Raw genomic sequence first — 288,358 nt, 5'->3', positions numbered from 1 at the left:
GATTTGATCATGGGATTAAGTACCAAGGATATTTCCAAGTTTGAGCAAGAACATGTATAGAGATGAATTTCCCTTTCTTCCTTCAGCTAACACTTTTTGTCACAGAAATTACTTTCTGTATATCTGACTTTGCAAAGGAACTAGAGCTGTTCCACAATTATTTTAACGAATTACCTAAACTATGTAAGAAGCTTTTAATCAGAGTTTACTGAAATAAACCAAAAGATTGCAAGGTTATTGTGTTTGTACATATTCTTGGCTTAACATATGTAGCTTTGAGACGTTTCTTCATAATTTGCCAATTTGTATTAAAACTGCCTCTTCAATTATTTTTAAATCTAAAAAAAGTGCAAGCGCTAGAAAAAAATAATGAAAACTTCAATGAGTGTGTTTTCTTACTGGATAAAAACCAAGCGTATGTTTTTAACTTCCGGGAAATAATTAGAAACAACCAACCCCCTGCCAAAACACCCAAAACCAAACCAAACAAAAGTAAACCCATAAACCACCCTGAAAACAAAACAAAACAAACCCCAAACCAACCAACCAAAAAAAAAACCAAAACCCTTTGCAATTCACTTTTTACCTTTAAAATACTAAGTTGCTGAGGTTCTTACTGGGACGAATATTTCTGAGGCAGCAGAACAGGGACACTAGCTTACGGGAATATTTGACATCAGAGCCCATCTAAGGAGAGTACTTCACAATGTGAAATTTACCCTTCCTTCACAAGTGAAGACATTAAATTTTTTTTCCTATTTTCTTCATGAAACATAAGCATTAGGTTTTAGTTGTTTCATGGGGTTTGTTTGGTTTGGTTCGGGTTTTTTAGAAACTGTTGGCTTGAACAAATTCAAATTAACTATTTTCATTAAAAAAAAAAAATCTTTAGCATTTGCCAGCCTCAGACTTCAGGGAATTGTTATCTGTTGCTTTAAAACTGGGCTGTGGACATTATCTGTGATTGATCTCAGAACTTTCTCCTTGGTTCCTGGCTGACCAGAACATGCCATTTGGTTTCTGTTGCCAACTGCAGGAGCACTAATTCCTGCAATCAAGGTGAGGGCAATGCTGTTTGGTTTCTGCTAGAGAGAGAAATAACGGATTCTTGAAAACTTGAAAATCCCTTTCTTTGAACTCCCCAGGTCTGGTTACTGTGCAGGTTAGGCTGCTTTAAGACTTTTTGGTTTGGATGCAAGTTTAAAATGTAACATTTCTGTGTGCATGTGTGCATGGGTGCCTGGACAAATTCCTGGCTGTTTCATGGATCTACTGTGAGGTTTGTCAGAAGACCTGTGCTGGGTGGTCCCCTACAGTCCTCCCCTGCTGAGAAACTCCTGCTGCTCCAGTCTGGCTTTGAATCTCCCCCTGCCCCAAGCATATTAGGCAATTTATTCCCAGCAAAACTGACACCTTAGCACTCTTAAGAAGTGGTAAATCAGGGGATAGAAATGGCAAAAAGTCACCTATATGCAGATTCTCAGACTTAGCTAATTTCTCAGGAGTTCCAGACCACCAAGAAATCCTGACAAACTTTTTCTCATATATCTGAATAAAAATACTCTTGAGCAGAGGGAAGTCCCCATCATCTATTTAATCATCTATTCTTACGTGACTCAGTGAGTGGCAGACAAGCACAGGGATTTACTCTCACAATATGGTCATGGGTCTGTAACTCCACAAATGCTAGAGGGGAATACGATCTTTCGTCTCAGGAACAGAGGATACTAAAGACTGAAGTCACAACAGCCTAACAAGGACTATGAAAGCGCAACTCTCAATGCCAGGTTTGTCCTCTGAAACTTATTGTTTCTGTCTTCCAAAACAACTGTTGTCCATCTAGAACTTTGGTTTAAGTGGTGGAAAATCAACACTATGCTCTTCTAATGGGGTGAAACATGCTGTATCTGTCAGCAAGCTTTGAATATTTCTGTTCTGTCACAGCAAACAGTTATATTGACTTCAGCTGGTCTTGGTAATTTGTGCTAGTATTTCTTCAAGTTTATATGTTTGGTAAACCATTTACGTAAGGCATGATATATCTTAAAACTACCAAGATTTTCTGCAAGGAGATTTCATATTGATGTATGGTTTAAGCCTTTGTTACAAAGTTGTTACAGGTTTACTGTTGTGGGCTGCTTTGATAGCCCCGTGTTCCTTCAGAGTATCCACTCAGTAGAACTGAAAAACAAATAAAAATAAGAATCACACATCAGGTGTTCTCATAAACCATCCCAAACTTGTTCTGCATGCTAACCAAAGAAGTGTTTTGCTTCTTTGTAATGCACTAGATTTTCTTCATAGGGCTTTGCTCTCTTATTTTACCCTCATATATACACAGATCAGCAAGGTTTATTGGTCTACAAAGCAGAGCAGCAGCCCATCCACAGCTGAACCTCTTGAAAAATTGCTGCATGTGATAGAATGGTGTCAGTGTCATGCAGTGCTGAGGAATTAAAGAGAAAGGAAACAGCAGTGGGAACAGAGCCTTACAAGATTGTTGTATGTAGCCACAGCTTCTGGTTCATTAATGTTGTTAGACATTGCTGACCTTCTCTGTATTCCCCAGCTGAGGAAGCAGAGTGTGCACAACAGCACAGCTGAAATCAGTTGTAGACTTACATTGCTGGAGCCTCTTAACTTAAGTAGCCATGACTGAGAGCAGCATGTGGCCAAGTACATAACTCAAGACATGGACTGGGCCCACAATTTCAATGTGTAAGTGTAGACTTCTCCCTCCAGAAGCTGCCTATGGGTTGTAAACAGAAAAGAGAGAGAAACCTCTCTGCCATTACAGCTGAGTGATCTGAAATCCAGATGGAACAGAATGCAGGCACATGAAAGCTTTCTAATTTTTAGACCACCTTTGAAGGCTCTGAGTTGCAAACAGGCAACTTCCTGGGTTAGCAGATGCTGCATCTAGCTTCACTTCATGGAGGCTGTGCAGGACTAAAGCAGTCTCTGTGAAGGTTTTGTCTGAACATGTGGGGTTGCCACGTGCAGTAGAGAAAGCTCAGTGGCTTCATGAGCCACTTGTCCTACACTGTAGGAAGAAAAAGTGGAAGCCTTTGAGAGAAGGGTGCTGTGGGAAGAGCGAGATACCTATGTCACCCACCATTTCAACATGAAATAGTCCCTATTTGCAAGTCAGGGCTGCCTTCTACTGTTGGTAGATTTGGAACTTAGCTCTGGATGGTAAGCTCCTAAAATCTCTGAGTGTGAACATAGGTGGCAGGTTAATCAATGACAGGTGATCAAAAAACAGAAACTGTAGTTTGCTAGAGATTTCTGATCCTATAACTGAGATAGGGGAGTGGTTTGTGAAATGATTGAGTTATGACCTTATATTACAGTGCAGTGAAATTAATGTTGGGTTAGAGTAAAAACCAAAGAATGTTGAAAACATATGTTTTTATTTGGAAATGAACAGGTATGGAAGGGAATGTATACAAAGGTTGCATGTGAAAATTTGCAGCACTCTGTTGTTCATACACCTGCTTGGGTTGTCGGCTTAAGCTTTCCAAGTTAAGGATGCCACAGTGACTGTAAAAGACATGCTGTGTTTTGTATTATCATTTATGGTTGTGGATTTCATTACATCTTTAAACTGCAATTAAATGTTCCTATCATCCTGTAAATTAGAGCTTCTTTTAAACATCACATTTGTAACTCTGTGTTCATATAATTCTGTAATTATGTAACTATTTTCATTCCAGCACTGATTCAGCAGCGTACTTAAGCGTATGAATAATCTCTTTGAACCTAACAGGACTCCCCACAGGCTTAAAACTAGGCATGGTTTAATTACTTCACTCTATCAGCAACTATACTGGTGTATAGAAACAGAAGTAAAAGAGTTGTCTTGCATTTACTGTAAACACTGTTGTTATACTGGACATTTCTAAACTCCAATTTTACTTCCTAATTTTAATGTTCTCAGCTGAATCATACTGTTGGAGATACCATATGTGAAGTATTAAGATTGAATGACAGCTCTTAAAACTGTTTTCTCTAGAGGTAAAGCAGTTTTGGGAGGTTTGAGCCCTCCCTTGCCCTATGTTCTCTGGAAGTTGGCTGCCCTTTCAGGCATGCCACAGCAAGAGAGATCAGCACAAGAGAGGCCCTTCTTTTTTTTTCCATTAAAAGAGGCATGCTGTGCTTACAGGGGTTCCAACATGATCTTATATTCCATAGTTATATTCTGAGATGGTGATAAACCATGATACATGATCAGGAATTGATAGTGGAGATGGGAAGGTCTCGGGCTGTGGAATCCTCCCATTTCGAAGTAGCTGAAATCTGATCTTACTCTCCTTAACTCCTCCCTTGACCCAAACCCTACACTCCTCCCCTGGAAAACCTGATAAAACTCTACCACCTTGCTCCTTTGGGCTCTCGCCTTCTCTCTCTTCACCTTCTCCTCTTTCCCCAGCTCAGAGTTGGGGGGGGGGGGGGGGGGGAATAAAATAGACTCTCGTGCTTAACAAAACAGAGACTTGTTTCCTCTGTTTCCCTGCCGGCGCCTGTACCTCCCTGGACTCAATGAGCTCTGTTACCACTCGGTGCAACATGGGGCCACTTCAGAGCACAATGTTGAAGAAAATATGTATGTATCTACACTGAGAAATCTCTACTTTGCTTTTTAATCCAAAAATTGCATATTATCTACGATCTATAATGTTAACATTTTTAACCAAAGCATATCCATGACAACTCTTTTACCTTATACTATATAAAACAGGAAACTTGAAGCATAGTCACTGATTTGGAATTACAGCTCTTCTATGTTCAGATGGAATGGAATATCAAGAAGTACCCCTGAAGAAAGTGGGAACATAAAAGAATGAAATGAAACTTGGTACGATGGTCCAGGGAATGCAATTAAACAGCTTCTGTGTAAGAAAAATATAGAAATGTTTAGCATTCCAGAACATAATTTAGTTCACTAAAACTTATTTTATGCAACCTAAAATTTGGTTTGTAAACTTCCTGCTCCTATTTACCTATTCAGACTAAACAAATGGCGTTTTAAAATAACATTAAAAAATGAGGCCTGCCAGTGAGTAGAAAGACCATGCCTTTTTATTTTATTTATTTGGTATTTGTTTTGATGTCAAGCACTGGGACAAAGTGTTCTTACAACTGGGATGATGCCCCAGTGAATATTTAGGCTCTTGGCCTCAGTGGAGCAGTGGCATGTGCTGGCTCCTCATGTACTGCAATTGAAAGAGCTGGGTACCATGGAAGGGATATCTGAAAATTATACAGCTCCTCAAACTGTATTCTGTCTGAATGAAATCTTAAATAAAATGAAGATAAAGCCATGACAAAAGTACTGCCTCTTTACAGCTCAGGAATTTACTTCCTGACATGGCACCATGTCTTCCTCCTGTTAGGATTCTAAGTCCCATACCAGTGTTTAATAGTTGTTTTCTTTATTTCCTTGCAAGAATAGATCAAGGATAGTTTTTCTCTTAAAAAATCACTCAAGAAAAAAAATTATGTATTCTGTTGCTACTTTTGACTGCCAAGTATGAGAAGTCCTTGGTAAGGTACTCGGGAATGTGTCTTCCTCATATTCTGTGAGATTAGTATACTGGACATATAGGTACTCATATGCCATCTCATCTTTTTCACAGTTACAAGAAAAGGGTTTATGGCTCCTTGTTCCTGTGCTTCCTTTCTAATGAAGTACTTTGGGTGGGAAGGGTATCTGATCCAACCCTGTGCCCAAAGCAGGACCAGCTCTGGGATCAGGCCAGGCTGCCTCAGGGCTTTCTGCAGGCAGGTCTTGAAAAATCTCTATGGGTGGAAATTTCTTTTTCGTTCTTCTCCCCTGGATGACAGCCATTACCCTGGTGATCAGTCCATTCTCTTGAAGTAAACAGGTTGAATGGGAACTCTGATATTTCACAAATAACAAAGGGTAATAGGAGCAGCCACCTGCGTCCACCAAGCCTGCAACCACCACTACAGTCTCCTAACACATGGAGATCTGCCAGTGGTTGTCTAGTGCCTTCTGTGAGTGTCTACCTGGAGTATGGGTTTCAGAAAGTGTATGGAAGGATTTACTTTATGGTTGATTTAATATCAGTGCGCAAAATAACTTCTATTTGTATTTAACTGCCTGTTTTTATTTACAAACACAGGGCATGTTTTCTCTGTAATGTACTCTTCCCTTGTCAATGCCAATCCCCAGTTTTAGCTCCTTGATATTCTCAAAACCTCCTTCAAATATTGTATATAATTTATGTTGTGAGCAAAAATCTTTATCAAAATTAAATGACAAAAGGTTCATTAATATGGATGAATAATAAATTATAGGATGTTGCCCTTAAATAAACCAGCTATACACATTCATAGACGTAAATGTTTAATGTAAACACAAGTATGATGTTCTAATATATTTTCTGCTTCCTTCTGTTTGCTAATTCATTGATGCATTAAACTTCTTAGCTGGAAAAAATACTTTGCAAATAACAATTTCATTTGTAACATGCTTACAAATGCTTAATATTAATAACTTAGAAATTAAAGAAGGGAGATCTGGAATGATGCTATCACCTGTGCAACATGATTTTCCCAGCTTGTCCATTGCTCAAGAATTAGATCACAGGGTTCATAATAATTTGACTTTTGTGTACCCTGTCTGTGCAGGACAGGGATGAAAGAGCTGAGAACAGCCTTCTACCTGCCATGTGTCCTACCATGTATGTCAGTAGCCAATGTGTTGAAGGAAGAAGAAAAATTTCTTTGACCTCCATGTATATGAGCAGATGGATCGACACATAACAGTTTTAAGGGCTGTATACATCAGAATCTTTGTTCTGCTGAATTGCATGCCATGCAGAGTACAGAAATTTTATGCTTGGTGCAGCTGTCAGTTTGTTATTAGTGCTTTGATTTCTCACTGCTTAGAAATCATTCACATTTTTGATGAGCATCACACAATGATGAATCATAAAATACCTTCTTTATGGTCCATCTTTCCAACATCCAGAAAGCTGCTTGGCTTTGATTTAGGAGGGGGAAGTGAGTCCAAATAGTTACTCAGCTCCTGTCTCTTCCACTTTTTTACTTAATTTTCTCAAACTTATATTTTCAGATGTTGAGCATGGATTAATATGATGTAACTCATTCTCAGTTCATGATCACATTACTGAAATGATTCATTACCTTTTGCAATGTTTACAAGGAGGATCGTTTCTAGTGGAGTAGCTCTAGAGCAGTTAGACTCCAAGCAAGCACCTCTGTTTCACTTTGCTCGTGGAGTACCCTGCTGCCTAATTAGGAGAAGCTGCCTAATGAAAGCTTATCAAGGATCCTGTGGATGTGGGGTTTGTATAGCGTAAGCAAACAGGTTGTCTCATGACCAGCTCAGAATGAATCTCTTTTCCTATTCATTCAATGGAAAAGAAGCTTTTCACATTCTTAAACTCTGTTCAGTTCATTTCTTCCTTAGGACAGACTGCTTTTTCCTTTTGTTGAAAAAGAGACCTAATTCCCCCTCATAATTCCTGTTTGATTAACCACTCCATTCATGATATATGGCAGGTAATGCATTTGCTCCGGTGAGTTTTAAAGCAATGGACTTTTTACTTACTTTCTCCTACATGTACTTGTTTCTTTAATCTTTTTCTTACAAGTGATCAGATGGAAACATTCCTATTTTGTAATATAAATACATGGCACTTGTGTTTGTGGGTTTTAGGATGGTTTGTTTACCACATTTTAATAAACACTGTGATTATCACAAGGCTCAGATCATAGGCAGTACATTATTTCCAGTCTTCTAAATAATGATTTCCTTTTTTTTCACAGTAATATTCAGGGGGGGAAAAAGTAAACGTGTTTTGTCTTGTTAGCAGTCATTGTCCCTGCTCAGTGGCCAGTGTAATTGGTCTCAAAGGATTTATATTGTGGTTATTAAAGATTTAGAATAAATAGAACTTTTAGGAAGAAAAATGCTATCCTGTGAGAGTGGTGAGGCCCTGGCACAGGTTGCCCAGAGAAGCTGTGGCTACCTCACCACTGGAAGTGTTCAAGGCCAGGTTCGATGGGGCTTGGAGCAACCAAGGTCTAGTGGGAGGTGTCCCTGTCCATGGCATGGGGTTGGAACTCGATGGTCTGTAAAGTCCCTTCCAACCCAAACCATTCTATGATTCTGTGATAAATATGCGTTAGTCATTAGAGCCCAAAACTGCCTTGACATCTTTAGTGGAAACACACACAGTTCCCATGTTGAGATTCTCTGTGAAAGCTGACCGGTGCTTGTAGCAACACATTGTGTGCTGACATGCAGCAAGTATTTGTCATGACTGTTATAAAAATAATATTTTTATTTTTCTAGAGGTAATTGGTAAAGACTTAATAACAAAATTTTTGTTTTTATACAGCTTAGAAATCTGCTTTAAGAGACAATGGAGGTTTCTGGGAGAAGCTTGCAAACAAAAGAAAAGCAGCCCTGAAACTTCTCTTGTTCCAATTTTGCTGTGGACACTTTTTCAGTGTCATGTAAGATGATAAAGGGAGAAATGTGGTCTTGGGCTGTTGTCACTTAATAAGCAGGAACTGAAAAAAGTTGCATAAAGCACCATGACCAGTAGATGGAGAGATGTGATTCTCCCCCTCTACTATGCCCCATGAACCTCAATTTACAGTAATGGAACTCTGAAGTCCCAAACACAAGAAAGACATGGATCTGTTTGGAGCAAGTCCAGAGGAGGGCCCATGGAGATGATGGGATGGCTCAAGCATCTCTCCTAGTAAGAAAAGCTGACAGAGCTGGGGTTGTTCAGCCTGGAAAAGAAATGGCACTGGGGAGACTGTGGAGAGGGCTCTTCCAGTGCCTAATGGGAGTTTATAAAATATAAAGATGAAGAGAGAGACTTTTTACCAGATTCTGTAGTGACAGGGTAATGATTTTACTCTGAATGACAGTTGCTTCAAATCGGATAGAAGGAATGGATTTTTTACAATGAGGATATTAAGAAACTGGAACAGATTGCCCAGAGATGGTGTGGATACCCCATAATTGGAAATGTTCAAAGACAGGTTGGATGGGGCTTTGAGAAACCTGATCCAATGGAAGGTGTACCTGTCCACAACAGGGGCTTGGAACTAGATGGTCTTTAAGGTCTCTTCCAACCAAAACCATTTTATGATTCTATGAAGAGTGTAAAATAATGGATTTCATACTGCCTAGGAAAGAAAGGAAACAGTCAGTCATTTACATAGTGCACTGGTGTATGAAATTAAGAAAAATGTGGTTATGACTTTTCTTCTTACGTACTTTTTAATTCTCAGCTTAGAAAAACCTTTGAAAAACTCCAGGCTGGTTAGCACCTGCAAAACTTACTTTTCAGCTCAAAATTATAGTGACTTGAAGCCTGCCTTTGCAGTTTTATTGCTGCTATTTGGGCTTTGTATGTAACTTTCTATTTACTGTCAACTCCATGGAAGTTCATAGCTGCTACCTTGTAGCATAGGCACAGCGGGTTGGGTTTTCAGACTCAGTATGCTATACATTTTCCATGAAAAATAATGGAAAAATATCTTGTCTAGAAATCTTAGGACAATTATTTCATAGACTTACTTGATAAAGCATTCTAGACATGTAAGAATTTGAGATGTCTCATAGACAAGAGACAAGTGCTGTTACACAGGACTGTTGCTAATATTGATGGGCAGGTGCTAATAGCTTTGTGATTCCTCCTAGAATGATGTATCCTTAGAGATGAACCCAGAGTGCAGGAAGCAGGGGATTTGGAAATATACTTTTGATAATGTCTTTTCTGTTTTAGTGAATTATTAAGGGCTATCTTGGCTTGAGTGCTCTGGGTGTGTATTACACAGCTACCAGCAAACACCAGCTGCACCCCAGTAAAACACCCCCAGGTCACAACCCCTGTCCCAAAGCACCCCGCCCCCCTTCCCCCCAAGTTACCTCCAGAAAGCTGCTCTTAGGTTTGTGCCCAGGTTCTGACTGGCCATTTAAAGCCTTGTATCTCACCTGGATAGCTGTCAGAAAGGACACCAGCATGACCAGGAAACCCTCTCTGAAACTACTCCTGTGGTGAACATCGCACAGTGTCTCATAGCTCTGGGGTTCTTGCAACTGAGGGTCTGTCCTGTCCCACTGTAAAAGCAAAGTTGGGGAAGATTCTTTTTGACAGATTTCTCAGAAGAAAATGAAGTCCAAACACAGCCATATTAGATCTGAGAACTGTTTATTGGTAAAGAAAGATATATGTTCCTACTGGAGGGGGATATAAAAGGGAGCAATGAGGGGGAAAGAGAGACGGAGAGAGAAACAGAAAACCAGGACAAATCGTTACCGTTGTACCGCGGGTGCCCTGTTAGCGCCAGCTCGGCAGATGGAGAGCGTGTGCTGCAAGCTGCAATGAGTCTGCATGGCTCCCATGGCGGGTTGGGCGCAATTTCCAAACAGCAGCAGGTTGCATGTCTCTCCCAGTCCCAAAGAACAGGTTGCTGTGGCTACAGGTGCACTCATGGAGCAGTTGCAGGTTGTCAGGGTCACAGCACAGCAGCTCCGGCTGCTCCATCGGGGAAACAGTGGTTTGCTGTTTGCCATGGTGTCAGGCTGCCCCGGGGAAGCGGTGAAGCAGGGCAGACAGCCAGGGAAGAAGCAGGACTGCAGGGAGGAAAAGAAAGGAGCAGGGGGAGAGGGGGGCAAAGCTAATCCTCTGAGCGAGCACCCAAACCCTCCAAGAAACCTAAAGAAAAAAGGCTGGGGTTGTGGCCCAGTTAGTTGCTTTTGTCTGCCAAGGCTCCTCCCATAGCCCAATTTCCCGGGAAATTTTTCTTGGGCAGCTGAGAGATCTGCCCCACCAGCAGCGGGGAGGGGGTCGCTTGCAGCCTAATCGTGGAAGCTTTCTCTCCTCTGATCGGCTGCTAGACAACGTCTCCCCGGGTACATGGCTCCCAGCACGTGAACTGCCCTGGTAGTAGTTTTTCACTTCCTGTGTGTAGTGGTTTGAAAGCAAAACAAATGAGAGGCTCCAAGTCAGAAATACAATTTAATAGGAAGAAAGGGAAGAAAGGAAAGAAAGTAGAATAAAATAGATGCAATAATACAAAAGACCACTGACAGAGTCAGAATACTACCTGAGCAGAGTAATGGAAGCAGTCCAGATGAGGTGGTCTTCCTGAAGCAGTGATCCTGTAGAAAGGTCTGGTAGCTCTGTTCCTCTGGGAATCCAGTGGGTAAGGACCCCCTGTGATGAACCAAACCCCAGATTATATCCAGGTGAGAATGCTTGGTTCCTCCCCCTGGGCAGAGCATCTCACAATGGGATGATGGGTCATGCAGGGGGTCCTTGATGGCCCATTAAACAGAGATAGCTCCTGGAGGGAATTATCTATGAGTCATGGGCAAGGCGTCTGATGGGCCATTAACAGAAGATAATGGCCCAGAGGGACAGGGTCTGGGAAAAACACTGCCCCACCTGGATTCAACAGTTCATGAAGATGGTGATAGAATACTTTGTGCACATCCTATACTACAACCCAGGACAGTGTATAACACATGTTGTGGCACAAATAAAAATCTAATCAGTCCCTCTTCAAGTCCCATGTCCCATCCAAGCACCTCTGCCAGTGCCACAATGGTTAGGAGTACCCTGGAAAGGGCTGTTCATAAATGGTGACAGCCCAACAGCCAAAAATCCTGTCTGAATCAGAGTCCCGCAGTGAAAATGGTGAGAGCCCCCTTAGAATTGTTCAGTTCATGTAAGAGGATGACTTGTGCTATAGAAGTCCTTTTACCCACCCTGGACAGGAGATCACTATTTCCCCCAGCAAGTCTCAGCCTGGATAAATCTGCCCATTTGCACTGGCTGCCACAGACCCACCATACCTGATTTTGGGTTTGGTTTTTTATTTTAGCCAATTCTAGGGACACAAGCCAAGGCATATGCTGGATTTGTCATCTCCTGATCCTTGAGCTGCACTGTAGCCACAAAATATTTAGTATTGTGATAGCTATTGTAGGATTAATTTGTGTTTTCTTTTTATAATACTTTATAAACCTATATAGAGTTAGTTTGTGTGTTACTGTATAATGTTTTAAGCCTAAGGAATGCAGGGTTCTGGGAAGACATTCCTCAGCTGAAAAGCAGAGAATCACCCATCACCGAAAGAAAGGAAGGCACCACCCATGGGTAATGGAGTTGAGCACTGCCATCATCGGCCATCGACCAAGTGCTCAGAACCCCATATCCATCACTTCAATCTCATTGAGTACATACATCTCAATACCTGGTTCCAGTAAACCCAGATATAAGCTGATGTCTCCCTGAAAAAACTATTCCCCAAACTCTCATGCAAAAAGGAAACCATACGAATATGAATCAAGGACCATATTACACGAAGAACCAATGAAGTAATTGGTTGCACAAGCCCAAAAACTGTATAAAAATGGGGGCCTGCACACTCCGAATTTGTGAACCAGAGGGGGATTCTGTGCCATAGGGGCAGGATCTTCAGTTCACCCAGCACCGATTCCCGGGATCAGAACTGAGCTTTGATTATGGTTTTATCAGGGTTTTTCTATTCTCAAATTCTTGATTTTTTTTTGTTTTTATTAATAAATTTTTTATTAATATTTTTAATTCATGGATTCGGCTTATCATTTAGAACAGTATTTTTGGAGGCCCTCTTGGGCACTCTCCTCAGGAGATGCTGAATATTTTCCAGAGAAGAATACATTTGGTGAAATCCCAGTCTTTTGTTACCTCAAATGAACTTTGTATTATGGTTAAATCAAAATACTTTGCTCAGGGTGGGTAGGAGGAGGGAAGGGTAGAAATGGAAAAAGGGTCTAAATCCACAGACCTAAGGGGAATAGTGGTGTTGTCTTTCCCTCCAGTGCCATTTCTCACTGAATGATCTAACCCTGTGCTTCTGGGTAATACAAGGTCACTGGTAACAAGCCTGGATGTCTAGGGATTCTGACAGAGTCAAGCGGCATATTTTGAATGAAATTAAATGTACCGTGGAAGACTTTAACTCCCATAAAGAAAATAAAGTTCTTTAAAGTTCTTAAATTTTATCTTCTTTATATGTGCATACAACTTTTTGCTGCCCCCATTTTCCAACTGAAAATAAAACCAGCTTTTTCCACAGCCAAACAGAAAAGAGAGATGTTGCTAGAAAAGTTTTAGATTCTCGGACATTTTTAGTATAAGTTTTAAAATACCTTGCTCATGACCTGTCTGTTCATGCTATGAAATGCCTAATATGTATCTAAAAGGGACAGCAGAGAGAGGTAAGGTTCTTTGAATATAACCTTGTTAGGGCTCCTATAAATGCCAGATTTCTGGGAAATCTTGATGAAAATGGTTGCCTTCAAGCAGCATCCTAGTTGCTCTTCTATGTATAAGGGAATGGAGGAAGATGAAAATAGGCAAAAGCGAAAACAATTCTATGGCAAATACAGAGCTGTTGAGATCAGAATAATTTTTTATGCAGTACTTGGTGAATTTTATGCTATAGCTTTCAGAAAATACAGTCCCTCTCTTGCAGATTCAGTTCCATCCAGAAAGAAATAGGATTTAGTCTGTTCTTAGCAAAACAAACTAAAAATGCCAGGCAGGTGTTGCATAAATAAGCACTGTGAAAAATGAGGTTTGCTTTTCTGGTAAAACTTTTAGAAGTTTAATAAAAAGACAATAAGAGACAGAAGCAAAGAGTTATGGCAGGGTGCTTGGCATTCAGCCAAAAAGCACACCTATCAAGAAACACTCCTTAAATGCACCAGCCTGATGCATATTCATAGCCCTCCATGCATTATTCAAACATTCCTTCGAGTTTAGATATTCTTTTGCTTGGTTTCAAACTTTAACCATCCCCCATTCCATCCTGCAGATCAATTCAACATTTTATTTCTCCTTGTGGCTCCATTGTGCTGTCCCCACATGCCCTGATAGCAAAAGGTCAATAAATTCCTCCGAAGGGGCTCTGGTGTCTGTCACTTCCATCTTCATCCAGATAGGATAATCCAAGAATGTGAGGAATTTCCTGATTATCTTTACCATTCTCTGAGTTAGCTACATGAACAAAAGCATCCTACATCACATAGTCTCCATTTTAATACCGTGCTATAGCCCAAGAAACATGTATTTATCGCACTACTATTTCTAAGTTTTGTTAATAGCAAAAAATTAAAAAAAATCTATATTCATACAGCAAAGTTTTCCAACATTATACATATAGCATTCATTTTAATATTTGCAAAAAGCCAGTAATATAATATGTACTTATAACACAGGCCATGTACACCAGGCACCCAAAACAAGTTTGGCCCTATTCTAGAAGCAATAACACTTCAGTGTTAGTCCTTCTCTACACGTGTTTTTCATTTTCAAACTGCAGTTATAAGAACCTAAACTGCTAAATTGTGCTAAATCTGAATAACTTTAGAATATTATTGATATTCAAACAAAAGCCTAAGCCAAATTGAGGAGCAAAAATTCTTCCAGCCCATTTAAACACAGTGAAAACATTTGTTTTCATTAAAGTTATGATCATTGCAAGTTCTACCTGTCCGTACATATTGTGTCTTACTACCTCTCAAACATAAAACTGAAGCTCTTGAGTCTAGGTGAGCTCTATGAACTGAGTTTTTTTTCTAAATATAAACTTACTAGGAGTGAACTGGATGAAAATGTTGTTTCTCCATGTGAAACTGAGGGAGAAGAAATTGCATCTCATATGGATTTCTTTTCTTCTTTGGGATCATTCTAACAATTTGTTTGCTGTTTGGGTGGAAAAATCTGTATCTGCCCTTCATCCCAGCCAGTTTTAATTCCCACATCACCTAGGAAAGTGGCAGATCAGTAGGGCCTGGTGGGAACTGGCAGCAGAAGGCAAGAAAAGCACTGATTTTATCCAGTACTATGATTGTGTAACTGTGCATGGATGTGGATGATTGATTTGTAAGGCACACCAGAAAGAAAGTAAATCAATAAAAACTGTTTTCACAAGTTTGAAATTGAACACTAACAAAGTACTAAAAGAAATCCGGTTTTGTCTTAGAATTTTTTCACTAACCAAAATTCAGTGGAAATGTTTTTGGTTTTGTTCTTGTTTTTGTTTTGCTTGTAACAAAAATTTTGGGTTTAATTTCTTTTTATTTTTCTGGACATGACTTTTAAAATTGGCCACTTATTTTGATTGGGAAAAAAATTTTGATATGCCTTCAAGGTAATTGTTGAGAAATGATGAATTCCTGTGTTTAAAACATAGAGATTTTTATTGCTATCATATTAATGTCTGTCACAGCCTGTCTTTTAGCTAGGCAAGATAAATCTGGTCATAACAAATCCAATTCGACTAACCTGGCTCATTCTAGAAACAAGTCCCCTAAGTGAACAATGGAACTCATGTAGAGACTTCAGCCAATCATGGTCAGTCCAGAGAGCAGACATATCACTGGTCAAGGAGCTGGGCAGGACTAAGACTCAGACCAATCAGTTGTCTAAACCTGGGAGTTTTAGCCTACTATATAAGAAGGATATGAACAATAAATGCTGATGAGCCTTGGTGTGCTCTCTTCAACCCATGACTGTCACATAATAGATGTCAGACAATTTGATGACTGGTCCTTCTACAGGATAGAAAAACAGCCTTGAAATGAGTTTCCTTTAATATCTGTCAAATGCCAATTAAAATGTTTTCATTAATGCAGTAATCTCTCTCATCATGTTAACTGTTATGTCTGATTCTGAGAAACTTAATTAAACATCTTCATTAACTGGAAGTCTAAAACTGCTGATGAGAAAAATATTCGATGGCCTGTCCTTTGAGTCAATCAGCATTATTCCACTGGCAAAAAAGCCATTAACCAGTAATTTGGGCTAACTCGTTTACTTGAAACCTGCCCCTCCCCTCCCTGCCCCCCCATCCCCCCCACCCCCACCCCCAAATCCAATATTTTTTATTGTAGTTTAAATATTGGGTTTTTGAAGAGAAAAAGCTAAAGAATGAGGATCTGGAAAGAGGATAGTCTAAGACTGCCTTATCCAAGAAAAGCAATGTCTTGGAAAAAGGAAGTCTATGCTTCTTGTTTTCAGGAAAAGTACTTTTAATGTATTGGTAAATGAGTAATAGTACAGGTACTCGGAATAATATCTTGGACAGGTCACTTTATTAATTTAATTTGAAACAACTGTAGCATTTAAATTTTCTTCTTTTTTATCCCAGGTGAAGATCAAGCCTCTTGACCTTGTTAAATGCTCATTGGCCATTTAAATGACCTTGTTGATAAGTCATATCAGCATCAGGATGAAAAGCACCTGTCTTGGTTTAGGAAGACAGGTATTTGCTAGGTAAAATTACAATCAGAGGCTTTTTGGCAAAGATTTGGGAAATAGGAATAGCAGTTCTTTATTAGTATGTAATACAAAGCAAACAAATACAAAAAAAAAAAACTCTCCCCTTACCAAACAACTACAGCATTAATGACAAACGACAACAGTACCAAGAACCTTGAGGGCTTTGTTTCACAAAACCCAGAGCAGTTTGGTTTCGGTGTCTCTGCAGGATCTTTAGAGCACCAAGCTGGAACAGTGGAAAAGTCCCGGGCTGGTAGCTGGGATGGCAGGGTGTCCCGGCAGGCAGGGGCAGGATGTCCCGGCAGCGCAGGGAGTGCAGGGTCACGCTGCAGCAAGAGGAGCAGCGCCGAAGAAGTTCGAAGGCGAGGCAGAAAAAAAAGCGACTTAGCTTCTGCTCGGCGGGCTTTGCGGCGGCTGAGATCTTCGAGGAGCGGCCGACACGCGTCTCTCGAACGCCGGAAGCAGAAAAGCACGCAGCTGCCTCAAGCTGTGTCTTTTATTTGCGTTATTTCTTCTTTCCACTTTTTGTCCATCTCTTTGTTTCAGTCAAGCACTCTCAAGTATCTAACACCCGGTCTCTTTGGCAACCCGTGGGGAAAAAATTCCCCAGAGAAAGAAGGAACAAACCCAACTCCCAACATTATCCACCTCGAATTTTTTTCCCATATAAACATATTACATTGAGTTTTAACTATTAAAAATACATATATATATATATGCAAATATGGATGCAGCCACATTGTCATGGATAGTTTACCTTAAAACAAGGTCTCCTTGAGGTATGTATCGGGTCTCTCCATTCTTTTGCATCACCCACCAGGTGCAACCTGGTCCCTGAGCGAAGACAACCCCACGGATGGGATTGTCTTTGCTGGAGGCAGGATTAATTCAAACAGTTTTTCCCAGCATACTTCTCATGTGTACCACTGGAACTTTATCTCCATCTGTCTTTTGCAAGGGCTCAGATTGGGCAGGACCTGCTCGGTTGGTGGAACCTCGAGTGTTCACCAACCAGGTGGCTTTTGCTAAATTAGTATCCTAATTCTTAAAAGTTCTCCTACCCAGTGCTTTCAAGGTAGTTTTAAGCAGGCCATTGCACTGTTCAACTTTCCCGGCCGCTGGTGCATGATAAGGAATATGGTACACTTACTCAATGCTATGTTCTCTAGCCCAGGTGCTTATAAGACTATTTTTGAAATGAGTTCCATTGTTCGACTCGATTTTCTCAGGGGTGCTATGTCTCCACAGGACTTGTTTTTTTAGGCCCAGGATGGTGTTCTGGGCAGTAGCATGAGGCACAGGGTAGGTCTCCAACTATCCAGTGGTGGCTTTTACTATGGTTAGCACATAACGCTTGCCCTGGCGGGTTTGGGGAAGGGTGATGTAGTCAATTTGCCAGGCTTCTCCATATTTATATTTGGACTACTGCCCACCATACCATAAGGGCTTCACCCGCTTGGCTTGCTTGATTGCAGCACATGTTTCACAGTCATGGATAACTTGAGAAATACTGTCCATGGTTAAATCCACTCTTCGGTCTTGGGCCTACTTATAGGTGGCATCTTTGCCCTGATGACCCGAGGCATCATGGGCCTATCGAGCTAGGAACAACTTTCTTTTGTGTTGCCAATCTAAATCTATCTTTGACACTTCTATCTTGGCAGCCTGATCTATCTGCTTGTTTTGGTGTTCCTCATTAGCCCGACTCTTGGGAACATGGGCATCTACATGGCGGACTTTCACAGGCAGTTTCTCTACACGAGTGGAAACGTCCTTCCATTAATCACCAGCCCAGATTGGTTTTCCTCTACACTGCCAGTTGGCTTTTTTCTGCTTTTCCAGCCAGCCCCACAGAGCATTGGCTAGCATCCACGAATCAGCGTAGAGGTAGAGCTTTGGCCACTTCTCTCTTTCAGCAATGTCAAGGGCTAATTGAACAGCTTTGAGTTCAGCAAGCTGACTTGATCCCCCGTCTCTTTCAGTGGCTTCTGCAACCTGTCGTGTGGGGCTCTATACGGCTGCTTTCTACTTACGGTTCATTCTTACGATGCGACAGGAACCATCAGTGAAGAGAGCGTAGTGTGTTTCTTCTGCTGGCAGTTGGTTGTATGGAGGAGCTTCTTCAGCTCGTATCACTTGTACCTGCTCCTCTTTGTTCGTGAGACCGAAGTTTTTTCCTTTTGGCTAGTTTGTAATTATCTCCAAAATCCCAGGGCGATTTGGGTTTCCAATACGGGCACGCTGTGTGATGAGGGCAGTCTATTTGCTCCATGTGGCATCGGTGGCATGGTGCGTGGAGGGAGCTTTTCTTTTAAACATCCACCCCAGCACTGGTAGTTGGGGTGCCAAGAGGAGTTGTGCTTCTGTGCTAATCACTTCTGAGGTGGCTTGAACTCTTTCATAGGCGGCTAAGATTTCTTTTTCTGTGGGAGTGTAGTTGGCTTCAGATCTTTTGTAACTTCGACTCTAGAATCTTAGTGGTCGGCCTCGGGTTTTCCTTGGCACTTTCTGCCAAAGGCTCCAGGACAAACTGTTGTTCTCGGTTGCAGAATAAAGCACATTCTTCACATCTGGTCTCGTTCTGACTGGGCCAAGGGCTACTGCATGAGCAATCTCTTGCTTGATCTGGGCAAAGGCTTGTTGCTGTTCAGGGCCCTAGTGGAAATTGTTTTTTTTGCGGGTAACTAGGTAGAGAGGGCTCACGATCTGACTGTACTCAGGAATGTGCATCTTCCAAAAACCTATGGCTCCTAGGAAAGCTTGTGTTTCTTTTTTGTTGGTCGGTGGAGACATTGCTGTGATCTTATCAATGACCTCAGTGGGGATCTGCCGCCGTCCATCTTGCCACTTTACTCCCAGGAACTGGATCTCTCTGGCAGGTTCCTTGACTTTGCTCTTCTTGATGGCAAACCCGGCTTTCAGCAGAAGCTGGATGATCTTCTCTTTTTTCTCGAACACTTCAGCTGCAGTTTTTCCCCACACAATGATGTCATCAATGTACTGTAGATGTTCCGGAGCCTCACTTTTCTCCAGTGCAGCCTGGATTAGCCTATGGCAGATGGTGGGGCTGTGTTTTCACCTCTGGGGCAGCCGGTTCCAGGTGTACTGCACGCCCTTCCAGGTGAAAGCAAACTGAGGCCTGCATTCTGCAGCCAGAGGAATGGAGAAAAATGCATTGGCAATGTCAATAGTGGCATACCACTTCGCTGCCTTGGACTCTAGCTCGTACTGAAGTTCTAGCATGTCCGGCACAGCAGCGCTCAGCGGTGGAGTCACTTCATTCAATGCACGATAGTCCACAGTTAGTCTTTATTCTCCATCAGACTTGCGCACAGGCCAGATGGGGCTGTTGAAGGGTGAGTGGGTTTTGCTGATTACCTTTTGGCTCTCCAGCTCACGGATCATCTTGTGGATGGGGATTACGGCGTCCCGCTTTGTCCGATACTGCCGACGGTGCACTGTTGAGGTGGCAACAGGTACTTGTTGTTCTTCTACCTTCAGGAGTCCCACTGCAGATGGGTTCTCTGATAGTCCCGGCAAGGTGTTCAACTGCTTAATGTTTTTTGTCTCCACAGCAGCTATTCTAAAAGCTCATCTGAGTCTTTTAGGGTCTTTATAATATCCATTCCTGAGGAAGTCTATGCCCAGAATACATGGAGCCTCTGGGCCGGTCACAATTGGAAGTTTTTGCTACTCCTTCCCGGTCAGGCTCACCTCGGCTTCAACTAGAGTCAGTTCTTGTGATCCCCCCGTCACCCCGGCAATGGAAATCGGTTCTGCCCCCATATGTCTTGATGGCATTAGAGTACACTGCGACTCAGTATCTACTAAAGCTTCATATTTTTGTGGCTCTGATGTGCCAGGCCATCGAATCTACACAGTCCAAAAAACTCGATTTTCTCGTGCCTCTTCCTGGCTAGAGGCAGGGCCCCTCTAGCACTGGTTATTATTCCTTTCTTGGACGTACATGGTAGAGGTTCCTTCGAGGGAATTTGACACAGCATTCTCACTTCCGTAATACTTGGCAGCTTGCTCATGGGAGGCTGAGGCTACCTTCATTCTAGTGGAACTCTTTCTGTTAGCGTTTCTCTCCTTGAGCTCACGTACCCGTGCTGCCAGGACAGAAGTAGGTTTCTCATGCCACGCTCCCATGTCTTCCCCATGGTCCCGCAGATAAAACCACAGGTCAGCTCGAGGGGTGTACTTTCTTTCTCTCGCTGGGGGATGTTGGGCTCTGATTCTGGGGCCTGTGACTTGCACCGGTGCTACATGGGAACTGTTCTTTCTCATCTCCTCTCTCATTTCCCTCATCTCTTCTTTGAGTTCTTTCACCACCGCAGAGACATGAGCTTGCATTGGACCACTGATCATACTTTCATAATTTCTGAGCTTGTTGGCAACAGAACTTACTGTCTCTCGGTTATCTTCGGCATTAATTGTTGCGATGAATGTGGCGTATTGGGATGGTCCATGAGTTGCCAGATTCCACAACATGTGCCCTGTGCATTTAACCTTGTCGGGGTCATTATCATGCTGTCTGGTCCTCCCAAAAAGTACTTCCAATACTGCCACTTCTCTCAACTGTTGGATTCCTTCCTCAAGGGTCTTTCATCGCATTCTATTGTTGTGCTCTTGCATTCTGTCTCTGTGGACAAATCTCTCTCTCACACTCATTAGAAGTCGTTCTCAAAGGGGAAGGGGCCTTTGCTCTCTTACAAATACTTGATTTATACTTGAGTCCTGGGTCAAGGGTCTCAAATTCTTTGCTTCAGCACTATCCAGTTGCACACCTGTACCCATAAGGTCTCAGACTCGAAGTAGCCAGGCTGTATAAGCCTCACGTCTTCGTCGTGCAATATCTTTTTGCAGATTACGTAGACTTTCATATGTCAGGGACTTAGTGATGATCTTAACCTGTGGCTCTTCTGTGGGCTGTGAGGACCTTCTTTTCTTACCTTTAGTATCAGGATCTGACGATTTCACTTTACACTTCCTTGTTTCCACAGGGGCGACTGCTGCTGGCTGTGGCTGCCCTTGTGGTTCAGCTGGAACCTGGACAGTTGTAACATCTGTGGGTTCCACTGCTGCACCATCAGTCTCTGCCTTCTCGGGGCAGGGGGAGGGTTTTTCATGAGCTGGAGAAATGTACTCCCTCAGCATCTGGCCCATCTCATGTATCTCTTTTACCAGAGCCTCAACTCAATCCGGGTGGGTCTTTTCTGAGGCAGGCTGTGGGGCAGAGTCAGGCTCTGGGGTATCATCTTTATTCTGTGGGGTAGGTATCAGGGTGGTTATCCAGGTCAATCTTCCCTTATCTCTGAATGCTAAACAGAATACGCATATTAGCAGCACCAGCCATTGTATGATATCATTAGCATTCAGAGAGGATTTAAACCCTTCAAAAACTGGTGGGGCAGACCCAAAGGGATGGGTAAAGGGTTGGGAAAAAGAAACTTCCTCCGGTGTCATTTTCTTACAGTAGGTACCATTGTTAAAGTAACTCTAAAAACACACAGTTAGTGTACGATAGCTCTGAATCTATGTGCTTGCCTTCCAGAGGAAATTAAAAATCCATGAGTTTTTCACTTTATTAAGCCATAAAATAAACTGGATGACAGTCACAGTAGCCTTAGTTATAGGGCCTATGTTTAGATAAGGGCCTGCAAATGGAAGGAATACAGCTACAACCACATGCTACCCAAACTAGGCTAAGTTAGACCACATGATGCAGCCTAATGAGGTTTTTATATCCAACGCACACAAAAGAAAGTACTAGGTTAGTTAAGAACTGCTATTTTTCTTCCCTCTTCTTTTCTCAGTGCCCTCAAGCCCCACGTTGGGCGCCAAAATCTGTCTTGGTTTAGGAAGACAGGTATTTGCTAGGTAAAATTACAATCAGAGGCTTTTTGGCAAAGATTTGGGAAATAGGAATAGCAGTTCTTTATTAGTATGTAATACAAAGCAAACAAACACAAAAAAAAAAACTCTCCCCTTACCAAACAACTACAGCATTAATGACAAACGACAACAGTACCAAGAACCTTGAGGGCTTTGTTTCACAAAACCCAGAGCAGTTTGGTTTCGGTGTCCCTGCAGGATCTTCAGAGCACCAAGCTGGAACAGTGGAAAAGTCCCGGGCTGGTAGCTGGGATGGCAGGGTGTCCCGGCAGGCAGGGGCAGGATGTCCCGGCAGCGCAGGGAGTGCAGGGTCACGCTGCAGCAAGAGGAGCAGCGCCGAAGAAGTTCGAAGGCGAGGCAGAAAAAAAAGCGACTCAGCTTCTGCTCGGCGGGCTTTGCGGCGGCTGAGATCTTCGAGGAGCGGCCGACACGCGTCTCTCGAACGCCGGAAGCAGAAAAGCACGCAGCTGCCTCAAGCTGTGTCTTTTACTTGCGTTATCTCCCCCTTCCACCTTTTGTCCATCTCTTTGTTTCAGCCAAGCACTCTCAAGTATCCAACATCCGGTCCCTTTGGCAACCCGTGGGGAAAAAATTCCCCAGAGAAAGAAGGAACAAACCCAACCCCCAACAGCACCCTACTCCAACTTTGTTGATTACAAAAAAAAAATCACTAGGTTCAAAGGTAAAAGATGAATCCTTGAAGCATCTAGTTACACATAGCAAAATAACGTCCTGTGGCTCCATTCCTTAGATTTTTAAATATATACTTGTGTAAAAAACAGACCAAAATTTACTTTCATTGGTTTCATTGCTCTTGATGTTCTGATTGTAACATTTTGCGTTCTTTTAAATATTGTATCTCCCCTATTTAAAATCCAGCCTTGAGTTTGGAGGCATACAGGTTGAATTTCACTTCCATTTATTATACAGAAAACATCTCTGTTAATGGATCTTTTAGAGAGTTTAAACATAAACTGTATAGACAAGTGAGGAAGAGTGTAGAACATGAAGGGTTAAGTGATGATGTGAGCAGAAACTAAGCTCAAAATTGGAGCTGTTATAATTTGATAAAACTACGTAACTCCAAGGTGGTTTAAGACTTGAAAGCTATTACTTCTTTACACAATTTTACAATAGTTACATGAGTAGGTTGTATTAAAGTAAAGCTTAGAGTTAACTGAAGCTTACATTTTATAGATGCATGTTTAATTAAATTGCATGTTTTATCTGTAGTAATGAAATATAAGACTTGTCTGAGTTAACACAATTTTACAGTTTGAAGGTCTGAACCATCCCCAGCATCTCTGTGCAGGGCTGTTTGGTTTATGAGCCATAGCAGCCATTCAGGAGAAGTGCTGTTCTCTGAACCTTTCCACTTGCAGCTAGAAAGCTGTCCTGCTCATCATGTTGGTGTTGTATTAAAGAAGTAAATAGAACAGCTTCCTGTTCTGGAATGAAATGAACCTATGAACTCAAAAGAAAATTCTCCTGGTCATCAGAGACCACTCAGCTGTGAGAGTTCAACTGGTTGGGATAGATCGTGAACTAGATAGTGAATGATCACTTCATTGTTAACAAAGGCATCAACTTAAGGCCTTGGGAAGCAGGATGCTAAGAAACGAAACTAGTTGGCTTATGGCAAGGCGAACAGGACTATGGGTATAGATATGCTAACAAAGCATTTCCTTATAAGGCAATGTTCTGAACTCTGGGTTATGCTTGGTTGGTAGCATACTCCATATTTGGTAATGTTTCTAGTTCTCATTGCTCATTGGTTTCCTATCCACAGATAAATCGTATGTAGTGTCATGTTTTCCTCACTTCCAGGTCTTCAGAGGAGCTCTATATGTACGACTTATTTCTTTGCCTTGCTATTAAAGTCTTCGCCTATCGGGCTTTCTTCATCATTCCCACTTCTTGGTTGTTGATGTTAGTGACTCCCGCTGGTGGGAACATCCTAGCCCTTGTCTCCCTGCTGACAAGGATCTATTGCCACTCCCCACAGATAGACATGGACATTGACACTCAGCTTTGCATGTGATTTAAATTTAAAAGCAGCAGCACAGGATTGTACTACAAAACTAGTCCTTCAAGCCATGCAGAAGGACATACCACAGTTTCCTGTTGATGTTGGAGGACAGAGGAGGACATTTATACATAAGGCAGCATTACCTGATTGTGCTGCGTTGTAGTGTAGGATGTGCACAAAGTATTCTATCACCATCTTCATGAACTGTTGAATCCAGGTGGGGCAGTGCTCTTCCCAGGCCCCCTCCCTCTGGGCTATCTTTTGCTAATGGCCCATCAAATGCCTTGCCCATGACTCATAGATAACCCTCTTCAGGAGCTATCTCTGTTTAATGGGCCATCAAGGACCCCCTGTATGACTCATTATCCCATTGTGAGATGCTCCACCCAGAGGGAGGAACCAAGCATTCTCACCTGGATATAATCTGGGATTTGGGATGGTACAAGCAGCCCTTACCCACTGGATTCCCAGAGGACGAGAGCTACCAGACTTTTCTACGGGATTGCGGCTTCAGGAAGACCACCTCATCTGGACTGCTTCCATCACCCTGCTCAGGTTGTATTCTGACTCTGTCAGTGGTCTTTTGTATTATTGCATTTGTTTTATTTCACTTTTTTTTTTTCCTTTCTTCCTATTAAATTGTATTTCTGAGTTGGAGCCTCCCACTTGTTTTGCTTTCAAACCACTACATTGATAAACCCTTATAAACCACCTGTGCTGTTCTCACAGTGGTTGCTTCTAGTCTTTGTTGGTAGTGAATAATCTTTCATATTTCTCCCTACTACAACAGACTACCAAGTGCTTGATTTCAGGTATAACCCCAGAAAAGTATGTCCTGTATGTCCTACTGCTTCAGTTATGTCTACAGAGGTACTGAACTTATTGACGTGTACTTTTAGACTATGATTTCACATACTGAATGACCAGAACTTTGTAAGGAAAACGGATGAACCTATTGGTCACTTTTCCCTTATCACGTCATAGCACTTGAACCTTATTCTTTTTGAATACTAGGTACTAGTACTAGGTACTAATACACAGGTACAAGGTACTAGGGCTTCAACCTAGTACCTACTCAAACCAGTGCAGAAACCCCTCCAGCAGGTTGGCTAATGAGATTGTCTACATTTGGCAAACGTATTTTGCCAAAATGTCTGGATTCAGCTCTGCAAGAGTTCCAGTGGCATTGCTGTCACTGGAATGAGGAGACTGGGAAGTTGTGTGCAGTATCACTGTTGCACTTGTCCTCTACACTGGAGGAGCCTGAGCTGGCAGACATCTGCCAGACTATGTCTACCAGTCCTTGCTGAAGCTCAGGCAGAGAGGAAGATTTAAAATTCCCAAGAAAGGTTTAAAACCACAGTGTCCTCTCGCTGGTGGTTACATTATGTACATGCCAGTGCTGTGCCTGTCCAGGCTGCATGGCAGAGAGCTGGGATGCACCAAGACATCTCAATGTTTAGAAGAGGATGGAGTTTGGCCTTGTTTTGCTTGTGGATAGGCGAGTCAGCACTTCTGAGCAGATTCAGTTCATTGTCCATCTAACCTGGCAGATGACTGTGGTGTGTCTTCCAGGCTCTGGCGACAGGAACTCTATGAAACTTCTAAGATAGAATCACACATGATGACTTAGCCAAACTAGTGTGTACAGGGAATGATCTCGACAAAACTGAAACTTATCTGCTGAGATTTGGCACAAAATTTCTTTGCAGTACTTTATTGTCCATGAAAATTCAGAAAGATTTTCATGTCCACAGCTGTTGAGATCCGACATGATTTATAGAGAAAAGTTATCTGAAACTATATAATTTAATTTTTTCAAAAGTGTTTGGTGTATTTTGGCAGTTCTTTGATTGAGATGGGAGAGAAGAAGGAAATAACTGTTTTTATTGTTATCTTATAATGAATTTTCCAACTAAATGGATTTGCAGTACTCATGTAGCTGCTCTGTTCCCTTGAAGCTGAGGGAGCCAAAAAACAAAAATCTCAGCAGAAAGAAATCAGTACATGTACCCTGGATTAGCAATGGTATTGATTTGTGCTCACCAGAGGGCAGAACACATCTATCATACAAATAAACAATCTGTTCTTTAAAATACTGCTTGTTGGTGTGAAAGATTGCTGAGGATTGTTTTGGAAAGCTTGGACAAGCATCTCTAGCTGAAACATAAGCCTGAAATCTCTAAAATACAAGTTTCTATTGCCTAACAATCAATGTTTACTGCATAGGTATGCAAAAATATGTAACACTTTACCTTGGATTATAATATTGAGTGTAAATGTAGCTTTTTCTTCTAAGGCTATTAGCCTCAGCTAAATAAAATCAAAAAGTGACTTTTAAACAACTACCTTTTATTAGCAAGCAATACCTTGCACAATCATTTCCAAGAGAAATAGCATCACACTGGTGAAAGGAAATCATGAGTCATTCAAGGCTTGGTCCTTGACTGGAAATTCTCTTCGAACAATGATAGTATTCCTTCTTCTCTCTATAATAGCACCCTGGGTTTGAATTTGAGACTGTAATACATACCTGTAATAATGCATTGCATGCACATTTATTGGGCAGATTCACGTCTGGGATTTTTTTTCTCTGTTTAGTTTGCACCCTCAAAGAAGAGAGGAAGAAAAGATTATTTAAAGAAGTATTTTGCCTGTTTCCTCTGGCTGTGTGATGAAAGGGAGAGCAAAAGGTGTTGTATATACCTTGACTTAATCAAGTTCTTTGACATCATTTCCTGCAGTATTCTGATTGCCAAATTGGTGAGATCTGGATTAAGTGCACAATAAGGTAGGTGGAAATTGGGCTGGACGGCTGGGCTCAAAGGGTGGTGATCAGCAGTACAAGGTCCAGCTGGCAGTGGATTACTAGTGGTGTTCCTCAGGGATGGACACCATGGCCAAGACTGTTAATGGCTTTATTTACAATGTGGACAATTCCACTGGCTGCGTAGGGTTATTTTCATCCAGGGAGTCACAAAATAGGTATGGTTGAACACAAGCACATGTGTGACACTGTGAATATGCTCATTCTCCTTGCTTGTAAGGAGCACTCACAGTGCTTGACAGACCATGTGGATTCAACACGATGCCAAAATTATTTTTGCTTTTATGAAGAATACTTCATACATATTTGTAGCTCTGTAAACTATATAGTTCATAGATAACTCCAGTCTTTTTACTATTAGACAAAACACATTCCTAGGCCCCAGCCCTAATCTTGCTTCTTCTGGGAACCAATGATGAGCATCTCTTCCAAGACACTTTTTCATAAACAAATTATATCTAGTAGCAAGAAAGGGGGGCTCCAGAAGAGGTGGAACCAAGGTGGGGGGAATGATCTCTTTACCTGTGTTTCTACATGGGGATGCTTGTCAATTAGTCTAACTTGCTAAACCTATGAAAGTGTCAAAGTCCTATATCACTATATCACAGAAGGTGGGCATTCTTCCATACTTCCCCCTTGAAGCCTCCAATTAAAGATCAGTTTTATATTACTTCCTATATTATCTCTAAAGTGTGTTGTTTTATTTCTAGATTTTTAAGGCATCAAAACCACACTGACTTCATCTGTTCCATAGCAGGAAGGAAGTGGTGTTGGACTGGGCTGGAAAATTGTGACCTAAGTTGGTAATATTCATGTTAGCTGATCTACTACTCCTGAGACTGCCTCTTATGTGTAAAATTAATCAGTAAACAATGGTACTTTCTCTTTATGCTGAACAGGTAAGAGCAGAGAGAATGAATAGCCGTTGTGTCACTAGGACTCTGCCGACTCTTTACCTGTCCAATGCATGTTTCTCTAGGAACTGTCCCAATTGCAGATCTGCGAAGTTTTCCTTGCAGACAAAAGTGGGACAAAAGTGGTATAAATTCTGCTGTGGTGGGCATTTATATGAAAAAAAAAAAAAAAAAAAAAAAAAAAAAAAAAACAACAACAACAACAACAAAAAATTGCCCTATGGTAGGCAAACAGTTTAGTATTTGACTGGAGAACTGTTAAAGCAGAACGACGCAGAGTCCCTGGGCAGGTGCAAAGGAGAGCTGCTTTATTGCAGAAACCAAGCCTTTTTAAGCAGACCTTTATCAGTTACATAGTTTTAAAACATAACCAACATAATCCAAGCAACCACCACACACCACAATGTGAACCCGTTAATGGTTATATAACTTGTTTTTCTATCTCTAATTCAGCTGAGTCACTTTCCCATAGTCCTTTTCGACTTAGCTGAAGTAGCAGGCCTGAGCCATGCTTTTACAAGGGTAACAAGGCCCATATTTTGTAAGGTTTTACCTATATGCAACAGAGAACAAAAACTTTCAGTGTCCAGGAGAGAGGTGGCAGCCAGCTTGTTTTTAATGGTTTGAGGTTTGGAACTTTTTCTTGGTAGCTTGGGGTGTTTTTTGTTGTGTTTGTTTGTTTGTTTGTTTTTCTATGGACTTCATTCTACCCTTGAAGCAATATATGATTTTGAGAAAATAATATAAAAGATCCTTTGGCATTTTACCCATTGACTAGTTGTTTCTAGACACCTACTCCCACCTGGTGTTTTTTAAACTACAGATTTAAAGCACTTGAAGTAGTCCACAAGACACTCATCCTCTTATCTTCTGTCTTCAATGTGCCTGACAAGTCATTCCTCTCACTTCTACACTTCCTGACTATGAAGAGTTTGGGGTGAGACAAGATAGGTTTGTTTCCTCTCAGCTGGTATTTTCTTTGGTAGTAAAGGGGAGGGAGAATGTTTTGAAGCAAATTTAGTGTTTGAAAAGGTTTCCAGAATAAAGCAGGAGCTTCTTTTTTCAATGAAATGTGAGAAGGCACAAATTTTATTCATTTCCTGCTAAGATTTTTCTACCATGACCTGAAATGAAAGCCTTAAGAGGGCATTTTTTCTAATATATCATCCAGGTTTCTCCACCCCACCTTCTCCTTGTCTCTTTCCTTCACATTTTTATTCCTGCTGCTATTTTTTATTTATTTCTGACTCATTTCCTTCTCCTGGCTCCCTCACATACCTTTCATACAGCTGCATTTCAGGATTCATCTCAATTTCTCAACTTCCTTCTGATTTCAACCCACTTCTAATTATTTCCTCTTACTTGTGTACGAAGGATTTAAATTATATGCAAAAAGAAAGTAAACATCTCATCACATTGATCTTGATGGCTACCGCGAAAGAAACCACGAATATTTCTCATCATAGATCATAGAATCATAGAATGATTTGGGTTGGAAGGGACCTTAAAGACCATTAAGTTCCAACTCCGCTGCAATGGGCAGGGACACCTTCCACTATACCCCATTACTCCAAGATCCATCCAATCTGACCTTGAACACTACCAGAGACAGGACATCCACAACTTAGCATCCATCTAAAGGAAATTAAGTATGCCATACCTGAGAACATCTAAGTCCTCTACAAGCCAGTAAAATAATGCATAGTGCCATTTCAGAGCAACCATTCTTCCAGTAAACACTACTTACATGGCTGTTTCTTTCTCATTTCCTATTTTAGCATCTATACAATTTTTAAAGAAGCACAACTAGGGGGGGAGAGGGATGTTCTTCTTTTCCTTAAGACATGATTTATATGCTCAGGTTGGTTCTTATAATTTGAGTAATTTTTTGTGGAAGCAGAAAATTAATAATCACCTTCAAAAAGAATGCATATCAGAACCTGACAGAGTAAAATACACTCGTACCATTCATAAGCCTCCAACAGATTCCATAGCTCTACTGCTGTCCCTTGTAACCTTAAACATCCCCCTCCCCAACACAACAACAACAAAACCCAACAAAACCAAACAAAACAAATAAGCTAACAAACAAACAAAAAACAACGGAGAGAAAAAGAAGAGAAAGACTGAAATCCAGAAATTCTCATTCTGGATACTGGACTTCTGATGTTCTTTGAAGTCAGCAATTCATTGAGTGTGCTATTCTGGTCCTGGAACACAATCATTATAGAACATTAACATCCTCTAGAAATATTTATCATTCACTGACAGGAACAATGCAATATATCCATTTCTAGAATATCCTAAAAGATAATTTTCCACTTCAACCCTCAACCACAGCAGAGTTTATAGTACAGGTGGTGCTGCCTGAAGTAATATTTCCCAAACAGACAAAGATCTATGACCAGACTGGATAAAGGAACTTCCATCCCCAATTTCCACATGTCAGGACAGTAACTTACAAGTTTTCAGCTGGATTTTGAATTGATGCTGAATGCTCTGCAAGATCGTTCCACCATGCTGCTGATCTGAATGAATCCAATAACTTGATAAGCTATGCCACTTAAAACATTCTAACCAGGAGAGAGTTCCTTATAAATTTTTTTTAAATGTTACATTTGTTTTATTAGCTGTAGGATCTTGGGGGACATTTATTAAAACAGTTGTATTTTTACAAGCTTGGGGAGGAGAAAGGGGATTTTACTGCTTCTCCTCCTGCACTCGGTCTTACTAAGCCCAGCAAAGCTCCCTGTTTCATTGCTCAGAGATAGTGTCATGTTCTGCTATTGGGCACTGTGAGGGATCCTTTTAAACATATGCCTGGGGCGAAATTAGATGCAATATTATTATCTGTGAACCGTTTATTGATGAAGAAAAATAAGTGACCCTACCGGAGGAGGATAGAAAAAGAAGAAGCGAAAGAAGGAAAAAGAGAAAGCAGAGGAAGAGAGACACAGGGGGACAGGGCATTACCACCAGGGATTCGAGGTGTGCCATCGGTGTTCGGTCAGCAGGTGTGCACTGCTAGCAGGGGGAATCTGCGCAGCTCTCGAGAAGAGAGGTGCGAATTCAACAGTCAGCCGGTAGCGTGTCTCCTGCATCGACAGCGGCGGGATGCTAGACGAGTCAGAGCTCTGGCAGGAGATGTGGCAGAAGAGGTGGCAGAGCAGCGGGCAGAATCACGGCAGGATCCTGGCAGGCTGCTGTGGGATCGCGGGACAGCGGAGGTGGCTGGAACAGGGGGATAGGCGAGCAGGACCACGGACAGGGACGGTGCAGCAGGAGCGAAGGCTGGGCGAGAAGGATTGCCAGAAGCAGGCGGGGCAGAACAGGCACTCAGGTTATGCGGCACCAGGGGTCTCAGGGAGGCAGGGGAGCAGGGGCTAGCAGAGACATCAAGCAGGCAGACAGAGAAACCCAAGAACTAGCAGCACCCTTCTGACGTAGTTCATAATTGCTTTTTCTATCCCATCGGTCTGCACGTGGTTTGCTTGCCCCAGAAAGATTACTGGATAGTCTGGAGAGTCTTCTCTCAGCAGCAAGAATTACCACGCCTCTAGGAGAAGTAGCTTAGAGTCTATTGGTGGAGGAAATTTTCCCACTGATAGGCTGCCAGTAAAAACACCCCAGAGACAGAGCCCTTCTCTAGTTCCTAAAGGGGTTGCCTAGCAACAGAGCCTTTCTCTGTGCATGTGCTGCCATGTGCTGCTACTGCCAAGGCATGTGCAGCCCGTCTGGTGCTTTTCCATTCAAAAATCAAATACCAGATTCATAACCGACAGTCCAAGAAATAAAACTAAACAATGTTGAGCATTATTAGTTCAAAATTAAATTGGTTCCTCAAAGACAGTAAGCAGATGCTGTTGTTTTCAGTGGGTTTATTCAAGTGCATGGAGTTGTGCACTTTCTTATATACTTTCCTGGATCAAAACCCTGAGATAACATTCTTTTTATTGTCTTGGTGATCTCCTATTTGTCTTCAGTCTTCCACACCAAAATTATTGGTGATGATTTGTTCCGTGGTTTCTCAACAACCAGAAACATTGCAACATATCTTTGGATGCTGCTACAAAAAGTGGCAAAACAAAGGTATTCCATAGTGCTTTATGTTGACATTTTCACTTGTATTAACAAAAAACCTCATTCTTTTTGTGAACTGTGTTCATTTTGATTTATTTTTATATGCCCAGCTTTTATCATCACAGAAAAACATTGTTTCCAAAGTTAGATCCAACTGACTGAAGGTCAGTTGTTCAAAGCACTGATTTCAAAAGATTCATTAGTAGTGAAATATATTCACTCTTCTTGGCTTGTTTCTATGTTCACTTTTGCCATTTAGCTCAGCACGGCACTTGCTTTACTGTGAACTCAGTCTTTCCTAAAGAAAAAAAAAACAGAATCATGCTAAATCATGATACCTCATTAACAGTGAGGGATAATATCTTCAGTTTGTCATGGCTGTGAAAATGTCTGGGTCAACAGGACTACCAGAGCCCATAAAATTCATGTGTCACTACCAATTTATTGGCATGAATCTATCATATCACTTTCTGTGATGTTTACTGGCTCATGCCAACATTAGCTTCCTTTGATTTTAAGTCTCTGTATGTGCTTGGGCATCTTTTGGTAGTGGATATTTCATTTGTTGTGTTTATGTCTTTTATTATTATTAAATTTTTTAAGGAAATTTAGGTACAAGATGGTTTTCAAATAGGGTATTCTGGAAAAGGAAAGGTCTGATCAGGTTGATAAACTCCTTTTCTTTTTGAATATTGAGATTCATGTGGACTTGAGCCAAAAAAGATACACACCAATATATTCTGACTTGAAAAACTACATTTAGATGTCAATACTTCAGACAGGGTTGGGTTTTTTTTATTTTAAATAAGATCTTGAATCTCCTGCTATGATGACACACAGCTCTTTATAGTACAAAACACAATAAGCCACTTTGGATTATTATATTGTATGACAGTATGACTTCATTCCTAACACAAATTACTTAAATTGTACATTTTGGCAAGAGATTGAAAGAGCAGAGATTCTATTAAATTTCATCCTGAAATAATAACAGACTGTATTGTAGATCTAGCTATGCAGTAGTTCCCATCTCTGCCCATAACTCATTGCACATTATAGGAGGCATTAGAAAAGAATGCCCAGAAAAAGACTGAAAAGCCCTCTATGATATGGCCAGAAATGACAGGCATCAATGAACTATTTGATTTGTGATGGAGAGGTTTACATAGCACTACTTCCTAGTCATCAGAGGTCAGCAAACACATCCACTTCTTATTCCAGTGACACTTCTGAGAGGAAACAAACAATCTTTAGTGAAAGATGCCTTTTTCTTCTCGTCTGCTGTGCTTTTATGTGGGGATTTTAGGAATGATTTGTGTGTGAATGAGCTGCTGATTGCTATACAGTAACAAAGTCAGGTAAAAGAAATTCTCCTTGCACTTGGAATAAAATCTTATCATTCTCTGAAAAATCCACATTAACCAATACAAAGCGGCCCCTGAGATCTGTGTCTCCTGCCTAAAAACAGGGGTACTCACACAGAAGAATGCTCTGAGAATGAAGTAGGACTTCAGACTTCTACTCCAACCTTAGGGAGCACTGAGGTAACTTTTAAGATATATTGGATTCAAGTTCTTTGTAGGTACACAGTTTGCGATGATTGGGAATGGGGCTGAGCCTCATCCCTAATGGGCTACAACCATGTAGGACATATGAACAGTACTGAAGGCAAAGCAACAAGGAGTGCTGAGGTGTACTGACCAATCACAAAAGAATAGAGAGGGGACACAGCTGTAATGCATGTAAGATGAAGGGTATAAAAAGTTGTACTGAAAAACAACAAAGTACTGATGCTTGGAACCTTCTTCAGTGTCAGTTGTACCTCCACCGTCATCTGGTGACTCAGATCAACATGATGAGGGATATCATTTTAAAAATAAGAAAACTGCAGAGAGAGCAGTAAGATGGTGGAGCCCAGCCAAACTGAGCCAGGTGAACAAAGAGCCTGAATGTCTGGACGACTTTCAAACAAATGCACCACCCCCATGTGAGGGGCTGGGAACTTAGGAATGAAGGCTCAGATATTGGCAGAGGAAGAGTGCGTATTGGACATCCTGCTGCGAATATTACAAAGGAAAGGTATTAATTGTGAAGAGCAGGTGCTACATGCCTTGCTCATTTAGTGTATAAGAAATGGCATCAAGATGGATGCACAGACTGCCTTTTTTGTTGAACCATAGGAGGAAGCAGGGCATGCCCTGTGGGAAGCGGCTATGAAGGGAGATGAGATAGCCACAAGGTCACTTACAACAGGGCACTTGGTTTGGGACACATTGTTGCAAGTGCACACTGATACAGAAATGGCAACCTGCTGCTGCTCCCTCAGTCCCAGTTGCAGCCACTGCTCCAGCAACTGACTCCTGCTGCAGTCATGTCCCCCTTGCCTCCTCCTTCTGCTCTGAATGCTCCTTCTGAGAAGGGTCCTGTTCTGCTGATAGCACCCGAGAATTGCACTCTTCCTCTGGACACTGAAGACGACATCCCAATATCTGGGGGGGAAACGCTGGCCAGGTCCAGCTATGGCGGAACCCCCACAGCTCTTTCTTCTGTGGGGGTGGCTGAGAAAGGGCTACTGGCTGTTGCGGTTTCCCTTGGCAGACAGTTGCCTCTACCACTGTGTGGGTGGTGGGGAGCTAGCCGAGAACTGCTTCCTTGCGCTACTGCTGCAGATGGAGCAGGGATTGCTGAGCCCCAAGGGGAGTTAGCAGGGCTTTAACAGCAACATCGAATGGATCCTGCACTGCCACTGTGCTCTACAACTAGTTAACCACTGTGATGATGGCTGCGTGGAGGCTGCAGATGGGTGAGTACACTCCCCACGGGCAAAAGCTGATGGCACACTCCATTTACAACCAGAGCAGGTTTTGATAAATTTAGTGGAGCAGGCAGAGATACAGGAAGCATGATGCCTGCCAACTGCTGCCCCCCCCCCCCCCCCCCCCACTGGAGGATATATTTACAACAGAGCCCATGACTGTCACAGTAAGAGGGGCAGATCCAAAAAGATTCTGGGAGAAATTGTATGAGCAAGCTTGGGACAAGGGGGAGTTAGACTTGGTGAATCAGATTCTAGTATGTGCTGTGATACAAAATAATGGCAATAGCTTGGATGAATGGGACCCCTTCCATTGGAGTGTGATCAAGGACTTGAGAAACAGTGATGCAGCACATACTTGCTTCTCATTTTGCTCAGTCTAGGCTGTGAGATATCTTTACTAATGAGTTAACCCCCTTCAATTGTTGGCAAATAGCACAGATTTGCTTCTCCCCGACTCAGATGTTGATTTTTGAGTTGCTGTGGAGACAGTTAGTGAATGAGGTCGCCTTAAGTAATTTAGAACATTCTCAGGATGACCCTTGTTTTGGAGCCAGTGTGCCCCAGCTCATAGGGGACCCTCCAAATAATACCCTGCAGCTCCAAGCCAAACTGCATCCTTTAGTGCTACGGCAAGGAAAAGAGCTTGCATTTCTTGCAATGCAGCATGTACTGGATATAGGCGCTCATTGTCAGTCATGGATGACGATTAAACAGAAGCCTAATGAGCTGTATATCATATTTATAGATCACCTTAAAGAGGCTATTGAGAAACAAATTGACCATATAGCAGCCCAAGAAACTTTGCTTTTGCAGTTGGCTAAAGATAACGCAAATGCAGAGTGTAAAAAGGCCTTATTGCTGCTGCAGAATCCTGTGCTAGTAGATATGATTGAGGTTTGCAGTAAGGTTGGGACAACACAAGTGGAGGAGCTTGCAACACAAGTTGTTGCAGCTGTGCAGACCTCCAAAAGCTCTTTTTGATGCTGGCAAAAGGGGCATTTCAAGAGAGCTTGCCCTAACCAGCCTAGTGGCTTTTCAGTGCCAGGGAATGGCAGATTCCCTGTCAGACTGTGTGCCTGCTGCAGCAGACCAGGACATTATACCAGACAGTGCCATTTTAAGTTTAACAGCAGAGGATAAGCACTACTGCCCAGAGGGCCACCAGAAAATGGAAAGCAGAGCGTGGCAGGGATGCAAGTTCAGATAAAAATGCATCCAGGCAACCTCTTCCAGGCTTATGTGTCAAACTCAGCTCCAGAACCAAAGGGAGTGCAGGAATGGATGTCGTCACAACTGTCTCAGTCACATAAATGACAACAAGGTACACAAGATACCATTAGATGCTTTTGGGCCTTTGGGGCATGGATTGAGTGCATTACTGGTGGGACATTCATGTGCTACCTTGCAAGGGCTGTTTGTGTTGACTTGGAGCTATTGATGCAGACTATCTTGGGCAGATTTGTGCTACGGCGTGGACACCATCACCCCCCATCACTATACCAAAGCAAAGTTGTGTTGCTCGATTGATACCTTTTGTGGCACAAGTACCTAGTGCAGAATCTTTTGAGAGAGGGACTGGAGGGTTCAGGTCCACAGGTTCATCAGGTCCACAGGCACCCCCGAGGTTTTTTGGACCCAAATAATTACTGACTCTAGACTTAATATCATGTGTTCTTTAGCATTCACACAAGGTTCACCCCCGCAGATGACTATTACTGGCATGATTGACACAGGAGCTGATGTCACTCTTGTTTCAAAGAAACAGTAGCCTTCTACTTGGCCCACAGTACTTTCTGCAGCAGTGTCAGGAGTTGGGGGTACAACTGCCAGTTACCGAAGTTACCACCAGCTGTGAGTATTATTAATCCTGATTACTATTAATCCTGATTATTATTAATCCTGATGGGCAGGTAGCTACCAACCTCCCTTATGTAATTTTGGTGCCTGTAAATTTGAGGAGACATGATTGTCTGACTCAATGCGGAGTCACCATGACAACAGAAAAGCAGGATTTTTCCTAGGGGCCGCTGTGGAGAGCAGTCAGCACAGACCTACCATACCACTACAGTGGCTGACTACACAGCCTATATGGATTGACCAGTGGCCCCTGACTCATGAAAAATGGACGACTCTCAAAGATTTAGTTAATGAGCAGCTGGCACAAAATCATATTGAACCATCACGGAGTTCTTGGAACACTCCAGTATTTGTGGTCAAAAAGAGATCATGTAAGAATCTCCACCGGGTTAATGAGGTGATGGAAAGTATGGAAGGATTGCAGCAAGGTATGCCTTCTCCCACCATGATTCCAACTACTTGGGATATTTGTATTGTTGATCTGTGTTACATGTGGCTGTGGGCAGGAGACAGACACAAGACAGAGTACACCGAGGGTCATCAGCAAACAGCCTGTTTTATTGTTCATAACCTTCTTATATAGTGGGTTCAAAACTTCTGGGTCCAGACAACTGATTGGTCTGGATTTTAACAGTGCCCAGCTCCCTGGCCAAGGATACATCTGCATTTTAGAGTTGGAAGGGATTGGTTGAGGTCTCTGCCTGGGTTTAAATCCGTCCTATCATTGTACAACTTGGGACTTGTTTATCGAACTAGGAGAACCATATTGGGTTTCTTAGTATAACCAGATTTATTTGTCCAGCTACAGACTATGTGTACTGTGACAGACCTGAAGAAGTGGGTTTTTACTATACTCTTGCATCCGTATAATGCTCCCAAGTTTGCTTTTACTGTCCCCTCTAAAGAATAATGAGCCAGGAAAAAGAGATCATTGGATTGTATTACCTCAAAGGAAGAAGAACAGCCCTACCATTTGTCAGTTGTATGCGGCACAAGCATTATCACAGGTTAGGAAACAATTTCCACAGGTGTATTGTTATCACTACATGGACGATATCTTAGTGGCTGCACCAAGTGTAGAACAGCTCAACGTGGTAATGCCTGTAATGCAAGAGGCTTTAATAAGTTATGGTTTGTGTGTTGCTCCTGAGAAAGTACAGCGACAAGCTCCCTGGAAGTATTTGGGAATGAAAATCTTGGATCAAACTGTTGAACCACAGAAGGTGACCATTCAGCATTTTGTACAAACATTGAATGACTTGCAAAAATTGCTAGGCACAATTAATTGTATCAGACCATTGTTGGGATTCCCGAATGTGCTGTTGGCACCACATTTTGATTTATTTAAAGGTGATCCCTCCTTGTTATCTTCCAGGAGCTTGTCACCAGAAGCACTTGCTGCATTGAAGCAAGTAGAATTAGCAATACAAGGGGAAAAAGCTTGGAGAGTGGTTACCACCATACCTCTCAGTGTATATATTTTACTGTCTCAGGACCATCCTGTGGGCCTCATAGTCCAAAGGCATGCCAGTTGGCGAGATCCTTTGCATTTCTTTGAATGGGTATTTCTATCATATTGGCACAGGAAGACAGTTACCACTCACTTAGAATTGGTTGCTCACGTAATTTGTAAAGTCAGACAACAGTGTGTCCAGTTGTCAGGGCAAGACCCAGCCATTATGACTGTGCCTTTGACCTCTGACTATTGGGACTAGTGACTGGCAAATAGCTCTGTTTTACAAATGGCCATGGTATTCTTTCCAGGGAAAGTACTGTTCCACCACCTTGCACATAAATTTTTGCAGCTACATCTCAAATGGCAAATTGTGGAATCATCACTGTATTCCTTGACCTCTTTACAGGGGTACACAGTTTTTACTGATGGATCAGGGTGGATGGGAAAAGCAATTGTCATCTGGAAGGAGGGAGATCAGTCGCGTGATCTTATAGGCCACCAAGGCAGATCCCCTCAGTTAGCATAATTGAGAGCAGTCATAATGGCTTTCAAAGCCTGACCTTATGAGAATTTAAATCTTGTATCTGATTCTTAATTTGTATGCAATATAGTTTGTCGATTGGATCATGCTGTTCTGAAAGAGGCAAATAGTAAGAAATTGTTTCATTTATTAAAAACATTATGGCACACTTTAGGTCAACGAATGGCACCATTTTATATTCTTCATGTTTGTAGTCACACTAGCTTGCCTGGGTTCATAATGGAAGGAAATGCCCATGCAGATAAGCTGACAGCCCCAGCGTGAGCTGCCCTGGTAACAGACAATTTACAACAAGCGATTCAGTCATATCAATTTTTCCATCAGGGGCTCATGCTCTATGACACCAAATCCATCTTACATCTGCAGCAGCACATGATATTGTTGCCTCATGCTCTGATTGTCAGCAACATGTCACTATGACTCAGGATGGAACGAACTCTAGAGACTCTTCAGCTATGGCAGTCTGATGTTACTCATGTTTCAGTTTGGTTGCCTTAAATATGTACATATTTCTGTGGACACTTATTCTAAGGCCTTTTGGGCTTCTGTGTATGCAAGAGAGAAGGCAAGGGATGCAATCTCATATTTACATGATGCTTTTGCAGCCTTAGGTGTACCATGTGTTGTCAGGACTGATAATGGACCTGGTTATGTCGCTCATCATACCCAATAATTCTTGCAATTGTGGGGTGTTCAGCATGTCACTGGTATTTCACATTCTTTGACTGGTCAAGCTATTGTAGAACATTTTCATTCTACACTTAAAGCCTTTCTTCAAGAATAAAAAGGGGGAATGATAAGTGAAACCCCACAGGCAAGAGTTTGAAAAGCTGTGTTTACGTTGAATCATGTAACTATTCCTCCCTTGTGTACAATACTTGTTATTTTAATGCACTTTTTGTCATTACAGTCACCAAGTGGCAGGATCCGTGGCCCAGTTCCAGTCTGGGTTCATAATTTGCAGACGCAAGCCTGGGAGGTCCCATGGGATCTTGTTACCTGGGGACATGGATATGACTGTACCTCGACAGATACTGAATTTCGGTGGGTGCCCGCATGTTGCATTTGACCAGTGTTGGATAATGCCCCTAGAAGCAATGAACCTGGCAGTGCTTCCCCTAACTCCTCAGAATAAGCAAAAACATGTGGGTGATGGGAACATATAGACTCTATCTTATTGTATGTTACTTTATGAAGTTGTATAGTTATTGATGTTACAGTTCTATAGCTATTGCTAGAATTATACAGCTGTTGATTTTGTAGCCTAATATATAGCCTTTAGTGTATTCCTGTATGTTGCTTTATAAAGCTGTACAGCTATTGATGTTGTCAATATTCTATAAGTGTAGGTATAAGGATTTTGATGGTGATGTAGGCTTGGGGAATGAATCAAGATCAGTACACGGATGCATTCCAGAGCTAGTGGAACCTACACAAAAAGGTACTTGTACCATGTTTACTATTTCTTCTGCATGGGCCCTGTAGATAAAAAGCCACACAACATATAAAAAACAAAGCAAAAAATCCCCACCTATGACAAAACTAGCTTCATTCTGATGACCTTGATTTTTTTAATAAGCTTTACTCTTTTCTGAGACCGTAAGTACAGCCCAAGATGCACAGAAGGTGGTAGCATCAAGTTCTCGGTGCCATGGGAAGATAAGCTTATCATGTTGTTAGTACTACTTCCTCTCTTCTTGACTTCCTGATTTTTAAAAAGACCTATCTAAAGAAAAGAAGAAAAATCAAGTAATACTGGAAGTGCCACTTGGGTTGGCAAATCAGTAAAGGATATAATTAAATCTGAATTGGATAATATAGCAAAGTACATCAAAGATTTCAAACCTCTTATCAAAAAAAAATCTCTTAAAACCTACAAGACTTTAATGACTTTGAATAAACTTCTTCTACCTACTTACCAAGAGCAGTGTCACATAGGTCCTCCTTCCCACACTGCATTGCTGCTCAGAACAGTCTTCAAGATTTCAAGAGCTAAATTTGCCGCTGATAAGGCTCCTGGCCTTTTATATCAGCTTGTTTTCTAGCCCACTAGATCTCTTGTCCATAGAGGTCCACAATGGAGCAAAAATGCAAGATGACCCTATAGTCAGTAAAGCCGTCTGAAAGTGCAGTGAGGTCAGAAAGACCTAAAGGAACCAAAACTGAGCAGGCCTAAAACACCAAAAGCAGTATTCCCAGATCTTGCCATGAAATTTGCTAACTTCTGTAGTAGTCAGGCTGTGAGCGTACAAAGTACTAAAATAAGGCTCTTTGAGGCACACCAGCAGCCTCCCTGTAGTCAGTAGGATTATTCATGTGTTAAATATTGATTACTGTAAATGCTGGTTCCAAGTCAACAGATGTTTGCTTGTCACAAAGGGTGTTCCTTCAAAGAAAGGACTACCTTTAATGGGAGAAGAAATGGTCTGCTTAGGGGAAATGGGAAGTAGGTTTCTACTTCTACTAAATTAGGAAATGATGTTTTTGATGGTATTGGCTGACACATCTATTTCTTTTAGGAGTTGTTGACTGCCTGGGACTAACTCAGAGATGGCTCGGTCCTCATCTGTCCACTAGAAGCATGAAGCGCCATTACTAAGGAGTTCATGGTTTCTAATGACCTTAGAAAGCCTGAGGCAATGGAGCTGTTTTCCATCCATTCCTGCCATAAATGAAAGCAAAAAGTATTAAAGTTTGTCTTAGATTTTCTTGTGTTTTTGTTTTCTAGTGTAGTGACTATATTTAACTTCAATTTTTAAAATTAAAAACCTGATCTTTTCTGTTCCTATTTTTACTAACAGTCCCTATTCATTTACATAGATATACAGATGGAAAGCTATTTTCAGAAGTGTTCAGCATTGGCTTATATTCTGTAGAAGTCAGCAGTAAAACTCCTACTGATTTTTACTTGTGAGTTGAACTATGTCAACCCTGAACAGTTTTGAAAAGCACAATTTAAGCATCATTTTAACTAAATGCTGCCCAGATAATCCTGAAGAAATTAACTCAAAACATTTATTTAAAAATATCACCATATTTTCAGTCCATGTTTCCTGCTTAACATTTGCACAAAGACAGAGAATAAGTCAAATGCTTCCTATCAACACCACTGCTTAATTCAAGCTGCTGCTGTGACATATTTACCTGATATGCATTTGAAACATACCAGCTTTTCACACCCTTGCTGCTTGTGCTGGTTTTGCTCACCACACTGCTATACATAACTCCTTTCTTTTTTTATTTTCCTTCTCTTTTTTTTCTTTTTTTGAGAGCAGGATTCTGAAAGAATTTAGATAATTTCTGTTTGAGCTTGTGCAGGGTACTATTAACATATGACTAAAACAGTGTATGATGCAGTTCTGCAAGAACTGAAAAATCATCCTTATGATGATGGTAATTTTCATTTATATCTATGTATCCATGTTCCATATCTATATTCTATGTCTATATCTATATGTACATAGACGTTTATTTTGATAATTCAAGCACACTGGTTTTTAACACCTCTTTCCTACCATATGCCGGTGTGAAGAGTGAGTTCCATGATAATTTAAGCCTAGGCTGAGCCTACAATGAGCAATTTAAGCATAATTTGAGATGGCTGCACAAACAAAGTTCACCAAAGCAGATGTTGGGTGGTTTAAATGGCTGTGGAATTCCACCAGAATATCTTCAATATTTCTTCATGTGAGGTGGAGATTGTAGGATTGTTGCCTTCAAATCCTGTGTGGTATCCACTTTTGCTGATCACGAGACATGGACCAGCATGTGTGCATGTAAAAAGAGCAATAAATGACATGCTTTCTTAAATGTTTTTTATAAAGTCGATGATGGTTCAGTCAGTTTTGAACCTCACTCAAAGGCTGCTGCAATGCTAGTGGTTTGCTTCCAGCATCTCACATGATTAATGGGAGTCCAGGCTGTTTTTCTCATCTAGACATATAGTGACATCAATAACTATCTTAACAGAGCTATATAGCTATAAAATACACCACAGTGAGTGTATCATGTTATATATATTTATATGTGTATATGATAGATAGATAGATAGATAGATAGATAGATAGATAGATAGATAGAATATTTTTTTTTGGATATTGTTAGGTATAGAAATAATTTCTGGGTATAGATACAATATTTAAGTGCCAGGAGGAGGGGGAAGGAATAGTTACTTTAACAGTATGACAGTAACAGCTGTACTACATTTGGTGTAAAAAGCATAAGAAGTCAAATAGAACAACTTTGATATTGCACCTACTAACGCTGGATTTATCTGCTTAATTTCCTTCTTTTTTCTTTCTTTTTTTTTTTTTTTTATTTGAGCCTTTAGAGGCTGAACACCAGTATTTATATCTGTTTATTGTTTTTAATATATTTAGGTTTATAGACATAGTTTAGTAGGCATTATGTACAGCTATTGTTGTAGAAATATTTGTACATTATACTTAGAGATGCTGCTAATTTTTCATTAATTTTCTCAGCCATAAGATTTTCTCTGTTTCATTTTTTTCTCCAAAAACTGAATTTCTATGAGTTTTCTTGAATGTGCTGTGTTCCAAACTCTGAGAAAATGACAGATATATTTGCCACCTCAACTGTGCTATATAGCCTTCTGACAATTTTCAAAAATGTGGTGGTTTGGTTTTTTTCTTAATTTGAAAAAAAAATTAGAGACTCAATTTAGGGCAATGAATGCATATGCAAAATATATCAGGTGATGTATTTGAAATAATCTTGGTGATTTCAGAGGCTGTTGGCTTTAAATGAAATTAAGTCCACTTCAAACAAATTGCTTTTCAAAATAGAACTTAGTGAGATTTAACTGGATGTTGGCTTTTACAGCTTGATCCAGCTTGCTCTATGATTCTGTAGTGCAGTAGCTCACAATAAACTGCACCTAGAACTAGTTGCCAGGGAAGTCTATCTGTTCTGTACAGAATAGGCTTTCATAATAGGCTTTCAGGTATAAGAATATGTTCCCTCTACAGCACCATGTTGATATTTTGAAAAAAGTGGATGATTCTTTGATGCCTGACATGACACTGATCCTCACTAACTCCACATAATTCCATGCTAATATAAAAGCAGCTGCATCACTTACAATACTTCACTAGTAGCTTGTTAAAAATGCAAAGAATAATGTCAGCATCTCTGTTACAATGAATATCTTGACAGTCACACTGCTGGGTGCCTGAAGGAACACACCTCGAGCTGCACAGGTGCTGGCATCCCAGTTGCAGCCCTCCTGCCCTTTTAGCCAATGAGGCTGAATGTGTGTACAAGTGTGTAAAAGCCCTCTGCACTCTGTAAGAGCAGGTTATGACATGGGATCTGATGACAGGAGCCTGACCTTAGCTTACCAGTATGCAGAGTCTAGTTTTAGAGCCCTTTTTGATGGAACCAGCCTTGTGTCCACCATTTGTCTCACAAATCCTACCAAGCGAGAAGGAAATTTCACCTATTCTTCTACTTTCAATATGTTTTTATGTCTCTGCTGTAAGTCAGAGAGCAGTATGTCCAATTATTTTGTGTGTAAAGGAATGAAGCAGATGTATGCCAAATCAGCTTGAACAAATATTTCAAAACCCTTGTGCTGAGACAAATTGCAAGGTGATTACAAAACACAGAGGTTCTAAGGATGCCACTGGTTTTGTATACAGAACAGTGTGGTTCTTCATTGCAACTTTGCTTCCCCCTTTTTCCACCCAAAACCATCTATTACAAAGCTCCTGCAGTCACTTATTTATGTGCTTGTGATCAAACTTTCCTGCTTCTAATACTGTGAGTGTTTTATAAAAGATGATTGTGATTTCTAGATGTCTGTTCCTGTGCCATTGTTCAGCTTCTTTGTTATGCTCCTGGCCTTATCAATGATTCCAGTTTTACTATGAGACTCTACAGAAATTATTCTCTTAGAGGAGTTCGTTTACATTTTGATGATCGCCTATTCTGCATTGCTGCACTATGCACTATTCTTTGTGGTAACAGTCTGTGATACCAAAATCCCGATAAGTACCTTACAGCAAATTTATGAGGCCCCCATGAAATTATATGAGTCCTTGTCCAAGAACAATATCAACTGTCTCACCAAGAGGTTTGATCTTTCTAATGTGTGCATATTAGGTCAGGCACATTATTTTGAGCACCAGCTAATAGATGAGAAAATGCCTCATGTTCCATATTTGCATTCAAATTTCTGAGTACACTGAATCAGCTTGCCTGGCAAATATTAATGATGGCTGTGGGGAGAGTCCACAGAAGGACTCAGCAAATGATGTAATACTCTGAGGCTTCCTTCTCCTCCTCTTCTTTCTCTCTTCTTACATTTTATATTGCAAAATAAATTTTCTTCTGGTTGATAATGATGGGAGGCATTTGCAATCTCTATAACATGTCGAAATATAGAAAACCAACAAGCAGCAGTACTTTTAATTTAAAACAAGTATGTTTCCTTTATTTTCAGGTCTACCACTTGGCTTGAACTATAGATCTTCAGGAAAAAAACCTACCAGAATTTTGTAATACAAATTAAAGGAGAATTATTTTTCTTTCCACTTTGTTTCACCTTTAGTAAGAACCTCACACATACAAACACTGCACAGGCTACCCCACGACACTCTTTCACAGTCTCCTAATGTGACTTTACAAACAGCGTGCTAAGAGAGTTACAGATGGACACTTTGGCCTCTGCCTCCAGTTTATCCCACCTCAAATGCTGCTGCAGCCCAGTGCTGGGAATGCAAACATACCATTGCTGTGGAGGATGATGGCAATTGTCAGAGTGAAAGCCTCAGTCATGCACAGAGTGAGCATAAGGGGCTACAGCAGCATCACCATTTATAGCTGCCATCATACTCCACTGGAACCAGAGACTTTCAGGCAATGCCTGTAGTCTTTCAAATGGCTGTACAGGGAGTGAAGAGACAGAATTGTGGCACCTATGTGCCTTACTGCTGCTGAAATAATTGAACCTATTTCTTGGGTTGGGTGTTTTTTGTCCACATTTGAAGTGCAGGCTTATGGCTCAAGAGACCTTCTTGTCACCTGCTGAATTTTGGTGGAGTTGTATTTCAGATGAATTTGTCATTTCACAATGTTAAGATCTCAGGCTTCACTTCCTCTGAAGAGCCTCTGTTGACCACTTCAGATTTTCACAACCTTCAGAAAAGACTATGTTTTTTTCTTCACAGACACTTGAGGAAAGGCTAAATCATGTAAGTCTGCTGTAGAGAGGTTAACTAATGGGAATGCTTTTCTTAACAGACAACAGATTCTCTGTATCCAGTAGGGTCTGCTACTGTTCTAGAATTTATTTGATTTAATGTCACTATTGCAGTCTGACTGGGTCTTTCAAAACTGAGTCAAGCATTGTATTTCTAGCAACAGGTGGGAAGAGAGGTCTGAGCATCTAACCTGCTGTGTTAGCAATTAAGCAGGTGTTTTATGGTCTGAGATGATGCTGAAAGAATCAAGATGGCAGTGTATTCTCTCCTTCTGTACAAATGTCTTCAGTTAACTGAACTCAGAATCCAAGAAATATTTTCTACATATTTTATATATGTATACATACATAATCATCTGAAAAATTTCATTATTTTTACTTCTGTTCCAAGATAGTGTGGAAACAAAGCACGTCTGACTTTGTATAGACAGCTTCCTTTGGCCAGACAGAGACCTCTTTTTTATCTTGAGGTCCATGCAGGCATCCATGGAAGGCTTGTGTGGCCTGGAAAAGGTGGAAGCTGATTCAAAAATAACAAGATTTTTCTTTAATAACTTCACAACTTCCAAGTAGAGTTGGTTAATTTATTGGCCGCACGCTTCTTTTGTACAAAATCTATGAGGGTAATCAGGTGTGTATTAACAGGTTCTATCTCAGACTATGAAAGTGTCTAAAGATAACAGTCTAAAAGCTGAGAGGAATGTGTGTGGATTCCTGGTTTGGGGGGCTGGGCAGGACAGATGACAAGCAGCAGGACAGCTCTGAGCAAAGTTACATAAGAGCTAAATCTCCTGGATGGAACCTGGACAAACCTTAAGAGCTGTGTCTGTGGAGAGTTGGGTAAAATATTGTGGAAGCACAGGAGGGGATAAAATAATGAAGTAAATCTTTGACATTAAAAACCTCCATTTACTTAATGACTTTTAAATAGCATTTAAAAAGCTTACAAGTGCACTCAGAATTTGAGAGAAAGCAAAGACATCCTGTTGGTTGCATCTATCTTTGTTAAGTTACTGATTTGGGATATTCACACCACAAACTGCAATATTATTTTATCTGGGAAGACATATCACAGTAGAACAGGCTGCTGAAAAGATGCTGAGAGGACCATAACTATGTCCTCTGGGGGCTTTCATAACTGCAAATGCAAAAAAGCATATCATAACTTGCAGTTAGATGGGAGCAAATGGCCAAGTGTCATTTACTCTGGGGTTCCTGTGGAGTCAGATGCTCTCAAGGATTTGCTTTAATCATTCAGAAATGCTAACTGTTCTGTAAGCAATGCCAAACATGACTTGCTTGAAAAGAAATTTTGGCTTGATTTACTGTAGGGTGGCTTTTTTATTTTTTGGGAGAAGCAAGTTAGTATTGAGTGGCTTGCATATAGGATGGTGAGTTAAAACAGCTGCAGAAAGCCTGCAACTGCAGTACTTTACTAGTAAATAAACCTCACAAGCATGAGGCCAAAAATATCTAGGAAAATTCAGTGCATGCAGTGTGAAAAAAAAAAAAAAAGTAATAGATATTAAACTCTGATTCTGCTAAGAATATTTGCATTATGTAGTAATTAGGTGAACAAAATGAGGAGTACAGAATAAATTTAAGAAGCAGATATCCTAAAGATTTCCCCTTTATTGACAGTAGCTTATGTCAACAAAGGGAGAAGCCAGAATAGCACCATATTTATTTGATACGGAGTGATGTCCATGTATATTCACATCCTAATCACTAGAGCAAATATTGTTGTTCACATCTCCATTTCATTTCTTTGGCTGAACATGCCTGTGATTTCATTAGTCACTTTGCTCTGCCATTTGTATTATGGACCTGCTCCAGCAGATATCATGAATGCCTAATACTGCTACTGTGCTATGGAGAACAAATCATTTGCATTTGAGGTCTCTGTGGCTACTGGCTACTTAACTGTGTACTGCATCTGTAAAAGCCAAAGTTCAAAGTTAAAGACGCTTGCAGAATTCAAACAATGACCTGTTCACTATTTTAAATCATATCTGCATCCATTGCTGTGGCTATCAGCACATACTTGTGTTGGGTTGATTAGGTGCAATCTCTCTTTTCCTAGTTTGGATTAATATTTAGACAGCCTTTTTCTCAGGTCTGCAGGCTGACTCCAAAGGAAAAAAGTGTTTCTAGAGGACACTTGCATGATAGTGAACAGATTAGTTATACTTGCATATAAGTTGTCGCATAAACCCAAAAGGGTTTCCATTAAAATTCATGTTGTGCATTTGAAAATACAAATTTCTCCTGGAGCTGTCTGAAATAAATCTGGTCTTTGTCCTGCATTACAGAAGGAGAGTGTCAGTGTGGGGTGTAACCAAACTGTGTACTACTCTGTAATTTCTGACAAACTGTTAATGATGGGTGGTTTGCAGTAGCAGCTCAGTGCATATTTGATCCCTCAGGCTACAAGCTGGGTGTCAAATAAGAGGCAGACCCTTTGAGGCAGGGAAGTGTTTCTTTGTCTTCACAAATGACTCAGCCATGATAACATCCATACTGAGGGGATCACCTCTGCCAATGAGCCATAATGGTTCAACACTAAATAATGGCAGCACTAAAGACTAGGACCATCAAGAAGTCACAAAAATATCCTATGACTCACAGGATCACATCATTCCATTGTAAAGTTCCCCACTCTGGGGGAGGTACTGAACATTCCCACCTGAGCCTGATCATATATAATTAGGGACTTGGGACACCATCAGCACCACCACCGGAGGGAGAGAAAGACCAGGATGTCCACAGGACTGCTGCTTTCAACTGCAGCCATTGCTTTCAATAGGACTGTATTCACCACTTGATAGGACTGCGACCACCACTGTGACCAACAGGGTGCCAGGTTTACTCTGACTTTGTGGGTTTAAGCCAGTTTCTGTGTATCATTGCATTTATTGTAATCTCTCTATTAAATTGGAACTCCAACCTGAAATGTCTCTCAACATAGTTATGTGGGGTTAGTTTTTCCCTCTGGTTTACTTTCAAACCAGCACAGTAATTTATGCTGTACTAGTTTTCAGAGTACAGAGAAACTCCTTAACTGGGACTAATACAGAAGGTGTCAGCTCAGTAGGATCTGAGTCTTTAGCTTCCATAGGTTCATTCAGAAATACTAACCCTAATGCTTTGATCTGTTCCATACGTTATCAAAAAAGCAGGCACACAGTATTATCTCCTGTGAAGAAAATGGAGAGGACTGAAGTGAAGCAACTTCAGAAGGAGACTGAAGCATTGAAGTCTGGACCAAAAATCAAGTTTGCCAACTAGGAGCCCTCTTCTCAGAGATGAGAACAAATGGAGAAATTGTCTCCATGAAAGCACTAGCTGCAGCATTGTTCTGAAAGAACCTGAGGAAGTATTTCTCATACAAATAAAATATAGCTGACAAATGCAGTAATAACTTCTATTTTGTTGGTGTGAATGAGACAAGCCTCTGGCATCAGAAATTTAGTGAACATGGGTAAGTGGCAGGAATTATGTAGAACCACTTGTACATATTCACAGATATCTGGCAACGTTGTAATTGTGTCCCTGCCACAATTAGTTATACTTGCAGTCGTTCAAGTTGTAGCATAAACCCAAAAGGTTTATGAGACAGACAGAGACTGCCTGTCTCTCTTCAGAAATCACAGACAAGATCTGTTCTCTAATTCATTAGGTTATGAAGCAGGCTGAGATGGTTTATTACCAATTGTAGAGTGGTATCAGAATTTGTGGTTAAGGTCCACTTGCTTCATTAGTATTCAATGACAAACAGAATGGCTTAACAATGTTTGCATATACAACATATTAAAATGACATGGTTGTAAAACAATATAAGACATGACTTGTGAAAAAAAATAGGCGGAGCACAGAAGTGACCAAAAAATGAAACATGACATGCTTATTTGCTCATCACTGGAAAGTTACCACATTAAGACTGAATAAAAAAGTTAAAGGCAAAGTCACATCCGGGTGTAGTTTGGAATTGTTTGCATTGTATTAAATTTAAATGTAAGCCCTATAATTTTGTGATCCAACCGGTGCTGCCTTCTTCAGGAAGGTGATTTCCATTGTTGGCCCTGCTTTGAGGGGGTAGTGGGCTTTGTTGCATTCCAGTTGTGACAGTTTCTGAGGTCTGGTAAGAATATATATCTATACTAAGATGACAAGCAAAGAAAGAAAGGAAAAAGTGTATTGGACCTTCTGTACAGATCCTGAAAGATGATAAAGGGTGGAAAATAGGACACAATCTGTTATTTTCTCTATCAGCAGGTCATCTCCAATTTTTGTAGACCTTATAAACAGCTTTCAAAAAGTGTCTTTAGCTATGACCTTTCAGGGGGTACATTCATGAAATATTAAGCAAAAATCATCTCTGTATTTTGGATATTGCCACTGGTGTTTAGCAGCTATAAATGGAAATACCTATTTCATAGAGGTCTCATACCTTTGACTTTTCCCCACCTTTTCACTCCTAGCCATAGGCAAAAGGAACCTCCAGCCTTCTTGCATTCCCACTGTGACAAAAATAGCAGGCTTGGCTGATCCAGAGAAGCAGCAGTTGAAATAGTCTTTGATTTCAGCACTCATAAGAAGGGATTGCAAAGAGGTACCAAGCCAACCCAAAATAAAAGGGCTACATGAATCTATTTTAGTTTTCCATCCACCCTTTTTTTTCCCCAGAAACTTGCAAAGAGCTTCCTTGTGATTGCCTCCAATGTTTCAGAGAAGAATTGTTTTTGAATGACCTCTATAAGCTTTAACAGGATGTTGCTTATTTGCAGCCATGAAGTTGCTTTTCCAATGTCCGAATTTAGAAGCCAACTGGTTAGAAAATCTGCACAGCAAATCATTTCTAACCCCTCAAAGCCATGTGATCATTAGCCTAAAAAGTAGAAAACTGTGTTAAATTATAACAGCTAAGCCTGCCATTGTTACTGTTTAATTTCAATGTATAGTTGTATCACTGGTGTGTTTCAGAAGCTCAGCACTTATCTGCCTGTCAGAGATCTGTTAAATTCATCAAGTGTGACTCAAGAAATTCCCCAGAAGCCTCCACACATTGCCAGTTCATAAGCTTGTACTAGAAGATTCATGTTTGTATGAGAATAGTCTTCTAAGGCCTGGCTGTAGGGGTGAAATGCTACAGCACTATGGTCTCTCACTGGATGTTGTGGCCCACCTGACAGGCAGCCTAGGTTCCTCTCATCTGCAAAGCATCCTTCCACATCTGGACATAACTTTGACCAAGAGTCTCAGTGGACTGCAGTTCTGACTTCAAGGGAAGATGAATGTGAGAGTGGCAGTGTGCACAACAGTGGGCTTCTGTAGTGAGCCATACACCACAGGCATGGCATAGAATCATATCACAGAATCAATTAGGTTGGAAAAGAACCCTGAGATCATCAAGTCCATCACTGAACCATGTCCATAAAATGCCACAAACTGCAATCCACCTTTTAAATACCTCCAGGGTTCATGAGTCAATCAGTTCCCTGGGCAGCTTGATCCAGCCTAGATCTCCCCTGTTGCAATTTGAGGCTATTTCCACTTATCCTATCACTTATGATGGGGGAAAGAGAGTGACCTCTACCTCTCTACAACCTCTAGTCAGGTAGTTACAGAAAGTGAGAAAGTCCCTTCTGAGACTCCCCCTTTCAGGCTGAACACCCCAGGTTCCTTCAGCTGCACCTCATCAGACCTGTACTCCTGATTTCCATCACCTGCCCCTCACACGGCCTGTCTGCATGTGCCTGTTTACAGGGCGGGTCTATCAGCTGCTGTTTTGGGAGCCTTGATGGGAGCAGAAATCCTGCCAGACTTTGCACATCAGTGGCAGAATGGGTCAGGCTCTGTCATACTGAATTTTGGCTACAATAGCAGCTGTTTCAACACAAAGCTCCAAATATTCACTTTCAAGTTCTTCTTACAGGTTTACTATACCAATTATAACAGTGCTGTTCAGAGGGTGAGACGGTGGGATTGTGTTTGCCTCCTGATTTCATGGTATTTGACAAAGTCCTGCATTTTCATTTGATTTCTTCCTTGTTTAAAAATCCCAGCTCTCCCGATATTCCTGCGTATCTTTGTTATCAATGGTGTGTATGGTGTGTTGTGTGAAACGGCTGTGCTGACTCATCACCTCCACCTCGACGGGAACAGGAGATCCCGGGTTGGTGTGCAACCTTGCCAGGAAAAGCAGAATGTGTTAAATAGCCTCTAAATCACACAACACGTTTAGATTTGGGTGTTTTCGTGAGCCCCTTGCAAAGATGGGGTTGCGTTTCTGGACGCAGTGCCTCAGCGAGGGGGAATCGCGCATGGAGGCGTCGCGGTCCCTGGAAACGCGGGTGACGCTCAGGCAGTACGGTGCCTTCGAGGAAGGTGATCGGTTGTACCCGAGCGGCCGAGGAGGGAACGGGAGCTGCTACTGAGAACCACCGAGGGCAGGGAAAGGTCCGTCCGCCTGCCCCGAGCCACGGCCGCACCGCCCGGGCGCCGCCGCCAGGGGTCCCCGCAGGCCGGGCGTCCGCACCGCCCGCTCGGGGGCGGGCCGGGCCATCAGCTGACCGGCCCCGCCGCGCCGCTCCCGGAGCCGCCGCAGATCAGTCGTTTTCCTCGGCAGCGGCGCGGCCTGGAGGATTTACAGTCGGCCTCCGCCGCGTCCCGCCTGACGGCATCCCTCCTTCCCCCCTCCCCGCTCCCGGCCGCTGCGATGCTGCCCCACTTAGCCGTCCTGCTGCTGGCCGCCGGCGCCGCCCGGGCTCTTGAGGTAAGAAGGGCAGGAAGCTGCAGGTGGGGGCTTCCCCGCTACCCTCTACCTCTTCTCCGAAGCTTTGTCCACAGCCGCCCCCGCGGCGTGGGCTTGGCCTCGGCGGGGCGGGCGAGGGCTGTTTTCCCAGGGGTGTTCCAGCCCTAGCTGCTGCCGCTCTCCCTTCGCCGAACAATAGGAGCGGCGAGCCGGGGGATGGCGGAGGCGTCGGGAAGGGAGCGGGCTGGGAACTCCCCGGGCTGGCTTCCCCGGCTCCGCTGTGCCTGTCCGGCTCCCTGCGCTGGTTCGGCTGCCGGGGCGCTGCCCGCCTGCTGCGGCAGCGGGTAGGGGTCTACGGGCAGTGCTGCGTAGGTACGGCAGGGGCATACCCCGATGGGGCGGGGTCTAGGGCCGAGCAGCCAGGCTGTGAGCGGGGAACGCGAGGACGGCCCCCGTGAGGGCTGCGAAGCCGGGCTGCGGAGCCTGTGTGGTATCCCACGATGGAAAGGGGGGGGGGGGCAGGGGTGGCGCATGTCTGCGGGGCGGTGGTTAGAGTTCCCCGCCGGCTGGTGCAGTGGCCCCGCGGGAAGGCGGTGCCCAGGGGGGCGGTGGTCGGAACTGGCCCGAGCCCCCCCGCGGGCCGGCGGCGCCGAGGCGCGGGAAGATGGCGCCTCTGCAGTGCAGCAGAGAGGAGGCGCCGGCAGCCCGCGCCCCTCTGCCGCCGCCCCTGCCCGCCCTCTTTTCTTCCTTCTCCGGGGCGGCACCTCCGCTGGATCCCTCCCTATGTATGGGGCGGGGGCTGAGGGTTCCCCATGCCCACCCGTCCAGGGGTGTGTGCGCACCGCAGTCCCTGCGGGGTGGGCTGGCGGCAAGCTTGGACCCCCAGAGGAGGAGTTCGCACGGTCCTCCCCGCCAGATCTCTAAGAAGAAGGTGTGGGTGGGGTGAGTCACCTTCTGGTCTCCCTCGCTCCCTGCTTGCCATACTTCGGCCTGAAGACTTCGGTTTCTGTCCTCCTTCCGTGTCAATTCCCCTTCTCCTGGGGAGGTCGAGGGCTGCGGTGCATGGCAGTATTTAGGCAGATAGTAGAGATGGATGCTCGCGGTCCCCCATCGCCTCCCCTACAGGGCATGGGGTTGCAGGTCTCAGGTGCCCTTCCCGGGATGGACCCCAGTATCCCATGAATAAAAGGAGACTGCTTCATACCAGCCCTCCATCTCTGCAGCTAAGGCTGCCAGTCACAGACTCGTGCTTTGAGGCATGATCGTTCCGACACTGAGCAGTATGTATCAGCTGACTATTTCTACACACGCTCAGACGTTTAAAGCTTCCAGTTATAGCACTTGTTGGGGTTTTAGTAGCTTCTTTCAACCATTTGTTGTGTGAATGTAATAGAAGGAAATGTTTTCCTTGGGTGTGTAAAAAAATTAGTTAAAAAGTTAGGTTTTATGATTGAGAACATGCTTCAAAATAGACCACAGAGGGATGGGCTTTTCTGTTGGGGGTCCTTGTAGCCCTGGCCTTGTGGTTGGGTGTGTACGGGTTGTCACTGCAAAGGTGCTGTAAGAGAAGAGGCTTGGATTTTGCACCAGAACTGTTCAGGAGGACTGAACGTCTATACTCAGAGACCTCTGTGATGATGTCTGCCTTAGTGATGGCCAGAATTTTGAGACATCCTCTGCCTGGACACATTTACCGAAATGGGCACTGATGTTTGTTTCTGCAGAAGCTTTCTGTCTTCTGTCATTCCATGTGAATGTTTGAGGCTTGGAATTTATCCCTTTTCTTTGTGTTTGATGGTGAAGTAGGTTTTAATATTTGGTGGTCTTGTGATAAGGTGTTTGTCAGTCTTGGTTCTGTGAGGCTGATGTTTTGAGCAAGCCACTTGTTTTTATAACACTAAAATATTTCATAATAGAAATTATGCATGTGCATGTTCTGCTCTCGGACTATCTTTTTATGCTAAAGGGTGAATTTTTTTGTGTTTGAATTAGATTTTCTGTAGATCTCTTTTCTGAAATGAAATATTTTTCCTGTCATTTAAACAAATGCTTTCTGGAAAGCAGTAAAGAATCTGTACTTCGCTTTGTAGTGTACTTTTGCTTTGAGAAATAGTGTAAGGAAGAGAAAAAGCAGGAACAAAACAAATTCTTTCTATTTTACACATGAAGAATTACTTTCTAAAATTACAGGTAGATCAATAATGATTTAGCATCTTAAAAGGAAATATTCCATAGTGATGTCCTGGTGATGCCATAGTTGCTTAGCATGTTACTTTCTGACCCTCATGTGAATCATACTCACTGTGGTTGGGAAATCCATTGGCTGAGAACTGTGATGGTTTGTGAAACTGCCACATTCTGCAGTAGCTATTTTTGCATTTAATCTTTTTCAGTAATTGTCTGGTGTTAGTAGATAAATGCAACAGACAGTAACTATCCTTGTGAATTTGTGTGAATGATCCCAGTTTATAAATAATTTCCTCTCATTAGCACACTGGGGTTTCTGCTATGCCTATTTTACTCCTTGCTCTAGCTGGCTGTTTCTAAGCAAGGCTCCTTTACCAGCTGACTGAAATGAAATTGTTAAGATATTGGTATCTCATAAGCTGGCCCTCAGAAAGAAGACAAAAAAGATGTTTCTTGACAGTGTTTTTCTTTAAACTAGATAATATAGTGCTTTATAGGTTATTTCTTTATTTTGGTGGGTTTTGTTTGTTTTTCAGTAGAAGGCCCCAAATATTTGTTTCTTAGTTGTCTAGTTTCCTAGTAGATCGTTCAAGAAATTACATTTAAATGTGGGAGGGGGGGCAAAGCCTTCACTTTGCTTCTATTACAGACTTTCAGTTCCTCTTTATGTTGATTCTGTTCCCAAATTTCTCTGGCAAAGGTTTGCATTTGTTGCCAGATTCCTTTTGGGGTTTCATTTAAGATGCTGACATGGGATGGGTGGCTGAGTGCGTACATAGGGCAGGCTCTCTGGGATCATCAGGATCCTTGGCAGTCAGGTGAACAAATGAGCCAGTAAAGAAAAGAAGCTTCTCCCTTGCTTTTTCATTTGTCTTTTGTTTGATTAATAATTAACAGACAATTTTGAGACTTGCATGATCTTCAGAAGCCTTTTCTGTGTAAGAAACATGATCAACTGTTGTGCTTCTTCACAAAACATGTATGAAAACCTGAAGAAGCTGACAAGATCTTCATGTTTTTAGTTTTTTTCCCCCCATGAGCTGTTTGTGTGATAGATGTAAACCATTTCCCTTACCCATTTTTAATTGATCAGTGCTGAATTATAGGGCAAACCTACAAGAAGCATAGATCTGCTTTGGCTGTTCATGACTTGCTCTTTGCATGTGTTTAATATACTGTGAGGAATAATAAACAGTTTGATTTATAAGTTTTGTGAAGAAAAGGTAGGACAATTTCTTTTAATTAGTAGTTCTTTTCTTAGCTTAGCAAAATAGCTGAAGAGCATAGTAACTTCATCTAATTGCTTGACAAAATGACAGCTGTTTTTCTGAGTAATTATTTTTAGTGACTCAGTAAAATAATTAACACAAGCTGTTGGGTGTGGAAGTTTGGTCAAGAAATTGGTAGACAGCATCACCTGAAGGTCGTTTCTGGTCTGACCCTGTGCCCAAAGCAGACCAGGCTGCATGGGGCTTTCTGCAGTCGAAAATGGAGCTCTGAGGACAGAGCCTGTGCCACCTCTCTGGGTAGCCTGCCCCATCCACTGTTTGGTTGGTTCACCTGTGTTGGAATTCTCTAGGCTTAATTGACATCCTTAGTCCTGAATCCTCCTAGTGATGTAATTTTTACACCTTCCGAAAAAGGTATGGAATAACCAGAAGTTGAAAAAATTGTGTTTCAGTTTAGTAAATAAAAATTATATTTGACAAATGTTCATGTATGTGTATATACATGTATGCATACACATAATGCATTAAAACACATTATGGATCAAGATAATGTAGGTACATATATTTTAACCCGTAAACATATTTGCATATATAATGTATTACATTTAACATTACTGTATGTATACATCTCTATCTTATTAGTGCACAGAGTGTATTAAACCAGCAGACATTTACATACCTCCTTACATCGACCCAGCGAAGAGATGAAGACTGCTGCTGATAAAAATGTAATTGGGTTTATGTATTGTAGTAGATTCATTTTAATTGTTAGGTGAGATGTCTGGTGTGGTTTTAAAAAGTAAGTCTAGAGTTGTGTTTTATTGGATGTAAATTCTGAGGATTTTGAAAAGATCCTGTGGCATAAGGAGATTAAAAATAAAGCAAATTGAAAAAATACTGAATAAGGATTTTATGTAAGCTTGGCTAGCTCTTAGAGTGTGCTCTTGTGATGAGAGTTTACAACAGTTGCTGCCAGGCTGAAGAATGCTGATAGCAAGCTCAAGCCTGGAATAATTTGGAGTCAAAGGACTCTTAAGAGAAGTTAAACTTTCACTCAGTCCTGTTTTTTGCTTAAGGCTGATTGCAGTCTGATTAGCCCTCATTCTCACAACCTGATCTGGAGTCTGCCTGCCTTCTCTTAACTCTCCTTCAACCTGTAGCTGAAGTTTCAAAACCACATTTTCTGTTCTCTTTGGTGATACCCTAAGTAAGTCACTCTTCTGTCCTTGATTGTAATGTGATATTGGTTCTGAAACGTAGCGTTTTTTCTTCATTTAGGCCGAAAAACCATTAGAGAGCTACCTGATTATTAAATCTTGATGTAGATTCCAAAGCTCTCCAGATGTGTCCAGTCACCAAAAATATTTATCTTTCCATGTGAGAATTTACTTGTAGAACCAAAGAGAAACAAAATAGGTGTGGATAATGGTCTCTCTTCAAGGAGATCAATATGAATTACAGCAAATTGTTATGTTTGTATATAAAAAGGTATGTGTGTGTGTGTGTGTATGAATGCCACATCTCAAGCTTCTTGCTGTATGGAGGATATAGGGTTCTTTTGATTCTGCCCTTTTGAGCAGAACAATGATTCAAGTAATTACAAACCAAAAATTTCATGTGATGGAAATTAGGGTAAGGGGCAGTACACTGTAAGGTTGTAATCAGCACAGTGGCTTGCAAAACATGCTTTCCAAGTGACAAGCACATCTTGGAGCGTGAAAGTAAAGATGTTCAAGTAAGTCATATTTTTTAGAAGGATGGAAAACCTTACAGCATCTACTGACCTTAAGGACACCACTGTTACATGATTGTGCAGCTTTCTTGCCCTGCACTGATTAACAGAAACAGGACTGAGCAGTAGGTGTGGATGTTGCTAGTTTCTTTACTGGAGCTCCCAGTGTAACAGCTTTGTGAGTGCTCTGACTTCTTCATCTGGGGAGTGGGACTTACGGCAGTTTTCTTGATAGTCCTCTCAGCAAGTTCAGGAGAACTTCATCCGGTCTTGGGGATTGAATATTAAAAGGTGAGTCAGTATAGATTGAGGCTTTCCAAAAGGCATAAAAAGCTTCTGGCCAAGTGATGTCATTCCACAGACCATGGGACAGCCAAGCTTTAGACAGAAGAGCACATGAGCCCAGGGTGCTTTGTGGTTTTGCAGTCTGGGTGCTCTTTCCAGACAGTAGTTAACTACTGGTTGGCAGCCAAACTCACTCAGGAGCTGGCTGCGAAGAGCTGCTTCTCCAGTGGCCACCAGTTGGTAAGTGCTCTGTGACCCCTCTTTAGGCTGGTTTAACAGTCTGTGCTGTGCTGAAAGGAACGAGCTGTATGTTTTTTGGTTGGTCATCTTCTGGCAAACATTTCAGAAGACCTGATTTGGAAACTGGCCACAAGCAGTTGGGCTGGCCCATCTAAAAGAACAGGCAGCTTTTTTGGGGAAGAGAGCAACCTCCAAAACCACATTTACTGCAGTTTGTGCAATAACATTTAATTAAGGTGTTGGCTTCTTTGCCTTGACTTGCTCCTTTGACTAGCAGCAGGGCATGAAAGTCTTTTCATATATCACCCCTCTTGAGTGTCTGGTTGTTAAAACTTAGTGTCAAGACACTGCAAAAAGGCAGAAATCTCCAAGGAGGTGCATTCAGGGATGGATGGCTCCACGCAATTCCCACTGACCCATTTGGAGCGAATCCAGATAGGAATTCTGTGTTCTTCATCTGGTCTCATATTTCCCCAGAGCAGAGCTTACCTATTCAAGCACAGCAAATAACATGACAAGTATGGGGCAAAACTAATTGTGCCTATTAGTAAAAACATTTAAAAGTGGTTTCTTTTCAGAACAGGCTACTGCCTTGATTTGGAAAGACAGGTGTCTGCTGGTGAAAGCTGGAGCTTCCCTTGGAATGGAGAAGGTAAACCCCTTCCCTCCAAATTATTATAATTTTGCAATTAAGGGGGCTTTCAGGCAAAGATATGGGAATGGGAATAACAGTTTTTTACTAGGAATATTAAAAATACGAATATAGTAGTACAAAAAACCAAGCAAACAAAAAAAATCCTAGAAACACTGGCAGAGTCAGAATATGACCTAACACCCTATTGGTCAGGGTGTTGGGAGCAGTCCAAATAAGTCCACATGGAGTGACAGGTCTGGTTCTGTTGGAGTAGAGATGATCCTGTAGAAGAGTCCAGTGGTGGCAGGATGGGTCTGGTCTTCCTCTGGGAAATCCAATGGAAAACAGGCTGCCTTGGTGCTCTGTTTCTCAGGTTTTATCCAGTAGAAATGCTTGGCTCCTCCCACTGGGCAGAGCATCTCACAATGGGATGATGTAATTTTTATGAGTCATGTAGTGAGCCATAATGGCCCATTAACAGGAGATATCCATCTGGAGGTAGAATGGGTTGTGGAAGAGATAAGAGCACTGCCCCACCTGGTTTTAACAGCCGGCGTATTAGCATCTCCCCACCTGGTTTCAGCAGATAATAAAATACACATCGCAGGTTACATCCTGCATTACAACCTAAGAAAGCTACCAAAGTGATCCAGTATGTCAGTTTGTGTGATTTACAAAATCTGTTTGGAATTACAATTAATCAAAGAAAACACATGTTTAATAGGTGTTTAAGATGGGGGGAGGTTGGGAAATTCCCTGTGTTTTTGTAGAACTGTATTAATACTGGACTTCAAGGTTTCTGACACTATGAAACAGAAGTTTACGCATATACAGCTTAAATTTAGGTAATAGAGTTAATTGATTCTAATAGAGTTGAAATATACTGTTGACTTGTGGTGAAAGTGAAAACTGCTACCTCATTCACCTCCAACAGTTAGAATTAGTGTCCAATGGAAACACATATTAAAAAACATAGAGATTGGGTAGGATTCTGGAGTTGTTTCCAGTCTCCTTGTCATACTATCACATTGTCTTTGTGCCTGCAGCAAACCTTCTCTTACCTTATCAGCACGAAGTAGAGACCGATGATTCTGAAGATTTAACCCTGTAAAATGGATTTTTCTCTAAATTATGGTCTCTGGAAAGGGGTGATTTTTTTTCCTCTGGTCAGATACCATAATACAGTTTTGTGACAAACGACTAATGGCTGACTTGTTCTCTTGTCTGTGCCTAGTTGTGTAGATTTATTTGTAGCTGCAGTTTTGGATCTGAAATAGAGTCCTGAACTGATAGAATTTTTGCATTCTGCTTTCTCATCATTCAGATGTAACTACAAGCTATTTGATGCCTATGCTCTACCTGCAAACAAGGGGAGGTAGATTTTTTTGAAGTATTGTTGTTAAAGGTTTGATTTCATAGTAGTTACTTTTTAAAGCTCCTCATGAACTAAGTAATGGCTTCTAGTTGGGTTTTGTTTTTTTTTTTTTTTTTTTCCCTTGGTAAAACCTCTCCTTACTATACATCCCATATGTTGTGTACATATTTGTTTATGTAAACAATAGAAATCACAACATTATTAAGAGAAGGTAAACTAATGAAGGACAGAAAATGCAGTGCAATAAAAAGGTTGTGGCTTTTTAAAAGCATTCATTATTTTTGATGTTTTGTTTTTCTTTAAAGGTGTTTTAAATTTAAATATACTAAATGTTGGTTGGTTGTAGTCTAATTGTTGAATGCTTCCAGTATGAAAATGTGAGGGGTTTGTGCGTGCACAGTATAAGTGAGCATCTAGACCTGTCACATGCATTAAGCTGTTGGGTTGTTTTGAAGTTTGTTTGGTACTCTTTTGCAGCTCTGCTATGTGTGCCTTGTCTGTCCTCTGCCCAGTTCTTTTAATTATGAAGTGGAATAAAATAGCTTTTAATGACTCATCTTGCACCATCATAATTTTATTGTTTTCTTTTGCCAATTCTGTCCTCAGTTCCATTATGTTTTAAAAGGATGATGATGCTGAAGTTTTTATAAACTGAGAATTTTGGAACTCCAAATTATATTTCTTTCAGTGTTGCTTTTCTTCTAGTGCTTGACTACCAGCAATTTGCAGATGGCAATTTCTCTGTAATTTCAACATCCAGACTTATCATGAGCATGTCAGCTTTCTTCATTTTAAAAAAGACAAAAAAAAATGAAACAAAAAACCCCCAAATTAAAATTTAATGTTTAAATTTTATGCAGAAGGCTAAGGAGGGGAATTAGCCTAAAAGACCAAATAAGAGGCCCAGAAACACAAACATGTGAGTGAGAGAATTATGAAGTCTTCTGTGGGGACCTAAACACTGGCAGTTTCTTTCACTTTTGTTTAGATTTGTTTCTACTTTGGCATAGTTTTCTTTTGTTCTCATAGTGGTAATATAAGTTGTCAGGATTTTTTTCCTTTTTCCAGTCAGCCATAGCATCTGTAAAGCCAGTTTCTCCTTTTCCATGTGCAGAATGTTCTTCCTAGTCATGGTCTCATCTCTTAGCTGACAGCCTCCTGTTGTGGAATCCAGGCTGAAGCAGTATTTCTGATTAAAGTCAGCACTTGCCTGCATGGGTTTTATTTGGTGAATGGACGAGATGGGTGGGTGGGAGAGGGGCAGATGCCATTCCTGTTGTGCCATGAGGGAAGGGGGATTGCTGGCTTGCCCTGACTGTCTTCATAACATTCCTGATCCAAGAGGTGTTCATTTGGTCAGAGGAATTGATGCTTTTCTGAAGTTGTTTGCAAGAAAATCCAGTGGACAGCTGAGCCTGGAGAGAAAAGTGTAATTGCTGATGAATAGCAGGATAAAATTAAATCAGAGCCTTTTACTTTGAAAGCAGTCTAAGCTATTTCTAAAAACATAGTCAAATGAGAGTTAGGTTTTGTCAAACACCTTTAATTAATCCGTAGCTGTCTTGGAGTGACTTTATGATGATATTTTATTTCCTATTATCTGCTTTATGCCCAGAAATGGCTGCGGTATCTTTAAGATGAACCAGGGAGTGGAACCGGAGCCTGAAAAGGCAGGGTGTGGGCTCTATTCAATTTCTCTCTCTCCAGTGTGCCCCAGCCAGCCTGGAGGCTGTACCGGGAAATCCTCTTGGCGGGGCTGTGTTTTGTAGTGGTTGTTTTGTTGGTTTTGTTTGTTTGTTTTTGTGGTCCCCCTGTCCTGAACTGTTTTCAGCTTGGTTTGTTTTTCTTTCTGGCCCCTCCGGGGAAGCTGGTGAGGGGACCACCCCAAACCCAAGACCTCTAAGGAGCTGAACCAAAACAATAAAGGACATTAAACTCTGCCAACTTCACCAACTTTGCCTCCTGCAAGGAGAAGACCCACGCCAGAAATCCGACAGGTTCCCAGCTGCTGTGTGAACTCTTTTTTTTTCTCCTCCCTTCCCAGAAATGAAGAAGGGCAGCTGCCATCTTTGCCTCCCGGCCACGCGGCGAGGTGAAGGTGAGGTGTAAGGTTCAAAAAAATTTTTTTTTACTGTGATTTGTAGGTATCTTGCTTTGATAAGAAACAGTTTTACTTTTTTTTTTCACTTTCATCTCCTCATATCCATTTCTCTTATTGTCAGAAGAAAAGGGAGTTACTGAAGCCCTTTCTCCTTAGAGGAAATGCTCATTTGTCTAGAGGAAACAAGGGCATTTTGTCCTGAAATTTATCTCCAAAACCGAGACAATAGCTATAATACAAATGCTAAACTGTTTAACATAGAAGCTGCTCTGGGCAGTGGCAAAAATGCTGCAGGTCAAGGCCTAGGCTAAAAAAATTGGGGTGGCGTAGACTGCTTGTCTCATCTGAAGCATTCATTTTGATTTGAGTGAAGCTGGACATGCTTGAATATCAGTGCATACATATGTTTTTAATGTGTTTTAAGGCAATTGTATCCCTTGAATGATAAGAGGAAGAAAGTTTTAATTAATCTGTCTGTCGTGGGTTAACACAGCTTGGTTTTTACTTAAAGAGAAAACAGTTCTCTGTAAGGAACTTGGAGTTTCCTTTGAAGAGGAGAGGGACCTATCAGGGGCCAATTTTTAGATATTGACACATGGTATAACCACTGAGGAAGCTGGATGTGCTTTTGTGGATACACATATAAAGTTGAGCTGAGCCTTGGAATTTCCCTTTTCCTCCCGGCCTGAGGAGCAGGTAACAACTGGCCTGGCCCGCTTCGTGCAGCAGGCTGGGACAGGCCCCACCACTCCGCTGTGCTAGCGGGGCTGGGCCTGGTCAGGCCCCCAGGCCTCAGCAGCTGTCGGCAGGGGAAGGGGAGGTCACATCTACTAACATCCGGCTGACCTTAAGGCCTGCCCTGCCACCAGCCTGGGCTGAGGGAGGTGTCTACTGGGCCCCCAGGAGCAGCGCTGGGCCAGGCCCACCCTGATGCCACTGATGGGTGGGAGAAGGCATCCATCATCCTACCTAGCTACTGAAATCCTGGCTGCGCAGCTTTGAAATCTAACACCATGAGCCTCAGCCCGGGAGGGAGAGACCCGGGCAAGATCTTAACTCTTTCACTGCACAAATGAGACCTGAGGACATTAACCCTCTCCCCAAGTGAGAGGAAAGGGGCAGGGTGAAACATGGAGAGACACAGCATGAGACTGAAGTCAGTGAAGAGAGAGTAAAAGTCATAAGTGAGAGGAAGATTGAGGAGTTGCCTAGTTTGGGCTGGACTTTTCTTGTGAGGCCATGGAGACTGGACTAAAATACCCCTTTAACTTATAGAATGCTTTTTGGGGCTATGTAAAGTTCTAGTCATAGCCATGAGCTGATGTAGCTGTGATCTAATGGAGAATTTTGAACAGAGGAAGGTAGAGAGAAAGAGATATGAAGCCATCTGCCCCCAGGGAAAAAGAAGACCTCTCTTTCTTGAGATGAAGATGATTTTAGACATATATGAAGAGGACCTTTGTTTTATACTAGAACAGTCTGGCATCTGATATACCCATGAGTGCAGGTGTGGGAAAAGATGCCAAATGGGATGGACTTCACAGTTAGCAGAGTTTCTGGGTGGCTGCAGGTTCGTGACATGGGAGCCACCAGAGAGCTGTTTCTTGTAGCGATGTCTCCATGGGATTTCTGAGAGAGGCTCCTCTCCCTAAGAACTGATAAAAGACTTTTAAAGTCGGGAATCTGACTGACAATCCTAGGTTTTGCCTCTCTATGTTTTTAGTAGAAAAGTGAACAGTTGTAAGGGGTAGGGGAAGTGCTTTGAAGGTTTCATACTGATTCTTAGTAAGTTTTTATCTCTTGTAGTTGTGTTAATAAACCTGTCTTTATACCCTTTTAAGTTTGAGCCTGCTTTGCTTCTCTCCTAATCCTATCTAACAGTAGAAAAGAGTAAATAATTCTAATAGACACTCAAACCACTACACTGATTTAGGAAACAGAAATTGACGAGTGTGAAACCACTACCCTGTCACTTGAAAGAAAACTTGGAAGTTACAAAAAGTTATGTACTTCTTTTATGAACAGAGAGAGAAAATGTGACTTATGAGGTGCTGTTGACTTGCGAGGCTCAAGAGTAGTGGACGGAAGCCTTGAGTTTTCTGTTGTTGCTATAAAACTGGTGTTTGACAGAGTCTGCGAATCAGTCAAGTGATACCTCCTGTTTAAGAGGGATGTTGGGGCCTGGAGCCTATGTTGAGAGTAGGCCATCCTCTCTGAGAAGGGCACAGGGAAGAGAGAGCTGGGGCAGTCAGCAATTGGTGTTTTTGATGGATAGAAGTAATTTAAAAACAAAAAAATTAATTCCAACTCTGGAGGTAAAACCAGGTGAGACAAACAATCTCATTTATCAAAATGAAGATTCTGAAAAGTGTCTTATTTGCCTCCTCAAAGAAGAAATACCAGGCAAGGAAAGGCATGCCAAGTATCCTGTCTGGAAGGCTTTGCAGATAGAAAACTGAAGACGTATTTTTGGCAGTAGAGGCTTGGAGCAACCTGAGAAGATAAATTGATTTTTTTGCTTTCCGATATGAAGACTGCAGAACTAATTTTGCAAGGAGGTAAATACAAGATGGCGTCATTGTTGTAAACCAGAGAAATGTAAAAATAACCTGTAATGTGGAAGAGGTTTGATCAAATTTCTCTGTTCTAATTACGGCATTTGAATTCTGTTTGCACCTGGTACTCCCAGTACTCCCAATGCCTTAACCACACACCCTAAGGGGAATGCACTGGTGTCTGGTCATGCCATATTTTGTAGACAATAAGACTGGTTGCAAATACAGTGTAAAATTATTTTGTTGTTTTCAGGATATGAGATGCGGTGCTATCAAAATATAATTAAGCCCTAAACTTGATGTTTTTATTATTTTAAGTCTGTTGTGAGCAAGTGTTTTCTTTGAAAAACTGGTTATTGTAGTTTGGGATTTCACAGATAAAAATGCAATAATATTTGCAGAACTAATAAAAGAGACAGTTGGAAAGTGTTTCTTCTTGGTGTTAAATTGTGATAAAGAATGAGTGATAATTTTTTGAACCTTTGAAAGATTTTATTTCAGCAGGACTGTTAAAAAACTAAAGATCCTGGATGTTTTGGGTAGTGCTGAGTAAGTTTGCATCTGCTTATGGTTGCCTTTGCTCCATGCATTCAGCCCCGCTCCTTGGCTCTTCAAAACGGAAATTTTCAAGAAGGAAAGAAACCGTTTTTAAGAAATTGGTTCATGTCGACAAATAAGGAGTACTTAATGCATTCTCATATCTTTTCATTTTTAGATGACTGAGTCTGCAGAGTAAAAAAACCTTTGTGAGGAAGATCACTAAATAATGTGGGTAGGTGTGATAGCTCCTGTGACAGCTGAGGCTGATGTACAAGGCCACAGGAGCCTTTGGGGAATACTGTGTTTCAGCTGGAGCACAGGCTTTGTTTATCCATTATTTACTGCTTTTTAATTCCAGAGAATAGTTCCAGAGAAATCTGCAAGTTAAATTTCGGTATGATACCGTGTCCTTGGCTGCCATCAGCTTTCCCTGGAATTAGGCTTCTGGCAAAGTGTGAGCTTGTCCAGAGGGCTGAAAGAAAACTGAAGTGATTGTGGGTGTCGGCGCCACTCCATTAGGGTATCATTTCTTTTGTTTGTATTGTGCTTGTCCAGAATCTTAAGATTTGCTTTGAATTCTTTCCCTTTATTTTGCCCTTTGCGGAAATGTGGGTGGGGAGACCTCCCAATGTAGGAGAAGGGTTTACAGGTGACCTTGCCCCTGATGAGTCTCAGCTATATCCAGTAAAGAGGAGTGTGATAAAAGGAGTGGGTTGGCTGGGGGGGTGGGGTGGGGCGGTGTGTGCAATCTTGAGGAAGAAGATACTGAAGGAATGATCCAGGAGGACTGGTGAAACAGGAGAGAGAATTGCTTGTGTGAGGTCAGTCTGGGTCTACAGTAAGAGCATGCTGTTGGAACCTGCAGTCAGAGTCTGCATGGGAAACCAGCAGTGAGAGTTTACTGCAGATGGAGTCAGGATGGATGAATTGTGAAGAGGAGTAAACCAGAGCCGCTTTCACACTGATGAACTAGAGTGTGTCTCAGTGCATTTCTACCCTTTAACAAGAGGGCTACTGCAACATCCCAGGATCTTTGTCCCCTTACCAAAGGTTCTGGTGCTGCTCAGCTGAGATTCTCCTACCTGTCTGGACTGATGAGTTGCCAGGATCCATCACACCAGGTCCAGAGGGGCTTTTGAGTGTCTTCTACACCAATGAAAAATCCTGGTCTCACTTACTGTGCAGTCATTAAACTCATAATTCTTGTGAGATTTGTTTTCATGTCAGTATTGTCTTTTTTGGTGTTCAGCTTCTTTTATCTTGCTCTAACAGTTTTAATCCTTACATCGTGAACAACAACGCAATATAAGGTTCATTTAGAAAAAAATCAACACCCATCAACACCCCAAAGAAGCAGCACTGCCACCCCCCTTTTCACTCTAGCCATCTTACTTTGAGAAACATTGTGTCATTGGTTTCCTAGCTCAAAGACTGCTTTTCGTCATGTCAGTGGCCAAGTTGCTGGTCTGTGTGAAGGTGATCTTCAAGGGTAGGAGAATGAAAGATTTTACTTGCTGCTCTGTGACAGGTGTTGTAAGAACCAGCTTTTAATATATTTCCAGAGTTGATGAGAAGAGGCAATAAACAACTTACTGAGTGTCTTTGGAAAGCTAGTGATTCTCTTGTAAGAATCAAAGGGAAGAATAGAGAGAAAGCCTTATAATTACAAATTAATCTTTATGTGGTTTAGCATTTCCTAATTAAAAACCCTATAGATTTTGGTAATGTGTTCCTTGCAGATTCATCCTTTGACTTAATTTTGATGAACAGTGTATGTCATAGGATACCAAGTTTTCTTCCTAAGCCAGGTGGTACAGAAATTTAGAATTGATGTGGGGTTTTTTGAGTCAAAGTATTCAGAAAATAAAGGGGGAGTGTGTTGAGTCAACTGTTCCCATTCCTTCAATTACATACCATAAAAACCATAAAAATTCCATTGGAAAGTGTCTCAACATTTTCAGACCTGTGCAGCCAAGTCACTTAATGGCATCTAATTTGGTATGGTGTTAAAAACATAGAAGGCTTTGACTTTAGTGTGCCATGTCCCCCTTGTTGTTCTGCTTGTGCTTTGAAAGGAAAAAGTGCACCTGGGGTAAGAGGGGCATGCAGGCAGCAGTGGCCTGCCACCTTCTGGAATATGGCACTTGAAGTCTATAGCAGATGTTGTGCTATGTATGAACTTTATCTTTTCCTTTTTCAAAGTGGGGAGGTCACAGCTTTCTGGAGATCTTCCTTTAAAATAATGTTTATTGTCTCTGTTTTACTTTGGAGACTTTATTTAAATTGTAGGTGGGGAGGAGGTGGGTATCACTGGCTGCATATGGGGAATTTTGACTACACAGGTATGTCTTTAAGAGAAAGTTTTGTTTTAGACAGTAAGTGAGTGTTAAGGCAAGAAGATTAAAAATGTAGAAGTGAAATGGGAGTTAAACTAAGGAGAGTTAAACTAAAATTGTGCATGTCTTTTTAAATATAATTGTACAATTTGTGCTGGTTTGTTTTAGTCTACTTAGAAACTCTCTCCCCTCTGTGTTTTATTGTCTGAGTTCAAATGATGCATAGTTTCTTAATTTAAAAAAAAAACAAAACACTAACTCTGAAATTTTGGTGGGCTTTTTTTCCCCTGGAGTGATTTTGTGTGTGTTTCTGGGTTGTTTTTTTTGTTTTGTTGGTGGGGTTTTTTTTGTGTGTGTGTTTGTTTGTTTGTTTTTTTGTTTTTTTTTTTTTTGTTTGGTTTGGTTTGGTTTGGTTTGGTTTTTTTTTTTTTACTTTTACAGAACCCTTGGTAGTTCCTTCTTCAATATACTTTAAAAGTATTCTTGCAACTTTCCATACTGAGTCTCCCATTTTTTGGTGCCTAGAAGAGTGAGTGTTGGTCTTTTTGCTTTTGATATTAGTGGGTTTAGGTACAGTATGGGGTGTTAGCTGTGTGCAGTGCCTAGATTTGGTTTAAGGATTAGAGTCTCTTATAAGATACAATAATGCAATAATAAAGCAACAGTTGACAAGTTAATGACAAGAGTTTCATAAAGCTTTAAAAAAAAACCCCTACAAGCAGCCAAGAAATGGAGAGGATATAATGGCTTTGTTTTCAAAAGCAGCTTACTGGTTATGAATTTGTGTTTGCAGAACAAAGTCAATAATGCAGTTCTACAGCTTGTGTTGTTTTGATTAGGTACTCTGAAATGCTTATGGTGATTGTAGGATCACTGGCACTCACAACACACTGCTGGGATCTTTTAGGAAAGTGCTCACTTAGAGCATACCAGAGGAGCGTTGGAAAAACCGAGTTTTGTTTTGACATAGCTAAAAATGCAGTGCCTAAGGAAAGAGAGATTGTCATTTAGAATAAGAGTACCTCATCTCAGTGTCCCCTCCATTTTCAGTAAACTTTAGTTTTCCAGTTGGTTTCCTTGCTAATGCAAGACATATTATGACTTGTGTGAAGAAACATTTGGTATGGGCACAGGTTAATTTCTTCTTTATAAAAACGTATGCTTTTATATGATGGTGGTAGTTACTGGGTTTTTTGGATTTGTTTGTTTTTCTGCAGGTACTACATAAATCCCTAACACCTTCCTGCCACTGACACATTTAGCAGCGGAAGTTATCTGCAGAACTAATTCTGAGTTAGGAAATGGGTTTAGTTGCCTGAAACTGTTTGGAATATGTAGCCCAATTGTACTTGAAGGTACACATACAGCAAATGTTTTATTAATGCTGTCTTAGCAGACACACCCACAACTCTGAGTGGATTTCTTTCTCTTCCCAGTTAATGATGGGAGTTGATGAGAATGGTGTATTAAAATCACACGCTTTGCTTGCAATGATTATCCCTTGATAAGGTGATGCTTCCTAAGTGCCCCCATTGGCTTTGATGGTGGAAAGTCTTACAGACTCATATTCGGTCTTGTGCTTAGTGTGTCCCCTACACCATCACTGCTGTGCCCCCCTCCTCTGCATGTTGGTCTCTGCCACCCTCCTTCAGTCCTCATCCTTGAAGCTGCAGTGCCAGACATGGGGTTCAGCTGCATGTGATGGTTCTCTTCCAGAAGCACCTCTTCTGAGTCCTCTACTTGGATGGTGTTTGCCATCCTACTTTAATTTTTGGTTTGCGATAGCATGTGGATGTTTTACACGGGTTGTTGTTTTCCCTTCTCTGTGTGCAAGCACATACAGTTCCTACGCAGTTGATTTTTCTGAGGTCTCAGAAGGAGACAATTTTCTCAGAATGAAACTTTACTCTTAAGATGATCTTTTGGAATGGGAGGGAGCAAGTGTGTGCAGGTGCCCTTGTCTCCTGGGGAAGTCACAGCACACTAAAGAATATAGGCTCTAGGAAGGCACTACAGTTCCCCTATTAGCTGTATCTTTTTGTCAGCTTTTCCCGTACCTTTATGAAGTGAGACACAAATTTTGAACAGTTATTATGGCTTTGAGAGATATACCCTGCTTGCCCCCCCACTCCCAGAACTCATGCCAGTTCTCTATGAGTTCATGCTTCAAGTCAGTGGTGGTCAGTCTACCAACAGGTTTGATAGGTTGGTAGACTGTTTCTAATAACTGCCAAAGTAAGTGAGGAAAAAAGACCAGCTTCTATAAGCCTAGCCTTTCTGGGCTAGGATATACATTTTGTACACCTATTTTTAGAACCTCTTCGACCGTGAACTGGAAGCAGTCATGCTGAGCCTTGTTTGACTGTGTGGCATGTGCTACTATCAGTTGATAAACCCCAGTGAAAGGCCTGTTAAGCCTTGAAGAGGAAAATATCACAGTGAAGCCTTGAAGGGGAAGATAGCACAGTGAGCATAGAGGATAGAATAGGTTGGTGTTGTGGTATGGGGAAGATTGGTACAGCACTTTTGTTTCTAGAAACCATTGCAGCCTTACCGCAACTCCTGTGTTCAGCTTTGGGCACCCCCATATAAGAAAGATCTAAAGCTGTTGGAGAGAGTCCAAAGGAGGGCTGTGAAGAAGATGAAGGGCCTGGAGAGGAAGCCATATGAGAAACAGCTGAGGGCATTTGGTCTGTTCAGCCTGAAGAAGAGACTGAGTAGAGGCCTCACTGCAGTCAACAGCTTCCTCAGGGAGGGGAAGATTGCTTCTCTGGGGACTGGTGACAGGACCCAAGGGAATGGCTGGAGTTTCAATGGAAGTTTAGGTTGGATATTAAGAAAAAGTTTTTTCACTCAGAGGTGGGTGGGCACTGGAACACACTTGCCAAGGAAGTGGTCATTATCCCAAGCCTGCCAGAGTTCAAGAATGGTTTGGACAACACTCTCAGGCACATGGTGGGCTTGTTGGGGCTGTTCTGTGCAGGGGCAGTAGTTGGACTCCAATGATTCTATGATTTGGTGTTTCCCTTTGATTAAAGTTGGTTGCTTTATGCTGTGCCTATACTGGCATATATATTGAAGTCATGTGAACAAGCATATGTGAGGAGAAGGTGCTGTTATGCTGGTGCACTGGGCTTGATGTTGTACTGCAGAGTGCTTGGAATGTCATCTTCCATAGCGGAACTCAACTATATAACGTTCTCTAGGAAGGCATCCAAAATGTGCTGGCCTTTCACAGGTGTCAATGGCACGTAACTGGACTAATTGTGATTGGAAATGAAGCTCACTGAGGACTGGAGGAAATAGTTCTGCTTTGCATGTCCTCTCCATTTCTAATTCAGTTGCAGCTGCAGAGATGGTAGGAGGGCCAATACCTTACAGCTGTGACAGCTTGTAGGGATACTGGTTGTCTAAGGTAGTGTACCTGCCATACTGTAATCAGAAATGTAACAGTGAGTGCTAAAAGAAAAATGTGAGTATCAAACTCCTTTGGAAATTTCCTTTTGATGGGTTGGTTATTGTAAGGAGGTGCTAGCTCTCCCGTTTCTCAGTGTTACCTGTTTAATAAAGGCACTGGGTACGCTGTCTCCATAGTCAGAACCTCACCACTTGTGCTGAGGCTCCACATAAAGGGGTGAGGATACAGTGTTTGCAAAGAGAGTTCACCTTGAAGAGAGTGTTGGTTTTGGGTTTGGTTTTTTTTTTTTTTTTTCATCACTCCTCTTTTTATAGGCAGGAAATAATTGGTATGCTGACATTTGGGGAAGACTAATTAAAGCAATCCATATCTCTTACAAAGCACTTAGTGACTCCTTTGTGTCGTTTGGCCATGGTCACATCCACTGTTGTGAATAAAATGTGCTGAGCTGAGCAGGGCATGTGTCTGGGACCCAGGCTCCCCAAACATCTCTTCTGAGCCTCAGGGCATTTGAGACTGTTGCTTAAAGGAGCAGTGCAAGAGCAAGGGACAGTTCCCTGCTTTGGGGAAGCTGTTGCATTCTCTTCTGGCTGTTGAAGCAGATGTTTTAAGGTTGTGGTTTGTGTGTAATGGTTGAATGTAGGCTATAGCTGGCAGAGCTTCATATCTACCTAACCTGCACCTGTGTGTGTGATTTTTGTTGAGTTTTTGTTTCTGGTTTGTTGTTGGTTTTTTGTTTGTTTGTTTTTGTTTGTTGTTGTTGTGTTTGTTTGGGTTTTGGTTTTGGTTTTTTGTTTGGTTTTTTTTGTCCCCCTAGGTGCTGACTCCTTAGAATCTAATGAAATTCAGAGAAATTATTACTCAAAACACAGAAAGTAGGTCAAATTTTCTTGTGTACTTTGTTTTTGGTGAAGATACTAAACAGCTTCATAGATGTCAAAATAAAATGACTCTTGCCAAAAGGGGTAATGATCATACAGTGTAGATATGAAGTAAGTGAAATACAAGTCTGAAATGGCACTGCAGGCTGTTGAGGTAGCAGACTGTGTGTGCTTGTGTGTTGTGTATGCATGTTAAAGATAACTAATGCTAATTATGATTAGCTGTATAGTGCCTGTCTGAGGAGAGAGTCAGATGGACAGGGCTCATTAGTACCTCTGAATTTGTATTGGCTTGAGTAGAAAATATAAGCTTGGGGTTGTCTTAGACTGCCTTCCCTTTTAATAAATAGTGTACTAAATTCATCCCACTAATATTATGCTAAAGTTTACCTCTGGAGTAAAGAATGAAAGATGGAGTGTAGCAGACTGGGCAATATTGAGATCTGACTTTATTTCCTTTGATTGTCTGCACAAGCAAATGTATTGTCAGCTGCCTGGCATCAGGCAAAATCACAATAGTGACAATGTGTGTGCAGAGTTGAACACTCCAGCTCCTGGTGATAAACCCAACAAACAAAACTATCTCTAGAAAATGACAATGTTACACAATTAGAAAAATAAATAGAACCCACTCTGACACTTCTATATAGGTCAGTAAAGATTTCAAATAATGTATCTATATTTTCATGCTCTTTTGCTGTAAGTTGTGATGCTGATAAATTATTATCCAATACTGTGTTGTTCTCTCTTCTTCACTGAGCACCTGAATTATTTTTCAGCTTTCATCTTTTACTTTTTCCTAAGAACAATACAATTAGGTTTAGCAGCAGAGTTCAGATGTTATGCTTGAATTGAGGTAGTTCTTAATTTTTTAATAAGAAACACCTATTTATAATTAATTTATGGTCAAATATTCGGGTGAGTTGCAGAAAGGCTAATGCTCTAACATCATGTATTTTTCAGAATTTTTACCAGACTAATTTAAATGCTGCTCATCTATTCTTATGTTTTTCTTAAACTAATGATCTGTTAAGAGCTTCCAGCTATTTTTTTTCTTAGTTTTGTTTCATTAAAATAAGAATTAAAAAGAAATACAACGATCATAGTTGCAGTGATTTCAAAAACTTCTAGTGAGCAGCTTACTTATGGCCCTGTATTAGAAGTGTTCTTTAGCATTACATAAAAAAATTTACAATCTTGGAAAGAGAGGTTTGGATCGAACTGCGATGTCTTCTTTCAGCTACTGCTGTAGGTATTTCCCAATGTGATTCTTGGAAGTGCAAAATAATCAAGGTTTGCAATGCAAGGAGGGAAAACCATGGTCAGTTATTGTCATATAGGTGATAGTCTCAGTTTGTCATTTCACTGGTATGCTCATTTTTTTTGGTTACCTGGAGAGCTTCACTTTTTATTCTGCTGGGAATGAGGAATAAATGTGCATTATGTGGGATACTGTTCTCTCAGTACAGAGTATTTCTCTGGAAATTATCTATTGAGTTAACCAATGGTGTATATTTTAAGACAGTGAAATTAAATGAATGCCAGTTACAAATCTGGTCCTGCAGATGAAATAAATGACAAAGTATAATTGAAGCAAATACTACATTGACTTTGCATTTTGCATATCTTGAAGCTGAATGTACTTAGAGAAGCAGTGACTGTGTACAGTACATGCACTTCTCTAGCCACTGCAATACTGGTTGCCAGCACATCTTCCTCAGTCATTGTTATTGCTGGAAGAGATACTTCCTCTTACCTGTAATTGCAAATAAATCAGGCTGACAGAGATGATGCTAGACAGGGTTCTGCTGCATGTCAGGGCCTTAGAAGCAACAAAAGGTTGGAGCAATATGGAGAGGAACAGCTGCATATGGCAACTCACGTAAACAGGCTTTACTTTTGCAGAGAGGAAGCAATGTTTTCAGCAGTCTGTAAATCTAAATGCATAGCACTAATATTCTCACCAAAGCATTATGTGTGGCTTTCACATGTTTGCTGAAATTGCTTTTCCAGTGTTAGGTTGGCAGCAGAGGAGAAATGTATGAAAGTGGCTGAAAAAACTCCAAATTTTGAGTTGCTGCTCTCAAATGAGGATGAGGATAAGTAAAATATTCTGCCTGTCTTGGAGGGAGATGGCTTAATTCTTTGACGCTGATAGCTAGACTGCTGGCCTTAGTCTGAAGTTGGTTCTCTAGAGGGTGATCTTTGGTCTGCACCAGCTCACAGAAGCAGAAGATGTGTAAACCCGAGTTAATGTAGTTGCTGTTGTATGAATAGTGTGAAGCTATTAAGATATTTTGGTATAGATAGGCAGTGATGCATTATTGTGGGATGAAGAGACTGAGGCATGGGCTTTAGGGCAGTAGTTGTAGTAGGTTTTAAATGTGCGTCCCTCTGCCATCTGCCACAACTAGGTTTGAATAACCTTGTGAAACCTAGGCTAAGGTTGCCTGTGATTCAGGATACAGAAAAAGCAGATACAAAATTTGGTATGAATTTTGAAGAATATGAAGATATAAAATTTGATGACAGAGGAAATGTTTGGCTGTGATAGCTGGACTCCTAAACCTACATATACTGGAATCTCAGCACTCTGACATGAAAACACTTCCTATTTGTATTACATTTTAAGCTTTACTGTGTCATTTGAGACTATGTGCTTGCAGCTTCAGCACTTTTGATTTATTGAGGATATCATTCCATATTTCAAAGTAATGTCAAATGAGGCAGCATCAATCATGTGCTCTGGTGGACACAGGCCTGGAGGCAGGGCAGGATGTGTGGGCCCAGGGTGGTCCCAGCATAGCCTGCAGCTTCAGAGCTCTGCTGCTCAAGGAATGAAGATGATCATATACAGGCCATCTGGGATCATAGAGACGACAGGTGGCTAGTTTTGGGGTGTGGGATAAATAAGCATGGCAGCTTTTCAGTCAAGGGAGAATCCTGCCAGCCTGGGAGTCATCCTTTTTTCCTGCACTTCTACTGTGCCAAGTTCATCCAGAAATGGAAGGAAACTGCCCTGAAAATAAATACAGCATTGTTATGTGTAAGATAATATGCAGTGCTTAAGCTTCGGAGTTTTAGGGTCCTGTGAGATGCAGTAATTGTGCAAGAAGAATTCAAGTTGGTTTAAGTTTTGAGGTTTTAACTAGCTACCACTTGTACAGTGGTCACTACTAATTTTATTCTTTGGCCCTAACCAAAGTTAAAATAAGTGTAAATGAGAAGTACTTGGAGTCATTTGAAATTTTTTGCCTAGCAGGCATGCAAAATAATTGTTTCACAGGTGGATGGTATTTTATATGACTACTTGGCCTTTATCAATTATCCTTCTCAGAAAGAACATCTATTATTGCCACTATATCCTTACAATTTCTGTTGAGTTAGGATAAAAATAAAGTGCTGGAGTAATGTTTATACTCAGAAGCAGTAATAAAAAGAGCAGTCAAAATCAGGCTTTTTTGTCATTGACTTCACTTTCAGTGCTGTAGCTATTAAAAACCCGCAATGTGCTCATTTTCAGTTTTTTTCAGTCAGCATTGCATCTGGACAAGAAGGGAAAGAGGTTTCTTGTTTAGTATACTGTGCATTTCCATGTGTGCTTGCTTACAGTTCCCACAGAAATGCCTCACTTCCAAGGTGCCCTTGCATGACAGGTATGAGGCTCTGTGAGGGCAACCAAATAACGAGGATGATAGTTCATGTAGCGTAGAGGTGTTGCCAGGATGCAGTCGGCCTATGCTCTGTGTCAAAATTGGTTCCATAAAGGAAAAGAGATGGGACAGTTCTCCTCAAAGTGGAGGAACAAGCTGTCCTAGTGTGCTGGTAGATGAGCAGGTGGGGAAGATCAGCTAGGTTGAACAGAAAAGCTGGAACTTGGGGAAAAGAAAAGAGTTCATGACCTTTGGAAGAAGGGGAAGGCAACTCAGGAGGACTGCAAGGATGTCATGATGTTCTGTAGGGAGAAAATTAGAGGGGACACAGCCCAACTAGAACTTAATCTGGTTATTGCCATAAAGACAACAAAAACTGTTTTTATAAATACAGTCGCAAGAAAAGGAGGGCTACAGAGAATCTCCATCCTTTAATGGATGCATAGAGAAACATGGTGTTAAAGGATGAGAAAAGGCTGAGGTACTTAATGCCTTCTTTACCTCAGTCTTTAATAGTAAGACTCATTGTTTCCCAAGTACTCAGCTCCTGGAGCTCTAAGACCAGGATGGACAGCAGAATGAAGCCCTTTAATCCTAGGGGAAATGGTCAGTGTTTTGCTACACCCTTTAGACATGCGCAGCTGTGGCACCAGATGGGATCAAGGGGAGGCTTAAGGGAGACCTTAACACTCTGCCTGACAGGAGGTTGTAGTCAGGTGGGGTCTGAGCTCATCTCCCAGGTAACAAGCATAGGAAAAGAGAAAATGGCCTCAAGTTGCACCAGGGAGGTGGATGTTTTAGATTGGATGTAGGAAAAAATTTTTCACTGAAAGGACTGTCAAGCACTGGAACAGACTGCCCAGGGCAGTGGTTGGAGGCACCATCCTTGGGGGGATTTACAAGATCTTTTGTTGTGCTTTAGGAAAGATATTCCCCAATTTAGTCCTCCCATCAAGACTCCCAAAAACAGACACAGCTCACTGGCTCCCCACCTCCATCTTATTCCCTCTTCCCCAGCCCCTCTTCCCCCCTCCACCTTCTTGTTCTGAGGGTGGAGTTGAGAATTGGAGGCACAAAAAAGTGAAAATCACTGATTGAGATAAGAACAGTGTACCAGAAAGAACAATAAGAAAAATTAATGTAACAGCAACAATATTAACAACAAAAGGTATAAGATAAAAAATTTGTACATACTGAACTATTGCCATGATCTGAGATGACATCAAATAACAGTAGTCTGGCCACCCCTCTTCCTGGCTACTGTAAAAAATAAATCCTGTCCTGACTGAAACTAGAACATGCATAGATAGATGTGGCACTTAGGGGCGTCATTCAGTGGTAGACTTGGCAGTGCTGGGAGAGTGGTTGGACTTCACACTTTTGAAGGACTTTTCCAACCTAAATGATTTTGAGATTCTATACACACTTCATCTTACGCCAGTGTGTTACGGGCTGATGCTGCAGCCACTTAGAACTATTACTGTCTGGAGGCCTGTCCTTAGATTAATTGGGTGGATTTAATTGATTTTCTACACATCCCCTCTTCCATAGCAAAATAAGCTTAGAGTGTGCATATTAATCAATGCATACTTTCTTCTTCTGTGTATTGACTTCATTGCCAGTTGGTGATAACTAGACCATGGCTGTATGTCTGTATGTCATTGTTGCTGACAAACAGGTTTTGCACAGACTTCTGCACAGTGTTGCTGGGGCTGTTTGAAGTCCTACTGTGGGCGTGGGTGCTTGTGGATTCCTTTTAATCCATTCTGCCTCAACGCGACCCAGATCAAATGTTGCACTCTGTGATCTTGTTACATTCACACCCTATAGCTTACACTGAGTGTTTTGATGCTTGCCTGACCACACACAAGTTTATTATTTGATTTTTGTAATTTGTTTGTGATAAACTGAATGAAGAATTATAAAAATGTTTAACATCTGTTAAAAAAGAAAACCCTATATTATCCATATGCATGTGCACTTCAGTTATGTTTGATTTAGTTCTGTGTGGTAGTTCAAAATTGGTTGTCTTGGCCCTTCACTGTGCTGGTGGAGGGAAGGCTGGGCTCTGAGCCTCTATTGGTGGTTCAGTTCATCACTGTATTGACTTTCAGAAACTGGCAGTCCCAGTGATTCCCTAGTAAGCTACATTGTTTTTCAAAACAAGAAATCAACATCTTCTTGGTGTTGGTCTGTCTTACTAGTACTTTGGTTTTATAAGTAGTATCTGTAGCTTCGGTGGTAATGGGTTTCGCAGGGAAGCATCATTCTGCTTGGGGATGAGGGATGTTCCTCACCATTGATCTGGTTAGGTGAGGAGCATTTCACATTTCACCTGTGGGTCTTTGTGAGGCACTGTCCTAAATTTACTGTTTGTTGTGTTTGTGAGAACACAAATCTCTAATTTACTCTTTAAATTGTGTCCTTGGCAAACTGGCTAGAGGTTTGTATTCCCCAGTGGATTTAACTGATGTATGAGATGGAGTCGTCATTGCTCTACCAGTGTATACACAATATACAGTATTGCAGTCTTTTTTGTGCAGGAAAAGTAAAGGGTTCCTTTTTGTTTTCTTTTCATTTGCTCAGAATTCAGAGAGAGATTTTGTAGACAGCCTTTGTACTGGTTTTTATAAGGAGTAGTACTGCTTTGCATTTTTTCATTTATTTTTGTGTTCCGTGAAACTTGGTAGGCATTTATATTGAAACTATATTTTCAAATGGTTTCCAAAACTGAATGCAGTATTTTGCATTGACAAGTAGCAAATGTCTTCTGTGATGCTTTAATCTTGTATTTCCACCTTTCACGTGTCAGCAGAGCTCTCCAGGTAAGGTTTGCCGGTGGTGTGTGCTAATGTAGGTGAAAAAAGTGAGAGTCCTTCCCCTCCTTTGGCATCCCCTTATTCTTGTCACCCGTCTTTACTGCATTTGTTCCCTGAGAAGAGCCAGAACTAGTTTCTTCTGAAGAGATCTATTGTTGTAAGGTGTATTTCAGTTACAGTTTGTCCCGTTTTACTGATGTCAGGGAAAGAGATATCATGTTGTTGGTAGAAGGCTCTGCTTTCCATCCCTTGTGAGCTGTCCTGGGCAAAGAAAGAGGAAGAATTTGTTACCTTACCTTTTCATGTGTGCATTTTTTAACATAATTGTGTAGTAAACAAATTGTCTGGGCAAGCTCAGAATGAAAACATCACACATGTAACACTGATCCCTTCCAAGAATAAATGCTTGAATGTTTTTGTATTGTGCTGGAGATCTGCAATTCATGAAGGACTGAACGGTAGCTGGAACAATGCAGGTTTTGTATGCATGTGCTGTTTTCAGTAGAATAAAGAATGAGAGGAGGAGTGCTCAAATGGTGGTCTGAAGAAGGTATTTGGTAAACAGAGCCTTTATGAAGTGTTTGCTTTTCTAATAATCTGCTGTTAACCCTCAAGTGAGTTTCTCACCAAATTTTAGCAATAGTAAATTTCATCATGACTTTGATTATTTTTTCTGACAGACTTTGTAAGCAATTTAATATACAGCTAGCACAATAATAATACCTCCATATCCCCAAATACATATTTATAGAATTTGGGTTCTTTTCAGATTTTTCAGTCTTTGAAGTTTCGGCCTTCCTCAGTGGTGTGTTTGGAGTGAAGTGAAGCCAGTGTTGAGTAAAAGCTCTGATTGTTTTTAACAAGCTTGCTACCTGACTGTAGAAAGCTGAGTAATGTACTTTCTCAGACGTTATTTCACTGTACAATGTTAATGCAGGGTGACTGCGCTGCTGCGTCTCCCAGGGATGCTCCTCCTGGGTGGGAAGGTGGAGAGAGCCCTGCATGGCAACGTTCCCAGCCTCTGCAGTGGCCCTGACACTTTGTGCTATTAGGACTTCTAAAAATGAGTATTTAATTTTTCTAGTAAAAGATAATATTTTTGGAAGGGAGCAGGAAAGACATCCCTGTGGGGAATCTCACTGTAGAAGCATTTTTAGGTCTGTCCACCTTACAACTCTGACTGAAATTTTCGCCATACTTTGGTAATCCTCAGACTCAAAAAGTATGATTTAAACTCTTGCATGTCTTTAATTCAGTCTCCTCTTCAGTAGGAGTGATGGCTTTTCAATGGTGTTATTTAGACATCTCTTAACAAAGTCTCTTATTTTTCCCTCAATGCAAAAGTACTTGGCCAGTGACCTGAATGGTCTTGAACCTAGAAAAGAAACTACATGGTGGTTTTGACCTTCCCCTGTAGCTGTGTGTGAAACCATCTTTGTGTTGCTGTCCTGTATCTTGTTATTTCATGCAAGCCCTAGTGCATGAGATAAATGAGTTTTTAGTGTTTCAGGTGTTGCTGGTTGTATAATCATTCATGTCTGTCGTGTGTCACTGCAATGGATTTATAGGATTTGTTTATTCAGAGTAATTGCATTTGATGGATTCTAATAAAAGTTTTGAATCACAAGTGAGTAGATAGCTAATATCTCAGAAAATTCCCTGAGCTAGAAATAGAATGTAGTATCTGTGTGCGGAAGAGAGTTTTGCCAGTCCTATGAGAACAGACTGCAATGTCTGATGATAGGTCTGATGACATGACCACCCTGAAACCTTTGGCAAGCACTGGAAAAAATACTTTCAATCCCTTACTTGTTTGAAAAGGCTACAAACTGATGGCTTAACATTTAAAACGAATCTGCTTTTAATATATTCTTCTCTATAATGTGGAGAGAGATCTTTGTTGTAGACTGTAAACTTGTCAGGCAAACAAATTCTGAAGATTTGTCAATATGGTGAAAAGCATGGGTATGGAATCTAATTCACTGTGAATGTGGAAGAAACACAGTAACTATGTTTTTCCTGGTAAAAGCTGAGGCATTGTTGCAGAAGTGCTAAAATTCTCTCAGTAGTTTGCATTTGTAGATCAGTAAGGTGAACAGATGTTTGCCAAAGTCAAGGATGGTTAGAGGAAGAAAAATGCCTTTGTGACATTTCCTCTTTGGGAGCCTGGCTTGAGTTCCTTGTTAGTATAGATTTGATACTTACTTTTTACCTCTGTGTAGTGAAAGAAATTATTGTATACCTCAACCTAAGTATGTGTGCTTCTGATTATACTCTTTGTTACCTTGAAACAAGTGCAGCTGTCCTAATGGCTCTACAATTCAAATAAAAACAGTGCTGGTATTAATGGATGATATTCCCAATTATGTTAACGGAAGGACGAATCACATAATGTACACTCGCTGACTGCAGAGGGTGAGGATGAAAGACCATGTGGCCCTGTCACCAAAAGGGAGACCTCTGTTGCCAGTTGGAATGAGTTGAGGGACTCTTCAAAATATTCAGTTTTCAAAATACTGTGGTTGTGGGTGATCTGCTGATAGGGAAGTATATCATTGGTAAAGTCCCCTTGATGTGTGTGTACATACTGTGAATGTAATACTAAGAATTGCTTTATTTTAAGTAAATCCTCAGTTTGGGGTCCTACATTTTGTGGAGTGCCTCAGTCTGCTGACTGAGTGCGATGAGGAACACTTGTCTTGGCTAAGCCTAGGCTGGGCACAAGTAAGGGAACTGCTGTGTCTTCTCTCGAGGGTTTTCAGAGCCTTTGGAGCTGAACACTGTGTTGCTGCTGCTGCTGCTGCTGCTGCTGTGCTGTTTTAAGCTGAACCCTCTTGACATCTTGGCAAATGCTGGGAACTGTGACCATGTTCCTGAACTTGTGGACAGGAGGAGCTGGGGGCGAGGCTGCTTGCATGTAACTCACTGGGAAGTCTGTCTCTTGCTGGACGGTGGTTGTTGCCAGCTGGAAGGAGATGGATTGTAAGTTCCAGTGCAGATCTCTGACCTTTTCACCTGTCTTGGTTTGAAAACACTAAGTAATTCTTGGTGTCTTTCTGTTTCGAAGGTAGTACTTGAGATGATCTCAAGGCTCATATGAAGATGGAGTCTTCCTTACTTGGCCTTTTCAGCTCTATGGTATATTTTCAGGTCATCTTTTTACTACTTTTTTTACCTTTGCTGTGCCATGCTCAAGGAATCCTGTCAAAGTTATTGTGGCTGCTGAACGTGAGTGCTGCTGCTTTCAGCAGCAAACAGGGTAGTCAATGGAAGGAGAACATGGAGGGAGTCTTCTGAAAGTGGGAATAGGAGGGCAGATGTTGCATTACCTTAGCTAGAACATGGAATAAGAGCAGGGTATTAAGGTAATTACTGATGTCAGCTGTATTTGGTACTGTTTTCAATCATACCATTTCTTTCAATCTCTCAGCACAACAAGTGAAGTGAAGCCTAGATGTGTATGACATCTTGGGTTTAAAGGTTTCTTGCCCTGAGTGTGAAAACAAATGTGTGCAACTTTCAGAGAGCATATTCTTTCAGAAGAGGAAGAAACCTCCATAGGAGATGCTTTGCTGCAACTTAGGGCAACTTTTGCCAATGTGGATTGTAAGTACTTAGTATCTGCAGATATATCTTTGTGGAGAATTGGAGGAGAATTAAACTGTTGTGTTGCTGCTCTGTGGTGTTTGGATTGCGGGCAGCTTGCGTAGAGTTTATGCTTTACATTTAGTTCTCTGGTCAAATACCCTGTCAGGGGTCAGCATCCCTGCTTATAGTCCTTGGATGTTGCATCAAGTGAACTAAAATACATGTTATTTCTACTTTCACTGCACACTGTGACCTAGCTAGTCTGAAATAAAAGTTGACAGCCACTTGTTGTGGTTGAACAAAAGTCTGGTTTTCAGGTTGAGGGGGGATGGTTCCCTGTGGAGACTTGCTGGAGCCAATCAACTAGCTAGTATTGAAGAGCTAATTAGCTAGCTAGGTTTGAAGATTGACATCCAGTTAAACCACTTAATAGAATTGAACACACCCCTGTAGGAAAGCGCATTTGAAAACAAAGCCCAGGAAGACTCTCTTGGCTTCTGACCTTTGAAGAGGTAAACTGGCTGAACTGACACCATGCGGCCAGGTCAGGCCAGGTTGCCGTGTGACCAGGGCAGCCCCCACATGGCCCGGCTGAGATTTTCTGCCCCTGGAGGGGTGGTAAGTGGGCTGCCAAGTCCCTCACTGGGAAGTCTGCTAGGCCCCTTCCCAGCAAGGCTGGGCTTGCTTTCCCGGCAAAGCCTGTTGGTCCCTTTTTTCAGTGATGCTGCTAGTCTATGCTGGCCAGAGGCTATATTGGCACCAGGAACAACCATGCAGCAGGGACCAGTGAGACAGTGCCACGCAGCTGCAGCTATTCTGTCATGACTCGCAATGGACTGTATTTGCTTAGCTGCTTTTAGCCAGCTACGCTGTGGACTGAAGGACAAAAGCAGCGGCAGCAGTTTTTTTCTTTTTTCCCAACACCTCACATGAAGGAAAAGTGTGGGGTAGTGCTGGCAGCCAGTGTGGCTTGCGCAGTGCCAGTGGAGACCATATGATTGGCAGCAAAGACACAGCAATTCCTCAACTGAGAAGCCTGGATGAAACCAACCTTTTAATGCTGCAGAACTCTATAAAAACTGTTTCAATTGATAAAGCTTGAGAACAAATGAACCTATGAACACCAGTTCTCTCCTGAATCAGAAAAAAGAAAGATGAAGGCATGTAGAAACAACGACATGAGACTCAGAAGTCAGTGAAGAAGGAGTCAAATTCTAGATGGGAGGGGATTAAGGAGGTGCCTTAGTCTTAGGCTGAAATTCTTTTTGTAAGGCTATGGTGAAGATACATTTGATATATCAGACTTTTTTCCCTGGAGCTCATGGAAGTGCATTTGGGAGATATAGTGTTCTAACACAACTGTGAGCCAAGGCACCAATATTGAAGCAAGTAAATGTTTCTATAATCCAATGATAAACTTGAACAAAAAGAAGTGAGAGAGATGAGAAACCTTACCCCAGGGATAGTAATAAAAAGCTTCTGTTCCCAGAGATAGTTGAAGAAGGCTTTTGTTTTATGCTAGAACAACTCATCCTTAAAATAGCACCCTAGTAAGTTGACATGGCCCATCAAAGCAGCTCTGGGAAAGCTGCAAAGTATAAGAGGGACTTTCACACTGCAAACAGATTTTTCCTTTCCCAGGCAGCTGATTCACTGTGGCATTAAAGCCACAAGAGAATGTTTTTTGTGGAAAAGCCTCTGTAGCATGGCAAGAGAGCCTCCTCTACCTAAGAGAACTGAAGAAAGACTATTCTAGAGGTGGTAAACTCACTAAAAGTCCTAGGTTTTGCCTTTTTATGTTGTCAGTATGGAAGTAAAGAAGGTGTGGGGGGAGGAAAATTGTTCTAAAGGTTTATTCTAATTTTTCTTTCAATTCTGTGAATAAAGTTTTCTTTATAACCTTTAAAGTTTGACCCTGCTTTGCCACCTCCTAACCCTTATCTCACAGCAGAAAATGAGTAAATAATTCTAGTAAGTGCCTAGTGGATTTAACTAGTGTTAGACCCACTACGTAATTAGTGCATTAGCCAAAAAACTGAAATGGGCAAACCCAAACTGCATTGTTTCTCTATTAGTGTATGGAAATAAGGCTTCCTTGTACTGAAATAAGGCTGCCTTGCACAAGGCATCATTAGTGTTCAGTGGTATTTTCTGTAGTAGAGCACCAGGCTCAGTAGCCAAATAAAAATTTTTCCCTTGCATTGTTGCAGCATGTGTGACATCTTGCATGGGCTAGCTCATTACATCTCAATAAAGAAACAAGCAGGAGGTGGGAAAGCATGGAATTATTTTATCTTTTGTGAAGATGGTTTATCAGGATGCTCTAGCTGATGACTGTCAAAAGCAAGATGATGTTTTAATCTTCAAAATTATTTATTTAAAAGACAAATGAAAAAATCACCAAAAGTAAGTCACTTTTTGAAGGATTTATGTGTTCTAAACAGCACAAGTACAGTGGCGCTATTTAAGACAAAAAAGCTCACTTTTCAAGTATGTGGTTCCAACATGATTAAAAATCCTGGAGGGTTTCTTACCTCCTAGCAGAAGGCTAATGCTTTGGAGTTTTTTAATGCTTAATGATCTGTGGTGATTTTAGTCTACTTATTGGTAAGAAAACAGCACTTCATCTTTATTATGTCATCTTATTTGGAGCATTTCTCTTGGATCTGGCTATAATAGTTAACAATGGATAATCTCATTTATCTTCGTCATTTGGGGATCTGAATGTTGCCTCCAAGTTCATCTTAGTCTCTTTCATGGAAATCTGTTAAATTCAATTAATATGAACTTGAAATACTGTCTTTGAGGATGCTGTGTTTGAATGCAGTACTTCTCATGAGAGTTCAAATCAAAGGTGTATGAGCATGTCTATTCTGCTGTCACTGTTGTCAAGACAGAGAGCAACTGCTGTTAGTAGGTGGACTTGGAAGAGGACACTGAGGCCTTAGTATAGTTGGAAAAACCGGAAACTCATACTCTGAATTTTTGGCTTCTGGTTCACCTCTTCAATCAGTTGCTTTCTTTATCCTTGTGTGAATGAGAGATGTTTTTGTAAGATTCTGGCAACCACAATAACAGCATGTCTTCCCATAGACGAGTAAGGGTTGTCAAGCACAGTTTTTCTTGTGTTTCAATGTTTTGCATAACTGAACTTGCACGTGATACCTATTTCTGTATTAGAAAATTACCGTAAGAATGCCACACTGGAAGAAAGTTCTTGGATTGACAGATTCTATTTTCCCTGGCTCCCAGACTTAACTAACAGTTGGAGTATTCCATAGCACTCAATAAGATCAGGAATCCAGAACTTATGGTGGGAGTATACCTTCTAAATAGGAAAGTGAGAACATGTACAGGGTACTGCTGTCTATTTGGTTAACATTCCAGATATGGAAATCAGTAAAGCTTTTGCTAAAGACCATCCGTGGAAGAATTCAGATAAAGGCTGTGTCCTTAAAGAGAGCAGTTGCTGTAAGATACCAGAGGTGGGGTTTGAAAATCTAAATATATATTGAAAAAAATAGTGTATTTCTGTAGGGTGGTCTTCATGTATTGGGAAGAGTGGTTTGAACATTTTTTTTTATCTTGTCCCATATTGCTTCCTGCATATTAGTTGCTTTTTTTCCTCTTGCTTTCTTGAATCTCTTGAATAATGGATTTTGGAAAATCTTAGGCTTAACATAACAATCTTTCTGACTGTTGTGTCCTTAGAGATGTATTTTATTTGAGGCTGACAATTTCTTCACGTCCAATTTTGGGTGGTTTTGCTAAGCTTTTTAAGCCGAAGGATTGCATTCTATAGAGTAACTGGTTTGTGTGGTCAAACCTGTAACTCCTTTGGTTTGTTATTTCCAGTGAAGTTGAGATTCCTGGCTTATATAATGTTTTTTGTTTGTCCATCATGATTGTGCAGAGGGCTATATGTATGTAATGTACCTGGTGTGTGATCCCTGCTGGAGAGAATTGGTGCTGGAGGCCATCCTGTGTTACTGTTGCCCAGGCTGCTGAATGAAGCTGCTGGGTTGTTTCTGAGGTCTTCACTGTGTCTTGGTTTGCTTTGTTTCTTTCCTTACTCTTGTTTCTTGTTCATAGGTCCTGAAAAGGAAAAGGTTCTTGGTTTTGAGCATTAGCACAACTGTATCAAGGTCATGTACAGTACATTTAATCAGTAAAAGGACATGCGGAATGCAAACTGTAGAGTTGAAACCTGAAATGTGCCCAATTGAGAAAATGAAAGAATCCTCTGCCTTTTTCTGCTAAGCACTTCTGAAGGTCTTTTTCTTTATTACTTAATTTTTTATAGTTAATATTTTATGTATGCAATAATGATGATCTTGTCTTTGTTCTGGTGGATGAAATAGATAAGGTGTGTCTATCTCCTAGAGCCAGAAAGCAGAGAGATGGAGAAATGGCTTCACCTTGGACACCATGGGAGTGGGGCATAGCATCAGATGTTGAAGGCCAGACTTTCTTTTGAATGTGCTACATGATTATTATGAAAAAACTCATGGACATGGAGTAGCTGCCCAAACACCAGCAACTGGGTGCACAATGATATGAAAATAGCTTGTATCTAGTGGGACAGTAAAGTTTGGGTGGGGTGTTTTGTGGTGGTGGTGGTGGGTGGTTTTTTTGTTTGTTTTTTTGTTTGTTTTTGTTGTTGGTTTTGTTTGGGTTTTTTGTTTTTGTTTTAGTAGCAGGTGATTCAAGTACCCTAAAAACAGATACAGGGCAGGATCTGTTTCAGCATGGGGTGTCTAGTAATGCTGTATTAATTCCCTCTTTACAGTTCTGTTGTGGAGAGATAAAATTCATAGATTTTTATAGAGGAAGGATTGAAGAACTGTACCTTCAATTCAAAATGAATAAGGTCTGTCAACATCTGTTTGAGTCTGTTCAGCTTTTATATATGCCTTGAAAGTAATCCAGGTAATGTGTTACATTGTTTAATCCTGCTGTTGACAGCTTAGTTTCTTCTGGCTTGCTTATGGCAGTGTTTTTGTGTGCCAAAAAAAGGATTGTCTAATTACAGATGTGTGCCAAAAAAAGGTTTGTCTAATTACAGATGTTTTAGCCTTTTGGGTAGCATAAATATTTCAAGAAGGATCTTCTGGGCATGTTCTTCCTTGTAGCAGTCAGCAAGTCCTCATCATGCCAAACACTTGGTGGTTAAAGTCAGCAAATGCCAGAAATACTTTGTTAATTCATATTCACATTGCTTGTGGGGTGAAATTGGGAAATTGTTATTTTTTAATATAATAATAATGATTCTAGTAATCCAACTAGTCAGACAGCTTGCAGAGCAGACTGAGTCACAGACTCGCCACTTGAGCAAAGAATAGTTCTACATCAAAAGAAGATGAGAGGGACCTCTGGCATATATGTGGGGTGCAATCATAGTGCAAAATAGGTGAAACATGTTAAAATTGGTGAATTACATCAGACTCCTCACATGACTTTGTTCAGATGTTTGTGGCTCAGACCAGTGGCAGCAGAGGATGATTCCATTCTGCATGATTTAGAGAATAAGTAATGCAGTCTGTGGAAGAGTTGCTTTGGCAGTGTAGACAGTGCCTTTGTATCAAGGGCAGATAAAGAACTGTATGCAAGTAATAATGAGAATAAAATAGGCATCTCAGAGCTTCCTTTGAAATCCAGTTGATGCACGGTGGAAGTCCTGTTTCACAAGGAAAATTACAGCTCTTCTGGCTGTGGTAAATTTTGCTCAGGTAGAGAAAGCTTTGTTCAGATTGAAACACAGGAAAAATCTTCTGAGCAGGTTGGTTTCAGCTTCCATTCTTTCTTGGAAAAGCTTAAAAATGCATTGTATAGTTGCTGCACTGCAGTAACAATTCTGTCGATTTAGAGTAATTAGTTCAGTCATCTGGTGTTGTCTTTCTACAGTAGGAAAATGATGTAAGTCCACAGGATTTTCCAAATCTGAAAAATCTGGTATCTCTTTTTCAAGGAAGTTTGTTTCAGGAAAACTCATGCGCCTTGTGTAATTTAACTCGCTCTTGTCTAATTACTCTCTTGTCAAAAATATAGGATGTTAGCACTGTGTAATAAATCAGTCACACAAGAGTCATGCTTAGAAGTGTAAAAACAGTGTGGTGATTTTTGTACTGTTTTTTTTTTTAAGTTGTTATAATTAGTACTTATTTATTTATTTAGAAATTTTCAAGTCCAGTTACTTAAACAGAGGCCTTTGAAATCATATTGTTATATGTACAGTAAGCAAATTTTGCTGAGTTGCCCACAGGGATCTAAAAAGATTAAGAGCGCCAATGAGGTAATTTAAATACTTTATTTACTATCTTCCTTTTTTCTTCCTTCACAATGCTTCTAAACATCCTTGTAGAACTTCTGCTAAAGCTCATGGAAGGCAGGGAGGTGATTCAAGACAGCAGCATGGCTTCACCAAGTGCCAGTCCTGCCTGACCTACCCAGTGGCCTTCTGTGATATAATGACTACATCAGTGGGCAAGGGAAAGGTTACCAATGTCATTTACCTAAACTTCCGTAAAGCCTTTGACTTGCTTCCTCACAACTTCCTTCTCTCTAAATAGGAGAGACCTATTCAATCAGTGGACTGGTAGATGGGTAAGAAAGAGATAGGATAGTCACATACAGAGGGTGGTGGTCAATGGCCGAGAGTCCGATGGACATTGGTGACCAGTGGTGTCCCTCAGGGGTCTGTATTGGGATGGGTGATATTTAATATCATCATTAATGACGTAGAGTGATTGAGTGCACCCTCAGCAAATTTGTTGATAGCACTAAGTTAAGTGGTGCTGTTGCCTAACCTGTAGGGTGGAATATCATCCATGGGGACCTGGATGAGCTTGAGAAGTGACCTTTGGGAATCTCATGAGGTTTAACCAAGTGGAAGGTGCTACATCTGAGTCAGGGAAACCCCTCATATCAATCCAGGCTGGGGGATGAGCAAATCCAGAGGAGCCCTACAAGAAGAATTTAGAGGTGCTGGTGGGTGAGAGGCTCTACATGCCCTGGCTGTGTGCTCTGGGAGCCCAGAAACCCCCTGTGTGCTGGGCTGCGTACAAAGCCCTGTGGGGCAGCAGGGGAGGAAAAGGATTCTGCCTCTTTGCCCCACTCTGCTGAGACCACAGCTGCAGTGCTGCATCCAGCTCTGAGGTCCCAGCACAGGAAGGACAGAGACCCGTTAGAGCCAGTCTAGAGGAGGGGCACAAAAGTGATCACAGGCATGGGACACCTCTCCTATGGAAACAGTCTGAGAGAATTGGGGTTGCTTAGCCTGGAGAAGGCTTCAGGCTGAATTTACTGTGCCCTTTCTATACCTGAAGGAAGCTAACAAAAAAGGTGGAGAGAGACCATTTACAAGGATCTGGAGTGTCCTGGGCAACGGGGAATGGCTTCACACTGGCAGAGGACAGGTGTAGATTAGATATTAGAAAGAAATCCTTCCCTATGCAGGTGGAGAGGCACTGGCACAGGCTGCCAAAGAAGCTGTGGGTGCCTCATCCCTAGAAGTGTTCAAGGCCAAGTTGGATGGAACTATAAGCAACCTGGTCTAATGGAAGGTGTCCCTGTTCATGGAAGGGGGTTGGAATGAGATGATCTTCAAGGTCCTTTTCAACACAAGCCTTTCTAAGATAAATTGGATATGACTCTGTGGAGAGGTTGAGTAACAACAATTTTTTGGGGATGGAGGCAAAATATAAGCATCCCTGAAATGGATTGCTGTCCTTTTACAAACTATCCTTTGGCAGCCCAGTTTTAGCAGGAAAACTTGGAAAACAAATACCATAAAAAAGGAATGACGATACTATGCAGAAGAATTCTTTTTCCATGGGGTGCTTAAGCATGGTAGTGGAAATGTGATGAATGAGATGTGAGGCTATCTCACAGTTATCAGCTACTTCAAATTAAAAACAAGTCAATAAATTACTGAACATTGACATATGAGGGATAAAGTTCTTTTGAGAAGCTGACTTTGCTCAAATGTTAAAGTCTTTATCAAGTTGATTGAATTAGGATTGTTCTTCAATTTTTGACTGAACAGATAGAATTTAAATTTGTTTCATATTATCGAGTTTGGTTCTGCATAGTGGGAGATAAGAAAAGGCTTGTGGAATAAGGGCCTTTTTCACCGTTGTTAAATCCTGTTCACTTCTGTTCACTCTTGCTCACCAGAAAGCACTCTGGGAAAGGTTCAACTAACAGCGTGGTAAAAAAAGTTTATATAACCAGAGAACAAATTGTATGACTAGTTTGTGGTCACCTTGTGCTTGGGGCAGTGATGGGTTGGGGAGACACATGGACACTGAGTGATCAGAAAGGTGGCTGAGTAAAAGGATTCATGGACAGCGACACCTGCAGTGGCAGGCAGCCAGTGCATTGTTTTGCTTAAGTTTAGAGCATGAAAAGGCCTGTTTTTTTGCAATAAACAATCTCTCTTTATGACTGCTAAAGGGGGGTCCAAATGTCTTTATTCCTCATTGCTACACTGCATATAGTAATTTTCCTTTTCATATCCTTCCCAGGTACACATGCAATGAAATAGGTTTGAAATATGATTTATACCACCAAAAAATGGTGCTTTAGTGTAAATGCAAACGAGAAGTTAGGGCTTTTTAAAATATTTGCTCTCAACTTACAGTTTTTCTTTTGCAGCAGTCAGTTTCATGGATATGATAGGACTCCAGAAGTTATTACTGAGCTTGGAGTAGTTCTGTGGTCTGTTGCATTGCTGTGAAATGCGCTCCTATTTTTCTCCTACTTAATGTATTTATTTAAGGTAAGTGATAGTGGCGCTGAGTGTTGGAATAGAAAATACAGTGCTGGAATTAGATGGTTTACAGTGGTTTATTTCACTGCAAAACCTCTATTTGCCCTGTAAAACAGAGTCTTATGTTTGTTTTGGGATAGTGACAGCCCTGCAGGTGATGAAATTTTAAATGGAGTGTCATTAGCGTTTCTGCATGTGTAGTCGTACCAAAAGAAGGCATAATAGTTGTCATATTTATTGGTATTGTTATACACTTACTTTGTAAAACTTGCACACTTGCTGAATTTCATCTTTTTTTCTCTCCTATTTTTCCAAATGAGTAAAGGATTATTAATTCTGACAGGAGTTGTCTTTTTCTTGTTTACCCTACCACTATTAGTCAATATAGCCATGTAAATGACCAAAGACTGTTTCAAAGTCTAAATTATTAGCTTGGGAGCAAGATTTTTTTTTTTAACTTTTATCTTCTTAATGCACTTTTTATTCAAAATGTCTATATTTTATTTGTAAAATCGTGATGTTATTCCACTCCCTCTACCTCCCTGTCTTCTATGTTTGGGTTTAGTTGGTGCTGCACTAGATTTAATGCTTCCTGGAAGGCATTCCAGTCTTGAGTAATTTTGGTCAATCTGCTTGTTGTAATTTTTCTTCCTGCCAAAATGGCAGTTTTTATAAAAAATTGTGACTAAACTGTGTGGAGATACTTTCAGGCTGGGGATACCTGTTTGCTGTGAGGTTTTCAGTTACTGTCACATCGATGGCTAACTTCAAGGTCTGTAAATTTTGGTATGGACTCTTAATGTAACTACAGAGAAGACTTGGTTGGGTGAAGGTTGTCCCTGATCCTCCCATTATCCTCCTGCCCTTAGTGGTGCATGTCATCACGCGTAGCAAACTGCTGGCGTTCCTGGTCTGGTTGTGACCATGGTGACATAGAGGCTAGAATGGAATACAGTATTTCAGTTGGAAGGGAGCTACAAAGGTCATCTAGTCCAGCTGCCTGACCAAGTTACAGTCTGTTACCAAGGGCATTGCTCAGTTGCTATTGACAGTCTTGGGGCGTTGCCAACCTCTCCAGGAAGCCTGTTCCAGTGTTTGACTATCTTCTTGGTTAAAAAATGCTTCCTAATATCCAGTCTGAGCCTGGCACAGAGTTGAACCATTCCCATGCATCCTATTACTGGATCCCATAGAGAAGAGCTCAGCACTTCCCTCTCCACTTCCCTCCTCAGGAAGCTGTAGGGAGCAAGGATGTTACTCCTCAGCCTCCTTCTGTCCAGTTAGATAAGCCCAGAGTCCTCAGGTTTTCCTTGCAGGATGTCATTCCTTTAATGCCCTTCCATCAGCTTTGTTGCTCTTCTCTGGATGCACTCAAGCATGTTCACATCTTCTGAAATTAAGGCATTCAAATTGAAGGTTGTGGGAGTGTGGCTTTTAGGTTTTTTTTTTTTTGGAAGCAGATGTGTTGCTGGCAGTATTGGTGGTAGGTGAGAAACTCCTGACACTGCACTTATTGAGGAATGCGTTTTTGTTATGCTCATGTAGCTGATGCAAAGGTCTGCCTTCTCTGACTCGATGGGTTACTCCCCTGTGATAATTCATCACATTTATGACTGCATTCAGAAATGTTGATTTTTGTAGCTAAATTTAAATCTTTAGTCACTCAGAGGAGCATGGAAATGTCTGCAGGATGGTGCTAGACGTGTTCAGCACAGGAGCTAGGCTTCTGCTGCTCTTGTGGTTCGCCACATTGCTTCCTAGTGATTCCCCAGGGAGGGAAATCCCTTTGCTCTTGTGTGTGTTCACATGTGCACATGCAGGTCAGCTATTTATACAGACACTTCTGCCAAGTCTTGTGAATATCTCTTGTATGAACTTGGTTGCTGGTTCACTCAGGTCTTTAGGGAGGGGAGCACTCACTTACCTGTTGCTCAACAAGATACCCCTGTGAACTCAGTGCTTAGTCCTGGCATATTTTTTGGTTTGGTTTTGATACTTGATTTCAGGGTAAAAAAATGCCTGGATCTGGGTTGGGGTATTTTTCTCCAAGTATTTGGAACGTGACCTGAGGGAAGCACTAAAACAAAGATGTATGGAATAAATACAGCCTATATCTCAGGACCTTGTAAAGGCTGTGGGTAAGGAGAATGGTTGGCCGCTGGAAGATAATTTGGAGAATATTATATTTTCCTCTGCAGGCTTGAAGGCAGATTTGCTTTTAATTTATTTGTGGAGCAGTTGATCCTTGAGCTGTTGTGGAGATGTGGGTATTGTGCTGTTGTGATGCATTTTGGCATTATTGTTTATGAAGCAGGCCAGGATGACAGCACGCAGATATTTGCACTTGCGTTAAATAGGTTATAGTCAGGCCAAATAAACTTCTCTAGTTTTCCAGCAGCTTTTTGATGGAGTCTGTTTCTCAACCAAATTTTGGATGATGTCTTTTTGTAAATTAGATACGGATGTGCTCTGGGGGTTTTGCAGGTTAGGAAGGTGTTTTTTTCTGTGACTGTTTGTGAGAAACGTTTGTCTTCCAGGAGGAGCAACTGTACTGAGCAATTTTACTGTGTAATCAGTTTTTCTGACCTATTTCTGTAGCCTGTTGACAACAGTAATTGCTGCTGCTGTTTCTATGTGAACGTTGTACAGTAAAACACTGCCTCTAAATTATTCATGTTGATTTTGACAACCTCTTACTCTTTTTCATCTCTAAGGAAAAGTGAGGAGATGGAAAAATTTCCTTGGTTTTGACAAACAGCCATCCTAAAGTTGTGAGGAGACAATAATTTGGTATTTCCTCCTTTTCTTTTTAGGTGGCATTGTTTGGTTTTGTGTGGGGGATTTTGTTTGTTTGTTTGTTTTTGGGTTTTTTGTTTCAGTTTTTGGGTTTTTTGTGTGTTTGTTGGGGGTTTTTTGTTTTGGTTTTTTTGTTTGTTTGGGGTTTTTTTGTGTCCTGATTTCGTTTTTAAGAAAGGGGATTTTTTCATTGTGAATCTACGTGTGCAGGTTTTTAAATACAAATAGCCTTTGAAGCATTTGTGTTCTGTGAAGATCCTAACAAAGCTAAGAGGAGAAATATTTTACGGCTTACATAAGATGTCTAGAGCAGAGATAGATTACAGTCTGCCAGAGTTGATGGCTAACTAATGGGCAAGAAGCACCAGATTTGTGTCTGGTGATGTAAGCCTGTATTTGCATGTCATTTGCCCGGTTTGAACTGTAGACTTCTAGAACTGAGCAACTATCTTCACTTGTAGGGTACAGCAGAGCAGACAGTCCAGTGGAAAAAACACCTGGTCTTTCCACTGGGAATAACAAGTCTCTGTATCATGTTTTGCTCACTGAATGTGTAAGGCAACATTTTTTTTACCTCTGTTCTTTATAGGAAAAACAATTATGAGTGGCCTCACTTTAAAGGTAAAATTTCTTTTATTTTGTTAATAGTTTTGTTAATAGAGGAGGTAAACTGCTGTGTATGCAAATTGGTGCTTCTTTAGTTAACGAGAAACCTCAGATTTCAACTTGAATATGCTATAAAAGTTTGGAGGAAGCACAGCCATGGATTGTAAGGGTCCTGTGTTATGATTGGATACGCATAATTGTTCACATTATTTAAACTCCTGTATAACCATCATTAAACCTTAAAACTGTAGTTGCTGACTTCTTGGTTGGAGGTTTGAAGTGGTGTTAGCATTATAAATGAAAATCCGGGAGAGATTATTTTTGTCATCTCCTAAAATAAGGAGGACAGTTGTTCTTGGGCAAGTTGTAGATATGGAGGTTGTTTTTGAAAGTCCTCTGCTTGAAAGTAGTTGCAAATGCAATAATTATTGCAAATTAAATAAACTTTGAGTGTTTATAGAAGTGGCTTCAGGTTAATATTTGCAGAATAAAGCAATATAAATCACAGAAGCTGTCTTAGGGACTTCTGGGGAATGGCTTTTGATGTTTCAATAGTTAATAACAGCACATAGAAGGTCTGATGCTTAGTTCCTTATTATGTTGTAGTTCTTAATTATAAGTTAATAGCAGAGCTATCTGAAGTGGTATTACTTTGGTTCCGTGATGGAAAACCTCTTGAGGGTAAAACCTTGCAGCCTGTGTTTTCTGAATATAACCTGCATTGTGAAAAAAGCTGACATTAGTTGGTTAAATAGGGATTATGAAGTGCTATTAGCAAATATACTAATTGTTTTTGTAACTGCAGAAAGCAGTGACAGAGAGAATGGAGGCGGGGAGAAGGCTATGCTTTCCGTCTTAAATAATGATAGTGTTTGACAGGAGAAGGCCTTTTGATATTATGATGGAATGGCAGTGAGCTAAAAAACTCCACACACTTTTGTTAATGTAAGTTATTCTTTCTTATAGTTTTGCAATTAGATAAACGTCTTTCAGTCCTCTGTACTCTGCTATCAAAATCTTTTTAGATTGCTCAGAAATAGTATAAATGGCATCCAGTATGCCATGTGGATGTGCATCTCTCCTCGAATAGATGTAGTAAATTGCCAGACCTGAAAGACAGGAAAACAGAGGCATCTCTACTACCTCCTAGCATGGAAAGGAAACAGATTCTCTACATCTTAGTCTCCTAATGCTTACATGATTTCTTTTTTTTTTTTTTTCTATATTGTATGTAATTCAGTATTTTGACATGAAAAAAATACTTGTAATGACTCTTTTCTCTAAAAAAACCCAGAAAACTACCATGAAATACCTACTTTTAAAGACAGGCTCCAGTAATTAAATAATGCCATTCAGGTGGCCTTGCTAAGACTGACCTTGTTCTGTCCGAAGTTGACCAATCTGAAGAGAAAACAGCTGAATTATGTCCTTCTTCTTTTCATATCCAAAGGAGTTAGATACCCAATGGGCTTCATCGCACAGAGTTGTCTTCTGATTTCAGTCTTTAGTGTTGGTTGGATTTTCTCTTCTTTAATATCCCCAGCTGTGAGAGTATGCAAAATATTGAAAGCCTATCCTTGGAAGGTATTTTGTTTTCTTTAAAACAGCGTTTTAAGCACTTCATCATTTATCTGCTTATAAGAAGGAGATGTATCAGAGGATCATGCAGGAAGGATGCACTCAGCTGGAGGTGAAATGAGTTTTGAAACTGGAAGACAGACCTCTGATATGCTGTAATTCTTTAAGGGAGACCCTGTTGTCAGCACTGAGCTTTACCACAGCCATGGAATCTTTGTTTCCATCTTTCCTGAACTTGTATCCTTACACTTCTAAAAATTAGTAATTTTGTTTTCTATATGAAAAAATGTCAGGCTGGTGCTTGAATGTCTTGTGACATAATAGACTAATGTAGATATCTAAATAGTGTACCATCAATTGAGATAATTTTTTCAGAGTCCTGTACATGCCATTTTTCAAATTTATGTAGTTCCCATTACAGAAATCCTATTACAGATGTCTTGTGGAAGTGATGAGTAGTGTTCATACTCATTCTTTGAAAACTGGATATACTAAGAAAACCTGAGCATAACATTTGAAGTTACCTTGAGATGCTGTACTAATTAGTCTGTTATTTAATGATTTGCCAAGAGGTAGGAAAAAAAGCCATGCTGCTACTTCAAGGTCATATGGAAAGGAGAAAAAATATGTAATTACAATTCCATTAATATGCTTAGAGTTTTTGCTTTTGCAGAATACTAATAAATAGTTGCTGTTAATGTAATTTGTGTCCCATGAGTTATTCTTTGGGAGACTAGTCTGCCTGAGAGCTTTAGGATTAGTCAAGGAGAGATTTGCCACTACAGGTGTTGTTGTAACAAAATGGACTGTAGCTTTATGTTATTCAGCATTCCTTTTATAGAAGCTGTTTATCAGTGTAGATTGGTGCTCTAGATTATTTAATTGCATTGTAATGCTGATTCTTTTTCTTGTGAGGGTATGAATGTGAATGAATGAAACCATTAGTTATGAAGAAAAATTTGAGTGGTGCATAAAATTCGTCACCAGCTCACATATTTTAGCTGGATATACCCTTGATGTGACCAGCAATGAATTCATTCACATGTTTAAAATGTTATGATAGTATGTGTGGGACAAATGACTTACCACTGTGTAAGTTTTACTAATGTTTTAGTCTCCTGCTTTTTTTTGAGTTTTTAATCTTCGTAAATATATGTGTTTTACAGAAACTGCTACATTTCCCCACCTTTCCCTAAAGATACTGCTGTTCAGTCCCCTTTGTGATCAAACTGCTGTTCAATGTTTCTTAAAATGAGTAATATTTAATGAGATTTTACATTATCAAGGATTTGGACCATATAGAAATCCCTTGAAATTAGTTATCTCAGCTAAATTTTATCTTTTATTTCTGGCTTTTATTTTGGTTAAACTTGGCAGTGTTAGGCTTACAGTTGGATTCAATCTTAAAGTCTCATTGCATCTAAATGAATCTTTGATTCTGTGATCTAAATACTTTAGTTTGGTTTTGATTTATGATTTTGAGTGAAAAAAAATCTAAAATCTGCCCTAATGTGACTAGTGTGTGCTTTATTAATTTACTAAAGATCTCAGTTGGAGGAGCGGACTGGGAATATAGAGTTCTCACCTACATATCACCTGTGGAATGACTCACTTCTACTTTTATTGAAATTTTGATAGGGTTATGTTGCATCTTTAAAGAAAAACAAAATAATTAGCTTGGAAGATATTTTGCAGATTGTAACAGATGTGCTACATTTGAGTTGCTCTCCAAAATTTCTGAAGGTATTAGAGGGAGTAAGCATGTGATGGTTTTCCTGATCAGGGCAATCCAAGACAAAGTGTCATCCCAGTTACTGGGAAATTCTATAATTACCCTGTGGAATGACAGTGATAGTTGACTGTTAAATTGTACACAATGTACTCATTGCACAGGAGAAAAGAAATTGAGATAGTAAAGGGAAATCTCGGCCAGCTGAGGTGTTCCTCTCTTTTAATTTTTTTTAATATATATTTTTTAATATTTTTTGAGCTGAATTGCAGTAACAAGTTAACATCTGAATGAAAACAGAAAGAGGAAAAGAAATGTTCTTGCTTTCCTCATTAAAAAAGAAACCCAAACAAAACCTTTGTTTAATTTTGAGATTTTCACTTTCAGTGCTAATCCAATGGGTAGTTAGATGTTCACTCCTGTTAGGTTTCTTAGTGTGGAGTTTGGGTTGGTTTTTTTTTTTTTAGTACTGTAGGCATATAAAATTCATTAAATCTTTTTTGTGTTTTTTTAAACAAACAGTCAAACTAATATGCCAGGTTTGCATATGTCTTCTGTCATATCTCCTATGCTACCATAATTCTGTTTCTTCAGTTTTTGGTGAATTTTTAAAATGCTTTTAATTCTCCTCTTGAGAAGCCTTCTAGCTAAGATTAAAAGTTAAAAATAGATATTTAAACCAAAATGAATACTCTGCTGCACTTTGAATATGATAAACTGGCCTTTGGAGCATGAGGGGCAGTGGTGAGCTGTAGACTTGTCTTTTGAGGTACCTAACCCAGAGAGGAGGTTTCTCTTTGTGTCATGTTCCTCAGATGTAAAACAAAAGGCGAATACTTTCACCTTATACCTTTACGGGTTGGCTCTTGGTCTGTCTTCAGTGCTGTGGTCCTGTGGGAGAGATTAAAGCCTGTGCTGAGGGTGCCTCTGATGCCTGGCTCTGTACCTCAGCAGTGCTTGGTTTGAGTGTCCTGGGCAGTGTCTGTGATTCAAGTGGAGGAGCACCTGTCTTGAGCCTGGTATTTTAATGCTTGGGAGATGCTATTCTGTAGTTCTTGGTGTGGGAAATCCACGGCAGGAGAAATGTGGCACTCAATATGAGTGATCGGCAAATTTCGTTTATTGTTAATTCACACAATGCTTTTATAATAACACTAATAAGCTCATGCATATTGCAAAAGTTAAGCTCAGGATTGGTGCTCAGACTAAAAGTAAGGTACGCCTCTTTCTACATTTCTTTGTGGTTACATAGTTTGAGTAAGTTTTAGTTTTACCGTGCTTCTCCCTCATATCTTTCAGCTACAAGGTCTTGTTATCGTTTAGCAGCTGTGCTCAAGGACATGTGAAGCTTACTGCCTTGCTGGTTCTCATGAGAGTGCCTGTGTGCTCAGCAAAGCTCTCTCATGTCTGCGTGACCTTTTGCAGCTAGCCAGTTATCAATCACACTCTCCACATCTTGGTTATAAGCAAAACCTTCAGCAGAGCCATTTTGATATCTCCCCAACCCCTTTGCGTTTTGAAGTTCAATCCAAGAAAAGCTTAGGTGGAAGCTGCTTTTAACCCACCATCTTCATAAGACATGATAGAGTATGTGTGCTCAACAAGGAGATGTACTACTGAGGGGCTTGAAAAAGGATACACTGTGAGGTTTTTTTGGAAACTCTTGCTAAAAACTTGTTACTGTTTCATTTAGTTGTTAGTAAACCCCTCCCCCACATTATAACAGCTATATTTGGAAAATTAAACTTCTGTGTCTGTGCTCCAACTGCTCTCATTGTTCTGTGTTTAGCCCAAGATGGTAAGAAGACAGTTTTGGGCCACAAAGCAGTTTTGTTACAGTTTTAAAATTATTCTATTGTAATCTGATTTCTATGAACACCCCATTTATATTTCTCACATCTCTCTGAATGAAAAATTTTGATCTTTGCTGCAATGGATGGATGAATCAGGAGTTTGTCTCAGACTTGCTTGACCTGTTGCTGCTTTGGCTGGGCTGAAATGTCAAATGTGAGATTAAAACTTTTCTTCTCCTTCCAGGTGCCTGGTGATGGAAATGCAGGGCTGCTGGCAGAGCCTCAGATTGCCATGTTCTGTGGCAAACTCAACATGCATATGAACGTGCAGAATGGAAAGTGGGAATCAGACCCCTCTGGCACCAAGACCTGCATTGGGACGAAAGAAGGGATTCTTCAGTACTGTCAGGAAGTAAGCACTGTCTCAGGAATAACTACAGTGGTTGATTTTTCAAAGCATAAGTGCAGGCATGTGCTGGAGAGCCCAGTCTGTAGGAATCTTCCCTTTCTTTTTTGACCTCTTTTGCCCCTTTGCCTTCTTGTCCTTTCTGAAGAGGTTCTCTCCAGTGCCTGTTAAAACAGCTTCAGGAATTGGTTGCTGAGGGAGTCACTGGGACCGCCGGAAAATTTTGTCTCTCTTCCACCCTTGGGGGATAATTTTTTTATAGTATGTGTGCAATGGACTTCTTTCTTTAAAGTGTTTTGAGTAAAACTGAGGTGGCAATTTATTATTTAAAATGCCGTTGGTCTTTTTTGGCTGATTTGAAAAGATCAGCTCTAACATGACTTCTGTTCTACCATGCCACTGAAATGCACTTACGCAGTTCAGAGTTATTGGCCTCTGCTGCACACTGAACCATTCAGAGTTTCTTAATAGAATAGCTTCCCCTACCAATGAAGTCACAATGACTGCTTTCATATTTGAGAGCAGAAATTTCTTACCCACTTGCTTATGTCCTAAGAACATGTGGATCTATTTTTTTTTTTGTCTCCGTGATGTGATAGTACAATAACCTTTTACCAGTCTGTGACAATTTGAAAAGAAAATGTATTAATTCATGCGGCGGAACAAAAGGGCATGGTTTGACTTGCCTTAGTCTTTTCATTTACTATGCCATCTTTTTTAAGTGAAGGCCATAGCAGTAGCTGCTTTATTTCCTAAATGTCAAGCCAGTTCCTGTGAAACTATTTCTTTAGAAAGCAAGAGAATTTTATTTTTCAGATCTTTGCTCTCTTGGCATCTTTATTCCTGTCCTTTCACCCACTGATTGTTCTTTCTAGGTTTTGCAGTGTTTTATTCAGTTTTTATTGCATTTGGGCAAAATATTCACTTTAAGGGTGATAGTGTAATGGCAGTTGAAATTGCTTCTTCATCAGTAGCTTTGACTCTTTACTAAGAAAATTGCTTTGTGAAACTCAAATTTTTGTTTATCACTAACAAAAATACCTAACCTTATCCTACTAGTACACTTTCAAGGACTTCTGGCTTTCTGTTGTCTTCTTTGTTGTATCTAAATAAAGTTGATTTATACATAAGGAAATTGTTGAGAGTTGAGGAAAGGAATAATAAAAGGAAAGAAGAACCTCAATGAATATTAAATAAATGAAATAAAATATTATTTAATATTTGCTGTTAAACCTTTCTATGACCCCGCAAGAGAAGTGGAATAGTTGGATAACACTTCTACCCGCTCCTACCAAATAAATTAATTTGTAGAGGATTGCTAGTAAATGCAACTCAAACTGGCTTCTTAGCTTTGGGGAACTCCTTGTTATTGTGGTTGGAATTCCAGATATGCCTAGGATTTCCCTTGCTTTCTGCTGTTTACCTTGTCTGCAAGACAATACTTGCTATCAGGGAATGGGAAAAATCTGTATTTTCCTATTAGCAGGAAGCAATGAGCAGCAAGGCTGAGATGCAGTATTTCTTGTGTTAGAATAGTATGCAGGTAAAAATCGTTTTGGTTGCTTTTGCCAAATACGATTTTTTCTTCCTTTCCTTTCTCTCCTTTAATGCCACTTTTTTTCCCCAAAAGGATTGCTTCTTCCTGTGTGCTTTATTTCTTGCTCTAGGCAGAGGCTGAGTGTAAATGCTCTGCTAATCCAGTGGACAGGTACTCTTCCTGTGTCTGTCTTCATGTTCCCAGGCACTGTGGCAGCTTTCTTGGCTCTTCACTCTTGCTGTAGCAGCAGCATTTTGTACTATCTGCTGAGGAAATGGGGTTTTTTACCCAGCTCCGAGCAGAACCTTGAAGTGACAACATGCAAGGGAAGGTTTGCCTTTTCCACCCTGTACTTCTATTGAGAAATATGTCCATCTGGATTTTGTTGCAGATCACTTTTGATTGCTGTTCCAGGCATTGTGATAATGACTGCATTGCAAGGGGAGATACACTCCTGTTGTAAGACCTGTAGAGTTAGCCCATGCACCCAGTTCTTCCTCCAGCTTGGGAAAGACCAGAAGGGACATACCAAAAGGAGCTGTTTGGGTGGAAACCCAATGCACTGGTGCAGTGATCTTGCTCTGTGGCTCCTTGGCTCTAAAATAATACAAAATTAATATGTCAGGAAACTCCACTCACTGTTAATAAAAAAATAATACTTCACATATTCTCTGGCTCTGATTTCTTCCTTGAAGGTGTTTTTCAAAAAATAAAAAATACCATCTCTCCTTTCGTCAAAACTTACAAGTAGATGTGTTCCTCTGCCTGCTTGTTAGCTCTTCTTTTAAAAGATTTTCTCTTGACAGTGCAAGGCTAGATGTCTGAGTGGTGGGCAGAGCACAGGGCTAGAAGTGCATTGACTGCAGAAGGACTTATATTTCTCCTGCAGAGATGTACTGAGAACCTTGAGATTCTTGTTGTTTCCTCTTGCAGTCCACTGCCAGCTTAGGTGGGTTTTGAAGTCTTGATGCAGGAAGTAGGAGTAGAGGAGCATTGCAGAGCAGAAAGCCAAGAACAGGGAACAAACAGAACCACCTACACGTTTTAAAGATTAATGTTGCTTTTTTTTTTGCTTTACATCTTTTGAGTGGGAGCTCAGTGCAGCACAGCAACTACCAGAGTTTGTATTTGGACAACACATCACGCAGGTTAAATATGGCAAAGCTGAGACAGTAGATTGCTTTTTTGAAAGGAAATGGGAATTACTTGAATGTTGCCTTCGAGCTTCCTTGACTTCAGTTTAACACTGAATTTATAGGAAATGGTCCTGGAAACATATCTGCACGTTTTCTTATGTTCAGTGTAAGCTGGTGGCTTCTCTTACTTGGTTGTTTTTTGTTTGGTTGGTTTTTTTTGTTGTTTTTTTTTTTTTTTAATATCACAAAACGAAGCTTTCTTGGGTGGAATGAAGTCCTTTGTAGAGAAGTACAATTTATTAGTGGTTTCTTTTAATGTCAAACTACCTAGCATGCTGCTGTATGGATTGTACCTGTTACTGGGAAGTCAATTTGCATGGTCCTGATCTGCAAACAGCTGTCAAGTGCACGGACTGCAGATGCTAGAACAATGGGACATTGATGTAAATTTGGATGGTTTACAGTTCTGTGTGCCAGAATCCTAAGATGTTGAGTGATCTAGATGGCACTTCAGATCAAGCCACTGGTCAGTGAGTCCTGCTGCTGGCACTGCAACACCAGCTGTTTCAGAGGAATTTTGGGAAAACTCTGCCGTACTACACAGTTACTCGATAACTACCCCTGGGGAAAGTTTCTCCTTAACAGCCCCTTATGGGTGGTTAGTTGGTGTCCCAAAGCAGGTGGGTACTGCTGCTCCTAGATATGCCTGTTGTTGTTTGATGACAGGAGTTGGGTTGTCCCACCTACACATTATTGTTGTAGGAAGGTGCTTTTGGAGGAGGTCAATCAGCTCCTGTCTTCCTAAAAGAATTCATAAAACCCATCTGGAGCCTGCCCTTTGTCAAAATGTGCTTTCCGAGTTACATGATTATGAAGAGTAGGAAGTTAATTTAGGTGTGCTTCATTCCCTGTTTAAATGCAAGAGTGTTCAGATGGAAGATATGGGTGTATGTTTATTATATTAGCAATTTCGAGCAGATACTATGTGCAGAATTTTATGTCTAGTAGTTAGGATACGTTATATGAGTTCCTTGAAGGGTTGAAATTATTTTGCCATTTGTGTTGAACTCACTGTCCAAAATGAATTGTAAAAAAGTCACAGCTGGCAAAAAATTATTTTGTCTAAGGCATGGGTTTTTTCCCCCCCCACTTAGTTTTGTTTGGAGATGCCTATTTCCATTTTAAGTGTGCATGTAACTGTTTGTTGGCTTTTTTTCTTTTCCCCTAAGACCAAACCACAACTTTAATAAAATAAGTCTGGGTCTGGATATTGTGAGGATGAATTAAACCTGAGAGTTTTGAGATCCAGTGCACTTTATAATCAGCAGCTGGCTCGCTTTGCAGTCTTTAGCTAGATGCCTAGGGTAGTTTTCAGATGTTAAGTGAGTGTTGGCTTTGGGAGGTGTTACATTTGGCATCTCACAACTCTTTGGTTTCTTTTGTAAAGTCAATACATGTGTCGACTTCTTTTTAAACATCACTGGGATGAATGACCATCTTGTGGTCAGTGTGTATTTCTTAGAAAAATCCTCCCCAGAAATAACAAAATTATAAATACTTGTTACTACATTCTTAACTGTTATCTTTGTGTTACATGGGGCGGAAAATATTAGGGTAAATTCCTGTAATAGGTAATTCATTATAACTGTTGACAGAACACTGTTGACATTTCTGATCTCTAACCATAATGCTTGCGGAAATTGTCTTGTCATTTTCTCAAATCCCCTAGTTTTGTGCCATGTATTTAGATATGTTGCTTGTGAAACCCAAAAGCCACTTTTAGCCAGGCCCAGTAAAAGCTGGGGTATGACCATACTAAAGCTTTGACATTAATTCACCCCACAATCCCCAAATGTGACAGCTATAGCTGTTCTATAGCTGCACAGATAATTTGGCTTAACAGATAACATCTTGACCAGCCTAGTTCTTTAGAAGTTAGAGCTAAACAAATCCCCGTGTATGAAAGTGATTGGCTGAATTCAAGCTAAAACAAGGGGACCCTAGCCAATCCCTATGAATCATGGATGCACACTTATCATTGGTCAAGTGAGCTGGGCAGTACTAAGATCACAACTAGTCACGTTTGTAAGTGTGAGAAACTTGAAGTCCCTATGTAAGGAGCTGCCCTTCAATAAAAGTTGGCTGTTGCTGCATGATCTGTGTGTTTATGTCATATTCCTGTGTCTGTCAAGAGCGGCACCCATATGTCCCCTGTTTTGTAAATGGCCCAGAAGGGCCACTCTAGCCATCTCTTTTTATTTACTTGCTTGGCTTCCTCTTGTCACCTTGTCTGGTGGTCCTACTGTGCTTGTTGTCCTGGGGCCTACTTCAGGCACCACTGATGGCAGCAGTTCCTTCCTATGAGTCTTTGCCTTCCTCCTGAAGAGTTTGTTAAACTGCCAGGGATGACAAGGTTTTTGAAAAGAGAAAAATTGTTTGACCTGTTTTTTCTGAGAATTTGAGACACGATGACAATGGTCTTACTGTTTTGATAATGGTTTCTCTCCACCATGCCATTTTCATTGTAATAGAACTTGTTGTTTTTATCTATACTGCATATAATGTGCCCTTTCTAGTTTCTCAACGTGAAGAGCCACAGTACTGAAGGTGAAAATGAACTTTAAACCTGCATTATGTGAAATTCAGCAGTCTAGAAAGCCATAAATTTTGGTCTGAGGAAAATGATCCCTTTAATGAAAAAGGAAACATACAGATTTTTGGCAGCACAGAATGTCCTTAAAAATAAATGACATTTTCAACAGAAATGGATGTTGGTGTATTCTGAGGTATGTCCAGTCATGCTTAAAAATTTGACTGAATGGTATCTTAGCACTCTTTGCATTGTTATTGAGGTCTTAGGTTTTATTTAGCTTTTTGTCCACACCAAAGGTTGAACCAGTTTACTTTTTCTGCCAGTGCTTAAGTTTGATTTGCTTGGAAATAGAGGATTACTACTGATGGTATATTTATCCAGCCATTGAACCTTAGTATTCTCACCTTCTTGAGAAAGAAGGCTGGGATCTTTAGTCCAGACTGTTGTCTACCATTGAAATATATTTCAAATCAAGTGACTAATAAAACTTGGAGCATATGTAGGAAGATGATTCTTGTCTTTCTTTTGTTGATAATAAAAAATCTCCCCTCTTGTTTTTCCCTACACTGATTTGTTTTTCCATGTCTCAAAAAGAAATGAAAGGAAAAAATAAGGACTTTTTCAAAGAGTGCTTCTGCTTTTGGAGGGTGAGGAAAAAAGATGAAAAGGAATGAGAATTGTCTGCATAAATAAATATTTCGGTAAACATGTACTGCAGCATTTAATGAAACTGCAATGCTGCATTTTCCTGAAGAATAATTTTCAATTTCACGGATATGACGGACAAGATTTAATCATTGGGTTCTAGCAGCATAATGTTTGTGCCAAGAGTACAGTAGTTTATTCTGTCTTCTAAAAGACACGAATGCAATGACTGTATGCAGGGCAGCTTCTTGACTTGTTTGGTTCATAGCTGAGCTAGCAGATGACCATTTGGCACACAATTGAGAAAAAGTTTTTCATTATCATCAGCAATCTGTGTTCAGTGCTTGTGGTTTGCTCCTTCAGGTTACAAAAAGAGCAGCCACACTTGCACTAGATGCTCAGCATGCCCAGCCAAGGGAGTGAAGCTCAACTGATCCAACTCCTAGCCCAAGATACTTCTGAGAGGGCTGTGTAGTGTTGGATGTGGTCTGTAGAGACATTGCCTTTTCCACATTGGTGGTATCCTGGTGGGGACAACACAGTTGACATTTACTGCTGCATTTCACATTTTCTTTTCTGTCTTACATACAGGATTCTCATCAAATGTGGCCTGAAATCTTCCTTATGGGGACATCTGCCAGTTTTTCACTATGTAACTCTGAGATGGACCGGTAGCAGCTGTTCCTTTAATAAATAATAAGCCTAAGATGTGATAAGCATAAAGTGTGATGGCTACCTTAAGTAAAGAAAAATCTATTATAAATATACAGCTGCTATGTTTCAGTCATTTTGGGGAGGATAGAGAAACTATTTGCAAGAGCATATAGTAACAGGATAAGAGGGAATGGCTCCAAACTGGCAGAGTAAGTTTATATTAGACATTAGGAAGAAATTCTTCCCTGTGAGCATGGTGAGGCACTGGTACAGGTAGCCCAGAGAAGCTGTGGCTGTCCCATCCTTGGATGTGTCCAAGGCCAGTGAGATTGGATCAAGAATGTCTTTAAGGTCCCTTCCAACCAGGCAATTCTATGATTTTTTCAGCCACCTTTTGAGACCATAGTTACATGGACACTTCAGTCTGGCACAGATCTATGCCACTTTTATTCAAGATTGGTCTGGGTCCTCTTGAACTCCTGGCACTTTCCACTGTGATCCAGTTTTTATTCTTAGGGGAATGTTCTCAGAGATAGGTCAGTTCCTTGATCCAGCATCTCTGCTAGCAGTGGCTCTTGGAGAGATTTTAGCAGTAGATGGAATAATGCAGGAATTGTGCCCTGGCAATGTCAGACTTGTGTCCAATTCAAGGCACTTGCATCTGCAAGTGTACCTTTGCAGATGGATGAGTGATGCCTCCTGGGTAAGTGGTGCTCCTGAGACCTGGAAGGCTGCCCACAGGGTTTGAGTGCTTGAGTGGTTTTGAGTCTCTAGGGGCTTCATCTCCTTCTGGTCTTCCTCAAGTCTCTGTGCATGATTATATGTGTATGAATAGGTAGCAAGCTTTGTGTCATGTTCCATACTTTTTTGTTTGTCCCCATCACTTTTGGATGGCTCTGTAGCTTTCCTGTGCTATAGCTTGTTATTGTCTTAATCTTATCTTGTTATTGCACTTGGCCTAGGAAGACATCTCTGCCAGAGTTGTGGTCAATAAATGGCTTCCTTGTAAATTCAGGTTCTGAGGAACTTTCATTTTTTAAGGCACTATAAAGATCCTTCAGTATTTTTTTGCTTTCCTTCTTTGACCCAATTACAGACTTAAAAAAAAAATAGATTTTGATAAGTGTTTCCTCAAACATCTGTGAAATTTTGCAGGTAATGTTGCTTTTCCAAGTTCCCACACAGTCTGTACACTCCATCTGACAGAAAAAAAAAAAAAAAAAAAAAAAAAAAAAAAAAGGATTTATCTAAGAAGCAGGAATTGCATTTATGATTCTAAATAAGTAATCTAAGAGGATGTGATTAGACTAGTCTTATTAAAGCTAAACTTGTAATACCATGTAAGTTAGTACGTGTATATTTTTTTAGAGGAGATTGTCATAGAAACTAATTTTAAGCTATTACTGAGAGCACATCTGTGGATATGCTAACACACTTGCTTAAGTCTGGAAGATGACTTCTAATATTTTATAACCAGTATGGGTTGGAGCCACTCTTGAGTAGTGGTATGATGTGTTCCTATCAATTTTGTTCCTTTAACCAAGACTTTGCTCTGGGCTGGAGTTTGGAGCAACACAGAGAACTAGGAGTCTCCCATATTCAGCCAGGCTTGAAGTTCCTGAATGATCCTGCTTTTGCAGACTCTCAGCTTACATGTCTTGAGCTGTTATAGCTTAGGATCTGTTGCCAGATCTGAAATGGTCAGATCTTGCAAGCTGATTTTTTAAGAGTTTCTTACCAGGAGAGCTGCTGCACAGTCGTTTGGCACAAGTATTGAGCTTAAGCAGTACATGCTGTTGCAGAAACAGTCAGTTTTCTTATCTCCTTTCTCCTCATTCTCCTGATAAATTTTAGCACATGTCTGATCTTGCAGCAGCAAGGAAGTTTAGGGAACTGAAATGGCACAAAGCAAACCCCAGCAGACAGAAAAAGGGCGAGTTTCCTCTTTGACCCTGTCCTCAGATGAGCTGGATTGGTAATGTTGGAGGAGGTGTGAGGGCAGGATTTCTCAGGACAGATGACCAGAAGGTGGCTTTGCTATGGTCTTTGAACAGCCTGTGAAGAGAAGCTCTCTAGATGTTTCTGAAGGCACTACATCTTTCTGCCACTTGGTTCTGTGCATTTTCAGAAGACATGCTCTTAATCCCTGAATTTTGCCAGCAAGCTTTCTCTGGCAATAAAAAAAAGACAATTTGAAAGGGAAAAAAGTCCCAGTATTGTTAGGTCAAGAAGACAGATGTCAAATCGAGTGTGTAATGAAGAGTAGGCCACATGTTAATCAGAGATGAAAATGTGGATCCACAGTTTCATTTTAGCAGCAGTAGAAACATAAGTGGAGAACAAATATATTTTAAAATATCAGAATATGTACAGAAAATGACAGAAAAGGCAGGTGAAAATAAAGAAATATGGAAAAGGTGGTAGTTTTAGGCAGAGTAATGACAGCAGGAAGGACAGAGGGGAATTGACAGGTAAACGAAGACTGAGAAATTTGATGTAGTTCACTATCTTTGTTGTGGTTATCTGATCTGAAATTTAGGGTGTTTTGGGTCAGTTGCTGAACAGTTCCACAGATTCTACAGACCTGCCATAAAGATTTGGAGAAAAAAGCATATGGACCCTCTATCTTAAATACAGAATCCTAATTGCTGCTGATTTTGCTGTAACTTTGGTTTCTGCCAGAGTTTTGCAGCTGGAGGTACAGGAGGAGCATCAGTATGGCAGGCTGGTTTCTAAGTTAAGAATTCTTTATTGCTCTTTGGCAAACTAAAATACTGGCTTTTTCATAATGCAAGTGAATTTGATATTTGCAAATTAATTTATCATGTGTAGCTGTATCATAGAATTTCTGGTTTATGGGTGTCAGACTGTCAGAGGGTCAGCCTGGTGTTTTTCACCAGGTTTCAGCAACAGTGGTGCCAAAGTGCTGAAAATTAAATACAGAAATCCGTGCAAATCCTTACATTGACTTTGCTGCTTAGATTAATCTTCGAAGAAGGAACTTCATTCTAGTTTAATGTTTAACTTTCATGAGCGTTAAAGTAAAGCTTATCTCAGTTACCCCAGTAAACAACAGGAACTTTTAAGCCACAGAGCACAGTAATAGATTGCATCAAACTATAATACTGAAGACATGAGCATTTAAAACTTCGATCTGCTTTTTTGTTTGTTTGTTTGTTTCTGAAAGTTTCAAAAGAAGCATAGGTTCAGTTCTGAGAGGCAAGAAGTAATTTCTCTCCCAGGATAAGCCAAAGCAGTATGGAGTGTTCAGGATTTCTTCTTTTTTTTTTTTTTTTTTCAGCAATTTGAAAATCCTTTCAGTCCAGAAGTCCTTGATTGGAATGCTTCATATTTGATTTATTTATGTTTATTTCAATCCAGTTCAGTGAACTTAATTCTTGTTGGAGAAAGGGTGCTAAGGATCATTTTAATTTAAAAGTATTGTTTGCCAGCCTTGCTGTGAAACAAAAGTAAAAAAAGACACATATAATAACTTATCATAATTACTTTTAATATTAAAGTTCTCTCTAGATTTTTAAGAACTGACAACCTTGATGGTTCTATGAATAGGTTGGGATAGCTGCTGGCAAGATGCAGGGTGCAGAGGGACATGTACACAGGCATGTTCTAGCTTTGCAGTGGTTTTTATTGGAAAGCAGATGCAGAGTTACAGTTCTTACTCTGTCCTTTGAAATTCAGGATCAACATATCTCAGAAGATTCATAATTTTCTTGGATTTCACCTTATTCTGATGTTGCCTTTGCTCAGTATACTCTGTGTGAGTGGTGGGAAATGAATATCCCATTTCTGAGAAAAAGATCTTAAATATTGTAGTGGTTTGAAAGCAAAACAATTGAGAGGCTCCAAGTCAGAGATACAATTTAATAGAAAAAAAAGGAAAGAAAGTAAAATAAAATAGATGCAATAATACAAAAGACCACTGACAGAGTCAGAATACAACCTGAGCAGAGTGATGGAAGCAGTCCAGATGCGGTGGTCTTCCCGAAGCAGTGATCCTGTAGAAAGGTCTGGTAGCTCAGGTCTTCTGGGAATCCAGTGGGTAAGCGCCCCTCTGGTGTTCAGAGTCTCAGCTTATATCCAGGCTGGAATGCTTGGTTCCTCCCTCTGGGCAGAGCATCTCACAGTGGGATGGTGAGTCATGTGATAAGGCCTGATGGGCCCATTAACAGGAGATAGTCCAGGAGGGGGTTATCTGTGAGTCATGTGGCAAAGGTGCTGATGGGCCCATTAACAGAAGATAATCCAGAGTGGAGGAGGTCTGGGAAAACACTACCCCGCCTGGATTCAACAGTTCATGAAGATGGTGATAGAATATACTTCAACCCAGGACAAATATATTGGTGTTGAAGTTTTGTGGGATATGATTGGACTTCATTGCACCCCAACAGTGTTGTTCTCTAGGGATTGACATCACTGTGGTCAGTTGAGTCATTGGGAGCAATTTGAAGTGATTTCTCCATTTGGCAGCTGTCCTAATCTTTTGGGACTGGTCTTTTGTAGAAGAAGGAAACAAATTAAGTTTTTCATATTTCAGGTTTTCTTGGAATTGGATTGAACCTTTCTGTTAGAGAAATTTGTGTCAGGTGATGCCTTAGAGTGGCTGCCTAGAACAGAGGCTGGACAAGATAAAGAGGATAAAAGTGTGCATTTATTAAAGGCCTTCAATAGGTACACATTGAGCAGTCAGAAACCTCTAAGAGGCTACACCCAAGATGTACAATAGTCACGAGCCTTTCATACAGATAAAAGTTCAGTCCATTTACATATCAGGACTTAATCCTCTAATTAAAGCTTCAGGTAATGAAGTAATTTACTCCAAGTTTGCCCCCTCAAATTCAATGTTGTTTACATTTTTTTCAGGACCTAAGACAGTAAGGTGTCCTTGAGTTTCAGGCCTAGAGAGAAATTGTTTTGTCTGAATAAAATGAGAGAACACTAGCTGACAGGCTGTGGAGTTTTAAGAGTTATACACTAAAGCAGTACTGGATCTGAAAAATAGGAAAGTTTAATCCTAAGGCATAACAGGATTCCTACTGACTTCAGTGGAGCATGCAGTACCAAGCCTCAAAAAATGTTTTGCCATCTGTGTGGGAACATACTGTTGGAGGAAGAAAGCTGGCAACAAAATGTTCAGCTTCTTTTTTGGTGGGGAATGGAGCACTAAGACGGTACGTTCGTTGCTTCGCAGGCTTCTGAGCTCCTTCTGGTAAGTGTAAAGGTGCCTATACGCAGCCCAGTGACTGGCAACTTCATGCACATGGAGACTTGGTGCTTATGTGAGTTTGTTGTTGAGAGCTTCTGTCAGAACGCTGCTTCTTCCTTATGCGTACAAAGTAGCCAGCTCTGCAGCAGTGTTTCTTACCTGTAAGTGGAAAAACTCACCCAAAAACTTTGGCTCCTAACTTCTCCTGTGCTATGTGCACAGCTTGGAGCCTGTGAGTAGTGGGGCTTCCTGAAAAAGTGCAAAAGTGAACTGTGGGCCTGTTCTCACTGCTGGAAAATAAACCAAGGTGTGTGGGTCTGATGTGATAGTGCAGCAACAAAGAGGGACGTTTTGCTGCATGTTTTTCATTCTGAAAAAACCATATGTGTATTTTACAAAAAAAGAGTGCATACGGAGTGTTAAACAGCTGAACTGCCCTGAGAGATGCTTCATGTGTACTTCTCTTTCAGCCCCAGGGCTGACTCAGTCTGCCATTACAGATCTTGTTCTTGTGTGTGTGTCTGGAGTCCGTCAGTCATGGAAGTCTGGTGTAGGAAAAGGATGGTAGGACTTTGCTGCATAATGCACATTTGATGATGCCCACTTTATTCCTTGCTTTGCTTTCAGACTAGTGTTTTCTGGTGGACTCCAGGGTATAGCTTCACTGGAAGGATCATAGCAAGAAGCCCTTGTTTTCAGAAGTGAGGAATGACTGGGAAGTCATCCTGATAAATACCCATGTGAACATCAAGGGACTCAGGATGACGGCCTGAGTCATCATCCTGATGAGAGGCTGAAGAGCTTCATCAGAGGCTTCTTTAGAAGCCACTGTGTTTAGCAGAAAATTTGGATTAGTTGAGTTTTCAGTCCAATTTAATAACTGGAAATGAAGACACCGATCAGTTTAATAAAATGAAACAGAAGTTTTACATCTTTCTTGGACAAATTTCCAAACTTGGTTGCAAAGATTTTTGCAGGTGGCAGTCTTGATTATCTCTCTGTATCTTCCTTCTCTTCTTCTACAATGAAACAAAATTGCAGAAACAGTAAGTGCAATTTATGAGTAAAAGTGAATGGTAAGTGATCTGCAGAACTTCAATGCTTTTATAGGTTAATGAAGATTTCTTAATATTGTGTTGGAACATTAACTATCAGTAAAGTTTGTGAATGTTATTAAAGACATAAGCAGTAGATACTGCTCCTTGTAAAGCAGAATTTGCACCACATATGTGCAAACTGCTCCTTTGATGATTTTCTTCTTTGTGTGATTTGCTGAGGCCTCCATTGCCTTGATGCTGAGTTCTCCCCTTTTTTTCCCACAATGCAGAAATGTGAAACAAATTGCTGTGAAAGTCTGTCCTGGTTTAAAAGACAGGTGTCTGCCAGGGAAGGCAGGAACCTTCCTGGTATAGAAATGATGACCCCCCTCCCTCTAGATAATTATAACTTTGAAATTATGGGGCATTGAGGCAAAGATATGGGAAAAGAAATAAGTTTTTTACTAGAGTATATATGTAGATATATATAAAAGAAGACAGAAAAACAACAACAGTAACAACACAAACAAAAAGGAAAAACCCACTAACAGCCTTTTTACCACCTGTCCAGCACTTTTCCCTTTGGCATAGCTATGATAACAACCGGCAGGGGTGCTGATGGCTCCTGTTGAGGCAGAGAGGCTACAGTGACTCCCCCACGGCTGCAGGGGGCACTGTTGGCTCAGTGTGAGGCAGAGGGCAACTGAAACAAGCACTGAGCCTCCCCAGGGGGTAATGGTGGCCCCAGGAGGAGAGAGAAGGTGGAGGGTGATGGGTTTCTGTTTTCTTCTTGTGAAAACCAAGGTTCACTTACTTGGAAATTTTAGGAAATAGGTTTAATAATAAAAAAAAGACAATTAGGTCACAGAAATCAAGTGAAGGATTGATGGCCAGGTGACTTGGCATTCAGCCAAGAACATGCCTGCTATTTCAGAGATATTCTTTAAATACCTTTTCTATTACATCAGTCTGTTGCATATTCATAAATGATCATGCATATTCAAACTTTCCCACAAACTAGTTTCCATATTCCAGGAACTGTTTAGCATGGCCCCTCCTTGGGTCCGCCTTTTTGGAGCGTGCATGTTTCTTAGTTGTTGTCTTCACTATCACCTCGAGCTTGGCTGTTGGTCCATACTTTCTACAGACAGTTGGTGTTGATAGTTGGCATGTCAGCAGCAGGGTCCTCATCATATGTTCACTGAATGTTATCCCAGCCAAACAGGTTGTTCAATTACAAGCATAACTATATATATCAGGTATCCCACTACCATGTCTAAGTTTTGCTAATAGCACAAATAAAAACTGTATCCTTACAGCAAAGTTATTATACATATAACGTTCACCTTAATATTTGCAAAAAGCCAACTTTATAGTGTACATTTATAACATTCTGGCTCTCATGTGCCTTTGTAGACGGCAGCAGCAGCCACCAAGGCTCCAGTAAGCAGCTGCGGTGCTTCCTCTGGAGAGAGAGAAGGTGGGGGCCTGGTTTTCCCCTGAGGCACACAGGCAGATGGTGAGGAGCTTTCTCGTAGCAATGGCGGGTACCGAAAAGTCCCAGTCCAGTGGCCTCTTCTGCAAGCAGTGGTCTCTGATGGCAAGGAGAAATGGCAAGGAAGGCTCTGCTGCAGCAGCGAGTCCCCCGGGCAGGAAAAGTCCAGCACCAAAACCCACAACTGTCCACCCTCCAAGCCGGGCAAAGACTGACCCACCCCCAGGCAAGAAACTGCCAACCACCACACTCCTTCTCCCCCTTCCCCACAACAATTCCAGTGATGTGCCAAGGCTCTGGCTACATCTTTTGTTTTTTAAGTCGAGGTCTATTCACCGTCTCTATGACAACAAATGGGAGGAAAGTTCTCTAAAGAAAAAGAGAAAACTTTACCCCCAGCAAAATCTCAGCAATATTTATGATTCATCATATTCTTCTTCTTTTATTAAGTTCTCATTTCTATGGAAAATAATTATGAAAACTCATTAAAAAAAAACAACCCTGATAAACAATGTGTTATAAATGATCAGCGAATTTCATAAAAGAAAAGAATTTATTAAAAATAGATCGAAAAAAATCCCGATAAACAAGCAAAATACAGTTCTGCTCCCAGGATTGGAGCTGGGTGAACCACACATCCAGCCCCTATGGCAGCAAATCCTTCCTGGCGCATGGTTTCGGTCTGTGCAGAGTCTACTTTTATACAGTTTTTCTGGTTTGCGGAATTGATTACTTCATCTGTCTTTGTTCCTCTGGTTCTTGATGCATATTCATTCGGTTCCTTTTCTGGTCGCTGGTCTGGTGAATAGTTTTTTCTGGGGAGGAACAGGCCTTTGTCTGGCTTAGGGAATCTGGTATTCAGATGTACATCCTTGATGAGGTAGATGAGATTGGTATTAGGTGGTGATCACTGAGTCAACAATCACTGATGGCTATGCTTATCTCAGGCAGCCCTATCTCCTATGGATGCTGTTATAAATGATCAGAGCCAATTTCCAAAATCAAAGATTTATTTAACAAATTTGAAAAGCAATTTCAGGAAATGCCACGATAAACTCGGACAACATCGATCGAATGCTGGGTGGAGAGTCTGGGAGCAGCAAAGGGTGAGTCTCCGGAGAACTGCCCACAAATTCGGAGTCTCAGGGTAGGTGTTTTATACCATTTTTCTACCCTGAGGCGTAAACAAGACGGTAACAAAGAACCCGAAGAACATGACATCATGTACATAATACAATCATTGAAATGTCCAGTATCCCGCAAGGGATATCTGAAAGAGTTTCCTGAGAAATTGAAAAGATGTCTTAATGAAAAAGTCTCCGAATCTTCTGTCGGAATGTTTCTGCTGCCCTCTGCCCAGATTGGTATCGGATCTCCTGACGAACTGTGAAGATGTGGTCAGCCCGTGATTAATGGGCCGTTTCCCAGTTATCTCTCTGGCAGATGTCGAGGTAACACCTTTGGACTAACAAAAGACTGTGGTATGCAAAGAGATGCCCTGGAACTGTTTCCAGGAATTCAGGGTTTTTTTACATTCCACTGCAAAGTTTATTACACAAAATTTTAATCCACAAATTTAATACTGTGTATCTATTACAGGTGCCACCCTCTTTTCTCTCGAGAATGGGCCACTCCCGGATTCCTGGCAAAGGCAGTCCCCTTCCAGGAATGCTTTATTCCTTAAACTTAAAAATACGGTTTTATACAGCATATCATGATAAACACAAATTAATTCCAGGATATTTATCACTCAATGTTTCTTTGAAAATATTACTACTTTGAAGCAAATTAAAGTGTAGAAGTTTCTTTGTCTCCTAAAGTGTAGTATCAAAATTTCTGAAATGTTTCCAATTTTTTTTCAGGGAGTTCTTTTAAAGATAGAAGGCAGCATATCTTCAAACATGTTTGTATCACAAGGGGTTTTCTGCATTTGAAAGTTATGTTATAAATTATCAATAGCCAATCCAATATCAAAGAATTTATTTAGCAATTTCCAAAATCAAACAGCCACAATAAAATTGGACAACATCAATCAAATGCTGGGTGGACAGAGGAGCAGCAGGAACGGTGCTGTCCAACCTTGTCTACAGATGCTGGTTTTTGGTGCATGGATTTTATACAGTTTTTCTGCTCAGAGGCAATGTCTATTGAGAGTCCGCATATTCATGTATTTCTTTATTTCAGTGTTGGGTTTTGAAAAAATTTCCTGACAGTATGAAAGGCATTCCAAGAACCTTGCATTGGGGTGCTGATCTGTTCGATCTCTGGATGCCCTCCATCTAGATTGATACCAGATGTTGATCAACCGTGAAGCGGAGGTCCACCCTTGATGAATGGGCCATCTCCCGTTCAGCCTTGCCATTTGTGTTGCAAATTCTGCCATTTCACAGTTGTACAATCGGCCTTGGAATTTTGGAGATGCCTTGAGCAGCTTTTGGGCATCAAAACTCACAGTGACAATTTGAGATTTATCACGTACAATATTTTACATGCGAATTTATACACTACATCTACTACAGTTACTTCAGGCTTGCAAGTTTAAAATGGAATCCTGAGTAAGTTCATGTGGGTCTGATCAAAAAAAAAGTATATTTTTTAAGCTTATTCAGCTTTTGGACTGGAATTTATTGTCTTTGTTTTGGAGCATTGTCATTTTGTAGAGTCTCCAGTTTGAAACACTGCCACATATGAAGCAAGAAAGACTAATGAACTTCTGTCTTCTGGTAGTGGCTCCAAAGTGCACTTAAGTAGATAGGACTTCAGAAAATGCTTAGTGACAGTTTTTATTGATAAGCTTTCATGGTGAACTTCTTTTAATGTGAGATATAGTTAATATTGGTAATAAACATAAGAAGTGCCTGATTTATTTTCAGTCAGATATTCTGCAAGTTGCTGTGCTAAGAGGGCAGTATTCAGGCTGAATTGTTATCTCTGTGCAAGGCAATGGTGAGGCAATTCTGATTATTCTGAATAAAACAAATTATGAGAAGGAATAGGAAAAAAACATGCTTATAAATATTTGTCAAGGAAGGACTGATTTTATTTCTTTAGAAAGGAAATTTTTATCCTTTCCTGTTTCCTGACACTAAATATTCTCAGTATGTATTTAAAACCTACAGTCTGTGTAATTGTTGGGGATTAAGTTTGTTCCTTCTTTCTCTAAAGAATTTTTTCCCAACAAGTTACCAAGGAGACCAAGTGTTGGATACTTGAGAGTACTTAACCGAAACAAAGAGGTGGACAAAGGTGGAAGGGGGAGATAATGCAGGTAAAAGACAAAGCTTGAGGCAGCTGCGCTGAGGGCTCTTCTTTTTCCGGCGTTCGGGGAGAGAGGGAACGGCTGTTGCTGGCTGGAAGAGTTTCACCGTGGCCAAAGGGATCCAGTCCTGGGAAATCTACTATCACCGGTTCAGCCTGAATCCTGAGTTTTCCCTGCCACCCGCGGGAGCTTGTCCAGGCTCTGCCTCGCCTTCGGCTTCTTCGGCGCTGCTCCTCTTGCTACAGTGTGACCCTGCACCCCCTGCGCTGCCGGGACATCCTGCCCCTGCCTTCCGGGACACCCTGCCATCCCAGCTACCAGCCCGGGACTTTTCCACTGTTTCAGCTTGGTGCTCTGAGAATCCTGCAGGGACGCCGAAACCAAACTGCCCTGAGTTTTGTGAAACAAAGCCCTCAAGGTTCTTGGTACTGTTGTCGTTTGTTATTAATGCTGTAGTTGTTTGAGGTGGGGGGGGGTTGTGTTTGTTTGCTTTGTATTACATACTAGTAAAGAACTGCTATTCCTATTTCCCAAATCTTTGCCAAAGAGCCTCTGATTGTAATTTTACCTGGCAGATACCTGTCTTCCCAAATCAAGACAGATTTTGGCGCCCAAGTGTGGGGCTTGAGGGCACTGAGAAAAGAAAAGGGAAGAGAAATAGCGGTTCTTAACTAACCTAGTACTTTCTTTTGTGTGTGTTGGATATAAAAACCTCATTAGGCTGCATCATGTGGTCTAACTTAGCCTGGTTTGGATGGCATGTGGTTGTGGCTGTATTCCTTCCATTTGCAGGCCCTTATGTAAACATGGGCCCTATAACTAAAGCTACTGTGACTGTCATCCAGTTTATTTTATGGCTTAATAAGGTGAAGAACTCATGGATTTTTAATTTCCTCTGGAAGGCAGGCACATGGATTCAGGGCTATCGTACACTAACTGTGTGTTTTTGGAGTTACTTTAACAATGGTACCTACTGTGAGGAAATGACAGCGGGGGAGGTTTTGTTTTCCCAACCCTTTACCCATCTCTTTGGGTCTGCCTCACCAGTTTTTGAAGGGTTTAAATCCTCTCTGAATGCTAATGATATCATACAATGGCTGGTGCTGCTAATAGGTGTATTCTATTTAGCATTCAGAGATAAGGGAAGATTGACCTGGATAACCACCCTGATGCCTACCCCACAGAATAGGGATGATACCCCAGAGCCTGACTCTGCCCCACAGCCTGCCTCAGAAAAGACCCACCCGGATTGAGTTGAGGCTCTGGTAAAAGAGATACATGAGATGGGCCAGATGCTGAGGGAGTACATTTCTCCAGCTCATGAAAAACCCTCCCCCTGCCCCGAGAAGGCAGAGACTGATGGTGCAGCAGTGGAACCCACAGATGTTACAACTGTCCAGGTTCCAGCTGAACCACAAGGGCAGCCACAGCCAGCAGCAGTCGCCCCTGTGGAAACAAGGAAGTGTAAAGTGAAATCGTCAGATCCTGGTATTAAGGATAAGAAAGGAGGGTCCTCACAATCCACAGAAGAGCCACAGGTTGAGATCATCACTGAGTCCCTGACGTATGAAAGTCTACGTAATCTGCAAAAAGATATTGCATGACGAGGACATGAGGCTTATACAGCCTGGCTACTTCGAGTCTGGGACCTTATGGGTACAGGCGTACAACTGGATAGTGCTGAAGCAAGGAATTTGGGACCCTTGACCCAGGACTCAGGTATAAATCAGGTATTTGTAAGAGAGCAAAGGCCCCTTCCCCTTTGGGAACGACTTCTAATGAGTGTGAGAGAGAGATTTGTCTACAGAGAGAGAATGCAAGAGCACAACAATAGAATGCGATGGAAGACCCTTGAGGAAGGAATCCAACAGTTGAGAGAAGTGGCAGTATTGGAAGTACTTTTTGGGAGGACCGGGCAGCATGATAATGACCCCGACAAGGTTAAATGCACAGGGCACATGTTGTGGAATCTGGCAACTCATGGACCATCTCAATATGCCACATTCTTCGCAACAATTAATGCCGAGGATAACCGAGAGACAGTGGGTTCTGTTACCAACAAGCTCAGAAATTATGAAAGTATGATTAGTGGCCCAATGCATGCTCATGTCTCTGCAGTGGTGAAGGAACTCAAAGAGGAGATGAGGGAAATGAGAGAGGAGATGAGAAGGAACAGTTCCCATGTAGCACCGGTGCGAGTCACAGGCCCCAGAATCAGAGCCCAACATTCCCCAGCGAGAGAGAGAGGGTACACCCCTCGAGCTGACCTGTGGTTTTATCTGCGGGACCATGGGGAGGACATGGGAGCGTGGCATGGGAAACCTACTTCTGTCCTGGCAGCACGGGTACGTGAGCTCCAGGAGAGAAACACTAACAGAGGGAGTTCCACTAGAATGAAGGTAGCCTCAGCCTCCCATGAGCAAGCTGCCAGGTATTACGGAGGTGGGAATGCTGTGTCAGATTCCCTCGAAAGAACCTCTACCATGTATGTCCAAGAAGGGAATAATAACCAGTGCTAGAGGGGCCCTGCCTCTAGCCAGGAAGAGGCACAGGAGAATTGGGTTTTTTGGACTGTGTGGATTCGATGGCCTGGCACATCAGAGCCACAAAAATATGAAGCTTTGGTAGATACTGGTTCGCAGTGTATTCTAATGCCATCGGGACATATGGGGGCAGAACCGATTTCCATTGCCGGGGTGACGGGGGGATCACAGGAATTGATTCTGGTTGAAGCCGAGGCGAGCCTGACCGGGAAGGAGTGGCAGAAACTTCCGATTGTGACCGGCCCAGAGGCTCCATGTATTCTGGGCATAGACTTCCTCAGGAATGGATATTATAAAGACCCTAAAGGACTCAGATGGGCTTTTGGAATAGCTGCTGTGGAGACAGAGAACATTAAGCAGTTGAACACCTTGCCGGGACTATCGGAGAACCTGTCTGCAGTGGGACTCCTGAAGGTAGAAGAACAACAAGTACCTGTTGCCACCTCGACAGTGCACCGTCGGCAGTATCGGACAAATCAGGACGCCGTGATCCCCATCCACAAGATGATCCGTGAGCTGGAGAGCCAAGGGGTGGTCAGCAAAACCCACTCACCCTTTAACAGCCCCATCTGGCCTGTGCGCAAGTCTGATGGAGAATGGAGACTGACTGTGGACTATTGTGCATTGAATAAAGTGACTCCACCGCTGAGCGCTGCTGTGCTGGACATGCTAGAACTTCAGTACGAGCTGGAGTCCAAGGCAGCGAAGTGGTATGCCACTATTGACATTGCCAATGCATTTTTCTCCATTCATCTGGCTGCAGAATGCCGGCCTCAGTTTGCTTTCACCTAGAGGGGCGTGCAGTACACCTGGAACCGGCTGCCCCAGGGGTGGAAACACAGCCCCACCATCTGCCATGGGCTGATCCAGGCTGCACTGGAGAAGGGTGAGCCTCCGGAACATCTACAGTACATCGATGACATCATTGTGTAGGGGAAAGACTGCAGCTGAAGTGTTCAAGAAAGGAGAGGATCATCCAGCTTCTGCTGAAAGCCGGGTTTGCCATCAAGAAGAGCAAAGTCAAGGGACCTGCCAGAGAGATCCAGTTCCTGGGAGTAAAGTGGCAAGATGGACAGCGGCAGATCCCCACTGAGGTCATTGATAAGATCACAGCAATGTCTCCACCGACCAGCAAAAAGGAAAGACAAGCTTTCCTAGGAGCCATAAGTTTTTGGAGGATGCACATTCCTAAGTACAGTCAGATCGTGAGCCCTCTCTACCTGGTTACCCGCAAGAAGAACAATTTCCACTGGGGCCCTGAACAGCAACACGCCTTTGCCCAGATCAAGCAGGAGACTGCTCATGCAGTAGTCCTTGGCCCAGTCAGGACGCGACCAGATGTGAAGAATGTGCTTTATTCTGCAGCCGGGAACAACGGTTTGTCCTGGAGCCTTTGGCAGAAGGCGCCAGGGGAGACCCGAGGCCGACCACTGGGATTCTGGAGTTGAAGTTACAGAGGATCTGAAGCCAACTACACTCCCACAGAGGAGATCTTGGCCACCTATGAAGGAGTTCAAGCCGCCTCAGAAGTGATTGGCACAGAAGCACAACTCCTCTTGGCACCCCGACCACCAGTGCTGGGGTGGATGTTTAAAGGAAAGGCTCCCTCCACGCACCATGCCACTGATGCCACATGGAGCAAATGGACTGCCGTCATCACACAGTGTGCCCGTATTGGAAACCCAAATCGCCCTGGGATTTTGGAGATAATTACAAACTGGCCGGAAGGAGAAAACTTCCGTCTCACGGATGAAGAGGAGCAGGAACAAGTGACACGGGCTGAAGAAGCTCCTCCGTACAACCAACTGCCAGCAGAAGAAACACACTACGCTCTTTTCACTGACGGTTCCTGTCGCATCGTGGGAACGAACCGTAAGTGGAAAGCAGCCGTATGGAGCCCCACACGACAGGTTGCAGAAGCCACTGAAGGAGAAGGGGGATCAAGTCAGCTTGCTGAACTCAAAGCTGTTCAATTAGCCCTTGACATTGCTGAAAGAGAGAAGTGGCCAAAGCTCTACCTCTACACTGATTCGTGGATGCTAGCCAATGCTCTGTGGGGCTGGCTGGAAAAGTAGAAAAAAGCCAACTGGCAGTGTAGAGGAAAACCAATCTGGGCTGGTGATTAATGGAAGGACGTTTCCACTCGTGTAGAGAAACTGCCGGTGAAAGTCCGCCATGTAGATACCCATGTTCCCAAGAGTCGGGCTAATGAGGAACACCGAAACAACAAGCAGGTAGATCAGGCTGCCAAGATAGAAGTGTCAAAGATAGATTTAGATTGGCAACACGAGGGAGAGTTGTTCCTAGCTCGATGGGCCCATGATGCCTCGGGTCATCAGGGCAGAGATGCCACCTATAAGTGGGCCCAAGACCGAGGGGTGGATTTAACCATGGACAGTATCTCTCAGGTTATCCATGACTGTGAGACATGTGCTGCAATCAAGCAAGCCAAGCGGGTGAAGCCCGTACGGTATGGTGGGCAGTGGTCCAAATATAAATATGGGGAAGCCTGGCAGATTGACTACATCACCCTTCCCCAAACCCGCCAGGGCAAGCACTATGTGCTAACCATAGTGGAAGCCACCACTGGATGGTTGGAGACCTACCCTGTGCCTCATGCTACTGCCCGGAACACCATCCTGGGCCTGGAAAAACAAGTCCTGTGAAGACATGGTACCCCTGAGGGAATTGAGTCGGACAATGAGACCCATTTCAAGAATAGTCTTATAAGCACCTGGGCTAGAGAACATGGCATTGAGTGGGTGTACCATATTCCTTATCATGCACCAGCAGCCGGGAAAGTTGAACGGTGCAATGGCCTGCTTAAAACTACCTTGAAGGCACTGGGTGGGGGAACCTTCAAGAATTGAAATATTAATTTAAGCAAAGGCCACCTGGTTGGTGAACAGTCGAGGTTCCACCAACCGAGCAAGTCCTGCCCAATCTGAGCCCTTGCAAACGACAGACGGAGATAAGGTTCCAGTGGTACACATGAGAGGTATGCTGGAAAAAACTGTTTGGATTAATCCTGCCTCCAGCAAAGACAATCCCATCCGTGAGGTTGTCTTCGCTCAGGGACCAGATTGCACCTGGTGGGTGATGCAAAAGGATGGAGAGACCCGATGGATACCTCAAGGGGACCTTGTTTTAGGGTGAACTACCCATGACAATGTGGCTGTACCCATATTTTCATATATATATATATATTTAACAGTTAAAACTCAATGTAATATGTTCGTATGGGAAAAAAATTCGGGGTCGATAATGTTGGGGGTTAAGTTTCTTCCTTCTTTCTCTAAAGAATTTTTTCCCCACAAGTTACCAAAGAGACCAAGTGTTAGATATTTAAGAGTACTTAACCGAAACAAAGAGGTGGACAAAGGTGGAAGGGAGAAATAATGCAGGTAAAAGACAAAGCTTGAGGCAGCTGCGCTGCGGGCTCTTCTTTTTCCGGCGTTTGGGGAGAGAGACAATGGCTGTTGCTGGCTGGAAGAGTTTCACCGTGGCCAAAGAGATCCAGTCCTGGGAAATCTACTATCACCGGTTCAGCCTGAATCCTGAGTTTTCCCTGCCACCCGCGGGAGCTTGTCCAGGCACTGCCTCGCCTTCGGCTTCTTCGGCGCTGCTCCTCTTGCTACAGTGTGACCCTGCACCCCCTGCGCTGCCGGGACATCCTGCCCCTGCCTTCCGGGACACCCTGCCATCCCAGCTACCAGCCCGGGACTTTTCCACTGTTTCAGCTTGGTGCTCTGAGAATCCTGCAGGGACGCCGAAACCAAACTGCCCTGAGTTTTGTGAAACAAAGCCCTCAAGGTTCTTGGTACTGTTGTCGTTTGTTATTAATGCTGTAGTTGTTTGAGGTGGGGGGGGGGGGGGGTTGTGTTTGTTTGCTTTGTATTACATACTAGTAAAGAACTGCTATTCCTGTTTCCCAAATCTTTGCCAAAGAACCTCTGATTGTAATTTTACCTGTCTTCCCAAACCAAGACAGGAATGTATGTCTTATTCACAAAACAATAATGATGAAAAAAACATTGCTATTTGATTTATAAAGAAAGAAAAATGCAGTGTCATCTTACAGCAGCTCAGGTAATTACTTGAAGGTATATTGTTTAAAGGACCAAGACATGGAGATATAGGACACTGAATGCATGTAGTTCACAAGCAAGAGATGTTACTGCTCTGACTGTTTTCTGCAGGTGCCTTCCTAATTTCTTCATTCTTCATACTTTCATTCCATTTCTAGTTTTCTTCTTCCTTTTTTTTTTTCCCTTTTGAAGTCAACTTTTTTTTTAGAATGTCAGGTAGTTAATTTTAACTTGCAGACTTCTCCAACTTCTTCTGTATAGCTTTCACCACTGGACTACACTACATGTGGTTTTCTTGTGTCTTGGATGATGGGACAGAACCACTGTTTCAGAATATGACTTTGTAATACCACTTCACAGTCTTGGTACTAGACCCTAAACTTGATTTCATGAAGAAGGAAATCAGAGCCTTGTTTGTCTCTCGGGGCATGCATACAAATGAATCCAGGCTCTTAAATTAATAAATTACCCTTCGGCTATATCTGCAGTAAACTCAAGAATGCATAAATAATTAGATTAGGAAAAATCATAATGGGCCTGTTACTTTGTGACAGTTTTTGCATGGCCTCAAAGCAACTTTGACATAAAGTAGGTAATTTTGTAAGCAGCAGAACTTGGAAATACTTCGATAGAGAGCAATTAGGTTTTTCCTGGCATGTTTTCACAGATTTTCTGCTATAGCTTAGATTTATTTTGTACTGTGATTTCCTCAACAAACATAACCAACAACTCAGCCACATATGTTCCCTTTTAATAGAGAGGTGAGAAGTTTCTTTCAGTAAGGCTTGTGAAAGTAATTCAGTATGTAATTTGATGATTTAAAAGATGCATATTGCAGCTCAGTTTTATTAATGATTTCTTTGAAATTCTGGGGAGAAGGAAATAGTAATTTTGTGCGTATAGTGATTTTCACAAAGCAGTTAGATTCTTTTTTTCATGCTTTCAGAATGGTATGCCATCCTTGGGCAGAAACTGCTGGCACAAGATCTGCCTCTTTTCCTGCTAGCCCTTTTTGAAACATATGCTTAAGGTGAAATGCAGAGTTTCACCTCATTATGATAATATTCCAAGAAGAAAGCTCAGACATTGTTTGGCTCTTTGGGAGTTTGTTGTGGGTCTTTTTAGTTTTTTCCCCCCCTTTTTTAATTTTTTTTTTCTCATATTTGCTTTTTTAAAAGAATAGTAAGGATTGCTCCTGAGGATCTGCATCAGGTAGTTGAACCTTTATTGCAGTCCCTAGGGTGCTGGTGCTGTAGCCAACACAGTTTTGTTTAAGCACCTTTTTTTGTGCATTAGTTGTCTTATGTGGATCACTGGCATTTCATATATTGATTCGATTGAGGAGCTCCTGCCGGGAGAACACTGTGCCTCACCTTCTTACATGGACTTTGCTGTTGGAGGGATGGCAGCCTGCAGGAGAGTCTGGAAAACCAGACTCAGGCTCTCTTGCTGCTTAAGCTGTCCCACCTTCCTTGATCTAGTGCTGCAGTGCAATGACGCAACCCTTTGTCATGGGTTTTATGCTGGCCAAATGCCAGTGCACCCATAAAAAATTCACTCTCCTCTGCTATAGTTGAGCGGAGGAGGGCGAAAGAAAAGACCAAAGGGACTCATGAATTGAGGTAAGGATTGGGAAGAAACACTTTAAGGGCAAAACAGCCTTAAAACTTTAAAAGGTGTAAAGGACAAAAAAAATTAATGGAATTAAAAGAGAATAATGGGAACTAAAGTAAACCTTTAGAACACCTTTTCCCAACCCTTCTTTCCTTCTCACTTATAGCACAGAGAGACAAAACATGGGGGTTTTAGTCAGTTTATCGCTTCCAGATTTTTTTAAAAAAAATCTTTCTTCAGTTCACTTAGGGAGAGGAGTCTCTTTTGCTATGCCATGGGGTCCTTCCCACAGGAGACAGATCTCTGTGAACTTTTCCAACATGGTTCTAATTTTCATGAGTAGCAGGACCACCAGAACCTGCTGCAATGTGAGTCACTCCCATGGGCTAAGTAGTCTTCCCACTGCTGTCTTCTCATGGACCATTTTGTTCATGGTGTAGAGGCTTGTAAGAATGAACTGTTGTAGTATAAAAGCAAGGGTTCTCTTCCTCCATTTCTGGAAGCAAGAGTTCTCTCTCTCTCTGTTCAAGCCTCTCACCAGATCACAGCTTCTCAACATCCACCTTCTCCAGTGTCAGTGCCTTCCTCTCATGGTGACTTCTGCAGGTGAATTCTGCATCTCCCCATGGACTTTGTGAATTACAGGGAAACAGTTTGTTGTATTATAGTTCTCACCATGGCTTGCAGAAGAATTTCAGCTCCAACGCTCAGAGCACCTCCTCCTCCCCCTCCCTCCTTTTCACTGCCCTTAGTGTCGCCATGTTGTTCTCTTCACGTGTCTTCATTTTTTCCTTTTCTCTGATTCAGAAGAGAATTGGTGTCTTTAGGTTCGTTTGTTCTGAAGTTCCATCAATTGAAAAGTTTTTCTAGAGTTCTGCAGCACTGAAAAGTTGATCCTGTCCAGTCTCTGCACTGGGGAATTGTTTGCCATGCCTCTCGCTGCTGGTCACATGGTCTCTGTTGGCACTGTGCGAGCTGTACTGGCTGCTGACTTTACTCAGTGCCTCTCTTCATGCGGGGTGCCAAAAAGGAGAAAAGCTGTGCCAGTGCTTTTGCCCTTCTGTCCACAGCATGGCTGGTTAAAAGTGGCAAAGCAAATAAAATTCCTTGCGAGCCATGCCAAGATAGCAGCAGCTGCTTGGCACTGCCCTGGCTGTGTGGCCCCAGCTGCACTGATCTCAGCCACACGGCCACTTCCAGCTGTGTGGTCTCAGCCATCTGGTTGCTCCTACCAATGGGATGGTCCCCCCTGGTGGCATGATCCTGGCAGCCACAGTGGGAAGGGTCGCGGTTGCCCTTCTGGGAAGGAGCCTGACAGCCCCCTCTCTGCCTGGCAGAGGGCAAGAAGAAAGAGCAATTGCACACCTTTTTTTCCCAATTAAATATGTCATTGTGGAGGCGTTGCTAACTTCTCTAATTGGGCCAGCCGATATGTCAGTCATCAGTGCCTTTAGGGATTGGCTCTGCTGGACAGACTAGAAGTTTCGAGGAGCTTCTCTCCCAGAAGCATCCTCTGTGGCTTTTTCTCTGCCCCCACTGAAAGCCAGATTAACCTATCACATCCCTAAACAGGGAAGTGGGTGGATAAAATATTGTATCCTGCGTAAACGAGGAGATTTTTATTATTTTTTAAAATTACTTCTGGCTGCTTTTTCCTCTTCCCTTTTCCCCTCCACCCCCTTTCTGGGAGGGCAGTAGTCCTTGTCTTTTGCACACGATATGTTATTTTGAGATAAAAATACCCTGTTAGCTTGATTATGTATTATTCTGTCTCAGTGCTCCAGTACTTGACCTTATTAATGCAGAAATTTAATTAGAAAGAATTAGCACAGAAGTGAAAAAAAGCTAAAAACCACCAACACCCCAAACCCCAAACTGTTAATTGCTTCTGGTGAGTAGAGTAACAGGCAGATGAGGTTTCAACTCCAGGTGAGTGAACGTGTGAACAGGCTTGTGGTGACATGACAAAGTGGACTTTACTGACTGGGAATAAAATACTCTGCCTGTGGAGAAGTAGAACTGCTTGTTGTGCTTAAAATGGACAGGGAGGCAGCTTAGAAGAGACTGTAAGTTCAGCCCTGTTTACTCTGAGGTTTTACAGTATGAAAAGCTGGATATCCTCTGCAGTTACACAAGAGAGGCTTTAGAGAACCTGATGTGGTAAACAGAATATTGTTGGCAGGGCTCAAGTTTTGGTTTGGTTTTCTTACTGCATACAGACATTTGTGCTATAAAACCAAGAACTTGAAAGGCAGTGAGTAGGATGTGTTTGACCATGCAGCCTTATTTGTGCTTTCATAGGCTTCTGCCTTCCCCGTGTGCAGAGAAAAGTGTTAAGAGAAAGCCAGTACAAGTATTCAGTTTAGATCTGTGTAAAATATGGAGCCTAGTGCATGGATTAGGGTTGAGCAGGCTGCCTCATGGTTCCTGGCAAGGCAGCCTTTCTGAACACTTTCATTACAAGGGAAGTGGCAATCTTGTATGAAATTCCAGAGAAAAGTACATTAAGGAATTTTAAGAGAAGAGATCATGTATGTATGAAGCTTCATATGGGTGAATCAACCCCACTGGTCAATGCACTAAAACCAGCTCATGTTTCTACCACTCTCAATACCCAAGGAAACTGGAATGAAATATGAAGATGTTGTAGGTATCCTGCTCACAGAGAAAAAGCACTAAATGTGCGTTGCCATGGCCAGGAGTAAAATTGCAGCAATATTTTGATCTCTGACCCCATCGTCCCCTGAGCTGTGGTTAATGCCTAGGAGGTTCATCATCTCCCATCTTGCTTGGACACACACTCGCACCGTTTTGTTTTGTTTTGTTTTGTTTTGTTTTGTTTTGTTTTGTTTTGTTTTGTTTTGTTTTGTTTTGTTTTGTTTTGTTTTGTTTTGTCCTTCCCTTCCCTTCCCTTCCCTTCCCTTCCCTTCCCTTCCCTTCCCTTCCCTTCCCTTCCCTTCCCTTCCCTTCCCTTCCCTTCCCTTCCCTTCCCTTCCCTTCCCTTCCCTTCCCTTCCCTTCCCTTCCCTTCCCTTCCCTTCCCTTCCCTTCCCTTCCCTTCCCTTCCCTTCCCTTCCCTTCCCTTCCCTTCCCTTCCCTTCCCTTCCCTTCCCTTCCCTTCCCTTCCCTTCCCTTCCCTTCCCTTCCCTTCCCTTCCCTTCCCTTCCCTTCCCTTCCCTTCCCTTCCCTTCCCTTCCCTTGATCAGCAAAGAAGGAAACTAGTTGGAGTGTTGAAGTATTTGCTGACTTTGCATGCCTAGAGAAAAAAAGGAAGAGGACTAAAGAAAAGAGGACAGCATTTGGGTCTTAGCATGGAACTTAAGAGTCACTGAGTGGGCAGAGAGATTGGAAATGAGCACTAACAGAATGCCAGGATGAGTGGATTGGAGAGGCAAGAGTTGGGGTGAAAGGAGTTGAAATAGTGGGTGAGTTTTGTGGCAGGAAACTCTTGAAGAGCAACTGGGTGTGTAACAGTGAAGCAGCTAAGATGTTGTGATTTATTAGATGGGCCTAAAGAAATAGTTATGAGAGCAGTATGTGAAATTTCTAGGTGAGGCTGAGGGTTGACTCTGATAGCTAGTGAGGCTGGAGCTATTAAACATGAAAGGATGTTATGGATGGATGCAAGAGGATGTGGCTGAAGATAGGAAATAGTGTGTCTCTGGAAATTTGTCCTCAGGATTTAATTAATAGAAAAAATTCCCTGGCTGGTTCAGAAGACATTCAGTCTGAAATGATTTATTTATGCTAAGTAATTGGGTGTGGGTTTTAGTTTAAGAATTGATTACTGTTAAACTTTTTATTTTAAACTGTTGGGTTAAAAGAGTATATGCATACACTCTTCCAAGTCGCTGCTGGAAATTAGTGCAAATACTGTTATACTGATTAACTTACGGCCTGGAACTTGTGGGACAAGGGCAGAGCTGTTCCTTCTTGGTTGCCTTGCTATTTCTCATGTTGGCTCATGACAGAGAATTTCAAAACTGCTCCAGTGTTGCTAATGCTGGGTTTGACTGTCATAATTCACTTTAAGCAAGTGAAGGCTTTGCTTGGGTTACAGATAGTGACAGGAAAAGTTTGGATGCCAGCTTCAGCTAGCCCTGTAGCCTTGCTTTTGTGTGTAGAATGGCCTGATGGCTGAGAAAGCCAGGAGCAAGTGGCTGAGTGTGGTCAGACATGACAGGACACAGCTGAAGCCACAGAGACGTGGCAGAGAAGGAAAGCTGTTCTGCTGGTCATGGGAGTCCTCTGGATCGGAGGGGTGATGGTTCTCCGGGGCAGAGGGCTGCCACAGGGAAAGCCATGGAGTTACTGTAAAGTAAGGTAGAATAGTTGTTCTAAAAAACAGTAATAAACTAGGATATTTTACATGAGACATTTAGTAATTTTTATTCTGCATATAGCTGTCTATTTTTTAAACACAGCCTGCGAGACTGAGAACAGGACATTTCTTTTAGGGTTGATGGTGCTTGTGTCATGGCTACTCATGTGACACCACTCCTGCTGCAGCTAATTTGTGACTGTGCATTTTTGCTAATTCCTAAGTTGTGGGTTGGAAAGCTTGCAGAGACACTGTGCATGGACGTACAGAAATAATTATCCTATCCTTCCTCTTCATGGATATGCCAAACAGTTGGAAATTAATGTAGCATGTCTGCTTGTTGCTACTCTTCAACACATCAGTGCAAAATTCTGGGAAGCAGAAAGTGTATAGATTCTATATATGCTTTAGAAAGGAATAGAAATAGTTTTTGATCCAACCATAATTTGGTCATCTAGAATTGAAAGCTTGTTCTTATACTCTGAAGCATTGTTTAGTTATCCTTCAGATACCATTGCTGTCAAATGATCTTTTCCACAAGCAATTTTAAGACCCTAGTCTTCCTAAATGCTGGTTATTAAATGTGTGTATTCTTTTGTGCTTGTAGTAACTGTTGGCAGAATACTTCACTGAAGTGATAAAACCTTTCTTTGTCCATTCAAAGCACAGAGTTAAAGTTACCTGTGTCATCTGTGGTTTTTGTTTACAATTTTAAAAAGCAGATTGTATGATAATTTCTGTGAATGGTTCTTTTTATTAAAGTAACACTGATATTGTAAATATAGAATATTCAACACATGAAGTTGCAGTGTTCAGGTAAGAGTAAACTTGTCCACACATCAATTTGTTTGGTTGGTTTTTCTTTTAGGGGAAAGCTGTGGGAGGATAGGAGGCAAGGGAAGTCTGGATGTATTCAATGTTTATCCTACTCTGAGTTATCTTCCCTATAAGTAAATCAAAGTGTTCAGATTATTCAATTTGCTAAAGATGCAACTGCTGTAAACACCCTTATTTTTGTTCTATTTATAGCTATAATTTCTTCTTCTTTTATCTGTATGAATATTCCTTTCTTCTAAAGTAAGCATTTCTCTAGTCACTCTTGGATTTAGTTTTTAATGTAGATAATCATTGACCACCTGAGATGGACTTCAAGCAGAATTCCAGCTCATAAATATGTCAGATACAGAGTTTGTCAGCACGAGTTGTTTGGTGGTATGCTGCAGAGTCTGGACACTGTGCTTTTTGAGGGACTGAGTAGCATTTTCTCCTTGTGCCAGTAGAGAATTGAATATTACATTTGAATTCAGTCTGACTTAAAAGTCTTGCTGTGTCCGATGCTGAAGCTTAGGGTAAATGGAAGATTTAAAATCCACGAATGTACAGTTTCATTTAAGCCAGGATATCATGAGTTGGTACAGCAAACAACTGAAGGATGTAGGAGACAACAGAAGAAAGCAATAAGAAAAATATATATCCACATCAGACTGGCAGTTAAATGAATACATATCTCTGATTTAGAGCAGTCAGAATTCATACTGATGTGGGATGCAATTTGGAGAAAAATACTAAGGTGTTTAAATTTAAAAATGGCAATTAATTGCATGTTAATTTTGCACCTTTATTTTAAAGATTTTTTTCTTGCCTCTTGCCAGGTTGTATAGCATTTCAAACTGTTGTTGAAGATGTACACCTATTCCTGATTATGTTTTACTTTCTCTTAAAATACTGTTTTTCTTTTTTTTTCCCCCATTAAATTCATGTTAAGGTGTAACACCACCTGTATTTAACAAGGGGTGCACATACATGCATTTATGTGCATGTCTGTTCATGTGTGTTCCATTTACAGTTTCCATGGATGGAGCATACTCAATTAGGAATTCATGCCATTTGTTACTCTGAATCTTGTTCTCTTCTCTATGGTGATTCTGCTTTTGGAATATACAGGAAAAGATCCTTATGTTCAAGGAGAAGTAAGAATAAATCCGTACTACTAGTTCCAGTCATATACACTTGTAGTACTTCAAGATTTACATATAGTTATTTCTGTTGCTATTGTTTCGATTGTCTAATAAAAACTGAAGATATAAATTTAGATAGCTTCACTAATCTGCTAATCATCAGCTAACTTGAAAACCTTTTAACATTTTATTTGAAAATATGATAAAAGGAATATTCTGAATAGTCCAAGTTACTCTAGAAGATGAGGGACATAATGAATAATATCAATAGATAAAATACTAAGCTTTTGAATTTAAATGTCTTTTGGTATAAGAGATGACTGCCTCATGATTACACTCAAGTGCTATTTCAAGATTGAACCAAAATGTGCTGAGCATGTGTGACTGAGAAACTTATTTATATAATCATGTATCAGAGATTGATTTAAAAAACTAAAAAGTATCTCTCATAAAGATTTCAGTTGCATATAATGCTTGTATTTGAGTGCTGTCAGGGTTGTCCAGAAAGGCTCTGGAGTCTCCACCCCTGGAGGTACTCAAAAGCCATCTGGATATAGTCCTGGGCAGTCAGGTCTGGGTGGCCCTCCTTGAGCAGGGAGGTTGGACCTGGTGACCCCTAGAGCTCCCTTCCAATCTTTACAGGTCTGCGATTTTATAGGGATCAAGGCAATCCTCAAAGATGGCTAGAGGAGGCATTTGGGGATGCACCCGCCTGCACCAACCATGCTGAGAGGCCTCTTCGCTGCTCTTCCTTACACCAGCAGGAGAGGCAACTATGGTGGAGGTGGCGAGGCCGCTGCTTTGCTTTAGTGTCGTCCTCTGCCATAGCATGTTTGGTTTTCTCAGATCTGTTTCAAAATAGTTTCTGATCTCCTCTTGGGTAACGCATATCCAGCTAGTGGTATCATCAACACCTTCTTATGCAGACAAATGCCATTGCACAGAATCATAGATTATCATGAGTTGGAAGGAACCCACAGGGATCAGCAAAGTCCAACTCTTGGCCCTGCACAAAACAGCCCCAACAATGCCACTGCATGCCTGAGAGCATTGTCCAAACACTTCTTGAACTCTTGTGAGGTCTGGTGCTGTCACCACTCCCTGGGGGAGCCTATTTCAGTGCCCAACTACTATCTGAGTGAAGAATGTTTTCCCAATACCTAACCTAAATCTTCCTTGACTCACTTTCATGCTGTTCCTACTGGTCAGAGAAAAGAGATCAGTGCTTGTCCCACTACATCCCCTTTTTAATTCCTTTAATTGGGAATGAAAAATACTTTCCCCAAGCTGAGTCTCTCTTGCCTATGACAGGCATCTCAACCCAGAAGCTTTCTTATCCCATTTTCTCCCCTTCACTTATCAAGCATGTCTACATTTTAGTCCTAAATCTATGTGGCATCAAAGCTGGTAGTGCTAAACACGAGTTTTAGCAAGATTATATTAAATTCTGAATAGTGTGACTGGCTTTTAAGATTTTTATTTCTGCAGTCAGTATATAAGGAGACATGGTAATGAAAATGGAAGTAAATGAAGATGTAGCTGTAACTTGGTTACCAGTTAAATTTTCTAGATTGCATTGATCTCTGTTTTCTCCACTGTTTCTTTTAAGATGAATTAAAGGAATGTCTCTACAGCAACTTACAATAATGTTGAAAGGTTGGTTTTCTTGCAGCTTTCTAGAGCTGCTTGCACTGACACTGTAGAAAGAGTGGTAGTTCATTAGGGACACTAAAAATAAATATGAGGCTCATTTTTCTGTGCCGCTAAGTTGGTCCCACTTAAACTCCGAGCAAACACATAATATAAGTCTAGTGGGGGGAACTCTCCTTGGCACATACACTGGCATTAACCTATTGATAATGAAATTCAAAGCCTGTTTTCTTTACAAAAAGGTGGCCTGAGCTTTGTGTGAGCTGTCAGTGGAAATTAGGAGTTTAGTAAGAGATGTAGTGATGGAAGAAGACGTTTCTTTGTATTTCTTTGTCCTTGTGTGCTTTTGACAAATACTGCTAACTACTTAGCATTTGGTCCACTTTACTAACCAGCAGTTAAAATGGTGGGTTTGGGTAATAGTAAAAACAAAAATAATATATGAACTTATTTTTCCCATTAGTGTTATTTTTTCAGTGAGGCCCTAGAGTAATAGTGCGCTCTTACTCTTTAGAAATTCATCTCAGGAAAGCAATTAAGTGTATCTTCATTCTTGTGGATCAGAATCCTATTTTCTGCCACTTTAAATCTATGTACATTCATGTGGGTAAATAAATGGTTTTGAGTTTTTTTGGTCTTAATTTCATTTTTTAAACATTCCAGTCTATCCTCTTTGAAATTTCCTTAGTTGTCTTCATTTAAGGCATTTATTTCCTCTGCCAATGACAAATGACAGTTAATCCTGGGCAATGGTAAATGTCCCTGATGAGAACATGTCATTTGACACTGATATATGAAGCACATGGCTTGTATTATTTAACCACGGGTTGTAATTGCATGAGTGTGACATTTCTGGAGGTATGAACTGGAAGAGTTCAGCATTACAATGCTAAAGGAAGTACCCAAAGAAAATTAAATCTTCCTCTCGCATCACGCATGTTAGCTCTTGAGGAAGCTATAGAGTCTTGCAGGGTAATACACAGCAGTTAAAGTGTGAAGTTTCCTGCTAATCCATATTGGCAGTGCTGTTACAGGGATCATGAGCATGTGCAAGAGCTTTCCTTGAAAGTGCTGTTTCAGAGCAGAGTTCAGTATTTGAAGCACTGATGGAGCAGGGGGAGCAGCAAGTTCCTCTGGAGTCACTTCCTGCAAGCAGTGTGAAAATGGGCATCTGTATTGTAATGTGGACGCTGACCATCGGCCTTGGCCACCTGCTGACAAAAGAAAGAAAGTAAAGCTTCAGTCTTCTGAGTGTAGGAAACTTTCACACTTTTCAGTTCTGCCTGTGGCTTTTTTGAGGTCACTGTATCTTGTATGCTGGGTTAACATTGCATGTTGCACCTTCAGCCTCTATACTTCTTCAGTCATCAGTTGTACTGAGCTGAGGGTGCTGTTGCAACTGGCAAAGATCTGACAGATGGATTCTAAGAAGTATTTACACAAGGAGAGAAGTATCTGATTATTAAATTATATTTTGGAATAGAAGGCAGGGTTGATATTTAAACTCTTTAGCATAAAGTGCATTGTTTAGGCAGTGTTTCTTTCTATAGTCATTTCCGTGGCATTGTTTTCTATGTGCCCTTGTGTTGTGCATTAAGGTGTTAATACAGTTCAGTTTTAAAATTGTAATAGCCCCTTCATGTCTCTTAATTAAAGAAAGAAATTATTTCAAATTACTTCCAGTTATGCTTTGATTGCTTTCTGGTTGTTCCCATGTATATGGACCAGGCCACATTCATTTAAAGACTACTGATCTCAAATCTGAAAAGGCTGTACTGTCGTTTGTTAGTGTCTTTTAAAATTTAGGACTTTAGCTCAAGCTGCTTGCTTCATTGTTGCCATGGTTATATTTGAAATCTTCAACCAGGGGAGTGCCAGGAGACACTGCCTCTCAGATGCCATGACCTCAGTGGAGATCTATAATTGACAAAAATCTTTTTTGCTTGAGGCAGGACTGTCAGGATTCTTAGATTACTTTTCCAAGCACCAGTTTTGGACTCTCAGAATTCACTCCATCTTAATCCAGTTTTCTTTTTTTGAGATTATGTTACTTCTCTGAAGGATGTTTTTGACCATCTTCAGTTACTTCAGACTTGCTCCTATTTCTGTTTTACTTTTCCATTGATAGATATAAGTAGACAGTACTTTTCAGGGCACTTAAGTCCTCATATCTCACACAGCTGGAAATTGGTAAGGATTGCTTGAGGAAAGACAAAGGAAAATTAGTACTTTCTGAGTATCATGATAGGGCTGGTAGATTGCCAGTTGGAAAAATGTAAAGCGAGAGCTATAGGCCATGTTAGCGTAGAAAAGGGGGGTGGGATAAAGGTACCGAGGGGGATAAAAAGCCAGAGTTGGGGTTTGCCAATAAATTAATCAGCAAATATGCTGGTGTGATGGTTGTGGATGTAGAAGTGTATTGCGGTATTAAAGGAGATAGAATTTTGATCTCAGCAATTTAGAAATTGGTAATGTAAATGTAAATATGAATAATTGTTTCAACAGACTTTTAGTACTAGGCAAACTGCAGCAGACAAGAATTATGATGTTTGTTAAAATCGTTGAGATGAAAAAAAAGATGTGCTATTAAGTTTAGTTGTATGGAGAATAGGCCCTGGGGATGGAGTTTTGCAGTAGCTTAGACATGGAGGAGAAGGTATTTAACCATGATTAGCTGATTTTTACTTTAGTCAAATATAACTGGGCAAATTATAATTTTGACAGTCAGCTGTTACCACCATAATTTTTCTGAATTGGCAGCCACATGTTTTTACTGATGAACAAGACACACCAGCTTTCCAGATATGCGTATAGTCATACCATGACATAAATATTTTACTCAGCAGAAGAGAGAGAAGAGAGGGAAGATGAATATTGTGTAGTTTCAAATGTGTTTCAGTGACCCAGAGTGCATACTTGTGATAACATTTGTCTTTTTCTATACTTTTAATGCTAGGTGTACCCTGAATTGCAAATCACCAATGTTGTTGAAGCCAACCAGCCAGTTACAATACAGAACTGGTGCAAAAGGGGATGGAAGCAGTGTAATGGTCACCCGCATATTGTGGTTCCCTACAGATGTCTGGGTGAGTGACTCAGTTTTAGTCTGTTTATTCCTGCTTTATTTTTTTCAGTCTCTGAATGAAAAAGAGAATCTACATAAATGTCTTCTATACCTCAGTATTATTGTCTTTTCTGAAGAGAGTTTTGTCCAGTTGTTCAGTTCTTTGAAACTGCATTATCTAGAAAGAAAGTACTCCTGCTCTTCCCTAATTAAACCCTTCTTTCTTCACATTAATTTTTGAATATCTAGTACTTGGACTCGTAGCATGAAATGCTATGGAAATCTGTATTTGTTGAAACAAAGCAAAAGATACTGTATAAATTCTCCCATTTCATCCTGCAACTTTATTTTTGTAGCAGTTGCTTGCTGTTCTGTCCTGTGTCCTTGATGCTTTGAATCAATTAAAAGGGAGATTTGGGCCCTCATTTTTTTCTTAACCTTTACTTTAGTCTGCATTAGAAAATGGAATTGTTAATTTGCCATTTTCATTAACATTCTAGGCAAGACATTTTCTTGGTAGTATTCTATATTTAAATATGTTGCTTTACTACTGCCATTTGAATTGTGATAAATGCTGGAGTTGGAACTTGCTTTTCTAGTAAACCAGGACAGCTAAAAGGCATGGAAACCAACTCAGACCAGTTATTCCATGAAACAAAAAATGAAAGAATTTTTTTTAAAATATGCAATGTTTCTAGTATTTTTGTTCATTTGTGTAGAGTAAGTAAAACACGGGGCACAATCTACTCTTAGCAAAGTTGGGACTGAAAAGCAACTAACAGAAATGCCACCAGTGTGGTCAAAAGTGCTAAAACAGCAGGTATATAAAATCTGTGCTAAGTATCAGGGAATTTTTTTTTTGTTTGGTAAAGTTTCTAGATCAGATGCTTGTTTGTATAGATATAAAACAAGTGTTTCTAAACCTGCAGTATATCATTGTTGATGCTACTGAGGCTCTGCAGGACTAGTTTATTCTGGGCAAAAATCCTCAAGGAGAGCCCAAATTCAAGACTTTTGGTGAGCACAAAAACCTGCCTCTAGGAATCACAGATTCTGACTGTGGGAAGGAACCTGCTGGTTTTTGTGTTTTTCCAGACTTTTGCATGAGTTGAGTTGGTCGGTTCCAGGACAGGCTTTAATGCTAAAAGGGGTATGCTCTTTTAGCCATTTGTTGCTGTGCTTTCTTTAGTTTTTCATAGTCAGGATGGAAACATCAGCCTGTAGTGTTAATATATTTGTAAAGGCAAATAAGCAACTTGTTAGAGATGAGGCAGAGCTGCAGTCTCACCTGGAACTAGTGGAACTATAAAAACTAATTTTTATTATTTATTGTATTGTCACCACAAGCAAAGCTCTCAATTAAGAAAAGGGAACTTGTAGGCTCAGGACTCTCTATCCTTAAGTAGATTTGGTCAGTGCCCTGGAGGTCTTACAACCTAATTTAAGCTAAAAGACAATTTCATCACAAGAACAAATGAATATACATTGGATATGAATAAATTTATTCTGCAAATTATAAGGAAGTATCTGTAAGCATAAGGAGCTCCAACAGTCTTCTGGTAAAGGAGTAAAAAATCTAATCATGTGGAAGGAAGTTCATAAATTTATGGACAGGACTGTATGCAGTTCCCTGAAGGAGTGAGGAACTGGACTTGGACTTCTAAGGTGCCTTCTCTGAATTGCAGTTTTGAAAGAAAAATCATTGCAAGTTGAATGGTTGCTATCTAAGTAGCAAGGTTTGGACACAAAAATATTAAAAATGTTTAAGCACTTCATTCCCATTAGCCCTTAGCCCTTAATTTTTATTTGAAAATCCCCACATATGCAATTTTTTTTCCTGATTTTGTTGTAATTGAGGCTTATGTAGTTGTATATGACACACTGTGTTTGTTATCCTTTTTGTATGCTGATACTCATCTTTTGACCCTGACTAGAATAAACCTTAGATACTGTTATCCCCAAGGGTCTACTGGGGGTAGGTGGCCACATGATTACTTCCTCTGGAGGAAAAATGGTGACAGTCGCCATAATCTGTAATTTCTGCATCAACCAGCCCTCTGCTTGTGGTGTACTATATCTGTTTGGAATACTTTTTTTTTAAATCATGTTTTGTATAGAACTAAGGAGTCCAGAGGGCTTTTAATTTTATTTTTTTTTCTCTTCTCATAGTACTTCTTCAGTATTTAAAGATAATTTTTTAAAACGTTGCATCTTGCCTGTCAGCTCTGTGTGTGCCTCAGCTGTTCTTAGTGTGGTGGCTGTTAGGGGACATTGTCAGAAGTTGGACATTGCCAGTGCCTATTCCTCTGTAATTTTAGCGCAAATAGACCCTTGCCCTAGACCACTGTTTAATCCATCTGGTAAGAATTAAGATACAAACAGAAAGTTTGTCATTGGGCAGCTGATTGCAAAGTTGGAGTCCTAATTTTCCATTGCTCTGAGGATCACTTCAAGTATCTTGAGTCAGCTCAGTTATTTCTTCCATCTTGACATTATTTTTCACAGTTGAGAAACAGTGAGTGACAGAAATCTGGTTGCTTTCAGGCCAGAGCATCTTTACAGAATCTGTATCATAATCTTCAGCCAAGGCTTTCAAGCGTGTAGAGCCCATTTCACTACAGCCCTTGCCTGCTCCAGGAGTTTTTTCTCTTTGAGACTTGTGGAGGGGAGTAGTTACAGCTGTTATTTGTAGCAGTGTACCTCAGTAATACCCATCAGATTTACTAGATTATAGAGACTCATATTTTCTTAAGAGAATACAACTAAAGCATAAAAACAGTAATTCAAGCAAGGCAAAATGAAAGCCCCTTATTTCACTCAGTCATGTGTCTTTGCATTGATCACAGAAACGTTTCCTAAAAGTTATCTAATTGGATCTAAATCTTAAAGAGTTAAATTACATTGTTTGAGTGAGGACTGTGGTGCTTGACATAGAGCCACGAATGTGTTTGGGTACACAGCAAAGATGAGGAGCTGTGAGATGTGCTGGTGGAAGTGTGAAGATCTGGAGAACCCCCTTCTCCTGATCTCAGGTGTATGTGCCACCCTCACGCCTGCACCACTTGCTGTGTGGCACAGCTTGCAGGGTTACAGCAGACAGTGCCAAGAAACCAATGATTTCTTCTTTGCTTTACAGAAATTGGTTTTGGGAATATACCATGGCCACCAATCTGGCTGTGTAAGTGTTGGTGGGAGCTCTGCCAGTGGCCACAGCAGGAGGGTGAGATTTCTGCCAGTGTTGGGGTAGTGTGGGCAGTAAGCATTTCTAGTTTGCACTTTCTCCTCTCTTCACTGCTTGCCTGAGGAAAAGCAAGCATTTTTGTGAATTTGTGCAGTGTGGCCAGTGAAATGAAGTAATTCACTCCATGTTCCTTGCTGATTGTGGGAGAAAGCATCCTTGTCCTAGAGATGTGATTCTTTGAATACCTTGGATAAATGTGTGGCTATGTGTTTCTGAATAGCTGACATTTCATCTTCTGTTGGTGAAATACATCCTGAACCCTGGATAGAGAGGAGAAGTTCAGTTATGTGGATGTTTGTGGATCATTATATGGGCATGGCAGAGAGGATATGGCAAGGTGTGGCAAAGGGAGAATTACAGGAGATAAACTATGCTGTGTGAAGTGCATGTTTAGGAGTGGCTCTGCCTCATTATCCTATGAATTTGTGCTGCTAAGCACTGCATTCACAGTGTTGGAAAGATCCATATGTGTTGGAATCTCATTGTGTATATAACCTTTGTCAATCAGAATGTGATTACTTGCAGTCATTTGTTCATAAACAAGTAGATTAGGTTATATGAAAAGTATATTTTGCTGTTTGGTTATGTAGTGAAAAACTGGTTTCTGTTTCTGGTTTTAACAAAAACACCTTTGAAAATATTTATTAACTTGTCATGTTTTATTACTCTGGCAGTTTGTGAAGTTATCCACTCGTTAATGTATCTTGATTTGAAAGACAGGTGTCTGCCAAGGAAGACAGGAACCTCCCTTGGAATATGAACCCCTTCCCTCTAAATTATTATAACTTTGAAATTACAGGGCATTCAGGCAAAGGCACTGGAAAAGGAATAGCAGTTCTTTACTAATATATATATATATATATATGAATAAATAAAACAAGGCAAACAGCAGCAACAGCAAAGTACAGAAAATCAGTAACAGCCTTCTCTCGGCTGTTGAGCCCTTTCCCCTTTGGTGTAGTTATGGTCACAGCCAACAGGGGCGCTGTTGGCTCCTGGCCAGGCAGGGCAGATACGATGATTCCCCTGCATCTGCAGAGGGCGCTGTGGCGTGAGCTCAGCCATCCCTCCATGTGGTAATGGCGAATGGGCTGGCAGGAGAGATAGAGAAGGGCCTTCCTTTACAAACTCAGGTCAGGAAGCCAGTCCCAGTGCCCTTCCAGATGGTGAAATGGGCTGTAGCAGGAACCTTGGAGCAGTTGCTGGAATGGCAGAAGTGGGCACATGCAGATGACAACCAAAATGTAGCAGAAACTCCACAGCCCTGGCAAGAGCCCTGGGGTGTCCCCTTGGGCACCTGATGTTGAGGTAAAGTGTTGCAACGAAGTTTAAGGCAGCAGGAGAAGACAGTGAGGCTGGACAGCAGCAGTTGGGTTTCTGCAGGCAGTGCCACAAGCAGCCAGGGGAGGAGCCCTCTGGGAAGATGTGAAAAATGCAGTTGACTTTTCATTAAAAATTTAAAAGTTTAATAATAAAAAAATAAGACAATAAGAGACATAAAAAGCAAAAGGTTACAGATGTCTGGATGCCTGGCATTCTGCCAAAAGGCACCCCTTGCTATCAAAGCCTCTTCCCTTAAACGCAATATCCTATTGCATATTCAAAAATCCCATTCATGATTCAAACATTCTTTTCTCCTTTGGGTGTTTCTGCTCAATTTCATCTTCTCTCCCCACCATTCCATCCTGTAAATCAATTTTCCTATGGCTTCATGGAGTCTCAAACTCCCCGATAACAGGCAATAAATTTTCCTTTGGGGTTTTGGTGTCTGTTGCTGTTTTTTCTATCTAGATAAGATAATATGAAGAATTTCTTGATTGTCTTTCCCATTCCTTGAGCTAGTTACTAAAAGCATCTTACATCACATCGTTTCTATTTTAATATTATGCTATAGCCTAAAAACTGTATTTATCACAGTACTAAAAGAGACTATATTAATATAGCATAACTTTCCAACATAACATGTGTAGTATTCATTTTAATATTTGTGAAAAGCCAATCATATAATTTGTATTTATGCAAAGGGAAGGGGGTTCAGGCTCCCAGTTTTTTCCCCTGAGGCACCTGAGTAGATAGTCTGATAAAACAATGCTCACTTTTAAAATTTAAAAGTTTTTTTAAACCTTAACAAAATACAACAAAAGACTGAATAAGGAGAAAGAGCAGCAGTAGAAGTCTCAGTGACCAGCAGCCACATGCTTGTCTGCAAAATGGCTGCACCACCTTTTATACTCCTGGTGTAACATCAGCCAATCTTGGCCCCTCCCAAAGCCTGTCAGTCAACTTTTCTTTGCCGTCCATTGGTGGCAATCACTTTCTTGCAATTTGATTGGAGGTCAGGTGTTGCCATGCTGCACCTCCTAGTAACAAGCTAGCCCTCCCCCCAAATGCTACCAAGGCTATCCCGTGACAACAATATGAGGGGGAGGGGAAAGAGAACTATGGGGGGACATATCACAATAACATAACTACACATCTACAAAACTTCTTCTAACATACACATAATATTTTTTCCTTAATTGTGAGAGCAAACCAGCTCATTACTCATCTATAACAATGGTGAGAGTCCTTTCCAGTGAGATTGGGTGTTATTAAGGTCCCAGGCTCAATGGTCACTCTTACAAGCACCCACGGTAAGGAAGAAGCAGTAAAGGGCTAGACTTGTCGGTGGCAGTTAATTCTCTCTATGGTAGCAGCAACTCGACTGTTCCCTTCTGATTTCGAGAGCAAGAGAGAATGAGGAGCTTGAGTCCAGTACCTGACACCCCAGCCAAAATCTTGTGGTATCTCTACCCTTGCAAAGATAAAACCCCTGCCAGGGAAGAGAGTGGCTAGCTGCACCCTTCCCCCCTCCTTCCCAGCCACATCTTTTGTCTCTTAAGTACCGGTCTTTATAGTCTCTCAGGCAATAACAAAAATTCCCTGAGAGAAAGAAAAAAAAGAAAGAAAACTTCAAATCTCCAACCTGATGTCAGAAGAAAAGGCACACTCAAGTCTTGATATGCATGCCTAGCCAATTATATCAAAGAAAACACCAAGGTTATGCCTGGAATGAATCATTTAAATAGAGAAATAAGTAATTGAGAGTTCTTCTAGTAGTAGTTCTAAAATTCTTTGCCATTTTAATGGTGGAATTTTTTCACACAGGAATGTGAAGTGCCTGTATATTTGTATACATGGCAAAAGTTGCTGGTTTTACCTCCTCTAAACTCACATTGCACCTATTTCTATTGCAGTGGCAGAGCTTCTCTTCTGGGTAATTGGAAACGCTTTCCACTGGCTTTTCCATGCAGTGCCTAATTAACAGAATTACATTAAATAACTGTCACGGAATTTTCCTGTCCCTGTTAGTTTAGCTATTTGCCTCCAGCTTGCCTCAGTCTTCAGTCAGCCATGTGAGTGATGTAAACAAGCCTCACACCACTCTGTTCCTAAATTTAAAAAAATTCTCTTATTTTCAGCCTACACAACTACATGTCTAGTTTTTCTGACACTAGCTGACAGGAAGCAGGGGAGTTAGTGATCATTCATATTAAACAATAACGAATTAGTAAGTTTATTATAATTCTAAGAAGGTTTATTGCCTCATGGTTTACAACTGTGTCTTTTCAAGTATTTTCTTCTCAAAGCAGGACTGTGTAAACCATTTGAAGTGGCCTTTGTCATCTTTCAGGGGACAAAATCCCATCAGCTGGACAAAGAGGTAGGGAGTGGGCAGAGAAATCCTGAATGAGATCACCCACCAGCAGCACAAAAACTTCCTCAGGCAGTCACAACTCTGTTTCTAGAGGCTTCCACCTCTTCACTCGAGCCAAACATCAGTTCTGCTGTTGGCTTAGCCAACACTTCAGAAACACTGAAGTGCAGAGATAAAACAAAATTAACATTCTACTGATGACCAGAATGTACTTTTATATATGACTAATGTAAAACACCAAATTTTTGTATAGTAAGACCAGAAGAAGAAAGAATTCTGAACTTGTATATTCCTATGAATTCTTGGGATGTACATATGTTTTACTTGTTTGATGGTTGCAGTAAGATTTTAGTAAGAACAGGTCACAACATAAAAACTTTCTGAAATCTTGAACATCGCAGCTCTGCAGATCTACTCCTAAAGCAGAAAAATAATTTCTTATAGGTAAGGATTGAAAAGGATATGCTTATTTATCTACAATGGACTAAGGAAATCAAAACAAGTAGTGTAGAGAGTTCAGCAACAGCTCACAGGAAGTGGTCACCAGTATGAATCTTCTATATAGCTATCTCTAAAGACAGCATTACACATTGTAGTAAACTTTTCTATGTTTAGGAGCTTAAGAAGGAAAATCAGTTTTCCTGCTTGAATGACTAAAGCTAGTTGGAGTAAGTTTTCTGTCACTTGTAACTCTACCCAGGCTGAGGCATCAGGGATTAAAAGCAGGTGCTCTTGCTTTTTCTGCAATGCTTTACATAAAAAGAGTTAACCTCAAAAAGTAGTGCTAAAATACTATTAGTAAAGTTAAAAAGAGCTTAAAAATTGGATAAAAGGGAAGCTAAGGTGCCTCTCTGATCATAGTTTGACTCTTCTGTGCAGAGGGTTCCAGGGAGGCTATGATTGTGGGCCTGCTCTGTCTGCCTGCTCTGCTCTACTGTGGATGTTTGAATGAGCTATTCTGTGTTTCTTTCCGGGTCCAGCTTCTCCCATGCCCAAGTTACTGTTCACCACTCAGATCCTGCCTGAAAACAAAACTAATGTTCCCCTCAGAAGTCTCTCTAATCTTACCCAAACACCTCAAATATCATAAGTTTCATTTCAAAAACGTCATAAGGGAGAGAGGGGTGTTATCCTTAATTTGTAGTTGGAATCTGGAGAAAGCTGGAAAGAAGCTTCAAAGCCTTTTGTTGATAGTTGAGCTCCAAACTGGAAAATGCTTGAAACAGTCTCAATGTGTACGTGAGTGTATGTACCCAAGGAGTCTTTATGAAGCATGCAGCTTTGGTTTTGATAGATGGGTACATTCACACACACAGAACCTGTGAGTGATGCATGAACCTGCTGCATAAGTTTCATGTCTTGTTCATTGTCTACATCTAGTTTTTGGAACAGACAGACTAGGATTTTTTAATCGGAATATCTTTGTAGTGCCACAGAGTTGGCTGATCTTTTTCTTCGGTGCTTTCCTTCAGCCTAAAGAACTTAATTTTGCAGTGGGAGAATTCTACTAATTAGTGTGTTGTTTGTTTTAGCATCTTAGGAAGGAAGGATGGGGAGAGGAACAGAAAGGAAGCATCCATCTTACCATGTGGTTATGAAATTGATCTGCATATGTAGCATCTTTCAAAAAATTTCTCACCTAACTGAAAGTAGCTGTAAATTCTCATGGTAAATACATTCTGGTCTTGGAGTAGAACTGAATGCTGCCAGCGGATTTGATGCAGTTAACTGCAGAGGGAGAGTCAGTGATGGTACTCACTGGGTATTTCTAAAAGGTACTCAGGAATATTCTGGAAATACAGTTCAGTAAGCCTGTGTGGGAGAGGGGATACTTTTTTGAAGTGCTGAACATCCAGAAATATTGGACTTGTCCGTGAATATGATGCTGAGCAAGAGGTTGAATTTTTTTTAAGAGTAGCTAGGCAAATGGATAGTGCACCTCCTTTTATTTTTCAGAAGATACTTAACAACGTCCATTACCAGAAGTTATTAAAGTATTTTATCTACCATGGAATAGAAGAGAAAACTCTTATGTGGCTAAAATAAGAAATGGCAGGAATTAAAGGTCCACCCTTAAACTAGAGAAAGATCACCAACAGAATCTCAAGGGATCAGTTCCTGTGCCAGTGATGTTCAAAACATGTATGATTTGTAAAAAAGGATAAATTGTGAGGTGACCCATTTGATGAAGACATTAAGTTATTCAGGTAGAGTTAATAAAAGCAAATTATGAGGAATTTCAGAAGAGTCTTTGATACTGAGTGCCTGGATGTAAAATGGAAGCAAAAATTAATATAGTAAAGGCAGTGTTCATTGGAGAACCCCAAAATGCAGTAATCTTATCATAGTGTATATGGTGAGACTGTGAGGAGCTTCAAACTTCTCAGGATTGGGATCTTGGAGATTGATGTTAACAAACACTGTGAAAATGTATGTTCATTAGTGCCAAAATGCAATAGTCTTTGGGATTATTAGGAAAGGGATGGGGAACAAGGCATAGAACGTAACTGCACCACTGTGCCAGCTATGGATTTGTATTTGTGAAAATTGTGTGCATTTCTGGTTTTCCTCAGAAGTGCAGAGTGGAAACTGAAGAGTTAAGATGAAGGGGAGTGCTCAAAGTATGACATGGCTTCCCATAAAAGAAATGACACAGTAGATTAGATCTTTCCAGTATAGAAAGGAAAATGACTGGAACATCAGACAGTACTTTGCAAAGTCATGAGTAACTTGGAGGGGATGGATGAGGAATGGTCATTCACCCTGTATTTCATGAGAAGACCTCAGATTATTAAATAAAACTCACAGACTTTAGGTTTCAGGCAAACAGAAGTAATTGAATAGTTATAAATGTGTATGTGAGCTCCTCATCCATCTGCCACAGTATCTTTGGGATACTGAGAACCTACAAAATTTCAAAACTCGACATCTCTACAAGGTAACTCATAAGCTGTTAGGGACCTTAGTCTTATGTCTGTAGAACTGGTGAAACACAATCTTGGGGAAGTACTGCTGCATGCTCTTCTGCATACACCTTATGCCCTTTTGTGATGCAGTGTTGACCTACTTTTGACCATTTGAACTAAAATGTTTTGTGGACTGAGATAGACATTGTCATGCTTATGTGGCTTCCTCTGCCATGTCAACGAGTGCTTGCCATCAGACTAGTTACCCCTTTCCCTTCTAATCTGTTTCTCTCATGCCTTTCTGTATCTCTGACGGTGCTGCCGCTGTCTGGCTCTTCTTACAGAGCCACTTGCTCCAGATTTTCCAGCCTTGCTCTGTTATTTGGCTCACCAGATGCTACTGTCTTGGCCATCACCATTCCACTCAAGTCTCCCAAGCAATGATGTTTCTTTCACCTGTCCTTTCTTTCTGAGAAATCCTCTTCTTGCCTTGACATCTGCCTTTTCTTAGCACGTTCTCTTGTTCCTGTCAGCATCTGCTATCCAAGCCAGTTTTGTTTGTGTCCACTTCCCAGCTCTTCCTCAGCTCTGCCATGCATCTAATGTCATCTTATTTCCCACCTCACTTGGTGCTACCTGAGCAAGCAGATAAGGACTCTGTGATCCTTCCTGGAAGTGATGAGATCAGTCTGTTCCAGCATGATGACAAAGGAGCCCTGTTCTAGTTTCAGCAGGGACAGAATTAGCTAGCAAAGCAATGTGTTTAGGATTTAGGGTGAGAATAATGTTAACACTCTGATGGTTTAGTTGAGCAGTATTTGCAATCAGTCAAGGAGTTTCCTGCTTCTCACCCCACCAGTGAGGAGCTGGGCAGAAACAGCAAAGACAGCTGATCCCAGTGACCAAAGGGATATTCCATGCCATATCATGGCATACTCAACGTGTAAACCAGGGGAAAAGCTGGCCATGGACTCTGATCAGGAGCTGTCTGGGCACTGGTCAGTGGGTGGTCAGTACAAGCTTCTTTTGTAGTACAATACACTACTATTATACTACAATAATACTACTAGTATTTTTTTATTCGTAGTAGTAATAGTAATAGTAGTAGTATTTCTCCTCACTTCCATCTCTATCCTGTTAGTGTCTTTATCTCTTACTTCCCCCCCTCCCCCAGTTCTCTCTCGTTCCATGGGGAGGGGAACGGTGTTAGGAATGAGTGAGCAAGCAGCCATGTTGGAGTTTAGCTGCCTGCCAACAACAAGAATTTAGGATGAAGGAAAAATATCCTTCTGTCACAGCAAAAAAATGCTCTGGGTTCTGAGTGTAAAGGTGTTTGTGTGCTTGTCAGCACTTCATCAAATGTCAAGAAAGCTATAATGACCTCAAATTAGTTTCTATTTTATTTTTCAACAAACTACAGTAAAATTTATCTTATCAAAGTGTTCAAAGTAGACTGTTATAGACAGAGTGTTGTTTGTGATGTTGCTTTATTTGTGTTTGAGGAAGATTCTGATGCTGTTTGTCAGATGACCTGACTGCTGAGAGATACTCTACTTAAAGCTTAGCTAAGATGATGTTGTGTTGTATAACAAACATGATTATTCATTTCCCCTTGGTGGCTTCTGATGAATGTCTTAAATGGTCTTTAATTTTCCCTTTCCAGTGAAAAAAGTGATTCCATGTTTCCTTATATTTGCATTTAATTATTTTTTAAAACAAACCCCTAACAAAAACTTCAACTTAAGATATTTTTTCTTCTCCATGATTTATATCCCATTTGTGGCTTATAACGTTGGTTGAAGATTTCCGTAGTCTTTATTTCAAGTCCATTATCTTGTAGGCAGGATGAAAGAGCACTATTGGTCTCTTTTATAAGTGCTGGCATTGTGATTCTTCTTGAACATTAAGTCCAACTTTAAAACGGAACAAATCAGGGAAACTGGGAATAATAATTCTTTGAGCTCTGAAATCCAAAGGAGAAAAAAACCCCAAAAACAAAACAGTGATGGGGACTGTGGAAAGGAGGATCTTGGTTAAGAGTCATGGTGTTGAAACTGCATTTCCAGGACTTTGGAAATACAGTGGAACAGTGGATTGGGCCTGTGATATGTCATTCCTTGTCTGAGCCTGCCACTGTCCTCTGTCCCACATACACATCGGAGCAAGGCAGTGTTCTCACTGAACTTTTGGTTTGTGTCGGAGCAAATGGGTAAATTCCTTGGGAACATTGGTCACAGTTCATTGTTTTTATCATTGTGTATGTCTGTTAGTGCTTCTAGAGTCCCCTTGGGTCTGAGAATAGCCAAGTCACTCCTCACTTCGTGAAACAGAATTTCACAACACTTCCAGGGCATCCGCAGCTGCTGGACAAACAGTTATTGTGAACTTGAGTTGTGTATGTCTGTGTTGCGTTTTTTATGGTTTTCAACAGTATTTGATATTAATATTGCCTATTTAATTTAGAGGTGACATTAAGCTCAGTCACTTTGAATTTCTTAAGTGGTTTCTAGATCTTGTATTTTTTAATAACACAATACTTCCACCAAAACATCAGAATTACTTTTCAGGAAATATGTGCTTTTAAGGAATACAGTAAAAGAGTTAATAATTTGTTAACCGTAGGAAAGACATTTGAAAATACATATGTAATTTCAAAATATAAATATAATAATATATAAAAATAATATTTTTTAAATTCACTATGTGCAATACAACCAGCAGTATATATAGCATATACATAGTAGTTTTTTTGTTGTCAGAGTGCTGGTATATGTTGGGGTTTAGGATTCTTTATTTTGTTTCTTTCTCTCAGGGAATTTCCTCCCATATGTGTTGCTAGGAGACAATAACGACCCGGTCCTTAAGAGAGACGTAAGAATTGTTGCTACTCAGCGGAAGGGTGCAGTTAGCTACTCTCTCTTTTAACCTGTGGGTTTCTCTGGGAAGGGCAGAGAGACCACGAGATTGGGGTTGGGCGCAGGTCGAACTCTCGTGTGTTCTCGGCATTCGGAGGGTAGAGAGGCTGTGGTTGCTGTGGGGAGAATTCGTCACCACTGCACTGCAGGGTTCCATATGTGGCTGCCTTTCTTCTGTCGTGAGTGGACCTCTGCTGGTTAGAGCAGCTCTTGTACTGGGACCTTATTAACACCTTACCTCACCAAACAAGGGACCCTTCACCGTCTGCTCGGACGCCTCAGGGGAAACCCCGGGATCCCCAAGCCCCTTCTCCACTCTCCCCGCCCGCCGCGCTCCACCCCCCCCCCCCCCCCCCCCCCCGCTTCCTTCCCCCCCGTTCCTCGAGCCTCCATCTGCTGTATTTGGGAGCCAGGGTGCCACTGCCCAGGCTCCCGCAGTTTCTTCAGCACTGCTCGGGTTTTTCTAATACACCAGAGCCCCCGCAGCCCCTGCCTGCCAGGACACCCCCGCGGTTCAGCTACATCTCATCTACCACCCTGTGATTTTGCTCATTCCTGCCGTTCCAGCTTGCTTGCATCTGAGGGTACTGCTGGGGCACCGAGACCGGCTGCCCCTGGGGGTTTGTAGAGCAAGCCATTTCCCTATCCCTTCCCGTCTCGGCTAAACCGCGTGATCTCCAATCGTACAACTGCGTGATCTCCAAGCATGCACTGCAGTGCCCCCTGCAGCCGCGGGGGAATCATCACACCTGCCCTGCCCACCAGCAGTTTGCCACCGCCCCTTCCGGCTGTGACTGTAACTACACCAAAGCGGAAATTGCTTAAAGAGCGGGACGAGAGTGTTCATTGTTTAGAAATATTCTGTTACATTCTCATCTTTAGTGGATAGCCTGGTTTTTGGGGAAGGTTTGTGTCAGAGAGCTCATCTGTAACCTTGACTTTCAGTAAACGTAGGAAAGAGTTTGGTTAATTTTCAGTCAAGGATTTCTCATTTAGGGCACCTTGCCCTTCAGGCAAAGATAAAGCTGGTACTTGGCATGTAACAGTTCAGTGCCTCAATGTTTACCTGCTCTCAAAGGATGAATTGTTCTTGCTGGCAGCGGGAGGCATGGCAGCATTACAGGGCTGTGTTCCAAGTACTGGAAGTCACTTAATTCTAGCACATTCATTCATCAGACCTCATCACTGACAACATCAGGATGAAAAAGAGGAATGGCCTCACATTGGCCAGATCTGGATTCAGCAGTGTACCCATGAAATGACAAGCTGGGATTCAAGGGCTTCAGGGCTGTGATGGGATGACACCAGCCACCCTCCCACTAGATGGATTATGGTGCTCAGTTTGTGCCTGGGAAAAGAATTCATGCTTGTGTAAACATCCAAAATCTTTGCAAGTTGAACTGGCATTTGAAGGTTAAACATTCTTCAACACTTCCAGTCTCCCTTACTCACAAGCACAGGCATCTTTGTCATGCAATCAGAAATTCCTTTTAGGTTCCCCTCTCTTTTACATGAAAGCTTACACTTGTAGTTAATGCTAAGAATGGCTTTGTGGCAGGAGGCATTTTATACTGAAATGTTGGGACTTAGTTTCTTGCAAAAAACTTCTAAAATGGAAAATATAAGTTGAGAAAGGTCACGCACAATCTGTATTTTTAATATTCTTGTCATGGGGTGAGTAAGAACTAAGAACTGCAGGTGTATTTGGTGTTTTGGTTTTTTTTAACAAGATTCCGTCCATTCCAAATTCCATCAGTTCATACACTCAATAACGTTTTTTGGCTGTGACCTTCAGGGTTGTTTTTGTTTGGGGTTTTTTTTTTTTTTTATTGATTAAGTTTTTGAAGTTTATTTCACTTGAAGCTCTTTTAAAGTTGACCATGTGGTTTGTCAACAACACTGAAAACTAAGAACTGAGCAGACTACAGCTATCATCCCTCTATCCAAGTCTTCTGCCAAAACAAGTGGAACAGTAGTGTGTGTTTTTTAAGGAATCATTTTGACCGTGTGTGAGGTTTTTGTGCTTGGAAACTTGTGTGAAGGTCAGTCAGGGGATAAGTGGTTGGGATGGGAGTGGATGTCCTGAGGAGCCACCTGTTTGGCCCCAGGAAGCTGGTGTACTGCTGATGGGTAGATTTTCTGTCCCCTTCAAAGCAAGCTCTTATTTCCTTCCTACCACTATCATCTGCCTGCCAGTTAGCCTGTTAGCACAGGCGGTGTCACAGGTTTGTGTAAGTTACTCATCCCTATTGTTACAGGAAGCTAAAGAAAGAACAGTGGTGGTACCCAGGGGTGGGAATGCATTCACTTACCAAAGCAAGCATTTGATGGGAGGGTGTTTTTGTTTAATACTATGCTTGCATTTATTTATTTATTTTTCGTGAGAAGACTTGCATTGATTTATTTGAAAGGAACTGTACTTTGCCCTTCTCACAAAATGATGGAAAGGAAAAATCTGGTTCTGCAGAGCAGTTATCCATAGCCAGTTTGGCTTTAAACTTCCTAGATTATATCTGTTAATACACAGATCATGCCAGCCCTGGAATCCCAGCTTGTCATTTCATGGGAATACTGCTGTGTCTGGGACTGGACAATGTGATGTCATACCTCAATGATACTCATAGCCTCCTTGTTAATAAAAAAACTCTTAATAGCTTTAAAACTCTGTTAGCTTGAAGGATTGCTGCTTTACTGATTGCAGTATAGTCTTTCCTGATGAGTGATTGCATCTATATTAATGCATGTATAAGCAGTTCTGGATTTTTTTGATTTAAACTTTATTCTGACGTTTTGAAGTTTCTTACCTTCAAGCTGAAAAGTAATATTAGAGTGTTTAAGTATGTTCAGAGTCACATGGAAACTTTCTTAATGATCACTGAGGAAACTTAAAGGGGAATTTGTTCCAGTTAAATATGTGAAACTGAAGCTAATACAAAGTCCTTCTGTTTTAGTACAACGTGAGTGTGCTTCAGGAAAGAAAAACAAGTTTAGTAGTAATCTTTTTTCTTAACCTTCTGACTTTCTGTTGTTGTTTTCTAGTGAGTTTGCATGTACCTGAAAAACACAGAATTGATAGGTAAGAATTGTATTTTAAGAGTTGTTAGTTCTGTAGCCAAGCTGATGTACTTAACCCAGCCATTAAAAATGCTTCCTAAGTGTTCAGTTTAAAATACTGAAAGACAGCAAAAAACTGTATTGGGATAATGAATGAGGATCATGATTATTGGAAGTTATTTACTTCATGCATTATGGTATTTCATCTTTAACTCCCGGTGGCTTTGTTAGTGAGTTCTTGATATATAAAATACTTAAATTACCCTGGTTTTTTATTAAGTCATTGCAACTGGGTCAAGAGAAAATTGAATCTTAACACTTGATATCAAGGTTAATTTTGGTAACATAAAATAATGTTGGCTATGTAGTAATATTGGCTTTTACATCTTTTTCTAGAAGGTACTCAGGTGAATACATAAGCAGTGTCTTTTTTCTTAGGAAGTCTGAGCCTCCATGCTTCAGATCCACCCAACAGAGATTTTATGTGTTGCTTAACACAGGAGCACCCTGCCTGATAATCATAGAATATCCTGAGTTGGAAGGGGCCCATCAGGATCACTGAGTCCAGTTCCTGGCCCTGCACAAAACAGCCTCAACAATCCGACCATATGCCCAAGAGTGACTAAACACTTGAGCCCTGTCAGCCTTGCTGCTGTGACAACTACCCTGGGGAGCCTATTCTAGTGCCCAACCCTTCTCTAGGTGAAAAACCTTTTCCCAATATCTAACCTAAACCTCCCCTGAAACAGATTTATTTCATAGTTTATTGAAAATGCAAGCTCCCAGGCTCATCAATGATTCATGAAATATTTGGCTACTCAGTGTGGGGTTTTTTTTCTGTTTCTCTGGGGTTTTATACTCTGAAATACTGTGTTGATTTTGAATATAGAAAACATAGCATGTGTAAAATCACAGTGGATGTTGTACTGTTAGTGTAGAAAATTGAAGTAATAAACCTTTCATGTTTCTTTTCCTTCTAAATCTTCATGTTTCAGATTTTGGCAAAAAAAAAAAAAAAAAAAAGTCTAACTGCATTCTCATTATAGTGTGAACTTCCCCTCCACATGACCTTGTGCTCCATTCTGTAAATAAGAAACACTTGTATGTTACTTCGTTCTCAGTTAGTCTGGGAAACAAGGATTTTAGAATGAATGTCTAATTGAATCTTAATCTAACATTTTTCTGTAGCCTATCAAGAAGCTTTTTATTACTTCATTTGTTCTCTTTTATTAAATAACAATGATACCCCACGTTCATTTGACATGCTATAAAGGAGTAATACTGAATTCTCATGCACCTTTCTTTTTTGCAAAATTCTCTGAACTAGTAAGCAGGTGTAGTATTTTATGTCCATTTTTCAGAAATTTAACTCTCCTCTAAAGGTCTCTTATGTCAAGTTGTTTCAAGATTAACTTTTGTATTCTAATAAGAATGGAAGGTGTAATTTCAAGTTAGACTTATGCCATTTTATTATATATGAGCAATTGTTTGTATACAGTTATTGTTATCTGGTCTGTTAAACCAGGACTAGTTTACAGCAGGTTTTTGCATGTTTATCAGAGCTACAGCTCTGAAGTGAAATGTTCTCTAACATAGTCTGCACTGTGTTGTGGCCAGCTACTTTAGTTAAGGATGCTGGAGAACTGGGAGGATGCCTTTCAGATCCTCCCAAGTGCTTTGAGGTGCCACCTCTTCCTGTTTGTCCCTCTCCCTTCTTCCAGCAATATGGCTTGGAAGGAAGGTGTCTATGATACTGCTCATTGGCCAAAATCCTTTTGTCGTCAACTGCATGTCACAAGAGAAAATCTGAACAGTGTCTTCATTGTGTTTTGGCCTGTGTGTCACAGTAGGAGATGTGGAATGCCCAAGAATTCCTCTAGAGATTGGGTCTCGGTAGATGATACTTATTGTGGTACTGATGCCTAGAACTACCCTTTTTTTCCATCTGTCTCTCTGCCATAGAATTTCATTATTCCCTCAAGATTTCTGTTTATCACATGACTGTCAACTGTAGCTGAGGATGAAATGGGATAAAGTAGCACCTTTAGCGAAAACTTGATGTACTCATTGATATGGCCTTTCATTTGCCAAAGCAGGGTTTTTTTAAAGTACTGCTAGAAGGAAAGCGTTTGTTTTGCAGAACTAGAACATCAGCTTGTTTGACTCTCTTGTCTGATGTGGCAGGTTCAGATTTCTTTCTGAGCAAGAAGGGCTATGCTGCCATAAAGTACCTGAATACCTGTTTAGGCAGCTGTGGTCTGAAGCTTTGGTTAGGCAGTATATTTTAAAAAGACTTTTAAACCATGACAATCCAAACAAATTTCTTATTTGAATAATTAAATCCTATGTACACAATCACAGACTGGTAGAGGTAAAAGGGTCTATAGTGGATCCTCCCTGCTCAGGCATGATTATGCCAGAGCACGTTGTATGGGGTCGTATCCAGATGGTTCTGGAAAATCTCCGGTGAGGAACATTCCACACCCTCTCTGGTGTTCTAGTGCCCAGTCACTGCACAGGAAAGAAGCTCTTCCTTATGTTCCTGTATATCCGTTTCTTCCTGTTGCCTTTTGTCCAGTGCTGGGCACCACTGAGCAGAGCCTGGTCCATGCTCTGACCACTCCCTGCAGGTACTGGCAGACGTTATTGTGTGACAGCTACAGCTGGTCTGTAAGCTGCACAGATAAATTTGCCGTAACAGACACCAACTTGACCAGCCTTGTTCATTAGAGAATAGAAGTAAACAAATCCTCGGGTACGATAATGATAGGTTGGATTCAAACTCAAACAGGGGACCCCAACCAATCCCATTCAATCATGAATGCAGACATCTAATTGGCCAGTGAGTTTGGTGGTGTTAAAACCCCAACCAATCAGGTGTGTAAGTGTGGGGAAATTTGAACCCCCTATAAAAGGGGGCTCCCATCAATAAACATTGGCTTTTATCACATGAACCTCTGTGTGTTCTGTTGTGTGCCTGTCTCCAAAAACTGCAGCCTTGATAAAGTCCCTTCTCAGTCATCTCCTCACAAGGCTGAACAGTCCCAGATCCCTCAGTCTTTCCTCCTAAGGAAGATGCTCCAGTCCCTTTCTCATTTCTATTGCCTTTAATAGGTGAAGTTTTTCATGGTAGCAATTTGACTTCAAAAACAATCAAGGCTTCCTGCTGTCCTGTTGGATCAGTCTTGGCCTGAGTATGAGTTTGTTGTCAAGGTGTCTCCTCTGTGTGACTTCTAAGAGGAGCATCGAGAGGGAAGTTCAGCTTCCTGGGCAGTTAGGGCCGAGACACCTGGGGAAAGAGGCAGCACCACCAATAGATGTTGCAGTGGCACATATTTTGTATCTGTTCTCCACTTTCAGTTATTGACACTGCTAGAGGCTTATCTGTAATGCTGTCTTGCTGCTGATGTCAGATGAACTGTGTGGCATAATGCCAATTTTCGTCTGCTCTTTTAAAAGTTTTTGCTCCTGATTTGCTAACCTGTTATTAAAAGCTTTCTGCCTCCCTGTCCAAATGGAATTGGGGTTCTCCTGAGCAGTGCCCACTTCAGCGAACTTAATGTTTTCTCTGAGTGGGAACTCATAAGATACATTTCAGCTCATATACGTTGTCAAATATGTATATAGAAATATATAATGCACTGACTTTCTTTAGTGTCATTCTCATGTTGTCTTACAGATTTGGGATAGATGCTTCGCCATTACCTTTTTTTCAGTGATGGTTCAACTAGACACTTTTCATTAGGGACCAAAATCTGCAAAAGGTTTCATTATAAAAGTCAACTTTTATGGACGTTTTAGATGTATTACAAAATGTTCCACTCCAGTGGTTAATCTTCATTTATTCCATCTTATTTGCTTATATTTGCTGTAGGCCTACAATATGACACATTTAGTGTTCTTGTAGGGTTTAATGTATTCCTTACTGTTGCTCACCTTACTCTAAAGTACATTTACTCTATCAATTATTTTTTTATCTGTTGATGTGATACAAGATACTTGAATTGAAAAAAAAATCTTCATTCTGATACTGAGGATTAAAGTAAGACACTCTGCAGTGTTTCTGAGCAAACAGTCCATGCAAATAGCAAATACTAATATATGTCACTCAATATTTGCATGGAACATATTGTTTATATTTTTTCTCAAGGGCAGAATTCAGTTCTCAACAGATCATGATCTTACATGTTAATTCTGACTTGGCATCTCCCCATAATGACTCATTTACAACGAAGAGAAAAAAATGAAACAGGTTGGAATTAATCACTTGATAAAATATGAACATCTTCTACCACCTCTCAGTAAGTACTGTTGCGTCCACTGAGTTAATTCTTACAATGTGAACTGGAGAAAAGCAGTTCTGTTACAAAGAGGGTGAGAGTTTTTTTGTAGGTAGTATTTATATAAAATATTTATGTGACATTGCATGTTCACAGAAATTGTTGACTTCCACTGAATGCAGACTTCTGTATTATTGGGTGTGCTCATGAGAGCACAATACAGTTAGTGACAATAGAGAGTTTTTGTTTCGTGGTTATTCGGAGCAATTCAGCTCGATCATTAGTAACAGTTACAACTTTCACATCCTACCCTTGAAGATAGGAGAGTCGGAGTCCTGGTGAACAGAATCCTATCCCTTTTCCTCTCTTGGTGTGTTTAGTGATAGAAGCCAGAAATTGTATTTGTATTCTAGAAACTTTTCTTTTAGATACTATTTTTTAATATCTGGAGTGGGTCCAAAAATTTGCATAGCTAGTGAGGCAGGTAATTTCTCTAATCTAATATACTGTCTTCCTCATTAGGCAGCCTGTCTTCTCCTCATAGAATACACTAAACAAAAACAATGTCAAAAAGAAGCCCTGAGGTGTGGTATTTTTACTTCCTTCCAGGCAGAGTATGGCCATGAGTATACTACAGCCAGGAGCCATTACCCATAGAGCTCCACAGCACAGTTTTTCACTGAACTAGGACTGCATCCAAAACCCATAACATTCCAACTTGGATACAAAGGCGTTGCAAGAGGGAGGTAGTGTTGCATACCTTGCTAAGGTTAAGGTGGATGGTATCTCCTGCTCTGTTCTTAACTCACCGATTTTGCTGTTTCATCCTAGAGGATAGGTTAGGTTGATCAAGCACAATTTACTGTTGTTAGATCTGTTTTGGTTATTGCTAATTATCATCATCTCCTAGTGCCCAGAAATGCCTTTCACTAGGAATGAGTAGATGTGGAGAACAAAAGGCATTTGGTAGATTTATACACTGGGTGATGGAGAATTGCTCTGTTTTAAAGCTTTGTCACAAAAGAAGGATAAGAGTAGAAAAATCTTTCCTTGCTAAAAGGAGCATTCCCAAGTATCTGGAGTCTTCTGCACCATTCTGGATATAGAAAGTCCTCAACATATGACATGTGGCGCAAAAATCTTTTGGTTCTTTTCCCTTTTGTTTCCTATTTCTTGCAGTCTTGCACCCTACATGTCACCCTAAGTAGTTGACAGGGATGTGTGCACCTCATTGTGGAACAAAAAGAATTCTACCTGTTTTGGAGGAGGAGGAGAAATATTTATGAACATTTCAGGTTTTGTTTTTCATGGCAATTTTCAGGGACATGGAGGTCAAGATAATCTTACCTCTTGTCCCTTGTACTTCCTTTCCAGGCTGAGGTGGTCAGTGCTTTAAGGAGCATTTCTGCGTTTCTTTTGTTGCACCTTGCTGTACGCAGCTGTACATATACAGAATGTTTTGCAAACAGAATGGCAGTGGCATGTAATGGCAGGGCTATAACTACATCTCTTAGGCAGTACTGTGTAAGCAGCCTCTAAAGCCACATGGTTTGTGTTGAGTAGAAGTGCTGTTATCTTTGAAGGTACCACTGTCCAATATTCCTCATGGATTCTTTTTTTTTTTTTTTCCTACTGTGATGTAGCCAGAATTCTGCCTAAGGTTCTTGACAGAATCTTAGTAAATCTTTACAAAATGATATCATTAAGCCTTTCATATTTCAGATCTGTTCCTTAGAGTTTTCTGGTACTGTTCTTTTTTCAGACTTATTCCTTTATGTGAATTTTACTGATTTTTCTGTAGATCAAATAATTTCCAGTAGTTTTTCTGTTATTCTGTCCTCCCATTTGAGGAGCCCAGTAATTCCCTCTGTTATTCTGTAGGCAGGATCAAGCAGTCTTTTCTAACTTACTTTGGCTTTCAGCACCTTCCAACTTATGGCTGGCTCTTTTTAAAGCACTGCTGTAGACCTCTTTTAGCCAGACATGCTGCTGTCAATTTAGGGTGGGTCCTGGATTCTCAAAAAACCAATGTCCTTACTTGAAAAAACACCAAAGCTTCCCACCAATTACTCTGCAACAAGCACCCACTCACGGCATCCTTCGCTTTATAATCTTTTTTACCACTGTAAGTACCTGTGCTTCAGTCACCAATGTGTTCAGCAGCCCTCCAGAGCAGCTGAGCATGTTTTCTTACAGATTTGTCAGACAGAATTACTGCCATGATGGAGTGGAAAGGAAAAAGTGGATAATTAAGCAATTAAGTACAGTATGGGAGGAGAAGAAAAGGGTTTTACTTGAGCAGAATCACGTAAGAGCTCTGTGACTGAGACAGGATGGAGTCAGGCTATCCAGACTTCATTTTTCCTGCTGTTTTCTAACTCAAGAATTCCAATAAATTAGGCTGGATTACGTAGTTGTGAGGGAAGGGGTTGTGTCTGAAACAAATACTCTCTCATTTGTGGGAGAAACATTGCAGATATAATCTGTGGGCCAAGGAATTGGAAGGGAGAGCTGCTCAGTCCATAAATTTGTCATCTTCCCAAGGTGAATTTCACAGCCTGCTTTTGGGCCTGTTTATTGGTAAATCATGTTTGAGAGGTAAACTCTTAATTTGTGGTGCAGGGCAAGCAACTTTGCTAGTGTGAGTGGTGGGTACCTAGGGGAGGAAAATTGAAGAAAAAATCCCTCAGGGAGCCTTTTTTGATGTGACTTTTGCTGCTGGTCACACTGAAAACTTCTGGGATGGTGTTTTTTGACTTTGTAGGCCTTTTAAGTAGGTGGAAAAGGAACAGCAATCCATGTAGCATGGCGCTAGGGTAAAATGGGCTTTAGAACCGCTCTTACATGTAAAAATACCCCCTGCTCGCCTCCAGGGGCTTGAGATTACTCAGTTATTTGGAGGCTTTGGAGGGAATTTTTACCAAGGACGAGATAAAGATATCAGAAGAGGCCCATTCCCCAGGACCTTTGTCCCAGGCGTTTATTCTTTGAAATTCTCGGGGGGAAAGAGGACGAACAAGGAAAGGCGAGGCATTATATAGCCCCCCTGCTCAGGGAAAAGATAGTTGGACCATAGCCAATGGGATCAGAGAAGGAAGGAAGGGTCATTCTATGTGGTAAGGAAGCTCCAGGGGGTCAGAAGGGAGAAACCATTCCCCTAGAGAATTACAGCAATTCCCCCTTTTTTGTTTAACAAAGTTACAAGAAAACCTGAATGCAATTGTTACAAGGAAAAGAATAACAAGAAATAACAAAATTGTTTAACTATAGAAATCCACCACCCTGTGAATCCCCAGGCCTTAAACAGTTCAGCACTAACAAGATGACAACTTGGATGGGGTTCATCACAGGGTTGAGTGTGAGGTAGGTTTCCTCTGAAAGGGAAAAACAAACTTTTTTAAAACAAGTTAAAGTTTCTGTTTCTGCTGGAAGGAATCCACACTTAGGAAGGTTCTTCTTCCTTCATCCAGCAGCGTCTTCTCTTTGCAGCAGTGGCTACTTGCCTCTCATCCCCTTCTGCTGGAGCTGGATTTTTGGGGTCAAAAGGTTTCACCCACTTCTGTGGAATCCTCCGAGGGCCTGAGGGAGTAGCCACACACGCATAGCCATGACCCCAGGTCACGAGCTCATAGGGACCTTTGGTTTCCCAAGTTTCGGGGTCCCTAATCAAGACCAGTGGACACTGATACAATTTGAACTGATTGCCACTGTTAAAATGACATACCACAGGTGGACTCATGTTTTCAAATGAACAGTTCAGAAAATGGATGGTAAACAAGGCTTTGCAGAGCTTCTACTGCGGAGACATCCATGCAGTTGCACCGCTCTGTCTAGCCAAGACCTGCTTGAGCGTCTGGTGTGCATACTCAACCACAGCTTGACCTGTGGGGGAGTAAGGGATGCCAGTTTTACATTCCACTCCCCACTGCTGGATGAACTCCAGGAACTCCTTGGACACATACGCTGGGCCGTTATCAGTTTTGATCTCTTTTGGAATCCACAACACTGAAAAAGCCTGCACTAGGTGCTGCTTGGCATGCACAGACTTTTCACCTGCGTGGGGAGAGGCATAGACTGTGCCTGAGTATGTGTCAATGCTTACATGAACATATTTGAGGTGACCAAAACTAGGAATGTGTGTGATGTCTGTCTGCCACACTTCACAACTGCCAAGGCCCTGAGGGTTAACCCCCATGCCCACTGATGGTATGGCCTGGAGCTGGCAGTTGGGACAGGTGGCCACAATGGCTCAAGCCTGACTCTGTGTTAGCTGAAACTGACGGATCAGACCTGGCACATTTTGATGGTATTGTTGGTGACTCAGCTTTGCCTGTTGGAAGATGTCAGGGAGACGTGCCTTTTCAGCTGAGGCAGCAAGGGTGTCTGCGTGACGATTCCCTTCTGCAATTTCACCTGGCAAATCAGTGTGTGATCTTACATGCATAACATAGAACGGATGTTCTTGATGAGAGACTAAATAAATTAGCCTTGAAAGCAACCTGAAGAGATACTCATTCTCTATTTCTTTGAGCATGGCATGCTCTGCTCTGGACACTACCCCCTCCACGTAAGCAGAGTCGGTCACCGAGTTAATTGGCTCCGAGCACTTCTCAAAAGCTCTTACCACGGTGGCCAGTTCAGCCACTTGGGGTGATCCCTCCACAAACTCAACATCAGCTTCCCAAAGCTGCGTTTGTGGATTTCTCCAAGTCATCACTGACTTGTAAGAAGCCCCGGATGCATCCGTGTACACTGTGTGGGCCTTGAGTGGTCTCCGATTCTTCTTCTCATGAGGAATGAGGTGGAATTCCTCATTGAACAACTTGTGGGATGGGGCATGGACTGATATCTGTTCGCTGTATCTGTCCAGAGATAATTGGAGACTGGCATTGCCCTGGAGCAAATGCTCAAACATCTCTTTGGTCATTCTCTCAGGAGAGTTCTTTCCCTCCTCAGAAAGTTTGACCGGGAGGTGTATACATGTAAATTCACAACCCGCCACTTCACACAGTCTCACCCTGGCCTTCCGAATCAGCTGAGCTATCAATTCTTGTGGCTCTGTGATTCACTCTATGTTCAAGAGTGAATCTCTCTCCTCTTCGATCCATTGGAAAATCAAACCATGCAAATGTGGCAGCTTTCCTGGAACAATGAAATGGAAAGGCATGTTTGGCTCACACCGATGAGCCTGTCTCTCTGACAAGGCCTTCTGTACCTTTTCGATTGCAGTCTTTGCCTCTGGGGTAAGTTCCCTGGGAGAAACCAGCTCCCCTCCCCCTTCAGTAATTTGAAGAGGGGGTTAGAGCCTCATTTGTGAGTCCTATCCAGGGTCTTACCCAATTCAAAGACCCACACAAGGAGTGTGCAATCCCAAAACCCAACTGCTTGGGTTTTGGGATTGCAGTCAATTTCCAATTTCTGCCGAACAACGGTCCTCGCAGTGATTTCCAAACCCAGGTATTTCCAAGGTGGCATCCTTTGAACTTTGTCTTCCTGCAATTGAAATCCAGCAGAGGTTAAAACCTTAACCACTAGGTCAAGCATGTGTTGGAGTATTGAGTCATTGGGGGCACTCACGAGCAGATCATCTACATAATGCAGTATGATAGTGTCATTTCTCTCAGCACGCACAGGAAACAGCAATGAGGCTACAAATTGTTGGCATATAAAAGGACTCACTTTAAGACCTTGTGTTAAAACTTTCCATTGATAGCGTTTCATTGGTGCTTCTCTGTTAATAGAAGGAACTGAGAATGCTAACCTTGGGGCATCTTCTGGGTGTAAGGGAATTTGGAAAAACCAATATTTGATATCTAGGACAGCCAATTTCCAATCTCGAGGAAGCATTGTTGGTGTAGGCATCCCTGGCTGGAGTGATCCCATGTCCTCTATAGCTTTGTTTATTTCTCTGAGATCATGGAGAAGTCTCCACCTATCCTTCTCTGGTTTATTACAAAGACTGGGGAATTCCATGGACTTGTTTTCTCTTCTATGTGTCCTTGAGCCAATTGCTCCTCCATCAGCTCCTCAAGCGCCTTGAGCTTCTTTTTGCTTAGCAGCCACTGTGCTACTCATTTTGGGGTATCATCCAACCACGTTAACTTTTGGGTAGGGCGCTCCACAGTGGCTGTTTTCAGAAATCCTGGGGTGTCTTAGGAATGACCAATTGGACTCCCCATTGGGACATGGTGTCTCTCCCCCACAGGGGGGCCTAGTATTCGGGAACTAACAGATGGATGCTATCCAATTTTCTGTCAGGTCCCTCAATTTGCACTATGTTTTTTGAAATTTTTGCCAATGTGATTCCTCCCATGCCCTGAAGTTTGCCCACTACAGGTTGCAGTTTCCAATGTGAGGGCCACATGGTCTTAGGTATAACTGTGATGTCTGCAGCCGTGTCTAACACACCGTCCACATGGAGGCACTCTGAGCCACAGGCTATGTTGCACGCCATAGAGGGTCTATCTTCTCCCACCACTTCTGCCCAGTAGACTTCTGGTGATTTTCCATCTGCTGTGATCTCTGCTGGAACGGGAATGGCCTGGGCAAGAATTTGCCCCTCTGCCAGGTAAAATGGTGGGTGCATGCAATGTGCCAACAGCACTAGGCCTGTTATCTTTCCCTTAATGGTCATAGGAGCTATCTCAATCTGTAAGGGTGTGTGTGCTGTGTCCCCAATAACAAAATACTCACTGTCCAGTTCCATGTCATGAACCATCAGGTCCTGTGAGGTATTTGACAGGTCCAGTGTCAAGTCACAGTCCAATCAGTAGACCTGAAATGAAAGCCTTTGGTAGTCACGAGCCGTATTCGGCCTCGTGGCTGCCATACCTTGTTAGTTGAGCATTTGGCATTTTTATTTTTTTGCACCCCCACACCGTGAGTCCCTTCCTCCTCCTTTTTTTTCAAGAGAGAGGCTTTAGTCGGTGCAGGTCCCACTATATTTGTATCTTTGCGCGCAAGGATATTAACTGCGGGTGCGCGCTGTGAAATCAGCTTTTTTGTTTGTTGGACTTCTGTTTCTGGTTTTGTGGGCAGGCTCTGGTGAAGTGTCCTGGCTTTTTGCAACAAAGGCAGATGATGTGCTGCAGCTGGTCTGGTGACATTGGTTGCCTCCTCGGTCTTGGTGCTGCAGGTGCTGCTTGCTCTGGGTGTGCCAGTCCTGAATTCCTTTCAGGAGCACTGAACAATTCTGCTTTCCTGGTACAGGCTTCTATCATCTGTGTGAGACTAGGCGATGGGTCAAGGGGAAGGCTGAGAATAATTCTATGACAGGTCTCATTAGCATTCCTCTGAGCCATCACTTTTATCAGTTCTGCCTGCACCAGTGGGTCTTGCACCTGTCTTTCCACCCGTGTCCTTAGCCGATTGACAAACTATAAGAAAGGCACGGAAGAAGACTGAGTTACATTTACATAGCTGCCTTTAATTTCAATTGTTGGTAACTGGTAAAATGTTTTCTCTGCAGCCTTACAGATCTTATCTAAAATTGAGTTGGATAATAATCGAGTTTGTTGTTCTGGGGAGTAAAAGGCACCCTCACCACAGAGATGGTCATGAGTTATATCATAGCCATCATTGTCTTTGGTTTCACCAGGTTTTTGGTAGATCTCCTGTAATAGTATAGACAATGGCCTTTTCCACATATTTTTCCACAAATCAGATTCTGAGGGGGATAACAGGCATCTGAATGAATCTTTTATGTCAGTTGGTACCAATTTATTAGAATTTAAGGTTGCTCTCATAAAGCCTTTAAAAATTTCACTAGATCTCCCAAATTCCCTCTGTATTTTGCAAATTTCCTTTTTATCTTGGTTGGATAATGGTTGATAAGTTCTCTTAGTATTTATTTTTCCAAGATAAACAATTGGGGTAACAGATGGATGCTATCATCCACATCAGTCTGAGTTGTTAGAATTTCTGCAGCTCTTTCAGTGCCCAGGGAATCAGGAGGTATCTGCTCCCCCACCCCCTGGGGTCTGGCAAGAGGCAGCTTCCCCCCCCCCCCCACACACCCCCCCCCCATCCCAGGATTTCAGGGGAAGCCGCTCCTGTCCCTCTGCTGTAGGGGAAATCCACCCCCCACTGGGGCTGTGGGCTGGGAGTGGCTCCCCCCCGTCCCCGCCGGGATTGCAGGCTGGGAGCGGCTCCGCCCCGTACCTGCCAAGGCTGTGAGCTGGGGAGGGCCTGCCCCCATCCCTGCCGGGGCTGCCGGCTGGGAAGGGCCCGCCCCCATTACTGTGGTAACTCAGGGGGAGGGGTAGACAGTGGGAAGAAGGGTGAGGCAGGGCAGGCAAAGGAATGTATGGGTTGGGTGAGGGTTATGGGGTAGGGGCAGAAAATAGGGAGGATAAGGGATTCTGAGGGGAACTGAACACATGTAGTCCGCCACTGTTCCCCTCCACGTGTTTCTGTGGGTGAGTCAGCAGTTCTGTGCCGACATGGTCTATACCGGGATCCTGTTTCTGGGAGGGGGGCTTAAACCCCTCTCGGTCAGCCACAGAGGAGTTCGGAAAGAAAGAAGGGTTATTCAGATGGTTTATCTGTGGTTTACTGTTGTTTTCTACATTTACCAAATGTTTTCTGGCTTGCAGGAATACTGGGATAAGTAAAGAAGCCTTAAAATCACCCTTTTCAACTTTTAGAGTTAGTAATTGTCCAATTTTATCTCAAAAAGAAACAGAATTTAAATCCTGCAAATCAGAATCTGGAATTTCAGTGGTTAGCCAGTGTACAAATGTTGTTAGTAGTTCTTTAGGTATTTTAACATCTGATAATATATTTCTACGGTGTGTTAGCATTCTCTTCTGAGGGAGTGATAATCGCATGCCCATATTTCTTGATGTTTTAAAGACTATTTGTCCAAAATATCTACCTCCTGACATGAGAAAAACACAGCACAAACGTCCCAACTCAGGCTCTCTGCCGAAAGAATGGAGCCGGACGGGGGGAGCACCCGTGGTGCCAGCAGCAGCATCAGTGCTGCCTCCTGCCAGCTCCGTGGGCATGGGGAGGACCCAGCCACCTTAATCTGGCTTCTGGGACCCGCTCTGTGCTGGCAATACTTCGCAAACGTGGTCCGTGCCGGTCAGGGCCACCCCATGCACCCCCGCAGCCGTCCGGCCAGCAAAAACCCGAAGGATAAAAAACCCCTGCGATTTATGCAAAAGAGGCTTCTCTGTGAGGTCCTAGCTCCCTCAGACAGCCGCTTCCCTGATCCACTGGCAAAGATTCCACCCAGCTAGGAGCTCTACCTGGGTGGGCCGCGACACAGTGGATTCTTACCTGTCCCGTGGACCATGGGGCAGTGCCAGGAGTTCTCGTCCCGAGCCAACTTGCCTGGCATGGAGCAAGCTACTGGCACCTCCTCCACCCCACAGCCATGCAAAATGGCTGATAGGTGTGAGGGTAGTTGAACTACTCAGAAGCTTTTTGAGACCCCTAAACAGGGACTCCAGCTATGGCATGGGCTTTTAATATTTCATAAAACCTACGTGAGCACCAACTGTAAAAATACCCCCTGCCCGCCTCCGGGGGCTTGAGATTACTCAGTTCTTTGGAGGGAATTTTTACCAAGGATGAGATAAAGATATCAGAAGAGGCCCTTTCCCCAGGTCCTTTGTCCCAGGCGTTTATTCTTTGAAATTCTAGGGGGGAAAGAGGACGAACAAGGAAAGGCAAGGCATTATATAGCCCCCCGCTCAGGGAAAAGATAGTTGGACCATAGCCAATGGGGTCAGAGAAGGAAGGAAGGGTCATTCTATGTGGTAAGGAAGCTCCAGGGGGTCAGAAGGGAGAAACAATTCCCCTGGAGAATTACAGCAATTACTGAGCAAGAGAGGGACAGAAAAGGTATCATACTGAACTCACAGCAAAATTTTTTATCAAAGATTGGGGGGACAAGTAGAAAGCATGAGAGAAGTAAATGAACTTAAAAGTTGCAATAAACTGTTGAGGTGCTGTGGACTTTTGAAGCATGTTTATTTGCTTTGTTTGTAAAGATGCCACTGTGTGGTGATGTGCATTTGAATCTTCTTGCATGTAAACACACATATCTGTTAGTGGCATAATGCATCAAATCTGATATTGTGTTCTATCTGGGAAGTAGGACATATCAGAAAATTCAATCAGGCAACAAAATAGCAAAGTGAGCTGAAATTCCGTTTATGTCTCTGATGGAAGAACTACAGAGGAAGGAGGAAGTAGGTTTTAGAAATTTCCTTTTTAAATGTATGGTACCCTATGAAAATGAAGACATAGTAAGCACCACAAATAAATTATATGTATATTTCTTTAAATATAGTTAGTTATTTTAATCCAGACAAATGTGCTTTGATGGATTGTATCTAAAGGATTTTAGCCCTTTGACTTTAGAGTTCTGTGTGAGGTATTTAGACTTGGCAAAAATCACAGTAGATCATGCGATACATCAAGGCTGGAGCTCCTTGTGGTGCACATGTGAATATTTAGGTATCAATGAGTCCATTCCAGAAGGGTTCCCTTTATGTCGATCTCATGTCCCAAACACGTTGCATGTTGTGTGCCATCACACTGTTTGTGGAAACTACCTTAATTGCCATGATTTCACAGCACCAATCTAAGAGCATCAAGATGCTAACATATAGTACAACTAGAATTATCGGTCAGTTCTTAATCTAATCGGAGGGCTTTGCTCATCCAAATAATTGCCTTTTGTAGCCTAGAATAGTGAAGGTGTTTAGCTTGAGAATCATTGTATTGGATTGTATTTTTGCTATGAGTGATAGGTTGATAGTAGGCCTGCTAAGGAACAAAACAATACCACACCACCCAGCCACCCCCCTCCCAACTATAGTTACGGAAAAAAATTTCTTTGTACTTTAAGAATGATGGGTAAACATTGAGATCACTGTTGGTTTTGGCCAAGCCGCTGGAAGATAGAAGAGTTGCAGCTATTCCCACTTCATGCACCAGAGGTGGATGCACAGGTCATGCTGTCACTCCTGCTCCTACCCTTCAAATTCGAGTCTGCATTGCTTTCTGTCTGCAATGCTGTGGGTCTCTAACTGAAATTCATGTAACTGGCTACAAATGAAATGAGGGAATGGGAACAGTTTTGCTACAGAGCTCTTTTTGAAGACAGTGTTACAGTCAGGACTTAAACCTCTTTTCATCAGAAAAATACAGATGTTTCAGGCTGCTGGGGCACAGGTACACTTTATCAGCACCACCTTGCATTCATGTTGGCTGATGGATGGGTTTTAGGCAGAGGCCTGTAACTTCCATTTAAAATTAAATTCGAAATTGAAGAAGTCTATAAATCCCTTGTTTACTATAGGCTGTTAAAGTTGTTCAAAGTAGAATGAAGATCTTTAACTATATGGCTTAACATGTGTCATGCCAAGTTTAGAGGACAGCCATGCCGGGGGCTGGAGCAGATATCCATCCCTGCCGAGGGCTAGGCACAGCAGCAAACTCTTTCAAACCACATTTTGACTGGCACAGCCTCTTCTTCTCTTCATCTGTAGGTACTGAGTCTAATACAGTGAAGAGCGCTATGACTGGTTAATTTTATCTCTAGATAATTGTGCTTACTAAACCATTTAACTGAAAAAATATTGAAGTATCTAGGGGCTTTGCATCTTCTCCTGCTTTTCTGGACTTCTGAAGAAAAGAAAAAGCATTTTCAAGAAAGCATTGTTTCCTTGAACTTCAGGCCAGTGCATTCAGCTTGCTCTCTAATGCAGATTGCAGCTTACTTTTGATCACCAATGTTACAAATGAGAAAACATAAAGATTTAGATAAACATCACTCTTACTAAAAACCCCTAAAGCTACTTGTCTGCCTAAATAGATGTAATATTGTGTGCATAATATAATATGCACTAAAGAAATGTGACTGTGTGACCACAAGAGCTGGCAGAGGTGTTGGAGCTGGGGAGCTGAGCAGAGCACAGCCCCAGGGCAACAAGACAGGAAGAGGGTTGATCTGTTCCTTGGTGCATTGTGCCAAGTGTGGGATGGCTCTGGATAATTAATCTATACAAAGTCACAGGGAAGTGGCACATTTCTCTGAATGTTCTCATTTTCGATAATATATATATATATATATATATATAATATAATGGACAGAATTAAATTTTTTTTGGTAGTAAAAATAGAATTGAAGGCAATAGAAATCACATGTAAAGTTGCAAATGATTGCTATTGTCTAGATTTTCACACACCTAATTTATTATCATTCTGTATATTGAAGGAATATTGCCATGAGCAGCCATCTTTCTCCCCAGATTCTCTCTTCCTTCCAAAAGGAAGAGGAGGGCTTGTTCCAATGGATTGTTTATTTCTGTAAAATTCAGCAATTATTTATAACATGGAGTCTCATCTGAAATGAGAATTTGGGCTACAGGATGCTGTTGCCTTATTTTCAAGCAATATGATTCTGTAAAGCAATGCACAGTTTCTGTGTGCTAGTCAAATCTAACACTGTATCTTCAGTGACATCTGATCATCTATTTCTGTAGTGTATTGTTATGAGTTGGTTGATGTAATTAGATGCTCAAAAATTAATGTACTTTCTTTTAAATTAAATTATATACTCATGCATACTTTTAACAACACTGCAGCCCAAGATGCATTGCCCAGAGCTTTGGACATACAGCTTTCCATCTTCCATTTGCTGGCTGTAACTCAGTGGTACATCTGATTGTGTTATTTTTCACAGAATCATAGAGTGTGTCAGGTTAGAGTGGACCACAGTGGGCCATCTGGTTCAACCTCCATGCTTAAGCAAGCTCATCCCAGAGCACATGGCACAGGATTGCATCCAGGTGGTTCTGGAATATCTAGAGTTAGGGAGACTCCACACCTTCTCTGGGTTGTCTGTTCCAGTGCCTGGTCACTGCACAGAAAAAAAGTTCTTTCTCATGTTCAAGTGGAACTTCCTGTGCATCCATTTCTGCCTGTTGCCTCTTGTCCTATTGCTGGGCACCACTGAGGAGAGAGCTTGGTCCATGCTCTGACCACTCCCTGCAGACACTGACACACTGATGAGGTCCCCTCTCAGTTGTTTCTTCTCAAGGCTGAACAGCCCCAGTTCCCTCCGCCTTTCCTCGTAAGAGAGATGCTCTATTCCTTCATCATCTCTGCCAGCTCTGCTGGACCCACACCAGGAGCTCCGTGTCTTCGCTTGTCCTGAGGAGCCCAAAACTGGACACAGCACGCCAGATGTACCTCACCAGGGCTGAGTAGACTGCAGTTATGCATGAAGTCATCATACTCTTGAGTCTTCAGCAAAGTTTCTTGTGCTTGCCTACTGCTCAGACACTTGACTAAATTAAAGCATTAACAGTTATCAATTACTTGTGGCCTGAGAAAGTTCAGGTATGTTTCAGGCTGGTCCCCAAAAAGCTTGAAATTTGTGCGAATTTCACTGCAGGATTTGTGTGTGACACCACTGAGACCTGAGATTCTGTTAAATGAAAATGCAAATTTTGTGTTTAGGGTTACCAGAAAGTGTATATACTCATTATTTTTGCAAGGTAATTTCGGATGCCTGTAGAAAATGCTTCTGTTAATTTGCAGACATTAGGGTGGGCTAGGGAAAGATAAAAATAACAGGTTTTTCTCAGCTGGTTAACTGAGTTATGGAAACTAGTTACTAGTTTCTCATTGACTAATTGACTTAAAGGGCTTCAGATCAAAAGCAGTGAAATGCAGCAGTGAATTTAGTGCGAAATATACATCTTGGTGTGGTATATAGCAAAGGTATGTGTTTGTTGAATTCTGCTTTTTTCCTATACCTTGAATGTTGATTATTTTTAAAACTAGTTTTTAATTGTAAGCCTTAAGGGCTACTTCATCAGATCCCTGAGATGACTCTCTACTCAGCAGTAAACTTGTAATCTGTGGGATATGTGGTTATATTTGTTAAAGTTGTTAAGGCTTACTTCACCAGAAGGCCCTGGGGGCCAGGCGTGGCTGCAGGCTAGACGTTTAGAGGTCAGTTGGGTGGTGAGAGGCAGTTATGAGGAGAAACACGTGGAGAGCACATGTACAGGAAGATGATTGAGCGATAGGACATATGGACAGCTGACCGCAGCTGAGCAGCCAGTGGGTGCTCTTCTTCTGTTAAGTTCTGCTTCTGTCCAGCGGAAACTAAAACTATGTAAGGGGAGTGATTTCTATAAAGGAATCTCCTTCAGATGCATAAGAGAGTCCATGTCTCTTGGTTCCCCATTGCTACAAATGGCTCCTAAACAGAGACTGAAAGGCAACTAACAGTTGCTCTGGTGAGGATGACTCGGCTGAACTTTACAGGGGGCTGAAATGAAGCCTGGGAGGTCAAAAGAAGTCCAGGAGCTAAAAGGAACTCGGTAGCTGAAAGGAAGCTCATGGCGACAATTAGCCTTGCCACAGGACCGAGGGTAGCAGCCAAGAACCATGGGGAGTGATGTTTCCCAGGAACAAAAGAGTATCATGAGGACATTGAAACAGGTTTTGCAGAAACGTAGTAGGAAAGTTGAGTCTGCAGATTTAAACAGCTGGGCAAAAGACTGTGATCCAACTTTTGATAGTAGCAATGTTTTTGACCCTCAGACATGGGACACTTTAGGGGACACTTTGTGGGACCACATTAGGCAAGGCAGCAGAGCGCTGGTGGAGCTTTTGTGTTTGAGGCAGACTGTGTGGGCCTCACCACCCATCGTGCATGCAACACCCAGAGACTGGAAAAAGAAGGATGCTCATGACACCACCAAAGCGATGCCTGCTCCTTCAGTGCCTGCTCCTTTGGTGCCTGCTCCCACCCCACCTGCTCCTGTTCCTTCCGTGCTGCTGCTGCATGAGATGCAAGACTTTGACTGTGAGCTTCTCAGGGCTGTGAGAGGAAAGCCGGAGAGTGGCCCCTGGTACCCCAATCCATTTGCACCAGGAAGGGAGCCTGATATTTCCCCACCCAGTTGTTCAACAGCGGTGAGAAAACAGGTTCCCACGGAAGGAGATGCAGATTTATTGTGCGCTTTCCCAGTTCTTTACCACCCCAACCAGCTACCTAGATGGGAAAGCTTGCCTTATGGTGTCAGAAAAGAGCTGTGCTGCTCCGCCATAGACAATAGCATCAGCGGCCCATTCAGTACTAGCCTCTTGGAAACTGTGGTGAACTTGTGTATCTTGGCGCTGCGTGACTTCAGGCAAATAGCATGGCTTATGTTGATGAGTATGCAGTTCTCTGTCTGGATGTTGGTGTGCAGAGCTCTGCACTGTTCAAGCTATGGACAATTTACGGCAGTCCTTGGGGCATGTTTTGTGACCTATAGGTGCCAAATTGCTCAACTTGTTTATTTCCACGTTAACCCCCTGTACCAGATATGGACTGTAATTGAATCACCCAGACTGGGCCGACTGGACCTCATCCTGAGGCCTGTAGGAGTTAGTGGCGCAGGTGGAAAATCAGTGCCAGGAGTGTGACGCAGTTAGAATTATAACTTAAGGTGTTAGCAAGGGTCAAAGGGTTTATATAGTAGTTAACAAGTATAGTGAGTGGTGTGGACATAGTAGCTATCTTAAACAGTTTATTAAACAATAAGTGTTTGCATTCTTCCCTGTGCCGTGTGCCAATGAGAATGTATTGGTAATTGTAAACTATACAGAGTGTATAAAATCTGCCATCTTTCATGCAATAAAGGAGAAACGTAGCACTGATCATATTGGTTGTATCTGCATTTGCTTTGCCAGCTTCCCTTCATTATCGGGGTTCCCCTGTGACTTCGACCCCCCTGGTAGTTTTTCACAAGTTAGAAGTAACAGTGCCTTTGATTTCACTAAGGAGTTGCAGATCTCCTGGGCACAGTCACTTTCCAATCATAGACCCACTCTCAGATGTGCTCTTCGGCATCGAAACAAGAAGCTACAAATTGCTGGTATGCTGAATGTACTGTTACAGCTTTCTCAGTGTGGCTGAGTCGGTGGCCCCTGACTCAAGCTGCTAAAGGTCTAGCTGGAGTTAGAGGCCTCTCTATTCCAAAGCTGTGTCAATTTTGTCACAGTAGAAGGCCCTGAAGGTTGCACTGCCACTGTGAAGCCTTATGTACCCTGTAACTTTGTGGCGACAAGACTGCCTTAGCCAATGAGGTCTCGTGTTGGGAACAAATTCATCATAAAGACCACTGCTGAGCAGCATGTCTGGGTCCTCACCTGGTGAACAGATCATCCTGTGTGGTTGGACTAGTGGCCCCTATTTCAGGAAAAGCTGCAGCATTTTCATCAGGTTGAACAAGAACAGCTGCAAGCTGGCCATACCATTCCCAAAACCAGCCCATGAAACTCTCCTGTTTTTATTATTCAGAAAAAGTGGAATATGGTGATTGCTGCATGACCTATGGGAACCCTACAGCCAGGACTACTTTCTCCTGCAATATTGTCACAGTCTTGGACCCTGATAGTGATTGATTTAAAAGATTGGTTTTTTACTGTACCACTTTGTGAACACGATACCCCCTGATTTGCATCTTCTATTAATGCTGCTGCGCCCTATCAAACTGTTCGGCCTTTGCAGCTGCAATTGATATCTCAAGTGTCCACCCTCAATTATTTGCAAAGCCCTTAGTACACCCTTTATTGGGTATTACAACTGAACAACTCTATGGTATCCTTGTCAATTTTTATCTTAATTTTATCAAAAAATAGTTCATGGTTATTCTGAATTAGTAGAGTTAGCAGCTGTGGTTAAGGCTTTCGAAAAATTTCAGGTTGAGTTTAGCATTGTTATTGACTCTGCTTATGTTGCAGGTATTGTGGCAAGAATAGAAGCAGCTTATATCAAAGAAGTAACTAGCCTGTTGCTCTTTTCTTTATTACTGCATTTATGTTTTGCAGTGCAGTTGTGTACAAAAAGGTATTATATCCTACATGTACGTTCCCATACTAGTCTTCCTGGCCCCACCTTTGAAGGTAATGCCTGTGCAGACCAGTTAGCTGGGGCTGTTGTTGTGGCAGATTTTTTTTCTCAGGCACATCTGTCACATAGGTTTTTTCACCAGAGTGCAGCAGCTGTTCAAAAACAATTTCAGTTTACACATGAGCAAGAACAGCAAATTGTGCAAGCCTTTGCCAACTGTCAACAGGTAGCACCCTTGCCTGCCCTCAGAATTAATCCCTGGGGACTTTTTCCATTTATAGGGGGGTACACCATGCCACAGGTATTCTGCATTGCCGTACACGTCAAGCCATTGTTGCTCAAGTCCGTGTTGTTAAACAAAAAATGGGGAGTGCAGGAATGCAATATACACCTCCCACAAAAGAATGGAGAAAGCCATACATGCTCTTAATTTTTAATATCTCATTCAGAATGACCAAACCCCCATCCAACAGGATTTTGGAATCATAGGCTCATTTAGAAAACGCTAAGGTACTTGTTAGAAATCTTGAAAGTGGAAAATGGGAAGGCCCCTTTGTGTTGATAACCCGGGGGCAAGAATACACTTGTGTTTGCACAGATTCCAGTCCAAGATGGGTACCTGCAAGAGTGGTCCAACCAGCCTCAGATACTCCATAATCAGCTTGGGGGGAGGTCTTCTGAAGTTGTGTTCCAAACTGATATTAATAAAGTTTTTAGGCAATTTTGTAGGTATTTTAGGGAAACCTTTTCAGGTAAGGCTTGAGGGTCTGGCCAAGCCCTAGCCCTGGCTGACGGGGTTATACCGTCAGGCCCAGGTGTTTTTGCCGTAAAAGTGTAATCAAGTCACGTTGACTTGCTGGTCTGATCTTAAAAAAGCTGGACCCTCTTTCAAGGTAAACTTGGTAGTCTTACCTGGGAAAGGCTCTTCAAGTCTTCATTTTGAAATGGGACTCCCCAGCAATTGCAGACTCTGGGTGATGGTAAAGGTTTTAGACAATTTGAAGTTGTTTCTCGAGGTTCTATCTGTTTAGTCACTGTCTCCATTCATAGGAAGGAGATGTGTGCAATTACCAGTTATTAAGTGTTTTCATCTAGGTGTACGTTACAGTCTTTGGAAAGTTGTTATGGTTATCATTATTGTCACTGTTATTAACGTTTTAGTAGTAGTTCAGGTTTTTCTTAGTAGGTTTTTGTTGCTCAATAAATAAAAGAAAATGCGGGGAGATGTGGGATATGGAGTGTTATTTGTTGTTAAGGCTTATTTCACCAGAAGGCCCTGGGGGAAAGGCACAGCTGCAGGCTAGACAGTTAGAGGTCAGTTGAGGGATGAGAGGCAGTTATGAGGAGAAACGTGTGGACAGCACATGTGCAGGAAGATGATTGGGCAGTAGGACACATGGACAGCTGACTGCAGCTGAGCAGCCAGTGGGTGCTTTTCTTCTGTTAAGTTCTGCTTCTGTCTGGTGGAAACTAAAACTATGTAAGGGGGGTGATTGCTACAATAAAGGAATCTCCTTCAGATGCATAAGAGAGTCCATGTCTCTTGGTTCCCCATGACTACAGTAGGCATCTCATTTTGAACAATTAACTTGTTATTACATCCTAGATGCAATTGGACTGTCTTGATTCTTTCATGTAACACCAACTGTAGTTTTTTGTTGACTACAGACAAGTGGGCTTTAGGGAGCTGATTTATGGCACCTGAGTCATGTGCTTTCGCAATCCACTATCTGCTCAGTATGTACACTTCTCCAAAGTACTCTTTAATTTTCCCTTTAGAAAATATCTTTGAAAGGGTTTGAGTTTATTTAATTGCAATGCCAGAATTGTACAGAATTACAGTGATTTTAGTCTAATAAATCATGTTACTTACCACCTGAGTGTCTGAGTACTGATGCTGTGAGTAATGTTTATTTCATAAGCATATAAATTTTTGTTCTGCTGTTGAAGATGGAACAATCTCTTTGGTCAGTTATGTCCTTAAGAAAAAAGGCTCTTCACCCACTTCAATCTGATCAGATATTCTGGTGATCATGAATCATCTTGTTTCCTGACTGATGAGCTCTACTTGCTTATCAGCCTTCTGGACTAACCCAAATTCACCTGGCTGATGAAATGAGGATGCAATGAAGAGGCTGCAGCAACAAAAATAACTAAGTTGACTGTTTTGCTGTTAGCACCGTATCAATGGAAATATTCTCTAATGCTTTGAAACAAGGTGTTGATGTCATTTCTTTTATGTAGAACACTGAAGTAATTCAGAACACATCATACCCTCTCCCTACTGCTATTACAATGCAGAAGGTAGTTGTCCCTCTCTGCCCCCATAGTCCCCTTCCTGGAACTAGATCTGCCTACTCCTGACTTCATGTTGCACCATACATATCTGCAATGGGTCCTGCAAGTTTTATTATGCTGAAGTTTTCATTTACAAATACATCTAAGATCAAAGGCTGGAGCTCCTTTCCAATGGCAAATTGGAAGAAGGTCATATTTGAAGCACCATCTAGAAACTGTTCCATTCTCTGCAAACCTGCCACTCATTCACAAAAGGTGCTAGGAGTAGCTAGAGATTGTTGAAGCAAAAGTAATATTTCTTGGGGGTTCATTTCTTTTTTTTTTCTCTTCCAGTGGGCGAGTTTGTGAGCGATGCCCTTCTGGTGCCAGACAAGTGCAAGTTCCTTCACCAGGAAAGAATGGATGTGTGTGAAACTCACCTGCATTGGCATACTGTTGCTAAAGAGGTATATTCATTTGTCTTTAAAATTTCCTGTCTTCCTTCTTTAAAGCTGTGTTGCTCTTCTGAGGATGACTTTAAATATAGCAGTGACATGGAAAGTGAAAAACAGTGCTTTCAAATGTTTGAGTGAATGACATTTTGGGGTTTTTTTATAAGGTAAGAAATGGGAGCCAGGGCACAATAGAGAGTCCATGACTGAATACTTACCACTGACCTTTGAACGTTGACCCTCTTTCATAGCACTGTTTTTTCTTCACATTTGCTCAGAAACTCACGGTGTTTTCTGCTTCCTCCATTTTCCTGTGTTAGCATTGGAACTAAATGCCTAGGATTTGCCTTGAATCATCCTGGGTGGATATTATCCACTATTTATCATGAATATTGGTATGCCAGATGCCCACAGAGATCAAACAGGCCTCAGGGAGTGCACTATGTCAAATTCAGCAGAAAAGGGTAGCAGAGCTGATCAAATTAGGACTAGCCAAAGGCATTTTGCAGGCACAGAGTTTTTACAATTTAACAGTGCTTTACTGAAAATAGAAATATACTTGGTGTTACAATTGCTAATGTGTTTTGAACTTTTTTCCTTTTGTTAGAGAGATTTTAGGAGCAAAAACTGAGATGAGTTTCCAGGATTTCTGATTGCTGTTTTTTTTAGAACCTCTTAGCTTGTATGTTATTCCACCTTCTGGAGATGAAATTTGAAATGTGATCAGCAGCTTTTCAAAATTTCAGTTCTTGCTTGAATTGTACTTAAATGAAATGTCTAAGGCACCAACCTTAACAGAGGGAAGTTCTAGTTCATTTTGACTACTTGCAAACTTGAAATAGCAATAGCCTAAAAGAACATCATCACTGTGTGCTGCTGAACTATTTTCATTTTTTCACCTGTCATACATCACTTTATGTTAAAGGTATTATTATGCCCAACTGACTGTTTCCTGAACAAGGCTAGGTGGTACTGTAGGCATCAGATCAGACACGGTGTGTTTCCAGTGTAAGAGGTATTTCAAATGTTGATTTACCTTGCAGTGAAGTCTTCAATAGAAGTAATGCATCAGGATTGGGGTTAATACATCAAGTAACTATTCTGTCATCACGTTTTCCGTTTAGGAGGCAGAGCCTGTGAGAATTTTAGACAGGAAGATACGGAGTTATAAGGTATATAGGGAGAGACAAGCCTTTTGTTCTGGGAAAGACTGATAGAAGAGCTTGTTGCTTACAGTGGACAGAGGTAGGGAGCTGCTTACAATCAAGTAGTGAATGCAAGTGTGACCTTTCTAAATCGTGTTTCAAGTATAAGAGATCATGCAGTTTGCCAGCTTTAACTTCCCAAGGCCATATGCAGCCCCTTCATATTTTCTCAAGGTTTGTGACATTTTTTAGTCTTCCTCCATTCCAATATTGTTGCTGCTTCTTTTTTTTTTCTCTTTTCTGCAGTCCTGTAGTGAGAAGAGCATGAATCTGCACGACTATGGCATGCTGCTGCCCTGTGGAATAGACAAGTTTCGTGGTGTGGAGTTTGTCTGCTGCCCATTAGCAGAGGAAAGCGACAATCTTGATTCAGCTGATACTGAAGATGATGATTCAGATGTCTGGTGGGGAGGTGCAGATGCAGACTATGCTGATGGAAGGTACAGTAACTACAGTACACCTCAACTTGTTATTAAGATGCCAAAAATCTGTGAAAAAGACCTTGGTTTAGAAGAGTCTTTGCACCTTATGCGTGAACTTGCATTTACAGTGGTTGAAAGCATCAGTGTTCTACTCCTTTTATTTTCAGCTTTCTACAGAAAAGTTTATTGTTAAAATAAACCCTTTTAAGGCACACTTTTTAATGCCTTTATAATTTCTTCAGTGAGAATTATTGCCATACTTACAACAAAAATGTTTAAATTCATATTTTTTGACAAATAAATGACAAATGGTGTACTCCTAAGATGCTTCATGTGCAGTGTGGGGTACTGCAGCAGATATCAGCCAACATAACCAGTGGAGGTTTTGAAATGCCTTCATTCATAATAGGCATTACCTATGTGCTGTTATTGCTGTAAGAATATTTTTCTGCTGACAATTAATTTCTAAACATAATCTGAAAGAAAATGTGTTTTATTATCTAGGCTTTGACAGATTTGTTAACGTGCTGCTGTTGAGAAAGGAACATGGAGGTTTCCTTTGCAAGGCAGTGATGGGTGAGAAGATACCATCCCTGTCCTTACCCCTCCCATCCCCTGCGCATGTAGGCTAATTTTGAGCCAAATATGGGTCATAACTGTGTTGTAACACTCAGTGGTAACTGAGTGGTCTGATGCTGTTAAAGCCTTTTCATACCACTCTCCTGAGCATGTCAGACAGCAGTTGGAAAAGCAGAGTACCATGTCATGTCCTTGCAACTGGATGCCAACAACTTGCAAAGATGGCTCTCTTCATAAACTAAGATCAGTGTTCAAATTCTGTTTGCTCCCCAGGCTTTCATCACTTTATACTGTGCTAATGCAATGTTTCTACTTCTTTTTTGTATAAATAATGCACAGAATCTAAAACTTGGGTATGATTGCGAGTGGCTTCAAGGAGTACTGAGAAAATAAATTATGTGAATAATGCAGAAAGTTAATAAGTCTGAATTGTGTTATGTTTGGACTTGTTAATAATCTAGGTGGAAATAATTCGAAGAACAGTGTAGAAATGAAGGACAGAGACTTAAATGCTGTAATTTGATGCAATGAGGTGGCATTAAGACCTCGAATAATGAGAACCTATATCATGGTGGGCAACTAAACCTCTCCTGACAAGGCATTAGTAAGTGTTGCAAGGTAGAATTCTTTGTGATTAATGGAATAATTAATGGAATAAGTTTAAAATAAATACTTCCCCATGGTAATTTCCAGTTTTCTGTCATAAACAGGTGTGAATGGTCAGACTGCTTGACGCAAAAGGCTACATCGAAGAACTTTGCATATTTCATATCAGTATCTTTGGACTTTCTTCTGATTTGTACTTCTAACATCTGTCAGTTTCACTTTTCATAATCCTTTCAGTAGGATTTGTAAAGCTGCCTTTGGACTGTTGCTGTGTCATTTCTGTATATTAAATTAGGTTTTGATTTGGTGTGTAAAGTTCTCCCATTCTAAGAAATGAGTGCAGACTGTGTTCTAATTGAAATGTTTGTTTTTTCATTATATAAGTATATATACATGCAAGATATATCTATCCATCTATCTTATATATCTATTACATACCCTATATAGGTAACATATTTATTATATATACATCTATATATAAAGTTCATGTCTTATACACATAAGATCAAAAATGCCAAAATTATTTTAAATAAAAGAGGGGTACCTCACAGGTGTATAGAGTACTTCTGTTTGTAAGACAGATATACACTTTATTTCTGTCTTTCTTGTGTTTGTCACTGAATATATTAATTTACTATTGTAGTCCATTTTCTTCCTCATAAGGCAGTTTAATATCTGAAGAGATGAGTTCAAGAATAACTTCATAAATTTTGTATGCTCTAGGAATGGGAGCTGTAATTGCATTTCAGTACATTTCTGAAATTCCAAGCAAATACGGATTTATTTTTTAACCTCTCTTCCCACAGAAGTGCTTTCAAAAAGAAAATGAAAGATCATTCTGTGGGGCACTTGTCCTTCATCTGCAGATGAAGAGCCAAGGAATTGGTAGTTCTTTTAGACTGACTCACTTATATTTCTTGCTGCCTCTTAAGCCAAGTACATTTAAGCTGTGTGTATTGGAGCCAGAAATACTCTTGAACTTTAGTTATATATATGTATACATTAAAAAAAAATCTTACATGGCAGTATGTGGTAATTCAAATTTTGTTTGTGTGTAGTTTATTACTATCTGAGCATATGTTTGTGTTGCTATTAATACATATATGCATTAGTCCTAAACTGATTGTGAGGGGGAGAGGAAATTTAAGGTAGGGGAAGACTTTGCTAATGCTAAATTGCCAATATTCTCTGGTATTAAAGCCCCTCTGTTTGAAGTGCTTACTCAAGTCTACATTTGTCACCTTACATGGGTACCCAAGTCAAAATGAAGGTGACATGTTTGAGGTGGAGGTGACCTGAAAAGCAGATGATTATATTTCTGTTTCTCAAAACTATGACAGAGCAGAATCCAGCAAATGTGGGTGATCTATTTTGAGAGAACTTTATATCTCAAGCTATGAGATCTAAATTTTAAGATATTTGCGTTTATGGTTCTGAATGTGTAGAGGAAAGTATATTGCAGCCATTCAGTTAATAAATGCCCTTTTTCAGACTGTTGTGAGTTGTCTCTAAGGCACTGTTTTTGGTTGTTTTGGTTGGTTGTTTTTTTTTTTTTGCTTTGTCAAAGGTGTTTTCTTCTCCACAGAGGGAAGAAAACCTCAGCTGTATGTTTTAGCCACACTGTTAGAGGGCATGTGGCAGCTTGGGCTGGGGTGCCTTGTAGCTGGGTGTCCTTCCTACCCGATATCTGACCACCACCTGGGTCTGGATGTAAAAGGATGTGAATGCCTTGTGTTGTGGCTTGTTGGCATTGGAGGAAGGTGGGAGGGTGTATTTTGGTGATAAATATACCTGTTTTATTCATGAGGCCAAAAGGCAGGATCCACATGTGCTTTTGAGATTGTCTTGCCATGCTCGTACGTACACAGGTAGTCTGTAACTCTGACAAAGAAGTCACGAGCATTTTTAAGCAGTGGAGTTCCTTGTTGCTATCCACACCTTTATTTAAAATTTACCTTGAAGTCTGCCTGAGGGACAGTCAGATATAGATGCTGACTTTCAGTATAACTGCAGACCTCTCTTCTGCTTTGCTGCAGTTCAGTCAAGTGACCTGCAAGCACTGGCTGCCCTTGCGACTCAGGACAGCCTGGTGGCTCCCCTGCCTGTGTGTGGGAGCTAGCTAGAAGATTTGGTGTTCTTGATGTCCAGAATTGAACATCTTTAGGAGTGATGGTGAAGCTGGAAACTTCCAGGTTTTCTCTGTTGTCTTGGTTTGAAAGACAGGTGTCTCCTAAGGGAGGCAGGAGCCTCCCTTGGAATGGAAAATGTAAACCCTTTTCCCTGAATTATTTTAATTTTTGAAATTAAGTGGGCTCTCAGGCAAAAATATGAGAATAGGAATAACAGTTTTTTATTAGTATGTATAACAACAAATAAGGCACAGGCAAATGGGCAAAACAAACAGGCAAGTAAACAACTACAACTGCAGCATTAACAACAAACAGAACCACAAACCCAGTAACAGCCTTCTCGGCCGCAGGCGTTTTCCCCTTCAGTGTAGTTACGGTCACAGCCGACAGGGGCGCTGGTGGCTCTGGGCGCCAGGGCAGTTGCGATGATTCTCTCGTGGCTGAAGGGGGCGCTGTCGTGTGAATTCAGGGATCACACGGTAATGGCGGCTCAGTCGAGACAGGAAGGGGTAGAAGAGACACTTTGCTTCACAAAACCCTGGGACAGTCGATCCCGGTGCCTCAGCAGGACTCTTATAACAGCAAGCTGGGCCAGCAGGATGTCTTGGCAGCCAGGGGGTGTGGGGCTACAATGCAGCGAAAAATTCAGAGCAGTGCCGAAGGGCAGGGCAGCAGCAGCCGAGCTCCCAGCAGAGCAGGGAGAGGCAAGCTCAAGGTCCCGGGTACCTGAGCAGATGGTGATAGTTCCCTCTTTTAGTGAGATAGATGTTAAGGTCTCAGTTCAGTCGCTGCTGTCACAAGCAGAGGCTCACCTCACACCAGAAGAAACAGCTCCAGGCTGGGCTTCAGCAGCAGCAATGAATTCCCTTCCCCAAGCAGCAGTTCCGTCATCCTCCAAAGCCGAGACAGAAAGAGAGCTAGCAGTTGTCCCAATCTCGTCTTTTGCTTGTCCAATTCTCAAACTCCCAGGTAAGAGAAGTGCAACCAAATGCCTTCCTCCCCTGAGCTTGGCCACTTCTTTTGTTTTTCTTAAGTACCCAGTTGTTAGTGTTTCCTAGTAACTTATGGGAGAAAATTCTCTAAATAAGAAGGAACAAAAGGATAGAAACCTAACTCCCAACATCCTTCTACATCTGTCTCAAATCCGCCTCTCCTTATCTTTCTCTCAATGTATGTCAGACCTCCTAGGCTTTCCTTCCCACTAGGAAAGCAGTTTGCTGCCATTTTTCTTCTTTCACTGCAGGAAAACTGAAGCATTGTAAGTCTCACTATTGAGAGTTGTATGGAAAGCTTTTCCTAAAGTCCTATCGTTCAGGAGCAGGAGATGGTGCCTTTAACTTTATCCAAGTCTTTCTAGACCATTTATATTTTCAAGGTCCAAAATAGGAGATTTCATTTCTCATTGTTTTTCCCTCAGTAGATTAGGCAAAATTAATTTTATCTGTTTGGTGAAAAAAGGTATAAAATGCTGATGTAGTGATGGGATAATGTTGTAAATGTTACATTGTGGGAAGTAGTGTATTTTATAATGGCTTGATTTACAGTTTATGAGAAACTTCTGCCAAGTAAAGTTTTATGGTTTGTTCATACTTTCCATTAGCATAGTTAATACAGTAGCTTTTTTACTGCAGTAAATAACCCAAAAGAACAGTCTATTTTGTGCTGATAATTAGGCATCTGTGGAATAAAACTAAACCAAATTTGTGCTAATAGTAGGATAGTCATGTTTTTTGATTTTGCAACCCTGTACCAAACTGAGCTTAAGGATGACAGCTCATCTAGCAGATGCTGAAAAAAAAAGTATTTGAAGTGATGTATCTTTTTGACTCAATGAAGAGCTTTGGGGATTTTTTTGTGAGTAGTATCTGGAAAATTTTTTTTTCCTAACTGCTTGCTTCAGTTATAATCCAGGGAATCCTGAAAGGCATTTAAAGCTGGTCGATTTTTGTAGTCGTGAAAGCAGCATTGTATATGTGCCTGTTATGGTGAAGAGCTTCCGGGTGACACCCTGTGTTTCTGTAGGGAAGAGGAGTGACAGGGCCCAGAAGAATTGCTTTGCATAATATTCTGTTATAAAATCTGCACTTAACATGGAGGAAGTGTATATTTAATTTCTTTCTCTTTCTAGCTCTTCTTACATATTCATCTATGACTTTCATGGTACAAGGATATCAACACATGTGTTACCCAGTGTCTTCCCTTCGGAAACATCTATGAGTTAACCTCAGCATCAAATTAGTTACTATCTAAATTCCCCAGAGTGCTGCCATTAAACTACACTGTCACAAAGTGGGATTAAATTGATTGCAGTTTTACAGTGCCCTGACCATTTATAACAACACACAGACTTCTGTCCCACTGCTGCCTTGCAGAAGGTAGGCAGACAGGCAGTTGGCATATCTGCCTGTGGCACAAGTTTATGAAAAATGCCTTAAAGTCTCAAGGGTCACACATAAGCAAGTAAATGTAATAGTATACAAGAGTTTGCATAAGAATTTTAAAAGTCAAGTTTAATGGATTTAGTCATTTCACTTCACACTTGAGGAAAATCCTCTTTCCTTTTGTAAGTGTTACTTTGACTACTAAGTGTTACTTTTTGTTTGGGTCTCTGCATGCCAAAGCAGTGGGAGAAATATTGCAGTCAGGAGTCAGGAAGATGTTGTTTTAACTGCAAAGAGTTGAAAGCAAGTAAATGCTACAAACTCCATGGTGTTCTCTGTGCTCATGGTGTTCATTGGCAAGGACCGTCCAAAACATGAAATCCTCTTATGCTTTCTCTTTCCATTACATCTCCCCATGTTCTTCAAACTCTTCTTTTTCCCGTTTATCTCTCCATCCAAGCCCAGAAAAATGTATTTGGAAATACAGCAGGAAAAGAGACCCCTTAGGCCGGAATTGTTTGACCCAGTTATTTTTATACTATCTGACCAGGGAGATGAGTAATCAAAAAACTTGAATCTTCCATGTCTATTGCTTTCATGAATACTGTTTTCTGTGGCATTTGCTGGAGGAAGCAAACACAGCTTGAACATGGAGAAAAAAAGGATAAACTAGGAAAAATCAAATAGTGGTGGTGATGTTTTAAGTACAGCTGGAGGGAAGAGGCCATCTCGGATACCTGGAGTAAAGCCAGGCTGTGGCTGTGTGAGCCCTGGGATATTAGTTTCCCTGCAGTGGGAAGGGCTTCAGTGCTGACACACTGGCTGGATAATGGAGGCTTATGAAGGAAGAAATCATGGGAGAAGACCAGATCTTTCAGAGATTCTTACTACTTTAATCCTTCATTTTCTGTGTGTTTCCTCATGCTTGTGTCTAGTATGCAGTCACATGATGTATCTTGATGGTTCTTCTCTCTGTCCTCCTTCTTTCCCATTGTTCTTGATGTTGTCTTGTGATACTGAGTCAAAAATTTGAGCCTTAACTGGAAGTCCAGTTCTGAGTCCAAAAGATTGCCTGCTAAAGTAAAATCACAGAATGATCAAAATTGGAAGAGACCTTCAAGATCATCTAGTCCAACTGTGAACATCATAACCAACAGCACCATCATAGTCACCCTAAACCAAATACTCAGGTGCCACATCCAGATGTCTCTTGATCAGTTCTGGAGACAGTGACTCCACCACCTCCCTTGACAACTTACTCCGATGCCTGTCTACTCTTTCAGTGATTTTTTTCTTTTTCTGATATCTAATCTAAACTTCCCATAGAAAGACCTATGGTCATTTCCTCTCATCCTTTCACTTGAGACAGGGCAGAAGAGATGCACCTCCACTTCACTGCATCCTCTTTTCAGGGAGTTGTAGAAAGAGAGTCACCCCTGAGCCTCCTTTTCTCTAGGCTGAGCCCTCCCCCCCCTCAATGTCTTGGGGTGATTTTATGATGATTAGTCTATTCCCATATTGTCTGCTCTATGACCAAAAAATGGTTACTGTAGCTTTAAGGTGGGTCCAGGTGTCGGGGGTTGGAGCCTTGGGCCTCTTGTGTGAGCTTTTTCAAAGCCCCGCTCCCCGGGCATCCGTGCTGCCATGTGGATTGCATTCCCTTTTTTTTTTTTGCTTGTTTTTTTTGTCAGCTTAGGCAAGAAGGGGTTTGGTTTTTTTCCTTTTGCCAGCCTTGGTGAGACTACAGCTGCAATCCTTTGACAGCTTTTTTTTCAGAGTGAATTGGATGGTTTGGTGTCTTGGTTTGGGAAGACAGGTATCTGCCAGGTAATAAAAAAAACAAACAAACAACTGCAGTTTCCTTTGGGATGGAGAGTGTAAACCTCCCCCTCCACCCCCTTATTTTCTTTTTCAATTATAAATTATAATCAGAGGCTCTTAGGCAAAGATTTGGGAAATAGGAATAGCAGTTCTTTACTAGTATGTATTACAAAGCAAACAAACACAAACCCCCCCCCCCCCCCCCCACCAAACAACTACAGCATTAATAACAAATGAAAACAGTACCAAGAACCTTGAGGGCTTTGTTTCATAAAACCCAGGGCAGTTTGGTTTCAGTGTCCCTGCAGGATCCTCAGAGCACCAAGCTGAAACAGTGGAAAAGTCCCGGGCTGGTAGCTGGGATGGCAGGGTGTCTCAGAAGGCAGGGGCAGGATGTCCCGGCAGCGCAGGGGGTGCAGGGTCACACTGTAGCAAGAGGAGCAGCGCCGAAGAAGCCGAAGGTGAGGCGGAACCGGCCCAGCTCCCGTGGGTGGCAGAGAAAACTCAGGATTCAGGCCGAACCGGTGATAGTAGATTTCCCAGGACTGGATCCCTTTGGCCACGGTGAAACTCTTCCAGCCAGCAACAGCCATTGTCTCTCTCCCTGAACGCCGGAAAAAGAAGAGCCCGCAGCTGCCTCAAGCTCTGTCTTTTACCTGCATTATCTCCCCCTTCCAACTTTGTCCACCTCTTTGTTTCGGTTAAGTACTCTCAGGTATCCAACACTTGGTCTCCTTGGTAACTTATGGGGAAAAAATTCTTTAGAGAAAGAAGGAACAAATCTAACCCCCAACATCTGGATTTGGTTGAGATCAGAGAAAACGATTGACTGGAGAAGAATCGTCCGGGACCAGCAGGAAGGCAAGGGGTGCTGCCTTTTGACTCCAGACCTCAGAAAAGCCAAGCCAGCAAAAGAAAGGACAACAAATACACCGGCTTCATGTCCTATGAAGAGAGGACCTACATCAGAGATTCACAAGCTTCTCATCTGTTTGCCCAAGCTGCTGCATGAACATTTTGTTTGTTCTTGTTTTTTTTTTTTCTTGAGACAGGAGCTGGTGCCATTTTTTTCTCCCCACAATGTTTCCAGCCATTGTGGTGGGTTTTTTTTTCCTTTCCCTGGTATTTGTTTGATTTTATTTTTCTGAAGGGAAGGGGGGGAAGGGGAGGTGTAAGTTCTGATAGTTCAATATCTAGCATTTATTCACCTTTTTTTCCTGTGCCATGTGGGCATTCTGTCTGTAAACACTTGGGGTTTTTTTCACTTTCATCCACTAATACTCATTTCTTATTAGTAGAAAAGAATTGTTGGAACCCTTTTTGTTAAGAGAAATACTCATTCCAGAGTGTTTTTCTCCTAGACTTGTCTCTAAACTGAGACATCCCTCAACCATTCTCCATAAGATTTGTGCAACAGACTGTTCCATCGCTTTGTTGTCTTTCTTTTTGAAATTTTTGCTGTTCTAAAGCTGATAGTATTATTGATCAAGAAAAGAGAAAAGTGTTGAAGCTAAATTTTCATTGGAAACATTATCACTTGAGGAAAGTAAAGATTTTGTCTCTAGTGTGTTCACCTGTTTTCAAGCCATCTTGCCACTCATGATAAACCATGAGTTCTCACTGATGTGAGCTTTTTAATTAAATTGAAAAGCTAATTCCTGAAATTTCAGTGGTAAATGCACTAGTGGGAATATCCTAAATTATTCTTTCAAAAAGCATAATATGAAGAAAAAAACCCTACTTTCCTACACTTGAGCTAGTGAATCTGTACCAGATGTGAAGCTGGACAAAGGGTCTTTACTGCAGGTTCTTTACTTGCATTTGGGTGGATAAAAATACTCCTCTTTTTCCATACTGTGCAGACTGAACTGTAGGCTGTCCATAGCCCAGAAAATTTAAGGAAAACTGAGCCTTGTGCCTGTTGCAGTGATTCAGGATCTGCTTGATGGAGAACTCGGTTGTGACACAGAAGCAGGAAGGGGTGCAGTCAGAGGCAGTGTTTTCATCAGCTGTCCTAATGCAAATTGTTCCTAATTGGGAGTCAGTTCCCTAAAATGAACACTAGGAATTACAAACTTACTGCTTTTTTCTTCCCTCCTTCCTGAAGTTTTCCATGGGTAGAAGTTAACACCAATTATTGTGATAGATGGATTTTGCAGTACAAGAGTTATCCATCACTAACTTGCTATTTCAGAGAAATAATTCATTTAGGGAGATAGTGTGGAAGGTGTTTTGCCATATAATATTTCACCTATTTGGTCAGAAGTTTACATCATCCTGATTTTTGTGGTAGAACTGTTAGAAATTGGAGTAGTTTTGTATCTGTTCTAAACAGATCTATTAATGGTAGAGCACCTCTGAAAACTTTGTGGTTTTATAAATATTTTAATAGTAAAACTTGATCATTTGTATTCATAAGTTAAACTAAGGCATCTCTGAGTTGTATCATATACAGTATAATTGCATAGTGTTACTGCTTATGTTGAAGAACTCTAGAAGTATTTTGTCCTATTTGCATATTTTGCATCCTGTAGCATAGTCTATGTCTCACATTCTTATATTAACTTGGGTTTGTCACTTGTGTTGGCTGTTACTTAATATTCAGCTAGCTGATTAGATATATTTTTAATAACAATTTTTAAATTTTTTGTTGTGGAGGTGAGGTTGTTAAAATTCTGAAAGCATAGAAATACCAGTACAGTGATGACTCACAAGACTGTTACGTGCTGGATTTCTTCTTAGGACTTCTTCTAAGAAAAGTTAGAATGGAATTGATGAAACAGCACACTGCTTAAAGAGATAATAGCAGTGATGCTGAGCTGGCAAATACAATCACCGTTTCAGTATAAAGCTTTAACTGAAGTGATGGATGAGGCTCTGGGAGGAGAGAATGAATTTAATTATGGAAGTGATGAGTAGAAGATAATCAGGCTTTCCTGACCCTTGATGAAAACAGTTGTAGCTGTGCAGGCTACCTATACTTCAGTGAATGTTGAGCTTGTTTCAGGAGGCATCAACATTACACATGTAGTAGGAGGTTTATTTGCAGAGAAGGGTTACATGGTTTTGACCTCACAAAAGACAGCCATCAGCTGCCAGGTTTTCCTTAAGTACACGGCAACAATTTTATAAGCAAAAATTTTAAGTTGTCACAATGACTGATGATGACTGAAATGTGGGAGAGAAAGATTTGTGTAGTAATCAGCTTAAGAAATGCTCCTGATAGATCTGTGAGAGGTTCTCAGAAGTTCTTGTGACATTGTGATACATACTGCCCCATTTCAAGAGCTCTATTACTTATAATGCATGAAGAAATGGGAGGTGGGTAATTTAAACCTGGTGGTTTTGACACATACTGTCACACTAGCATGACTGTGGTCGAGGATGCGTAGTGTAAAATGCCCTCATAAAGTTACCTGGCAGTTCTGCTCTGCTTTACCTTTCAGAGATAATTGTAGCCTGTACTGGAAGTAAGAGCATGGCATTGGGATAGTACATGTAGCAACTTCAGAATTCCACCTCTTGTGAAACTGTACTTTAACAGCACAGTAGACTTAAGGGTCTTCCTACTTTTTTTCCTTTTGCCTTCCAGCAAAGGCTACATACTTGTGATACATAGATGAAACACCAAAAACATCTGAGTTGTTTTTTACCTGGCAGAAAAAAATATTGCATTCTAATCCTGAATGCAAATGTTTCAGCTTGATTACATGATGCAAAAACCTTCCTTCGCATGGCTTCTCTAGTTTGATGACTTCTGATGGATAAAATAACACTGAAATTCTGACTTGAGTAAAGAAGAAAATACTTAAACAGTAAAATGATGACCTGGAGAACTGTGTCTCTGCTCGTTTCCGCCAAGTCTCTTGCCAGACTTGGCATGCTGTGGCCGCCATAAAAAATTGAGTTGAAAGGTGCTCCTTTTTCTTCTGGCTGTGTGAGTGGAGGTTCATCTGCTCTGCAGAAGTCCTGGCCTCTTACAGCTGCTGCTGGTGGCAACCATATTTAAGAAGTTTAGGATGGCACACTCTTGAAAATATTAACATCCAGAAATCTTTACATTGAACATCCAGAATTACTGCATGCTTCTGTTTTGGGGGGTTTTTTTTGGTTGTTTTTGTTGGTTTGTTTGTTTGGGTTTTTTTGGTTTTTGTTTTTTGGTTTTTTGGGTTTTTTTGTGGTTTTGTTTTGTTTGCAGTTTTTTTCTGAGTTGTCTAACAAAGTTATTCTTCCAGTTTTCCCCTGTTGTCCTTGTGTGAGAATAGCAAGGTGATGAATTCTACAAGCAGGGCAAGTTACTGGTTTGGTACAGATGATCACGCTCTCTGACCTGGATAATCAGTAGGATAGCATGTTGAACAAAGAAACTCTGAATATTTCATTCTGAGTACATCAGAAGTTTTGTGGAAATAAATATGTTGTAACAGATCCGGATTTTTCTGCTGATTCTCAAACAAAGCTGTGTAGATGATCTTGTCTATGCCCTTTTCCATCACCTTCACTCTTAATGCGTTTCTGCTGTCAGGATTTTAAATATATTTATTCATTGTCATCAGGCTCACAAAGTGTTATTTTGTGTGTTTGTGGGTCTAATTTTCTAGTTTATAAGTTTCTCTTCAGCAAAAATAAAGCAAGAAAACAAACAGGTTAAATACATTATTATTCTGTTTTCTAAAAATTACAGACTTCACGCTGAGTCCTTCATTTTTGGAAGAGAACTATCAGAACAATAGCACCAGCAAAGGCTTTGTTTCAGAGGGAAAACTAGGTCAGTTTTGAAAGTTTTCTTGCCTGTCAGTAAACAGGTAGTTTCTCTGAGATGAACTGCTACCTTGTATATGTGGCTTTTTAAGCAACTCAGCTATGGAAAGAAATTACTAATGGTATAAAAGATGTTATTTAATTATGGGGCAAAAGGGTAAATGTATCTCTTGGAGGCAGTAGGGCAAGGATTGTGTGTTTGGTTTGTATTAGTGTTCCATTTAAAAATTGGATTGAAAGATTCTTGGTGCAACTTTTCTCATTTTTTACAAATTTAGTGGAAACAGGTGCATATTTTGGTATTGTTTTTTGTCTAAAAGCTTAGTTACAGTAAAAGGAGAGAGTGAGAAAATTCAACTGTTTTTTCTAAGAGTACATAAATGTCCTTTGAAATAACTTTTTTGACTTTTTTATTAGGAAATGTGAAAATAAAGGTCATTGCAACCTCTTCAGTAAAGAAAAACGGAATGGAAAATTATTAGAAGTGACAACATGAATATCTGAAAAATGCTATGAATATGAATTGTGTGTCCTAACTTGCTGTACTATGGAAGGTGCCCATCTGAGTTCATTGACTTCTATAAGTGTCAGAATAGGTGTTTATATGTCCAAATGTGATATTATTTCTTCTTCATGTGAGATACCCTATTTCCTGACCTAATATATGACCCAAACCTAATGAAAATAATGAAGGCACTTTTTGAGCATCTTTTGCTTTTGTGGTCACTAAACAGGCAGACCAGAAAGATTGCTGTGGGTCAGACTGTCAATTCTGTAATTTTCCAGACTTTGATACCAATACGCCATTTAAAAAAAATCATAGACCAGACATCTGGCATAACCCTTTTTTTTCCTGACTCTGTGCCTAGTCTCACAACTGCAGTGCAGCTTGATTCTTGCCCTGCTGTCTATTCCCACCTCCCTGATACTTAAAAAAACAGATGTCTTGTTAAAATCCCTTACTCACAGACTTTGAAGGTGATTGTTGAAATCTCCATTTCAACTTGTCTTTGACTTCCTTTCCTCACCCTAGCCCATGCCTAAATCTGCTACCTGGACTCTCAATATTATGTAGTTACTGTACTCAGTATTGAAGTCAGCTTGTATGCCAAAGTCAAATAAAAAAGTACAGTGCGAAAAGTGCTCATGTGCTAAAGTGCACCATTCAATTAGTTTTTAGATTTAAGTAGTTACTGGTTTGCCTGAGATGTTTAGTTAGTGACAATATTCAGATTGTGATGGTGGCATCAAGCTCGGTTTCTGAGAAATCTTGTCCTTTGAAATTTTAGTTCAGAAGAAATTTTTCTAGCATGCAGGGTTTGGAAATATATGAAGTAAAAAATGCCCAGGCCTCAGATGTGCAGATTTGTTCGGGGAATATTTGTTTCTTTGCCTGTTACCTTTCTGATTTTCTTTTAACCAAAAGACTGGTAATTAAGCCACTTCAAATGCACTCATCTTCTTTCCTGGATTCCAAATGTCTTACTCTTGTAATGTGCTTTCTGTTTCTGCTTTGTGTTTTCTCTTAAGACGCGTAAAAGTCCACTATTGGATATGTCTGTTTCTCTTCCCACGGCTGAAGAACTTGGTGGTCTGAATCTTTCCTATTCATGAGGATAAATAGGTATCTGTGCTCACCATCATTCTTTAGCTGGAAGCAAAGCTAAACCCTGGGTGGAATACTGAACAATCTCATTGCCTCCCAGCAGTCCTGGAGTTCATTTGGAGGAGCTGTAGAGGGGATGGGGTTTTGTACTTTTGGGAAGCTGAAGCACAAGAGGCTGGAAACTGGGATGATGGTACCTGCAGTGGTAAAGGTTATGGATGCATACATTACCATTGGCTCAGCCTGTTAGACTGAAACAGCTTCTGTGTAATTCCTGCAGCTGTCTGAAGCCAACGTTGGCCTTACCCTCTTTGCCGAAGCAGCAGCTTATTGCTGCTGCTATTTGGTTCCAGTTCTGGAATTAGCTTTCCCCCAGCTGTTGGCTCAGACTTGGTGGTTGGTAAAAGCACAGTCAAGATAGATGGGCTCTGTCTGCAGTAAAATACAGTTGCAAAGTGTAGTGAATGCTAATCTTTCCATATATTATTTTGCTTTCTTTCTTTCACCCACTGATGGAGTATACATTTTTGTTCAAGTTATTTGGCAAAATCATGGTAAAATTACATCAAAATGGATGAGTGTTCATTGCAGACAAGCAGGAAACACTTCCCAATACCAGTAATTAGTCCATAGTTATTTGCTACCCTAAATTGAAAGCTTTGCATGAAGTTAGTAGCTGCAGAGATGTACCTTCTTAAAATGTAGCTTATGCTGCAGCCCATTATTTCTGAAACAACATTAGAAAGGAAAACTCTTGTCATCTGTTTTCTACTTTGTCACTCTTGCAGGTTATTGGAATACAGAAAGAAAACTTTCGTTTACTAGTGCTTTTTATTTCTTGAACAGCATGAAGTAACATAGTTGGCTTTCCTTCACTCTCCTTTACCTTTCCTTCAGTTTTACCTTTCTGAAATAACAAATGATGCAGGCTTTTGAGTGAAAGGAATAAATAATACATTGGTGCCAGTTCTTACTGCAGTGATAGATTGGGAAAAGAAGTTACTAGATATACATTTTCAGGTCCATGGTTTAAAGATTGTGTGTAACTATGTGCTTAAATGCATACTAGCAAGAGCTGTACAGTGGTTTGTGTTTTAGAACCAGAAATATGCCCACTGAAGTGGTCAGTATGTTCCTGTTTGAGTCAAGAAGGAACTGAGTAGTACTTGAAGCTGCCTGGAGGCCCAGTGCGTTTGTGGCAACAGAAACAGGACTGAAACCATCAAACTTCAAATACCCTCTTTCACCACACATAGGACTGGAGATGATTTGCTCTAATGACCCATGTTGCTACTTGGACTCAATAGGAACATAATTTATATGATGAGGGAAATAGATACTAAAATTCCATGTGTGAGGAAATCGAAGCAGAAGATTCAAAACCATGATGGCCTTTGTGTCCATATGAAAAAGAAGTGCTGGCCATCCTTGCCTGAAGTCCCCACAGACAGGAGATTGAGATGTCAGCAGGGGTTGCAGGTATATTCATGGCTACATTAAGCCTAAAAATTTCCCTCCGTTGCTGAACTGTTAAATTCAGACAATGGATGAATGGCTTTACAAATACATGAATTTGTCAGTGCATTAAGTAATGTTTTTGAGCAGCCTTTAAAAAAATCCTGTCACTGGTACCACTAAGCTAAGGTGATATGTCAACAAATTCCTGTAGATGAGATACTACAGTCCATGGTGCCAGTAAGACCTTGGCTGGGGTGGTATTAAGGGAATAGGCAGAAAAAGCTGTCAAAGTATTGTTCTTCCAGGAGAAAACTCAGTAAGACTGAGTAATACTGAGTCATACTTGTTTACAGGGGGAATTTAAATAATAATAATAATAAATAAAATTTAATAATAATAATAGCAGGAAGCAAGCATACCTGCTATTAAATAAAGCTTCAAGACTTCTGAGAAAAATTCTGATATCCACATTCATTTAGTAGTAAATGAATGTGGATAGTGTGCTTGAAAACAGTGGTTTTAAACTGATTACTGAGGTAAAAGGTGTACAGAAGCAATATGTGCTGTGTGGGAAACAGAACTGGGGTGTGCTGCTAATTGAGAAATGTAAATGGAATCAGAATTTAGCAGGGTGGGGAGAAACAGCTCTGCAACAGGGAGGGATCTGTCCCCATTCGAAAAGTTCATGCTGTAATTCCAGATGTTGTAGATATTCATTCCCTTCCCTGTTTTTCTCTGTCGTTCATCTCATGTGCATTCTCTTTGAAGAGGAGCCAGGGTGATAACAGTGATTAAATCCAAAGATAAACACCTAAGTGTATTTCATCATGTTTCTTGAAAGATGTAGTACCTTTACCAATACTAAAAACATGCAAAAATCACTTTCATTTTGGTAAATCTAAATCTGAGGTAAACCCACTTCTATTTCCATTATTCCTTTTTCTTGAAACATGGAATAAAACATAATTCTCTGAAATATTACCTTTGTGTCTGAGTCTTGCAGAATAGCTAGCAGAATTAGGGTTTTTCTAGGAGCAATGAAAACTGTCAAAAAATATTTTAGTAGTATTGTAGTGTATTTTTGTGCAAGTTCTTTAGAATATTTTCAGGAGCCTGACCCCATACACTGATAATGTGTCTCCCATCACTTGTGGCTCTTTTTTTGCATTCTCAGATGTCTAGTTTTTCAGCTAGCAGCAAGTAATAATGCAGAGGCAGGTGAGGGCTGTCCCTTAAGCATTTGCTTCTGATAAGTAGCTGGAGAGGAAACCAGGGCCCACTGTAATGGCAGGTACAGCCAGCCAGTGGACACAGAGAACTGTCCTCTTTCATCCTATAGTAGTGCTTTTCATCATCATGCACAATAATAATAATAATAACAACTACAACAACAACAACAACACCTTGGCCTTCATAATGAGAATTTCAAAGTAAAATGCTGTGGACTAACATAGCTGAGTTGATTGCTTTTGTGTAGTTAAAAAAAGATGGATATTGGATGCATGCATGCAAATTTTTTTTGAAGTAACTTCCATGTTACTAGTTGACTTTCCTTTGTTTGTTTCATTTGGTTGTTTTTGTTGTCCTTTTTTAACATTATAAGCATGCCAGTATATGAAAGTGATCATTCATGAGAAAGGAAGAGGAAAAATAATTTGCAGATTTTTAAAAACATGTTGTGTTTGTAGCTTAGGTGAGAGAAAGACAGAGCACATCTTTCTTTAGTGTTGATAGGCATGTGGTATCTGATGCTCTTGGTCAAAATTTGGATGTCTTATACTCAACATGCCTAGTTTAAATGTCCATAGTGAGCCAAGACTGGAAGCCTCTTAACCTGGAGATCACCTGCAGATACTGCACTTGACAAATCCACTTTACTCTTGCAGTTCGGAGGTGATGGTTTATGTATAGTGTTTATTTTATGCTTGCAAAAAGGAAATAAACCTGACAAAAAATAAAGACAGAAGATATTCATTGTACCAAAAGGAGTTATTTAAAGTGAAGTTGGACATTTCAGACATAATGAAATTAGTTTTTCAGGGAGTATGGTACAGTGGAGATGGTGAAATTTCCAAGCCAGTTTTTAGAAATCAAGAAAAATTAAGAGATGAACCAAGTGGATTTGTGCCCCTTTTTAACTTTTTCTCCTGTGTAAATGGAAACACGTCATCTTTTATTCAGACTCTTCTGCAAGTTAACTTTAACCACATCTATTCATAAAACATACCTGGCTTTTCCCTAGTGTAAAGTTTCAATATTATTTGAAGTCTCCCTTGTATTTCTGGAGAGAAGGGAACAGAGAAATCATTCTTGTTTGTATAGAGGCTTAACTTGCTCCTATGGAGTCAGGTTTGTGGCATATGAAAATTTTTTCAGCATCAACTTCTGTGTTAAAAAGGAATCATACTGTCTTCTGTTTTGCTGAGTTTGCTTTCAAAGTTGTTGTAGGCAGCATAATATAAAATGAAATATTAAAGGCTTGATCTCCAAAATGAGTTGAAGAAGTTGTTAACTTCACCTAGAAGCCTGTTCAAGCATATGTGATGCCATGAGAAAGATTCACACCCACTTCTGCATGACAGAAAGTCACTGCAAGTTTAAATATTTAAAGATCATTTATTCATTAGTAGTAAATTTTAAGTAGAATACCACAAACAAATCTGAAACCTTTCCACAATAGAGCACTAAACTTTGGAAATATTTTGAAGGCAACAGTAGCCAAACGTACATTTTTTGACCTGTTTTCTGTATCCCTCAGAAGTAAAATGATCCCAGAAGATTCTTGATGTATTAATCCCCCAAATGCATTGGCTAGTCTACCTCAGTATTTCCTCCTGCTGTCCTGTAGAAGTGTCCTTTCCATTCACATGCCACTTGTAACAGCAGAAGGAAAAGCTCTGCAGTCGGTAATTCGAGGTCAGTTCAACACTTGATTGTCCTCTATGAAAGGTGTGCAGGGAGCCTCTAGATAAGCTGTCTCCTGAGTGAGGTGGAGAAGTTCCTCAGGAACTTTCTTCCTTCTTTCACATTAGCTGAGTGCATTTTGTGCAAATTTGATCTTCTTTCAAAATAAAATTTGGTTGATGGTATCATGGAGTGAACAGGTTTACAGTACTATTCGGCTGTCAAAATATGGTATGCTAATACTGACTTTTTTTTTTTAAAAGACATTTCTTTAGGATTTCTTACTATTTGGGATATTCCAGAGTCCCTGACTCTTACTTTTCTATTTAAAGGGAAGGAACTCCATGTTTTCCTTATGGAGTTTTCAAATAAAATGTTCTCTCATGTCACCTTGAAGTAATACTGTTGCTGACACATCATGGTAATTTTCTTCATTTAGCGATGATAAGGCGGTAGAAGAACAAGCAGAGGAAGATGAGGAGCTAACTATTGTGGAAGATGAAGATGCTGCTGCTGATGATGATGATGATGGTGATGAAATTGAAGAGACAGGAGAAGAGTATGAGGAGGCAACCGAAAGAACTACCAGTATTGCAACCACTACCACCACAACTACAGAGTCTGTGGAAGAGGTTGTCAGAGGTAAATTCGTGAGCATCAGGCTTGGAGCTGAAAAATTAATCCTGCTGCTTTGCATATTTACCCTTTACAACAAAAAAATGTTCCAAACAGCAAAATACCCAAAGTTGAAGTATTGTTGTGCTTTGGCTCCTGTAATTGGCATGTTTAATCCCCTTGCCTTTCCCTTTCCCTTTCCCATTACAAATATTCTGTGGTGTTTGTTCTGCCACCGCCCTTTGGGTTTTCTGACCTCTAGCCCTCCTGATGCACATACGCTGCAGGGACTGTCTGTCCTTGAAGTGTGTTTGTTGTGTGTGTGTAAACAGAAGGGTCGGCTTTATTTTAAAGCAGCATTAAATAAAATTCAACTGCTACATGTAGCAAATAGAACAGGAAAGTGTGTATGGTTTATCATGCACATGAGTTACAGAAGGATAGGGAGTATCAGTTCCAAGCAGGAGGTAGCACAAGCTGGTTTGGTCTCTCATATTAACAGCAGTGATGGGTCATTTTGTGTATTCTGTTAGATGCTTGTTTGCTATGTTTCTCCATGAATTAGTAATTCAGTAAAGTTAGATGAATTTAAAGTAACTATGCAGAAAAATGAACCTGAACTAATGAGTTTTACTTCATTAGTAAGTGAAATGTGTGGGGAAGAGGGAAATAGGAAAAAATATAATACATGAAGTGAGAAATAAATCTTCATTTCTAAAATTAAATTTTCATTATATTTTTTGGTTATTAACAGGACTGCATTTTAAACTTTTAATTTTACACTAGTTCATGGTCAACATAGCAACGTCTTTTTTTTAAATGCCTCATTTCTCCTACAATGCATATTGGAGTTAATTATCCTTATTTTTCTATTTTAATGATACAGTTCAGTGTGGTGTAAATCTAAGTAAAATAGATCCCAGTTCTTCTACAGTGCTTACATCTTTACTGATAAATGCTGGAGATGGTGGCAGAAAATGAGATTAAAGACTACATTTGAAAAGAAAGGAGTTATGATATGCAGGAGGCAGAAGGAAAGTAATAGAAATTGGAGCCGTTGTGAAATGAGGCAGAAAACGTCTGGCCTGCCTCTTTTCCTCTTCCCATGCTTCCCTATCCCCTGCCTCTCAGTGTTCTTGGGACTCCAGTGGTAGTGGTGTCCCACATTTTTCATGTGGCAGTGTCCCTTTCTCTTGAGCCTTTTTTCCAGTGTTTGTCAGAGCAGAGGGTGTTTGCTGCAGTTTATCACATGAGGGTACAGTAGCATGCTCAGGGGATGCTTTGGGAAAAGTGGAGTTACTTGATTGTATTTTTCTGTTCAGTCTACATGGAACACTAAAACTTTGCTTAAATCACTTGCAAATGTTTCATTCTCAGACTGGCAACTGTGTCTTGTGTGCTTCTGTCTTATATAACTGTGAAGTGTTTTGCTCAGTTGTTGGAGAGCCTTTTCAGTGAGGAGGGGGTAGGAGGAGTTTATATCTTTAAACCAATTAAACGTATTTCCATATGTAAACTTTTATCCCCTGAGGATAAAATGCCCTCTTCTCACTGGCAAATGAATATTGAAAAAAAAAAAAAAAAAGTACACTTGACTTTAATGGGATTTTGGATGAGTGGAAATGAGGACAAATTTGGTAGAAAACATTTCTTTACTGACAGTGATGTTTTAAAGAGGTTAAGATTTATAGCTTTCAGGAAAGTAGTATACAATCACCGGAATATAAAACATAACATATGAAAGATGAGGTATACTATTGAAGTGACCTTTTAGAAACCCTTTAGAAATGTATATATTTGCTGATCATTAAATGGTAGCATATTGTTGTTCCCAAGTCTGACATTTCCCACCTTGGGTGACTATGAGAGAAATAAGCATCAGTTCAGGTGATGTGAGGACAATCTGTTACCAGTACAAGTTTACAGCACATTTCTGCCACAAGCCTTTGGGCTTCCTGACCTTCAGCCTTCCTGGGGCACGGCTGGTGTAGGGACTATCCTGGAGAGTAAGTGGTATCTGACAAAGCTGCACTATGCAAAGTGCTTGCTTATTTATTAAAGTAGAAGTATCCAAATGACATAGCCTTGATCCTTGCTTTTGCTTCCCTTGCTACATACAAGAGAAAACTTCTTACAGGGTCCCTGTCCTCCTGGTGCAGGCAGCACATCCAGCTTAGGAACTTTTGTTGTGAGCGTCTTGCTGATGCAAACACAAAAGTTTGTCAGTGTCATTGTAAATGGAAGAGGCAGAGGGACCTTGTTGAGAACATATGTATTAAGAAGTGGTCTTTGCCATGGAGACACCTTGAAAGCCTCTCTAGAAGGATTGGAGTGTCAGAGCTTCATTCATGTGGACTGAGCTCTATTCCAGGCTGCCTTGCCCAAGCACTAGTCATAAAACATCCTAGGATGCTCTTCACAACCCTTTACACCCAGTTTTAGGAAGCTGTAACTAATATTATGTCTTTAGCATTAAAGAACACAGAGAGTGCATTTATCCAGTTTAAGAGGAGCAGCTTTTCAAATGAACAACTGTTGTAAAGCCCTACAGAAGAGTCTAATTGTGAGCTGGTAGTGAGCCCTTTCTCTGCGAAATCAGAGGAATGGCTGCCATCATATATAAATAATTTAAAAGCATAAATGGAGTGTTATACTTTAAAGATACTTGAGCTATTGTAGAATCAATTTTTCAGGCAGTTTTATTTCTGTGCATATTTTAATGAATCGTGACCAAAATAGTAATTGTAAAACCACTTATGAACTTCTTTTCAGTGAAAAGGACATTAATCTTGCCTAGAGAATGAGAAAGGTCCATTGGCAGGAGGATAGTATTTTCATTCAGTTTCTGCAGCAACCCCATTTCTATGTGTTTATTAAAAAATGTGAATAAACTTTCCATAGCCCAGTATTTTCCAGTATTCACTTTCCTACCTTTTGTGAGGGATCATCTTTACTCTCAATTCATATGGCGTATAGCAGCAGACCCAGCTTAAACATTCAGAAATACTCTTGTTGGGCTTCAGATGTTAAATCCAGAGGATTGTGGGTCTGAGATTACAGGGTTTCAGATGGTGAAATCAGTGTGAAATACACATTTTTCACCTTTGGTCATGGGGAGATGTTAGCACTGTATTTGTGCTGAAGAAAATATGGCTCATTTATGAAGCCCTGCTCTTGATTTTTGTGTCTGTGTGGAGCAAGGGAAGTGACTGATGGCCAGGATTTAGGCAAGGGAGTGGTTTAATTTCTGCTATCATTGCCATGGTGTTATGGGTATTGCAGAGCTGCATCCAAGGATCCAGGCTCCCCATGATTTTTCCAGTGTGTGATGGAGGCAAGCAGGAGCACTGCTTCCCCCATCATGTGCAGTTGTTTGGGATTTTGTTTCTGCTGTCCTTCTGCACAGGACAGCAGAAGGACACAGGATGTGACAAGAAAAGTTAGTCTCTCTTGGCAAACAACAAAGAATAAGCAGTTTTGGCTTAGTGCTTCCCATCAACATCATAGTCAATCACATCTCATTAGAGGAGAGCAGCAGGATCAGCCCAACAGCCTGGCACAAAACACCTGGCAGCTTCTCTGCACACCTGCCAGCAGATGTGGGGCAGTCAGCAGCATAAGCCACACCTGCCTTCTCCAGCAGTGTAATACTGCCCTTTATCAGCTGATTTTCTCTGATTCAGCTTGATTTCTTTAGGCAGTTAGGAAAAAATGTAACCAGTGCTGGTTCATGTGACATTTTAACTGTATTTACAGTCTGGAGTTACAAGTGAGAGACCATATGCTGGTTTCCTAGCAAGACAAAAGAAGCCTGATGTTGGTATGGTAGGTCTTAGTGTCATTAATCCATCATGTGTGTTTTTTTCCTGAAGATTTTAACTGGAAGACTTAAAATCCATTCAGTGACTCCTACTATATATTGTAAAGCAAGAGAGATTAACCCTGACTGCCAAACCTGTCAGTTGGGAATTTTGGGACAATTTTAGTAGTGTATGCTACATTAATTGGGGTTTTTTTCCCACATTCTGTAGCTTTGCCCCACTTTCATAGAATCATAGACTGACCTGGTTTAGAAGGAACCTCAAATACCCAGCTGAACCTCAAACCCAGTTCCAGCCCCTTGCCATGGGCAGGGACACTTTACTCTAGACCAGGTTTTCCATGGCCTGCCCATCCTGGCCTTGAACACTTCGTGGGAGCATCCATAGCTTACCAGGGCAACTTTTCTTCTTTGAAAGGTTACCATCTTTGTACTATAGTAGTAGTTCCTTGTTCTTCTTCCTTACCTTCAGGACTATGCAGTATGCTTTATTTGGAGAGGGATGATGTGTGTTTGCATTTCATATCTAGAAAACATGATTGATTACTATATAAATAGTACACATTAAGATAAATCCACTGGGTTTTTTTGCTTTGAGGTTTTCATTAAGAATGGTCATCTACTCTAATTTATGAACGAGAGCTGATAAAATTAACCTAATGGGTTTGCATTTATAGCTTCTAATTAGACATTTTAATTTAAAGCAAAACTATTCCACCATAATATAATACTTTATTATATGTTGCAGTTGGAGGAAATCTTTTTTATAATCTGCTGATCTTGTTGATGGTGACGCAATACAGTATTACCTTTTTGGGTCAAGGGCAAAAGTACTGAAATACTGAACATAGTAATAGTGTTATTTTACGTTAAGTTGGAAGGTGGAGAGTAGTTTTGCTTGAAATACATCCTGTCAGAAAAAATTACCAAGAATCTGTTTCCGTAGAGAAAATGTCATTTTATTATATTGAAGCAGTAATTATTTGTGTATTTTTTTGCTGAAGATTTTGCTGCATAAAAAGACTGGAATGCACTTCTGGGCTAGTCCTCATACTCATTGTCATGCCATGTTAGCAGAATTGTGATGTTATGTGGAAATATTCCCTTTTCTAAAACACATAAATTCATGAAACTATATTAACCTAGATTCAAAATCAAGCTGGATTTTTTGTTTGCGTTCTGGCCATCAGTGGTAACTTTATGGCACCTTAGTTCCAAATGTAGTTCTGTTGTGCACAAAAAATAAAAAATACAGTTTCATATATTTGTTCCGCTTCAGAACTATAAGGCTTTGTCTTCTAGCCAAGTATACCATTAATTTTTTTAAAAATATTCTAAATATGCCCTTGCAGTAGCCTAAGAATAAACATTATAGAGAGAATTTCATATTGATTACACAGGATGGAAATTACAATTTAAGGGTATTTAGCAGCTTTGAAGGAGCTGTCCTCAGTATTGCATTGAGAAGTCATCATTTTGCTTTTTAAACTTTTCTCTGTAAAAAAGCATTTTAGCAGTTGTGTAGCTTGTGCAGCAACTTTAGTCCCAGAGCATGTGCCAGCTTCACAGCTGTCTTCTAATTCCAAAAACCTCTTCTGGAATTAGCTCTTGTCTTTGAATACTCAAACTAAAATTTAGTTGCTTCTTCTAACCATATATTCGGAATGAAGAAGCTTTGTTTCAGTGACATTATCTTCAAATATTCCCTTTTGATGGATTCATTGAGTTGTGCCTTTTTAGAACACAGTGAGTATAACTGGAAGAAAAACAGTGCATTCGCTTTTGCCTAATTTTTTTCCGCTAGTTTAAAAAATAAAGACTAATATAGAGGAATATATATTAATATCCTCAAACTATAGCTCAATTCCTGAAGATACGGAAGCCAAAATTACTCCAGTTGTGGTATTTTATAAACTAGTGCCTGAAGAAGGGGAGCATATACCTCATGATACACATTTGATAGATTTATTCCTTTGGCCTATCTTGCATTTATCAGTTCCTTACTCTGTTCTTCAGCAGGATATAAATGATAAAATAAAAGATCTGATCCCATATACTTAAGCAACTGCATGTTTGAGGTCCTCATTTATGAGGTGTTCAGGTCATGTGTGACTGTGACACAGTTCAAACAGACAGCAAACACACACCAGTGCTAATGGGCTTGTTCCACAGTATGATTTAGTTGTGTGTACATGATTATATCAGCTTCAAACTTGCAGGGCTGGTAAAACAGAAAAGCCCATCAATACAATTTATTTTCCATTACCATGGCTATGTTTTTCAAGACCTTTCAGTATTTATAAGTCAGCATGATGGTACCTTTCTTCTGTAGCATTAAGGTAAATAGGTTCTCAGAGGTGTAAACTGGACATGGGAAACCAACTTCCAAGACAGGTCACAGTTAGTAACCTAACTCCTCTTGTTGGTCCCTTTTTTCTTAGATCTCTTCAAATTTAATTTTTGATTTAAGGTTTGGGGCTGACTGCCAGCATTAAATGAGCTTAGTTCTCATGATCATGTAAATAAATTCAAATCCTGAAAAAATATTGAATGAACTTGATATTTCCTGTGATAGAAATATTTAAATAGAGCTTTAATTTTTCTCCCTATTAGAAGTTCACATTTAAAAAAATGGTAATGAAAAGTTTAAACTGACATTCAGAACCATATTTATATTTCCCTCTGTAAAAAGTGATCATCAAAAATACCTGAAATGTTTGCACATAAATCTAATGAGCTCTCCTTAGAGCATTTTGGTAAATGAGTGCTTATGGAAGTACATTGTATAAAGTCAATATAAATCAATGTCCACATACTTAAAGATACTATTTCCTAGGGTGTGGAAGTCTGTGCTTTTCAAAGAAAAAAATAACACAGTCCATGCCAATGTTTAATGTAACTGCTTAGTTTTCAATATTCAACTATTTAATTTAAAAGCAAATCAACAAGCTTTGCTGTAGCATTGTCCTTCAGGGAGTGGTGCTTGCTTGGTTAGAAACAACTGAATTTGGCCCAACATGCTGCAATAAGTGCAAGAAACTTGACATGGGGAAAGCTGACTTATGCTTTCCTCATTATCTCAAAGGCAATTTGTCATGTCTAAGGTTTTGGAGAACAAAGGTATTGGCACCTGTGGTTTAGGACACAGGATGAGGGAAATTTGACTATTGGAGTAGGATGGTTTGAAAACTCAGGTGTCTAAAAGCAACTGTTCGTGAACCTGGGTTGTTGCAAAGGCTTGTTCTCTTTAATTGTATCCAATTTCCTGAAGCTAAAGGCAAAAGTTTGTCTTTGGAGGGGGAAGAGTGAGCAAGTTCCTTAAACAAAGCAAAGCTCACTGTTAATACTGTACTGCATACAAATTATTTGTGATATCAAGGAAAACTGAATTGCACATTTGCAAAAAGTAACTCCTCTTTGCCTCAGTTTTCAGCAACAGAATTAAAATATGAAGCGAAGACAGCTTTTAATTTTTTGATTAATCATTTAGCTCAACCCACGACATTAATTTGTGCTGTATCTTGAATAATCGAACCCAACCTGCTACAGCAGTGCATGCTGCATGACTGCCCCTAATATCTGCTAAAATACCATAGTTCACCCCTTGTAGATATTAATTGCTACACTTGGCAGCAGCAGGAGGAAGGGGAAGTGGTGTTTGGATTAATAGCCCAAGAAAACCTGTTGAATTTCACATCTCAGCACTTCATTTCCCTATCTTCTCAGCTGAGGTGTTGCAGCTGAGAACCAAATGCAGTGGCTTTTTCTTGTAAGGACAAGCGATGGATAGGAATGTAGAGAGGTGCAGGAGGAGTATCTGGCCCACAAACAGGAGTGATGGGATCACTGCCCAGGAACAGGAGCTGGTTTAAAAATGCATGTTTGCCCCAAAGTAGGGGTGAAGAAATGCTACTCTGAGCCCTCCACAGAGAATGGCAGACAGGCATGGTGACATCAGGAAAAGGATGAATGACAGCAGTGACACATTTCCTAGACACTTCCCTCAAAAAGAGCAGTCGTGAAACAGTAAACCAGAGCACTTCCCCTTCTCTTGTTTATTCTTCATTTAGGTCATAAACATTAGAAAACAATAGAGCATTTCTCTCTGTTGTAACCTAAGTAACCATGTAGGTCTCACCAGGGGTAGTAGGGTTAACAGTATAGGCTGGAGGGAAGGATGTCCCTCCCCTGATGGGAGGTGACAGGTCAGGCAGGGGGCCTGTCAACAACCACAACAGTGGGCTGCAAAGCTTGAGGCTTGCTCTTTTTAATATGTTACTCTGTGGTTTACTGAACACTTCTTCAAGTGTATCATCATGTGTATAAATTACTTCGTTCACCACAGAGACAATTCCAATGTCCAGTCTGATGGACAGATACCTTTGCTTTTGCACATTCCAATCTCTGTTTCTACTTCTGTGAGAGAGGTACCCATAGGAAATTTCAGATTAAATCTGTAGTTTCCAACCTGATAACAGCATAAAATAAATCAGTCTGTATAGCAAAACAACTATCTTAAGGGAAACCTAGAAGGTGCTTACTGTGTGGCTAGAGGCTGGCCCACAATCAGCATTAAATTGAAGACTGAATTGTTGAGACCTTTGTATTATCAGAAATTACATTTCCTGTCAGTAAAAATTCTTTGATTGTATCTGTCTGTTTTATATCAGGAGTTGCTATTAATTTTTAATTTTCAAGTGACAGCTTTTCCATGACTATACAAATTTAACTTTTGGTCAAGATTTGACTTGTATAATTTGGTGGTGTGACTGGATTTGGTTTTAAAATAAATGAGAACTACTTGTATACTAAAAATGGTCTATAATTAATCATATGGTAATATAGAATTAATTGTAATTAATGTGCTGTGCAATTAATGATACTTCTTTTGGTTTTTTTTCAAGTAAAAAATTCAGTATTCTTTTCCCCCTAATTTCTTCCTACAGAAATGCAGGATTTTTAGCACATCCTTGATGGTTGTATACTCTTGGATCTGTTTCTCTTAGACTAAATGTATGCTTTCTGAAATTGATTCTTGACATTTTTTATAGTTAGAATATTTGAATAAGTTAAATTAATGTAAAATTGTACCTATATTGTATATTTAAGGGAGTGTAGGTTGTATTGCCAGTGGCAATTGGGCATGAAAACCTATTTATAAGTAGTGGTGCTTCTGAGGTTAGTGAATTGATGGATCAGGACAGACACTGAAAAGTAGAATTTTTGTAGCAAACATTTGAGAGCTGATGAGTATGCAGGGGATTTCCAGTGCAATATTTCTTCCTACCTTTCAACCCTTAGGAATCTGCTTTCCACAAAATTCAAATTTATGCAGAGAATTTAAAAGCCTCTAGTTGAAGGTGGCAGTTTGTTGCCAGGTAGTGTGTGGGATGAAAGTAAGTGAGGGGTTTATTGATGTTTAATATTATGCATATTTGAAATGACTTGTGCAGCACATTGAAAGATAAAACTGGTTTTGTCTGTTTGGAACATTATTGGTAAAGGGCTATACATTTACATGTGTAATTAGCTGAACTCCAAATTGCAGGCAGAATTTGTTTTGTCTTCCTTTAATTTCTGTGGTTCGGTTCTTCCCTCAGGTTCCCCTGTGTTGCAGAATGTAGGCAGAGGCTTTAGCAGCTCACAGTGAACACAAGCACAAATAATTTTAATTTTTTTCCTTCAGGTATGTTCACGGGGGTGAGATTTCCTCCCATGGATGGTTCAAACTACAGCAGTAATTTTATATATGTGACCCCTCGAAGTGTGAATTAGAAACCCTGTGCTCAATGGCTTGCAAACGGGAATTTCTTCATCACTGACTACATTTAAATAGGTGTCTGAAGAGAATTTGTTTTCCACTATAATGTATAAATAATGATTTGTTTGTTTTCTTTTGTATAATTTGGTCAGGGAGGGTATATAGAGTTAAAAAAGAACAAGAGAAAATATGTCTCCTACTTTCAGATATTTCCTTTCAGGTACCAAGTAAGCTGCTTGGGCAGGAATCCTCCCAGGGCTATCGGCAAAACCCCCAGTCAGTTGGTTGGAAGCAGATGAAATTCCACATTTGTTTCAGGGCTACACCTCTTAATGTATGCAGATAAAGTTGCTAAAAACATAAGGTATAGGCAGGCTAAGGAGACTTTGTGGTGGGAGTCTGTGTCAGTTCAAAATTTACCTTCATTATCTTCGGGGAAGGGTTTCCTATTTTTCAAAACACCTCCTTGATGCATCTCCTTCCAAAGCACTGTCTTGGTGCAACTCCTTCCCCACTTGGTTGTGTGGACACAGAGAAACAACTAATTAAGAAGCCAAGACGATACCATTTCCATGCTAAATATGGTTCCTCCGGGTCTCCTGTGACTAGAGGTGTGCTCTGAGCAAGCTGAGACTGGGCCGTGCCGTGCGATGATCTCCCGCTGGTACTTTGACGTGGCTGAAGGAAAGTGTGCGCCCTTCTTTTACGGCGGCTGTGGCGGGAACCGGAACAACTTTGACTCGGAGGAATACTGCATGGCAGTCTGTGGCAGCATCAGTAAGTGCCCTCCGCGGTGCCCGCCATGCGGGAAGCGGGCCTGGGCTCACACTAACCCCAGCCGCGGTCTGTCCACACCTCTGCTCACCACTCAGGCCTCCTTGGCCTCTTGCTAACCTGGCATGGTAGTGGGTGATTTCTTGGCACTGTAGATGGGCTCTGAGTTGGGGGCTGAGATCTTAACACTTCCTCAGGTGAGGCCTTCGCACCCATCTTCTCCCTATTCTCTATCAAAGTGTACTGATGTTTCATGTGTCTGTGTGCATGTACAATACATGTGCAGGAAAAACCACTAACTTTAGGGAAGCCTCAGGTAAGTTGAAAAATAGCTCATGTTTTTTACAGTGTGTTTCTGATCTTTTTTTTTCAAAGCTAAAAAATATTAGAATGCGTATTTCCAGATTTTTTTGGCTTTGTTTGGTTTGGTTTGGTTAAATTCTTTGTGTGTGTTTGAAATAAGAAGGGGAGAAATGGCATTTGACTTTTTCTGTTTCCTTAAGGGCATTGGTGCCTATGGATGTGAATTGCCTCCCACTTACTTTAACTCAACCGTATGTTGTAATAACTGTTTTTGCCGGAAAAACAGTGTTTGCACTGTTTGAGAGGGGTGTCTTTCTCCACCATACACTATTGAAGCTGATAAATTAGGTGGTAGTTTTATCAAATGGGTTCTGTTTTGAGAGCCTCTTGTGCACTCTCCTCCCAGTCTACTTTACCAGCAGGTACTGCTGGGGAGGGCATCAGCTGACATTTACATCTGAAACATTACAGTGTGAGTACATGTCTCACTGCCCAGTCTGCTATCAGGGCATGTAGGAACAGAACACAAGCAGCATCTCAGGGCCTTTTCAGGAGCATTTGCAGTAAGTGGAAGGGTTAAAAATGCACACAAACAAATAAAGAGCTCTAGCAAGGGCTACTATGTGTGTCATGGAGCAGAGGAAGTGACCTGTATTGGAGTGGAAGAAAGAGCAGTCCTGGAGGCAGGATTGGTGCTCCAGCAGTATTTTATCTCAGCGTCTTCTAGAGCTGTTCATGGCAAAGCTCCAGGGAAAGGATGTGGAGAAATCTGCCATGATGGGAGTGAGGAGGGTACTTCCTGAACCATGATCAGTTTCTGCAACAAGACAGAAGACGTAGTGAAGGGAGAGGTCTATGCAGGAGGTGGGAGTGAGGTCTAATGTATTTACTGGCTGAAGAACATTTTGAAGCATTAAATTCCTGTGTTAGGTAAGGTGTTTTCAGAGGTGCAAAACATGGTGTGACTCTAATTGCATCCTCTCTTTGGGAAGATAAATTATCTTCTCTCCTGCTCAGGAGGTTCTGCTTTGTCTGATGGAAGTAGTCTGGCTGGGTGGTTTTTCCTCAGATTCATTCCGATAAAACAATGACAAGACTTCTACCATTTCCAAAATTCTCTTGCTTTATTTTGGAAGTCCAAATTTTTGTTCTAAGTCATTTTCTCTTTAAGGACAATGGAGTTAGATTGAGTACTTGAGTTGTTTGACTTTATTTGCATAACTCAAACTGATTTTGTATCTCCCATAGGGTTTTTTTTCTGATTTTTTTTTTCTTCGGTAGTTTCTCAAACAGCAGTTGAATCCATGAGGATACACTTTCCAAGCTATTTCAGTTATATTTTTATTCCTGTTTTTTAAGGTTATGCAGTGTGTTCTATACTCTCATCTATAAACCTGTTTTTTCTATTCCTGAAGTAACTTTGTTTTCTTTTAGTTTCATGTACTGTTGCAGTTGCACCATGCTGTTTCTCCTTATTCTTCATATTTTTGCTGAATAAAAATTGTAATGAAAATAATTGGAAGTGCTGAATATAATGAATTTCACCACTGAAATGATGTCTTGTGTTCAGTACTTGTCTAATGTTGCTGAGAGAGGTAGCACACACACCATATTTCACCCCAGTCTCACAGAAGAAAAGAAAAACAATGGAGAATAGTTTCCATCAAGGCCACTCCTGTTCTCTCCTGTCGTTCCCCTCCCCCCCACTGTCACCCTTAATTAAGTCTTTGTATTTGCTTTTTGTGCCTTGTCCTCCCCACTTCATTATTATTAATTTATTTATTCCATTCTTTATTTCTTTTCTCTCCAAAGTTCAGATTGTTCTTGCTCCCTTGTGTACTATTGAAACAAACAACAACAACAAAAAAATCAAGCCTGTGTTAGGCAGGAGGCAAGAAGGGTGCTAAAGCACATCTTTCCTTTGTCTAGCTATAGTTTGCATTTGAGGTTAAACTAGTTAGATTTTACTGAGTAATATGAAATAATGGATATCATTGGTTTTCTCTTGTATAGTGGGCAAATGGTGAAAGCATCAGATGAGTCGGATTTTCTGGTAATGACTTGGAATTGGACTGAACCAAAATGTGAGGATGTTCTGTTGTCACAAACACCCATACACTGTGAAATCTGAATAGTAAAATCTTGAACACTTTCTCTTTAAAAAAAGAGTTTAAAAAAGCATATTTTATTCTGCTTTCTTGCTTTCTGTCCTGGTTTAGGGCAGATTTTGGAGGAAACCTCTGAATGAGGTCCCTCTGGAAAAGCAAACCCGAACAGCCCCTTCCCCAGTTGGTCTGGGAAAAATTCTCCTTAGAGAAAAGTGGAAAAAACTATGTATTCAACAAACAAAGTGCCCACCAGCATAAAAATGAATAATATGAAACAATAAAAGCTCTCATTGTTCTGAAGTGAGATGTCAAACTTAGAACATCCTTGCCGTGGGTTGCAGCTCAGCTTACCCAGTCTCTTATCAGTCCCTCTGGGTGCTGGAAAATGCTGTCCTGGGCCCCGGTGGGCCACAGTTGTGAGCTCCCGGTGCTCTTCAGGGTTTTTAGTCCAGAGCAGGTTTAAACAGTCCCAAAAAAAAGAGAAAAAAACAGTCCAGGGAACTTCTCTGCCTCAGCTAGCTAAACTAACAAAAAGCAAAGGAAATCTGGGAGCCGGAATGTGGAGAAGTGAGAGTAGTTTCTGAAAACAAACAGTGCTTCTTCCCCCACTCTTTGCTCTCGGAACCAGTCTTAAAGGTACAGGACATAATATCCAAGATAAACAGAACAGACAATTGGGGATGCAGGCATCACAAAGTGACCCTAGGACAGTCTCTTTGCCTTGATCTGGAAAAGTGGGTCTGTCCTGTCATGCAAAGCCTTAAACTCCCTCCATGTTCAGTGGATTTGGCTGGTGCTCTGAGGTCTGATGGAAATTATTTATCTGTTGGGTAGGAACTACTGCTGTCATATTTTTTTTCATCTATCATCCAGCTCCATGGAAATTGATACGTAATTGCCTTAGAAGTAGAAGGTTTTGAGGCTGATGTTATTAATCCCTTCAGCCTGCCAGACCACCTGTTCAGTCTCTACTGATTTTTAATAAGAATATTCAGTATTGTCTGTGGTTTCCGTTCAAAATAATAATAAAAACTCATACTGTGTGTCTGTCCATAATGGCTTCTTTAAAGTCATAGAGTCTGTCTGGTGGTTAATTTGGAGTTAATGGCCTCAGAATGAGTATATATTGAAAAGAATAAGCAAACATATTGCTGTTACTGAAGGGAAGCTTTCTGTCTTGTACTAAAATGTAATCTATTGTACTAAATTTTTTACTTGCCTGTTAATTGTTGCATTTTAAACATCATTAAAGTAACAGGAAATAATTTTTTTTAAATGAGTGCTATTTTGAAATGATAATAATGTTTAATTCTTAACTTGGGGACTTAAAAGCTGGGGAAATACATTCTCTTAAATGTACTTCATTTCTCAGACAGCTCTCCCAGCAGCTCCAGCAGCCATCAGAGCCAGGTGGAATTCACTGTATTTTCATTTGTTCCTCATTCAAAGTGGGAGTGAGTTGTAATCTGGTGGCACAGTCAGTTTTTGAAAATTTTGACATATCATTAAAATGACCTTTTATAAATAAGGGTTTTTTTTTTAATTTTATGATACTACTAAATTTCTGTGGCTCACAGCAGAGGGAACCAACAGGGTTCAGTATTGTCAGTTTCCTCCTTCCTTGCATAAACCATGAAACCTAGTAGGAAGTTTAAATGTTGACACACATGGTTTTATTTTTGATCATTTTAGAACACTATGACATGTTTTTGGGTGAATTTAGGTGCAGGAGTATTTATTCTCTAGACTAAATACTGTGAACTTCCAAACTTGCTAAACTTCTTGGTGATTTTTGAGTGACAGATAACTGTCCACTTTAATTTTTCTTCATAGGTACATTGCAAATAAATATCTGTACCTTGTTACAGCAGCAGCTTACGAGATGATACTCCTGTTGTCAGTCATTTCCTTTATCCATTGTTTGTTTGTTTGTTTGGGATGTTGTCATCTCCTTAGTTAGCAGGAAGTAAAATGTTTTGGCAGCTAAAGTTGCATGCCAACTTCCAGTGTTGAAGGCATTAAAGAACTGTGACTTCTAATATAATCTATTTAAATTGTTAATTTTGACTACGACCTTTTAGTGGATGCAAGTGACTAATTTCTGTTTTCACAATTTCTTCATCTACATAAATTTGCACTATTATTTTACCTTTGAACCACACATGTTGTACTAAACCTTTTAATAAGTAAGCAGGTGAAGTTTAGGATTCAAAAAGGAAATAATGCAAACATTTTCATATCCAAAAGTTAGACTACTACTAACTTCAAACATAAAGAATTTAATTAATATAAGGTATTTCTGTGGGCAATGTTTACTGTAACTTATTTTGCTGGGTCTAACCCCACAGCATTTTTGTTTTGGTTCTTTTTACTCTGTGGAACTTGATGACTCTTGTTTACAACTTTGGAACAAGTCATGTTAAGGAAAATACTTCTGTCTTGTATTTGTTCTCATTTGAACCATGTGAAGAATTTAACATTTTTTCCTCTCATAAATATTTAAACTTATCATGAGTTGAAAGAGAATAACCTTGCAGCTGAGTATCACAAAGATGCTTGAGAAAGTTTTTTTTGGGGGGGACTTCCTCCCAGTCATGAAGTGCATCAAAGAACTTTGAGAGTTGTGATCTGAGCCACTAATGGATGAATGTTGAATGGATATCAGCAAGGCAAAATTCTGTTTTTAAGTTTTGGTGAAAAGGAAGGCATTCATGGAAGGCTTGATTGCCAAGTTCTAGCTGTGCATGGGTAGTAAATGTATCTTGAAGTTATTACTCAGGTGGCTTTCTATATGAGAAAATTCAACTTAAACCTAGTTTAAATGGCAAGTAGCACCTTTAATTAAGATAATGGATCAGGAATAAAAAGAATATGTTTCATTGAGTGGGTTTTCTTCCTCTCCAAGGACTCTCTGAGAGATTTCACTAAACTCTTTCAAGCTGCCTGTTGTTTGATGCCATACCAATTACTTAAATTCTGATGTATTAAAGGAAAACAGAATCAGTCTCCACAAAGTAGGGGTTGGATATCACTGCATAGTGAGGGGACTGTTCTCACTTTGCTTGAATTACCCTAAAAGCAAGTCTTTCCACTACCAGTGTCTCAGATACCTCCTAGTTATCCAACAGGATTGTCTGGCAATTAGTGCAAGCTGGCTGATTATTTTCAGCCTTTGTGAGGGTTGTTTTTGGGGTTTTTTTTATCAAAGTTGTTACAAATAAAGTAATGATCTGTGGAGCCAAACTGCTGCTAAGGGAAGGATTTGAAGTATTTCATTGGGTACTGTGAGGTCCGTAAGTGCTTTAAAAGGGATTTATATTCACACTTATATGTTACAATTTACATTTTAAAAGTAAACTTATGTACAAAGTATGTAACTTTACAAAGGGTGTTTTGCTATGGATTTCATTCATTGCCAGGCATTTTTTCATGCTTGGAATTTTTCTTTTGGCAGCAGTTTCTAACCTGCTTCAAGAACATTGTTTTGTTCAATCTTCAGAGCTTCTCTTGGTGAGGGAGGGGGAAGAAATCCTGATGTATTTGCTATGTGTAACATTCTCATCTAAACCCTGTTTCTGTGACTTCCTCTGAGGCTAAGTAGATGGCTGTATTCCGATGGAAATTAGAACAGATGCTTCTATATTAATCCATCTAAATTTTTCCCATACTAAAGTAGAAATTCTTCTTTTCTTTTCCCTCCCTCCCTCCACCTCCAAATTTTACGTCAGTCCCTACCACAGCTGCTAGCACTCCTGATGCTGTTGACAAATATTTGGAGACACCTGGAGATGAGAATGAACATGCCCATTTCCAGAAAGCCAAGGAGAGGCTTGAAGCTAAGCATCGTGAAAGAATGTCTCAGGTAAGGGAAGATTTCTTTATTCCTAAGTGTGTGAGTTTGTCAAATGATAAGTGATCCTTCATCTTGTTCTTTCCCAAGGCTTAATCCAGGTGCCCTGCCAATTTGCAGTGCTGTAAGCACACCATTTACTACCTTTCTGACTCTTATGTAAGAATTCAGCTGTCTGACTGACACGCATTTGTGGTTGTGTCACCACTGTAATCATAAGTTGCTGCAGTTACTAGAAGGGTTAAAAGAAAGAAAAAACTATTTTAAATGTCTCACATCTTTGTGGGAGAATGTTTCTTTTGTGAGATTGTTCATGTTTCAAAAGTAAAGAACTTGGCCACTGTGTTAATTGTCCTTCCCTTGGAGCAGCTGAGGGAGATGGTGTTTGGCTTTGTTTTCTGTGTGTGCCCTGGAGGTAAGATTGCATATGGTCATCTAATGGTTTTGAGCCTCAAGATAAAGTCAAAGAAAAGAGGAAAAACTGGTGCTTTTGAACTAAAAATCCAAACAGAATGAATCATTTTCTTTCCCTTCAGCCAAAGAGATTTGTGTAGCCTGAAACTGTCCCTGGGTTTTAATCCAGTGAGAGATGAGTTACCCACTCTCTCAGAAACAGGGTTTATAATAGCAATGCCAATAAAAATGGTCACGGTTCTGCTTTAATAACAATAAAGAAAAAACATAGCATGTTTAAAGGAAAGCTCATATGCATATTTCTTGAGAATGAAACAATCACAGTGAAATCAATGTAGTATAATTCAGATGCATTTCATATACCCATGTAGCTAATTTACTGTATTTTTTCATTATGACTTTGTTTCCCTGGTGGGATTTCTGTGTATCTGTCTGTTACTGATACATTATTAGCCTTTAGCTCTGTGTTAAAATGTTATTCCAAAAATGAAAAGAAAATGTTATGAATGAAAATGGAATTATGTTCTTAGTGTACGTCCCTGTCTATTGGCACTGTAGCTGTGTCTGGCACTTTTCTAGTGAATTGGGCAGGGCTTCTTACAAATTGGGCAGGGCTTCTTACCTGAAGCACTCATCCAACTGGTGCAAGCCACATACTGAGAATATGACATGTCATAGATAGGAAGATAGATGCTCCTCATCTGCCTGGGAAGTGTTGAAGCACAAATAATGCCTCTCCTCTTTCAACAGAGAAAATAGAGCCAATTTAATGAACAGGGAATCTGGAGAAGGAAAAAGGCACACAGTCTGCCTAGCTGAGAGAGACCCTGCCTTGGCTACGCATGCAGAGGGTTGGTGGATAATACAGTCACCACCCCATTATTCCTTCCCCTTTTAATAACCTTTTTGTAAAAAATGCTGTTGAGGTGTGTTTCTTGAGAGCGAACGACAGCCAGTGCAGATTTCCTTGGCATAGTCTTGAGATTCTCACTGTGGTTCCACATTTGTCTCCAAAATCCTGGTATGTAAAGGCTAAGATGAGTAATTAGGGGCAGTATTTGGGTGAACTGTGTATTTTCTGTTTTAATATGAGCATCTGGAGGACCCTCTCAACTAAAGGGTGTGATTCAGGGCTTTGAATGAAACTGGAGCTGGTGCGTTCCTAGCCATCTTTCCTGTCAGCACTGAGCACACAGGGGGTGAGGCGAGTCAGCTGCCCCTCTCCTGCAATGTCAGTCTTCCAAAAACAAGTCAAATAAGTAGCTCTGGCCAGTTCAGCAACCTAAGTCGGCCCTGGTAGAAAACAGCATGATAGGTACATTAAAAAAAAAAAAATCATTAAGTTTCCTAAGCTGCTTATGAAATCACATCTTAAAGGACATATGTCTTGAAGTACACAGACCCCCTGCAGAGCTTTGACGATCAGAGTTTACTCATGGAAGGGAAAGCTAATTTTTTAGAAACTTTAAGTTATGATTTGTACAGTATTGAGCTAGTCTCTCCATGTTAACTTGTCAAATATTTAAAAAATAGTAGATGCTATGGGCAAGTAGAAAAGCCAGCTAGTTAACTTATTCACCATTCTCTGTTTCCTCACATGAACATCTATGTCCAATACCACTGGTTTCCTTTTCTGGCAACTTATTTTAAAATGGCTTTTTACATTTTCTTTGAAATCAGGTATGTACTTGATAGAAAACTAAAATATATATGTAGCTGAAAATTAATATGGAGCTCTTACTTGTGTTAAAAAGAATGCTGAATAAGTTAACTCAGTACACCTTTGCTGTCAATGCTTTTCTTGGTAAAAAGAAAAGTTAACAAAGGAGAGTCACTAGCCAAATCTTCCAGCTGCACCAAACTTTTTTTTTATTCAGTCCAGTTCTTTCAAAGCTGAAAAGTGGAGGCTTATAAAGCAGCAGAAATGACCATTTTTCTTTTAATAAAAAGAGAAGAAAAGATCAAGTAATTCTTTAATCTTGATTAATGTCATAATCTGAAAAAGATTGTTTTGTTCACAAAACACAAATAATTTATTTCATTTAATAAAAAGGGTAGTTTTAAAATAGTACTGAGTTTGGTGCTCACCTTATTTTGCAACAGCCAGTTAACTAATAAGAAAATCAGATGCATTCTAGTTGACATGCAAAATGTAATCATATAAGGAGTAGGGAAGTTTATCACTAAACCAGAGTGAAATATTTTAAATCATGTCATCAGGAAAAATGTAAGTATTCTACATATTCTCCTTCTGAGATTCCGTTAATTTACCATTAAATTCTGACAACTTATGTTTCTTTTTCTCTTGTATAAAGATGTTCACATGAGCAGAGACCAAGATTCTGTCAGTGATAGTGTCACATCATAGTTCATGGCTCATGAAAGACTTTTAGTACAGAAGTTTGTTTCTGTGATGACCTGATGCACCTCTGGTTCGGACTCGTTTAAGCCCTTGTGCTCTGAATTGTCTGTCCCTTTAGATTACAGATCATGAAAGTTTTCCTGCACCACACCTGAAGCAACAAGGCTTATAAGCTTTCCTAACTTACAGGAAGCACTGTAAGGAGAATTACATTAACACAAAATTTTAAGCTTTTCCTAAGAATTAATAATACAGCCTCAATAGCAGGAAAACTGCATTTCCATGCAAACAGGGGTAGCCATTTAATGATGCATGTGTAACCTTTAAATGTTTGCTGCTCTCTGAAAGATAACAGGGAGAGGTTATGCTAAGTGATTGCTGGGTGCCGTGGTTCTTGTTCCTTGTTTTGATACAATTCCCCTTTTTATCTTTGTCTTTTCAGTTTGTTAATGCCTTGTACAGCTCCCTTTCTTAGTTCCTACTAGATAGCCTGATAAGCCAGATACTGAACCTTACTCAAGGGAGCAGTATATTTATACATTTCTCTCCTCAGACATCTTGTGACATCCTCACATCTTAAATTTGCTCTTCCTTTGGCTGTCTACAATATTTCTGGAATTGTAGCATATAGAATACTTATGATAGGAACGTAATGATATCTTGTGTCCTAGAATAGTTTTGCTTCTTGGAAGTTTATTTCCAAATCAAACATCTGAAAATACTGACATTCTCAACCTGAGAACCTGAACAGGTCTGGTGTTCGTCCAAGCTTTTTTTTGTTTTGGTCATTGCCTGCCCCTTGTTCCAACATCCTGGATATGTCTTCAGCTGATTTTTAGACACAGTGACACTGTAGAATCACAGAATGGTTTGAATTGGAAGGGAACTTAAAGATCATTTAGTTCCATCCCCCTGCCATTGGCAGGGGCACCTTCCAATACATCAGATTGCTCAAAATCCCATCTAGCCTGGTCTTGAACATTTTTAGGGATGGGGCATCCACAACTTCTCTGGGCAACCTGTGCTAGGGCCTCACCACCCTCACAGTAAAGAATTTCTTCCTAATATTTCATCTAAACTTTCTTTCAGTTCAAAAGTAGGTTTAATCACCTAATCATCCTTATTCACTACATGCCCTTGTGAAAAGTCTCCTCTTCTGCCTTCATGAAGGCCTGTTTTAGACAATGGAGGGCTGCTATAAGGTCTCCTTGAAGTCTTCTCCAGAGTTAATAACCCCAAATCTCTCACCCTGGCCTCACAGAGGAGGTACTCCAATCCTTTATCATCTTCACAGTCCTCCTCTAGACCCACTCAAGCATGCTGGTGTGCATCTTGTGTTGGGCCCCAGAGCTGGATGCAGCCCTGCAGGTGGGGTCTCACCAGAGCAGAGCAGAGGGACAGAATCCCTTCCTCAGCCTGCTGTCCATAGTGCTTTGGATACAGGATACACAGGTCTTCTTGGGCTCTGAGCACACGTGGCTAGCTCATATTTGGTTTTCCATCCACCAGGACACTCAAGTCCTTTTCCCATGGCTTCTCTCATTCTGCTCATTGCTCAGCCTATATTGATTTGGGGATTGCCCCAGCCCAGGTGCAGGAGCACACACGTGGCCCTGCTGAACTTGGACCTGAGGTTTTCCCAGGCCTGCCTATTAAGTCTGTCCAGGTCCCTGTGGATGACATCCCTCCCCTCTAGAGTATCACATCACTGACCTTGGTGTCACCTAGCTGAGATTGCTCTCAGTTCTACTGTCCATGTCCTCAGCAAAGATGTTAAATGTATTCCCTATATTACACCATCTCTACTACTGTGTGTGGGAAGCCTGTTTCCTTCCTTAAAACTGTCCAGTTAATAGGATTACCCTCCTCAGGAGTCTTTGGAGAAGTTTAATGATGTTATTACCAGAAAAAAGGTCAATACTTTAGTGTGGAACAAAAGCCCTTGACAAAGATAGACACTCTTTTGGCAAGACTGTGACCTTCTCACTAAGCCAGCCTTCAGGCAAGTACCTCTGTTGGCCTGATTGTGCTAACCCAAATGTCTGCCATAAATTCTTCTCTTGCATATATGCTTTTGTGCCCTAGTGTAAAAAATGAGAGTGAATTCTGCTGCTTCTATGCATAATGAAATTTTTGTATTTAGCATCTCTTAATAATGAATGACTTTTTCCATACTGCTTCTCCCTCCTGCTGTCCCTTACAGCCCAATTCCAAAAAGCATCTGCCAGCCTTTAAGGCCTGAGTTTTGAAGAAATTTGACCTTGAAATGGCTTGCTACTTATATTTCAATCAGACGTTATTTTCCCTGTACAAAGCCTCCAACCCTTGAAGGGCCCTAGATCTCTGTGTTTTTCATAGGTCTGTGCTGTTAACAGAGAAGTTTATAAGTGTGGAGGCCAAGTTCAGCCTTTTTCTGCATTTGTGTAACTGGGGAATTTTTTCTGCTCCTTGCTCTTTGGGGTCCTCCGTATTGCTATGGCATATTTCTCACTCCCAATTCCCTGAAGTGATGACCTTTGGTCAGGAGTTCCCTGGAGTGGTAGCATGTGGGTGGTAGCATGGCCCATGGATAGCTGTATCTTCAGTTGGTTAGTTCGCACATACAGATGCTCTTAAGCACTGAAGTCTTCTGTGTTACAAAAATCGTCACTTAGGGCACAGCAGTCTTTACAGGAACACTGTTTCTGCCAACAGCCATGTAATTCTGGGTTTTTTTCAAAACTTTTCAGTTTTGTGGCACCATAGCTGAGCTGAGGCCACTGATTTACACCCCTCCCAACTAGCTGTCTAGGCTGTCAGTTTATCATCCTGCCTTCCATGCCTTAAAAGGTTTAAAGAAATAAAACGGACAGAGACAGACCTGGTGTAGCCAAATCACATTACCCACAGTGCTTATTTTTGTCATGCCAATTAGCAGAGGGTTAGTTTGCAGGATAAAGATGGCAAGGGAACTCTTGCTCTGGAAACCATAACTGCTTTTTCAGAGTCAAAAAATTAGGCAAATGTCAGAGGTGTGATTTTAGGACAGAAAAGGAGAAGAGGGAGAAGAAAATCATTAAGTTGCTCATCTTGGCCAATGTTCAGTGATGCTGAGCACATCATTGTAGTTTATGACTTGGCTTAATGCCATAATTTCTCGGCCTTCTGTAAATTCATATTCTGTTGCAATCCTCTCTAATCACAGAAGAGCAAAGAGTACTAACTCTGTGAATAAAGCAGAAAGAACTCTGAATATTCATTCAAATATTGGTTCAAATATTCCCCAGAACAGGATAAAACCCAAACGTGGTTAGATGCTGATACCAAAAAATCAATGTATTTTATTTAAAAGAGGCAAAGAGGCAAAGAGAAAGAAAGAGAAAAGAAAAGAAAGAAAGAAAATTTAAAAAAAAAAAAAAAAGAGGGGGACAGATGGACAGGGAGAGTGACAGAGATGAAGTAGAAGTGTATCACCCCTCCATGGATCCCAGTGATGTCTCATTTTTCCCCTCTGTCTGATCTTCTAGGTGGTGAGGGTCCCCTGCCAAAAAGTATAGAATCCCATGGATTAATATACATTTGGGCAAGTGGGAACACACAGGTACCTCCATGATGGGGGCCAGTTAGACACTGTCCCTTGCAAGACTGTGGATCTATTGCATCATATAGTATCACATGCAGTGCTCTGGTGCAGGGTCTGGGGACTCCTTTGGGGGGTAGTACGAACCGGCTTAACACAGAAGACCAAAGGAAACTTAAGTCTGAATAAAATGGATTGGACCCAGGAAGGTTTGAAATATACCCAAAAATGTGATTGAAACCAAACAAGGTTAGATGTTGTTGCCAAAAAAAAATTTATATATTTTATTTAATAGTAAAAGAGGCAAAGAGAGAGGAAAAAAGAAAGAAAGAAAGAAATAGAAAAAGAGTTGTGCATGGCGGTGAGGGGACTGGGAGAGAGTGACAGGGGTTAGGTAGAAACATACTCCCCTTCCAGGGGTCCCAACAACATCTCGTTCTTCTCCTCCATCTGATCTTCTTGGTGGTGGGGGTCCCCTGCTGCAGTGGTGCTGAAAAGTCTAGAATCCCATGGATTAATATACTTCTGAGCCCGGTGGGAATACCAGGTGCCTCCCCCAAGGGGTTTAGGTTTGACATTGTCCCTTGCAACACTGTTGCATCATATTGCAGTGCCCTGCTGCAGGGTCTGGGGACCCCTTTGGGGGGGGCCTTTGATGGGCCATGACACCCCCTCAGCTGTCTTTCACATGGATGTGGTTTTTCCTGGCCCCTGGGCTCCTCTGCACAGCAGAGGATGGGCATTCATTGCCTCTCACCAGAGACTTTCTCGACATACACCCAAACACCCAAACCCCTCCTGTGTGGAGCCTGGCAGCAGATAAGCCTGGGACTATAGCCTCCATCCCCTGCTAGGCTGGGCCCTGCAGTGGATGCTCTTCCAGATGCTTTGAACAATAGTGTCACTTTTCTTATCTGTGTTCCTTAGGCTGTTTAACTCACAGTTCAGGGTTTGAGTCAGGAGGCCCATTCAGGGTGGGCTTGGGTGGTCTTCTGTGCAGCTATTGTTATGTACTTTTGCTATAATAGGCAAAACTGTAACATTTCAGTCTGATACATCCTGCCACCAGTGGCATGTCAGGTCTCTGGAAAGGTGCTGCCTATGTACACAAATTATTTTCTCAGGCTCCATAGTCATATGGCCTAAGCACAATTAAGAGCTGAATGTTTAATGTGCACTGAATACACTACAGCACTCTGAGAATTAAAAAGTTTTTTCTCGAATACATCACTGAGCTCTAAATTGTAGTGTCAGTTCATGTCATCTAGTCCTGTTTTGTCAGAGAATCAGTAAAATCTCCTGTGCCAAAGTACTACAGTAATAGCATGTGGGGGGCGACCTTTAATTTCAGTGCACTGCCCATCATGCAATCTGTCATTAGTTCCTTGCTACAGCTCCTTGTAAATTTTGTTTTCCTATTGCCTTAAAGCTTGGCTTCAATTTAAACATCAATGGGTATTGTCTGATGAGAAGATAATGTAAACTGAAGAGGCAGTTTTAGGCTGACTATTACATAGGTTGGAGTACAGTTCTTGGGACTCAAATTTCAGCTTACAGTGCCCAGTAAAAGAGTGGGGTGAGATAAAGACCATGATTCTAAGTATTTAATTTCAGGTCTCTGCTTATAACTGCTGCCTAACCATGCCCCTGGTGAAACTGAAAAGCAGGCAGAATAATCTCCCACTTTCAAGTTTTCAGCACCCCATTAGCTTTCCAAAAGATAAGTCTCTATTCTTTTGGGCTGTTATTGAGGCCAGAATCTCTTACAGATAAATAATTTCACTTACTGTGAGTTGATCTGGTTTTACCATGACTGATATACTGCTGTCTTGTCTACTAGGATTTGGGGTGAAAGGGAAGATTAAAACTTCACAGCAAAATCCCATACATTGAGTTGTTTTGGAGTTTTTGGAGCGCAGGTGACAGCCTGCTGGGTAATCCTACAACCCTGTATAGAACTGAGAGGTACTACATTTCAAGGCCTGGGACTTGTAAAAGCCTCTTTTGAGCCCAGGTTTATGTGGGTTCTTTGTTTTAAGGCACAGACTCAGCCAGGTACCCTGAGGCACCACCAGCGCTTTCCAGTCTGTTCATCAAAGACCCTGATTAGCAATGTCTGGTGTGGTGTGTGGAAAACCTGGGAAGCCTGAGACAGGAGGTGAGTGCTGGAGGCTCAACTTGCAAACATGAGACACAGTAGGTCTTATTCCTCCAGCCTTTGGTATTGGTCTTGGTAAAATTTCAGTTGTCTATGTGGACTCTGAGAATTTTTTTTAATTATCTTGACTATTTCTATTAAATGGTGTGGAAGTGTGTGTTTCATTGAGAAGGGAAGGAAAGGAAATGCACATTGTGAATAATTGCTTATAGGTTTATTATTGTGCTAATCCTGCACATAAATAGTCACCTATTTGTGTGCACTTCATTCAGTGGGACCAATTGTTCCTATATAAAATGTATTATCTGAGGAGATTGCTGTCTAGGTGTGAAATGAGTGAAGGCCCTAGGAAAGACCACAGAAAGGTTTCAGATCTCATGGACAACAAGTTAACCCACTCCCTGACTATTGAAATACTACTGCTCTGTGTTACAGGGAGAGGATGCTTCTCACATTGCTGAAAAAAAGCACACCAAAATATCTCTCCTACGTTATTTTTCTGACAGTGTTGTACTTAAGATACATATTCAGTTCTTGGAAGTGTTTCTACAACCCATGTTTCCGGACAAATAGTTGGACTAGCACAAATTACATGTAATTTTTAATCTGCCCTACTCAGGCCAGTGATGCAGCCTGAAAAAATTAAAAGGTTTCACAGTGCCAAAAAAGGTGGCACTATCTGTGGGAGGAAAGGTAGAGATAGTGCTGAAGGCAATCTTACCCCCGATATATTGCACCTGTGTTAATTACCAAAGAGTGGGAACAGCCTTGCCCTCACAGCTGTGGGTGTGATAAAAGAGTGAGTTAAGTGGTAGAGTGGTCAGTTGGAGTCTGTTGGCTGTGCTGTGAGGAGGAAGGGACAGGAGATCATGCAAGGGACAGAAATGCTAAGACGTCACAGGAGGAGCAGATAGGGTTAGGTGGCCGTACTAGGGATGGGAAGGAGCTAGCTGGAACTGGAGAAGGAAGAGAAAGAGCCAAAGCTGTGTGCAGCTGCCTATGGGAGGCTATATAGAAAAGGCATGAGAGGCTTTTAGATATCAAGGTGCTGATGCTTGAAACCTTCTTTGGTGTCAGTTGTACCTCCTCTATCAATGATCCAATTGAAATGAGGTGAAATTTACTCAGTTTGTCCAAGGTTGTATGATAGGTGGAACTGATTTTCTTTCTGTCTGAGATTAAAAAGGGTTTGTGTGTTCACCCATGGAGATCTCCACTTCCTCTGCTTCAGGGCTGGTTAATGTGTTCCTTCTCATCAGGGTTGTGAGAGCTTGGCACAGTGTTCAGACATGCAAGTACTGCTTTTTTATTTAAATTTAATAACAGCCTCTTACCTTCTTAAAATGTTGTAACTGCCTTTTTTTCTAGAGATAGAAGGAGGAGAGGAATGAAAAAATATGACTCTTGGAGCTGCAGTGTTAGGCTGCTGCTAAGCCATGGGACAAGAGAGGAAAATAGGCAAGTCACGCTCCTTGTTTTGTTCATTAGGTCATGAGAGAGTGGGAAGAGGCAGAACGCCAAGCAAAAAATTTGCCAAAGGCTGACAAGAAAGCTGTTATCCAGGTAAAGGAAAATGCAACCGCAACCTTACTATCTGGGTCCCCAGTTAAGATACAAGGGTGCTGGGTGTGATGTAACTTAATAATCTACTTTATGGTGATTTCATGTTGTTCTCTGCTCTTTTTTTTCTTATCTATGCTGATGTCTTCTCTGTTCCTGTTGTGATTGAACTTTTATTCAGCATTTCCAGGAGAAAGTGGAATCACTGGAACAAGAAGCAGCAAATGAAAGACAGCAGCTTGTGGAGACTCACATGGCACGAGTGGAAGCCATGCTGAATGACCGTCGACGCATTGCTCTGGAGAACTACATCACAGCCCTGCAGACTGTCCCACCCAGGGTGAGTGTGATACCACAAGCTCTGCCAGCTGTGTCAAAATATTGTAGTTGTCCTGGGTGAAATGTAGATGTGCCCAGGTGTACTCCAGCTTTGGAGCCAGGAGTGTGCTCACTGTGCAAGAGCTGCAACAGCAGTCAGACAGCTTGCCTAAATGCAGACATAAGCTCCCCATGTGCATACCTGTTGATGGATAGACACATAATAAAGATAGTTAAGCAAATCACGTGGAAGTGATTCGATTGTTAGAAATCGTAGCTGTTCACAGATCCTGCAGAAGGATGGTGTTCCTCGAAGTGATGCACATTAGGATACTTCATCATGACAACATGCATCTTAAAGATATAATGGTTGCAATTTTTTGTTTTGTTTGTTGAATTCTTGAAATATTTGGTGAAGGATCTTGTGAGGATTGGATGACATGAAGCTAGCACACTAGCAATTTGAAGTTGTCTGCTTTGGATGTGATGGCTATTGTTGCGTGTAAACATTTACATTCAGAATGCAGATTGAATGGAATTTAATGACTATATTTCTGATACTTGTTTCAATACTACAATAGCTGGTCAGTGGCCTCCAGAGGAAGAGAATTTGCAAAAAGACTCAGGTGCTAAAACAGAATACCACCTTTATTCAGTTACTCATTTTTCTTTGTGCCAGATCCAAGGATTCTTGGGGTCTGATGCCTTCTGGATCGCAGCTGAGGCCCCCTGGGAGTGCTGGGGCGGGGGGGCGGGGGGGGGCAGCTGGATGTTCCTCTGGTCCAGGGGATTTTCCAGGTGCCTTCTGTCCCATCTGGGGTACCAGAACTGATGTCTAAAGAGGCTGCCTGAAGCAGAGGTTAGCCAGTGTTAAAGGAATAAAGTAGGTATTTATTAAAAGGCCTTTAAAGAATACACATTGGTCCGTGCAAGAGCCTAGCTGTGGCTTGCCCCAAGATGGACAACTGGTCACAAGTTTTCACACTTTTATAAGTTTTGGTCCATTTACATTTTGGGGTTAATTGTCCAATTACACTTCAGGTTATGAAGTCCCATCCTCTCAGATTGCTTTCCTCAATTCACTGTTGTTTATACTTTCTTGGGCCCCAAAGCTGCAATGCTGTCCTTGGTTCTCAGGCTGGAAAAGGATTGTTTTGTCTAACTAAACTGTGAAGAGGACTTATTAATACCTTATGTGAAGCTCAGTCACACACCAGGGCACTACAGAATCTGAAAAATATGAAAGCTGAAACTTAAAGCATCGTGGGAAAGCAGTTAAATTGTTTTATGTATCTCTGGCCTCTTGAACACTTCCTAGATAGAAAAAACATTGTTACTCTGGTGAGTCTTTTAGTGAATTTGACCTCACAGGGTGTTATTATACCAATATAGCCAACATGATGACATCAAATATTTTAAATTTCCTTCTGAGGAGAAACCTGCATATTTGGTGGCCATGGAAAATTAATCGTTTGCTTAGTTCTTTATCATTATCATTGTAATTAAACTTTTTTCTCCACCCCATGGTACAAAACTCTTGCTTTTACTGTGTCTGCCAAGTAAAAGTTAAAATCTTTCACTTAGGTAAAAGTGTTGTGGGGTGACTTCAGGATAGTTGTGTGAAGAGTTTCCATGTATTTTGCAATAGTAATTTGTGGAAAATTAAGCTAGTCAGTGTTCTAATGGTAGAGGATGTTATTTGGCCTGAGTGTGGGTTGCATGTTATGACCTCTGGCCACAGTGAAAGGCTTGAATTCATTAGGAGTCAGATTAGCAAGTTATAAGCTGGGATGCAGCTTCTTTTAAGAAGCTGCAGTCTGTGGCTCAGAACTGAGGTAAGGTGAGTATATGGACTGGCTGCAGGTCACATTAGCTTTCTTGCACTGTGGTAGTTCACCAAAGGCAGGGTTTCACATCTGGCTTTGGAGCCAAACTTTCCTGCTTTGAAGTTCAGCCTTGTACAAGTGTAATTGTCTGAAGAGTACCACAGTAAAATGATTTGATTGCAAGCTGTGTGTGTGTCAAGCTGGTAGCTTGGTTCTGCTGGTATCTGCAGTTGTTGAAGGGTATGATTGGGCCCACACATAACAGCAGAAAGGTCTCTACAGCTGCCAAAATGTGGAATGCAGAGGATACAAAGTAAACTTCAGCTGCAGAACTCTTAAGGGGAAGAAAAGTTAACAGTGACTCTGGGACCAGAAAACCTTGCATTTTGTGCTTGTCTAGCTTGTAGTCAGCTCCCAGGATGTTTAAATTACTGATACATTTCCTGTGTCAGGGGGAGTGCACCAGGCCTGAAAGGTGACATGAGTCCAGTAAAAGTAAGTTTTGAAGGTACTGTTTGGAAGACTGAAGTGCATCCTATATTGAGTATATGTCCTACAAAAGCTAATAAGTCTGGAATGAGTAGGCAGCAAGCATGGAGGTAACATTAGCTCAAGGTGCTACCGGACAGGGACTCATCTCAAAATAACAGGGATGACAGTTTAAAAATAATGTCTTTAAACAAGTCCTTGTTCAGTCTTGTAGATGGTCTTGTCCTTGCCTCAGCGTTTTTTGGTTGTGTGCTCTGTAGCTGATAACAATTGAGGTGTTGAACTGCTGCTCAGGTGCATGCCAAAGCATTTGAAAACACTCACCTTGAATTCAGCAGGATGATTTGTCTGGTTGCATTGAGAGAGATGAGGAGGTTTTGAAGGAACTTAGGAATAAAGAGAGGAGGTATCATCTTTGGAAGGAAGGTCAGGTGTCCCAGGAAATAATTAAGGGGGTTGCTAGGGCATGTAGAAAAAGAATTAGGGAGGCCAAATCTCAGTTAGAACTTAATTTGGCAACTTTTGTGAAAGATAATAAAAAATGTTTTTACAAATATATTAATGACAAAAGGAAGGATGAGAACAACCTCGGTTCTCTACTGGATGCGGGAGGGAATTTAGTGACTGCAGAGGAGAAAGCAGAAGTGCTTTGCCTCAGTCTTTAGTGGGAAGGCAGTTTGTCCTCAGGACACCTGTCCTCCTGGGTTGGTAGATGGTGTCAGGGAGCAGAATGGTTCCCCTGTTAGCCAGGAGGGAGCAGTCAGAGAACTTCTGAGCCGCATGGATGTTCATAAATCTAGGAGACCGAAAGAGATCCATCCCAGGGTGATGAGGGAGTGGACAGATGACCTTGTGAAGCCACTCTCCGTCATTTACCAACAGTCCTGGCTTGCTGGTGAGATTCCAGATGACTCTAAGCTGGCCAGTGTGATGCCCTTTCACAAAAAGAGTGGGAAGGAGGATCCTGGTAATTATAGGCTAGTTAATCTGACCTCAGTACCCAGTACTGAGCAGTTTAAATTGAGTGTCATCATTCAGCACTTACAGGATGGCCAGGGTATCAGACCCAGCCAGCAGGAATTTAGGAGGGGTCGGTCGTGTTTGATCAACCTGATCTCCCTTTATCACCAGGTGACCCACCTGGTGGATGCAGGAAAGGCTGTGGATGTTGTCTTTTTGGACTTCAGCAAGGCCTTTGACACTGTCTCCCACAGCATACTCCTGGAAAAGCTGATAGCCCATGACTTAGACAGGAGCACTCTTTGCTGGGTGAAAAACTGTCTGCATGGCTGGGCCCAGAGAATGGTGCTGCATCCAGCTGGCGGCCAGGCACTGGTGGTGGCCCTCAGGGGTCTGTGCTGGGGCCTGTTCTGTTTATTATTTTTATTGATGACATGGATGAGGGTATTGAGTCTTTCATTAGTAAATTTGCAGATGACACTAAGCTGGGAGCATGTGTTGATCTATTGGAAGGTAGGAGGGCTCTGCAGAGAATGGTCCAACCTGGGATGGTTGGATGAATGGACCGAGTCCAATAAGATGAAGTTTTATAAGTCCAAGTGCTGAGTCCTGCATTTTGGCTGCAATAACCCCGTGCAGTGTTGTAGGCTGGGGATAGTGGGGCTGGACAGTGCCCAGGCAGAAGGGGACCTGGGGGTACTGGTCAATGGTCAACTGAACATGAGCCAGCAGTGTGCCCTGGTGGCCAAAAAGGCCAAGGCATCCTGGCCTCTATGAGGAGTAGTGTGGGCAGTAGGACCAGGGAGGTCATTCTTCCCCTGTGCTTGGCACTGGTGAGGCTGCACCTCGAGTACGGTGTCCAGTACTGGGCCCCTTAGCTTAGGAAGGATGTTGAGTTGCTCAGATGTCTCCAGAGAAGGGCATCAAGGCTGGTGAAGGGCTTTGAACACAAGCCCTATGAGGAATGACTGAGGGAGCTGGGGTTGTTTAGCCTGGCGAAAAGGAGATTCAGGGGTGACCTTACTACTCTCTACAACTTCCTGAGAGGCAGCTGTAAGTCAGGTGGGGGGTGGTCTCTTTCTCCAGGCAGCAGCTGACAGAATGAAAGGACACAATCTGAAGCTGTGCCAAGGGAAATTTAGGCTGGATGTTAGGAAAGAGTTTTTCACGGAAGGAGTAATAAAGTACTGGAATTGTCTGCCTGGGGAGGTGGTGGAATCACTATCCCTGGATGTATTTAGAAAAAAGATTGGGTGTGGCACTTGGTGCCATGGTTTAGTTGAGGTGGGGTTAGGACATGGGTTGGACTTGATGATCTTGAAGGTCTCTTCCAACCTAGTGAGTAGTTCTGTGTATCACCTGGCACAGACACACAAGGATTTCCTGGTCAGCAAGGGCTTCACAAGAACTTCCTAGATCTGGATCACTTGTTAGAGCCATGTCACAAGCTTTTAGGCCACATGAGATCAACAGATCAGAGCTGAAGTGTGTATATGGATAGTTTTAAGACCAAAACACTGAAACTCTTTAGGTTTGTATCCCTACACAGAGTGAGTTTCTAGTGGTTTTTTTCCTGCTTGAGAAAAAGCAATCTCTGCCCCTCTGTGGAAACACTTTGCATTAAATATTCTTTCATTGTCCTAAACTTGAATTATGGATTTCTGCTGCCATAACAGGAAGATTTCTTGGTCAGACATGCTGGAGGAACACATCTCCAGTTCTACTTTATACTGATATGCGTGGGACATTTCTCAGTGTTAGAAAAGGCGCTGAAAGTGGACTTCCAATATACCCAAGTGACTTGTGCTGCTGTTAGTGGTATTTTCCAGATTGTTGTCCTATTAACAAATCTACTTGTAAAGTCTCATTCACACATTCCAGTGAACACAAGCACACTATGTAAAAACAAAAGCTATTCCCTTCTGGATTAGACATGATGCTTAACTTAGAATATTTCTTGAAAAAAAAATGAAAGTTAATCCTTTTCTGTCTAGTCTGCCCTAGTCTGTTACCTTGGTGTGTCTTGGGGGCAAGAAAAGTTGAATTATCAGTTAAATTTTCTGTCTTCAAATTTTTCATCTTGTTGTTGAGCTTTCTGGTCTTCTAGCCTTCATTTTGATAAAGCTGTACAGTTGACATTTCAGTTGTTAGGCTATTACCACAAGGTTGTGAGGATTACTCACTTTCCAGCATTTGTCCACAGTTTCTAGCAACTTCATCTGAGAGTACTTGGCTTTGGGGATTTGGAGACATCCTCATGAATGAATTTTCAGCAATGGATACACTAAGTTTAATTCTCTGGCAGGATATGCCTTCTATCTCTAGAGATAGAATCACATCTGTATTTCTGTCTGACATATCTTTTCCAAGTAACCTTTGGTTTACTTTCCTCAGACATTTTTGAATCTGTTGTTTCTCTTAAACTGAAGAGATTCTGAAATCTTTGGACTTCATCTCTTAGTATTCACCTCTTGTGTAACTGTTAAATCAGTTTAGGCTCTGTATTTGTCCATGAATCTAAGTCTTCTTAAAGCTTCACCTTCACCCGCAGTTCTTCCTGCCTTGGAAAGCTGTTCACAGAGCTTCTGACACTTACTTTGTCACTTCCACACCCTCTTCCCTGTGTCACTGTCAGTGCCTAGACAAGCTCTTTACCACTTCTGTTCATTCTTTAATCTGCCCCACAGTAAGGTCATCTTTCTATTACTTCTTGCTACTCAGCAGCTTCAAATAGAATGCACAAGCCCAGCACCACAAGTGGGAATGGAGAGAAGGGGACTGCATTTCCAGAATCCATTATAATCTTAGAGCTGAAGGTGGGTGTCTTAGCTGGATGATGGAAAACACTTTCTGTTTTGGCACTGTATTATTTGCAGAGCAGGGGAGTACATAGGAATACATGTCTTAGCCTTCAGTGCTCTGCCATCACTGTGTATATTTTCAAGTTCCCTTCAGCTGCTGGTCTTTTCTTTCTTTGTATTCATTTATATGCCTAAAGGTGTATATCTAGTAGGTTTTACTAATTAATATTACTTGCAATAGACTTGACATTTTTGCAAAATCTGGTATCTAAGCTGAGAAACTTAAGAAAATTGGGCAGATGTCTTTTTTTTCTTATGGGTTTTCAGTTAGTTGTGTGTTCTGGATGTGTATGTTCTGTGCCTCAGCTCAGTGGTTCTTTTCCTCTATTTTCTCCTTTGATGGCATAGCTATAGTGGCAGGGCAGGAACATTGTGATTTTTTTTCCTTAAGTTTTGCATTTAAGTGTAGGGATTGGTTATTCATAGAAACATAGAAAGTCTGAACACTCTCCTCAGGAACATTTATCTACTGCCTCCAACTACTGTTTAATGGTGCATCCTGATGGTGTTCAGTTAAGAGGATGTTCCTTATAGTAGTCAGAATTGCCTTCAGAAGATAATACCAAGGGCCTTTGGCTTGGGATACATCTCCAGTGCAAGAAACGAAAACATGTCATTCTAAACTGATGGTTTTTTGTTCTTTTTCTTCCTTGTAGCCTCGTCACGTATTCAACATGCTGAAAAAGTATGTCCGTGCTGAGCAGAAAGACAGACAGCACACTCTCAAACACTTTGAACACGTCCGCATGGTAGACCCAAAGAAAGCTGCCCAAATCAGATCTCAGGTAATCCCCCCTGACGGTTAGTGAGGTCATGTTAGTTCATAACTATTGTGAAATTTCTGTCAACCTATTTTTTATAAAATACCCAACTACTTTCTGTGGACAGCTTTAAATGCAATCAAAAATAATCTGTTTTCTATCAGAAGATTAAGGCAAAGTGATATAGTAATGTGGGTATGGTTTTTCTTCTGAGAACTGAAGACATATTTTTTGTCTATCTGGACCATGAGTCAGTCATTGGCATGTCTTCCAGGGCATTAATGCTGAGAGCCTTTGTTAGTGTTTTTGGTAAAAAATACCTCTGGGAAAACATCAGCATAAGATTTAGCAACAATACATGATTGTGCTTCTCTCAGCTGAAGTGGCAGAACCATAAGTGGTGTAGCCATCTGACTGTGACCAACCTTTGTATAGTCACTGCAGAGGCACTTGTAATGTCTATAAATGTGATTACTGCAATGCATTCGGGTTTAATGTGTTCTTTTAAAATAGACACTGTCATTCTTGGCATTTAACTGCTGAATGTTACTGTAGTCCTCAGTGCATGTGTTTTGCAGCAACTTTTATCTTGTCTTCATAAATCGTAGAGGGCAAGAAAGCAGAAAGAAAATACCGAAGATTGAAGATGTAGCTGGCTTTCAAAACAGCAATTAAAATTGGAGTCACAATGGATAAACTGTAAAAACAGTGTGCTGGAATCTGTGGAATCTGCTGCTGTTCCTTCTGTAGGATTCAGTGGCAGGCACTGTTCCCGCCACAGTTTTTGATTGACTGACATCACTTAAAGAAAAATAAAAACCATGTACCTTCCTAGATGGCAGTTTAGATTTTCAAATATCTGTTTCGGCCAAATGTGTACATTGTGGTCACCCTGTCTTGAAATTACTGAAGTGAGAAATGCACACTTCTAAAAGTTGTCTGCAGTGAGTGTTGTCTTTGCCTTGTCTTAAGCATCTAATGTGACTTTTTTTTTTCAAAGTCATTGGATTATTTAATAACAGAAATCAGTGATATATTGCAGAATGCAGGTTGTATGGCAGCACTGGTGAAGAACAGAAACTGATGTATAAATACAAGAAGCGCAGTGTATTGCCTAACATGTCATTTTAGGAATGAGTGTTAATATAGCATCTTTATGTCTGGAATTGGCCAGATGGTTGGGGAAATGTGGCCTGGGAGTTCTGTTTGTGAAATGTTTTCTGTGGAAAATGGAAAACAAAATATTTTGTTCAATATCATAAATACTTGGATTTGAAGAAATCATGTTGCTGTCTGCAATTTATTTACTTGTTAGGCCTAGTTATCCTGTCAGTCTTCTAAGTTCTTTTAGATGCACCTCAATTTCTCTTTCTACTGAAGAAAGGTGGTACTTGTGTAGAGTACCCTGGGGGAGCACATATCATGTGATGTCATAACTCAACCTGTAACAATGTGAGGGCACTTGAGGCAATAGAGCTGTAATCACATGAGAGGATGCAGTAATGCATCCAGGTGGAAATATTTTTGTTTACAATTTGCAAATGTAAGCTTTTTTTTTAGTTTTTCTTTGGAGAGTTTTTTCTTTTTGCAGTATTTGGACTAGGAAATAAATAAAACCAAACACCTGAAACGTTCTTAGGCAGCAGTCACTGTGCCTCACTTGGTTTGCCTCTTATGTGAAAACTTACGAGTATGGGCAAATGTAAATGTTGCTGAAATAAGAATGAAGCTGTGGATTTCTGCCACAATAGCTGCTTGTGTGTGTGTTCTGCCCCACAGCAAAGGTAAATCCCTACTTTACATTACTGCATTTCCATGGGATTTCAGATGTTTGCTAGAGAAGAGCATCTTGAATGGTATTTTTGTAGTAGCTGTAGGAGAGAGGTGAGTTTTGTAAGGGGTTGGACAGTTTTAATACATAGAACATGCTGAAATCTTACACCTGCACAAGTGAAAATGGTTTTGCTTCCTATAATCTATGAAATTTGTGATAGTGTCAAATAATCCATAGTATTCCCCTGCTTCAAATACTTTTGTTTCCATAGGTTATGACACATCTACGTGTGATATATGAACGCATGAACCAGTCTCTCTCCTTCCTCTACAATGTGCCTGCTGTGGCAGAGGAGATCCAGGATGAAGTTGGTATGCATACTACTAATGTAGAAAAAGACAGACATATTTCTGTGATGAGAATTTACTGCCAAAATAAAAAAAAACATCATCACACTTTTCCTATTGATGCACTACCTCAGCTGAAAAATAGAAGAGTAAACTTGGCAATGTTCTTTGATTTTCAATTAAATTATAATGAACCCTTGGAAGACAAGTCCTGTATAACCCGTGCAGTGGCATCATCATACTGTTGTAAATGTCTTCCCTGAAATACATTTATTGACATTTGGAGCCTTCCATACTATAGGGATGCAGCAATTGACAATGAGATTTAGCAAATCCTATCCTTTGGATATTTAATTTACCTGGTAAGTATTTATATGATATAGGCCGTTTGGAAATCCTACAGCTAAAAAATTGGTTGCAGAACCAGGCATCTGAGAAAAGTATAGGTATCAACTTGGTAGTATCCTAGTGGTCATGTTTTTTTTCCTTAAAAAAAATAGTATGTTTGAATTTGCTGCCTTAAAAGGCAGGCTTACAGCCATTGTTTTAATGTGCGGAATCCAAAATAAAAAATCGAGTTTCTATGCTTAAAACAGGCTTTTATGCCTTTTAAGAGCAGCCTTTTCTTGTTATTTTCCTAAGTCCAGCAACGATGGTGGCAGGAGTTTAGGGTAAAATTTCAGAGTCGTAGTCCTTACCTGCAGGTGTCTATCACTAGCTGGTGTCCACTGGCTTTAACAGTGTGTGTCAAAGGAGCACAGCACTCCATAGGGTAGAAAACAGCACTTAATTTAAGTGAGGGCTTTAGTCCTAAACATTTGACCAATGCGTAAGGTGCCAATGCCCCATAAGGGTTTCAAGCACCATAATGTAGCAGCAAATTCCAGATATGTGAGGAAGGATATTGCTGGCTGTCTCTCTTTTGTATTGGGGCAGGGGGAAAGGAGCCAGTCTGAGAGTTGCAGAAAGAGATCACCTCACCATGGTTGTTCTGAAAAGGCTTGGAAAGAATAAGCAGGTTATTTGGGTAGGAGGCTGTTTGGCATTCTGTCTTTAAATGGTTTCTCAAGGGGCAATGATCCAAATGTGCTAAAAAAACAGGTCGCTTTTGACAATTGATGTAGTTCTTGGCAATAAATGGAGTTTCTTATGAGCAGAAGTATGTCCAATGGATAGGAGAGTGGCACAAAAAAAAAATCTGAGCAGATTATTTGCCTACCTAGGTATTTGTACTCACCTTTTCCCTCTGATAAATCTCATATACTATTTAATATGTATGGAAACACAGAAAAAGCAATAGTAGGCTTTAAGTGAAATCAGCAGTTCCTTTGAGCATATCCTGCTTTAAATCCTTATTTCATTAGATTGCTTATCCATGTATGTAAAAGGCAGTTTATTGCAGAGTAGCACAGCAGGCATAGCTTCTGAATAAGAAACTACGTCAGAGCTTTGTGCATCAGTCACGTGGGCAGGCAGTGATCTGAATTTTTAATTCTGTCTTTGCTACTTGTTTCCAAACTGATGTCCTCAGCTTCAACTTTTCTGGCCCAACACTGGGGAAATATTAAGCACTGTAGTAATACAACAGCAGTATTGTACCAATGCTCAGAAGCATTCAGTTACAAGCAATAAGGAAAAGAGTATTATTTCATCTGTCCCTTGACAAATAAAATCAAACTTGTTATTTTATTATTCTGTTCCACTCTGCCTGTCCTGTTCTTCTGCTGCATTTTCTGGATGGCACACCCAAATTATGTGCCTAGAAGAGAAGGCAAACCCAGGCTGACCCAAATTCAGTGCCTGCTTTCAAACATATATAGTATGCTGTGGGTCAGGTGCTATTTTAAGCATTTATGTGCTCCAACTTAGCATGACAAAATTTGAAACTAGACATTTGTCTCTTGACATTTGCAAGTTCCTTTGAAGATTTTTCTGAGTGCTTTTAGAAGCAGGACAAGCTGCAGACTAAGATGTCTGAAGACTTCCTTTCGTTTAACACTTCTTTAATCATCAGGCCCAATGCCTGTCTGGGTGGAAGACAAAGTTAGGGCTACCTCAGCTGGTTCTGGTCTTTCAGCATTTGTTAGACTAATTTTTGATTCCTTGTTTCTAGTTTGTAACTTTGACCTGTAGTCAATTCACAGCCTTGCTGCATTTCTTGCCAGGAGTCGATTTAGGATGCTGTTCTCAAGCATTCTGCGGTGTCCTTCTTAAAAGGTTTAATGGTATTAGTTTCTTGCCACAGGTTGGCAGTTCAAAACCACAACCTGAGTGGTCTGGGGACTGATACTGCAAAACCAAAACATGTTCCTGGAGGCTTTGCAAAAGCATATTCTGTGTCTCTTGTTTGGCGCCATTCCTTTAGTGGTTGTTTTCTTCATCCTCTCCCTTAAAATGCTGTGTTTTGAGTATGTAATTAGTAATGTCTGTCAGACTGCAGTGGGACTTCTCAGTGTCTTTTTTCTCCTATAACTCTTCCTTTTTATGTCTTAAAACTTAGCTGATGGGAAGAATTCCACTTTCAAAAATGTTAAAGATGTTGAAGGAATACTTATGATTTCTGAACCTTTATTTGAAGTTGGGTTGCCCTATCAAGGTATCAGAATAATAAAAGGAAGTTGACTTACATTGACTGTGTCAAAAACTTGTTTAAAGTTTTCCAAGAGTATTGTAATAGGATCATACAGAATGGTGCAGTTCATATCAAGTCAGAACAGTAATTACCTTGTAACTCAATTTGAGTGTGTTAGACTAGGAAAGTTTTTTGCTTTTTGTTTGTGGAGGTGGCAGTTCCAGGTTGCTTAATAGGAACCAGTTCTAGCCTTGCTCTAAAACCGGGCAGAAATACTGGTACCATCTGATTGACGCTATAATGCCATGAATCAGAGTTCTTATAATGGCTTAATTTTTTTTTTTTCTGGTAAAGTAAAACAGTGTTGCTGAGGCATGGGTAAATGAATTAGCACTCCAGGATTTATCTGCACTGGGACAGACCATGTTCAGTGAACTGGGATAGAGAAAGATAGGGAATAGTTACTAGTGGTGCTCATTGCCAGGGCAGTTGGGTTTTGTGCTAGTTGGCAAATGTGCTTCATCCGGACAATGTAAATAGAGGGAGCATTTGCAGTAGTTGCAAAAATGCGTAACTGGGGAAAACTGTACAATTCGTATTCAGTTTTATACTTTCTGCCATTCTGGAGATCAGTGGAATTTTTATTTCTAAATTGCCCCAGGCACTTAGCTGCTGCTGCGTATGGGAGTGTTCAATTTTGGATGCAAGGAAACATCATCTTTGCCAAAGCAGAAGTATTGAATTTCCACCTTCATCTCTTTAAAACCAGCACATTTTTCTATGACAGCAAGTACTCCATTGAGATTTGTTGGATATCTACACCACACAGAAATTTCTCAGTAAACTTTAAACAGTGTTTGTGGAAGTAGGATAATGGTATGTAGGTCTTACCAAAGGTTCTGTAAAACCTGCCCTCTGGTTTTAAAGAGTCTGTTTGTTGATGTGTGTTTGTGCTGTGTCCTACATGCCCCTGTTCCTGCCCTTCTGTTCTGCCCTTTGTGCCCATAAGTGTAATGCAACTGGAATAAGCAGTCAAAAGCAGCCTTCAGAGTATGTGTATTTGCACAGGTATGCTGAAGTGACTTCCAGCACTAACTATGCCTGTGCTTTCTCCCCAAAATTGATTTGACATATTTATGTGTATCCAGTAACCTCAGATTTTCAAAGAAAAATTTGCATTTTCTTTGAAGTGGTTATTTACCTTTAGTATTTTCCCTTGGAGGCCTACAGCATTCAGTCAAAAAGATTGTTTGTTAGGATTCTAGCAAAATATATGTTGTTGTGTCAGTGTTTAAAAATAGCAGAGTCCTTCCACAAAAGCAAATTAATTCTGTGTTAAACTTTCCACAGCAACATTGAGATAGATTTTTGTATGCTTAAATATTGACATATGACCCAGGTGGAGTGCCTTATGAGCAATTAAGACCTTTTCCACCCAAGGACATTGGTTTTTAAAGCATTTGACTAATTCATATACATATATATACACACACTCTTAAACTTTCTTTTACCAAGTGCTGTTTTTTTCTTTAATCATCACAAGCCTATGGTCTTTACTAGGCTGTCAAATTTGCCACTTTATCTCTATAAAATATTCTTACAATTATTTAAATACCATAAATAATAAGATGCCATTATTTGGAGCCACGTGATGTATGATGTTTATGTAGGGATTCAGCCTATGTCACAGAGGCACAGAATGTCTGAGATTGGACAGAACCACAGGAGGATGGAGGACATCTGCTCCATTCCTTCTGCTAAAGCAAGGCTACCCAGAGCCAATTTGTCAGTGTTTGGTCACCCTCATAGTGAAAGAGCATTTTTTATGTTTATGTTTAAGAGACTCAGCTCTGTCTGCTATTAAGATATGTCCTTTGCTTCATAGTGTAGGAGAGAAGGGAAAAAATCCTGGAAATAAATCCAACATTTTCTTCTTCTGAGCATCTTACATTTTTTGTCAAGATTACTTAACTGTCATAGAAAATTAGGCAGAGCATTGTGGATTATTAAAATAGATATAAATGTGCATCACTGATGCTGATGTTCTGAATTGCTTTCAATAGCAATGTTACTATATCCTCCCCGTCTTTTGAAGCTAAATGGACTATTGTGTCCTATCATGGGCACTATTGTTCTCCAGGAAAGACATGAATCCTGAGTTTTGTGAGGACAAGCCCTCTTTCCATCTCATAAATATTGTGACCATGACTTCAGTCCAGTAAAAGAGCCAGCTTCCTCCAGGTCTCACAGATACTGGGAAAAGGTTAAATGGCTTCAGGTGGCTTTGGATTGAGGTGCCTTTTTCATAAGGGTAAGATATGGGACATCTTGTTTCGCAGTTCAAAAATCTAATCAGAGTAAAAAGTTAAGAGAAGTGACTAAGTTTATTAAGAGAACGTTTTCCTCTGGTTTGAATAATGCTGTTCTGTTTCACTTGCACCTGTAAAAAATCTGGTCTCATGATCCAGGTGTTAAAACTGAAAACTGATGATAATTGTGGACCTGTAAATTATAAGCAAAGTTATTTTTAAATTTTCTGAGCATCTGCTATTTCAGTGAGTATTTAAATCTTGCACTCTAAATAATTCATCTCTTTGCAGGAGAGGTTTTAAGGTGTTGCCTTGATTTTCTTCAGGAGCTGATGGTGAGAGGACTCTGTCCTGAATTGATAGATCATTCTTGAAGACCTTATTCTGTGACCTTTCCATTTTGTTTATTATAAAAATATGAAGTATTTTTTCATAGATGCTTCTCTTTTAATAGAAAATTGCCATCCCCACTACAGATCCCACAGGGAGTTCATGATCATGAGACCACTCTGGGCTCACAGTGGCAACAGGCTGAGGCTGAGACAGTGTCCACTTCTTTTGATACTCCTCTGGAAGGGTCTACGGTCACCTTGTGCACAATGGAAAAAAATGCGTTTAATTTTGAATAATTGTCCAATTATTGGTTGTATTTTTTTCCTATTTTCTCTTATTTGATTGGATACACGTAGAAATACAGATTTGATCAGGATTTTCTTCTAAATCACTATTCATTTTCTGGTGTCAGGAAGACAATAGACTGGGAAGTTCTGTCTTCGAGTGCCTTGTTTCTATGAGTTGTAGGGTTGCAATTATATTAAAATGTTGTATTTAAAGGATTGTGTGTATTATTTTAAATTGGTATACTAGATATATTTGATTTTAAAAAGTATTATAGGTCAGGATTACCTTATAGCTACAGATTTGCTCATAAACCTATAGTTGAAGTGATTTCCTGTTCTTTTGTGTCTTCAGTGAAAAGTCCAAAGCTGAGCACTCCGTTTTGAGATGATACGGATAAAACATGTGGTGATACCAACATTTTTTTTTAAGTCTACTTCTAGTCTTATGAAGCAAAATGGCTTCTCAGCCTTTTTCATCAGGATTTCCTGATAATTGCTTCGAGCGTTATGCTTTAAGGAACTCATAAGGAACTCATATGTTAGTTCATCACATGCCAAACTACTTTTTTTTTTTTTTTTTGAAAGATAACCAAAGTCTGAAAATGTCTTCCAGTTGCCCAGCTTTCAGATACGATCTGAGAGCAGGTGACTTTCTAAATGCATAGCTCCAGTCAGAGGGGAGGCTCTGGCTGGGTAAAATGTTGCCTGCTTATAGAAATCTCATTATACTGAGCTGTTGGAGATTTTTTTGATTCACTGAATATATGTGTAATTTTTTTCAAAAATATGTCATCTTAAATCAAGTTCATGATGTCAGCGTCCACGAGTACTGAAGCAGCCCAAAATTGTGGGATCACAGACACTCCAATGTCTTCTGCTTCATTTGTGCTGTTGAATGATAAATTTTCTTTACCCAGTTAATGTGTTTTGGGAACACAGTTGTGTCATTCTGTGTGATTCACTCCAAGATCAGATTCCTAGTAGGAGGTCTTGGATTGTGAAGGAAACAAAGGAATAACCTTAATTCTTACCTGCTGGCAAATTGCAGTTCTCCAGTGACAACCAGTTACAGACTGTCTGCACAAGCTAATATAGTTTTATGTATAATATATTAGAAAGCTAGTGTGTCAGTCTCTGGAATTGTTATCCAGAGGGATTTAAATGCTGAAGTCTGAACTGCGTCACTGTGGGCAGGTATCCTGGGGGGGATGGCGAAATAAGCCTCTAATGCCAATGATTGTGTACTAAATTTAGTTTGAAGCGTAGCTTGTTTTCCAGAGATGCAGAGGGGAAATTCACAGGTGTGTATTGTGGTCAGGAGTATCTGTGGTGTTCTTCCTTGGCAAGTTGTTGCTATTGGGATAAAAAGGAAAAAATTACATACGATATGTGATTTTACAGAATGGCTGGACTGATGGAGATGTTGCAGTAATGTCCTGACAGTTCCCATGCACGTGGGATTGTGAAATGAACGTGGGAAATGATGTGATCTTTCATCAGTGCAGCTTTCTCCTGCCTGTGATTCTCATATACCAAATTTCACTAAAAAGTGCATTTTTCTGAATAGTGATACCTGGGCAGGGTTCCAGTTCTTACTCTGTTCTGCTTCCCACTTTATAGATATATTTGGTAAATCTAATAAATGGATCTCTTTAGATTACTCTGACAAGCTAGGATACATCTGGCCTATCAGGTGCTACAACTGCAGTTAATAAATAGGCAAAATACTTACTATCTGAAGCAGGCACTGCACAATTCAAGTTTGGTAAATTTGGATTTAAATTAAAAATATTTAAATTAAAAATATGACCAAGGGTGTCAGCTGCTGATGCCTATTTCTGGCTTACCTAGAAACAGGCTGGACAAAATTTAAAGGATAAAAGTGGATATATTTAATGAAGGGCCTTCAGGTACATTAAGGTCAGATGAAGCCTCCCCAAGGGGCTACACCCAAAATGGACAATGGTTACAAGTTTTTCAGACAATTATAAGTTTAGTCTATTAGCCTATCAGGGGTTAATCCTCCAATTACAGCTTCAGGTAATGAGGCCATATATGCCCAGTTCCCTCCCCCACCCCCCTCCCCATTCACTTTTGTTTATATTTTTTGGGGCCTGAGGCAGATGGTGTCCTTGGATCTCAGGCCTAGAAGGATTGTTTTGTCAGAGCAAAATGCGAAAAGAATTAACTGAAGCTCTATATGGAGTTCGGAGTTGTACGCTAATGCAGTACAGGATCTGAAAAATACAAAACCTAAAATCTTAAAGCCTCACTGCAACAAGTTTGCGTTCACATTTTTTTATATTTTTAATGGATTATTTAGTGCTTCCAAGGTCAGTACTCATCAAAAGTTGTTGTGGGATTCACAGTCTGACCGTTAGGAAATGTTTGTAGAAAATTATGGGTAGCTGAATTTTTTCAGGTGTTAGAAAATGGTAGTTTTAGGTCCTACTGCAGTTTTAAATTGTATTATGTATTGTAAGTTTGGCAAGTAAATATACTTATTTTTATCGGTAAATTAGACCAACTAATAATATATAAATAAAGGAAATAGTTATTTTCAGAAAATAAGGCAGTAAAATTCTGTAACGATATTTCATACAAATGTTTTTTTGCAAAGCAGTTTCACTTACAAGGTACTTATAAGGGTACTTACAATCCTTATAAGGTACTTCAGAGGGAAAGGTACTTGGTACCTAGAAAAAGGTACTTTTTTTACTTCACACAAGTCTGAGCAGGAATAATGATTCCTGATTCATCTGGCAGTAATATCAATGACGATTGGTCAGGCTGTTTCTTTGTTTTAATTTAGACTCTTCAGCCTGTTTTAATGGTATTTTAAATTGGAATTAAATGTGGAGTTAAGTTTAAACTTTGAGAGTCTGTCACAGTGCCTTCTGTGGACCAGGATTATGATATACAATATATGTTCTGGATTATGGTGTTATTTCAATTCAATTTTTTCCCCAAGTATTTTTTAATATTATCTTGTCTACATTCATATAAGGTTGTTTCCATGCCTTACTTGGAGAGAAACTGTCTAATTTAACCAAATTGAGTGGGGAGGGGATGAGAGGAAGGGAAAGAGAAGAGAAATTGACAAAAAGGCACATTGCAAAAGGGAAGAGTAGGATCTTTAATTTCTGTTAAATAACTCTCAGAGATGACACAAGCTTCAATACTTTCTGCTTTGAAGTGAGGAGGAAATGCAGTTATTAATCAGATTACTTGCTATTAAATACTAAAAAAAATTAAAATGTGCGCTTAGCTGTGGTCATATGTTGGGATTTAATATTAGTTAATAGCTAGTTCGTGTAGTTGTCAGATAACTGTGAATCTGTAGTAATTAAAGTTTTTGTCACTGAAGGCAGAGTATCATACTAGCCTTCTAGGAAAGTTGGAGAAAATTTCAGACCATGAGTTTCATAGCAGGCTGATGAAGTGGTATGAAAATTGCCATGAACCTTTGCTCGGAGTGCTTAGTAATTGCATAGTCATGTACAAAACTAAATTTGCATTGAAGTCCATCCCTAATGATAAAGACACTGAGGTCATTTTGAAATCAATCATTACTTGGTAATAAGTATATTCCTGAATTGGATTACATAAGCTTTATAGACTGTTCTGTACCAGAAAACCTGTGTTTTACCTGCACAAGGACAACTGCTCTGTATATTGAACATCATTGGGGGTTTTAATGATTTAAGACAAAATGTCTGCTAGGTAGATTTAACTGAAACATTATTCCATGTACCGGCTGGCAGGAGGAAACTCACTTGGGTTATTTTTATGATGTGATTCAGGAAACAGCAATATCCACATGTGCTGAAATAGAGCAAGAAATGGGAAAGAAATGGAAGTACTAAAGTTGTGATTTTTTTTTTTTAATTTAGTAAAAGCATGTTCTTTTTAGCAGAGTTCTAATTATTGCAGCTATTCTCAAGTTCAAATGTGTATTTTTTTTTCTAAAATTAGGTTCTTAGCCATCAAGGTTGTTGTCTAAGGCTATATGATGCTTATTCTCTTACTAACTTCTAGAAAAAATCTTTTAGGTCAACTGTTTCATGATGTTCACTTTCTGAGAATTTGAAAGGGGCAAACTCTTTTCAACTCACTGAACAAGATTTTCATACACATAAGAAATTTTTGAAATTTGGAGGGTTTTGGCTGCTCTTATGTAGTGGTGATATCTCTGAAGGACAGAAAATAAGAACTATGAAATGTTTTTTTCTGTGGTTCTTGCTCTTTCTGTATCCCTTTAGCCCTGAGAGAGAGACACATTGCACTGAAAAGGTTTCCAGGCAAAAGGACTTGTGGCATAATTTCACAGGCTGTCAAGGAGGTGAGAAGAAAGCTTAGATCTGATGGCATGGTCACGTTTCTCTGTCCCTATGGATCTGAGCACTACAGGTTGGGCTCATTTCCAGTATTTCACAGGAATGATCTACCATATTGTTCCTCTTTCATCATCTTCAAAGCACATAGACAACTAAGTCACTCCTCCACCCTCCAGCAGGCAGTTCACTTTCAATAACATTCTCATCAGAGTCTCTCTAAATTATATTTGACTTGTACTATACAAATGGATTAGTTCAGCACTGAATACCACATAATTTTGTTTTGTAGCTTGATAATGTTATAATTACGACTCATGGCAGTATGTAATATCATGATCATGCAGTGTTTGATTCAGCAAAACATCTTAAAATAACAAAATACTTGGAATTCAGTGGAGCTTCACTTTGTGGTAAGGCACAGGAGGTCTTGTTTTCATATTTACCAATTTGGGGGAGTTTTGATTCATACAGCTGACAAGATGCACTAGCTCAAAGTTAGTTAAAACCCGACTGCATTACATCAGTGCAACTACTTTAGAAGATAATATGACATATTGAATTAGCCCATAATTTAGGCTTACAGTTGAAAGCTGCAACTAAGCATGTTACCGCTTAGCAAATGCGCTGTAATAAATGTGTTGGTGTTCTTCATGAATCCTAATTGTGACATACAGCATGTGCATGATTTAAGTTCCCTTCAGACTGGATTAAGGCAATATGTGTGCCATGAAGCAAATTAAGCTGTTGCTGTGACTCAATTTCTCTGTAATTTTGTAAGTTCTTCTGTTAAAAACAGGGAAGTTGCTGACACTTTCTTGTTTTGTCATTTTGAAAGCACATGCTCAAAAGCAAGTAAGTTTGGGAAAAACACATGTCCAGTTCAGACTGAATAGTCACTGATGATAAGTGAGGCAAAAAGACTCGGCATTTGTACAAGTTCATTTGAGCTGGTTCCAAGCCAATCTTCTTTGGATCATATATATGTTCTACCATGTAGATGGCATTTTACAAAGGAAGTTTGATGTTGGGTCAAAACTATGGCATGTAATTTGGTGGTATTTTAACTAGTCCTAATTAGAGGTGTTTTGTGTGCACTTCTGTTGCAGCAGCCCCTGTGTTAGAGAGTAGAAATGAGCCGAGACCCGTTTGTTTATCACAGCATGAAAAGGATCCTGGTTTATTCCTCTTTACAGCTCAGCCATCCTGACTCCAACTATTCACTGACTCTGGCTGCAGCAGACTCCTACTGTAGGTTTCCCTTGCAGCCTCTGACTGCTGGTTATTTCCTGCTAAACTATGACTGCATGTATCGGTTTGCAGACTCTGAGTGCAGGCTTTTGCCTAATTAGACTATGACTGCAGGTTCCAACAACAAACAGGTTCTAACTGCAGACCCAAATGGACCTCACAGCAGTGATTCTCTCTCCCCAGGATCCTTCTTCTTCCTAATTCTCTCTCAGCAGCTAACCTACTTCCTTTTATCACATTTATCTTTACTGGTGTAGTGGTTTGAAAGCAAAACAAATGAGAGGCTCCAAGTCGGAGATACAATTTAATAGGAAGAAAGGAAAGAAAGTAAAATAAAATAGATGCAATAATACAAAAGACCACTGACAGAGTCAGAATACAACCTGAGTAGAGTGATGGAAGCAGTCTAGATGAGGTGGTCTTCCTGAAGCAGTGATCCTGTAGAAAGGTCTGGTAGCTCTGGTCCTCTGGGAATCCAGTGGGTAAGGGCCCCCCATACTGTCCCAAACCCCAGATTATATCCAGGCTGGAATGCTTGGTTCCTCCCCCTGGGCGGAGCATCTCACAATGGGATGATGACTCATGCAGGGGGTCCTTGATGGCCCATTAAACAGAGACAACTCCTGGAGGGAGTTATCTATGAGTCATGGGCAAGGCATTTGATGGGCCATTAACAGAAGATAATGTCCCAGAGGGAGGAGGTCTGGGAAAACACTGCCCCACCTGGATTCAACAGTTCATGAAGATGGTGATCGAATACTTTGTGCACATCCTATACTACAACCCAGGACAACTGGATATAGCTGTGACTCATCAGGGGTGCGGTCACCTGTATTCCCTTTTCTTATGCACTTCATTTCTAATCTGGTTTAAGAAAATGTTTTCTAGAACTCCACAATTACAATTGCCAATTTTAAAGCTGCTTTTCAAGCAAATTCAATGGTCTTGGCACATAATAGTGATTGCAGAGCTTTTCATCTAGATGGCCTCCTTGAAAACACAAGAAATATAATTATTTTTTGAAATGTTAAACAATAAACTATGAATTTAATAAAAATTATGGTTTGAAAGATAGTGAATGAGTTGTTGGCACTCCAGGACAGGAAGGGAAGCTGTTCCATGTGAAATTCTTGTCATTATGTCTTGTCATAGCTGTGCCAGTTAAGGGCTGGGAAGTATGTCCCAGAGTTCAACATTGGAAACAATGTTATATGACAGTAAAAGTAGATAATGTTTTAGCTTAACATGGGTTTTACCACTCCAAGGCTCCATCAACGTTGTTGGGACTTGTCATCATCTTTTCTAGTACAGTGCTATTTGCAAAGATTTGCAAATAGAACTGTGGTCTTGGGGCACTGTAGAAAAATAGCTTCTAACAATCCAGTATCTACCAGAATATTTTATAGTAATTTTTATTTCTTTTTCTTCAGCTCTCTTTTTGCTTTTGGCTCCGTTTACCTCTTTGTGGGATAAGAGAATAGTCTTGAAAGGAGTATGGAGTGGTATTATGCTTCTATCCAGTTCTCCGAACATATTGCACTTCAATTTTTTAGATGCTGTTGTTGAGGAACATTGACCCATGAGGAAATGCCTGCAGTGAGTCCAAGAATAAGTGAAACTTGTTTCGGTGTTATGAGAACTGCAAGAAGTATCTTATTAAAATACTAGGAATGAGTGTGTCTGTCATCCTGAGAAAGAAAAGGTTTAGGTGCCTGAAGGAGAATTTGGGTATCTGGAGGAGAAGCAGCAATTGCATGTCCTCACACCAAATCCAGAGCTGGTGGGAGGTCTCAGGTCCTAGCTGAGTGTGGTCTTTTCCCAAGGTCATGGTTGCTTTTGAGCACATTCTCTCAGAGGGACAGAAAGATTTGCCATCCTCTTTATTTTTCTCAATGGCAAGACTAAGCGGAATGCTACAAGGAGTTAATGAGCCAAGCGAAAACACTTACTGTAGGAAGATTCTTAGAGTTTTTGTCCTGTTGGTTTGATGTGAGATGAAATTTTGAGGAGCAACTTAGGATCTCTATGTTTTCAGCACCTAATAATGAGATATTCACAATACAAATAAAACCCCGGAACCAGTCTTGAATGCACATCCTAGCCTCTAGCTGTGTCTGTACTCCCTGCTTATTTAGGGATTTCTTTGCACTGTGGGGAGTTGAGTTGGCAGCTGCAGATGGAGGAGTACTGTGTCGGTGAATGATGTATGGCTTTCCATTAGCATAACTGATGGTTCAAGTAGCCATTGATACTAGGAAGAAAGTCAGCCCTGAAAAATTGATCTTTGACTTTGCCAGTAGTATCAGTAACTGGAAATCCTAAGGCAATTTTTTTTTAACAGTTCAACAATTAAAGCAATTGTTTGCGAATCATTTACTTGATGCAGACACAGCTGCCTCCGGGTGATGGATTCCAGCCGTTTCTATGTCAGGCAATTCCAATTTCTCACTGTCATTCAGTGTCTGATTCATCCTGTCAGATGGGCTTGACTCATGTGGCCATTGTTTCCCGCTTATAAAATGGATGTGATCATAATCTGCTGGTTGTAGAATCTGCCCCACTTGAGCTATTGTGCAGGTCAGTTTCTCTCCATGCTGTGTGCCACAGCTGAGTGGAAAAAAGACAGAACTGGCAATGATATGCTCCTGCTTGGGTAGTCTTGAGAGAGACTTTGTGCATGATCACTCTCAGCCCTCAGAAATCTGGATATAATGATGTTGTCATGATGGGAGTTTGGAGCCCCTCTCTGTCAGCCTGACAGGCCCAGCCATGCCTGTGCTGTGGCCTCTCCTGAGTGCTGTACGAGTCCTGGTGCTGCTCCTCCACTGCCAGAGCTCAGGTCCTTCCTTCCCCTCTGTGCACCATTTGTCCCTTTCCAAGGGCAGGAGCTGTCTGCAGGTGACACTGAGAGAGTTGGCAGCAGAGTATGGACAGGAGTTGGACAGGATAGGTCCTGCCCTAACAATGGGGGCAAAGGAGTGGCTGGGGCACGGCTTTGCCAGCACCATCCGCTGTCACTGCTGCCTGAGCTCCAGGTCTCAAAAGTTGCCCCACACCATCCTCTGGGGATGGGGAGAACAGCAGGAGAAGGGAAACTCTGCCCCAAAACCTTTCCAGTGCCCAGGTTTTGAAAGGTCTGTGGTTACAAAGATGCTCAGTCCTGTAACACTCTCTCATGTGGTCCGTGATGACCTGAGGTTAGTGTTCTCCGCTGCTGTCATCTGTGGCTCCCTGCAAGGCACATGGACACCAGACTTCTCCCTCAGGCCACTAAAATCCAACTCTTTTTTGTAAAGTCCCTTCACTCCTATCTAATGAAAATTATTATGTCATGTGACAGTGTCTGCTCAGAATATCAAGATGCTTCACCTGTCTCTTTTCTGATAAAAGGAGGTGGTTTAATTTGGAAAAGGAGTAGTGTTAAGTTCAGTTGTGAGACAAAATCAGATTTAACTTCTATGCTGAAGATTTAGTAGGTGTCATAAAATAGTACTGGTTTCAGTAAATTAACATGAAAAGAAAACCAATTCAGTGTGACTGACACAGACTTTATATACTGTCCTAATAAATCATTCTGATGGACAAATTAAATCATAGAATTAAATCTTGTATTCACATTAGTCTTACCATCTGCTCAAGTAATTACTGTGTAAACTGGAAAATTTATTTTAAAACCTTATTTTACAAGATTCAGAACCCATGTTTGCCCCAGAGCTGAGGTTGCAACATTTTGTTTATTTCTAATGTTCTGAATTTAGTGTTACAGGATGGCAGAGAATTTCATCAGCTATCTCAAGGTGGCCTTTGAGAGATGTATTACAGAGCAGAGCCCTACTGCATCATTGTTGACAGAGGCACTGAAGCAGTGTCACCTCTAATGCTCATGAGGTGGTAAGGGTCGTTACTGAGGGTGCTGCATGGTTGCATTGTACTTCTATGGTATGAAGCTTCATGGTGTAAAGCTGGGAGAAACATAACATTCAAAAGATTTTGCTGAGGTGTCTAAAGCTGTGGTGTGTATAGAAAATTAGATGCCCTTCATCACTGATATTACTAGGAAATGAGTGAGCCCCTTATGGAGTAGCATAAAGGGTTTAGCAGCAGAGTGGTGATTCATGTCCCTGACTTGCTACATGGTAGAGATGTGGGTGTGAAGTAGTGACAGTCAGGGGATCCTTAATGAAGTGCAGAGAACACAGTCTTAATAAAAGCTGTTGTATCACCAGCTGCCATGTATGTTCTTATGTGCTCACTTGCACTCTTTTACAGTCTCCTGTTAAGAACTATTTAGCTCTGTGGCACCTGCTCACTATTGGTACCTTATTAGCAGTTATTAGTCTGCATTGCAATTACTTACTTGAATGTGCTCTTGTGCAGCAAGTTTCCTCAAAATACTTGCAAATAGTATGCTTTTCCCACAGAAACAGATGTCAGTGAAGCAGGAGGGATCAAGAACGGAATTGTAAAATAGTTTCGGTTGGAAGGAGCCTTTAAAGATCATCTAGTCCAGCCCTTTCTACAATGAGCAAGGACATCTTTAACTAGATCAGCTTGGTCAGAGCTCTGTCCAGCCTGGCCTTGAATGCTGCCAGGTACAGGGCATCTACCACCACCCTCCTTGTAAAAAATCTTTCTTATATCTTACATAAATTTACTCTCTTTCAGTTTAAAACCATCACCCTGCGTCCTGTCACAAAAAGCCCTGATAACAAGTTTGGCCCTTCTTTCTTATAGGCCCCCTCAAAGTATTGAAAGGCTGCAGTAAGGTCTTCGAGGACCTTTCTCTTCTCTTCTCTAGGCTGAACAGCCCCAGGTGTCTCAACCTGTCTTCATAGCAGAGGTACTTCAGCCTTCTGATCAACTCTGTGGCCCTCTGGACTCACTCCAACAAGTCCATGTCTTTTCTGCACTGAGAGTAGAGGAACTTTGATGTGAGAAGGGAGTAGGAGTGTAATGAAGCACACACAACCTCTGAGCTTATTTTTAACGTGGAGTTGAACAGTCTGTCCTATACACTTGATGGAACTGAAAAATGCTTTGATTGTTCTCACCTTGCATCAAGGAAAAAAACTCCACAGCGTAGATAATACTGTGTAGCAAAGAACTACTTCAATGTTATGATGAAGTTATATATGTTAAAAAAATCAAATGTTTCTTCAGATTTGATGTGTTATAGTAAACCCTATTTAGTACACTGACTGCTGTGGAAATTGAGGTTTTAAGAGTTGTGATGAGCTTTGGCAGTAAGCATTTAAGAGGAAGGAGAAATTACAAAGACATTCCTTTCTGTGGATCTCTCACCAGTTGACTTACAGCAGCATGTTGAGTTGAAGGGAATTGTTTTATGCTTCCTTTCAAAGAGGTTTGGAAGAGCCAATGAAATGTGTATAGCACAGACCTGTGATTTGTTATGTGGTGGAAATGTGGGTAGGAAACAGCACTGAGCAGTTCTGGTTGATGTTTCAAAAAAATGCCTTATCTGCAGTGCTTATCATGGGGTTTTGTCTGTTTGTCTATTAATGTTTTTATTTATCATAAGAAAAAAGAATCTCACAACAGCGAATTCTTACTTGAATAGCATTGAAAATAGGTCCTTAGATATGCTGGCTCTTTCAGATAATTTCTGCATTGAAATTTCCTTGCAGATGAATTACTTCAGAAAGAACAAAACTACTCTGATGATGTTTTGGCCAATATGATCAGCGAACCCAGAATCAGCTATGGAAATGATGCTCTTATGCCTTCATTGACGGAAACAAAGACTACAGTTGAACTTCTTCCAGTGGATGGAGACTTCAGCCTAGATGACCTTCAGCCATGGCATCCCTTTGGAGTTGATTCTGTTCCAGCCAATACTGAAAATGAAGGTAAGTACAATAGGGCGAGAAACCACAGAACATTCTGAGCTAAGCTTTGTGGTTTCTCTTCATATTGTTCCCTGAAAATTAATATTTTTCTTATAAGTAAGTGGGATAGAGGTTCTGAAATGTACATTTGGAAATGGTCTGCTGTGTCAGTTGTCTCTCTGATGGAATAGAAAGTCCTGACTAAAATCTGTAATTTAGACACACAATAAATTTCAGAGTTGAGCTTACTTGCCTTCAGAAACAAACAATAATAAATTCTAGGAGATTGAGTAACAGTTTTATAAGATACATGACAATGACTGAAGGGGGATAAGTTGTTAAATTTGTGCCACGATGAAATGAGTGTTTTATTTAAGGTAGAGCATTTTATTTGCTGGCATGAAAATGATTACAGTTCCAGCATAATCCCAGCAGACAGATAATGTTAGTTACACTCCATACACTGGTTACCTGGAATGTACTGCAGAAATGTTCCTACAGGCATACCAATACAACTTGGCTAGTGAAAAAGGTTTTCCTGAGGAGTATTTTATGTTGTTCATGGACTACTTCATTGAAGTGACTGCATGCTACTTGAATAATCCATGTAGAGTCTGGAATTAGTAGTTCACTTAGGTGCTGGAGCAAATAAATCAGAAACCTGAAGGACTTCAGTCATGTCATTCAAGTTCCTCCTCTTGCCTTTGTTTTCCTTTGTTCAACTGCACTTTTACTAGTGCTAAGTTAATCATATCAGTGAAAGTTTGATACTGCAAAGCCACAGTACACACAGAGCCTGGAACTGCAGAACTTCTCAGGCAAATCTGTGATTTGTAGCTGAACTGCACAGACATTAACATCCTCCTCAAGTCTTTTGAAACCACTGGCTTAGGCTGTACCTGCTCTTAGAATGAGTTCTGAGATCATCCTTACACAGTTAGTCTCATTTCAGTATGGTATGTGAGTGACTATGAGCAACTGGTGTGTGGGACGTGGATTTGCCAGGTCTGGTGGTGTTGCCAGGTGAAATCAGTGGAATCATAAATAGTTTTGCAATCAAAGTTTGACCCAAGGAGTCGGAGAAGCCTAGGATCAGGCAAAGAAAAAGACCTGGACAAAGATCAGTGAGGCAGATATTTAGCAGATCTGAGGGGAAGAGAAGAGGCTGGTCAGGAGTAGGGCTAAAATCAAGAGGACCAGGGAGTCAGCACTGCAAGTTAAGGACCAAGTAAAAGAGCAGAGCCAGAGCAAACTCAACAGACCAGCCAGCAGGAAGAACCAGAAGGCAGGAGATGGTGACAAGGACTCCGGCTGTGTCTGAAGGGCGCTTACAGCCAGGTGGCATGCCAGGCAGTGAGAGCAGCTGGCTGGAGCACATCAGGCACTAGCAAGGGGTACAGATTGTTGACAGGCTGAACCTCATTTTCCTGGGGAAGGAGCTCCAGGTTGTTCTAACCCTAGCGCACGTATCAAGGCTGTCTGCCAGTAGCAGGACACAGTCTGGCTCATGTCTGTCCTGCAGGAATTTTCAACTGCAGCTCCAGTTTTTTCCGTAGCTGAGGCATCCAGGGCATCAGTTTCTATATCTGTTGCCTGCTTTCATAAAACATAGTGGAGATTAATTATTTTTGATGTCTGTCCTCTTAGCTTTCAAAATATATTGATTTCAGTCACCAGGTTTAGAAATTATTAGGTAGACAGGTGCTCCCAGACATACCCATAGTTTAATCACACAAGGATGTTTTTCCTTCAGAAACCTGTCTAAGCTCAGAATCTAATAATGAAAGGTATTTCAAAGTGACATTGAATTCCCACAGGCAACTATACTCAGCATGGTTCTTCTTTTCAAATGTATGGCAGCAGATAAGAAACAAAAACTCTTCTGACTGGAATATTGCACTTAATTATTAGACTTCTGTGTTTTAATGCAGTATGTGATTTGCTGCAGCACTTATTTTCTCATGCCTTCAAGTTGTTGGGGTTTAGTTTTGGTTTTTTATACCAGGGTAGTATTGTATTTGTCATGAACTTACTGTAGCAGTCAGTTCAGTTAGGCCAACAATTATCATTGTTCAAGTATGCAGTTAGAAGTGGAAATCATTCGGTGACTTTAACTCTTCGACCTCTCCTTCCTGTTTCTCCTTATACTTCTCTGTCCTCTACCCAAACCACAATGTTCTCAATATGATCATGCCAAGAGTACCTTCTTTCTTTAGAGACAGTTTCTATACCTTTGCCCACAGCATCAAAAGGGAATTTCACAGCTTTATTTTTTTCCTTTGTGTTTGTCTCCCACCTTGTTGTGCCAGAATCCCAGGACTGTTTGTGCCATTTGTCTTCACTTCCCATGCCTGTTTTCTTCTTTGATAGTGGTCTTACTTCAGGCTTTGTCTACCTTGCTTCCAAAAATATGTTTCTGTCTTCTTATAATATGGTTTGGAAGTGGCAAGAAATTGATAACAATTGATCTAATTTTCACCTCCTCTTTTTTTTTCCCCTCTCGTGAACTGATAGTTAAAATACCATAATCCTCCCCCCTAAAATTTGTTGTTCTTAGTTTCCATGCCTGTTTCCTTCCATGGCCACGATCTAATTCCAGGTTTCACCCAGAGATATTAATAATGTATTGAATTGGTATGGTGCCATGCAATCTTAAGGTTTCATAACTTCATTTGAAATTTTCCCGATGTAAACTGCATGTTTTAAAGAACAGGTTTTATGCAAATAGTTTATTTTCCTAGAATTACTTTTACTAACAAGTAAGTGAAAAACAGTCTAAAAATAAATGGACTTTGAAAGTCTAGCAAAACTCAGTACTTTCTGCAAGTGTATTCTCACTTGTTTTCCCCTCGGTAGTTTCCCTGGAAATGTAAACAGAAGTTAATCCAAAACAGCAGGTAATATACTGTATAGATGTCCAGCATGCTGCAACACAAATTAGGTTAAAGAAAGCACTTTCTGAGAACCTTAGAGAGGCACCATGAAAAATGTCAGGAAACTGTATTTCAGCAATGCAAAATGCACCTTCAGAGGTGACTCCCAACAAACCCCCAACGGCTGTGAAGCTATAACACTGCCAAGCCCTCTGGGAATTTTGCCAGTGACTAACTGGGTTTGGTGGTTTAACCCTTTGTGTTTTAGCTTGCAGGCTATAGGGAGCCTAAATGTCTATATCTAGTATTTATCTAAAGTGAGATTCCTGTAAATGCACTGTGTTATCCTTATGATTTGTTCAGTTCCTCACTTCAACCATGTTCTTGATAGGTGAGCATGACATAGCACTCCTCACCTGCTGGTTTGTACCAGTTTTTTATGTACTTTTCTTCTACTTTTGTGAAGAGAAGTTAACACATTCTCTTTTGCTCTTCTGAGATGTATTAGTATTAGGTAGAGGTGGGAATGTGTGGCCTCTATGAAGCCTGAGTAGTCAGTGTAAATAAAAATGTACCAGTTTAGTTTGATGAGTCTATTTGGACAATGCATTTTCAGTCTTGTTTCTGTGCACATGAAGGTATAATAAAGAGAAATATAATTCTGGAGCATCAAAATGAATGCACTTTTTATAATAACACATAGTACATATTTGAGTTTTGATTATTGTTAAATGCTGCTGTAGGCTTCAATTTCTCCCTCCTTCATTAGTTGTTGTGATGAGGTGTAGCGGGTTGACTACTGGCCAAACACCAGTGTGCTCACAAAAATCAACTACTCAACTTCCTCTGCTATAATTGAGCAGAGGAGGAGGAAAAAAAATAAGTTAAAATAAGGCTCATGGGGTTGAGATAAGGATTAGGAGAAAATAGTTTAGGCAAGGCAGGCTCAAAATTTTAAAAGGTCTAAGAAAACTATTAAAAGAAGTAAAAGAAGAATGATAAGAACTAAAATAAACCTTTAGAACACCTTCCTCCACCCAGCCCCTTTCCTTCCCACCAACAACAGAAAGAGACAAAACCTGGGATTCTCAGTCAGTTTATTACTTCTAAAGGGAATCTTTCTTAAGTGCACTCAGGGAGAGGAGTCTCCCCTGCTATGCCATGGAGTCTTTCCCGTGGGAAGCAGCTCCCTGTGAACTCTTCCAGCATGGTTCCAATTTTCACAGCTAACAGTCTGCCTGGAAAAACACTGTTTGCATCATGAAATCCCTCCCGAATCTTGCAGTCTTCCCACAATGGCTTTTGTGGGCCATTTCAGCTTATAGGGTACAGTTTTTAAGGATGAGCTGTTCTAGGATAAGAGCGAAGTGTCCTCTTCTTCTATCTCTGAAAGCAAAAGTTCTCTCTGTTCAAGTCAGATCACAGCTTTTCAACATCTACATTCTCCAGTTCTCATGGGCTGTGGGTGAATGCTATGTCCCCCCATACACTTCATGAATTACAGGGAAACTGTTGTATTATAGTCCTCATGGCTTGCAGAGGATTTTCAGCTCCGATGCTCAGAGCATCTCCTCCTCCCCTTCCCCCTTCTGAACCAACCTGGTATTGCCATGTTGTTCTCCTCACGTCCCCTCTTTCCCTTTTCTCTGACTCAGGAGAAGATTGGTATCTGTAGGTTCATCTGTTCTCAAGTGGAGTTCTGCAACGCTGAAAAGTAGATCTTATCCAGGCTCCACAAATCAGGGGAAATGCTCACTGTGCTTTTCTCTCTGTTGGTCAGGTGATCTCCCCAGCACTGCACAGGTCGCATCAGCTGTCACTCCGCAACTTTCTTCATGCAGGACAGCGAAAAAAGAAAAGCTTCTGCCATTTTGGTCCCTTTGTTTGCAGTGTGGCAGGTTAGAAGCAGACCGGCACACAAGTCTATCGCTGGCCAGGCCAAGATGGCAGCAGCCATCTGGCTCAGTGGTGCCGGGATGGTCCCCTCCAGTGGGATCTTGGCAGCTGGACTGTGCTGGGGCCCAATAGAATCTTGGCAGCCATGCCAAGGTGGCCACCTCTTCAAAAGCAGGAAAAAGAAGTGAACTTCTTGCAGTTTTTTGTTCTTGAATATGTTATCATAGAGGTGTTCCCAGCTTCTCTAATTGGCTTAGAACTGTGTCAATCCCCAGAGCCAGCCAGCTATTCATTTTGCCAGGCACAGAGGAAGCTGTTAACAGTGCTAATGCTTTTCCTCCTCACTAAAATCAATTTAATGCAAAACCAGGATATGAGGGCAAGCACTGAGAAAACCCACGGACAATATTTTCAGAGTTAACTGCTGTTTGTGCATATATCAGTACTGGGGCAGAGCAAGAAGGTTTTAAATTCCAACTGAAATTCAAAAGGTGGTAGCTCAGGGTTCTCCAGAAACCAGCATTTCTTTGTATCATGTTGCCTGACATCACAATCTGCTTTGAAAAACTCTTGGCTCTTATCATTTGCCTCCAGTTTTTGCTCTGAAGCTGGTTTGTGACTTTGACCAGGTGTTTTCACGTCTGTATCAGTTATGGAATGTGCCAGTGGTCCAGCTTTTTCCCCCTGTAAAGGGCTTCCAAAATTACAGATGACAAGAATTATCCATTACTAATACTTTCACCCAGTCACAAATACTGCATTATTCTGCGGTCAGGTCCATGCTACTGTACAGCAGAAACTTCTTTCACCCTTTTCCCCTTCACCTACTCACATTTCTGTTGCTATGCACAGGCTTCTCAGTTCTCCATAGGTGAGTGCTATGTAGGATTACAGAGAGGAGGGGAAAAAAAAGTCTTCTAGGGAGGATGCAAGGGCCAGGGTAACAGAGGAGGGGTCTCTAAGAGCAGTTTGAGTAATGTTTTGGTCGTTGTTGTTTCTTCACTTGGGTCCTTGCCAGTGAAAATTATTGCTGACCCACCTGAAGGTTGGTGCTGGCCATATTGAAAAACCTCACAGAAGACATAAATAGGAAAATACTCAAAACTGTGGTTTTTAGTTAAGGATGGAAATAACTCTTTTGTGTAGAGCTATGTAAGGAAAACAATTACATGGTATGCTAGTGTCACTCTGAACTGCTGTGAAGGAAAATGCCTCTGCAGCACCAGACCAGCAAGCTCTGTGAAAGTCTGCCTTTCTGGAGACACAAGTGAATCAGATGTGGTGATATGCTTTTAATCTGCAGCTACTCTAAAGCTGACTTACTGGGTTTTATTCAGAGGCAAAAGCTCATACAGTCATCTCCTGTGTGCAAAGGACATGGGAGCCACTTAGGCTCTCACAAGCATGGCAGGTTGTCAAACCCACAGGAACACTAAGCCAGTGACACAGACTTCCTGGGAAGATGGGCAGTTCCATTGCTCAAATCAACAGTATCATCAGGTTTGTGTGACTTTCTGATGAGCAACTCTTTTTGATTGAAAACTGTGGGTCTGTCAGATTTCCTGTGTTACTGCACCTCACTTACCACTGATAAAGGCTCATACCCAAATCCAGAAATTGAAATGAATAATAATATATGTTAAAACTTCTGAATTCTAAGGAACAATGTAACACTTCATTTCTGAATTTAAGTTTAGATAGATAAGGATAGGAATGCAATTGGACCAAAAGAGAGAAAAAAACAAAAAAGAGGGGTAAAAATCTGAATCTTTTAGTAAACATTATGTAAACATTATGTTTGAACTTACTGAGGCTGCTAGCAGTGACTCAAATAGCTCTATGTTTTGCAAATCCTGTTTTTCTGTTAGTGCCAGTGAGCTCCACCAATTTAGGTTTCAGCTATTAAAGCCTTAGTAGGGTAATGAAAGAGTCTAGTAAAAGCGTATATGACACACATTTGAGTAGAAATTTGTGTTTCTTCTTTGTTTCCCTTCCAAAAACTGGAATATGCCGTTAACAAATCAGAACATATAGGAATATTGATTGTATTTTCAAAATGCACTTTACTTTTTTAAATGTTATAGCTGGTGCTATTAAGAATCCCTGTTGAAAGGAAAAAGGAGGGTTTCAGGAAGCATTGAAGTCAATACTGAGCAGCTGCAAGAGCTCATGTCCATTCTGGCTGCCAGTTCTGATCAGACAATCAGGAAAAATTTGCATGTAATGAAAATGGTTTTGTTCTATTGATAGAAATTCTTTAGTCTTAATGGTTTCTGACCTGAAGCAGTAACCAGAATATGATGTAAAAATGATGCCTCAACTCTGAAGCTTTCGTTGTGAAGTCTTACCCATCCCTTCCATCTACTTTCAGGATTAACTGAGGGCAGATATTTTCTGGTTGTTGCTTAGCTAACTGTTGATGCAGTATGTCTCTACTGCAGTGTCCCAACAGAAGAGCCCTTGGCTTTGTAATTCTGGGGGATTTTGTTTATTTTTGTTTGCTCTTTTGTTTCTTTTCTGCACATGCCTAGTTGAGCCTGTTGATGCCCGCCCAGCTGCAGACAGAGGACTCACCACACGACCAGGTATATGACTTGCATGGCTTTTACCTAACCTGTATTGTTATGGCATGCATGTGGTCTGCTGGAACTGAATTTATTTACCTTTGCTTTGGTGTACCCCTCTCACAAAATTTATGCTATTCCATGAATGGTGGAAGCATCATTCCCTCACTCCCCGTGTGAGTGCTGTCCGTGTTGAGGGAGTTTGGAATGTATGCTTGCAGCGCGAGTGGGTCCCAGACCCAGAACTGGTTTGTATTAAAAGGTCTCATCCCTTCCAGAAATAGCACTTTGGCAAGTGCAGGAGATGGTAAACTTGGTACCCGTTTGTACAGACGCTACTTCTTATTTGGGAATGTATAATAGAAATGTCAAATCCTTTATGTAGAGTGAGCAGGGCTAATAAAGAATTAATGCATACTGCTTCAGAACTGCAGGGGACCTTGATACTTTTTGCTGTGGTGCTTATCTTGCTTACCTCCAAATACCTAAAAATCAGTGTTATCTCTCTGGTTTCCTTCAGGACACAGCTATTCATTCCATTCTAGGACAGAGCAGGGTGCTTGGTTTCTCCTCTGTAGGTACCTCTGTCTTTGTATTGATTTCAGAACAACAGCAGATCACTAGGTTGAGTCAGGCTGCAAATGTTTGGAAAAGTTAAAATGGGACAATTCCAGTTTCCAAAAGGAAAAATCATTTTAGCTTTTCATACTTTTTTTTTTTTTTTTTTTTGCATTTGGGGTTGTTTTTCCTCTGTTTTTTGTTCAGAATCTGAAACTTAAAGCCATTGAGAGGAAACAGCTTTTTATTTCAGAAGAGGCCACTATCTGACTCTTGAATGTAGTGAGAATATATTTTAGGGTCAGGATTATTTCAGTGTCACATCATTATTGTGTTTTCTTCCTTCAGATCAGATTAAACTGATCAATCTGTATCCTTTTTCACTTCATCTTGTCTTCCAAACGTCCATTAGATAGCATCATGGACAGCACCTTCCTACTGTTTGTAAATCTTTATTCACCCATGTTTAGCAACTACAGAAATTGCTACAGTGGGAGGTAAAATAAGTTTATATGTTGCAACAATTGGGATATGTGTCAGAACGGACCAGGTAGTGTGCTCCTAGTGCTGTTTTAGGAGTCTGACATCTTAACTTGTGTTCTGAGTCTAAATTCAGTCCATGAAGAGAGCCTGGAAGCTGGTACAGAGCTACAATGCCAAAAATCTTGGAGTCAGGGAAAAATCCCTCCAGTACTGTATTATCTACCCTCTTCCCCAGGAGCTGTAGAAATATCACATATGAAACTTGCATATGGTTTAATCCAAATTTTGTGATAATAATTCAGTCTAACAATTTTCCTATAGTATTAAAATCTATGAATATTTACAATTTTAATTTCATTCCTCTTGAAAAATTTCCTGTCATGAGGCCCATATTTATTACTGCAGGTTATTCCTTCCTTGGTTTGTTCCCTCACATATAGACACATGTCTCAGAAAACCTTAGTGTCCCTTTTCTAGAGAAAGGATTTTCTCTCACTGCCATTCTGGTTTCAGAGTGAAACTGCTTTAGTCGACTGCATTAGAGCACTTTGTTGGTTGTGGTGATACAAGTAGTACTAAAGTCTATAGGCCTAATGACAATAAGTCATGAGTCATCTTGGTGAATGTGTGCGATAGACTACTAAGGACAGGTAAAAAATATTTCAGCATCAGATCATTATGGATTTAGCAGATGGCAGATGCTGTAACTTCCATTGTGAAAATCACATGGGATATTTCCTCAGTGTTCTGCTAAAGTCCAAAAGTAGTGCTTAACTTTCCTATGTCTTTAATCACCATTTACAGATTTAGAAAAAATCTGATATGTCTTTTCAAATTTTCTTACTGATACAGATTCTGTCTATAAATGTCCATGTGGTTTTTCATCATCCTTCAAAAGCAGTTTATGTGTAACAAAATTTCATTTTAACAGAGAAATTTTTCCAATCTGAATATCTTCATGAACTACGAATAGAGGAAAGCAAATTGATGCTTATTTAAACTGTGAAGTACAGAAGGGATTCTGATAGTTTAAAAGTGTGTGCTTTAAAACTGTTTTACTTTACTTGCTCATTGAAAATGAAATTCCTATATTAGAGGTTCAAAAAAAAACTTTTTGTACAGTAACTGTCCTTTTGGAATAGTCTGTTTTTACAGTTTGGGGCTATTATCGAAGAAAAAATCTAAAAAAATAGTAGATTATTCTAGAGTGAAAAAGTATTAATGAAAGACCTACAGATTAATGCATCCAGCTGCTTGTGACTTTTTAATTGCCCAGCTTCTTGTTGGTTTCCTGAAAGGTTTGCACTTTCTGTGGGCCTGACTTTCCAGTCTACTTTCTTGGCTCAAGTGACCTGCTTCTTCAGGATGAAAATTTGGTGTCATATCAGCCGGCAACACTCTAAGCCTGAAGAAGAACAAATGAATGTTTTGTCACTGTTTGAATTTCTTGAAGAAAATGAGCTCTGAAAGGACTAACACAAAGATGCAAACGTGTGTCATTTTTTCTCTTTTCCATTTTATTTACTTCTTGCTCACACAACATTCTTATAGTGATCAGTATGTTTTTTTTACAGGCAGTTTAAAATCATGCAGGTCATCTTTGGTCACAGCACAGAGTCACAGACTCATAGAATACTGGGTTGAAAGGGGGCCTCAACGATCATCTGGTTCAACAAGTATTTAGGTGGTAGTAGTATTTGTGATACCTAGGATCTTTTTCCTTCACCACATTATTCTCTTTCAAAAAATGAAGTCTGTGAGTCAAGTCAGAAAAAGTAAGAAGTTGTCCAGTCCATAGAGTAGAAAAGTTTATGAGTAAAGACCAAGTTTAAAGCATTTGCTGAAATTCATGCCGGTTGTCTAACCCGCCACCTCTGTTGTTCTCCACCTTGGCTGTCTGCAGTTAAAGCTTGGATTGGAATCTGTTCTCCATCAGTCCTAGGGAAAGAATATTGTCTGGATTAACCCCATTTTCTAGTATGGATAAAACAACTATGTAATTCACATGGGCATTAGAAAAGGACTCTAGTGCCTTAACTTACTGTCCTTCCCCTGTCTATTTCACAAATGGGCAAACAAAAAAAGAATTATGTCTAAAACTGTTTCTTATCATCTCCTCCCTAAAAAGGAAGTAAATGTGATGGCAAAAGGTCAAAGGAAAGAAAAATATCTAGAAGTACTAAGTAGTCATCAGTGAGCTTTTTTTTTAATACATCACAAAACTATAATAGATTTATGGCATGTTTGTTGCTATTTATAAACTGTTTTATTTCAGGGAGATATTAGATGTTAGAAGGCTCCAGTCCAGCCTTCCATAGGAAGAACTTCAGATAGAATGAGTACCTCTTTCCTTGATAACCTCACCGTAACAACTTATACAGGAGTGTTTCCTTCTCTCCTGTTTTCCAGCAGTCACTTTGTCACGATGAACACTTAATTTCTTGCAACTGAATTTTGGGTATCTGTTTATTAGTAACTTTTTCTTTGTGTGTGCATGTACATATAGAGACATATACACATAAAAATGCGTATAAAAACATCTCTTGATGCTCATGAGAAAGCTCATTTTACTTACCTTAATTCAGCAGGTCTGATCTGTGGAAATTGAGTGAAGATTAGAAAATGTGCCATCAGAAGGAACTTTGCTTAGTATTAGCATATTTTCTGTACTTCAAGGTGATAAACAACAAATGCTCTGTTCAGGGGAGATCATGTTTTCATCTGTTGCAGAGTTGCAGTTTTAAGTAGGTACTCACAGCTGTAAATACATCACTTACAGGATGCCCGTAATTCACAATACAAGGATTTTATGCTATTAAGTATGTTACTTTCTTCCATGTAGTATAGTTTGGACTTGATGGTGTTTTTCTGCGTTATTCCAGCTCTTTATCAGTTGATCATTTTTGCAAACATTTAACCATTTTGATGAAACATTGCACATAAAGCTGCTTCTGTGTCTTTGGTCCTTCCGCTAATAAATCATGACATGTCTATCTTTATTCCATTACATAATACTGAGGGGTTTTTTTTCCTCATGCAGAGGCTCTGTAAGCCTAATGGCTGTTCCGTGGAATCATTAGCCCATATGCTGCAGTCTCTATGAGGTGTGGGCATAGAGCAGCTTAGCTTAGTTAATTATTTATTATTTTCTTGCCAGTAACTGCCAGCATTTTTTTTCCTGTTTGTGATGTTAGTTCAATGCAGTTGCTTTAAACTGTCTGCAGCTACCATATAAAAATCATTAATAATTTTTTTCCATTAGGTTGTTTTGGTTTATTTTATAAATGAGATTGTTGCTAACTGTGAATGCAGTTATTGGTGTGTATGCACAGCATCTAGTTTGACATGCCAGATTAACAAACCAGATTTTACTTGTTTTGATTATTCATTTGTACACACATGTATTCTGAGAAATGATTATTTTTTACTCTGTTCCAATGAGATTATTTTGTAAAAAATATAACGCTTTATTGCACTTATTTTCTGCTGTCTTCAATTTGAGAGCCCCATAGTCATCCATGAAGTAAAAGTGAACCAGCAGTTCTCTGACATCTTAGGAGAGACCAGAAAGTTTTAGTTCCACGCAGTCTTAAAAATACATATCCCTCTAAGATATTTTTCTTTACAAAAAAGAGCATATTGCAGTAACAAGCAGACGTGACTCAACCTTCTTTATGCAGGAAAACCAATTTTTTATTCATAAAGCTCATATTTATACAGTTTTCAAAGACCTGGTGTTTGACTCTAATTGGCTAGTAACTTTTTTGCCTCTCACTCCATTGGTTAGAAGATGCCTCTGTGTGTGTGCGCTAAGACTTTCTCTTTCCACAGGTGTTTACATTTTCCTTTGTGGATTCTTGTGGGACAAAGCTTTTGTTATTACAGGTGCAACTTATCTTTCTCTACTAGAATAGGTTGTTACACAAACTGATTCTCATTCCTCTGATTCTTTCTCATGGGAATTAACAGGCTAACTGCACTTAGCCAAAGTAGCAGGCCTTAAACCACAATTTTATAAGGCTTTTCTTTTATCTTTACCTGTATGCAACAGTATATAGTCTTCATTTTCATCTTTATGAGTTTACAATATTCATTCTTCTTTCATTTCAAAATTAAATGACCTGCACAAAATCAGAGTCATATGGAAGTAATAGTTGAACTTCTAGTTAGAACAGGCAGCTCCTTCCCCTGGGGGGTTGTTCAAAGGCTACATTCCTACCTTTCCACCCTTTTTATCTTCGATGAAGCTTAACCCAAATAAAGCTGTTTGCCACTCATGATTGAAAAAACCCTTTTCCTCTTTTCTTGTTCTTGCTATGGCTTAAGCACATGGACATGGAGCTGAATGCAGTCAATACTGCAGTCACCCAAACTGCTACTTCGGTTTTCTCTGTGTAGAGACCACCCAGGCGTAGTTGTTTCAACTGTGCTTCACTTGGAGATTTAATTTTTAACTCTAGATATAATCTCAGGCACAGCTAACGCTGTCTTAGATCTGTGCAAAACAATATCACAAAACCTTTCTAGCTGTTTATGTAACCAGTAGATAAAGTAATTGCAAGCAGTATGGTAGATAGTGTGCACCTAATTATATCCTTGGTGGGATTCACTGCAACCTCTTTTTTTTAGTCTTCTGAAAGCATAAATATATATTTACACAAACACAGAAGCTCATCAATGTTAATAGAAAGAGTTTCCCAATGCAGCTACATGGTTTTTATTTCATATGAGTAGTTTTTCACTCCATATGATTTTTTTTTTCCCTTTAGGGCAAGGGAAAATAAGTGCACACATGCGTGTGTACACATGTATATATAAAAGCAGTTAATACTGCTAATTAAAAGTAATATCAATAAAAAGTCCATCATAGTTACCTCATTTTGTTGAATTTCACTAGAAGCTTTTAAGCCCATGGTTTTTATAACAAAATAGTTTTTTTCAATTTTTCTAAGGAGCTCTAAATTAATGTATTTGCCAGCTGAATTGAAGCATTTTTAAATTGAAGTGATTAGGAAAGCAGCTCCCTAAAGATGTATGTAATTCACAAGAAAACTGGTAGCAATTATCAGGATTTGTGAATTTGCAATGAGGCTGTTGCTCTCACTTTTCATCTTGTATATTGGCATTTGGGTTGTGTATTTTAGAATTGGTAGTGAAAAAATATCACTTTTTCCCAGGCCAGGATTAAAGTTCTCGTCAGAGAGAGAACTGTTCTTTGTGTGCTTGTCTTTAGTGTAAGAGTAAAGAAGCATTAAGAATCCCTTGACTGCTGGCATCTCAGCTCTGATCAAAGTTTTAGAAAGAGCATGAAGTTTTTCCTTCTTCAGTTACTACCCTTGAAAAGTATATCTTTGATTTTAGCATGCAAGTCTAAATGTGTGGTCACCAGGACAGTAAAGTGAATGAACTGGTAATAAAGAGAATCTCTTCAACAAAAAGTCTAAATTCTATAACATTGTGGAAAAGCGCATGTAACCCCATTTATATTTTTATCTCATACCAGGTATTTAATTGATTCCAATGTGTTGCAATGGGACACGAAATAAAGATGCTTGGGACTCCAGTCAGAAGGCAGTAGAAGTTAGAAGGCTTTATTTACAATTCATTCAGCCCTTTTATAACATGCTGCACTAAAAGGCACGTTATTGGTCCATAGGACTGATACTTCTCCCATTGGCTAAGGAACAGAAACAGCAAACAACACCTGTTGTTATGGGAAAGGAATATTGTTTACACAAGGTTGTTTTGGGAAAAACTGTTGAAAAGTTTCCTTTGAGAAGAGCTAGCTCTTCTCAAGCTCAGAAAATATCGAGCTCACACCAGTGCAATGTCATTCTTCTCCTTACTATATAATTAGTTATTTGCAGAAGACCAACTGTTTACCCTAGCTGAAGTCTTTTTCCTCACTTGTATGGGAGGTAGAAGGAAGGAAAAAGTTGCTATCGCGTTTGTTAGTGCAACAGCTAGAAAGAAAGGTTTCTCTGTTCCTGACCTTTTTCTGATGCAAGTTGCCAAAAAAGAAGTTTCAGTAAGTATTAACATCATGAACTTCCTAGTATCAAATCCTACCTTGTGTTGAGATTCCATGGCATTTTTGTGGGGCCTTGGTCACTTGGCACAAACCAAAAAATTTCTTCCTGATCTCAAGGCAAAAACCTGTGGTTTAACCTGCTACATGCTGAAAGCGTGGCTCCCATGCTACTATTTGATTGGAATGGGAGGTGACAAGGGAACCAAATTAATGTTGCTCTAGGGAATCTGAAGCCTGCATTTTCCAGCAGCTGAGACTACTGGTGAACTTATCACCCTCTGGTACCTATTGACTTGACCTGTTCTGCCTCTGAAATGCTGCTGTAACTCCTGCCTGTGGCATTTGACTATTGAAAAGAAGCTGACAAAGACACACAAATTCAGCTGTTGCAGCTTTGCTTTCAATAAAAGTGGCCAGACCCCAAGAACAGAAGTTCTCATGTCCATTTTCCTACCTCCAGCAGTGGTACGAACAGCATAAGGACAAACTTCACCTCTGCCTTACACTCCAGCATATCCATTGAGCATTTGGCAGCTAGCATTTGATCGGTTCCAGAACTGAATACTGTATTTTCACCGTTGTGTTTAGTAACCCTGAAGGAACCTTTCTTCTTTGCATATGTTCATTTGTATTTTGAGCATCCTTGTGATTTGTGCCAGTGAGTTCCACAGTCCAATTTTGCATTGTATTGAATTGTATATATACGTACACACACTTTCTTGTGTTCCTTTTCATTTCTTAGGAGAAATAATGAATGACCATTTCCTGTAGACTTGCCCCTTGTCATTCACAGTCATGCACTCTGTTGTTTCACCTCCTTTGCCTCTTCCAGTCTGAAAACTCACAATTTCAGTCCTTTGTGTACAGAAACTATTCCATACCTGTGATCATCTGTTTCTCCCTGCATTACATCTTTTGTAGTTCTTCTGCCTTTGTGTGAGGTGACCAGAACCTATAGGCAGATTTAAAATGAGGATGCATCATTTATACAGTGTGTAATGCTTTCTATTTTCTCATAATTACTCCTTTCTCTTTGCCTTTTTGACTGCTACTGAGCCAAGTGCACACAGAGTTACCCACTGTGACTGCAAGGTCTCTGTCCTGGATGGAACAGAGCTAAATTAGAGTCTTTATAACTATATGTATAGTTAGGACTGTGTATCCCCACAAGCATCACTTTGCATTATATCAACACTGAATATCATTTCCCTTTTATTGTGCTCTTAGAATTTGTAAGATCCTTCTGCAGTTCTTTGCAGTTTGCAGTTTTACTTTGACTATCCTCTTTCTTTTTTTTTTTTTGTTTTTTTTTTTTTTTTTGTTTGTTTGTTTTTTGTCAGTAAACTTGGTCACGTCACTATTCACTCTCTTATCCAGATCATTTAGCAAACTGCACAGCACAGATCCTTATGGGGCCCACTGGTAATGTTCCTCCATTGTGAAAAAAAGGTGTGTATTTACACTTCTTTGCCTTTCTCTTAGTCAGTTATGAAAAGTCATGTAGGACTTTCCCTTCTAATCCTTGGCATCTTAGCTTCTGCCAGAGCTTTGATCAAGGACCTTCTCAAAAGCTTTTTGGAAATCCAGATTCACTCCAAGCAGAATCACTGTTTCCCATGTGATTCCTAACTCTTCCAGTGACCTCTAAGAGTTTTTGGGAGGTAGGACATCCCTCAGCAATAGACAAGCAGATTCTTCACTGATTTTTATGTGTGGGTATGTTCTAATACTTATATCTTCAGTGGATTTGCCAGCTGTAGCAGCCAAGTTGTGCAGTTCTTCAGGCGTTTACGTTGGAGGAATTTTCATGCAGTGCTTTTGCCAGGTGTTGGACTCCAGGGCATTCTGTTGGGTGCCCTGGAAGGCCACAGACCTTGGCAGAGAGGTCTGGGACCCGAGCAAGAGGGTTTGAGATCTGTACACGGGGGTCTAGAATCTGTGCAGGGGGGTTTTAGTAGACCCTGGCACTGAGCCCAGGAAGACACAGTCTTTGACTGTAGTCCGTGGGAAAAACTTCCAACATTGAGAGAGGAATTACAAGTCACAAAGGTGTGACAGAGAGTAGTGTAGTTTATCTCCGGGTGGAAAATTTTGTAGTTTTGGGATTCTTAGAATGGAGGTAAATGGAGACAAGATGAAGGATTTAGGGCAGTGCCCTGTGTTCTCCTTCTGCTCCCTTGGCCTCCATCTCCTGCTGTGATGGTGGCACAAAGTAGTTCAAGGAAATTGGGTCAGAGTAGAGATGACCCCTTTAGTAGAGGTGATAGGTATTGGCACATAATTGTAAATAAGAAATATGTAATTATCTGTATAAGAAAGCTACGACATCCCACCATGAGGGGAGTCATCTCATGTCCCAACTGCTGAACAGACTCTGGCTGGGCACAGAGAGCATTGTGAGATATGAAGTCATAAACAACACCAGAAATATTGAAAAACAAGACCTTGAAGACTCTGTTTTGTTCTTATGTCTGGCTCAGGCTATCAGAGGGCAAAAGACTCTCAACCACCTGAATCTCGGGTGAGAAAAAACCCAAGAGCCAGGGTATCTACGAGGGCAGCGAGTGTGGCCGTGGACAATGGTGAGCAACTGGGAGCAGCTGCCTCTTCAACTGCTGCAGCCAAGGGCAGTAAAACAAGTCCCAGGAAAGCCCTTTCCCCCCAGCTACTGCACTGGTATTCCACTGCTGTAGTCTTCCCCCTTCGCTTTTAATGCTAAAACCAAAAAGACGGGAGGGGTTGACAGGTCGAGCTTCCTGCAGGCAGATACATGTTCTCCTTTGTTGCGATCTGCTCTAATCACAGAGGAGCAAAGAGAACTAACTCTCTGTGAATAAAATAGAACAAACCGGAAAGTTTGAAATAATCCCCAAAATGTGATTAAACCCAAAAGTGGTTAGATGTTGATACCAAAAAAATTGTGTATTTTATTTAATAGTAATAGGGGCAAAGAGAAAGAGAGGGAAAAGAAAAGACAAGGGAAAAGAGAAAAGAGAAATGGGGGTTGGGAGGACAGGGAGAGTGACAGAGACAGATGAAGTTGAAGCATATCACCCCTCCATGGGTCCCAGTGATGTCTCATTGTTCCCTTCTGTCTGATCTTCTATGTGGTGAGGGTCCCCTGCCAAAAGGTATAGAATCCCATGGATTAATATACATATGTGCAGGTGGAAACACACAGGTACCTCCCTGAGGGGGGCCAGTTTGACACTTGTAACACTGTGGATCTGTTGCATCATGTAGTGTCACATGCAGTGCTCTGGTGCAGGGTCTGGGGACCCCATTGGGGAGGGCCTTCGATGCGCCATGACACCCCCTCATCTGTGCCCCATGTGAATGTCCCGTAGATGTGGCATTCCAGAGGTGGGATGCCCCGCAACTGGGCCATTCTGCACAGTGGAGGATGGGTGTTCACTGCCTCTGAACAGAGGCTTTTTTGCCGTACACAGGAAACTGCTCCTCCTCCCTTTGGTGTAGGGATCTGTATAAGTCTGACAGTAGATAAGCCTGGGTCTATAGCCTCCACCCCTGAAGATGCTGGGCTTAATCCTCCTGCAAAAGTATTCTTCCAAAACCAGACCTGAGAATAGTGTCCCTTCGTCTTATCTCAAATCAATTTACAGTCCAGGGCCTCAGTCAGGAGTGCAGTGGTCTTTAACAAAAGTGGGACTTCTGTTATACAGTTTTGCTAAAATAGGTGGTAGTCCTTTGTAAAAATATTTAAGCCATAAACCATAGCATTTCAGTCTCCAACGTATTTTTCCTCATTTCCCATTGATGCAGGTGCAGGGGGTACTTTGAGATGATGCACTAAAGAGTAAATTATATTCTTAATTTGGAAAACTAGCCATAGCTGCTTGAAGGATGGAAAATTAAACCTGTTTTCAGGTACCATGTGGGCTTTATTTCCTGCAGCTCCATTTCCTTCTGCATTTCTTTGACAGAATATCATTGTTTATTTTCAGACTGCAATTCCTTAAGTACTTTACAGTTTTTGCATTTAAAAATGGTCTCCCAGGTATAAATGTTATAATATATTTGTGTCAGTACTGTGATGTAACATCAAAAATCAGGAACTTCATAAAGAAATTTGAGAGGTTGAAGTGCTTGATTCCTTAGCAAAAAATAAGGTAAAATTTATGGGGCAGTCAGACTCTTCAAGAAAATAACCATAAATTCTTTATAGCATGGGAGATGATTCTTGTTCTCTGCTTTGCATGGTTTCCTATGGAAATGAAGATCAAAACCTTAGAGTGGGTTGTCTGTATAGTCCAGAGAAGTTCTTGGGAAGACCTATTCTTGCTGGTTCATAATTCAAAAATAAATCACCACTTAATAAAAAAAAAAGAAGTTGCACGTTCAAAGGCAATTTAAAAAATAAAAAAATAATTGGATTGAGTTCTATTTTAGACTGCGGAGCTCATTGACACATGGAAGTCTTAAAGAATTATTATTGAGAGTCCAGCAAGACCGTGGAGCACAGGAACAGTCAGTAGTGTTGAGAATTTTAAAAGAGGTTTTTCTTTTTCACCAAAACTTAAGTTCAGCCCAAGATTCTAAGAATTAAGCCTTGGAGAGAGGAGTTGGGGGTGACAAAATGCTTAAATAAATATGAACAAGGAATATGAACTGGTTTGTTCTTATTATATTCAGTAGAGGGAGGACATAACATCTCATAAACACCATTCTTCTGCAGTGTTTTTCCCTCCAAGAAATACAAATGTTGGGTGCATTGGTACTAAGAAGGAAAACACCCAGCTCCATGAATACCCATATATTCTCTCTAAGCTAGAGCCAGCTCTTCAGGATTCATAGACATATACAGGATTCAGTACTCTGCTGCTGTTAAGTCTTGCTCATTCTCCTTAGGCTATTTTCCAGGAAGAAATTTTGGCCTTCTTTCCAGCTAGACAAGTGCAGCATCTCCCCTTCACACCCTGTAAGAGAACAGGACTGCAAACTATGTACGATTATAATTGCTGTAAGCTGTACTCACTTTTCTGTATGTTTCTAGTATCGTTTTTCAGAGAGAAGACAAGAAAAATCATTAAATCTGAGCATATGAAATCTGAAAACAAGTAGAAACTCTAAATTTCACAAATATTATAGTAACTTGTACACGTTTGTGGAAAAGGTACAGACTTGCAGGAAGCAAGAAAATAAGAGATCAGGAGTTCTGTTACTCACATCATGAGTATTTTGGTTTTTCCTCACAGCAGCCTGAGCTGAGGGAGGAGGAAGATTTTGGCCTAAACAACAAGTTTTATTGACATTGCTAAAGAGGCTGTCAGAGCAGATCTGTATGCAGCCTGTGAGCCAGTTCAGGAGGCCTCTCTTGGTCTCTTGCATTTTAGTTCATGCAGTGTTTCATGCTAGAAGCCTTTGATGCCTGTACCAATATAGCTGCTAAGGATTAAAGATCATTTAACAAAGGAGAAACTTTACTAGCTCATTCTGTGTCACCTCAGTGGGACTGAAACGCCAGATGTACCTCACTTTCCACCCAGTTCCCTTTCACGTTGCATCACACCTCCTCCATGTGAATGGCATGGCAAATGGCCTTCTGCTCTCCAGCAATGGGGTTAAGCAGAATCCTCCTGAATCTGAATCATGACTTTAGTGAATTGTCTTTGTGGTGCAATGCAGGTTCTGGGTTGACCAATGTAAAGACAGAAGAGATATCTGAGGTGAAGATGGATGCAGAGTTCCGGCATGACTCAGGATATGAAGTTCATCATCAAAAGCTGGTGAGTGATCAAACAGTGCTTTCCATGCATGCATTTTGAGATGCTGATTCAATCTTGAACTAGTGAGTCACTTATGGCTATGTTTTGCTTGAGTGATGTGGACACTGAAATTGCCAACAGAAAGTTAACATGTGAAAAGATTATGATTTTTCTGGTTCTCTCTTCAGTGAGAGTAAACCTGGAACAACATCACCAGGGAGGACGGAAATTGACTGAGCCTCACGTGAGAGGAAATTCTGACAGTTCCTGTCCTTGCACTGCCATGTGACTAGATGTACTTATATGGAGAATACTTGTCCCACAATCCATCTGTCTCATAGTCTCTCTGTATCATACAAGGGATACAGAGGAGGGAAAATGCTGAGTTAAAAAAAAAAAGAAAAGAAAAAGAGTTTGAGACATATAACACAGTGCAGCAAGAAATAGAATGATACAATTTCAGGAATGTAGTCCTTTCCATCAAAATAGATGGTAGTGGTTTATGCATGGAGCATAACCTTTCACAAGAATGGCTTCTTAGGATAAAAGGAGATTCTCCACTGGCCTTAATTTTAGTTTGTATTTGGCTGTATCTGTGTATTTTGTTCCTTAAGATATATGAAGTTGGTATTACTAACAGGTGAAAGGCAGGTAGGAGCAAATATTGTTCCCCATTTGAACTGTGCTTCTTGTGAACATAATAATGACAACCAAAAGCACTGTAGGTAAGAAAAGCATCTTCTAAAAGCTTTTTTTTTCACTTAATAAGCAATGAAGAACCCAGACAGCAATGTTGACTACAAACCTGTTTTGTTTCTTCTTTTTAAAGGTATATTATGTAATGAGGTTTCACTTCCATAGCTTTAAATATCCTGATATTAAACTTGAAAGCTTTTTTCCTTAATGTATACCTTAAGCTAAGTAGTGCTGAAAATCAAAATTAACATGGGACTCAAATTTGCATTTGAACTAGATAATCACTCTATGAAAAGATATTCTGCCATCTCTTTGATGCCAAGAACTGAGAATTCCCAATTTGATGAGTTAATCCAAAATGCATTAGCACTAATTTGGGAAAGTCCGACATGCTTAGCTCAGATGGGTTAAACATGCCGATGGAGCAAACCTGTGCAGGGAAGGAACTTGCAGGAATGTATGCTAGACACAGTAGTTACTGTTTGTCATAGTTTTCAGCAGTACCCTTTAGTGTGTAAGTGGTTTGATGCAATCTCAAGGAATTAGATGCTAGTAACTCCCCATACCATGGTGGCTGATGGGGAGGGCATTGCAGTCCCTTCACATGGTAATCTGTGTCATGCTTAAACTGGGACCTTTCCAGCTTTTCACAGCATTTTTTGATATACTTTTTACTAACATGGTACAACCACTATTTAAAAATTAGTGAGCTGTTTAAAAATAATTGAGTCTGAGCAGGGATGCTGGTATTGCTGAACAAGTACTAGATTGATGCTTACAAAGTCTTGCTTCCCTGCCACATACCATGTCGTATCCAATGCCCCTCTCTGTTTAGTGTTAATTCAAAAGCAGGGATAAAAAGCACTTTGATCTGTGCTTCTATTCTGTGCCATGGTAAAATTTCCTGAGACAGTCTTCTAAGGATATTGCTTTGAATTCAGCTGCACATTGTATTTTACATGCAGACCTCTGAATTGGGTTGAAATTGCATTTATTTTCTCCTTTATGGAGGTTCACATTTTGAACTGCACATCAAGTTGATTTTCATGGCTCAGAGTGCTTAAGGCTTTCCTCTCTTGTGCATGTATATTAGCTGGGGTATTTTACAGTGCTCTTGAAATAGCTTAGTAATAGAATTTCAGTCCTATGCAGATAAAATTCATGGAAGAAATTACTACTTTGCACTGGCTTATGCCAACGCTATATGTTGTCTGTACTTTCTAGTGAATTTTTAACTTTGTTTTAACACATTTCTTGCTTGTGACTGGGAAGAATATAAATATTTATACTGCATACTTTAATACCTTTCTGAGAAAGGTTGTGTTTATTAAAGAGTGCAAATGTTAAACAGCTCATTATAGTTCTCAGCTGGTTTCTTGCTTCCTTCATTTTTATTAAATACTTGTTAAAATGTTTACTCTTTCAGCATGAGGTAGTTGTATAATTCTGTGAATGTAATTTATTCTCTAATCTTTTTCACCCATTTTGGTTTAAAGTAATACTGATAACAACAACAATAATAATATTAATAATAATAGCCTGCTATTGGCATGCAGACAAAAAAAAATGTAATATATGCTCAGATGTGAAATAATCCTATATATTCTTTGAATACAGAACAGGGCAATGAAACAATCACCCATTTTTCATACCTGCTCCTGCTTATAAAAGCCAGTCTTATTACATGCATAGTAAAGCATCTTGCTGTCCTCTGTTTCGTCTTACAGTGTATAAAATTCAAGCGGATTTTCTCTGGTTTTCACACAACTGTTACCACCTAGGTCTCACAGAAGTACATCATGCAGATACATATGTACTCTCTTTACCCTGAAAAATCTTGAAGCATTCCTTGGTGGTCACTTAAATCAATGGTAGCTTTTGTTGGGTCATCACCTTTGGTGTGAGAGTTTTCTCCCAGCTGATTGCGTGCGAGTTTCACTGTCGTCCTACAGGTCCTTCACTACTTTTTTATCGAAAAAGTGCATCATAGTCCAAACAGGCCACACAGATGTAATCACAGATTACACAGATGGCCACACTCATGATTAGCATTTTGAAAATAAAGAAATGTGTGTACTCCTGGGTTATTCCTCTCAAGCCTACCACTTGTGCAATTACCTTGACTCACTTACTGAACGAGAAAAGGGAGCTACTAGCTGAGAACTGTGTGAAACTGAACATGGAGCTAAGTTCCACTTTAGCACAGCACTGCTACACCACAGGCCATATATATGTCCCAGATTGCTCCTCTCCAGCTTTCAGAGCTTTGTGGCACAGCGATCCAGATTTGAGTAATTACGAAGACATGTGGTGCCATTTAATTACTGAAGCTTCAATAGTCTTTATATTGCTGTGGCAGCAGGGCAAGCTAGTCAAATGTTCAGTAATCTTTTTTTGTTAGCCATCTTCCTTTATTTTTCTTTTGTAGGTATTCTTTGCTGAAGATGTGGGCTCAAATAAAGGTGCCATCATTGGACTAATGGTGGGAGGTGTTGTCATAGCAACAGTGATTGTCATTACTTTGGTGATGCTGAAGAAGAAGCAGTACACATCTATTCATCATGGGGTTGTGGAGGTAAGAAATTACTTCCAAGCACAACTGGTATCACCTGTGCAACTGCAACACAGTCAACACACTGCTTTATAAATATTAATTTATTAAGGAAAAAACTGTGAGTTTGCCTATGTTGGCATTGTTACATCCAGCAGCATGGAGTCGATTTGCTTTATTTAATTTAGTAAATGCAAGCACAATGTAAAACATATTAAAGTGGGTGTAAAACCACAAAACTTTCTTCTGCAACTATTTCAGACTAATCACTTTATAATGTGGAAGTTCATTTTATGAGAAATTTGACAGTAGACAATGAGAAGATAGTGCACAAGAGGGAAAATCTGTTTTTACTATTTGCAATTCACACACCTATTTCTTTATTTAGCTTTAATGTTTGAGACTGGCCCTCCCAATAGCTTGGGCTGTACACTGCAAGGATTTTCCCTAGACAGGTATTTTATTGCTCTCTGAAATCTAAACAAGATTTTTTGTTGCCATGAACAGCTTTGGATTTATGACTAATCTGAAACTCACAGTTTTGAGAAACAAATAGTATATAAGACTCTTACATAGGATTTTCAAGATGAAAATGTCTCTTCTCAGTCTGCCAAGGAAGTTTGTCGTCAGTTTACAGTAATTTAAAATACTTTATCTATTTCATGGCTTTAAGATAAGATCTCTGTAAGGAGAAAAACTTCATTATGAAAATTGGAAGGGGTTCATGTAACTCTTCTTCCTATTTAGTTTGCTGTGTGAGTGTCTGGTTTGCAAATTGTACTTGTATTAGTAAGCACTGGAGACAGTTGTATATTTTTGCCTTTTAGATTTGGTTTTTTACACTTTTGATTGAAACTGAAGTCTTGATCAAGTCCAAAGTTTATGTTGGTTTCATCTTGAGTCAAATGAACCTTGCTTTGGTCTTTCTGAAGATGCACATGCTTCATGATGCATTTGTTCCACTGTCTGGGATTATGAAAGGTCTTAAGAATTATTTGTATAAGCCTTTGTCTTAAGCCTGTGCTTGTGCATCCATGTGTCCACACTGTGGTTATCCATGTGGCTTGAAATCTTCCAAAGATAAATGGTCAGATCACCAACAGTGTGGGGTAGTTTGCACAGATAGCAAGCAAACTGTGCAGAATTTTTGACCAAGAGGCAGAAAATAGCAAACAGGAATCTCAACTTTAGCTTTAGATGTGACAGTTTTCAGCACATTTTATAGAAAATAGAAGCAGATTTTAGTATTAATCCACCAAGCTGATATCTGCTGCCAACAGTTGTGCCACCAGAGATTCTCCTTTGAGTGAATTTAATGAGACTGGAAAAACCAGGAACCTTGCTAGGCCAAAGCCCCAAATCAGACATTGAATGTAGACATACCATTATTGCAGTACACCCTTAAAATTCCAAGTGGATTTCACTTGATAGAATGACATGGCAAAGGTGATCCTGGACTTCTTCAGGCTTTCTTTGGTAACAGTAAATTTGGAACTGTTAGCCTAGAAATAACATGCATAAGCTGAATAAGTAATTAATGTCAAAATGACAGCATTGTTTAATAAATATTAAGTGATTTTTATCTGTAAAAAATTTTGCAGATAGAACCATAAAGCTTTAACGTGCAGATGTATCAAGAATGTTAGTGGATTTATAGTATCATGCTGTAGATTGTGTCACCTTGTGGATTTGCTGGCACTAGCAGACAGAATTCCTCCTTCTGCCTGACTTGCTCTGTGGTTTCACAGACTGCACAGCCTCACTGTCAGAGCTTCTTGCCTGCAAGAAAGACATAACTTCTGTTTTTGTCCTAAGCTGTCAAAAATTTTGTAGTGTTTGTATTGGGGAGAAAACAAAAACACAAGAGCCATATGCAATTGGTGTTTAATACTAAAACGTCTTCAAAATTAAGTGTTACATTCTGAAGAGAATTAATTTATTTAGCTACAGCCCACCTCTACTATACTGTGCACAGAAAGCATGGAAGAGCAAAATCGCTTGATGTAAAAATAACTGTACATCAGCTCTAGCTTGGATGAGTGTACTTTAACTAATTTGCCACCTCTTTGTTGTGCATCAGAAGTTACTGTGTGAACTTAACCCAGTGATAATGGAAGATTACAGAACAGGTCTTGTTCCACCTGTGTTCTTGTCTTCCAAAAAGTCACCTCTGTAGTACTCTCTCATTTTGTTATGATTTTTTTAACAAGTAAGTTATTAAAAATTCTGTTAGCCTTTTTTAAGGTCTGAGAATGGATATACTTGTCCTCTTTAGAAGTGTTATTTTTCCCTACACTGAGAATAAAAATGTTCCAAAGTTGTTCAGCCTCCCCAGGAAAAAACTTCCATAGTTAAGTAAATAAATGACTGAGAGATTGAAAATTACTTATTACATGTGTACACAGGGGCTCCAACAAATATTTTGAAGGATGTTTTTTTGTGAATGCACCCACCCCAGCTCTCTGCAGGACATTATTTTCTTCATGAAAGCAGGTGGCAAAACAGAGATTCTCACGTCTGCTGGGCACTGGGCAACCACTGACTGTCTCAGCTTCTCTTCTTTGAAGATACCCTGTTCAAAGTTCATTTGCTTTCTGACAGAAGTAGAACCTCCAGCAGTGACAACAGGAGGGCTTTGCAGCATGGAGCAGAGATAACACTGAAATTGCTGAAGGGTTAGATGGACAAACAGTCTCACAAGAGGTTATCTACCTGACCAAGGTGTTTTTTCAAGGGACATCACATCATAGAAAAGAGAAGTGTTGAACCAGAGCACCTACGCCTCTTACATGCTGTGTTCAGCTTCTGCCACCTCCATAATGGGTGCAGAAAGCTTCTTAACATGGTGAGGGGCTTTGGAAATTTACTGACAAGTAGTGTTCAAAATCTTTCATTTGGCAGAGTGGTACCTAGGGCAAAGGTTGTACGGAATGTGAAGAGTTTGGTAGCATCAAAGTGGGTAAAAGAGACTAGAAGAGAACACATTCAGGATGAGAGATAGCACACGTCGGTCAATGGTTAGATGGATTACCTGCAGCAGAGCTACAGGAAGGAGAGAAAGTACCAGCACTAGTTAATTTAAAGGCTGAAGGGGAAATTAAAAAAAAAAATACTTAGACTGCAAGTTGGAGCTTAACTAGATCCCTTTTATCTATAAATGCCATATTTCAGAGTTTATTGGACTTTCACTATAAACTGGTTTTATCAAAACAAAAATTTTTAATACCGTACAATTGTGCAAAGGCATTAAAAATTCAGTCTTTTTTAACTGTCCTTCCTTTTTCTTTTTTTTTTTTTTTCCTAATCTCTTTCACCTCCTTGATTTTCTTCAAAGTGTCTCATCAATTCTTTGGTCTCTTCTGCCTTGCAGTTTTCTTGATTCATTTTTGATTTATGGTGGTCTCTCCATTTCTTTCTCACAAGCAGGTTATGTTGTGTACTTACCACATTTTCTATTCATGAATAAGAAAATCTGAGTGAGAAACTTAAACTAAAATTGGTGACAGAGTTCAATACAGTATTGTTTGGAGCTTAAAGACAGAAGTCCAGCACATGTTTTGGCATTCCCCTCCTTTGCATCCTAGCCTAGTAGGGGAGCTTCCTAGTAATGAAAATAGTCTCACACAGATATTGACACACATAAAACCCTGTAATTGTCGGTAAATGCCAGAGCTTCATATGAAGTTTTAATATTATGCCAGAAGTGAAGCTGTTTGTAGGATTAGTTGTGAGACTCTCACTTCATGATTTGAAGAAGCACTGGATGCTCTGAGAGAGTGGTGATACAGTGTAGGAGAACCAGGGCTAACTTGGTGCTGTAGCAGCCCCTTCAAGAGTGAACGGAAGGGTAGCTTTTCCTCTGCACCTGCTTTTATTCTTGTTTTCTCTAAGTGCTGAAAAAGCTGCAGGAACATTTGTCGTGTTCCTGATTTGTTCTTGCCTTCACAGCCATGTTCACGACAACTTCAGCAACAGCAGAATGCTGTTAATGCTGTTAAATTCATGAGTCCTCAGGGTGGGGATTAGGCCTTTGGCACATTTGTACAAAATCTGTATGGAATGGGTTTGTTAGGCACTACTGCTGTTAAACTGCTGGCAAAACAAGTGAACAGCAATAGCATGGAGGGATTGCCAAAGATTTATTGCATATGGATCTAGATGGTGTATTTTTGTGGAGGGAGAAGTTGGTAGCCCCCAGAAAGGACAGGTAAAGCAGCAGAAAGCAGTCCAGCCCCTGGGGTAGTGGCAAAAGTGAGTGCTGTGAGGTATGGGCCTCTCCCCATCCTTCCCCACCCCTGCTGCCGGTGTAGGGGACACATAGCAGCTGGTGCAGACCCTTCTTTAAAATGCAAGCACACAGCTGTACCCTGACTGCTGAGCACATGGCTGTATAGGATGTGTTGGGATTTGGGAGTGGGAGGTTGAAGAGGAGACAGGCTGTGAAATTTCATGGGGTCCTTCTGTCCTTGATGGATCAAAATGATTGTTGACAGCCAAGCTGAGCACTTGGCATGCACATGGGCTGGCCAGGGGAAGGTTGCACCCTTGAGAAGAAAAAGGTTGTCACTTTTGGAGAGGGAAGGGCCAGGGAAAGGAAAAAATTATTCCCTCTTCCCCTCAGTTTTTCAAACAAGGGAGATAAAGCAAGAGTGACCTCGAAGCATGATCTTGCTACCTAAAAACATGTCACAGGAGTTGAAGAAATAAGTGGATTTGGGGATCATTGCATAAGAGAAGTACTACATGCAAATGTAATTTTAAAAGAAAGAAAAAGAATGCCTGTGAATTGTAGTATTAAAAGTCCAAGTTATATTGCAGAATTTGAAATACAAGGAGCACAGTGTCAGCGCAGTCAAGGGATGCTGAAAGTCTCAGGGCTCCCAGCTGTGAAAAGTTTCACAGTAGTTTGTGAGCAATATATATATAAAACGATATCTAACATTTAAGTTGGATATTTCACGAAAATGTCTAATTATTGTGTAAGAAAAACACATCTGATGGGAAATACAGTGTTGATTTAAAATGCAATTTGAGAGTCAGGACATAAAAAGGGGCACAGATATAAAAATGGATCAGAATTGGTGTAAGCAGTTCATCTGAGTTATCCAAAGTATGTGCCACACAGATAAGCATTTCTTTAATAGCAAATAAAAGCAGAAAAAGTGGAGATGGCTCTGAGAGGAGCCATTTTCTGGTGGGTCTGTGGAAAAGGTGGTTAGTACTGTTTTGTAACCTGCTACAATGAAAGAACAGCTGCAAAAATAAGCTGAACAGCCTGTGTTAGTCCCAAGCATGTGAAGAACATACCTTCAGTCTTTCCCCAGGGTACCAGGGAACAATTTACCAACATCTTCTCTCCTCACTAGGTTGAGATATTTCCATTATTACAGAGTAGATTTAAAATTGGTATCAGACATCAGTACTTCTCCTTTGCATTTTTATTAAGAGGTTAGATAGAGTAAGTTAGGGATTCTTGGGAGAATACACATTCCTTTACCTTAAAGGCTAGTTTGTTGCTGAAGGTGACTTGCTGTATTTCCAAGAGGTCATTACTTACAGGAATCCACAGGAAAATGTTCATACCTAATAATTAACAGTAGAGTTTTAGGCACCTTCCTGATTTTAGACACTGTAAAATTCACTTTTTGCCTTTGCTTTTAGAAGCTGTCAAACACTGGAGACATCAGGTAGCAAATGAAATAACTGACAAGCAGACTGTTTTCATAAGTGCTTAAGCAAGAGAGCCAGGACTTGGTAGGTTTTGAATGCACAACTTCTGAGCTCATACAGCAGAGGTAAAATACCTAATGAAGATTTAGAGGCTGTTCTCACCCACTCTAATTTGATAGAGTTTTATATTATTGTAATGTTCAGTGAAGGAAGAAAACAATTTGTGGAGATGCAGGTATTCAATGGAGAAGTCAAAACTGAGCTTTGTGCCTGTCTTCCAAGTAATCAAGAAAGGTCAATTTTTGTTAAGTATAAATACTTAAACAAGTGCAGACATGTCAAGTTTTTTATCACTAAACTGAACCAAACTCAACCTTGGAGGTAGAGGAGTTCTGTGTGAGTCTCTGCTTCCCAAGCCAGATGACAAATTCCAAAGCTGGTATTGCTGGCTTTGGTCAGCTGGTTTTGAAGTACTGCAGCAATAAAATGAGTTGCAGAGCTGTTCTTAATGCATTGTCGTCTTCTGTTCAAAAAGTGAGCCAGATGATGCTTTCTGCCCAAACACACAGGGTACAAAGTATTTTGAATGGCTGTAAAGTGGGGAAACACGGGGTATGCTGTGAATTAAGCAGGAATGTGACCCCAGTTGTCCCCTCTCCTGACAGGTTGATGCTGCAGTGACACCAGAGGAGCGCCACCTTTCCAAGATGCAGCAAAATGGCTATGAAAATCCCACATACAAGTTCTTTGAACAGATGCAGAACTAGGACATCATAACGGCTCATGAGTTGGACAGAAGAATAATTGCTTCACTGCCCATTGGTGTTCAGTTATAGAGTAATGTGGAAAGAAAGAAAAACACTCTGCTTTATTTACTCATTCTCGCCTTTTGACAGCTGTGCTGTAACACAAGTAGATGCCTGAACTTGAATTAATAAAATCAGTAATGTATTTTCTCTCTCTTTCTCTTTACATTTCAGCCTTTACACTACATTATTAATGAATGTCTTTTGTGTACTGTAAAGAGGTTAGCTGTATTTAACTAGTGCATGGATAGATTCTCTTTCACAATTATTTATCATGTAGCTCCTTAGCCAGTTGTATATTATTCTTGTGATTTGTGACAAAAATTAAGTCCTAGTTGAAACATGCTTTAAGAATTGATGGGGGATGCTTTCTGTGTCTGTGGGGTTTAGCTGTTTCTCTTTGCTGAGCATTTTTTCTGATCACTATGCATTTTAAAGTAAACCAACATTTTTTAAAAGTATTTCAGATGAATTATTGAAATTCTTTTCCTCTGCAGCTGCATTTTATTGTACGCATTGTTGCTTCTGCTGTATTAGTGATGTAGAAATCATGAGAATACACATTGGTTTCTTTGTGCCTGTTTTATGTGCACATTTTAGGCATTGAAAGGTAAACTTTATTTTCTTTTCCGTGTATCTTTTTGATCTTAAAAGAAATTATTAAAAAGAGTCCTTGTTAATTGTGAGCACTTCTGGGGGAAGAAGTGCCTGCTGGCCAAAATTAACAGGGGTCCTCTGCAGGATGATTGTGCAGAGCCATTGCTTATGAATTGATAGCTTTCTACGCTGTGTTACATAAATAAATTAAGAAAAGAATGTGTGGGCAAGAGTTTTGTTTGGAGGCAGAAAACAAAGAGTTCTGAAAGCCATTTAAACAAAATACATAGGTGTTCACACTGAGAGAGAGTTGGGATTCTACAGAGATTGTGGCACTGATAGTTGGACCAGAGCAGAAGAAAGGCAACAGTGAGACGGGGCAGAAAGTGGGGTACACCATCTTTGGCACAGCTACCCCTCTAAGATGTCTTTCTTTTTTCCTTTTCTTTTACTTTCAGTTTGTATAACAGTGTTTTAATGTAAATAAATACATTGCTGGAGGAGCCCCATTGTAGTAATGCGTTTCTGTGACAACCAGCCACATTTCCTTGCACAGAGGAGCACGACATGGATGACTAACCAACATCCCACTTTCCTGGACATCCCCTGAAGTGATTTACCAGCAAGCTCTTCCCTCTGCTCCCTGCACCTCTGCTGGCTTTCTGGCAAGATCCATACCTTGCAATGTACTATATTGGTGAAGGCAAGGAGGAGCCTCCCGGGCTGCATCCAGCCTGGTTCTGCTGCCTCACGGCGAGTGCCCAGGAGGGGTAGGGCAGCAGCACTAGGAATTTTTTCTGCAGGAAGAGGACAAAGCCATTGGTGAGCTGGGATACATAACCCCTAGGCCAGCATGTTCTCTCCATTGCCTGAGAGTTTCCTTCAGCTCCTGGCCCTCTGGGAGCACTCCTGTGGCACAGGGAGAGCACAGTTACACCACAGGACTCACCTGCCAAGACAGATGAGACCACAGTGGATGAGTGGACCTGGGGATCTTCAAGATGGCTTTTGTACCAGACCAAAATAAGGACTGTTTGAACTTGGAAATGGGTTCTGGAATAAAACTGGAGGGGTGCATTTGTGAAAAAGAAAGTGAATTACTGTTTCTTTAGTTAATGGGTTAGATAAAGCAGGACTGAGGGAAGAACTAGGAGCAGAATAAAGACATCATGATCTCTTGAGGGAAAGCCTCTTGTAAGTCAGTTTGTGTGCGAGCCATGGCATCCTCTTCTTCAGCCTCACTGGCTGCTTTTGTCTCAGCAAGCAAGATGAGGCATGGCTGCAGTGGGGCTGCACAGCTCAGACAAATGGCTGAGTCACTCCTGACTTCAACTAGAAGAAAGCAATAGTTTCCAGTCTTGTTACTCAGTAGTCCTTCCCCATCCATGATCTTACACAAAACCTCACCTGTTCAGGTAATTCACATGGCCTAGAACACAGCCATGCTGGCCAGGAGAGATGTTCAGTCAGTGAGGGAATAACCAGGTCAAGGAGTTTCGGAAGCCATCTGTGGAGATTCGGGATGATGAGGTGGGACTTACTACTCTGAACCAGTAGTGGGAAAAACTGCAGAGCTCCCCATTGCCTGTTACCAACCACAGGTTTATTCCCTTTGCTCTTCTCTACTGGTGTCAAGGGAATTCACCTCAAGGGATCAGAGCACTGGAAGTGATTGGTGTTACTTGCACGCCCTGGAGTACCAGTGTGCTACAAAAACTTAGAAAATACCCCTGAGGATTTACCTTCTTCAATTTTAAAACTAAACTGGTTGGGCCAGAATAATGTGTGATGATGAGCAGAGGCTGCAGGCCCCCAACTGCTCAAAAAAAAATCTTTTACAAGTATTTAGGTTTAAGCTTGTGTCTGTTTTTGTAGGTGTTTCTATATAGGTCACACATATCACTGAGAAAAGAATACATAAGACTGTCTTCTGTGCGCATGTCCAGTATCATAGAAGAAGATCCCATTTCAGCGGGAAGGCAGGATGTAATTCAATCTAGCCTAGTCTCATTAGAGAGGGATTATCAAAATTCCTTTTAGAGGAAGCTGGAGTAATCCATAAGATACAGAAAGCCACTGGCCTTTAGAGCAAATACCACTTGTAATACCTTAATCCTGTGCAGTCCCAGTTATAGAAAAGAGCAATTGCTTTGAACACCAACTCGCAGACAATCAAGTCTCCTGGTGTGGGATTATGTGTCCAGTGAAATGCTGGTGCTGCTCTTGCTACTTGTGCACAAGCTGTGAGTAAATTGCTGTTTTATGCACTGATTAAGTGATCAGGTTTTACAATTCCCTCCACACACACTCTCCTGAAAGAAAGGCAATAAATGCACACCATGACATGCATGGAAAGCACAAGGCATGAACAAAATTCCCAGAACTTCAAGAGAAACACTCCCACAACTGCTCCAACTCTGGAAGCCAATATTCCCAGGTAATAGTGGCAGCATCCTGCCCACCTCTAGCCATGCAAGCTCCTTATTGTGGAAAGATTATATTAGGTATGAACAAAAATAGTTTGACAGGCTCATAAAGTAGAAAAGAAGACAAAGGAGAGTAGCTGAATGCCTTGCTTCTAAGTGTGGGATTGATTTGGTATCACTCTCTTCAGCAGTAAACCAGGCAGGACCACTGCATGCATCTGAGGGCTGGAAACAAAATGCTGTTCACTAGCTCTGAGGAAATTATTCTTGGAGGGGTGAGGTAATAAATAAAATTAAAATATCCCTGTCTGTTGAGATGATATATTAAATGGGTGAAGTTTCCTAGACTCTCTGTTTCAACAGAATGTGGTTAGAGAGTGTTTGCACTGCAGGTTCATCAGCAGAACTGGTGAGTGGTCCCTAGCCAGCAAGAGTGGTGCCAGGCAGGGATGAGGGCCAGCCTAAGCTTCCTCAGCTCTTGGGGTATGCTGTTGATCTTGCTTTGGCTTGCTTGTATTGGCTCACTCAGGTCAATGAGTACCAGGTGCAAGATGATGCTTCAAACATTTTCAGGCATATGGTAGTGGAGCCAACCTAAAAAATGTGCCATGTTCTGTATTCAGTATTGGCTTCCGAATCAAACTGGAGAACCAACATCTGGGGATATGGTTTAGGGGTGATTATGGTGGTGCTGGGTTGATAGTTGTACTAGATGATCTTGAGGGTGTCTTCCAATCTTGATGATGCTGTGTGTCTCTGACTACATGGTGATCTAGGAAAAGAAAATCAAGGCTCTGTGTTGCCTTTGCAGACAACACCTCACAGCAGCTGTATTTTCCTCTAGGTCTCTTTTGATCTTTGCACACCTCCAAAGTCTCCATCCTCATTGTGTCTGCACTTATCAGAGCAATTTTAGGGCCTTCACTGTGTAGCCAAATGGCTCATTTTTATTGTTCAAACTAATGTTTTTTGTGGGCAGTAGACAAACTGCCTGTTAAAGTGCCTCCAGGCAGGATGCATGAAAACACCCTAATGATACATAAGAGCAGGTTACAAATAACATTGTGGAATTCTATTTCTCTGCACTTTTTCCATCACTTGAAAATGAATGGCTCAATTAAGTCATGCTACAATGGCTCTTCTCTCTCATTGTTTTCCTGCAATTATCTATTCATCTTCCTTTCTGCAAAAAGCAAGCACCGAATATTCCCCACAAATTTCTACAGTCCTGAGAAATTTATTTGGCTGACTACACAGCAAAAATCTTTCAAGGTTCCAAATAGAAGTATTCAGATTTATATCGAAGTAATGAAATATTCTGACTTTAATAGGATTCTTAGTTAGAGCTGAATTTGGATACTGAATTAGAAAGCAAGTCTCCCTAACTAGTGCCTCCCATGTATGGTCTTCAGCATCTGTTGGGAGGAGACACCATAGGAGCTGGGCCTGTTTAGTCTGGAGAAGACTGAGAGGGGATCTCATCAGTACAAAAAAGATACCTCAAAGTAGGTTTTCAGGAAGACAGTGGCAGAATTTTCAGTGGTGCTCAGTGACAGGATGAAGAGTAATGGCTATAAACTGAATCATAAGAGGATCCACCTCAACACAAGGGGGAACTTCTTTCCATGGAAAGTGGCAGAGCACTGGAACAGGCTGCCTAGAGAGGTCCTGGGTTCTCCCTCTCTGGAGGCATTCCAAACCCATCTGGACATATTCTTGTGTCATCTGCTCAAAGTGCCTCTGCCTGGGCAGGGAGGTTGGACTGGATGATCTCCAGAGGTCCCTTCCAACCCTGACAGTTCAGTGGTTCTGTGTTTGTAACCTAGTTTCTCTAAGGAAGATCATTTTCTCTAAGGAGAAAAGCATCCACAGCTTTGAAAAATTTCAGATAGGATACCACTTAGGTCAAAGGGTGATTGTTGTCTTGGGTTAATTTTCTGATGATACTTTATTCCTTAGTCATCTGCTTTATGCCAAGAAATGGCTGTGGTATCTTTAAGATGAACCAGGGGGTGGGGCTGTAGCTTGGGAACGCTCTGTTCAAACTCTGTTTCTCCAGTGTGCTCTGGACAGTGTGGACCAGGGACGGTGCATTGTTACTTTGTTGGATTGGGTTTTTTGCTTGCTTAAAGCAAGAAGTTTTTTCCCTTCCTCCCCCTAGCCTGGAGGCTGTACTGGGAATCCTCCCAGCAGCTTTTTGGTTTTTTTGTTCCCTTGAACTGTTTTTGGCTTGGCTTGGTTTTCTTTCTGGCCCATCCAGGGAGCCAACGGTACCACCCTGAGCCCAAGACCTAGGAGGAGCTGAACCAACATGAGAAAGGACATTAAAATCCAGCAACTCTGGCTGCTGTGAGGAGAATACCCACACCAGAAATTCAACGTTTCCCATCTGCTTTGCTCCGGGCTGCTGTGTGAACTCCTCTTCCCCTTCCCAGGGACAGAAGGGAACAGTCGCCATTTTGTTTTCCAGGCCACATGGTAAGCCCATGTATTTTTCTTCTTTGGGCATTTTTTGACGGTTTATTTTTCTTCTGCTGGGGGCAGGAGGTGGGGGGGGGGAGGGGAGGGGGGGAGGGGTAGAGAGTAAGTTCTGGGAGTTCATACCTAGCATTTTTTCAATCTTTTCTGTACATTGCACGCACATGACCCCTCCCCCCCCCTTTTTTTTTCCTTCACTTTCACCCACTGGGACCAATTCCTCTCACTGGCAGAAGAAAAAGGAGGGAGTTATTGAACCTCTTTTCTCTTTAGAGGAAACTCTCATTCCAGGGCCTTTTCTCCTGCAATTTGTCTCCTAAACCAAGACAATTGGTCTTCTTAAATGCTGCTAATTAATAAATAAATGAAAGAGAGAGAGACAGAGAAAGAAAACTACATGGCACAGGGCAGACACAGCTCAGCAGGGGCTGACCAGTACCTGCAGGAACAGATACTTGAAATAACTGTGACACTGATGCTGGTCCAAAATAGGTTGTGGAAATTATGGTTATTTTGAATCCCACACTGAGTCCATCTTACTGTGCCTAAGCACTACTTCAGGATGTAACTCTGGGGTGTGTTTCAAGCACAGGATCTTTTTTCCATTTAATTAGGATGAGAGGGCTTGGAAGAAACAGGCAAAATCCTATTTCCCCATATATTGCTTCTCTAAGAACCTTTTATGAAGAAAGGTCTGCATTTCTCCAGCTACTGCACAGAGATGACAGCAAACTCAAGCTACGGCCAGCAGCAGTCCCTGCCTGGAAGGCAACTGAACTCTGGAGTCTTAACTTGACTCTAGAGTCCCTTGAGAAGGAAAAAAACCCAAACCTGTGATAAATATATTGTAGCATTCACTTTTGCAATTGTTAGAGTGAATACTATGTGTTTTAAAATGTTGACTTTTGTAAGACTAATTCTGCTGAAGTTTAGAGTTCTTTTAATGTGAATGCTGTATTGTAATACCAATGTTGGTGAAGAGTTGTTGTAATGTTAACATTTAACCAATGAAGGAATCTAAACCTCTTGAATGTATTGAAAAGTAACAAATGACCGCAACGAAGACCACTGCGCACGCTCCAAATAGGCGGGGCAGAGGATGAACTATGTTAAAATGTTTGAATATGCATGATCATTTATGAATGTGTAGTTGGCTGATGTAATTCCCAGGGTATATAAGGAGTATTGCTGTGTTCACTGGTGTTCCTCTGGCTTCAGCTAAGCAGCCAGTGCTGTTCCTTTTGCTTTATTGACTTTGTCCCCTATTGTCCCTTATTAAATTCTCTTTAAATTTTAATTGAGTAGTGGGCTTTGTTAATCACAATTGGACACTTGTCCAGGATGTCTTGTCTCCATGGCCCCAGGAAATTTCGAGTGAGAGGCACGCCCTGCCAATTTTGGTGGCTCGATTGGCGATTGCAGGCTGTCACCCTGTGGACAAAAGGGGACTCATAAAGCCAAAGAGGGGGAAGGTAAAGGCTCTCTAAAAACTCTCAGTATCTGTCCCACAATTCTTGTGCACAAAGACCCAGACAGGAAAAGGGACTGTAAGTACTGCATGGGGGTGGTGTACAGGGGATTGACTCGTGTGTGTGTGTGAGACGTGAAGTGGACAGTCCGGATCTGCAAAGCCAGTGCAGTCTTTCTAGCCATGGTTCCATATTTCTGCAGAGACTAGCCAGCAAAGAGATGAAGCAAAATGCAAAGAACGAGTGATTCCCCAGGGTATCTGAGCTAGAACCCAGGGAGGGGTTGGACCCCTCCTACAGAGACAGGAGAGGGAGCAATTTCCTAGGCAGTCCACTGGGAAGTAGGGGACAAAAGTAAGGGTCCCTAGTTTCAAAAAGGTTGCCAGATTGAGGGTTGGGATCCATGAAGGCTAGGAAAATTCCTCTAGACAAGAAGTGTGGATTTGAAGGTTAGGAAAATATCCTAAAGATCCTATATTCAAGAGCATCTGGAGATGGCAAATAACCTTTGAGATTTTGATCATATGCCCCAAATTAGAGCATTTTTAAATTTAAGAAGTAATTCCCACGGTTGAAGGTTAATAAGTGATTTGAAAATAAAGGTACCTTATTGTGGTGTTGCTATTTATGGGGAATGAAACAGAGAGTATAATGGAACTGATAAAGGAGCCTGGTATTTTAGGCCTGATCAAGCAGAAACCATGGGAGAGACTGACACAGATAAAGGCTCCCTGGGGTAGAAGTGACCAAGAAACATGTTGTGAAACTTCCTCATTATTACCAAGTAACTGATGTCATAAAGAATGTATAACTAATGAGAAATTGTTACCAAAAATAGAATCCTATATAAGTGCCATACAAGAAAAACCCTATATAAACACCTTGTATGCTCAATAAATTTGGCTTCTGATCAGAACTCTAAATGTCTCCTCCTCTCAATCGCCGATAGTTAATTTGTTATTATAGTGGAGGGAGTGGGAGAGAGTGAGATGTCATGGACACAGGGCAAGTGTGGGATGGCTGCAGGGCTCTGTCCACATTCTGTGACCCAGTGATGGGAGAGGCTGGAAAGGGGCAGCGGGAGTGTAGGTTATGTCAATTTTTGGTTTGGAGTTCAGCCTTGTTGTGAAAGGAGGTGGATTGTGTTGCTGGAGAGGAAAGATTTTCTGTGCTTAGTGTGGGAAAAACTGTGAGGAGTGGGTGGTATCCAAGCTGCTGGGAGAGTGAACTAGAGCAAAAGAATAGAGATCAGGGATGAGCAGGTTGGGTCCAAGGAAGATGGGACAAGGAAAAAGCAAGTCAGGTTCGAGGAAGAAGGGGAGCAAAAAGGTTCTGGCAGATATACGCCAGGACAGTCCCCTAGGAATTAAGTTAGCTAACTGGGAAAGTAATCCATGTACAAAAGGAAAAGATAAAGTCAAAATGATTTGGTATTTCATGGTAGAGTAGGTGAAAAAAGAAAGAAGATCCAGTCACGTCTAGGTACGGGTCTTTTGAGGATTTGATTTGTAAATGTAAAAGAACCTCTTGATCCCGAGGAAAGTGAATATGCCTCCTGCTGGACAGAAGAAATTTGGCCCCAGGGGGTAAACA

The 288,358-nt window shown here is 40.8% G+C and overlaps 1 protein-coding gene across 8 annotated transcripts; it reads left to right on the top strand.

Annotated features, from left to right (window-relative positions):
* Positions 1-52,590: 52,590 nt before the first annotated feature.
* APP (amyloid beta precursor protein) lies at positions 52,591-280,895 on the top strand. Of its 8 annotated transcripts, none has more exons than XM_066208622.1 (18): positions 52,595-52,772; positions 99,841-100,008; positions 136,712-136,841; positions 176,420-176,532; positions 177,969-178,162; positions 196,829-197,031; positions 207,195-207,362; positions 213,499-213,632; positions 223,602-223,676; positions 223,855-224,013; positions 230,784-230,912; positions 232,934-233,033; positions 249,741-249,962; positions 257,242-257,295; positions 266,827-266,928; positions 269,993-270,093; positions 273,197-273,343; positions 279,655-280,895. In XM_066208622.1, exons 1-18 carry the CDS (start codon positions 52,716-52,718, stop codon positions 279,754-279,756), a joined length of 2,358 nt encoding a protein of 785 aa, XP_066064719.1. In that variant the 5' UTR covers positions 52,595-52,715; the 3' UTR covers positions 279,757-280,895. The 8 variants fall into 8 exon arrangements, with proteins under 8 accessions (XP_066064756.1, XP_066064719.1, XP_066064742.1 ...); XM_066208630.1 differs by lacking the exon at positions 52,595-52,772 and adding an exon at positions 53,675-53,693; XM_066208645.1 differs by lacking the exon at positions 207,195-207,362.
* Positions 280,896-288,358: the final 7,463 nt, after the last annotated feature.

This window comes from Chamaea fasciata, unplaced genomic scaffold (genome assembly GCF_029207755.1).
Source record: "Chamaea fasciata isolate MVZ Bird 193981 ecotype frontalis unplaced genomic scaffold, bChaFas1.0.hap1 SCAF_2, whole genome shotgun sequence".
Lineage (NCBI taxonomy): Eukaryota > Metazoa > Chordata > Aves > Passeriformes > Sylviidae > Chamaea > Chamaea fasciata.
This window is presented reverse-complemented; position numbering and strand designations above follow the sequence as displayed.

Coding starts and splice junctions, on each gene's coding strand:
- APP (XM_066208622.1), top strand. CDS start 52,716: ATGCTGCCCCACTTAGCCGTCCTGCTGCTGGCCGCCGGCGCCGCCCGG. Junction 178,163..196,828: donor GCAGACTATGCTGATGGAAG/GTACAGTAACTA, acceptor TTCTTCATTTAG/CGATGATAAGGCGGTAGAAG. Junction 270,094..273,196: donor AAGTTCATCATCAAAAGCTG/GTGAGTGATCAA, acceptor TTTCTTTTGTAG/GTATTCTTTGCTGAAGATGT.